The sequence below is a fragment of the Argopecten irradians genome, chromosome 4 (genome assembly GCF_041381155.1).
Source record: "Argopecten irradians isolate NY chromosome 4, Ai_NY, whole genome shotgun sequence".
Lineage (NCBI taxonomy): Eukaryota > Metazoa > Mollusca > Bivalvia > Pectinida > Pectinidae > Argopecten > Argopecten irradians.
Window position 1 is genome coordinate 26,185,144 of NC_091137.1, and position 288,358 is coordinate 26,473,501.

The 288,358-nt window shown below is 35.3% G+C and overlaps 7 protein-coding genes and 1 pseudogene across 15 annotated transcripts; 5 read left to right on the forward strand and 3 right to left on the reverse strand.

Moving 5' to 3' along the window:
- Window positions 1–23,145: 23,145 nt before the first annotated feature.
- On the forward strand, window positions 23,146–70,620 carry LOC138321113 (retinoic acid receptor RXR-like). Of its 9 annotated transcripts, none has more exons than XM_069264548.1 (8): window positions 23,146–23,297; window positions 56,905–57,313; window positions 57,664–57,821; window positions 60,634–60,690; window positions 61,403–61,551; window positions 65,169–65,295; window positions 65,837–66,061; window positions 66,610–70,620. In XM_069264548.1, the coding sequence occupies exons 1-8, from the start codon at window positions 23,228–23,230 to the stop codon at window positions 66,861–66,863; spliced, it is 1,449 nt and encodes a 482-aa protein (XP_069120649.1). In that variant the 5' UTR covers window positions 23,146–23,227; the 3' UTR covers window positions 66,864–70,620. The 9 variants fall into 9 exon arrangements, with proteins under 9 accessions (XP_069120649.1, XP_069120648.1, XP_069120652.1 ...); XM_069264547.1 differs by having other exon boundaries at window positions 23,147–23,297; window positions 61,391–61,551; XM_069264556.1 differs by lacking the exon at window positions 23,146–23,297 and adding an exon at window positions 50,702–50,783 and having other exon boundaries at window positions 61,391–61,551.
- A 7,315-nt stretch (window positions 70,621–77,935) lies between these two features.
- LOC138321114 (nonsense-mediated mRNA decay factor SMG7-like) lies at window positions 77,936–107,904 on the forward strand. The gene is made up of 25 exons (XM_069264557.1): window positions 77,936–78,038; window positions 79,504–79,535; window positions 80,376–80,493; window positions 81,185–81,245; window positions 81,534–81,605; window positions 81,937–82,015; window positions 82,482–82,574; window positions 82,848–82,919; window positions 83,540–83,693; window positions 84,642–84,724; window positions 85,132–85,368; window positions 85,891–86,038; window positions 86,525–86,607; window positions 88,122–88,188; window positions 89,150–89,263; window positions 90,653–90,849; window positions 91,272–91,333; window positions 92,269–92,355; window positions 94,668–95,194; window positions 97,232–98,822; window positions 99,533–99,601; window positions 100,054–100,094; window positions 100,545–100,684; window positions 101,323–101,555; window positions 101,895–107,904. Exons 1-25 carry the CDS (start codon window positions 78,013–78,015, stop codon window positions 101,982–101,984), a joined length of 4,476 nt encoding a protein of 1,491 aa, XP_069120658.1. The 5' UTR covers window positions 77,936–78,012; the 3' UTR covers window positions 101,985–107,904.
- A 2,757-nt stretch (window positions 107,905–110,661) lies between these two features.
- On the forward strand, window positions 110,662–123,760 carry LOC138321117 (uncharacterized). Its single transcript, XM_069264560.1, has 4 exons — window positions 110,662–110,860; window positions 115,483–115,830; window positions 119,788–119,888; window positions 121,973–123,760. The coding sequence occupies exons 1-4, from the start codon at window positions 110,837–110,839 to the stop codon at window positions 123,444–123,446; spliced, it is 1,947 nt and encodes a 648-aa protein (XP_069120661.1). The 5' UTR covers window positions 110,662–110,836; the 3' UTR covers window positions 123,447–123,760.
- Window positions 123,761–124,855: 1,095 nt separating this feature from the next.
- Window positions 124,856–128,035, reverse strand: LOC138321115 (uncharacterized). The gene is made up of 3 exons (XM_069264558.1): window positions 127,610–128,035; window positions 127,083–127,201; window positions 124,856–126,458 (listed from the first exon to the last, which is right to left on the reverse strand). Exons 1-3 carry the CDS (start codon window positions 128,024–128,026, stop codon window positions 124,946–124,948), a joined length of 2,049 nt encoding a protein of 682 aa, XP_069120659.1. The 5' UTR covers window positions 128,027–128,035; the 3' UTR covers window positions 124,856–124,945.
- Window positions 128,036–142,467: 14,432 nt separating this feature from the next.
- On the forward strand, window positions 142,468–156,036 carry LOC138322446 (uncharacterized). Its single transcript, XM_069266474.1, has 4 exons — window positions 142,468–142,591; window positions 146,020–146,391; window positions 147,400–147,518; window positions 154,492–156,036. Exons 1-4 carry the CDS (start codon window positions 142,532–142,534, stop codon window positions 155,987–155,989), a joined length of 2,049 nt encoding a protein of 682 aa, XP_069122575.1. The 5' UTR covers window positions 142,468–142,531; the 3' UTR covers window positions 155,990–156,036.
- Window positions 156,037–225,036: 69,000 nt separating this feature from the next.
- LOC138322202 (zinc transporter ZIP10-like) lies at window positions 225,037–233,558 on the reverse strand (annotated as a pseudogene).
- A 5,816-nt stretch (window positions 233,559–239,374) lies between these two features.
- LOC138321118 (uncharacterized) lies at window positions 239,375–242,980 on the forward strand. Its single transcript, XM_069264561.1, has 2 exons — window positions 239,375–239,465; window positions 240,794–242,980. Exon 2 carries the CDS (start codon window positions 240,822–240,824, stop codon window positions 242,274–242,276), a length of 1,455 nt encoding a protein of 484 aa, XP_069120662.1. The 5' UTR covers window positions 239,375–239,465; window positions 240,794–240,821; the 3' UTR covers window positions 242,277–242,980.
- Window positions 242,981–267,861: 24,881 nt separating this feature from the next.
- On the reverse strand, window positions 267,862–270,279 carry LOC138321119 (barH-like 1 homeobox protein). Its single transcript, XM_069264562.1, has 3 exons — window positions 269,698–270,279; window positions 269,060–269,279; window positions 267,862–268,296 (listed from the first exon to the last, which is right to left on the reverse strand). The coding sequence occupies exons 1-3, from the start codon at window positions 270,038–270,040 to the stop codon at window positions 268,077–268,079; spliced, it is 783 nt and encodes a 260-aa protein (XP_069120663.1). The 5' UTR covers window positions 270,041–270,279; the 3' UTR covers window positions 267,862–268,076.
- Window positions 270,280–288,358: the final 18,079 nt, after the last annotated feature.

The following is a 288,358-nucleotide window of genomic DNA, read 5'->3' on the forward strand; positions in this document are numbered from 1 at the left end:
GTACTATTTTATAGTTTGGTGATAGTTTGACGATTTTAAGACAAGGCTTCTTGCTTGTGATATAATTCAATGTTGTGGTAGTGATTGTGTTACAATGAAGCTGAGTTGATACCATTCTTTATTACGGGACATTTCACGCCGGTGCCGAGTGTTGGTGTCTCTGAGGTCGGACCCCATGTATTAGTACCACTTTATGCTGTGGTGGTGTTTAAATTCCTCTTGAAGTTAAGAACCATTCACTCCATTGTAAATTCCAAGAGATGAGAAGTACAGAGCCTTTAGCAAATAAAACTAGTTTTCATTATTCATATAGTATCAGAAGTTCTTCATTTGGTGTTTAAAATCGATTTTGTCAATCACCATTATTTACATAAAAATGGTGTGTAAAGTGAGACTCATTATGAAATCAACTGTGTCGTGTCGGTAATTTGCAAGATTATGGAAAAGAAGTAATTGTAAGTAACCAAACACATAGAAAAGAAACTTATATCTTTGATCACACATTATATGTTTGTCTTTATAAAAAAACAAAAGGTTCTGATAAAATTAGATTTATGTTTTAATCAAATGAAAGTGTGAGAAAAAGCTTTATCGCACGCCTATAGCTGGATCAGGTATCGCCACGTGGCGTGTGTATGCCGATTAACGTGACGTAATTTGGCTTATATACGTTTGAATTACTTCATACATACAATATACACGTATGTGTGTCAGGGTAGGGAACAGCTGTGTACTCGATGACCCTCACGGTCTGATTTCACCTACATCCTCAACCAACCTATATAAATACTGCCGCTTAGATCATGAATAATGATAACCCTTGATTCTGCCGCTTAGATCATATATATTGATAACCTCTCACACTTTTCAAGCAACTGTATATGTTTTGTAATGTATATATACATAAGGATATATTTGATATGTTGGCATGCTTATACAGCCTTGTGATGCGGTCACTCAGTGCATCTGTGCAGAGCAGATGCAGAAAGTATGCAGATGTGAGCTATACGTTAAAGTTATCCAAATATTGTCGGAGAAAATTAGTGTACGGTTTCAGATTTACATCTAGATAACTTGAACCGTTTATTTCATTTTGATAATAAATGTTTCCTCCACTATTCCAGTTACATGTTAATCCTGTGTACCCCGTGTCTTTCCACAGACGGAATTGTTGAGCTAAATTGGACGTTTCCTGCTCCTACTCTCCGATATAGCCATACAACCCATATATTAGATTTACCAATAACGCTGGCACAGAGTATCAAAGCTTATCGGGTCTTTCAGTCATATCATCACGGTTTTAATGAACCAATCATGTTGTAACTTCGACGTAATTTGTTTCTGAATTTCCGATTGATATTTGTCTCTCTCGTTAAAAGGAAATTCGTCAAACATATACAGTAGATGTTAAAGTTGTTTTGTTTTCCATGATTTATTTTTAAAAAAAACCCGAATACTGGTAATATTTTAAGAACTATTTTTGTTCTATCAATAGTACATTAACATACTACATCTAGTCATTAATGTCTTACCGTTTCGTGAAATCAAGTTTCACTGTAGAACGTAAATATTCCGCGGATACGCGAAAATATTCCTAGCAGGAACTGGTCCTCAGATTGACGTCAGTTTGAAGTCAATTACGTAAAATATACGTCATACAATGAAACTATCAAATATTGTCACCTAAAATATCGGTTATACAAATACAATATCAGTGCAAGTAGACTTAAACACAACATGAATATACCGCAGTCTCCCAAAACATGCACCTCGCACAACATACACGCAACACGACGCATACATGGGAGGCTGTCCTTACATGACCATAGCTGTTAATAGGACGTTAATTAATCAAACAAGCAAACAAACAAATTAAACGCAGAGTAATGGATTTATGTTCTAACTATGTTGCGATATTTTTGTTAATAAAGAGTTAGATTTATTGTGGGATTCAAAATAATTGATAATTGTAATACATATCATATTAAAATAAGTTGCAAAAATATATATCATCTGATTGTTCACTATTCTAATAAGCTAATACATGGGCAAGTGGGGTTCTTCATTAGCATATTGGCAACGTGTTTTCATTTTTAGAAGTAACGAGTCTTTTGTGACGTCATAATCGGGTTTAGTTTAAAGTTGTATTTCTTGTAATTTTCACTGAAACGATATGTCGTTTTAACATTTGATATTTGAACATGGACATGTATCTTGATGATTTAGCTCCCCAAAACCATATGTCAGCCTATAAGAGAGCCGAAATCTAGGGATCATATATTCCTGGTTTTGAATAAAACGCCTTCAATCACCGCCATGTTCAGTACCTTCGGGTTTTGCCGGAATTCCGAATCGTATCACGTGACTGACGTCCACACGTCCTGCACGTGGTGATCCAGGTACATTGTAACTAGCGTAAGCACACATGAGTTTGTTTACGTTTTCCTTCTAGCTAAAATTAGCAAATCGTGCTGGTATATGTCCATAGAGCGAGTATTTGAAACATCAAATTCACACATTGCCGTCATTCAATAATGTGTGTATCAAATATTGTAATGTGCGAGAATTAATTTCTTTGTAAATCCAGTCTGCTGAGGTCGACCACATGTTTTGTTTACGAAATATAGTTGACATTTCTCTTGGTTTAACAACTCTCGTGTTACTTCGAGATTGTCGCGACGATGTTCGGAAGAGTTCGGAATGATTCGGCCTCTTTCGAGCCTATTTTTCACGTGTACACGTTAAAAAGATTTTTTACTTTTATAATTAAAAATACTTTCAGTGCTGTAACTTTATAAAAAGTGGTAAAATTAGAAAGTTTAAAACCCAGAGAAACGGAGAAAAATATGTATAACACTTAAACAGTTTTCACTATGACAAAAAGAGCGAAAGTGATAGACCATACAACTTTAAACAGTATATTATTCATATAATTATACAAATAATACAGTAAATAAACACATTTCGGGATCGGAAAACAAGCTTAGAGCTTTTATAAATTCCTTTCCCTGAAATACCAAGCCAGAGGAATGTTCGGCACTGGAAACACCTTTTACAAGATAGTATAAAGAAAGTTTAACGCAGAAAAATATGTGTACATAGAAACATGTGGGGAATACAAGATAAATACATACGATGAACATACATGTGGTGATTACAATATAAGAAAATTGGATTCATAGTTCTATTAAGATTTGGTATAAAGTGTTATTAATAAACAGCCAGTATTAACAACACTAATGAAATTCCACTTCAACAAAATCGTTTACTTAGTTTGATATAGGTATGTACTGCTAGAAATATTTCTTCGTTTTTTTGTATTGAATAGCTATCATCTCCTCAAATAAAGTTTTTTCGGTAAGAACTATATCTAATTGATGTAGTGTATTTTGTCTAATTATAGTATAGTTAGAACATGATAATAAAAATGATGATTAGTTTCGACTAAACCATAGGTACAAAGTGGACTATCTTCTAAGTTTCTTATATATAAATGTTGTTTGAGACCACTACATTTTAGTCTTAAGCGAGTGTGTAAAATTTGAAGATTTCTAACTCCGGAGTTAAAATATAAAGGGGGTTTATTTATACTTTTTTGCAAAAAGCGTTTAATTATGTCAATAGACGGATTTTCACGAATTTCTACAGGTAATGAACTCCATAACTTAATTGAAGAATTTAAAAAGAATCTTTATAAAATTGTGTTTTGCAATTTAGTAGCTGTAAATTGTCTGAATGTCTAGTATTATACATATGACCTTCTGATACCTTATTTGGAATTATACGTGATAGATAATCTGGAGTTTTCCCATGATACATATTCTTGCTGCTTCCAATTGTATATTTCTAGATTTTGGTATATATAATTTGGTAGGTTGTCCCATACAAAATCAGAATATTCTAGAATCGGTCTTATACATGAAAAGTATATAGTTTGGAGAGAGTTCCTATCTAGAGTATATCATAAACTTCTTAAGACACCTATCCTTGGAGAAACTTTTTTTAAAATATAATCTATGTGATTTTTCCATGTACCATCTTCATTGAATACAACTTCTAAATGTTTGTAGGATTTTGCATTTGATACATTAGTATATTATTCATAGTTATTGGGTCGTAGTGTCTTTGTGTTGTTTTCCTAGTTATTAATAATGATTCTGTTTTTTTTCTGGATTAAAACGTACTAACCATTGGTTTGCCCATGCGTGTATCTTTAAAAGGTCATAATTAATAGTCTCAACAGCAAATGTAGGATTATCAACTATTATATACAAGGCAGTGTCATCGGCAAACAATTTAATTTTACAATTGATATCTTTTACTATATCATTAATATAATTGGACCTTGAGGTACACCTGCCTTAATAGTATGTGTCTCAGAAGAAGTACCGTAAAATACAATTTTTTATGTCTATCGGATAAACAGTTTTCACACCAAGATAATAATCGGGTTCATAACATTACGCTCGTGAACTTCATTGCCCAAGCATTGAGTTCTTCTGGGTGACGTCCTGTAGCCATCATTATTCTTATAATTAACATGCACATCAAAGATTTTCGATATAACCTACATATCTGATATAAAAAATAAAGGTCTTTTGTTCAGTATAATCGTATTATGTTATTAAAAACTTTTACTTCGGTGGATACAGTTATCGTTCTTTGCCCCTAACGTCATCAGCGACAAGATGCGACCAAGAAACGCTTAGCGCACAGGTTAACGATGCGCGAAAAAAAAAACAAAAAAAAAACTAAAAATACTGAAAGGTTGTTTACTTAGCCCTGTATCTCATTTCCAGAAAATGGGGTAATTAATTTTAAAATGCTCTGAACACCACAAAAATCAACCGATCTGAATATTTTTAGCTTACATTGAAGACAATTCCTTACTGGTCACTATGGTATATGATATGATGGAATTATGGGCGAATTTTATTTCATATCGAAAGTCGAATTACGAGGATTTGTGTAAAAATCGTTAGTCGGAAAAGTACACGCTACATCCCCAGGTCACGATTCCCTAATGAGCACAGACCGACTAAAATCGCCATCTATTCAACGAATGCAACCCTTTAAGTGCAGATCCTCAATATAAACTCACTTACTTATAAAAAATGCACATGCACATAAGTATCCCTTAGCGATCCCAACGCTCCATTTATTGTCATGCAGAACAGATGATCACCGATCTCGGCCATTTTGTGTCTGTCGTCTCCGATTTGTTATAAGATATCTGATTGGCCCACTCGCTCCTAGTAGTCAATCAGATAGCTTGTATCAAATCGGAGACGACAGACAAAAAATGGCCGAGATCGGTGATCATCTGTTCTTTGATATTTGGTCTAAAAGAACATGTATCATTTTCTACCGTATAAGGTCACTAACAAACTGTGTACAGTATCTTATGATGAAGTTTTGACGTCAGATTTAACGCCAATGTTACATTTACGCTTACATTGATGCCCATTACTTGGCGTAAATAATGAAGTCATGATAGTGCCCGGGTTTGATGATAGAATGACGTCTGTTGGTGTTAAAATTCATTATAATATGTTTTGTATCAAAAGCCTGTATTTAGTTATCCTTGTACTTCATAATCATATGTGACATCAGTAGATATATTATTCTATTACCCACAGGGACCTGGCACGATTTTTTTAACTAACAGTATACATATATATATATTATAGTATCAAGGGTATGAACTCGGCGGTCGAGAAAAACGAACCTATTTTCTTAAAACCGTGATTATTTTAATAAATGGGTTCTATACAACATTGAAGGATATCTTACCTTAAAGAGAAATAATTTATCTTTCCATTGAGTGCTTGATGAACAAAATTGGCCAAGTATTGAACGAAGTTATGGCTTGATGAATCGGGAAATTTGCTAAAAATATGCTAGGTAGACATTTCCCTGTCCGGTCGAAATGTCGTCTCGGCTCTAATGGGTACCTCAAAAACCAAGCCAAAATCACAAAATCTACGCTTGTGGTGGTAAACAGTACCCATAACTGTGTTCATCCACATCTCCTTTGGAGGTGTCATGACCCGTACTTTGTAGAAACTCCATTTAAACATCGTGTAGCTCACTTACTTTAACCGTCACCGCCATGTTCATTTTTCTCTCGGAACGCATCTCGAGTTTACACACAAGCACAACATTACATAATTTGCATAATGTAGTCACGATATGTAAAGTTGAGAAGCGTTCCGAGAGAAAAATGAACATGGCGGTGACGGTTAAAGTAAGTGAGCTACACGATGTTTAAATGGAGTTTCTACAAAGTACGGGTCATGACACCTCCAAAGGAGATTGTGGATGAACACAGTTATGGGTACTGTTTACCACCACAAGCGTAGATTTTGTGATTTTGGCTTGGTTTTTGAGGTACCCATTAGAGCCGAGACGACATTTCGACCGGACAGGGAAATGTCTACCTAGCATATTTTTAGCAAATTTCCCGATTCATCAAGCCATAACTTCGTCAATACTTTGCCAATTTTGTTCATCAAGCACTCAATGGAAAGATAAATTATTTCTCTTTAAGGTAAGATATCCGTCAATGTTGTATAGAACCCATTTATTAAAATAATCACGGTTTAAGAAAATAGGTTCGTTTTTCTCGACCGCCGAGTTCATACCCTTGATACTATAATATATATATGTATACTATATTGGTTAAATTTTTTCGTGCCAGGTCCCTGTGCTATTACCAACCGAGAAATATTCTTTGCTTGGCTAACAAACCGTAACATACAAAGTAGGTCGGGCGTGGCCATTCGTCACCCTCCCAGGTGGTCCGTGTCTTCACCCGCCACCGCCTAACATCTTATTTAATACGGTTTATAGAAGTTCGTCTGAGACCATAGCTAACAAACCCTATCATTATTTTAGATATTTTCTTTTGATGGTATATCTGCGCTTGTACTTTATACAGCATTGGGCGTAGGTTTTAGAGTACATTTGTATACAGGTTCACATCTGGTTTATTTTAACCTTCAGAATACGTACGTGTGTACTTATATAATGTGCATGTGTGCGTACCACGTACACTACACCACGTACACTATACGTTCACATTAAATTCATACAGAACTGGGTACAGAATATATTAATCTTTAGGCTATACGTGTTATTATGAACCGCTTGATTAAATAAGGTCTGTTATAACACAAGACTTTAGAGTATGAACAATGCCGTAAGCACATTAGTTTTGTAAGCCTGGTTCGCTAATAAAGCAGTAACAGGACCGTTAGGTCGAAAGTAGTATCTGCTATGATTATCACTAAAACATTGATCTACACGGACCGATGAGTTTTTTTGATTTTGTTTTATTTGAAGATAATGTACAGACACGGCCACTTTGTAAGCTAGTTGAAAGACCCAATGAAACTGTTATGATGGTTTCCATTCTCCTGAAGTTCTGTAAGCAAACACACGACATTCTGACATATCAGAGTTACTTCCCTTCGTGTCACCCCGTCAGTTCTACCGTACTTCATTACGTATTGCCATAGTTCTACTGACTGGTACAAGGACGGGAAGTATCAGAACTGTTGGTCTCTCTAGCGTAGATATGGCTGCAGACACACCAGGAGACGGCAAGATGAGCATTCCTAGAGCGAAATGCATGTGCCTTCAACGCAATCGTGCGTACTCGTGTAATGTTATCCACCCTGTAAACGCTTCAAAATAGAGAGTTTGCCGGGACTACTACTTCCTCAGACCGTCTTTTACTGTTATTATCCCAAATATACTATAACGCCTTGTTTACATCTGTCACACCATCCTTTTTATATCCACTAAGCGTGATACAAAATAAAGGTATCACACCATACGAGGCGATAACTGCCTTCCTTTCTCCGTCGTGTATTCGAATTTCGATAACGACACAGTGTGCAACGTATATTCTGATATTACTGTACATTATTAGACCGAAATTGACGATAGTAAGTTACTTCTGATAGTGATATATCGTATTTATATCATATTTAAACAATTTGAAAGCGTTTTGAAATACGTTCATTTATTAATAATTAATTTTCTTTTTGTTACTGGCTTTCTGATTGGCCTATTCAATTTTTTCATTCCACGATGAAAAAAAAAATCCGAGAATGGCGCGGAAATCCCGACGTTATCGTGACGTCACAATAGAAACATTGACGTTGCGTATTGATTTGGAAAAATAATCCCTTGGAAAAGATTAATGGAATCGTACGTGTAAACGTATTTCATTTTATAAAGTAGCCTGGAAAATTAATTATAAGCATTGAAGTACTCTATTGTTTAATTTCATCGGGGTATGAAATAAATTTTGTTTGCAAACTTTTGTGAGAATCCGTTGCAAACAAAATTTCTTTCATAACCCGATGAAATTGAAAAATAGTGACTTCAATGCTTAAATAATTAATTTTTCTTTAAGCATTGATGTCACTATTTTTATTTTATCGGGTATGAAAAAAATTATTTGCAAACTGTGTGAATCCGCGTAGCGGATTCTCACAAAAGTTTGCAAACAATTTTTTTTTCATAACCCGATAAAATTAAAAAATAGTGACATCAATACTTATAATTAATTTTATACTCTATTTGATAAAATGAAGTATGTTTAAATGTAACATTACAGTGTTTTTTCAAGGGACTCTTTTTCCCGAATCAATACGCAACGTCAATGTCTCTATTGTGACGTCACGATAACGTCGGGGTTTCGCGCCATTCTCGGATTTTTTTTTCATAGTGGTATGCAAAAAAAATATTGGCCAATCAGAAAGCCAGATTTGGTATGAAAACAAAGAAAAATTAATTATATATTTTTCATACCAAATCTGGCTTTCTGATTGGCCAATATTTTTTTTGCATACCACTATGAAAAAAAAAATCCGAGAATGGCGCGAAACCCCGACGTTATCGTGACGTCACAATAGAGACATTGACGTTGCGTATTGATTCGGAAAAAAGAATCCCTTGAAAAACCACTATAATGTTACATTTAAACATACTTCATTTTATCAAATAGAGTATAAAATTAATTATAAGTATTGATGTCACTATTTTTTTTATTTTATCGGGGTATGAAAAAAAAAATTGTTTGCAAACTTTTGTGAGAATCCGCTACGCGGATTCACACAGTTTGCAAACATTTTTTTTTATACCCCGATAAAATTAAAAAATAGTGACATCAATGCTTGATTATAATTAACTTATGAGAAGGAAAAGTGTCCAAATTCATGACGACCACGATTATTTTCAGGGTAACAATGTACTTTTGCACGCGGCGTCGGTCGTCTTCTCGTGTCAGCCATGGCGTGTTACCGTAGGATCAATTAGGTTATTTAACCATAATTATTTGTAAAATATCAAAAGCGGCTTTTATTCTACTAATCGTACAATTCTCATAGTTTTATCGCATATCACACCCTGGTTGGTATGAAACTTGAACTATACCGATCTTATTTCTGTATTAGCGATCTCCCAAGGGTTCGCTATGTAATTAATTACATCTAATTCTACTATGCACAAAACTACCCACAAGTTCTCAACAGTTGATTTAAATTTGCACACGCAAGAATTTGATTTTCGCTAAGACGATTGTGGACAATTAAATCAAAATTTTTGAAATGAAATAATCATATCTGCGCTCTCACCTCTAATTCGATGGCCTAGTCGTAAACAGCTCTTCTCGCTATTATCGGTGTCGTGTGCGACTAAAATTCTTCTCATTAATTACGTAATCACTCCGCATTTTGAAAATGCCAGTCGTAAACCATTCTAATATTCTTCTGCTCAGATAATCCTTCACACACCCCACGAAATAACCAAAATGCATGAACATTCAAAACAAAGACAGCAAGCTGACTGAATTTCAATAAAAACATATCAGTGTAAACGAAGGAGGATGGGAACTATGGTGATAATGACGATGGTGATGGTGATGGTGGCGGCGGTGGGTGACCGCGTGTGTCGACGTTCGTCCTGGTGGTATTACGGAATTTTGGGACATAGGGGTTTGGTTGCGGATGTTTTGAGATTATTTCAATTATTTTTTGTTGAGTGTTCAAAATTTCAAGTGAAATTCCGAAAGTAGATAAGACGATTAAACTATTATTATCTTTAGTATCAATACTATATTGACTTGTAGATTAGTATGAGAGTTATGTCCCTTTCCATGCGTCACCGTAACCGTTAGATACCATGCATGCAGGGTGGGAAATCGGAATAATTAATTCACGCACCACGTGATACCCGATAACGTTTGTGCGGAACTATTGTTTCAATAAGCGATGGAATGACGTCAAAAGATGACATCCCGCGCTTACGTCATTTTAGCCGGAAGATTACAAATAGTTACGTTCCATCACCGCTGAATATATCGGGTATCACGTGGTACGTGAATCAGTCGACAAGAATAAAAGAAAAATATAAGCAACATATCCATTTTCATTTTACAAATAAATGTTATAATAGATATTGTACAATGTTATATTGTTTTGCACTAGTTTTTTCTCTCTTTAATATTCGAATGCGTCTCTCAGCCCTCAGCCAATGTAATGAGTCGTTACAATATCACATTAGCCACTGCAGACACTGGTTACAAAGACGATTATTTTCTGCTCGTGGTTCGTGACAACAACAAAAAATCATAACATTTTTGTTTTTCATAACAATAAAATTACTTTATGATTTAGTGTATTAGAGTCCAATTCCGTGTTGGCCTTTTAAGACTTGTCCGGGTTTTATTTCATAGTCGTATATCTTCGGTTTGTTTCCTTCTTAGACCTTAATAAGGAACAAATATATTTACCTATCCGTGCCGCTGTCGGTGTATCTCATCATTTATAGGCAATGCTCGCCATCACTTCTCGTTATCACACACAGAACATGGTGGCCCGCTTCCCTTCCCAATTTCCGCCAGGAATTCTGGCTTTCAAGCTCGTTATATTGTACCACCTAAAATTCAATTTAAATTTTAATAATTTATCGTTTCGAATCTAGACCTTTAACTTGACGCACATCAATCATTATTTGGATTTCAATAGTGTACATGTTATAGAACAATAGTTTGTATTCTTTTTTAAAGAATTTTAGTTATTTTTTGATAATTTGAGTAGAATCTTCATTTTGTTCAAATTTTAGCATATATTTGTATATGATACTGCTAACAGTTAAATTTCTCAGTACACCCTCGTATTAATTTAACAAGTGTCCGTGTAAGTAAAAAATAATACATGTAGGTTTTTTTCAAGCAAAGACTGGTTCCTGTCTCAGTTATCTCCCCTAAGGAAACTACCAGACAATCGCAACATCTCGGAGCAATTTCCGTATTTTCCGACAATTTTTTTAGAAATATTGCCAGAAATTTTCCGAGATATTGTGATTGGCTACACAACCAAGCGAACCACAGGCTACCATTGAAATCACTTCGTTATAAACATAGTTCGTTTTACACTTATATAACATAATATCATAATAACATTGATGTGGAACGAAAATTCTAGTACGTTGTAATCATAAATTCATAATAAGCGTTTTCGTTTCAAATGTTTCTTATTGCATTTTAAAAGCAGGCGTCACGGGTCTTCTTCCTTGGCAATTATATATCAATGTAGAGTGGAAGATATATTTACATGTTCATATGGGGGGAAGGAGGTTTAGATTACTTATTCAAGTAATCTTACCTTTGAAATGTATAAAACTTGATTTGTACAAAATATAACGCAAATCATGAAATAATGCAAATCATGTCCCATGGCATGACAATCACTATGGCTCTCCTAGAGGACACTCATAGTCTTGATTTGTACGACTTTCTGTGAATTACCATTTAACTCAAGACTTAGAGCAAACTTGATCCAAACACATGCACTGTTCCGCATAAAGCATATCTGTTAGAGTCAAGGTTACTGGTAGTGATTATGTGACCATTTTAATATAATTACTCTTCATTAACGTTTAGCCTTCGATCGTGTTTGTGAGCGGAAAGACAATGTAAGATGCCAGATTCAAGACTCCGCCATTATAGTTATACGGAAGTCACGTGCAAAATAGATGTGTTTTCAATTGATTTAATTCTTGGTTAATTATTTAGTAATTAATATAACTTAAGTATTCTCCGTGCTTCATACTGTGAAACAACCTAAATAGATTGACGATTTTCGTTTGGCTATTTGCAAACGAAAGTACGCGTTGTATAGTACACATAACATATTTAGGGTTTGTACAAACAAATGTGGTATAAACGTTCTGTGCTTTAAAGCCGAATGGAATTAGATAGAAATAGTAGATATCAGTTAATTACAATGGTATATCTCTTATTATAAGAGACAAAGCACACCGAAACAGACAAAGGATGCCGATGTGATAATGAAAACATAACTATTACCATAACCGATAAATGGTGGGCATTGACCACAATAAAAACGTCGACCTCCACCTTTCACACAATGATAAAGTCATTCCCATACAGTCCCTTTCTTTTAACGTGATACAACAACTAAGAATGGTTTAACCAATATTGTTGTGGTTTAAAAGCAATGGCGCATCTAGAGTAGGTTTTTTTTTAAATTTTCATATACACAATGGAAGTCAAGTGTTCATATCGCTGTCTATAACTTAAAACAATTCACAATGTTTAACAGAATGCAAAACGATACAGACTTTACTAGATTTATGCTCATTCATAACCTAATTACTCCACATATCCTGAACATCTTAGAATGATAACTAATATGGTTCAGTTATGTGTTAACTTAAGAAAAACAGATATGAGTCGTGTCATTTTTGTGGTATTTTTTGTAAAGACCGTATAACACATATAGCTCTTCACAGCTCCAAAACTGAAAGTCTTAGATACGATTTATATTGTAATATTTGTACGGTTTTTGATCCAGAATAAAGCAATTTCCTCCTCTCTTTACCAGATTATAACCTTATTCATATATGTACTTCTAGGAGGAATCCTACATTTCCAGTTGAAGTCTACTGATAGTTTGTTTTTTGTTTGTTTGATTAATTTACGTCCTATTAACAGCTATGGTCATTCAAGGATGGCCTCCTATGTATGCGGTACCTGTATTTTGCTACTTAAATGTATTATGTTGTATTATTATGTAATCTTCATTATGGAACAGCCAAATAAAGAAATAATAATAATTACTATTATCATAACCGTTAAATGTTGGGCATTGACCACAATAAAAACGCCGACCTCCACCTTCACACAATGATACAGGAGCTAGGAGCGCTTTCTCTTATCGCATGCAACAACTAAGAATGGTTTGACCAATATTGTTGTGGGTTAAAAGTAATGGCGCATCTAAAGTAGGATGTTGGTTTTTTTTTAAATATATTCATATACATGAAAAAGTAGGTTTTAAGAATGACCAACCCAGAATTTCTTGTAAGATATATGGAGGAATCTGTTAAATATTGGATAACGGCCTGTTTTAGTGAATTTAACGTACACTTCAGTTATTCAATAAATTGCTACGTTGCAACATTGCATAAGATATTCAATAGCATTTCAACTTTGAACTTATCGTAGTGGCACTGCTTAAACAATCTATCAGAGTATTTAAACTTAATTTCCTCATTGTTGCCCTGTCTTTGCACTAGTTTTCATTTCTGCCATCGAATGCGGATGTGCTATTTTATAAGCGTTGTTTATTGAGAAACTCTATAACGAGGTAATATACTCTGCGTCAGAATTTTGATTAACACATTGGGAATTGTTCCGATATTTTTTGCACATTTCCGGTCTTCTAATTATCAGCTGTTGTCCGGGAAATAGACCGTCGCTGAACGGAACCGGAAATGAAGATAAGATGTGCACAAACCCGGTTAATTACGCTACTGATTCATCGTGTCTGCTCTGTAATGGATTTTCTATACTAGACACGGGCAGATCATCTATGTAGATGACTCGCTGTTACAGAGTGAATAATATATTACTGTTAAATCATCATCCGTGAGACAAACGATATGAAATAAAATAGCTTTAAGAATCCGAAAATATTTGTGGTTTTATTGGCTTGGCGTCCAATTAACAGCCATATTCATTTATGATGTGTAAGTTTTATAGACGGAGAACAATTAGATGAAAATAAATCAAATGTTAATTTTCATAACGCGGGTCGTCTTATGTTTCCCGCCGTCGTTCTGAATACCGCGCGGTAGTTAACTCACACTGCGTCAGACGGCAAAACAGCGAAATAACTCCACTGTTATCATGTATTAAGCAGGAAACATTGCATATGTTTGGTGTTGTAACCTCGTCTTAGGCCATCGGTATATTTTCTGATGTTTTAATGTTTTTAAGAAACTTTTATGTTTTGCTTCGAAGGGGTGGTGGGCCTTTAAGAAATATCTACGCTATTATATATATTATAGACGACGTACAATCTGCGACCTCATTTTTACGTTATGAAATGATAATGTTAAGTTATTAGAAATGGTCTTTACAAGTCATATGATGCATGGTTAGACAAACCGGTCTTTGTACTAGATACAACACCACGGTCTACTGACAACCGGCACATCCTTATCTAAATCAATCAAGATATCATTTAGAATCGATTGCCGAATCAATTGCTAATCATGGCTACCGTTATAACCATTTAATAGTCTAGTTGTTTTCCGCTTAAACATCCATCGCATTGGTTTAAATATATTGTAAAAAGATGAAGAATGTGCTAGATAGTATGTGAATTGAAGTTGTAATTGGATAAAAGTTGCCAAGAACAAGTAATTATAAGTGCATCAAGTAACTGTGTAATATGATGTAAACATCTAATGATTGGAAGCGCTGAATGCTACATAAGCAGAAACTTTAAGAGATGAACCTTTTGTGAAACAGCAAAATAGATTTAATGCGAACATCGATCGTAACGCGTATCGGGTTACCATATAAACATGACAAACTACACGGGATCAACTAAATATAATTTGTTGTTGAAATGGACAACACGTGTTAGAATGAGAAATGCGACAACTGTTGACACGATTCAGAGTTCAATTGGTATAATCAATGTATGCGGATGCAATACAATTAAAATCACACAAAACAATGTCTTAATGTAAGTATTGTCGGAATATTTACTGCTGTCCTTTGGTCTCCTTGGATTGTTGCCTTCCATACCTTGTGAGATTTCTCTATATTTATATGTCAAATCACAAATACGACTGTCAAATTCTGCTATTCATCAAATATTTAAGTTAACAAGTTTAATAGTTATATATAGCATGTGATGTTAAATCAATCTGATAAATAGAATAAGAAAACAACTGGAAGCAAGGCGGGGGTTCCTCTTCAAATTCACCGAATCAAAAGTCCGCCAATAGTAAAACTATTTTTAATAAATACATGAAAATTATCATATCTCCCACATAGATCATATTATCATCCATAAGGATTCAACTCCTAGTTATATGTATTGTATAATTCATTCCTGGTGATGTCCGTCGCAATGCCCTATATACCTTGTATTATAATTACATTAGTTTTATTTATAATTCGCCTTTTTCTCTGTGTGTCGGAGCTGTCCCTAACCAGCAGATGAACCCGGAAGTCACTCTAAAACGCTGTTATATCAAAGCTTTGGATAGGCTATTTTCGGTTCAGTGCCCAAAGCTTATTGGAGAAGATTTTGTGCAGATATTAATACATTCTGGTTTGGTACAACCATCTTAGCTATTTATCGAAGATATACGGGGATATATTGATTTATAATGTAACTTTATGTCGGATTAAATTAGTAAAGATCTTTGTAACTTTCAATATCTGATATGCTCTTGTTTTCCACTACATATATTTTAATTGGTTAATATATGGTCACATGCAAGTCGATATATAGCATATAAAGAGCAGTGTTTCCTTTTTTAGAAACATCGAATGATTATTATTTTTGTGATATCCCCACCATATGACCATCGGTTTCCTGTAACACGTTCCATAATGAATTTTCACAAAGAAACTTCCTATCTTATAGAAGAATAAGAAGAATTGATCCCGTCACATAGATTAAATAATGACCAAGAAAGATGTGAATAACGATGATGGTCTTAGAACACCAACCTGAGACACTCACAGCTGAGCAATGTTAGTTCCGCGCCGATTAATCCGGTTTGTTTGATTAATTAACGTCCTATTATCAGCTATGTTCATGTAAGGATGGCCTCCCATGTATGCAGTGTTGCGTGTATGTTGTGCGTGGTGCGTGTTTTGGGAGACTGTGGTATATACACATGTAGTGTTTTCTTGTATAGTGGAACTGTTGCCCTTTTCATAGTGCTATATCACTGAAGCATGCCGCCGAAGACACCAAGCAACACACCCCACCCGGTCACATTATACTGTCAACGGGCGAACCAGTGGCCCCACCTAGCGCAGGAGCAGAAACTACCACTATTATAGACTTTGGTGTGTCTCGGCCAGGGGACAGAACCCAGAGCCTTCCTTACAGGGGCGAACGCTCAACACAAGGTCAAAAGTGAGGCGGTGCCAAGGGAAGCATTAGGAAGGATAAAGTCAGTTAGGAAGAAGAGAAAAGATAAGATCCTAAATTTACTCGCCTTTTACGATCATACAATAGGGGTAGCAGGTACAATTTTAACGCCTTTAGGTAGCCTTCGACAATATATATTATGGTCGTTTTCTTCTGCTTATTTAGGTAAGGCGCAACTGATGACACTGTTTTGATTTGTTCTGATTATTGCTTGAAAATGATTGATGGAAACAGTGAAAGGTCCAAAAACATTATTGTCTTTTTTTCTGATGCTATATGTAGGGATAAAACAATTAACGAAACCGTGTTAGTATGTACAGCTATTGTCTGATCATGATCTATGGAACCAATGTTCTATGTTTTTGTAAACTGTGAGTACTCCTCAGGACCTTGTGGTATTGGTGTCTTACAGCCAACCGACCAGGGTCTTTGGACTCTATGTCGATATAGAACATGATGTAGTGTATTATTTGACGGGTGGTGCCAGACGAGTGTGTATCGCTTGCTTACCATTGGGATGTCACTCCTGTCTCAACCACGAGTTTCCGTGATGATGTATAAGGTTAAGTAGACTACATGACAGGTTACATAGCTGTTATGTCACAACCGTTAACCCAGGTCTGTCCGCCATAGTGCTAGTTAGCCGTCACTCGTTATCCCAAGCCTTGTCATCTTCTTTCACGTTTACGTGTTTAATTAATTCAACTGATTTTCAAAATATCAAGTTTATGCCAACACCAGAATTTGGAAAAAGCAGATGACTAAATTTATTCTGTCTGAATTTCGTGTAACCCAAACCCATCTTGTTTCAATTTATCCCCAATCCTGCCGACATCCATGCTATGTGAAAGCTCGTCGATCTTCCGCCACTGCACCGTCGGAATGTCTGCGCGTGCAATTACAACAATGGAAGATTTCTTAAAGCCTCCGTCGTCAAATCATCATACACAGTCATCTATCATATTAAGGAATTTTCCGGTATCAAAGGTACTTGTTTTCTCCCTGTGGAATGGGCATTACCGATAATTACAAAACAATTCCGGAATGGCACTAAAGCTTCTCTCGTCTCTAATACTTCAGTATTAGAAAACTTCCGGTTACCACAGCCTGTCCTTCACTGAGCGCTGAATATCGTTCATCATTAATAACGGCGTGTGAAACTGCAATATGTTAGATACTAAGATAAAGCCCTCCGAAAAATTCATTGAATGACACATTTGATTGTGTTGATTTACAATACAGATGTAACTTTTCACGTAGCACTTCTTAAATCTACAAGGGCATCAAAACGGTTATCCTAATCACCAAACTGAAATTGCCTTAATATTATATACGGTAATTGTCCTACAGCCAACTGTATCACAGGAATGATCACAATAATGTCCTCCAAAACAACAAACTGATTCAAAAGGGAAAATGAGCCTAAAGATCCAGAAAGGTCCATGTAACATTGATCATCCTTAAACTTAAAGAAAAAAATAGTAGTAAGGCGTCGTTTTTTGTTTAGGATAACTTCAGTGAAAACATCACGATAGCAGTGTCTTAATTAGAACATCCATAGTCCAGTTGTTCAAAGGGTAATTAACTTAAAATTTCACAGTTTAACGACAATATCCAAACCAAGATAAAGTCATTGGTTGTAATACTAACTTTACAAAATTGTACAAGAATCATAAGACATCTACTCTTTATCTACTCACTTACTTAAGATACAATGTATATTTACAGGTTTTGAAGTAAACGAGAAATGAAAATTTCACTTATCAAGTGATGAAGCTAATCACCTTTTTAACAACTGGGCCCTGGTGATTTAGTTAATTAGTACAACCAGGTGATCTAGTATCACTATAATCCGATCATTGATCGTTCATCAATTCACGAGTAGTCTATCACGGACACTTCCGTCTGCCTGTCTCTAATTTACTGTCAATATTTATGCGATATTTACATTTGCCAACGTCCGTCTTGAGACATAATTTAATTTGACTAGCAATATCATTGGTAAAATGAAACATGTTGACGTTACAGATCGCACAGTATCAACATAGAAGCATTTCTTGTAAATGGATTTCCAAAATGGCGCCTGGGAAGTAGAAGAGCTAAATGAAGCCCGATTATTGTATCAACAAAGTAAACATCAGTACTGAACGATGTAACGGTTCGGTGACACGCATGGTGGCACAGTGATAAACTAACACGAAAGTCTTAATGGATGGAGGTCATCAGAAAGAGAAATACGTGTTCTCACTGAAACAATCATACCATTAACTAAAATATTCATTGTTTAATTATGCTTTATTTATTTGCACCCATAGAAAAAAACTAGTTTAAGGCCACCAACGCATCGATAAGCAGAAAGATAAACCAAATTATGTTGTTACCAACTGTATGGTATATGTGTGGACATATGTACAGCAAAGGTCTAAAGTAACAGACTTAGTCTTCTCAATCTGGTATACAGATGTAGTATGTGCTTGATTTGATAAATGTAATCAACAAAAATTAAATAAACAACTCATTGCGCATGGCATTATGTCAACAAAACAACACACATCGCACACAACAAACATTAATTTATGCATATAATGCTAACCCCACCAATGATATTGATGCAAATGCAAATAGTTAATGATGTAAATGTAAAAGGTTATTGATGTATATGTAAATAGTTTTTGATGTAAAGGTAAATAATTATTGATATAAATATTAATAACTAGTAATGTAAATATCATATCGTGCATGTTAATGTAAAAACGCATCGTAATGTAAATAAAACATCATGCATATTGATGCATTGTAAACATCAAATTTTGCACAATGATATAATGTTAAGAATACACTGCACATTTATGAATGATGAAAACAACATATCACATATTTATGAATGATGGAAACACCACATCGAATATTTATGAATGATGGAAACACCACATCGAACATTTATGAATGATATAAACAACACGCCGCACATTTATGAATGATGAAAACAACATATCACATTTTTATGAATGATGGAAACACCACATCGAACATTTATGAATGATATAAACAACAACCCACACATTTTGAATGATGGAAACACCACATCGCACATTTATGAATGATAAAAACAACACACTACACATTTATGAATGATGCAAACAACACATCGCGCATTTATGAATAATGTAAACAACACACCGCACATTTATGAATGATGTAAACAACACACCGCACATTTATGAATGATGTAAACAACACACCGCACATTTATGAATGATGTAAACAACACACCGCACATTTATGAATGATGTAAACAACACATCGCGCATTTATGAATAATGTAAACAACACACCGCACATTTATGAATGATGTAAACAACACACTGCACATTTATGAATGATGTAAACAACACATCGCGCATTTATGAATAATGTAAACAACACACCGCACATTTATGAATGATGTAAACAACACATCGTATGTTGGTAATTTACTAAAGTATCATATGTACTGGACAATGTATAAGGAACCAAATTCACACAACATGTGATATAATGATACCATAATATGTCCACGACGTTATAATGTGTATCACATTATATATACACTGTAAGACTTGTGTAATGTAAACATGGAAATTACAATTATTCTCACGTTGGCGTCAAGTGTTTATTTTTGGGTCTAATGTTGAGAGCATCATGGTCGTCTAGACGTTTGAGTTGTAAATCGCTGATAAAAGAGTGGTTTCTACTGATAATTATAATGGCGATGACATGTCTACGTACATCAATGATGTTTATGTCACCACATACATCAATGATCCGCCCGACATCAGACAGCGCTGACAGAATATACATAAAACCTCCTCCTTACAACTCGGATATGTACACGTTAGGAACGCGAACGGGACAAATCGCAACACACGCAACTGTGTTGAAGTCTTTTTTTTGTAAAAAATAATTAATTTGTCTTTTCCTATCAGATTGAAGAGAAAAGACAGAGCAAAGTTAAAACTGAATAAGCGACATGTAATATATGCTAGCAACTGTATAATAGCCGTATGAACCTCGTAAGTTCACAAATCCACACACCTCCCCATACTCACAGAAATCGCCCAAACTATCGTACATACTTCGTCGCAATTGGTCATCACACATAGGCATCGTATACGTCCACACCTTTCCGCACACTGATATCGTACATATCGTCACGCACACACACGTACACACCCTCACGCAAATACAGACATCACATGTACACACACTCCCACATACATTATACAACGTTTCTGCAAAGAGACATCGTACGCAGCTTCCCGCACTTATAAACATGACACACGCATTCCCGCACTCACAAACACTGTAGTGTACACCCTTCCTGTTCACATCTTGGATCCTTTGCTTTGGTTTTTTATATCTATATATGACCGTCGTGAGGGCGAGCTTGTTGAACCAAATGCATGCAAAAACAAAGTATAGACTTATTATTATTGAAACTGGCCGTAAATATAACTTTTCAAGCCAATGTCAAACCAATTGAACCACAAGACAACATTTGGTTCTAGGGGAGGGGATGGATAAAAAGGCCCCACTTTACAGACACATTCACATTCGGTATAAAATACAAAAAAAGTGTGAAAAATACAGAACAGTAATAACAGAGGCGGCTTTCAATTAAACTCGTAAAAAAAACGTAACAATTAAAAAAAACAGCCTGACCTTGAAAAACGTCCTTCATTTCTTTGTTTCTCTGTGGCAGCTCTGATACGCATACGCAATGACTATTATAAATGTCCTACCCATCTCCCCTTCTGTGTCACCGAAAAACCCGCGAAATTTAAAATGACTTTCACACATAAAGCTTACGGTACGATTATGTTTAACGACAACTCCTAGCATGTATAAAGTACATTAAAATGTTATTTAATTATCATTTATTTCCTACTAACAGCCATTGTCATTTACAGATACTCCACCGCCGACGAATGGTATTTTTTCTTTATCAAAAATAGAAGCAGACGAATTAGTATTTTTCTTCAGCTACAGAAGTTGCTTACTTTAAGTCATTACTACCAGAGAAAAGTTTGAGATTATTTTAAATTCAAAATAAAAACATTAAAAATAATTATTTGCGTTCCGAAAAAAATCCATGGCACTATGCCCTATATGGAATTAAGTACTGATTTTGCATGTACCAAAAGCAAATTATATTATTTTGTATGCATTTTTTGTGTTAATTAGACACTTATGAACACGGTTATACATCAGTTATTGTTTATGCTCTGTCGGCGGTCGAGCATCTTTAAGAACGACCTCCCGTTTATGTAGTGTCTTGCGTGTGTGAAGAATGCAGCAGCCAAAGTCAAAAACACCCAACCCGGTCACATAATACTGACAACGGGCGAACCAGTCGTCCAGCTCCTTTAATGATGAACGTTAAACACGAGACGAAACTACAACTTTTATAGACTATGGTGTGTCTCGGGCAGGGGACAGAACCCAGAGCCTACCTCACAGGGGCAGCGAGTGTTCAACTGAAAGTCAAATGTGATGCGGTGCCAAGGAGACGTTAGGAAGATAAGATCGTAAATTTAGTCACCATGGGCAATATAGCAGAGCGACTAGTTAAATGACATAAATCATTACTAAAACAGCAAATTATGTTTATTTGACCTTCGATCTCGAGGTCAATGTCATCAGTGACATTTCAATGATAAAATGAACATTTGTAAATCAATGCAGATTCTAAAGCTAATCTTGGAAGAACCCCAATATCAATGTAATATGCCTCCCATCATTACAGAAAATGGGGAAATCCGATAGATTTACGTCTTCCTTTGTGTCTGAAAATTCCCCAAACTGGCTTTCGAACCACAAGGTTTCTTCAATTAGTGAATGACACGTGTTGTCGCACCTTGGTCTGCTGAGACGCGCGAGCAGGTCGCGTGAACAACATTGATTAGCTGTAATCAACCCTCCCTCCCCACACAATAACATCTGTAATTAAGCCTCCCTCCGCACTTCGCGACATAACATGTGAATGACATCAAGACCTACATTTTTACACATGTGTAATGTCAGGCATTGCGGAACAGACCAGTATGAGAGTTGGTTATATATAACGCCTATATATCGTGGGAGTCTAGCTGATGTACCCGCCGTACAAAGACTAATTATACAAACTGCCAACATTCCTTCTAGGCAAATACTGTTTTTTGTTGTTTTTTATCTCGATGCCAAAATACATCTAGCTGTAGCGAACCTCCCGTATTACAGATGGGTGATAGTAAACGGTGAGTCAGTGCTAGCTTCAGCTCAATGTAAACTCTGAAGGACTATTTTTTCATTCGAAGTCGTGCAAGTTTAGCCGAGAAAAATTCGATTTCCTTGATTGCAGACAGATGTTTCCATTCCACAGCCGAATGATTCGAAATTAAAATTTAATCACTGTTTATAAATACGTGCTTTTTATGTTTCCTCAAACACTAGTAATGTCCCTGACACGCTGACTGGCATGCACTAATAACAAATAGAAGATTGTTTTAAAGTCGGCGTAAGAACGATTGCAGTTGGAAGAATATAGTGACCCCAGAAATAAGGTGCATGTACTGCATGACCCATTCTGAAGCACTAGCCAATCGCAGGGCCGCTTACATCTCTGTTACATTTGTGGGGTTTATGTATGTGATCCAGTACACCGTATGACAACATAGCGCTCGCTGCCTTCATAGTAAATATCGGTGATGGTAGCTAACTTTAAACCTATTGAAACGGAAAGTAGCCTATATGGCCTATGGATTCCACCAATTACAGGTAAGATATTTTAAATTTTGTTTTACTGGATTTGGACACATTTTCTTTTTAATTTATATCACCGATTTTACACTTGTCATGCCTCTGTTTTGATTCTCTGCTTCATCAACTTTGAAGTTTGACCTACTTAATGCGGGTCGTTGCGGTTAAGCCGAGGTAAGGAGGCATGTAAATTTACTACTTTGCGGTTTTGCTCTAAATAGAATTTAATGTTTTGGTTATAAATCATCTAATGGATGAGAGTTATGATTTTAATCGAAAACAATGCAATATGACAATAATAATTATATAGATTCCAGTAAATCTATGCATGAAAACAGTTATATGTGAAATCAAAAATATCATGTTTATAAAATACTAAAATATGTATGGAATGCGCAGTTTTGTTATTCCAATAATGGAGCACAAAACGCTGATAATGGGTTATAATTAGCATTATCGTACGTTCTCGAACTTTCCTGTATAAAACATCCATCCTCGGTCTGTTTAATTTGCGATGCAGTTTGGGTTGCATATGATTAAAATCTTGAATAATAAAAGTATTTATGAGTTTCATTTCCCTGGTTTAAACACTTTCACGAGTTCGTGTAGCAGTATATATTAGTAAGTTTCCTGTTTAGGCCCTTTCTTTGCTTCTTAGTTGAACTGTTCCTTTAGGTTCTATTTACTGTTGAATGTGAAACTTATGTTATAAAAAATGTATAGCGCCTAAATTACTGAAAATATTTAGCATATATTATGCAGATCATTGTGAAAATAAAAAATTGTTTGTGAGAAGTTGTACTATCCATGCTGCTTTGAAACAACTGCTTATCTATTATACACAATTATCACTCTGCGAGTAGGACACCTGACATACATGGGCCATGGTCTCAAATGCGTTTCAAGTTGATCAGTCTTTACAAGTGAAAGCGATATCGGTGCTATCTGCATAAAGTTATAGCGAAACTAAGATGGATAGTCTAAATGAATATCTGTATCATGATCAAATTGGCAATATTCGTAAATTTTTAATTTAATTGTAAAATTAGTTTTGTGTAAAATAAAAAAGTCAACTCCTTATAAGAATGCTATAGGAATCTCTAATACAAATCCGTAAAACGCCGGTTCTACTGCAGTAGTATAAGACAGATAGTAATTAACATTTCCATTGATTATTCACAACAGAGAAACATGTTATAGAAATCATATTGGAATTCGAAATTAAATTAAATTTTGTTTTAATTTTATTTTGTCTCATTTGGTATTGTGATGACATGATTTCAACTAAACAATTTTTGCCGGAGCTCCAACTATAAAAACCCCCGAAATTGCATCGCAACGCGAAACATTCTTCCTAAAAATATTTTAAAAGGAACAGAATGGAATGGTGTAGCCTATATAGAGTGTGGCCTAGGTTTACTAACAGGCGTACCTGTGGCATGTCGGGGTTATATTAGGCCAGCCAGTTCGCCAGGTACAACTCTGTTTTACTTATCTTAGTGTAAGTATATAGAGACTTGGCGCGCTCCATACACATTCAGATGTATATTTTTATCCTATCATCACGTGACCATGTGACAAGATCATGGCTGCGGGGCATGCGTATTTGTGTCTGGTGCACGTCACATGTTACATATCTTGGCAGTTATACTATCTGTACGTAAAGATAGAAGGCTACAGGCGTTTCCGGTATCCACTAAAGACCGCTTGCTATCGATTATCATGTCAACAAACTTAAAATTATATATTTAGGAAATTATTAATTAACGAGATTTCAATATTATCTAAGAATGGAATGTGAAATCCACTTTAAAATGTCAATCTCCCCATCAGCTAGGCATTAAGCCCATTATCTTTTCGATTTAATCTTAACTCTTGGTCAGTTCAATAACAGTGTTATTTTGGGGAGAAACTAGCCACGCTTTATTTGAGCCTGAGTTAAACTGTAAAGCCTAAGGGTGATTTGTGGAGTGTTATACACTAAATAAAAAGAATCAAGATAACATTTGACGTAGACATGTTAATGCCTCTTTTATCTATGGTCATTAAAATCACGGAGAAAGCAATGTAAATCTACCTATAACTCGGCATGTTGATCAACAATGTCCAAAAATGTTCGTAAGTGGAATTCACTAATCTGTGTTAATACGATTTTTTGTCTAAATGACTGCAGCAAACTATTTTTTTTCATCTTATTTTTAAGAGGACTTTGAAATATTTGAACATATTCCAGGATATGAATTATGGCTATAACAAAGGCATTATTTCAACGCTAAAGAATATTCACATTATTACCCGATTATTTTGATACTTCTGTTGTGAGTAATAATGGGAATAGGATAATCATTGTTTCACGACTCCGATCTCACGCGAGAGGATTTCATGTCACCTGAGACAAAATCGCAACTATCTTCCGTCGTGCGTTTGTTAACAACGTACATCAAACACAGTGAAAATGTGCACAAATATAACCTTCTATGGCCAATCAAAATTGTGAATCATATGGTCACTGCCCATCCAGTCAGGTGTATTTTTTGTTTGTTTGATTAATTAATGTCCTATTAACAGCTATGGCCATGCAAGGACGGCCTCCCATGTATGCGGTGTGTTGCGTGTATGTTGTGCGAGATGCGTGTTTTGGGAGACTGTGGTATATTCATGTTGTGTCTTCTTGTATAGTGGATCTGTAAGAGGGGCCAAAAGGAGACAAATTGACTACTAGAATTTTAAAAACTCCTCATATCTCCCAGAAATGATGTAATCATGCTCTCATATATTTGAAGACTTTAGATACAAATTTTCATGAAATATCATTTTAAAATTTCGGGATAATTAAACTTGACTGAATCGTTAAAGGCGACTAAATTCAGAACATTATCTTTTTTCTTCTTCTGCAGCCTCCCAGCACATACATTCACACACCGTACAGCAACGCATTCCATACAGAATTATATATGATAGGCCGTTACCCTGGCTATTAACAGGACTTCATTAAAACTATAAAACAAATCCAGACTGATTCTATGTTCTTCTCGGGCCATGGTTGATACTATATACGCACATATTCCCTAACTGACATCAAGACGTTGATGGGTGTTAGATGAAGGAAAATGCCTATTGGGTTTCTTAGTTGTTTATAGAAAAATAAAATCTTTACATTATAATGGTTTCCCCATATATTCATTACATAACAATGGTTCCCCATATAATCTTTACATTACAATGATTTCCCCATATATTCTTCACATTATAATGGTTTCCTCCCTATATTCTTTACATTACAATGATTTCCCCATATATTCATTACATAGCAATGGTTTCCCCATATATTCTTTACATTACAATGGTTTCCCCATATATTCTTTACATAACAATGGTTTCCCCATATATTCTTTACATAACAATTATTTCCCCATATATTCTTTAATTATGTTTCTCTATATTTTCTTTTACAATGATTTCCCCATATATTCTTTATATAACAATGGTTTTCCCATATTCTTACATACATGATTTTCCATTATTCTCTAAATAACAATTATTTCTAGACCTCATATATTCTTTGAAAAATGACAACGATTCTCCGTTTAGCTTATGTTGCAATATTTATGTCACATTATTGAACGATGATTACATATTATAATTCTTTGGAAAAAGTCTTCCAAGTATTTAACTTGAATCCTGATTCCAAGCTAACATTACATTAAGAGCATACAATTAACTCAAATACCCCTTTTAAACAAGGTAAACCTCATAGTTTGCTGAAGAAACACATAACAAATGTGAAAGGAAGGGAATAAAGGTCTTGCTCAAATATTTTAATCATGTAAAAGTTTTTTTTCCATAAGAGTTGTATCTGCAAATAAACTCTGTGGAATGGTATATCTTTTCTTTGTCTCTGGAAAAACTTACTTCAGGATAAATTCTGAAAAAAAATATCAAGTTAGATGAAACTGTTCTAAGTGAATATTGTATACTAGTTCATAGTAAATGTTATTTCTTACCCATCACATAAGATCTACAAATATTTGCTAGTTAAATTTGACCTTGACCTTTGACTTAGTAACCTTGGCCCATGACCTTACCTTTGGACAGTCAACTCCTTGTTTAATTCTGAACAACTTTGCGTCATAATGTTATAACAAAATGTTTATCAGTAAAGAGCAACAACATTGTGATTTTTTAAAATGTTAAAATCCAAGATGGCCGATTTTTTAATTTAATTTCAGCCTGAAAAATTACCAAGCAGATCTAGGATGGATGGGGAATCATCATGTAAAATATATGGGGAAAATACTCCACTCCCTTCCATCATTAATGTGCAAAAGAAAAAAAACGGACGGACGGACGGACAGACGGACGGACAACCTGATTACTATAGGGCACCCGCATCTCGATGCGGGGCCCTAACAAGAACTAATCTCTGAAAGATTATCTTCCCCGATGAATTGCTACTGTTGCTTTAAGTCGGAATCTGACATGTCGTAGAAGATACATTGTATATTGACGGATGATATCGTATCACCTTGTATTGCGTTTCAGTTGGATCACTGCAACTTTCTATAACTCTTTTTGTAAACGCTTAAAACATATGTATGTTGGAAAGCGATATGTACTTGTACAACATCGGACAATATGCATTGTAGCTCAGTATGATTAAGACATTTCAGTATTTTATACCTTTCCTGAAATCTAAAAAGTGATGGCAATCATTTCTAGTGTATTATCATCTAAAATAACCGGTTTCCCTAAATTAAGCTGATTGAAACTTCTCATTTTTTTGCACTCAATTCGTTGTCCTTGTGATGCAGATGTAACTTATATGATTACATATTCTATAAATACAGCCTACTCTGGATGACAAGCACATCTTGAAATCAGCGCAGGAAGGCACTGTAATTTGTGTCATTTGACTGCCAATGTTCCGTGTTGTAGGGCCTTACCCGCCAGGGACGACAGGTTTATGATCAGATGATAATGGGTAGACTTGTAATTTCGCCACCAGTACCCTACATAGTGGGATATCCGATGTCGACCGCATTGTAACACGTTATACGACACATTAATTGCCCACAAGTGCATATTTCTCTGATATTCCATATGTAATGTAACACTATTAACGATCTATTTATGGGTATACAGAGAAAGGTAGTACATGTATTTAGTTTTTGAGTGAGAAAAAGGGCGAAAAATAAATCATAGCAACAATATTCAATGGCATGTATTCCAGAACCAAAATGGTTGCAGATTAACAATCATTACTGTAACTATTGTTTATTTTTATTTTGCATCGGTCTTTCAACAACTGTTGTCAATGATCGTTTAAAAAGAAGAAATCTGGAATATTCGGTCTAATACCTCAAAATGCTGCCCACACATTTAACCAGTATTGCTCCAGCAAAATTTTAGCTTTTAGATGGGCCTAAGTTTTGCATAATGTATGTTGGAACCGATTGGTGACAGACCGCCATCTTGGATTTTAATAGTTGAAACTCGTTACCGCTATTTCTCAGAATGTACTGAAGCAATAAGTCTCAAATTGTATATGTATGTTCCCCTAGGACCCTAGTTGTGCATGCTATATTATGGGACTGATCGATCAACATGGTGGCCACCTGTAGGCCACCATTTTCGATTTTGATAATTGAAGTTTGTTACCGCTATTTCTCAGAAAGTACTGACTGAAGGGATCTGTCTCAAATTTTATGTGCAAGTTACCCTAATTGTCTAGTTCTGCATATTGCATTTTGAGACCGATCGGTCAACAAGATGCCCAATAAGTAGCCATCTCGGATATTGATAATTGAAGTTTGTTACTGTTATATAGTTCAGAAAGTACTGAAAGGGTCTTTCCCAAATTTCATAACTAGTAATATAAAGTAAAAGTTTGAAAAGCAGAGAAAAGATTTCTCTTTCCATTGTCAGACGTAGATCATTCCTTGGTGGGCGCCAAGATCCCTCTGGGATCGCTCGTTCTTCCTAATGTCTCCCTAGATATTTGACATGGCCTCACTTTTGATCTTCAGTTGTACACTAAACCCTGTGAGGTAGACTCTGGGTTTTGTTCCCTGACCGAGGCACACCATAGTCCGTAAAAATGGTAGTTTCTGTTTCTATTTAGCGCTCAGTATTAAGGGAGTGGGACGACTGGTTTGCCCGTTGTCAGTATAGTGTGACAGGATTGGGTATGTTGCCCAGTGCCTCTGGCGGAATGCTTCAGTAATATAGCACTATAACTATAAAAAGGGCAAGATGTTCCATTGCGAAAAGACAGAACATGAGTAAACCGCAGTCTCCCAACATATAGACATTCATACAGGGGAGGCCACCTTAAATGGCATTGGCTGTTAATTGGACTTTGATAAAATATACAATGGAGCAAACATGCACTGGTTTTTGTTTGAACAGAGCTAATCATAGCAACTAAAGCCATATAAGGACGACGTTTTTAGAGGCTACACTATATCTTTTTATATAATAGTAGAACTTCTGCCTTTTTAGTGCTACCTTATCAAAGGATACATCGTCAAAGACACCGAACAGCACATTATACTTCAACAGACGAACCAGTCGTCCCACTCTATAATGGCAAGTCAGGCGTTAAATCTTAAAAGGCGACTAAATTTAGAATCTTATATTTTCTTTTTTTCTTCAGTCTTCCTTCGGTTGAGCGCTCGCCCTTGTGAGGAATGCTTTTCGTTCTGTCTCCTGGGCGAGACCTTAGTGTATTAAAGTGGTAGTTTCTGCTACTCCTTAGCGCTCAGCATAAAGAGAGTGGGACGACTAGTTCGCCCGATATCAGTATAATGTGACCGGGTGGTGTGTTGCTTGATATCTTCGGCTGCATGATTCAGTGATATACTAGTAGCACTATAAAAAGGGAAGAGATAGAATGCCACTATACAAGAGGACAACACGAATATACCGCAGTCACCAACAACACACACCACACTACATACTCGCTACACACTGCATACATGAGAGACCATCCTTACATTATCCTAACTGTTAATAGGACGTCCAATTAACAACCAACCCGCTATAAGCTGGGGCAAAACTACTACTTTTATGGTTTGTCTTAAGCCAGGGGACAGAAATCATAGCTTTCCTTGCAGCGGCGAACGCTCGACCCAAGTCAAAAAGTGAGTCGGTGGGACGAGAGACGTTAGAGAAATAGAAAAGATAATATCCTTTTAATTACCCTTTTTAATCACATGCAATCGGGACATTTGTTTGTTTGCTTGTAAGGACGGCATCCCATGTATGTTATGTGTTGCGTGTATGAAGTGCGTGGCGCATGTTTTGGGAGACAGCGGTATAGTATTAGTCTGGTATAGTGGAACTCTTGCCCTTTCATAGTATTATATCACTGAAACACACCACCGAAGATACCAAGCAACACACCCCACCAGTCACATTATACTGACAACGGGCAAACCAGTCGTCCGACTCCCGGTATGCTGAGTACTAAGCCGTAGCAGACACTACCACTATTATAGACTATGGTGTGTCTCAGCCAGGAGACAGCACCCAGAGGCTACTTACCTCAAATGGTCGAGTGCTCAAAAGAATGCCAAAAGGAAGAATAAAGCCAGTTAGGAAGAAGAGGAAAGATAATATTCTAGATTTAGTCGCCTTTTACGATCCTGCAATAGGGGCAGCAGGTACAATTCTAACGCCCAACCTGTAAGGTAGACAAGCGGGACAGCTGGTACAATTCTTACGTCCCTACACGCAAGTTAGATATACCAAAAAGCTACAAGCATTGATACCAAAGAGACAAAATACGAGGACATACAGCAGACTGTCATCCAGATTAATCGCACACAATTACTATAAGGTAACATATACATGCTTTCAGCGGCATTAAGCATCGTTCATTGTCTACTGCCGTGTGATAACGTTTATTTTCCTTCTCTCACATAATTGTTATCCATCACCATAAACAAGAATAAACACAAGAAAAAAAACCACATAAAGTAGTTACCAATATCATGATAAGTCTATTCAACCAGCAGTGTTCTCCAAATATTTTCTGATGAGAACCATCAGGACCAGAAATTGTGAAATTGAAATGTTAGCTACACTAATACTTCCGTAATTTCTATAATAGTTTTGGTGTCCACGAGTTACTGATTAAACACAGCATTAATCACATCAAATCTACTTTGTTACGTCACTCAGTAATTATTTACTAAAGCAAACCAGAACTTTATCGCCTTCATTCCGAAATATTGATGAAAGCTTGGTACAACTACAGCAAACGTTGATGAAAACCTCGCCTCAAGGACAGACGCAATAACTCATCGCGACCCCGAGTAGGGCAGTAGGTACGAGTGGAGAGCGCATGCGCATGTCCTAGTTGATTTAATTAGCAATGCTGGACAAATACAAAGGAAATATTTTAAAATGATCACCGTCGTAGAGAATATGGGACATCATGTAACGGTACAAAGGAAATATTTTAAAATGATCACCGTCGTAGAGAATATGGGACATCATGTAACGGTGTGATAATTCATTTTCTAGGTTAGCCACTGTACGGAATTTAATTAGTATAATTTTATCAGTATTGTCGAATATTCCCCACCTGTTTGCTTCTTCCGTCCAGTATTCAATTACACAGCTTCACGAGGTGGTATATCATTATATAAATCAATCTTGATTGTGACGACGTCTTCAATAACTTATTTCATGTTATCAGCTCATAAAGTGAAAAAATGACGTTGCCGTTTGTAACGTCGCTTCTGATTGGCAGAAATATAGTGTAATGGTTCCATGAAAATAAGTTATTTAATGAATTTTAAAGAGAATATCTATAGCAGATTAAATATTAAGATTTACATGTTACGGAAGATATGACACAAAAATCTGGGTGTACATTATAAACAGATTCGCATACATAAAGCATCCATTTCAAAACTAATGCTTTAACTGTTATAGTGCATTCTGGCATAAACTTTGATGTAAGGTAAATTTTGAATGTTAGAAAGGTGTAATATGCGTAATAATGACCCGAGTAGTATAATGCACTTCCTACTACTTCTTGCTCTAAATTCGTATGTTTGGAAGACCGTAGCAATTAATTGACCGGAGGTTGCAGGTTTTTTCCTCTCCGTATACTCTGGAGCTTCCCTCCGCCTAACCTCAAATTAACACGTTCCTTAAATGAACACTTCTCGGTGAGAGGTGTCATATAAAAATAACACAACTGCACTCGTAACAAGTAACTATAGAAATGCGAGTAAACATGACTTTTGGGGTCCCGGCTTCACGTGAAAATTTGCATGACTTGTATTTTACCTGATATATATTTCCAATGACGCGAAAAGACGACGTAAATAGTACGTTGTATTTTTATTTCACACATAACCCATTCAATGCTGTTTTCTAACCATCACACTTTGGTATAGGTGTACTGGTAGTATTTGTTTGTCACAGTGAAAGGTAACTGCCCTTCGATGCTGTACGATTCATTGCCGTCATAATAAAGATGATACATAAGTCTTATATCAATTCCCGTCACACATCTGTCACCGTAATACATAGACAAGCAACGAATGTTGACAAGGAAATGTCCTTCGACCGATATCGGTCAACTGCCAGATTTAAATTAGTTTAGTGTCGTTTATTTTGAATTTTAGACCTAGGCTACAACTTCAATCGAGTAGTCTGCAGTTACGTTTAAAGATGCTCCACCGCCGACAGAGCATAAATGGTACCCATCATTTAATCGTGTATATAAATGTCTAATTAACTCAAAAAGTAATGTAAAATAATTGATTTTGTTTTCGGTCATGCGTGATCAGTACTGCATTCCATGTAGAACATGGTGCCACGGATTTTTGTCGGGATGCAATTAATTATTTTTAATATTTTTAGCAAAATGAGAAGCTCAGACTTTTCAATGGTGGTAATGGTGTAAGGTAAATAACTTTTGTAACTGAAGAAAAATACTAAATCGTCTGATCCTGTTTTTGATAGAGAAAAATTATCATTTGTCAGCGGTGGAACATCTTTAAACAATCGGATATGATACATAAGTAAATGCGTCAAAGCATCTCACTTGTAACAATAAATAAGCATTTCAAACACAAAACATTTTGGTTGCATAAATACAGTCTGTTTAAAAAACATATCCTTATAACCACTCCGTTCAATAGAGGATCTGACAACATCCCGTAAGGGATCATGTCCGGATGACCTTTATACCAACCGTACTTAAGATCATCAATTGAAAATGTCATTTCCTTCCATTGTACATATACATTTAGCTTTGTTGCGCTCTGTTGGCGAGATGACTACGAACTCGAAATATTTTTTCATGTTGTTTCAAATTGTTCTGGCAGCAACAATGTCAAATGTCAATGTTCTGGCAGCAACAATTTCATTGGCCATTTTCAAAGGTCACCAGAACGTGAACCCTAATGGGATGTTGTTAACATAGTAATAATAAGGATCTGTATATTTTAATCAGATTGCAAAAAAAGATACAATTATTATTCTGATAAAGTAAAGATTTCGACAATTCTTATGAGTTCATAAACTAATGATTATAAAGAATTTTCTGAAAATCACATAGATTAATATTCATAATATTCTTTGCATACGCAACAAATAGGTGACGTTTGCCACATCTGATGCACATTTACGGTATGCTGACCGTGCTGCACATAAACGCAGACGATGTCCACATTTCACGTGTAACTCCGCGAACTGTGCCGAGATAGTAGTGGTTGTATCGAGGTGAATGCCCTGTGAGGCTGTGGCTAGTATATATAGGTATGATTCATGAGTGTCACAATAAAGACACAAATACTACGTACTTACCATTTACTAGTGTTTTCATTATAGACACGTCCCGGCTGTTCGCCGCATAAAAAACATGTAATTATTTGACAGCGATGGTAATTCTCTGAAACAAAACGATTTATACCCCTAAATACGACCATTTTATCGCCCTGCTGACTTCTAGGAATGCGTTTATGTTAAATCTGGGATATTGTCAGATACATTTATATTGGTAATGTGGCTTTATCACAATTGACTATATATACATGTCCAGATCATTGTCTTTATCATTGCTGAGGTAGTTTGACTGTAATCAAGCATCGATATGCCTATGATAAGTGTGTATACGTAAAAACAACTGATACTGTCATGAAGTTATCGTAAATTATTACAGTAACAGTATAAAGATTGAAAATGCATGCAAGATACGCAGTTGACATCTGTCGAACTTTCACAAAGATAAGCTTGGCTATGATATCTTGACAATCAATGACATTTGACTGACATATCTGTCTTAAAAAAAGAAAGAAGAAAAAAAACCCAAAAGATACCATAAAAAGGATATAATTGGCAATGTTCAGTTTTCAGCATCCTTAACAGCTATAGAGACAGACAACCAACCAGCATTCTGATCCATCAGAGTTGTTTCCCTTCATTTCACTCAGTAAGACTAGCACTGTCGGAATGAAGGAAAGCTTGTTTTTCTAAAAAAAAATATTTTTTTTTTATTAAATTAGCGTCCTATTAACAATCAGGGTCATGTAAGGACAGTCTCCCGTATGTATCCAATGTGTTGCATGTATGAAGTACGGGTGTGTTGTTTTTGGAGACTGCGGTATAGGCTATTCGTGTTATGTCGAACCAGTTGTCCTCTTTCTGATTCTGATAGATCAGAATGGAAAACATTTGACATTCTGAGAAATCTTGGAGACAAAAGGGATTTAAGTAAGCATCTACAAAATGTATAGCCTTTGGTATTGTCGGTAGTATGCTTTGAGATAATCTGTTTGACATAGCTGTACTTTATACTCTGTTTTAACGACATAACTATATACCTGCCGGTTACTAAAGGCGTATCTAGTTTATATGGGTTTCTTATCGACATAAACGATTAAGTTGTCATATTAATGGTCGCACTTTTAGTATTGATACATTGACCTTATGAGGTGGCTATAAAAAGAAAACTTTGTTAGCATAACAAACAACACGATTGCCAAATGCACTCTGAGCTATTGTTTATAGAATTATAATAAATTGGGGTCGTGTTTAATGCACAAGTGAGATGAGTGCAAGAAGATGTGTAGGTAAATATTCTGGGGAAGGATTATAACTGCAACTGTTTGAAGCAAAATATTACATTGGCAAGCGTCAGCTAAATCCAACCATATACACGTACAAAGAGACGGCAAATTTAGACTAGGAGTCGTTGCAACTTCGTAATGCATGCACTTGTACATTAACACTTTGTAAACCTTGGTTTTCATATGTCTATCGAAATCGCTTTATGTAGAACCAAATTTCCCAGCATAAAAGTCAGATTCCCCAGTTTAAAATCCACCCAGAATATTTCCCACACCAAATACCGGTGTTTTATTTCATCGAATATGTGTTGAGAAACAAACGGGTCCAGACAAAAATCTGTTCGTTTTTTTATCAGTGGTCTGTCGTTCTATGTATTGTCAAAGAGTTTACCATTGATTAATCACAATTTAAATTATTAATTCATTCTTTGTAATATTTTATTTCAAAACCGAAATGGCTGCATTCATTTACTTTCCTACCATATATTTTTTATTATGCACGTGTAATGAAGGAGATTCTCTTATATACATGATAAAAGGTAAAAGAAAACATTTGGAGACTGAGTTTTCGATTAGCATGTGTTATGTTGAACTCTCAGACCAAACTGTTCTCTAGTTCAACATAACACATGTTGACCTCAAATCAGTAAACAAATGTATTCGTAATATAGCTGTAAGGGAAGGAATACCTACTAGCCAGCACTCTGAAACGTTACTGTAAGGGAGGGAATACCTACTAGCCAGCACTCTGTAACGTTACTGTAAGGGAGGGAAGTTACTGTAAGGGAGGGAATGTCTACTAGCCAGCACTCTGTAACGTTACAGTAAGGGAGGGAATACCTACTAGCCAGCACGATGTAACGTTAATGTAAGGGAGGGAATATCTACTAGGCAGCACTCTATAACGTTACTGTAAGGGAGGGAATACCTACTAGCCAGCACTCTGTAACGTTAATGTAAGGGAGGGAATACCTACTAGGCAGCACGCTGTAACGTTACTGTAAGGGAGGGAATACCTACTAGCCAGCACTCTGTAACGTTACTGTAAGGGAGGGAATACCTACTAGCCAGCACTCTGTAACGTTACTGTAAGGGAGGGAATATCTACTAGCCAGCACGCTGTAACGTTACTGTAAGGGAGGGAATATCTACTAGCCAGCACTCTGTAACGTTACTGTAAGGGAGGGAATATCTACTAGCCAGCACGCTGTAACGTTACTGTAAGGAAGGGAATACCTACTAGTCAGCACTCTATAACGTTACTGTAAGGGAGGGAATACCTACTAGCCAGCACTCTGTAACGTTACCGTAAGGGAGGGAATATCTACTAGCCAGCACGCTGTAACGTTACTGTAAGGGAGGGAATACCTACTAGCCAGCACGCTGTAACGTAACTGTAAGGGAGGGAATATCTATTTGCCAGCATGCTATAAGGGAGGGAATACCTACTGGACAGCATGCTATAAGGGAGGGAATACCTACTAGCCAGCATGCTATATGGGAGGGAATACCTACTAGCCAGTATGCTATATGGGAGGGAATACCTACTAGCCAGCACTCTGTAACGTAACTGTAAGGGAGGGAATATCTACTAGCCAGCACTCTGTAACGTAACTGTAAGGGAGGGAATATCTACTAGCCAGCACTCTGTAACGTAACTGTAAGGGAGGGAATATCTACTAGCCAGCACTCTGTAACGTTACTGTAAGGGAGGGGATATCTACTAGGCAGCACTATGTAACGTTACTGTAAAGGAGGGAATACCTACTAGGCAGCACTATGTAACGTTAATGTAAGGGAGGGAATACCTACTAGCCAGCACTCTGTAACGTTACTGTAAGGGAGGGGATACCTACTAGCCAGCACTCTATAACGTTACTGTAAGGGAGGAAATATCTACTAGCCAGCACTCTATAACGTTACTGTAAGGGAGGGAATACCTACTAGCCAGCACTCTGTAATGTTACTGTAAGGGAGGGAATACCTACTAGCCAGCACTCTGTAATGTTACTGTAAGGGAGTGGATACTTACTTTCGTGCACTCTGTACCTTTATTGGGAGTGAGGGAATATCTTCTACCAAGCACTCTGTAACGTTACTGTAAGGGAGGAAATATCTATTAGTCAGCACTCTGTAACGTTACTGTAAGGAAGGGAATACCTACTAGCCAGCACGCTGTAACGTTACTGTAAGGGTAGGGAATATCTATTACCCAGCACAACACTCTGTAACGTAACTGTAAGGGAGGGAATATCTACTAGCCAGCGATCTGTAACGTAACTCTAAGGGAGGGAATATCTATTAGCCAGCACACTGTACCTTTATTGGGAGTGAGGGAATACCTACTAGCCAGCACTCTACAACGTTACTGTAAGGGAGGGAATACCTACTAGGCAGCACTCTATTACGTTACTGTAAGGAAGGGAATACCTACTAGCCAGCACTCTATTACGTTACTGTAAGGGAGGGAATACCTACTAGGCAGCACTCTATAACGTTACTGTAAAGGAGGGAATATCTACCAGCCAGCACTCTGTAACGTTACTGTAAGGGAGGGAATATCTACCAGCCAGCACTCTGTAACGTTACTGTAAGGGGAGGGAATACCTAATAGCCAGCACTCTGTAACGTTACTGTAAGGGAGGGAATACCTACTAGCCAGCACTCTGTAACGTTACTGTAAGGGAGGGAATACCTACTAGCCAGCACTCTGTAACGTTACTGTAAGGGAGGGAATGTCTACTAGCCAGCACTCTGTAACGTTACTGTAAGGGAGGGAATGTCTACTAGCCAGCACTTTGTAACGTTACTGTAAGGGAGGGAATGTCTACTAGCCAGCACTCTGTAACGTTACTGTAAGGGAGGGAATACCTACTAGCCAGCACTCTGTATTGTTACTGTAAGGGAGGGAATACCTACTAGCCAGCACTCTGTAATGTTACTGTAAGGGAGTGGATACTTACTATCGTGCACTCTGTACCTTTATTGGGAGTGAGGGAATATCTTCTACCAAGCACTCTGTAACGTTACTGTAAGGGAGGAAATATCTATTAGTCAGCACTCTGTAACGTTACTGTAAGGAAGGGAATACCTACTAGCCAGCACGCTGTAACGTTACTGTAAGGGTAGGGAATATCTATTACCCAGCACAACACTCTGTAACGTAACTGTAAGGGAGGGAATATCTACTAGCCAGCGATCTGTAACGTAACTCTAAGGGAGGGAATATCTATTAGCCAGCACACTGTACCTTTATTGGGAGTGAGGGAATACCTACTAGCCAGCACTCTACAAAGGGAGGGAATACCTACTAGGCAGCACTCTATTACGTTACTGTAAGGAAGGGAATACCTACTAGCCAGCACTCTATTACGTTACTGTAAGGGAGGGAATACCTACTAGGCAGCACTCTATAACGTTACTGTAAAGGAGGGAATATCTACCAGCCAGCACTCTGTAACGTTACTGTAAGGGAGGGAATATCTACCAGCCAGCACTCTGTAACGTTACTGTAAGGGGAGGGAATACCTAATAGCCAGCACTCTGTAACGTTACTGTAAGGGAGGGAATACCTACTAGCCAGCACTCTGTAACGTTACTGTAAGGGAGGGAATACCTACTAGCCAGCACTCTGTAACGTTACTGTAAGGGAGGGAATGTCTACTAGCCAGCACTCTGTAACGTTACTGTAAGGGAGGGAATGTCTACTAGCCAGCACTCTGTAACGTTACTGTAAGGGAGGGAATGTCTACTAGCCAGCACTCTGTAACGTTACTGTAAGGGAGGGAATGTCTACTAGCCAGCACTCTGTAACGTTACTGTAAGGGAGGGAATACCTACTAGCCAGCACTCTGTAACGTTACTGTAAGGGAGGGAATACCTACTAGCCAGCACTCTGTAACGTTACTGTAAGGGAGGGAATACCTACTAGCCAGCACTCTGTAACGTTACTGTAAGGGAGGGAATACCTACTAGCCAGCACGATGTAACGTTAATGTAAGGGAGGGAATATCTACTAGCCAGCACTCTGTTACGTTACTCTAAGGGAGGGAATACCTACTAGGCAGCACTCTATAACTTTACTGTATGGGAGGGGATATCTACTAGGCAGCACTCTATAATGTTACTGTAAGGGAGGGAATACCTACTAGCCAGCACTCTGTAACGTTACTGTAAGGGAGGGAATACCTACTAGGCAGCACTCTATAATGTTACTGTAAGGGAGGGAATACCTACTAGCCAGCACTCTGTAACGTTACTGTAAGGGAGTGAATACCTACTAGGCAGCACTCTATAATGTTACTGTAAGGGAGGAAATGTCTACTAGCCAGCACTCTGTAACGTTACTGTAAGGGAGGGAATGTCTACTAGCCAGCACTCTGTAACGTTACTGTAAGGGAGGGAATGCCTACTAGCCAGCACTCTGTAACGTTACTGTAAGGGAGGGAATATCTACTAGCCAGAACTCTAAAACGTTACTGTAAGGGAGGGAATACCTACTAGCCAGCACTCTGTAACGTTACTGTAAGGGAGGAATACCTACTAGCCAGCACTCTGTAACGTTACTGTAAGGAAGGGAATACCTACTAGCCAGCACTCTGTAACGTTACTGTAAGGAAGGGAATACCTACTAGCCAGCACTCTGTAACGTTACTGAAAGGGAGGAAATACCTACTAGGCAGCACTCTGTAACGTTACTGTAAGGGAGGAATACCTACTAGCCAGCACTCTATAACGTTACTGTAAGGGAGGGAATACCTACTAGGCAGCACGATGTAACGTTAATGTAAGGTAGGGAATACCTACTAGGCAGCACTCTGTAACGTTACTGTAAGGGAGGGAATATCTACTAGCCATCACTCTGTAACGTAACTGTAAGGGAGGGAATATCTACCAGCCAGCACGATGTAACGTTAATGTAAGGGGAGGGAATACCTACTAGCCAGCACTCTGTAACGTTACTGTAAGGGAGGAATACCTACTAGCCAGCACTCTGTAACGTTACTGTAAGGAAGGGAATACCTACTAGCCAGCACTCTGTAACGTTACTGTAAGGAAGGGAATACCTACTAGCCAGCACTCTGTAACGTTACTGAAAGGGAGGAAATACCTACTAGGCAGCACTCTGTAACGTTACTGTAAGGGAGGAATACCTACTAGCCAGCACTCTATAACGTTACTGTAAGGGAGGGAATACCTACTAGGCAGCACTCTGTAACGTTACTGTAAGGGAGGGAATATCTACTAGCCATCACTCTGTAACGTAACTGTAAGGGAGGGAATATCTACCAGCCAGCACGATGTAACGTTAATGTAAGGTAGGGAATACCTACTAGGCAGCACGCTGTAACGTTACTGTAAGGGAGGGAATACCTACTAGCCAGCACGCTGTAACGTTACTGTAAGGGAGGGAATATCTACCAGCCAGCACGATGTAACGTTAATGAAAGGGAGGAAATACCTACTAGCCAGCACGATGTAACGTTAATGTAAGGGAGGGAATACCTACTAGCCAGCACGATGTAACGTTAATGTAAGGGAGGGAATACCTACTAGCCAGCACGATGTAACGTTAATGTAAGGGAGGGAATACCTACTAGCTAGCATGCTATAAGGGAGGGAATACCTACTGGACAGCATGCTATAAGGGAGGGAATACCTACTAGCCAGCATGTTAAGGGAGGGAATTCCTACTAGCCAGCATGCTACATAATACCTACTAGCCAGCATGCTATAAGGGAGGGAATACCTACTAGCCAGCATGCTTTAAGGGAGGGAATACCTACTAGCCAGCATGCTTTAAGGGAGGGAATTCCTACTAGCCAGCATGCTACATAATACCTACTAGCCAGCATGCTTAAAGGGAGTGAATTCCTACTAGCCAGCATGCTACATAATACCTACTAGCCAGCATGCTCACTGTAGTGCAACTAGTACGGCAACGATGTTTTGATCCGTTTCCGGTATCGCTTCGGCGGCATGAAGACCACGGTACTGTGCTTTGTATCACTAATTTGCTGGCGTTACGGATGATACCATGATTCATGGTATGTAGTGATTGCTGAAGAGTATGATAAGTTTCAACCATACCAAAAAATATATTATTTTCTGTTTTCTTATATTTCAAAAAATGCATTTGAATATCACACATGACAGAAAAACACAGCTAGATTTTTCGTTCAGCTTCGATTTGCCGACTTATATTGAGGTATAGTTTTACTGTGATTCAATATTGGAAATCTTTAGACTTTTCCGTTTCCATTGGTATATAATATGTTTACAATAATGTTAAAAATACATATGAAATTCAACAATTTGTGTTCGATGTCAGACTAGTGTCGCAACGGTTTCGAATTTCAATAGTGTACGGTTGAGACACAAGTTTAAAACAAAAGTGAGTGTACGATTTGGATTTCTTTCTTTCAGATAATGACATGAAAATGGACCAATTTGTGAACTATTATTAGAATTAAATTCATTAGACGTAATATTTAACGTGTAAGCTATCTTAATTTTGTAGTAGACTAGAAATGGGTATACTAATTTATCCCGTAATGCGCTTGATATACAGTAATCTTGTTCATGTCATATTTTTGCATACATCGGCTATTTTAATTTAAAAAAAACTTATCAAATGGCACGCACAAGGACTTAAAAAATATACTTATAAATACTTGGTGCGAATTAGCACACCATAATAGAAATGTATACATATACATGTACATGATGTATATCATTAACTGTGTTTTAACATATATCCGCACCATGATAGATATGCGAGAACAACCAATTTATGTCGCACACCAATGCATGTCAAAATATGACAACGAATGCTTAATTACACTAGTGAAAATCACTAGTCGTTCCAGTTATAAAGGGGAAAAAAAGCTTAAAGGCCCACTACCTTTCCGAAACGGCTTTTAATTTTTAAAATGGGAATGTAAAACGAGATCGATAATTGTGTAGAGTCGCAAAAGTTATTAACTTACCGTTAATACTACACTCATCATCATCTCCTGAACAAAATAATTAAAATAAATAAAATGTTTAATTTTCATAACGCGGGTCGTCTTATGTTTCCCGCCGACGTCCTAATTACCGCGCGGTAGTTGAATACTACTGCGCCAGACGGCAAAACAGCGAAATGAATCTCCACAGTTTTCATATATTACGCAGGAAATCTTGCATTTGTTTGGTGTTGTAACCTCATCTTAGGCCATCGATAGGTATTTTCTTATGTTATTAATGTTTTTAAGAAACCTATAAAATTTGCTCCGCAAAGGTAGTGGGCCTTTAAGTTTGATAATAAAACGCGTTCGTTTATACGTCTGTATAGAGTAAGAATACTATTTGATAAACAGTTGATGATTTTTGGGGAATTTCTTCTGGTGTGTTGTAATCAGCAACCGATTAAACAATGACAGTATCTGACTGCCGATAAACCAAATATACAAAGATATATATACTTCTTCAATTTTAAGAATACATTGATATTATTCAACGAATTCTCACATTGACTTAAACTCAGTGTTTATGTGACCTCTTGAACTCTGAAGAAATAATTAGCACACCAAAATCTACATGTAACTGCCAATGTTAATAATGAGAATTATCATACATTGGGTTTAATAGCCATACATAGGTACTGTACACATGTACAGTGACAATATAAATATCGGCTATTAACGGGCACGAAATTCAATCTGACGTCATTTCAAAAACGATGAAGGGACATCAAGAAACCAAGACGTTACGCCCACAAGAGTTTGATAATTAGATAAAGTTTGTATCAATGTACATCCAAAACAGTGCCCATGGACCATTTTATACGATTTTAAAAGCAAAAAGTATCGTTCTTTCCAACGACAGTAATCTGTTTCTTAAGACTTCCTAAAAGTATGGTTTTTGGCCGCTAAAGCGCAGGCGTGGTAGATTTTTCTTCGATTTTTTTTTTGTGTTGAGGAGCTTTCCACCTTTCGCAATATATACGTACTTTGTAGAATGTGAGTTAACCGATTTTTATCTAGACCCCTCAAACGTGTAAACATGGTCTATGGGCTCTTTGGTCCATATTGAAATGAACTAAAGCTTATTCTCAGATCCGTGTGGTTGCGCTAGGATTCGAGGACGGCGGGACAAGCAAGTTCAGATGTTCGACTCTATTGCATATTTACAGCAAATTTTGCCGTTAAAATTCTCCCAAAATAGTTTTTGTAGGTATTCGATAAAAAGTTTCATAAATTCAAAAGTGTTCTAAAGTAAAAACTCCTTAGTCCCACATCAAAGGATTTGAGAGACCTTATAGGCATTGTAATGATGGGCATAAAAACGATATAATTAAGTATATAGAGTTACGCATACGCAATAAAGAGTACCCAAAGACCATTTTAGACGTTTTAGGGGTCTAAATAAAAAATCGGTAAACATCCTATTCTACATTGTACTATGTGTGTTTAATGTAGAATAGGATTTTTACTGATTTCTTTTTATCTAGGTCCTTAAAACGTCTAAAATAGTCTATGGGCACTCTGGCGGGTCAATAATTTATATAAACTGTAACTAATTCTCAGATCCCTGTGCTTAATACGTTACGGTTGGATGATATTACGCATGGAAATGCCATCATATAAATAATACCAAACCGTTGCAATCTCAAACTCCAAACCGTACACTTTTTCGCAATATCATCGATCAAAAAAACCGTTGCACAAAGGCTGACACAACGATGTAAACAATGGGTCAAACACTCTTTATTCTTCATCAAATATGGCAAAGCGCATATCAAATTGATACATATGAATCTAATAATTTGTATATCAGTCATATTTTGTGAATATCTTGGATAATAAGCAAGATTCAGATGAAAACTTGAAGTTTTTGCTAGGAACTCGCATCAAGCTGTATGTAAGTGTCACAATTGTATGATAAATAGGAGTACTTTGCGTAAAATCACGATCTTAATACAAGGTAGGATATCTAATTAATACTTGAGCTGAATATCGGTCTGTAACACCATGCGCAATGTATTTAAACTCTAAAAGTTTGAACCTACCTGCTCGGTACTCGTACATCGAAGCGATACCGGAAACGGATCAAAACATCGTTGCCGTACTAGCCAGCATGCTACATAATACCTACTAGCCAGCATGCTATAAGGGAGGGAATACCTACTAGCCAGCATGCTATAAGGGAGGGAATACCTACTAGCCAGCATGTTATAGGAAATGATACATAAAACTCGACATACTGTCTCATTAAAGGAAGGGGATATACCTACAAGCCTTTTTTAATATCAAGCTAATATATTTTTGTATATTAAGTGTACATCTTTATTGTGGAACTAGAAAATTGTATTTCATCCAATTTTAGTTTATTTAAGATACGTTTCCACATTATGTAAATTTCAATTAGCGTCAGTCAGCAAATCATTGTTTTGTCATCAGAAGATAATAAATTATGTTTTTAGAGGAGGAAATATCATGTTGGAATTCGTGTATCGCTGCTACCTATGGTGTCGGTCTTTAGGTATAGGCTTGGAATAGCTTGTGTGTCGCAGTTCCTTTTCATAAAAAATACGCTTCGAATTCGCGATGGCATTTTTCTTCTTAAAAATGTTATCAACGTTATAAATCGCTAATTTTATGAGAAATGAGAGTCGCCAAGGTAATAAATCAAAAATTTCAAATATCCCATGATAATGAAATTTGAATATTTCATGAGAATAATCCCCACATCATACGATATGACATCATATGTTAATTTTAAATCGGGCCCCCAACACCGTCGCTGTATGGGTCGGAGTATAAACAGCCATCTTAATGTTTTTTTATGAGTTGTGACATGATAAGAGAACTCGTATCTTCTGGATATTGGACAAGTGCAGACGCACTGCTTATTAGTTGTGCAACTGCCGTGTATATGTGCATGGCTGTGCATATCGACATGCCATACTCCAGTATTACATGTAGCTGTTATTGTTTGTTACTCATGTCAAAGTTTATCATTACAGGGGCATGACCAATATCTCAGATTAATATTGATGTAATTCACTCTCACACCTGTCGCGCGCATGCGACGTGTTTAATCAGTGAATAGTTAAAATCAATAGTCCTGTGTATATCGATGTATGAGATATAATTTACTAACACTTCTTTTTTTCACTTGTATTTGTGTGGCTTGTTTTCCTAGTAAAGTTTCAATGTGCTCTTTTTCATATTTCCAATCGTTAAGCTGAACTAATCCATATAATATTTCCGAAAGTGTTGCGTATTGATAAAATAATTCAATATATTCCTGTCACCGGACTCAACACTAAAACAAAACAACACACACTAAGCAAAGAGAAGTGTGATAATCGCTTGTATGACCTTAGAGGGAGGTAGTGACTGTTAATTAATTACGAATAGTAAATGTACTGGGTGGTATGCTAAGTAATTAACACTTCTGGGCCCAGTTTCACGAACATTTTTTAAATTAAAGGAATCCCTTAACTTAAAATTCTTCCCATTGGAAAGCATTACAGATTTTAAGGAAGGCTTTTTAACTTATGAGTAAGATTTTTTCCTTAACTTCTGTACTACTTTTCTATGGGGAAAGATTAAGGAATTCCTTAAGTTGAGGAATGGTGATAAAACTGGGTCCAGTATATTGAGGATCAAGCGTCTCCCTTAATATTAAAACTGTAATTCCCAAAAGTAAAGTATATGTTTACTTATACTTGGTAGTTTGAATTGCTTCTTTGCGGATTACGATAAACAGAATACATTCACCACACAGTATAGTAACACGAAAAACATCACACCACATATATTATATTTTGTTGTTGCGTAATTCCAACAATCCTTTGTTCTAAATAATGAACCTATTTTTCTTTCATACCTACACGTGTAATACTGGCTGGTCCAGGGCAATACACTCATGTCGCCTGAGGCCACATATGAAAGAGTCTTATAGTACTTTGCCATGTGTACTGTAAAAGGCGTCCTGTAAGACAAGTATGAAATGTAAACAAAATTAAGAGTGATGAGGCAACTATGAATGTGATACGAGAGGATGAGAAAATGTAAAAGGAGCGGATCGACGTGACTTTAGACTGGTCACCAGTCTCCAGAATGTTAAAAACGTCACTAAAATTGGCTTGATAATTTTAAGCAGTTTCAATTATGGGAAGATAATCTAGTACTATGATTCTACTGAGAAAATTGTAGAGTCTGGTGGTCAGTCTAATGTGACTTGTGCATAGTTTAAATAGGCCTCTGTCACACTCAGCTGGCGGAACAGATGTCTTTGGCTCAGTCGGCAGAGTCCAAGATTTATAACTGATTCGTCATCTATGTCCTTGGTAGAGTCATAGGTTTTTTTCCACGTCGGTGGTCCGGGTTCGATTACTGGTGGGGGCACTGGTCAAGATTGTGGATTTTTCCTATTTTTTCAACAACAACAAGAAATTACACAAATACAGTGTGTCGAGAAAAATTAAAGAGATCTGAAAAGGATATAATGTATATTAGGGGTATAGAAAGTGGTAAGACAATGAGAACGCGATAATTTAAGGAGATATGAGATAAATAAAAAGATGTGTGACAAATAAGGAGCGGTGAAAAACGTAGAAAGACATCAAAGGTGGCAAGTCAATAGAGGTGAGACTTTATCGTAGAGTGTGGAGGGACTAGTAGAGGATTGTAAGACAAGAAGCAAATTGTGAAACAAGTAGAGAGTTGCGAGACAAGTAGCGAATGGTGCGACTAGTAGAGATTGGTGAGACTAGTAGAGAATGGTGAGACAGGTAGAGTGTGGTTAGGCTAGAAGAGAGTGGTGCGGCTAGTAGAAAATGGTGAGACTAGTAAAAAATGGTGAGACAAGTAGAGAGTGATGAGACAGGTAGAGTGTGGTGAGACTAGTAGAGAGTGGTGAAAAAAGTAGAGAGTGCATGGTGAGGCTAGTAGAGAGTGGTGAGGCTAGTAGAGATTGATGAGACTAGTAGAGAGTGGTGATACAAGTTAAAATTGGTGAGACAAGTAGAGAATAGTGCGGCTAGTAGAGAATGGCGAGACTAGAAGAGATTGGTGAGGCAAATACAGATTGGTAGGGCTAGTAGAGAGTGGCGAGACAAGTAGAGGAAAGTGGGACCAGTAGAGAATGGCGAGACTAGTAGAGATTGGTGAGGCAAATAGAGATTGGTAGGGCTAGTAGAGAGTGGCGAGACAAGTAGAGGAAAGTGGGACCAGTAGAGAATGGCGAGACTAGTAGAGATTGATGAGACTAGTAGAGATAGGTGAGCCTAGTAGAGAGTGGTGAGAGAAAAGTAGAGAGTGGTGAGGCTAGTAGAGAGTGTTGAGACAGGTAGAGAAAAGTGCGACTAGTAGAGATAGGTCAGACTAGTAGATATTGGTGAGGCTAATAGAGATCGGTAATGCTAGTAGAGAGTGGCGAGACAAGTAGATGATACTGGGACTAGTAGAGAATGGCGAGACTAGTAGAGATTGGTGAGACTAGTAGAGAGAGTTGTGAGGCAAGTAGAGAGTGAGGCTAGTAGAGATTGGTGGGGCTAGTAGAGAATGGCACATGAGACAAGTAGAGATTGGTGAGGCTAGTAGAGAATGGTGAGCCTAGTAGAGAATGGTGAGCCTAGTAGAGAATGGTGAGCGTAGTAGAGATTGGTGAGACTAGTAAAGAATGGTGAGCCTGGTAGAGATTGGTGAGACTGGTAGAGAATGGTGATCCTAGTAGAGAATTGTGTGTCTAGTAGAGAATGGTGAGCGTAGTAGAAATTGGCGAGACTATAGAGATTGGTGAGACTAGTAGAGATTGGTGAGGCTAGGAGAGATTAGTGAAGCTATTAGAGATTGGTGAGGCTAGCAGAGAATGGTGAGTCTAGTAGAGTTTGTTGAGACTAGTAGAGAATGGTACATGAGACAAGTAGAGATTGGTGAGGCTAATAGATATCGGTGATGCTAGTAGAGATTGGTGAGGCTAGTAGAGAATGGTACATGAGACAAGTAGAGATCGGTGAGGCTAGTAGAGAATGGTGAGTCTAGTAGAGATTGGGGACTAGTAGTAGAGAATGGCACATGAGACAAGTAGAGATTGGTGAGGCTAGTAGAGAATGGTGAGGCTAGTAGAGATTGGTGAGGCTAGTAGAGAATGGTGAGGCTAGTAGAGATTGGTAGAGATATTGGTGAGGCTAGTGAGAGTGGTTTGACTAGTAGAGAATGGTACATGAGGGTAGAGATTGGTGAGGCTAGTAGAGATTGGTGAGGCTAGTAGAGATTGGTGTGTGTCTAGTAGAGAATGGTGAGCGTAGTAGAAATTGGCGAGACTAGTAGAAATTGGCGAGACTAGTAGAGATTGGTGAGGCTAGTAGAGATTGGTGAGGCTAGTAGAGATTGGTGAGGCTAGTAGAGATTGTGAAGCTAGTGAGAGTGGTGGATCAAGTGGCAACGAAGTAAATGTTAGTTGAGTGCGGAGTGGTGAGAAAATAGGCTTTAATATGACGAGTGGCTTCAAGTAGAGAGATTTGTATTTCATATGCTTGTAGCAGGCAGTGTCCTTGTGGCAACACGTGAGGCGAGAACAACTGCGAAGATATAAATCATCAAGTTAATTAGGTATATCCTTTATTTAATTCCCTTTTTTGTGAAATTGTTAAAAACTTTCGTAACGATGACCTATTAGACGAGAAACAAATTGTGTCAAGCTTCATATAGATCATGCCTATATCCGTTTTTCTGTCTACGTATATGTGTTTTAGTTGTGCTCTCTGCGGTATATGTATCTCTGAATGGTTTGGCACCTGTTGGTTAGTGAGCTCACATTGCTGGTGTTGTGTATCCCATCGATTTCGAGATATAAAAACGACGTAGATAGTGTGGGATTTACATTAGATTACAGCCACTTTGCGGTGATTGTGACGTCATATTTGAACGTGATTATTGTTACGTCATGATAACCCAATCACCTTCTGGTGGGACTATTTGACAGTAAATCGTACTTTACCCGCGTCGTCTTATATTAGTATCTGGAAACCCTTATATTACATGTGATCTGACATACTTATATTTGAATGAATACACACACGAAGAGTTAAAGATGCTCCACCGCTGAAAAATGGTATTTTTTCATTATCAAAAACAGAAGCAGACGATTTAGTATTTTTCTTCAGTTACAAAAGTTACTTACTTCACACCATTATCACCATTGAAAAGATTTAGCTTCTAATTTTACCGTAAGTTAAAAATGTGAAAAATAATTAATTGCATCCCGAAAAAAATCCATAGCATTCTATATGAAAAATATGAAAAATAATTAATTGCATCCCGAAAAAAATTCCATAGCATTCTATATGAAATGAAGTACTGATTGCGCATGTATCAAAGGCGAAACAAATTATTTTATATTTTTTGTATTAATTAAGCATATATATACATGATTAAACACCAATTACTGTTCAAATGATGAATATTTGAATATCATTTATGCTCTGTCGGCGGTGGAGCATCTTTTAAATATGGAAATACTTAGTATTTATTCCAACAAATACTTTAACCAAAAATTCTTGATAATCTATTTTCCAATCATGCATGCTTTACACGTGTAAATAGTATCTCTTCCGTTCTACGGTGCACGCCCTTACGCTTGCCTTAAAACATAAATGTGCATTTATCATCTTAAAAAAAAACTTTTTCAATAACCGAGTAAGTATACCATGATCTGCTATTCATCGGACGCCGTGGTCCCGACTTTAATTAAATTACAAAATAAAACAGAGAGTTTATAAATTCTAGTGATTTAAAATGGAAAGATAATGTTCATATTATATGATAAACAATCCTCTTTATGTTTATGCAACCTCGATACTCCAGTGGCTACTATCACTGTTATATAACGACAGTGATAGTAACCCTCGCAGTGTCGAGGGTGATTAGTTGTTATTTCTTACACTTTACTTTAAATAAAAGAGAGTTCTTTTTGGTTGAATTCAGTTACAAAGGTTATTAAAAACATACTAGAAACCATCTGTCCATTACATAGATCCGAGTTATCGTAACTTGATCAGTCAGAAACCAATCATCCATGGTCTAGAGCTACTTTATCGCAACTGGATTAGTCAGAAAGCGTTGACCGTCCTTTTTCGCAGCGAGAAATTAGTGTGGAAAAATGTCATTGATAATAAGACTTTTTAAACTGGATATCAATTTGACGATTGTTATGAACCTGTAACGGTGCGATATGTATGCAATAACTATGCAGAACGAGAATTTCTCTCGTGTAATAGGGTTCAGTTAACTTTCCATAGCAAGCTTTTAACAATGTTATGCTGAGATAAACAGCTAAGAATAGACTTCACCAAGGCAGTGGTGGTACACACTCATAACTAACTCGTCATCAAGGAAGGGTGCACAATTGGAGGCAGGTAAAAAAGGGTTCGCACTATCGGTATTGGTTAATTACGATTTTTTTATAATCAGTAACTTCCATGCTTATGTGTACCTTACAGCGATTCAACGATTTTATTTTTTTACACCCAGACACATTATAATGTGTAATGTGAGGGATAAAACAAATACAGATATATAGGCATGACAGGATGGACAAGTATATGTACATAACATTAAGACATTATTATACAGCAATTACTCTCAACATTTGTACATTTCACATGTATGAAACACAAAGTATAAATATTTAATTCATGGTTCAATAAGAAAGAAAAACTAAATGATAAATGTAGAATATTTTGATTTCATAATAGCATCATTATTACGATAATAGTAGAGGATTAAGTTTTTTTAAGAAAAAGGGAGAGTCCATTTAGGACACTCTTATTACAAACTGATATCAAACCTTTCATCTTATTATCATTTGGGTTAATTCGGAAGTAGTTTGGAATATACTTTCTTTGCAAATTTTGGACAACAGCATTATTACAAACAAACAAATAATGAAACTCATTTCCAACATGTTCCAAGCACATATTACAAAGTCTATCTTCTTTTGGAATATTTCGCCATCTGCCTGTTTTACACAAGGTTGTTTTTAATTACAGCGTATATGATAGGGAATAGACTGGTCATCTGTCTCGGGAATATTGAAAACGTCACTATTTGGCTTGATGATCTGCGTCACAATAGAGTTCCCTGCTCGGTGTTGAAGCCATTGGATGCCATGCGAACTATATATGTGATACACAAAGATATTTAATTAAATCCTCTTCGTGTAAATACACCATTATTTCCCGTATTTACTGGTGTATTCGGGGTAATTAGCCTGGGGTATTTAAATTCAATGGTGAACAGGTATAGATACATAGACCTGTGTTATATGTATACATGATACATATAATAAATAGATGTCCATCACCTGTTAAAAATAATCAATAGAAATCGCCTACAGGTTACTGACCTTCGAGTTTATGTCGTAATCACCTTTGAATAGGTAAGTGACCTGTGTTTTATCCTTGTACCGGTTTGCATGTTTGAATTCCACCTTCAGGAGTTTACTTATATATCAGGGGTGTCATTGAACTCTAGAATTGGTAGCTTTCCAATACACACATGGGTCAATAGACGATCCACTATAATGTGTTCACTTTACCATTTCCTGCGCGGCGTTTTATTGTGTTTCTATACTTAATTATTGAATATATATAGTTTTTTATGTGTACAGTGGGTATGGTGGGTGTGTTGAGAATATTTTCACTGTCCTAGAAAAGTAGTATTTACATGTATTGACCCAGTCGACGCGGCCAGCGCGGCCTGTAAATGACCTTAACATGCCCCATCCGTGTTTATATTAGTTTGGATGGATTGCACGTCATCCATAGCCATGGAAACCGCATCAGCAACAGGTTTCCTTTATCATGTGCCAACGAACTTTATCAATAGTCCAGCAGCGGTCAGTTTTGACTGGTCATCGTACTTTGCTTGACCACTCATATATGCATGACGGCAAAATCGATGGGCTATCCCACAAAACGTGTGCAAATTTACTATAGGGATTTGGTCATTTGAGGTTAAAGTCACGTGACCCGGTTGAATGACCTCCTTCCAGTTCTGATCACAAGCACGGAGTATTTAGTTATAATATTTCACGTTTACTGAAGCAATATTGAAAGTTCAGGATATGCAAGTACACCATTCTTCTCCGCAGCGGTGGTAAGAGTGTTTTTTTCTCTCAATTTTTTAGTGTTATTTTTATTTTTCAGAAATATACGACAAATTCCGGTATTGTAATCAGATAAAACTTATTTTGTGAAATTTAATTGAGGAAAATATATTTTGTACTCTATTTATTACTATACTGTTTACCTCTTGCTAATTGTTCGTCTATGACTTTACATGACTTTGAGCTTAAGTTGTATTTGGACCAGTTCTCTTCCGTCTTACATGCTAAGGGGAGGTAGAACAAACAGTTACGAGTAAAAGTCATAACTTTGTCATGAATCCGGATATTTATAAAAAAAAAGTGATAATTTAAAGAAACAATGTTTAAAGGCGGACGATATCTGTTAAAATTTAACATTTGATATAAGTTTATTGACCGACCCATATTACATTTACATGTATGTAAATCTGGATGAAGTGGAATTTTTTCTATCAAGGACATGGGTAATTGCATTGGTTATGCATGTGTGTTGGTTTTACCGATTTCTATATATTGAAATAATGCTATACAGTGTCCCACATAGAGGTGACCACAAAAAGAAGGCCGAAGGTCATTCTCGCGTGAACCTGCTGTATTTAATTAGTCGAACTTTGACCCAGAGACGTCGGGGTCACGGAATTTTATCTCCTTATATATATATCATGATCAGACGACTTAATGTATGTAAATATATAATAATGACTGGATCATGAATATCGTAATATGTAGCGACAATAAATTAATATGTACAAGATCGAAAAACTAGCACCTCTATTGGGCATGTTGTTTAGACAACAGACATTAAAGTCGTGACTTGTGCAGGGTGTGCGTATGTTGCACACATATATATATATATATATATATATATATATATTACTTTTGTAATATAATTCAATCGAAATCTTAACTCCATGAAATGTCGTCTGTGTGTAGATGTCATGGTGTAGTTAATTTTTAATGTTGTAATATTTTATATTCTCATTAAACTTATCGATATGATTTGTACACTGCCCGATTTTTCACCGATTCTTGCATAAGATGCAGCCGACATGACGTCCTTTACTTGTCGGAAGCCGACTCTATGTCAGAATGTCCTAGTCTGATGTTAGGGTCAGAGGAAACTCGGTCACACTGATGTGTATGGTTACTATGGTAGTACAGCAGTTGTTTTATGGATATATCGGTAGTGATTTATTTCCTGCTAACGAACAATTCAATCTTATAATTGATGTGAAGATAAATCACCAAACTTTATGACAATTTAAGTTCCATCTGTTGTTTAAACACTATAATTGCATTAGAAATCGAGACACTCGATCTGATTAACATAATAAATATCATGTAGACTAGTCCACACCTATATACCACTTACAACATCGTCAAAAAGTAACAGGATACAAATCAATTTATAAGGTAACTCGGTACACATTCCAGGATAATACTATGCCTGTCAAAATTAGGTAGGTGTGGAAATTAACAAAAATGATGATAAAAAGAAACATAATCGATTGTAAAGTTGACGACGATTTCGATGATGATATATTATCATGATGATGATGAAAGTATGATGCTTATGATGATCGGTGTTAGATACCTTATGTATTATAAATGCAATTGGCATATAGAATAATGTAATTATGTAGTTATGTAGATTAACACCGTTGTAAGCGCTAATGCCAGTAAAAAGTTATTTTCAATAGATATAGAAATTAGATCTCTATAATTTATTAATTAGATACAGTCATTTGGAAAAAATCTAGTAGGTTCACAAGTAAAATAAATGAATTATTATGATGATCGAGTCATGTTATTTATAATGTTATTACGCTAGTTTAGTAAAATAATAAATATTTCCAACACGTGACCTAGGCCTCTTCACGTGTATCTACTATTAGACGACGTCATCGACCGTTTAAGTTAACCTTTGTAATATTGCCTAATAGCTTGCCGTATAAAAATAATTTTACTACATATATGCAGCTTCTAAGATTTTCTTAATTCTCAAAAACATAAACACAATAGTCAGGTTAATATTGATAACTTAATAGGTCTTAATAGTTAGACCTAAAGTTATATTTAGAGAGCTCCAGGCCTACATGTACACTGTACATGTGTAGTCGTAACGTTAGGTCTAGACGTAGTCGGCTGTATGCTTACATATCTAGGCAGGATTCCTGAATAGTTTAATAGTCAGGTATTTCAATTATCGGATGCTACTTTATTTCTGAATGGCTACAAAGACAGTTTCGTTGAGAGGCAAGAACGAACGAACGATCACTGAACCCAACCTTCATCATAGGCCTATGTGTCACCTCACTTCAACCTTGAACTCTGCCCTAGTTTACCTCATATCTAGTAGACGTTTCAGAATTAGTGTAACAAATGTGCTTTCTGCCAGCAGTCATGTTCTGAAATTCGTCTCTCATGCGCTAATTATACTTCTGTTACACAAATATACAGTAGAAGAAACGTCAGTAACAGTAAATATTAGAGTACAAGTTCGATATTGGAAGAGCTTTCCGCGGCGTGATTTGGCTAGTGGGAACAAGGTAAAGTAGGGCAGATATTTGAAGCCATAAATTGATTGCAGCAAAATTCATGCTAACATCCATCTTGGGCCATAACAACTGGTTATAAAACCAGTATGGACCATTCAGAGATGGGTAAGTACTCATTTTTCAATGTATGTTTGATCCGATTCCTAAAATTGTGCTACGTGTCGTGCTTATACGTTTAAACGGTGGTGTGTATTGTGGTGTAAATAGTGTCCGCCATTTTGAGTCACGAAGGTTGTAAGCACTCGGCAATAACCAAGGGTTCACCCCGAACAAGTTACATGTACTTATACGAGGGGATTTTGTGCGATAGCTTAATTGATGGCTGCCGCTGTCGTGTTTACAAACAAACGACGATGAACGTTATTGAAAAGACAAATAAGATTACAATGAATTAGACACTTTTTGCTCTTAATTTGAACTTTTGAACTTCCGACCACACAAATATCTTACGTAATGTGCTTCCTAGTCTGCTTGGACTACCAGGATAGTTGAAGGACGTAATGTGGCACCGTGACTATTTTGCTATACATGTTGAATATAAATATTAGAAGCAACAATCTATGCTTGCTTATATTAGGGGCTATTTTGATATTTCCCTTGTAATTTGACTAGGCCTAACGTTAAAATTAACCTTATTCGCCCAACCCGTCTTACTACACGCTTTGAAGACGCCGACATTTTTCTATCATTGTGCCAAGTCATGATCATTTCGTGTTCTAATATTTGACCGCTCAGCACTCCTCGTCAACACTGTCCTGACCTCTTAGAGAATAGGCCCAGTGCTGACAACAATTAACATGAGACCAATGGAGATATTAAAATAAAATCATATTATGAAGATGATTATAATATCCTACCAATTTATCAAATTCATATTATGATTAAAAACAAATGTCATATGACTAAGACGACCAGTTATAACTTAAATAGTAATGTTTGGGCCTGTTATTTTCAAACTTGATGATTTTTTTAATAAAAAAAAATGATGTCAAACCTACTTCAGGCCTCAAATTTATATTGTATGTCACAGCAAGTGCCCTTAAAATTAAACTTTCTAGAAAAATATCAATATTCAAATCATAGATTTGTTATTTAAATAATTTCATTTAATGATCAATATAATGATGATGTGAGATGTACGTGTACACATTTTACAATTATTATGCCAAAGCTCGGCATACAGGGAGTGGGACGACTGGTTTGCCCGTTGTCAGTATAATGTGACCGGGTGGGGTGTGTTGCTTGGTGTCTTCGGCGGCATGCTTTGAACAGTGATATAGCACTATAAAAAGGGCAACAGTTCCACTATACAAGAAGACACTACAGGAACATACCGCAGTCTCCTAAAACATGCACCTCGCACTTCACACACGCTACGTATACACACTGCATACATTGGAGGCCGTCCTTACATGACCCTGACTGTTAATAGGACGTTAAAATAATCAAACAAACAGATAAACAAACCTTGATGAAAACCACTTGCTAAAAAAGTTTTAAAGCGAATATTTTTAAAGCCGCTTATGGCTGAGCCAGGCGAGTTTATTAAGATAGGTGCGTGTTGGACCCATCTCCATTTGATAGGGCTTTTTCTATGGGCTTTTTGGGGTTGATATATAAGAGGCCCAATGGAAAATATTTAAGATTTATGCCAAATTTCCCCAAAATAAAGTTTTCTCCTGGAAATGTCCTTCCCAATTTGCCAATTAATTTCTTTCCCAAAATAAGGTAAAAAGGCCCCTTCAATTCCTATGCCAATAACTTAGACTTGTTGAGTCTTGCATACTATTTCACGCCTAATTATTGTTATAATGGTTTCTTTATTTCTTTCAGATTCCCTTGACAGTAGTGTCAGCAGTGCTTCTGGTTGTATATCATCAGGATCTGGCGGTATGATGTCGTCAAATTTATCCATGAATTCCATGTCGGTGAATTCCCCGCCGGACATCAAACCGGACCTGTCCCAGTTAAATATGGCATCTCCACCTGGGTCTTACTTTAGTTATAGCTCAGGCATGCAGTCAATGTCATCTTCATCACAACCCTCCCCACCATTGATGCACTCACCAGGAATGCATTCTCCTTCATCCTCAGTTACCTCCCCTTCGATGATGTCGTTGGGATCCCCAGGGTCGGTGTCTTCACCTCCCAATCCACACATGCCACACACAACGCTCAGTAGCAAACACATTTGTGCAATATGTGGAGACCGGGCGTCAGGAAAACATTACGGTGTTTACAGGTAAATTGACTTTATTAAAGCACTGATTGATTATACTTATACTGACGATGAAGTTATAAGAATAAATTAATGTTGATAGATAGTAAATAACTTGTTTAAACATATCAATATAAAAGATGTGTAATCTTGTGTTTTATTGAATTGATATGTAACGTATCAAGTCAGAGACTGTCATTCTGTGAATATCTGCTTGATAAATATTAGTATTTCAATTTGATTTTATCTTGAGTTAGTGATCTTTTGTTCAAATCTGGGTTGATAACTTGTGTTTGTATATATAGAAAATATAGCTTGAAAACATTTTTAAGTTTAGGTACGTAGCTATTATTTGTTGACATTTCTGGTTGCAGTTGTGAGGGATGTAAAGGTTTCTTCAAAAGAACAGTGCGGAAGGATCTAACATACGCTTGCAGAGACGACCGGAATTGTGTAATAGATAAACGTCAAAGGAACAGATGTCAGTACTGCCGATATATGAAATGTCTGGCAATGGGCATGAAACGAGAAGGTATAATAAATGTTTCATATTGTATGATTTACTGCTTGTTTCGTAACAATATCTGATGTACAGTTTTCACGCTTATAACGATTAAATTTTTTGCACAATCATTATTTTCATTAATATTTTCTCCAAATATTTGTAACTTGGCTCCTAACTCCTAGTCATTTCATATTCAGTGAATCTATCAGAAAGGAGGTATTTTGAAAGCTACTGAATTAAGACAGGATTATAAGACAAATCTCCATGAAAAAAATAAGGAAAAAAAGGAAGACTTGCTTTCGATTGAGGAATAAATTTTCTTACATGAAAATTAGGTTGTGAGGCTGTCTGATGTTACTACCATACATATACGATACATACATTAATATATCAAGATCAACAAGACTCTTTCTTCCCATCATTTCAAGATAAAAGAACCAGGAATGTGCGGAAGTGGTATCAAATTTCAAGTGTGCAATTTAAGTGGCAATATACAGGGGACTGAAAGTTGGCTACTGATACAGTACAAACACAGCATGTAAAAGTAATACTGGTGGCCCGGGGTGGCTCAATCCAAAATGACTTATTATTCTCAAGTTGACTGCGAGATTGCTTCCTGTGTGCAGGCAATCTGCTTGCAAATGTAATTCCGGTAGTAATTGCATCTAAGTGTTTCCTGATTTGATTATTGAATAGTAAAATCAATGAAGTTTAGTGTATTTTGTGCAACTTTTATCCTATCTTCAAAACTAGATACCCTAATAATATTGTGTGCCTTGGATATAGACCAACCAAATGTAACTTTGTGGGTGTAAAATAGTCTTTTAAGTGGTATAAATGGGAGTGATTTAATTAATGTAAGTGATTTATCCACATCCACCTTAAATTGTTATTGTAAATAATCGGGTTCAACTTCATGTGTTGATAAGCTCTACTGATAAAATCAAACAGATATACCTTTAAAAAATTGCAATAAATGTGTGTTTATGAATATGGGCCTTCGGGAGTGGGTGGGAGTGGCTAGGTGCAGAAGGCAGAGGTATATGTACATAATAATTACCTCAGAATGTTAATTTCAATTAAGTTTATGCCCCCACTATGGAATCTGTGACATTAATAGTGGTACCCATGGATGCATGCCGGTTCAGTCCTGTTGTATTGTGTCTCGAGAATTTTCACAATTGTTTCTAGTTGTTTATGACTTTATTGGAATTACTATATAGTGTAGCACTAACTGCGACAGATCTGACAATGTTTGTGGTAACTATATATAGAACTATGCATATGAGCCTCTGGTGATTATTCTTGGTCTGTCAATGCCTCCTGTCTGTATCTACACATTAATATCATCACACGTATATAGCCTTGTAGTTTCTAACGCTATCTGACAAGAAAAGGACCCATAATTGATTTATCATAATATCCTCTTCATTTTCTATACACAGAATCTTATGCCTTACACACTTCTACATTGAGACATGATATTGATTTATTTACATGAGGCCTTGGGATGGAACTTTCTGTTTGGTTAAACTTTGCCAGAAGGAAAGAGATCTAGATAGTAGATAAATGTTTTTCCTTTTAGTCATAAGTCATATATAAATTGCAACAAACAAACAAAATATTTAGCAAATAATGCTATTTTATTTATTTATGTATCAACAGCTAGAGACTGTTTAATCTTGTTTTCTTTCTTGTCTACATAGTTAATTAAAGCGTAACTTATTTTAAAATCTACACAGAAAACCTTGTTATAAATATAGGAAGCATTTAATGAAATGCACGCTAGCTGAAAAATTCCCAGCAAAACCTTTCTTGTATTTTATATATTTGATAATGAAGATGCAGTGAAATATATCTTTGTTGGTGTTTCAAATATTGTGTTTAATTTACATGTTGTGTTTTGGATCCCCCGACATGTCTGCTTTGCCTGTAGCCATTATAGAATTAAACCAATAATGTATAAAACATGTACAGTGCTCCAGATAATTTTTTGAGGGGTGGGTAATTGTACTCACACTTTTGAAGAAGAGGTGGACAACTTTGACTTCTATCAGATATTTCTTTTTAAAGTTACCGGTATGGGATTATAGTATAAAGTAATCATTGATTACCAGCAGGTAACTAGCAAATGTGCAAACATCTATCTGAAATGCACATTTGATGCAGACTCCTAAAAAATGACTGGAATTCATCTGATTTTACTAAATTTCTTCTGATTTTGTTTCTGGATGTAAGCGCTCATATATACACTAATTGGGTTAAGTAATTACAAATATTGTTGGGGTAATATGAACATAGTTATACAATTTTTAGGGGTAATTGACAGATTTCCAATGGGTATTTTACCCATGTACGCATCTTAATTATATAACTGGAGCACTGATACCATCTAATTAATATATATGCCTATATTATAAAGGTTTCGTTCACTTATATGTAGACTACATATATCTTTAGTGCTATCTGACATGACCAGATTGTATCACAAAGTGTATGAATACTTAATGACCATATGCTATGTGCATTTATAACCTGTAGTGTATAATCTCCAAGGGGATTATATTAGGATTGTGTGAATTTATTTGTCTATCCATGGGTCAAGGCAACTAAAATGAATGGATTGATTGAATATAGATCTGTGTTTTGAAACAAATTGAATCATTCAATGTGTGGTGAAACTGAAAATCTCAAAAAAATAAGCCAATATAGATGGCGAAGTGTTTGGTAGAGTATTTCCAGAATTTGATCTAAAGATTTCCAATGAATGATCCATGCTTAGCTAGTGATAGAGCTAAACTTGAGATTTTTTCTGAAGACCTTGTATTTCTTTCAACAGCAATTAATACATCAATTACCCCTGGCAGTAGTATTAGTGGCCTTGACCCAGATGAAGGTATCTATTTAACTTTTAAGTTAGAAAATCATAGTGATATTGGTATTTCAAGTAGAATTAGGTATATGTTAAATGTGAAACTTTTGCTTACCTTTGTGTATTGTTGCATATGAACTTGCCATCTTTAAAAAGTGAACAAAACATTTTGTCTTATATTGGAAACAAGTGAGGGGGGGAGGGTGTACTTTTATTGCACCGTTAAATGATTTATGCTCTTCAGCATTGGAGCATCTTTAATGCAGTATCTGACAAGTTATAGATAGGAGCTTGGCATACATACTTTCATAATAGACAACATCATCTTTTTGCTATTTGTAGAAAACCAAATTCACATGATTAATCTTCTGACGTTAAAATAATGAAAAGAATGATGTCTTGAAGCTATTAAATCTTGATGTGATATATCACAGTTTTTCTTTCCTTGCTCAGAAAATCTTATGATTGGATTTAAAGGTAGTGGACAACTGGACATATCCATGAATCCCCATATCAGTTGATATTTAATATTGATAAGAGAGTTAATATGACATTATAAGATTAATGATGTAAACTTAGGGGCAATTTGACTTGCTGCTGATGAGGGGAAGATATATTTATGTGACTTAAGGTTAATGAGAGGGGGATGATAAGCATTAGTGGAAGCCCTTGGTATCTTGTTGTATCAAGGGTGGATCAGAACAAGTCAACTTAGTGATTACAGCTTGCCTTGCAGCTGTCCAAGAGGAAAGACAACGAGTGAAAGAAAAAGGTGAAGGCGAGGTGGAAAGTACCAGTAGTGCTAACTCTGACATGCCAGTGGAGAAGGTTCTGGACGCAGAGCTGTCAGTCGACCCTAAACTGGACACTTACATAGACACACAGGTGAGCTAGCTCTCGAAATAGCCGTTTTTATTTTCACTTATTCACCCCTGAAATTCTGAAATGGTCTTGGTCTACATTGATTCCAGCCTTTTAACTTAAGAATCTAAATGCATCATCAGGGATGATCCAGAACTTATATAGACATACTGACACAGGTGGTGAACATATACAGTAAAACCCCATTATATCGCCACCTTCTGTTTTCCTTGATTTTGGCGATATATCAAGTTTGGCGGTATATCGGATTTGTCTTTGAAATCTTGATTAGGCCTAAATATAGGTAGTCCCCCGGTGCCATACTGAAACAGACTTTCTAGTCAGTCTGTGTACTGTACGGCCACTTCGTATTTTCTAATATGAATAGTTCCAAAATTGAAGTAATTTCGATAGTAGTCTTTCAATAAATATGTCAGCTTTATGTGTGTAAAATACGAAAACCGAACTCGTTTGTGCTACCACGTATCGTGCCTGCTATCTGGTATTTTCTCGGTTACATGATATTTTTAACACGGGAAATCCCGCCCGGAAACAAAGAATAGAAGTTCTGAACAAGCGCAGTGCGGTCGTGACCTCACTTCCGCGCACATGTCTGCAAATTTTAAAACGGGTACTCCGGTAATAAACGGCACACAGACGACGATTTGATCTTACTAATAAACGGCGGACTCTTCTGCACGTACGTAATATTTCTATCGCTCTTGAAATTGCTAGTTGCGTTTTATGGTCCAATATAAACGAACGGCGATATCGAGAAACAGACTTGTGGGTCCTTTTTGTCAATAAATAACTAAGCTTAACGTTAATAGTACGTAAAACACATGTACAGAAGTGGTTTTATTCGCCACAACTTGCGACACCTACCTGTTAAACAATAACAAAGGTGTATACATAATATTAATTGATTTCACTGTGTACACGCGGTCGTACACGCGGCCATAGTGTGTGTAGCTGATTACCTGTCAGTCGGCAGTTGATCATGAGCACCTTACGAAAACATGTGTCCCTATCAACAGAATTTGGCGATATTAACGAGGTCATTATAGTGTTGTTTTAATCATTTGTTCCGCAAATGTGATGGCGGATGGCGGTAGGCGGGTTTGGCGATATAACGGGTGTATTTGTATGGAGGGAAATCCGTTCTGAATAAATTCATGGCGATAAGCGAGTTTGGCGGTAAAACGGGTGGCAATATAACGGGGTTTTACTGTACTCTCAAAATAGGACTTTTGGAATAAATTACCCTGAAGTGGATACTTTCATTGGTGCATCAGTGATCAGCTTAGTGTAACTCTTAAAATAGGACATTTTAAATGAATAAATATATATATTAATAAAGCATGAATAAAACCAGGAGCCTTTAAAAAGAACATGTACACACATTAATCTGTATTAGTTGAGTAAAAAGATGAAGAATTGCCCAGACATACAGCCTAGAACCAGGTAAGCTGTAAGTCACAAAGGCTAACATCTCAGTGATCTATACTGTACACACTGCTATATATTGGTGCAAAACGGTAGGTATGAATAGTAATTAGGTCATGGAGTTTTAGGGTAATATACATAAATGCAAGTTATCAAAGACATGCTGATAAGCAGGGCAATAGAAAGTCACCAGCAGTTATACATACAGACATATACATTGTTCTTGCAGACAAAGAAATACATATTTATTATTTATGCAGACGTAGCCATGTAGATATAAGTACTTATGGTAGATCAGTTAAGGTCTGTGTGGGGTATCAGTGAATGTTCAGCTCAAAACACGCAAGGTATAATTAGATTCAAGAATCAAGACAGATCTGTTTTAATGAAATTTTGAGTGTCTTTCAAGTAAACAATCTATTTGCGCTCTGCATTTGCTCTGACGTTTCTATTATGCAACTGAAACTTGAGACAATTGACTTGATTAATACCTAAGAATTGGGTTTGTGTGGTAGGACCATGAATAGTTTATGTACGACTGTTAGTGTATAGGGTAACCTTCAGTCAGCAGTGTGTTACACCATATAGCCATCGTACAGCTGTTGTGTTAGTGGTCAGGGAAATGTTTTATGCACAGGAATTCTCACTTAGGTAGTAGAAAAGCTATTTTTAGAACTTCAAAACAATGTACATACCATTGAAGCTGTGTGTTATAGTGGAAAGGAATTGTCTTTATGCAGCAAACCAGCATTTGTGGTTGGTTAACCAGAATCAATAACACATTTACTAAGACCTGTTAATTATTGATGGAAGAAATTTTAAGCCCTCATTGAAGGATGAAGGAAAATCCATTCGTAGTTAAAAAAAAAAAATTGTACAATAATAGCAACTTTGGCAGTAGGTGTGACAGTGTAAAGAGCTCTTGGGGAATTACACACCGTGGTGTTTATCAGCAGTGTAGCTATAGGCACTATACATGTCTGTTGTCACATGTTCCAACAGGCCGTTCTATTGAATAGCGATAAACAGAGAGGCTATAAATTTGTAACATTATTGTTTTTAGATTAAGATCTTTGTTGAAGGATAAATTCTCCATGCAGTGTACACTTCATAAATACTTTGTAAACACATTGTGTAGAAGTAAAATCTGACCATTTGGAGGGTTAAAAAGCTAATTCAAATCAGGAATTTGATATTCTTAAGTTATTATGGCTATAAGATAATATAATACATAATTTATCTATTTGTTCTTAGAAGTAAATTGCATGTAGTAAAAATTACTACAGGAAGACAAAATTATAATACATGTATGTATGATGGTTATATAGATTGTTTCAATGCTAACTGAAATTTATGTAATTAATACATATAAGACCATATCATGTGTGTTGATGGTGCCTTAGTTTAGTTCACCTGGGAATATATATATGTATATACACGAGTGAAATTCATTCTTAAGCATTATAACTATTTTAATTTAATCACCAAAGGCAATGCATTACTGTCATTGAGGATAATCTGTCATGTTTACATATAGCAATGAGTCATTTTTTAATTAAATGAGACAAACAGACAACTGTTGAAAAGATCATGCTGTTTACAATTTGAAAATAATAAATTATTTCATAGTCAACAATTATACATACCCCTAAATCATGATCATGACCAAGTATCATGACAGCAAATGTTATTTAACACTTAGATGAGTAATATGCACATAAATACAGAGATATCTCTTAGGCATGCTATCATTGCTTTCATTAAGATATAATGATTTTCTTTGTTCATAATTAAAGGCCCATTTCTTTTATAAAAACAAAAATTAGAGGTGTATCAATAGCAATTTTAACATCTGATCAGAACATCTATAACCAAGATTCTCTATGTAAATATAATTGTAATAAACAAAGTTAGCAACGAAGGTTCATTTTACGGTTTTGTCGCATATAATTAGGACGCGCTGGGAGGCATAAGACAACCAGCATTATGGGAAACAATATTTAATTTATTTAAATGTTTTGTATTAAAAAATTATTAAGATAAGCAATGTTAAGTGTAGTATCTCTGAATGGTGAGTTATCTACTAAACTTTCAGAATGCTACAAAATTGCTGTTTTACAGTTACATTGTAAACATCCATTTCAGTGAAGTTATGTACCCCTTTAACTAATTGTTGAATATATTGAACATTCCAGAAAGATCCAGTGACAAATATTTGCCAGGCAGCTGACAAACAGTTGTTTACGTTGGTTGCATGGGCTAGGAGAATACCACACTTTACAGAACTACCCCTGGAAGATCAGGTCATCCTGTTACGTGCTGGTATGTCTTTCAATCTATCAAAATCAAATTACCTATTTTCATCAATACATACACTTATTTAGTTCATCTCTGTATTTTCATTACATACTATATCTTTTAAACAATTTTGCAGGGATTTTTTCAATGTATAACTTTACAAAACCAGCAATTAAAACATATGATTTACAAATTTTGGTTTTCGTCCACAGATAAGTCGCACTGGTGTATAGGTCGCACTCCTGATTTTCAGGGGGAAAACTTGTGATTTATACTCCGAAAAATATGGTATTTGTTGTCTAACCAAATTAAAAAAAAAAAATTAGAAGAAAAAAAAAATACCAACTTAACTACCCTACACTGCCTGGTATGGATTGGTGAAGAGAAAACAAACAATTAATTAGGGTTGGCCTAATCAGTTCTTTATCCAGTAACTTGAATTGATTTCGGCCTCGGGGTATATCACCTTTTTCAGGTTTAACAATTCCTTATATTAACCTACAAAAAGTCGCTATTTGTATAGAAATCTTTGCTTTGGTAATGAATTGTTGCTGTTATGTTGTAGGCTGGAATGAGCTACTGATTGCTGCATTTTCACATCGCTCCATTGTGGTAAAAGATGGTATACTGCTGGCCACCGGACTTCATGTTCACCGCAGCAGTGCACACCAGGCTGGTGTGGGTACCATCTTTGACCGTGTTCTCACAGAACTTGTTGCTAAGATGAGGGAGATGAAAATGGACAAAACAGAATTAGGCTGTCTACGTGCCATTGTGCTGTTCAATCCAGGTTTGTAGGGACATTTAAGTTATTTGTCTTCTATGGAGAAAATATCTGTTATGTAAATTAGGTATTGAGAATACATTATTAAATTGTGACAAATAAACATGTTTATTTTACTGAGAAAATATCTTTAATTAATTGAAAGTCAAATCTGCTACCAAGAAACTTAAACTTTGTGTTATGTAAAATAAAGAATCCATTTTGATCTGACAGCTTGATAATTATATAACAAAAAGAATTTCAAATTAATCTTCAACTAATATCTAAACTTTTTCAAGCTATGGTTTTCTTACAAATTACATCATTTAAAAATCGCTAAAATGTCCCTAACCTGTTCCTAACAAGGTCAAATAATATGAGAGTGATATGACTCTAAATCGTAAAACTGATTCGTAGTGAAACTTGTTAGATGCAAAATTAAGACACCATGAAAGTAAGTTAATTTATGTTAAATGTGTATATTATGAATAAAGTGAAATAGAAACAAAACCATTAATTACAGTACTTACAAGATGAAATTTTGATGATTTATATTTGTGTATTTTTCCTTTCAGATGCTAAAGGTTTGTCTGCTATTCAGGAAGTCGAGGCCCTGAGAGAAAAAGTGTATGCATCATTGGAAGAATATTCAAAAACACGTTATCCTGATGAACCTGGAAGGTTTGCTAAGCTGCTGCTTAGACTGCCTGCACTGAGAAGTATCGGACTTAAGTGCCTAGAACACTTGTTCTTCTTCAAATTAATTGGTGATACGCCGATAGACACTTTCCTGATGGAAATGCTGGAAAGCCCAAGCATAGGAACGTGACCCCTGGATGGAATGAGGGAGGGGTGGACAGACGACTGTGTCGTAACACCAATTAATTGATATAGGCTCTGCCATGGAAACTGGCCTGGAGTCTAACGGGGTCTTGTGTGTTCCATGTGTACACTTATCAGTTAGTATAAGGCTCTGCATCAGTTAAAACATCATATGTTGTGTATATACATATATATATATTATGAAAAAAAAATCCATTTTATGTTTGTGTTATTTTAGTAGCACATCACTGTGGCCGTCATGAGATGTTGATACTGATGTTTATAAATCATACATGGAAATGCTATTTTTCCCCATTTGTTTTATTTTTAATAATTTCTCCCAAATTGTTTTAAGAGTTATTAAGGAAGATGTTGATATATGTTTGACAGATAGGGTGTTTAGTGTGTGTAAATCATGTGAAGAATCCAACAGAATGTGCCATGCATGTGTTGTTTTCAGTGTTTATCTCCCAGGACGCTGAGTGACAGTATCACAATTATCTGATAAGTGTTATAAAACAGATATTTCTCCGCTTCATGTTGATTATGTGGCGAGGTCTAGTGTCGAAGTAAATGGCAATCATGAAAGTAGAAACTTAAAATTTTAACAGTGATATTATCTGTTGGCATCCCAAATCCTGTACTTGTTAAATGTTGAAAAGATCCATAGAACTTATAAATGGGTCATTGACAATGTGGGTCCCATTGGTTTTGGCAATACAGTTGAAAGGATTTGTGAAAAATAAGTCTAGATTGGGTCTCTGATTTTAATATTTTCATGAGGAATTTTAATACTTTATTATATAAATTGTTTTTATATGAAATATTTTTCATATTTAATTCGCTGTAAAATTAACATATTTTCACATGGTAACATGGATGAGTCAGTGTAAAGGTTACCTACAACGTTGTTACAATATTTTATTTATACAATCAACTACAGTCTGTCATAATTTGCTTGTAGTTTTCTCACTAAAGTGAAAATCAAATTATAACTTAATGTTAGTTTTTTAACTTAAGAAGACATTTGGCAAAACAACAATCTAATTCAAGATTTAAATTAAAATAGTTTCTGTATTCCCCTGTATATTTGATTTGAATTCTTCTTGTAGAGTCTTTATAAAATGGCAATATGTCTTTCATAGTGACCCTGGCAGCATTTCACAACTATACTCAATCCACATAATTGAAGAATCAATCATGTTAATAGTTAAAATTTTAAAAGAATTTCTCTAGAATACCATACCAGAATATTATGGATTCCATCTGTATTAAGAAAATGTTTTAACTATTTTTTCGCACAAACACTAAAGGATTGCTAGTTTTGTTCTATTAAAAGTCATTTATTTAGGCTGAGATATATGAAACGAGTGTTATACTTTTTCAAAAAGTCACGTTTCTTGTGTTTACAAGTGCACTGCACAAGGGTGGGCACAGATTTCATATTGTCATAATGACATTTTATTATATGTTTCAACTTGTGCAGAGAATGTTAATGAAAATATAATTAGTCAAGGAAACACTGCAACATTTCATTAGAAGATTTATTGATAAAGTACAGAGTATAAATTACTTTAGGAGCAAATTGTTTACAGACATTATATCTTCATGGACAAAATTTGCAGCCATTTTGATCATAAACATAACATAAGAGTTTAAAAGATTTTTTCTCATCCGGATACTAGATGTGTTCAAAAAGTTTTATGTTCTGAATATAAAGGCAGCTAAATGTTAGACACTAAAAGGAAAACTTTATAAACATATCGTGCTGAAATTGAAAATCCATGATAGGCTCATGTCTCTGATTAAGGCTAATTAGCTGCCTGAGTAATGATCAATTATTTATCAGCTTTCAGTTTTTCACATTGGTTCTTACTGGTCATTCTGTATGTGAAATTATTAAAGCATGATTACAGACAACAAAAGTGCTAACTTTATCTATAATAGTTGATATATGAAAGAAAGAAACAATATTTATTGCAAAAAAAAAGTGTTTATGTATACATCATTTGATTTGTTTATGATCATTGTTGATTTATATTTTGAAGCAGTATTTTATTGAACTATGAAGATCTTAAGTGTTATTTTCGTATTTACATAACAAAGTGTTTGTGTTCCAGGAAAAATGATTTTCCCTATGCAGATATACATTACAAGTCTAAATTGTCGATACTTTTAACATAATTAAGTTTGATTTCTCTAGAAATTTAGAGTATTTATCTATTGAATCAAATACACTTCAAAATCATGCTGAAAAACTGTGAATGTATATTTGTATTGGAAGTAGTTGTCGTCTGAAAACTGTTTAGTTCATTAGGTCACTATAGTAGAACATGGTATGTTTATAAGAAAAGTAATGTTGACAGTTATTTTGTAGGTGTTAAAGATAAAATTAACCTTTCTGTACTGTTCATGGTTTACTTATGTAGTTGAAGCTGGAAACGTGATATATATAACTGAAAATCAGTCTTGCTAAAGTACTAGTAAATCTTGTTGATCAAGTTGCTGGTATGAGTAAGTAATGCCCTAGCTGTTGATGTGGTTAAACTATTATATAGGGCATAGTGGTTAAGTGGTGGTCCGTAACAGTACCACGCCATGTTGTACGAGTGTGAAACTATCGGATAAAAAGTGCTAGAATTATTTCTGTGATGTATCTTTAGTGTATTTTGTTTGTACAGATAAAAGTGCTGTTTTCCTGCTCGTGTTGCTGGATGTGATGTATATAGTGTAGTGTAAATAGGTAGACATGGTCGTAACACAAGGAGAGACCTATCTTATTAATATGCTCTTACTGTGAACCAGCTTTGTGAATGGCTGAGTCACTTCACTTGATTGGTATACTTCATTATTGTGGGGGGTTTGTTATCTTTGTCATTGTCGCCGGTTCTTGATTTTGTTTTTGTTTTAGGTAGCCATTTCTCCTTTTATTTCTGCTATGAACTGAGAGCGCCATGTAACTTATGAATTAAAGCATAAATTTTAATGAATGATATTATACAAATTGAAATTCAGATTAATTGATAAAGAATGATATTTTGAAAAATAAACTTTGAAACATTGAATAGGGATGATTCTTCCAGAGTCCAACGCAATTTGCACTCTTCTGTCGCAGAAGAGAAATCTTCCAATATCTTCTGATCACAGCTCAAGAGCTTCAAGAAGCTAGACTAGTAGAAGAGCTACTTATTGAGTGATCAAAAGTTTTTTCTAGAGGGCAGTAAATTGAGTTGTTTTCTCAGTATGACTGTTATTTTTTAATTGATTTTTGCAAGAAAATTTTTGCAAAAGATTTTGTCACAAGTTATATTTGAGTGCTGATGTTCTTGGCATTTAATGTTCTAATCTGCATTTAAACTTGTAATCAATTTGTAGTATATACAAAATATATTACAAAATTATTTGGAAATATACACATGTACGTTAAAAAAGGATAATTTGTATCATTGTCATGTGAAATATTTTATGTATTTGGGTTTCCCATTTTTAATATTTTCAATATTGAATAGATTCTTAAATGTTTTTGACTTTATCGCTGCTGTTTTTTTTAATTGACTGTTATAGAATTAGGATGGCAGTCTTGTGATGGGACATAAAAGCCACCACATGTTTTAATTCCTGCAAACTACAAAAGGTGTCTGTGAATGTGGCCCATGTGGTGATGAACTAAGGACATGTTCAGTCCTGATAGTAACTGCAGCTTCTAAGCTGCATATATGGTATATGCCTTCACAATGAAACAATAAAAAAAGTATAGAAAAGATTATTTGTGTTAAGTGTTTTTTGGAGTTGTTTAAGTGTTTTTTTGAGTTGTTTAAGAAAACCTTTGGTCAAGATCACACTTAAATAATTTTTGGTTTCACTTTTTTTTTTTCATTATTAACAGACTTCTGGCTCATTTAAGGAATTGCCAGGTTTACAAGCTTTAATGTGAAAGAAAGTTTAAAGCTGGAGTGCTTAGAGAAAAAACACAGTCACTTAGTATCTGGCATCCTCATTATGTGGAATTCAAACTCGCTACTGAGAGGCAGAGGACAGGTGGAAGAGGATATAAGAACTCCACTAATCAACCACTGCGGACCCTAAAATGATACAAATAAAGGTACTTTTGAAATGCCAGGTTAAGGTGGGGATAGCTGGAGTACACGGAGAAAAACCATCGACCTGCACCCTGTGCCTGGGAAACGCGTTTCATGGTAGAATGGTGTAACTTAATCACTTGGACACTGAAGCCATTAAAAGGAAACTTTGGAAAATTTATGTATTTTTAAATGCGCTAGTATATATCTCATACTGATTGATTTGCAAAGGTTTCATCTAATCTTAATCTAGTGAATGTCAAAAGATGCTGCTTTACCTTTCAGCAGAAATATACCAGTATGGTGACACTATCTTTAATTTATGGCAGACTTAATGGAGGTTTAGTTTCTGAAATGGTTTTATTTTGAATGTTGGATTGTTCATTAATGGATTTCAATGACAGAAACAGGTTCTTGGGATCAAATCTCACAAGTGTTCAACATTTATAGCAAGTGACACGAGAAGGTCAAATCTCAAAGTATAGCCCGGTGAAGGGCCTGTTTATTTTGAATGTGAACCTGGTAGTGATTAATAAAACCTGCAGTCAATTGTAGTTCATAAGTTTCAGAGAAATCCAATATGACTGAAAATTGCAGATTTTGTATTATACTGATCGCATTCATCGGCGTAGCTAGGTCTGGATAGGCCTGCATGCCTGGGGGTGTCCAGGGGCGAAGCCCCGGTAGGGGGTATGGGGGGCGAAGCCCCCCAGAAGCTGACGGGAAATTGTTACAATGTAGTAACCATTTTACTTCTTTGGTAACTTTTAACGTATATACCAATAGTTAAATGGAGGTCACGATATTTAGGTGATAACCATGCAAAACTATATACATTATATACATACTAGACTCCCGTGACAAGTGCTCGAACAAAAAACACGGATTTTGGCTGTAAATATTAAATTAGTAAGTAATGGGAGAACTTTGTGTTATTTTAACTGATGAAAAACTTATGGAGAATATTTTAAACATATAAAACATATTTTAAATTTTTAAGTTTACATGTTGGTTTGTTTATGACAGCGAGTCAAAGACCACTGTCAAAATGGTGGAAATTGCGTAAGAAGGGACCAGTCCTCCACCACCTCAATAAGAAAAAGTAAATTTTGTATTAATGACCTATTTTTCAACTTATTCTGTTCTATTTCTAACAATTACAACAACAAAAATTCTTTTCTAAATCAAAAATCTGTTCATATTCGTGACACCGGAAATCACGGATTAACACGCGTTTTAACGTGGCGGAAAGCGAACCAAAATTGATCAATTCACTTTTTCGTTACTAAGGCCAAGAACATGTTGCAATTGCTTTAAGTTGTTTTGCTATCATTTTTAAGATAATTATATGTTTTTATAATATTTCTAACTTTTCATGCGATGTTGTTTATTTTGGTATTCGTAAGTGTTTCCCGATTCAAAATCCATAATTGCTTGAGGGATTTTGGTGAAGAAGTCTTCTTCTTTAGTTTAAGTCTAATATTGTCTACGACAAAATTCAAACATATTTAACAACTTGGTAACCGGAAATATATAGACTATTCTAATAAATTTCCAGATTGGCCAATCTTCTAGTCTTTCAAATGTGCACAAAGTTATGTTAGGCATACAGTTGAGCATATCATATGTATTTATACATAATTTATATTCTGCAGCGTTACGCGTATTCAAATGTTGTGTTTTTTCTGACTGTTCAAAAATGTAAGTCAGATTATTTTTTGCATGCTTGAGCATGCAAGCATGCACGGGCGCTACGCCACTGGCATTTTGATTTTTGTTTAAAACTTCTTTGTTTGACACTCGTTTGAGTGCTAATTCTATGTGACCTGAAATATGAATGATTTCGGCGTTTATGTCGCATTATGTTTTCAAAACTCTTTTAAATCAAGATAGATGACCTACATGATGGTGTTTATCAACATTGTATCCAGAAGGATTATTATAAAGTAAATATGATACTTAAAATTTATCTGGTCAGGCAGTTACAACTTATAACTTTTTTTATGTCAGCTTCGTTAATACCAAGAAGCTCTGACGGAGTTTGTTCAGTTGAATAACCTTGACCTTCATTCAATGTCACTTGGTTCGATAAGAGACGGAGTCTTCCGAAAGTAGAAAACAATCGCATGTCACCATGGTTATCAATATGATGAACATAATGTGGACAGAAGACTTCCATTAATGAAACATTAATGTCCCGAGTTTTCTTGAAGTTTGAATCTGGTGGATGGATCTCGACCAACAATTTCTTTAGGAAATCGTTACTCCCATACGATGCTATTTCCTTCCACCTGATGGCCTCAGTGTTTTAGTCAGTGAGAAGTGTTTTAGTATTTATTCATTTTATAATGGCTGCATGTAATATGTACGAAGAAAGATAACTCCTAAAGCCTGGAGAAGCATTAGCAAACCAAAGTATACCCAGTACCATCTAATATTTCAATAGGATATTAATTTAATATCATTCCATCTAATTGCATGGCTTTGATTTTAACTATACTGATATATACAAAAAAGGATTGGGATAACGCCAAAATAAAATAACAGGCAAATAAGGACTGTGTGAGGAAGATAGAATTGGGATGTAAAAATAACTCAAACAATTCTGGCAATACGTATAATTAAAAACGTCAATGAAAGAAGGAATAACGCTAAAAATCATAGAGATCGGCCACAAAAGTAACATACCAAGATATAGCTAACGTAAAGAACTAAACATCTTAATATTTCCAGTGTCTTTACGATTTTAAATAGAACATCTCCAATATACCTCAATTCGGATACCACAAGATAATATTGGTAATCTAATCATCACGAAACAATTAGTGACCAAAAACTGCAAAAAAGCAAACCCCGGAAAATCCTTATAGCCTACATATCAAACTTGATTTAATTCACATTTTAAAAATCAAAAGGCGTTTTGGAAAGGTAGGCTAGCTATACCGTGACTATCATTGCGTCAGACGACAAAACAGCGAAATGACTCCCCATTGTTATCATATATTACGCAGGAAACATTGCATACGTCTGGTGTGGAAACCTCATCTTAGGTCATCGGAATATATTTTCGGATGTTATTAATGTTTTTAAGAAACCTTTATATTTTGCTCAGGAAGGGTAGTGGGTCTTCTTAAAAGGAACTAACAGCAACAAAATCGAAACTATTTGTAATCAATAATAAAAAATATTAAAAAAAACGTACACGACTGAAAGATACCGGATGTATCACCGCAACTTTATACTAGAATAATACTGAGCCTCACCGGGGTACAATTAAAAAACATTATGGAATTCATCATTCGAGATAATATCATTGAACACATGGAAAGTAACTAATTATTTTACCAACACCAGTATATGGTTTCAGAGCTAAACAAAAACAGTCCACTGCCCTTCAGTTAATAGATATTACCAGGTTAATGGACAATGCCTGTCGATCTAATTTCTTGGAGCTTGCAAAAGGCATTCGACCCAATACCATATCGAAAACTACATTAAACTTACTTTGTTTAAGTTTTCAGTATAAATTGCTAGTGAATATAAAAAAACCCAAAGAGTTGTGATTTATGGGATATATACATTGTACAGGTATATGTCTCTGATTGGGCACCAGCTAGTAACCCCCCAGAGGAGCAATTTGAAGTTTAAGCTCAATGTAATGATGGGGTTTTCATTTATTAGCACACCTGGTCCGAAGGACCGAGGTGAGCTTATGGGATACCGCAGCGTCCGGCGTCCGTCGTCCGTCAACAATCGACTTCTTCTCCATAACCAGTGGCGTAGCGCCCGTGCATGCTTGCATGCTCAAGCATGCAAAAAATAATCTGACTTACATTTTTGAACAGTCAGAAAAAACACAACATTTGAATACGCGTAACGCTGCAGAATATAAATTATGTATAAATACATATGATATGCTCAACTGTATGCCTAACATAACTTTGTGCACATTTGAAAGACTAGAAGATTGACCAATCTGGAAATTTATTAGAATAGTCTATATATTTCCGGTTACCAAGTTGTTAAATATGTTTGAATTTTGTCGTAGACAATATTAGACTTAAACTAAAGAAGAAGACTTCTTCACCAAAATCCCTCAAGCAATTGTGGATTTTGAATCGGGAAACACTTACGAATACCAAAATAAACAACATCGCATGAAAAGTTAGAAATATTATAAAAACATATAATTATCTTAAAAATGATAGCAAAACAACTTAAAGCAATTGCAACATGTTCTTGGCCTTAGTAACGAAAAAGTGAATTGATCAATTTTGGTTCGCTTTCCGCCACGTTAAAACGCGTGTTAATCCGTGATTTCCGGTGTCACGAATATGAACAGATTTTTGATTTAGAAAAGAATTTTTTTGTTGTTGTAATTGTTAGAAATAGAACAGAATAAGTTGAAAAATAGGTCATTAATACAAAATTTACTTTTTCTTATTGAGGTGGTGGAGGACTGGTCCCTTCTTACGCAATTTCCACCATTTTGACAGTGGTCTTTGACTCGCTGTCATAAACAAACCAACATGTAAACTTAAAAATTTAAAATATGTTTTATATGTTTAAAATATTCTCCATAAGTTTTTCATCAGTTAAAATAACACAAAGTTCTCCCATTACTTACTAATTTAATATTTACAGCCAAAATCCGTGTTTTTTGTTCGAGCACTTGTCACGGGAGTCTAGTATGTATATAATGTATATAGTTTTGCATGGTTATCACCTAAATATCGTGACCTCCATTTAACTATTGGTATATACGTTAAAAGTTACCAAAGAAGTAAAATGGTTACTACATTGTAACAATTTCCCGTCAGCTTCTGGGGGGCTTCGCCCCCCATACCCCCTACCGGGGCTTCGCCCCTGGACACCCCCAGGCATGCAGGCCTATCCAGACCTAGCTACGCCGATGATAACCGCTGGTCGGATTTCAACAAAATTTTACTGGTAGCATCCTTATGGGCTACTAACTGAAAATTGTACAAATGATGGGGCTGACCCCCAGGGGCCTGAGGGGCGGGGCCAAAAGGGTTCAATTTGGCTATTTCCATATAAACGACTTCTTCTCTGAAACCTAGCATGGGATAGCACCCATAATGCAATGGTAGCATCCTTATAGGGTGGGGATTCAAAATTGTACAAATGAAGGGGCCGACCCCTGAGGGGCTGGGTCAAATGGGGTCAATTTGGCTATTTCCATATAAACGACTTCTTCTCTGAAACTAAGCATGAGATAGCACTCATAATGAAATGATAGTATCGTTATAGGGTGGGGATTCAAAATTGTACAAATGATGGGGCTGACCCCTAGGGGGCCTGAGGGGCGGGGTCAAAAGGGGCCAATTTGGCTATTTCCATGTAAACGACTTCTTCTCTGAAACCAAGCATGGGATAGCACCCATAATACATTGGAAGCATCCTTATAGGGTGGGGATTCCAAATTGTGCAAATGATAGGGCTGAACCCCGGGGGCCTGAGGGGCGGGGTCAAAAGTGGTCAATTTCCATATAAATGACTTTTTCTCTGCAACTTAACATGGGATTACGCTCATAATACAATAGTTACATCCTTATAGGGTTTGGATTCAAAATTTTGCAAATGATAGGGCTAACCCCCCGGGGGCCTGAAGGGTGGGGTCAAAAGGGGTCAATTTAGCTATTTCCATATAAACTACTTCTTCTCTGCAACTAAGCATGGAAGAGCACTCATAATGCAATGGTAGCATCCATATAGGGTTTGGATTTGAAATTGTACAAATGATACGGCTGACCCCTGGGGCCTTAGACGGCAATAGATGCGGGGTCAAAAAGGTCAATTAGGCTACTATTTTCATATAAATTACTTTGTCTCTGAACCTATGTATTGGATAGCATATTTGTATGGTATCAATAGCATCAATGTATGGTTGTGATTCAAATTAAACTTTGGGAGTCAGTTTTGCTTATTTTTCTAATTGTCAGAGTCTTGTGATAATTACTAAAAAAAACCAGGTGAGCGATACAGGCCCTCTGGGCCTCTTGTTCATTTCACTTACGAACGTTATGTTGTATTTTGATTTATCACCGGACAATGTGTGATCACACTGTAAATTGTAACATGGGGACCTGTCACGAATTTCTAACCAACAGGCAACAGGGCCCAGTTTCATGAACATTCCTTAAATTTAAGGAATCCCTTAACTTCAAATTCTGCATAGGAAAGAATTACAGATCATAAGGAAGGCTCCTAGCTTAACTGAAGTTTTTTTTTTTAACTTTTATAATGCTTTTTCTATGGGAAAATTTAAGTTAAGGAATTACTTAAAAGTTAATGAATGTCCACGAAACTGGACCCTGTATTGATATATATGTATATATATATATCAATACAGGGTCCAGTTTCGTGGACATTCATTAACTTAAGTAATTCCTTTCAATTCACAGGGACCTGGCACGAACTTCTTGTTTTTGTTAACCAATAGTATTGATATATATATATTATCATAATAGATATATATATATAAGTAAAAAAAATGATATTTAAATCTCTGGTGCGATGGAGACCGGCATGAGCGGAGAAAGCGCTAGGGCGGAAAAAACTGTTTTATAGTTGTGTTTTCTTTTTATGTATATACATATATATGTAAAACAAAGTATATTGCATAACCTACTGAAAATAATTTTATGAAAAAAGGTATTATGACTAATTATCATCATAGTAATTATGACTGATAATGATGACATACGGTACTAGTAAGCTTATTTAGTAAATATTTTACTGATAATGATGACAGTCTAGTCTACAGTAATCATCGCCATCATCATCATCGCCATCATCATCATCAGCAGCAGCAGTAGCAGCAGCAGCATATTATCATCATTATCATCATAAAAAAATGCCTTCACTAAAATAATGATTATTGTTCTATGTTTCTAGTATTTGTTTACAAAATTTGATTCCGGCATTTAATTCCTCTCCGGTCGAAAATTAGTTAATAAATACTCACTTCCGTTGTTTCGGTTGTTGTAATCCAAAATGGCGGCCACCTAGCAATGTTTCGTGGGACTTGCAAAACTTCGAGTTTTTCTGCAAACTATGAGTTCAGCAGCGCAAGTATTAAGGTATTTTCAGATTATGTAGGAACCCAATTATACATACCAGTCGCGTTCAAACTATTTTAGGGGACACATATTGATTACAAGGGCAATAAAATTATGAGTATGGATTGCCCCCTTCATCATATCAATGACTTTGCTCTACGGGTAAAGTGCAGTCCCTATTCAACTCAAAGAAAATTGTTCTGGCAATAATAATTTACGGGTTATTTGTCACCTAATCATTTTTGTGTTTCTCTGTGCAAGTTTTCATATTACATTACTTAAGCTTTTCCTTGTCATTGTTGACATATTACCACATGGCACATGTTTCGTTATCATGAATTCATGTCCTGTTATATAGATCTTCATTAAACTTCAATGTTGTTGAAGAATAACTAAGTTACATGTGATCCTATATGGATGTAATTATGGATTGTATACACAAGGTGTATGTATAACATTATAAAGTTTACAACTATATATATATTAACTTTAGGTTTTTATATAATTATACATTGTAACTCTAAATTAGACTAATTGAAAAGCTTTCTCTTCCATTGCTGAATTAATAACCGGAAAGACATCCGGAAATTCCCCTCTTTAAATGTAAGTGATGGAAGAATTTAAAATACACAGCCGACGGCCAGTCATTGTCTGAACACAGTACCTCCAAAGTTCAAACACTAGCTAGCTGTGCCAGGGCTTTACCGTTTCAGTACTTAGCTAGCTACTGTTGTAACAGAGAAGGATATAACACGTCTGATGACATTTCCTTTTCGCTTCGTCAGTAATTACCGATTGGTCGGCAAGTGTTGGTGTTGTATTAAATCAGGAGAGGAGAAATTGTAGCAGCCATACCAGGATTCGAACTTGGTAGCTATGATCACTAGCCGCAGTAGCTGGACATTCTACCGATTGAGCTAGCTGGTTACCAGTGGTTGACCCATTCCAATCCCACTACACTTCTCTTTACTTTCGTGTTAATGATAACGAAGACATAAAGACCTTTTATACTATAGTGATAAATTTGTAACAGGAAAGGAGAAAATGTAACATCCAGATCTAGACCAAGATTCAAACCAAGTTTCTTTCAACATTAGCCAGACTCTACTGATTTAGCTACCTGGTCATTGATGATCGAACCAGTCCAATCCCGCCACAGTATTTAGGCAGAGAGAGAACTACAAAAGCTGTCTTTTCATTTGATACTAAGTTAAAAGCAATAACTCATTAAGGCTATTTTCAAATATAATTCTTCTTTTTTTGTCAATATCATTATCATACTGCATTCATTTCCAGCTTTAATTACGGTCTTCAAACCATTAAAGTCATATTTTTTTTTTTTTTATGATATGACATCCACAAAACTTAAGTTTCTACCCATGAAATCTAAAGGGAGGGAGCTCGAGCTCGAGGGGGTGGGCAAATGGCGTAATTATTTCATGTTATACAGTACTATTTGATGATGGTTTTTTTTTGCATATTTCAGACAAGCAGAAGCTCTCAAAGCAAGTGTATCAGGTAAGGTGAAATATTTGGAAGCAACTAGCTATAAATTTAGTGAGTGAGTCAGTATATAAAATAACTTAAAAATAGTTATGGTCAATATAGCAGGGATGATCAAGTTATAATTATTTCTTTTTATACAAGTCATTGATAGAATATATCCTTTAATTCGATAATGTACCATATTCGCCGTAATATTAGCACCCCTCCCCCTATAAGAGCCCCTACCCTTTTTTGGAAAAGAGTTGAAGTTGTATAAACGCCCCCATCCCATAGATTTGATAATGTTTTATAACATGTGATGCCTCTAATATCAGCATTGTATCCCATATTACATGAACTTGCAATTCTTTTTACATGTGAATCACAACATGATAATGGGTCTCAAAGGATAAAAGGCATATAAATAATACACATTTACTGTAACAGATTATAATGTAACATGAGTACAAAAAGACCTAAATATGGCTGACTTTATTAATTACTTTTTCTTGCATTAATTGGTTAAAAAATATGACAAGAATTATACTATATCTGTCACACTCATCTTGAAGTTGATGGAACATTGAAAGTCTCAGAGTTAACTGAATGTTTAGGTTTATTGTACTCTTATGTAACTAAGTATTTAAAATTAATGTATTTTATATTTTAAATTGATACTGTAGAAATCTGTCAGTAAAATTTCAATTGTAGATAAAAAATGGGGTCTTCGAGTTATAGGAGTTTAAGTAAAATAGGCTCTATCAACAGTGACCTGAATTATTTTATTATAGTTTATAGGACAAAAATTCAACACATAAAACTGTACAATATTGCATAAATATACTGTTTTTAACTTTGTATTATGTTTGATAGATTCAAACAAAGGTATATCAGAAACATGGGTGGCCAGACAAAGACTAGAAGATCTGTACAAGAAACTGCTGTTGATGGACTTGGAATATGCTCTTGATAAGAAAGTAGAGCAAGACCTGTAAGTACATGTGTGCCAGATATTGTGGAAAAGAATATAGTTAATCTTATAACAGGGAGTGAATGATGGGACTCACCTAGACAGTTCAAAGACTCATGATTTTCCTGTGAGACTCATTAGAAATTGGAGAACCCTCTCTGTGTACTGGGACTCATCAAAATTTTTTTTGATGTGCCAGGGGTTTCAATATCAGACGGTACCTGGTACTTTTAGCCAGTTGAACCTGGCTGTGGTACCGTCTGATTTGGGCTAAATTACATTAGATAGCATGCAGATGGTATAGAAAAGTACCCCCTGAAATTGCAATTTGTACCGCCTCTCCTGAAAGATAATGAAACCCCTGACGTGCCTTAAAAATCCTGCTTAGGTAAATCTGTAACAGGCCTATTCTGTCTGTCATATCATAAATATGGTAGTAAGGTATTTCTTCATGGAGATACAGTTTTTGATAAATTATTGTATACATACTTGGTATTGTAGCATGACCAGTCTGAAAAAATTATAAACTCTGTTTAATATTCTTGAATTGATTTCAGTTGGAAGGGATTTTTTCCATTACAATTTCAATGATCAAGATGGTATGTCAGTGATGTGTTAACTGTTGTATGTTAGTGTCACATACCAAAGAATTGTCTTTGTGTAGTCTACAGGCAAGTCTGATAGACTTTAATTTCTTTTTCCTCTGTTGCAGATGGAATCATGCATTTAAAAATCACATCAATAGTCTACAGTCCCAAACTAAAGACAAACAGGTAAGCTTAAGTAGTAAATCAGTATTGTGATGAATCAAATTCAGTATGTATGATAGTTAGACAAGATTTTGGAAAAGCTATAGTCCTATATATGTATATTGCTTGTCTTTAAAGATGCTCCACCACTGGCAGCATAAACGATACTCATAAACAAAGTTTTAGCCAAGATAGATATGTAAAAGTCGTGTAAGTTAATGCATCAACAGTTTAAATCCATGTGATCAAATTATTATATTTTGTCCTAACATTATATCTCTGAGTGTAATCCTATTGATATTTTCATTTTAGAATCCAAAGAGAGGCGAGACCCAAGCCACACTTCACTTGTTCCTGGAGACAGCGAGTGGCTTTTACCTTCAGGTCGGCTATTTACTGTATTGCAAATATTTTGATAGGGATGTTGTCCTTTCTATTTGGAAGATTATCAATTTCATTGTGGAGGAGCATTTCTGTGTCATGTATGAAAGGGATATTGGTCTCGCAGAAAAGAAATTTTGTCTCGGATCAGTATTGAAATTTTGTATACATTTATATTGATACTGTACAATTCAACATCAGAATTATTTCTCTTTATCATTAATATCTACTGAACTCTAAAATTTATATCTTAAGAGAGGAATATAAGATATGGTATTGATAGGTTTGTTTTATATGTATGAGATGCCATTGTATATTTTCTGTCTTTTATCAGTTGCTGCAGCTGGTATGCACAACCTTCAAGCTGGATCTCCCTTTCAGGAGGAAATCCTCCTGCTTTGGTATATTGAAAGGTAGGAATAGTTTATCCACTATACTTTATTATTGATTTTGCTATCAAGAAATTAACAAACATCTTTAATTAGATTGTATATAAGTATGATAATTATGCTACATGTACATATGATAACCAATTAATGACAATGGTAATTAATGGTTTTTCTAAAAAACTTGACTATATTAACGTGACAAACAAGGGCAGCATGGATAAGAAATGATGATGATTGGAAATAGATCAATGTGATAGAAGGCAAAATATACCAGTAGACAAGGGTTGTATTGTCAAGGCTTTTTAGGGATATTTGCTTGGTATTGTCATTGGCTGCACACTAGAAAGGTGAAAATAGCAAACCATATGATGTGATGAAAGTGGAATGTATATACCTATGTCAGCCAATAGAAAAAGAAGTAACAACTGAAAAGTAAATCTGGTATTATTGATGACTAAATGTTTTTAATTTTCCTGTTGTTATTTCACAGAGAAAATACCGCTGAAAGTGAAGATAACGCCCCCAAAGAAAAGTTCCTGTCTGTATATCTGTCAGCACTGCCTGGTTCACTTGGGGGACATAGGTCTGTATACATGACTAGGACATGGCCAAACATTGATATTCTCTTATAAATATTTCAGATCAGCCTATACTCATCAAGATATAATTGTAAACATTATTAGGGTTTTATGCATAAAAATAACTATTTTTCGAAATCCTCATTCATTTAAGATTTCGCATGATTTTTAAAAATGATCAGTAGTTACTGATATTCATACATCAACATTGAAAGATATGCATCAATGTCCATAAAATCGGATTTGTACTTGTAATGAGTTACTGTCCTGTGTTTCAGCTCGTTACCGACAGCAGATAGAGCAGGCTCAGACCTACTATTGGCATGCTGCTAACTTGTTGCCTTTTAATGGTAAGATGTAAACTCAACTAGATTTTTTTATTTTTATCTTATATGTATACTAATGCATCAGATACTGATTGATAATTAATATGAGACAAAGCTATGATGAAACAATGGTAAAAGTGTCTTGTGTCTCTTACTTGACATTGATTAGTTTTAACTAGGATTGAATACACCGGTACTCAAGACTGATATACATAGTATCATTACTTGCTTAAAACAAATATGAGTTCTTCCCCGTTTTAAAAAGTGTTGATACTCTTATTTGAAAACTCTGTATTTGAAAAAAAATAAACACATGACTTTCTAAGGAAATCCTCGTGTTTAAGTGTCTAAATGAAGGAGACAGGCACTGTGTGTAAAAGATGATCTTTAGAAGTCTTGTAATTTTATTTTATAATAAAAACTACATTTTCTCCACAACAATTGTACATTTTCTGTTCGAGGAATAATGGGTATTCAACAAATAGCTGTTCAAACTATCTGGGATTTAGTTACATGGAATATATAGGAACATGGTTTTACGATGCAATCAGTTCGACGAATGGGGGGTATTCGGGGAATGTGGGTTGAAGTTAGAGGGGTTATACTGTATTTACAATTCACTATACAAAATATTTTCTCTTTAGGCCAGCCCTACAACCAGCTGGCCATAGTGGAGGCAGCGTATGGAAACAAACTTTCAACAGTGTTTTACTACATCCGCAGTCTGGCTGTCAGGCACCCCTTTCCTGTGGCCGCTACCAATCTGGAGAAACTTTACAACAAACTTGCCAAGGACCCGTAAGTTTTTCTGTATCTGTTATTGATATTGATTTCCTTTCCAATTCTTAGAATTGTGAATAAATGACTTGTCTGGTACAGGCCTTGAAATGCTTGTCAAAATTTTGATATTTCCAGTCGCTTTTGACCAATCGAAATGCAGCATTGACAGTGAAAATATCATGTGTATTGTTACGTCATTAGTTTGTGAGCGAAAATGATGTTGATGTCATATATTTACATAGAGATATGATGTTATGTTTGCAAGGGGAAATAACTTTGTAAATGACAATGGTTGAATAACATTTGGCGGAACTAGTAGTGATGGTTTTCTATAAATGGAAAGCGAGAAAAAATGTAATAAATAGAATATTTCTTGTTTCTAGATAAATACTGGTAATATTTCATCTCTGTAGGTGGAAACCTTGATGTTTTTCATCTCTGCTTCGCACTCCTGAAAATTATCAAAGTTTCCACCTTACTCGATGAAATATAACTGGTATTCATAAAAAAACAAGGAATATTCTCTATTTATTATGGTGACATAATCAGACTATTCTGATCCAGTTGTTTGTACTATGATGTGGTAGATAAAAATGGAGCTAGACTCCTCATCAATGTTCAGTCAGTACAATATTATTAACAGTTGGAGATGTTAAATATGTAACATAATCTAGTGTTTTGAATTTTTCTTTTTAAAGCTTCCCTTTATTCAGATGAGAAACAATGAAATTCATTAGCTGTAGGCATTAAAATACTTACAGTTATATACCTGGTGCAGAAATAAAGGGGCAGCCCTGGCCTAGTCCTTCTCTCCTTTTGGCAGATAGGTAGAGTCCAGTACTTTGGTTTTGATAATTTGCAATTAGTTTCAGGATAAAATCATTTCAACTTGAGAAATCTGTGTCTGCTGTAGTATATTACTTGTAACATAACTTTGTAACTCATTTCTGTGTGTTTACCTAACAGGTGTGAATTAAAGGGGAAGCTGTCTGTCAGTGAAATGATTACAGCCTTCTTACAGTTCCAGGCCTTCATACACATGTGTGTCGGTAAGTCAATATCAATTATACACATGTGAGTGTGGGTATTTTTATGTGTGTTGGTAAGTTGATACAAGTTATACACATATGATGTGGGTATTCTTATATAAATTTTCATAAATACATATGCTTTTTTTTGTGTATGTGTAGTTATATCTTTTTAACACACATGTTTGGGTATTTTATAACAGGTTTTTTACACATGTGTAAGTAAGTTTGTATCAGTTTCCATACACCTTTATGAATTGGTTAATTTACATATTAAAATTAATGTCTGTCAGTAGTTAAAATTCTTTGTCATTTCGATATGCATGTCTCGGAAGCAAAAATTTATATCAATACCTGTAAGTACATGTATTAACAATACATAAAATTTATAAAGTTCAACTTATATGTAATACTGTTTTCTGTCACAGAACTCCAGAGAGCTGAGCTGCTGAGTGAAAAACTTGTAGCTGCTTTACCTGCACATGTAACATCACAAAGCTTTCCTTCTGGTATCTTGGTGCAAATTATCGCGATCAACATTTTCGCGATGCAGCATGCTCGCCGACAGCTGTCTTCTGATGCGGATGACCTAAGTAATGGACACCTTTATGACACCTTGACAGTAGATGAAGAAACATCATTTCAGCTGATGTTCAAGTTCACAAGTATGTTTGAATGTTCGCAAATATTACATTGTAAACCCATCTATGTCTTAGTGAATTGGAATCTAATCAAATACAAAATTAGTTGGTTTGCAGTACTTTGGAATATTCTACGTCATTTTATTAAAGTCTGCATATGTTGTTGAAAAATTATCGCCTCAGAAATGTTTTGAATAAAGATGAAATAAAATCAAATGACAACTGAGTTAATAAATTGCTTAGAAAATAAGGTTTATAGTAATGGTATTATGTTTGAAAGAATTAATTCATGACAATATAACTGGTTCTGTAGAATATCATCTGTGTGGAATAGGAAACATTGATATTTGAGTTTATTGAACCTTTATCATGCCAGTAGTCTTAATGATAAATAGAAGGATCTAAGAAGGATAATTTAATCTGAAAAAAATGCCTCACCCCACTTGACTATTATTAATCGCCCCTAAATATTTAGGGATGTTACTTTTGCTACATAAATATTCAGATATCATTATTTACAATAACTTAATTTCTGTCATATTTCAGTCCTCGTATTAGATGTACTGTTGCAGTACACACCTAAGCAGGAGCAGAAGCTGCGAGATTTCTTTACTTTACCTGCTGTTAAACTTTTACTGGACTGGTTTAAACTCAACCCAGAACACCTGTACAATCCAGTCCTGAAAACATCCAGGTAAGTAAATAGAGTACTTGGTATTTTGCAGATAGTTGGTTCCCTATTCTTTTTAATACAAAGAGAAAAGTTGTTATTATCATTGTTATATGCATATAATTTTAGTGGATATCAGTCTGACATGATATGGAACATTTGTGGATTATAACACTACAACATTCTAGTAGCCATGGGAAATCAAACCATCCAGAAAATAAAAATATACATTTTGGTAATAAAGCAAAAATACATAGTAGTTTCAAATTGTTTCATATTTGTTATAGGCAATTGTCTGATATTGCAAAACCATGTTATTTTCCAATTATTAAGATTGACCCTTTTGTTCGTAAGACTGAAGTTAACGGGTAATGAATAGGCGATACTTTCTTCATCATAGACATCTACCAGTATCAGTAAACTATATATGTCATAGTGGGATCTTTAAGCCTCGAGATTTTGTTTTCATCTCTGCTGATTTGTAAAGAATGTGTTCTATTCTATTTGTAGTCTGTGGGCGAACCTGTGTAAAGTACTGAACAATATCAAACCACCATCCGCTCCAAAAGATGGCAAACACGACATTGGCAAGTGTGAGTAATCATTTCATGTATTGAAAATAATTATTAATACATAAATGTTTTGTGACTACACATTATTCTGTGTTTGCATATTACAAAGTTATCTGCCCTGACTTGCATGTAGTTATTAATTATGCTGTCATGTGTTTGCGAGTGTAACATCATACTTTTCATAGAAAACGATGCGAGTTCATTCACAAAATAATGACGCCATCATGGATATCTTTCTACAGGTTAGGTAACTCTGTAATATACAAAGACTGAATAAAATATTTTATCGCACCTCAGACAGAAATGTCCCCAAATGATTGGCGTAGAGCCGTCACGTGATGACCCCCTAACACTTTATAGGGGGTCAGTAAATTTTATTATGTTGCAATATGGCGGCTGTCGCAAATGCTTCAAAATTTTAACATGTCTCTTCAACTAAATATACCATTTCATTACCGTAAAAATATATTTTACTTATTTGTTTTTCTTTTATGTAAAATCAATTTAAAATCTTTTCATAGAATATACTTCAAATTAAATGAAATGCATTTTTTAAAATATGAGTTGCTTCCCCTACGCCAGTTTGAAAGTTGATGACGCGGCGAAAGTCAAACGTAAGAATTCAAGCGTTTTCTTGACTGCGATCATAAACAAATGGAGGGGTTCGTTAAAAAAAATATCGTTGCTAGGATAGATCTATCAACCCTCGCTCTACAATTAATTTATCGGCATAACTTTAAGTGATTATCTCAGCGAAAAAGCAGAGATGATCATGAAGACTGCGCTAATTGTTGTATGGATGTTTGTGTCACTTTTGTTTGTGATGCTTTCAATATCTACAACCAGTCTGATGTCGCATTGAGGTAGGCCTACTGTACACTAGGTTGCTGATAGGCCTATATGAATTACTCGGTATTGTTCTTCAGGTTCTTTATACAGTTATTTGCAGATTCTGGAAAGAAATTCATAAATAAATATGCAGGCCTACTGTAGGCAAACTATTTTGAAAGCGGCCAGTGTTTGTATACTTCGCCAGCATGATTTAGTTTTGATTTCAGATTCTTGAGAAAACAAATAGGAAAAAAAGATCTAATGAAACAAATAAATGGTCCTCGATGCGATAAATTCATTATATAGTCAGTTACTGACCCCCTATAAAGGCATAGAGGGTCAGTAAGAAGTATAGGAGGCTCGGGCTACGCCCTCGCCCCCTATAAATCTTACTGACCCTCTATGCCTTTATGGGGGGTCAGTAACTGATTATATAACTAATAATTCAGATTGTTTTGACAGCTAGCAGTTTTGATAGTATAGAGCAAATATAAAGCGAGTATAGAGCGAAGAGATTGTAGAGAAAGATTCAAAATTATCACCCACAATATTTAGATTTAGATAAAATTGGTCTGAAATGCTGGAATAATCCTCAGATATATCAAAGGTAAGAAGTGTTACCAGAAACTTGACTTATTTGAATATACCCATGAGTTTTCCTTGTGGCTGAACTTTTTTGAGAATACATGAATTTCTTTGAACAGATGAGGATTTACCTCTCACAGAAGATGCAGAGCTTCGATGTTTCCAGCCACTTGAAAAGGCTCACTGGTGTGTATATGTAGATTTTTTATGGAGTTTAATTACATTTGATTGTAATTACGTGTTTAAATATCATATACACCATGTAACAGGTTATTTTTGCCACTCGCCAATTTCGCCATTTGTACTCCAAAATAGGATATTTAATTTTCGCCACTTCATATTTTCGCTATTGAAGAACAAGGCTTGAAATTAAAACAGTGTACTCTGTATCAAATGTTACATGTATGTCGATCTTGTTTAGTAGTGTTGACCTATCGTAGCAGAGACGTGTTTTACACTGACCACTATATCGACGGAATAATTATAGTGTTTAACATAAAATAATATGTTTTATATATTAATATTTTTATTATATATTTCTTTTGTTCAATATGACTGATGTTCAGATTGTTCATGGATGAACAGGCATGATTAGTTTAAAAAGTTATGAAAGCATTTACGCAAGTCTCATTTTTTGTCAGATTGTACTGTATTTGTAATATACCCATTATGAGATCTACTCGCCTAATATTCGCCGTTTATATTTCGCTTAGGTATGCTATGGTGAAAATAGAGAGAATTAGACACTTGCGAAAAACAATCTGTTGTACCGTATATAAATTGTACTGTGATGAGTGTTTAGATCTTCATTGATATCCTGTTGTTTACTTATCACACAATTGGTTTCTGATAAAACTGCAGCTTTATATCAACAAATTGAAATAATTGTTTGATTAAATAACTGTGATGAGTGTTTAGATCTTCATTGATATCCTGTTGTTTACTTATCACACAATTGGTTTCTGATAAAACTGCAGCTTTATATCAACAAATTGAAATAATTGTTTGATTAAATAATTTTGACAGAGATTACTTTGATATAAATATATTTTCATAGAAACTGGTACATGCAAGATACAGTTGTTATGTTTGTTTACATGTAAGATACAGTTATGTTTACTTAACATCTGTTGTATATTAATTGCAGTGGGTTTAGCTTCAGTCGAGTCCCAAGTGAAGGTCTACCATCAGAAGTAGAGTCCCAGCTACGCTGTCGCCGATTGCTAGCTCATGGACACTGGATTGCTGAAGAATATCCAGGGTAGGAATAAAAGATTTTCTCTCGTTTGGAGATTCTCTATTTTTGATACAATTCTTTCATATCAACTGTTCAGGAGCTGATGAGGCGATATATGGTAGAGGTTTCTTAACCAATGGAGGCCCATTGTCAGTATAATGTGACAGGGTCATATAATAGGACAAAAATTCTACTATTACAGAGAGACACAACAGTAACATACCGCAGTCTTCCAAAACCTACAGATATTCACACACCACGACACATGGCACACTAGCTGTTCATAGGGCTATAAACCATATAAACCTAACCATTTAAGGCTAGGCTTGTTCATAAATTCTGATACATGTTGACATTATAATCGCAAAAATTAAAGTAGTGTCAAATATTAAATTGTCAAAGGACAGGGTTTTTGTATATGGAAGAATTTTATAGCTTGTGGTTTGTATTCAAAATTTTGTAAAGCAAATGCAAGCATGAGGGAGAACAATGAAAGTCTTTTACAACTGTCTTCTACTATGAACTGTTTAGAAGTGATATTTCTGTAATTAGAACTAATTGTTTATCATCATCATCGAAAAGAAATTTGGTTTACTTTACACAACACTTCTTGTGGAGGAAACATTGGCAATTGTACCAAAATGACAAGTTGTGTTGAGAGAAGTGAAGATGACAGACACGTGTATAAGAACTAAATCAAAGACTTTGTAATCTACTCCATACATAAAAATTACGTAAATAATTGATGAAAAATGTTTTATATCATTATGATTGGACATCATATTAAATTAATTCAAGAGATCTTGAGTTTGATAGAGAAATTAATTCTTTTCAAATTTTCCTCTGAATCAGATATATATAAAAGGTGTACTAGATACCAGACATTTGATAAGACGATTAATAATGGATGTCATGACTTGTTCAGCTGGAGTTAAAATTGCTCTATAAGCCTCTTGTTATCTTGATCTTATAGCTGCTATTTCATTGATTCTATAATGAAATGATGTTAGCTGTTTTTTGTAAACATTTAAGTTATTGACCTTTTAGACTGTCAAAGGTATTAATTAATTGAACTATGCATATACTTTTAATTGATCTGTGATTTTACCTACATCATACTAACAAAACACCTGCCAATATCCTTGGAAGGCAGATGTGTATCTATCTAGGCTAGTGACAGCTGATATTGATATAGTAGACTCATGGTCAATAGGTAAAAATGTAATTCTTTGTAATGCATGAACAGATGTTTTGCATACACAAAATTGTAACAAAGAATAATTAATATATTGATTTCAACTTGACTCTGGCTGATGATTTCTTGATGTCAGATGTGAAGTGTTAGTAAACACAAGGATTTAAATTAATAGAATTTTAATTAATTTTTGTGCTTTTTTAATAATTTTTTTCCAGATTAAATCTCATGAATATTCAAACAAGTAAAGTAGGAAAGGTACAATTTACAGCCCCATCTGCACCTGTAAAAGTAATTACTGTCACATCATCAGCACCGGTCAAGGTCGTCTCTGCACCTCCCAAGGTCATTGGCACCCCGTCAGCACCAGTCAAGGTCATGTCACCCTCATTGTTGGTCAAGACCGGAACTTCAGGTTGGAATCTTTCCAGTGCTCAGATTTGTTTTAATGTTGAATAATATCTAATTAGCTCTCTTTATCGGAACAATTTGGAACACAAAGTGACCAATTTATTGGTTTGAATTGCAAATGCGTATGGAGATCTATTTTGAAAGTACCAACGGAAATCAAGATAAAACAAAGGTCAAGGCCATTGATGGTCATATTAAAAAGCTCTGTTACTGAAAATAAGTGTAAAAATGTATACTTAAACACATTTTGTATAATCATATATACAATATTTTATGTCTTAGATAATTTATTAAGGTTAAATGGTTATAGATAGTTTTATTTTTGAAATAAAGAATATCATGTCAGCAGTGTTAAGTTTACATGTGTTCAATTTATAAATATGAAATGAAGTGTAGTAACCGTTGAACTGTAATTCATGTCTACAGAATCGCAGCCATTTCAATCTAGTCCAGAGAAAAAGCCAGTGCGACAAAATGTGGCTATACAGGTAAGCTTTCTAAATGCCAACTTCAAGATCACAAACTAAACAAGTAAATAAGCGTGGATCGTTTTTGTATCGCCTGCAACGCAAGGGCGACACGTAGGTTTCACTATGTTTGTGTGGGCATCTGGGAAAAGCTTCCGTGCGATAACTTTAGTATTTATAAATTTTTGTCTGATTTCAACTAAATTTAGCATATTGCTTTATATCAATGAGATCTTGGATGAGTTTGATACTGGTCAAAATCCATTAATATTTGCGAAAGTTACGGGACTTTAAAATAGTCAAAACAGATAAATCCATGGTTTCTGCCCGATAACTTTTAATAGTATATATAGTCCGATTTCAACCAAATTATGTATGTTGCTTTATGTCAATGAGATCTCAGATTGCTTTGATACTGGTAAAAATCCATTAATATTTGCCAGAATTAGCTAATGGGACTTTCAGTTCGTAAAAACTGATAATATCTTGGTTTCTGTTTGATAACTTTAATATTTATTGTCTGATTTTAACAAAATTTTGTGTATTGCTTTATACCTTCACCTAATTATAAACAATGATTTCAACTGTAAAAAACTAGTTTTCATGATGTTTAAATTGCTATGCAGGCGTGTGTTCCGGGGATTTCTTGTTAGTATCACTAGCAATACTATAAAGCTCAAATCGACAAAATGTAAAAATTTAAGATGATAGGTGAAGATAAATTACTTCATGGCTGGAATAATGTTTTGGAGACAAAGAAAATGACATTTGTAGATATGAACTGACAATGCCCTAGTGTAATTGATTGGGTTTAACTTTAATACTATAACAATGGAAAAACATAATATATTTTTATCTCTGTCTCTTAAAGGAGAGGGGGTAATAAGTAAGATTATAATATATTTGGGGTATATTTTTAGCTGAAAAAAAAAATTATGAATATTTTTTCTATACAGGCCATTATCCAAAAACAAAGCCAGACAAACAGAGACCATGCAAGTGGTGACAAGGTTATTACCAAGATACAACAACCTACAGATAAGGTACAGTATTTACAGCATTGTAAAACAGCGTACAGATAAAGTACAGTATTTACAACATAGTAAAAACAGCCTACAGATAAGGTACAGTATTTACAGCATTGTAAAACAGCCTACAGATAAGGTACAGTTTACAGCATTGTAAAACAGCCTACAGATAAGGTACAGTATTTACAGCATTGTAAAACAGCCTACAGATAAGGTACAATATTTACAGCATAGAAAACAGCCTACAGATAAGGTACAGTATTCACAGCATAGTAAAAACAGCCTACAGATAAGGTACAGTATTCACAGCATAGTAAAAACAGCCTACAGATAAGGTACAGTTTACAGCATAGTAAAAACAGTCTACAGAATACAGATACAGTTACAGATAAGTTTACAGCATAGTAAAAACAGCCTACAGATAAGGTACAGTTTACAGCATAGTAAAAACAGCCTACAGATAAGGTACAGTTTACAGCATAGTAAAAACAGCCTACAGATAAGGTACAGTTTACAGCATAGTAAAAACAGCTACAGATAAGTACAGTTTACAGCATAGTAAAAACAGTCTACAGATAAGGTACAGTAAGATGTATTACAGCATAGTAAAAACAGTCTACAGAAAAGGTACAGTTTACAGCATAGTAAAAACAGCCTACAGATAAGGTACAGTTAACAACATAGTAAAAATAGAATACAGATAAGGTACAGTTTACAGCATAGTAAAAACAGCCTACAGATAAGTTACAGTATTTACAGCATAGTAAAAACAGCCTACAGATAAGGTACAGTTTACAGCATAGTAAAAACAGTCTACAGGTAAGGTACAGTATTTACAGCATAGTAAAAACAGTGTACTGATAAGATACAGTGTTTACAGCATAGTAAAAACAGCATACAGATAAGATACAGTATTTACAGCATAGTAAAAACAGCCTACAGATAAGGTACAGTTTACAGCATAGTAAAAACAGTCTACAGATAAGGTACAGTTTACAGCATAGTAAAAACAGCCTACAGATAAGGTACAGTTTACAGCATAGTAAAAACAGTCTACAGATAAGGTACAGTTTACAGCATAGTAAAAACAGTCTACAGATAAGGTACAGTGTTTACAGCATAGCAAAAACTGCGTACAGATAAGGTACAGTTTACAGCATAGTAAAAACTGTGTACAGATAAGGCACAATATTTACAGCATAATAAAAACAGCGTACAGATAAGGTACAGTATTTACAGCATAGTAAAAATAGCATAAAGATAAGGTACAGTTTACAGCATAGTAAAAACAGCCTACAGATAAGGTACAGTTTACAGCATTGTAAAAACAGCCTACAGATAAGGTACAGTTTACAGCATTTTAAAACAGCCTACAGATAAGGTACAGTTTACAGCATAGTAGCCTACAGGTAAGGTACAGTTTACAGCATAGTAAAAACAGCCTACAGATAAGGTACAGTTTACAGCATTGTAAAACAGCCTACAGATAAGGTACAGTTTACAGCATAGTAAAAACTGATTACAGATAAGGTACAGTTTACAGCATAGTAAAAACTGATTACAGATAAGGTACAGTTTACAGCAAAGTAATAACTGATTTCAGATAAGGTACAGTATTTACATCATAGTAAAAACAGCGTACAGATAAGGTACAGTATTTACAGCATAGTAAAAACAGCGTACAGATAAAGTACAGTTTACAGCATAGTAAAAACAGTCTACACATAAGGTACAGTTTACAGCTTAGTAAAAACAGTCTTCAGATAAGGTACAGTTTAAAGCAAAGTAATAACTGATTTCAGATAAGGTACAGTATTTACAGCATAGTAAAAACAGCCTACAGATAACGTACAGTTTACAGCATAGTAAAAACTGATTACAGATAAGGTACAGTTTACAGCAAAGTAAAAACTGATCACAGATAAGGTACAGTTACAGTATAACTAGCAAAGTTATTATACCCTTTGCAACTAAGGTAATGGGGGTATAATTGAATCAACTTGTTTGTCCGTTCATCTGTTCTTTCGTCAGTCTGTCCGTCCGTCTGTCTATCTGTAGACATGACTTTGTCTGGCGAACTCCTCCTAAACTACTGTACAGATTTAGATGAAATTTTGTAAAAGGGAGGTGAGTAAACTGTATAGGGTTCTTCACTGTTCCCTATTAATGGAGTTATTACTAATTAAAAGGCTTAAATAGCCGAGTGGGGGGTATTAGTCTGCCACTTTGGCGACAATTCTAGTTCTCTATGTTTTTGTGATATACTACCCACAAGTTTTAATGTGATCTCCACTACACTAAGTAATTATTTCTTTGTGTATTTGAAGCTGAAGGCCACTGATGGTGCTGATAAAACTGGTAAGCTGTGCCCTCCTAAGTATATACTGGGAGTCCCTACTAGTGAACCTTTGTTTATGAAGCCAAGTGGTGGCCGACCCTCTGGGGGATCATCAGGATCTGGCAGGCCCCCTACCCAGACCCCTCCACGTCTTCAGAAACAACATCAATTACAGCTCGCCCAACAACAGATGCAGACCCATATAGAGGAGGAAGAGAATGTGGAGGAGGATCAGACATGGCAACCGCTGCCAGAACATCAGACAACTTCCCAGGAACAAACTGGGAAGCAGACTAAGTTAGCCTGGCAGCTGACATCACAACAATCTTCAAAGGAAGCCTCTCCACAACTGCTGACCTCACAGCCAACTCCTGGGTATCTTCAGACGGAGTCTCAGTTTTCTGGGGGTTTATCACCAGGACAAAAGGTGGCTTCTCCTCATCAGCATCCGAGGATGACTTCTCCTCACCCCGCCCAGTCTCCTAAACCTGTGGTGATTCTCCAGTCAGACTTCAGGTCAGTCATAGAGTTGATACCAATCATGAGGAGAAGAGTGTTCTACATTCCTTGGCCCAGTTTGATCAACAGTTCGTAAATCTTCATCATTATTTAGGAAAATATTACAGAAGTGAAGAAAAAAAAAAGTTGAAATTTTTACTCAGCATCTGCAATGCTTTCCTAATGAGAATTTGAAGTTCAGATATTTTCATTAAGTTAAGGAACATGATGAAACTGGCCCCTGGTAATTAATTGTTGTCCTTTTTTTTTTTTTTACTGTCCACGCTATAATAGTGTCAACGGTTTCGGTTGATCACTACATCAGCATGCTGTCGCTATTGCCTGGCAGGCTGTCGCTACACTCTCGATAACTTGGTCACAGTGTCACATCTCGATGGTGCCGGCAGGTGGCGCTGTTACGTCACACACACGTGTTGCGGGAAACACGCTTGTCAGTAGCTGAGCTACTGTCAAAATGGACCACTTTGTTGAGCTGTTAACCCGTTACTGTCGTTAAATACAGTGAGAAGTTAGCCGTTGTTGTGTCCATCTATCTATATTTATGACCTGGTACCAGTACAACAACTTGATTTGATTGTTTTTGTCATATTTATTTGATTAATCAAGAGATCGAGGCAACACATTAGGACCTAGCTACAGTAGAATAGGCCTAATAAGCATCTGGCGTTCGTAACATGAACTGTACAATACGTCCTTGCTTAAGAAAAATTTAGAATATGTTATACATTAAATAATTTGATATTTGAGAGTTTGATGTCATACAAGTGTTCTTTTCTGTAATATTGACTACGATACAGTTGTTACGGCATATTAGGCCTACTCCTTTTCCGGCATTTCCAGTATCCAAGTTAACAGTAATATAACGCTGTAGACAAGTCACAGAAAATTGAAGAAAGAGGTTTAAAACAGATACTAAATCAAGATCATTACTTGTATTACATATTATGTCTAATCGACAACACGTTAGCACTGACATTGACTCTGCATTGTCATCTGAATATTGTTGGTTCGGTTAATTTTATTACAGCCGGAGATCACCTTTAGAAAGTTGTCTGCAGCACGATCTAGTTAATATTAAACATGTTTCATCTCGGAAGTATGGTATGGAAACACAATGTGTTGCAAACAATACAGACTGTCATACTTTGACAATACAGTATGTAGACCAACTCCTGTAGATTAAATGAGCATGGTTTTCACTAAATAAAACAACAATCCTACCATTCCAAATATTTTTGGCATCGTTTTGAGATTAAATAATATTTTATTTGTTTAAGAAAAACACTGAAAGCCGACTCATTGAAAGGTTAAACTAATTTAAAAGTACCTTTAGCTTCTGTATGTGTAGTCCGGTTTCCTAATTCATATGTTTAGTATTTTTTGGGTTACATTTCAGTCTTCTATTTCCCCATGATAATGTTTCAACGCTTCTCCATGATAATGTTTCAACGCTTGCCAAAAACTAATCCACAATGATGTCTGATTTGACTACGGTAATTACTGTACATACTGAACGCAATCATACTATACGTAAACTACTTCAGTAACATTGCTTGGAGTCTTGTAATGTAAGGTACGTTTTGTTAAAAATGTAATTGTTGTCGCTTGTCACTGCAGCTATAATGAAATACCTGTGTAGACTTACACATGTGTGTATGACGTAACAGCCCCACTTGCCGGCACTGCCGAGGTTACATGACCAACACTGTGACCAAGTTATCAGAGTGTAGCGACAGCATGCCAGGCAATAGCGACAGCATGCTGATGTAGTGATCAACCGAAACCGTTGACACTATTATTGCGTCGACAGTAACTATCATTTTCAGTTGTAGTTTGTGATTTGTTCTTCAATGGTTGGAATATTATTAGCTCAAATGAAAAGTGTTTATGGTTTGGATCACACATAAGTTTTTTACAGTGTACATTATGTAGTTTAAAAATAGAAAAATATGAAGTTTTCCTTTTAATTATCTTACAGAAAACAGGAGTAGAAATATTCCACAAGTATTCTGTAATGTATACTCTTATTTCCAGGTCTCCTCCACGAAAGCATGTCAATCAGGAACAGAGTCAGCAGGATCAGCATCATCCACAGCTGCAGCAGCATTCACAGGACCAATCAGTGTCCTCCCCATCTGGTGATTTTGACTTGATTGGTTACCCCAGAAACATGCCAAGTCAGGACAGCAATCAAATTCGAGGAGGAAGTTTTGACCCAAGTATAGCCTATAGGTCCCAAGGACCAAGCCAGCATAATAGTATACCAGGTTTTCAGCCAGACCGCTCCTCACTTCAAGGACAAATCCAAGGTCACGAAGTGTTGAGTGATAATGTAGATATACGATCTTCTCAGAGGCAAGGACGGTCACATCCTACTGGAGTTAGTGATCCAAACATGGCCTATGTAAATACTGCTTCAGCAGATCAAAGTAACACTATCAGGTCTCCCTCCCAGCAAGGAAGTCAAACGGGCAACCAGTTCTCTCGAAATCCTCCTCCTCCAATGAACATGTACTATGGACAGCAGGGCAATATGTCAAGATCAACCCAGAGCAGCCATATGAATCACATTTCTGGGCCAAGCACTGATCATATTCCAGCTGGGCCTTCAAAGGTTAATCCTATGAACTTCTCTTCCGTAACAAACAATGGTGGCATTGGTTCAGGGAGTCAAGAGATAGGAGTTGGTGAGATGGACAACAGGAGTACGGGACAAACGTATCCAGGACAATCAAGTCGATCATTAATCCCAGGCCCAATAGCTACACACTTACAACAGCATGGGCCCCCTCCCCAGCCAAGTCAGCTTCAGCGGGGCCCACCACCTCAGCAGAGTCAGCCACTGAGAGGGCCAGCATTACAACAAGCTCAGCTGAGAGGACAGTTGTCACAACATGGCCAACAACAAAGAGGACCACACCCACAACAGAGAGGGCCACCTCCTCATCAGGGTCAACAACTGCGTGGGCCACCGCCACAACAGAATCAACAAATGCGGGGGCCACCTCCACTGCAAAATCAACAAATGCTGGGGCCTCCTCCACAGCAAAGTCAGCAACAAAGAGGGCCATCTCCACAACAAATTCAGCAACTAAAGGGGCTGCCTCCACAGCAAAATCAGCAACTTAGAGGCCCACCCCCACAACCAAATAAGCAACTGCGAGGGCCATCTCTGCAACAGAATCAGCAACTAAGGGGGCCATCTCCACAGCTGAATCAGCAACTAAGGGGACCTCCACCACAACAAAATCAGCAACTTAGGGGGCCATCTCCGCACCAGAATCAACAGATGCGGGGACCACCCCCACAGCAAAATCAACAACAGAGAGGCCAGCCCTTTCAGACACATCTATCACAGGGTCAGAATTCTGTGTCTGGGTCGTCCCAGGCATCTCCTGCCCAGCAGTCCAACCCTCACCAACAGCAGCAGCAAGGAAACTCAGCATACCAGGGACCCATGTTTAATCCTATCAACTTCTTGGCAAGCATCAGTCGCTTTAACCTTGGCAATCAGAACTTTGGCAACATGGAAGGTCTGGACCTAATGAGACAGAATCTGAAAAAGGAAGATCTCTCTCCAAATGCTGCAGACATCCTAGGGGCTCTCTCAGTGCTAGCAGTACAGGTAAGCTCTCCATGTCTGTCCTGCTGACAGGGTTTGTCATTACATACTATATTGTCATTCTTCTGCTAGCTAATTAGAAGACCACATTGGTTGAGTTGGTGTTCCAATTCCACTAGCCCTCCAGCTCAGGGTTGCGAGTTCATAACCCATGTGGAACAACCACATGGCACTGACTGTAGGTCTGTGTTTTATGCCATCAGATATGTATGTGAACCTCTTATTTCCATCAGATATGTATGTGAACCTCTTATTTCCATCAGATATGTATGTGAACCTCTTATTTCCATCAGATATGTATGTGAACCACTTATTTCCATCAGATATGTATGTGAACCTCTTATTTCCATCAGATATGTATGTGAACCTCTTATTTCCATCAGATATGTATGTGAACCTCTTATTTCCATCAGATATGTATGTGAACCTCTTATTTCCATCAGATATGTAAGTGAACCTCTTATTTCTATCTTGGCTCAGCTACTGTAAACAAACTTATTAGGTCGCAATTAAAAATAGTAGATTTGAACTTGCACATTTGCAATAAGTGTTATGTAATGGCAACATTGTATTGTTGTATTTCACTTACTTTATTTTACTTACTTACTTACTTATTTATTTATTTACTTTATTTTTTACTTAATTTATTATTTAGTATGTTAAAAATATACTCATTGACATATCATAAAGCATTTACTATTTCTCACTGCTAGCCACCACGAGGAATGCAGGATACCCTAATGGTACCCAATATACATTCATCCTTCCAAGGTCATGCAGAGGTCAGTTTTTTACAGTGTATTGTTTTAAATGTTTGCAAATTGTTACATGTTTTGTTAAATTTCGTAGTGGAGGCCAACTAAGCGTAAAAACCTTGCCAAAACAGAATCATTTGATCATATTCTTTTTATAATGACAACAGATGAAGCTTTAAATATGTTAATTGAACAAAACAGAAGTTTACACAAATCATCCAGTGTGATAGCAATTGGTTGTTTAGTCTATACTATTTTATCAACTAACTCTACCTTGTTTTATGAACATCTAGTTTTAAGATGTTGTAATATGGTAGTAAATGCCAAAGTAAAACAAGCAGGTGCCACTTGTTAGGTGCCAACGTACTCATATGTATTTCACTTACAGAATATAATTGGATGATTATATCATTAAACTTGTAAAAGTAGTCTAGGCTACAAGAATTAATAACTTACTAGCTAACTGTTTTCTGCTGCAGGGAACACCGAAGCCAGAATCATCTTCCCCGCCATGTAGAAGGTTAGTATTGGTAGTCCTCATCTAAAAGCCTCTTTTGCATTGCCATAATATGTTTTTTTAGTATCCTGAATTATCAATCTTTGCAAATTACAGTATGAAAGCTCTATTGGATTTGGGGTTTGTGGCCAAAATATTCTTACGGTATGATTCCTGGGGAAAAACGAAATGTTAATTACATGTAGTATGGTATTCTAATGTGTAACCATAGTATCATGAGCAGTATAATATGTGTGGATATATCTGTGTCAGTAGCATAATGTACATGCCATAATTTCATGAGCAGTATAATATGATATGTCAGGAGTTTCATTATCTTTCAGGAGAGGTGGTACTATTGCATATTGAAACCCCTGTATGATGTACATGCCATAATTTCATGAGCAGTATAATATGATATGTGGATATATCCGTGTCAGTAGAATGATGTACATGTATTTTTGTCTATGACAGCCCCCTGTTGACACCGGAGATTGAACCCCGCCCCCCAAGTCAGGTGACAATGCCAAGTCCCGCCCCTCAACAACTCGGGACCTACACTCTGTTCAGCAACTCACCTTGGTCTGTCCCGCTGTCAACAACTGACACTAAAAGTAGGTCACAGGCTATTGTACAGATTCCTGTAAGATAATAGAATACTGAATAAGAATGCCTCTTTAGGAGGAAACCTTAAAGATGTTCTACTGCTGACAAATGGTATTTTTTCTCAATCAAAATCAGGAGTAGGCGAAATAGTATTTTTCTTCAGTTATAAAAGTTACTTCCTTTACACTATTACCATCATTGTGATGTTTGGGCTTCTTATGTTACTGCAAGATAACAATAAAAAACAAAATTAATTGCCTTCAGAAAAAAATTCATGGCACTACGCCCTATATTGAATGAGCTACTGATTGTGCATGATATGTATTTTTGTGTTAATTATACACACATATATATATACACACAATTAAACGTTGATAAGCACAGAGAAATGCATTGATTTGACATGTCACAATCAAATTTAATAAGTGGATTTGAAAGGCCTGAAGTTAAGCTGAACTGGCCATGCTGAAGAGCTGCTAGGACTACAAGGTCTTAATGGTCAAACATGCTGTGATCTTGATAGACTTAATTCTAACCTATGAGGATGACCAAGGACCCCAAAGTGGTTTGTGGAATGCTTTTGTATGGATTTGTTGTTATTAATGTCGTTAAACACATAAAGAAATGTTATGTTGTGTCACCCTAGGTTTAGCTTCCTCGCCATTTTCCTCTGAGTCTAACAGCATCAGGAACTCCCCTGATCCATCCATGGACACAGATGGCAAGTCTTCGAGTCATGGGTTTGAGATGGGACTCCGGTTCGGACCCAATGACGATCATAATAGGCGGGAGAAAGGGGGGCAACCCATGCCACATCCCGAGGCCCCACCTACACAGGAGCAAGGAGGACCAGGGCCATTTTTCCCCAGTACCTTCCAGGTCAGTGTCTCTTAATTTTCTATTGGTTTTTAATTTACTAGTGTTTGTCTGCTGTAAAATAAGTGTAACAGTGACAAATTCGGTGGAAAATTCTTTTAAAATGGTTCAGAACTGCCAATTTATGAAATCTTGAGATTATGAAATATTGAAGATTATGAAAGAGTGACTAATTTTAACTAGAATTCCAAACCTCAATAAAGGAAATGTTTGTTTTCAGTAAATAAAATTGAAAAAAAAGTAGAGATGCCGATATTTGAAATAATAAAGTGTCTCTATAATTTCAAGTACAAAAAAAATTAAATAGAAAAATAATGATTGAGTGTTTTGTTGTTTCCACAGTCTATCTGGTCATCAGGAACATCAGCTGGGCAGTCACCTCTGGAACGACTCCTTGAGAAACAGAAACGACGACAGAATGATCCACATTGAGGGGCGATCAGTACCAGGGACATGCGTCCTCGGACTCTCTTCTCAACAGCCTGTACACGTTATGTGTCTAATGGCGACAACACATGATGGCACTAGATATCTATAGCAGATATGCTTTTATGTGTCATAACGATGACAAATAAAACGTGTCATTCGACACTACAAGTCTCCACCGGGGAGACAGCAGTATACACGGTGATACAATATCATCAATAATGTAGGAATCATCAACATCACAACTGATCAGCATTGGTACGAGTTGTTGTTATTAATGTCTCAAAACATTAGCAAAGAAAAGGCATGAAATTGAGACTAGGACACAACTGTAGAGAGCAATGTATCAGTAGATCACATACAAATCTGCATCGATAAATTACAGATTGTGTCAGTAGGAAGGTTACATCCAAGATTTACGAAGAATGTGTCCGCAGGACCGTTCAGATATTACAAAGATCTCTGTGTTACAGATTGAACTTTTGACATTGTGTAACTTTTGACATTATGTATAAATTACGAGTGATATGTGATAATCTGTTTTAGTCTGCACTTACACTATTTTTGCACATATTGTGAATTGTACATAGATTAAATTATGTGACAAGTATTGTCATCATCTACTCCAGGTTAAATATGTTGGTATGTATACTGTTTATATGTAACGGAATGGGAATGGTAATGAAAGTGTGATGACCTTTCAAGGTCGTGTTATATAAAGACATCATTGGTCAATAATGTTAAAACAATGGTAAATACTGAATGGCAGTATCGTGGATCTGATGGAATTCTGGTCTATATCAGTATAATAAAGAATTGAATTGTTTCGACTGATGTGCCTGAAGATATTTGTGATATGTATGAAACAAGTTGGTTGGTAGATCTATAAGATAAATCACTAAGTCAATGTATAAGATAAATGGTCACGTTATGTGACTTATGAATAGCATGTGACCTGTACTGCAGTCTTTCATGTCATGCCGGGTTAAAGTAAACTTTTTATTATCTATCATAACGTATAAAGTATTACTCCTGAACATGTCATTGATGAAAAATTTTTATTATCAGGTTTTTTTGAAAATTAAATGGTAAATGAAAATAACGATAGAAATCAAACATTTTACTGTTTATGACTTTCATTAGGTGTATGTTCAGCCTATAGAGTAAAGGTAGCGTCACAGACATGGAAGTATTCTGTATTTACATGTTACAGTTATCTGCCCTTGCAGGTAGATATTGATTGTGATGTCATGTGTTTGCGAGCATAACGTCATATTTTTCGGAGAATATGACATGAATTTCGCTCACAAAACAATGACGTAACAGTCAATACCTACCCACAAGGAAGCTAAGTGTGTAATATGCAAAGACAGCTAGAATATTTCTCTTACAAATGCTCACTGTATGTGACATATTGTCACCTAGTTATGTTGTAATACCTGCATTAGGTGTTTACAGTATGAAACACTTTTAGGATACATCCATGTTTAAATGTTATAGAGATACACCTGAGTTTAAATGTTATAGAGATACACCTGAGTTTAAATGTTATAGAGATACAGCTATGTTTAAATGTCATAGAGATACACTTGAGTTTAAATGCTATAGAGATACACCCATGCTTTAATAAATGCCATAGAGATACACCTGAGTTTAAATGTTATAGAGATACACCTGAGTTGAAATGTCATAAAGATACACCTGTGTTTAAATGTCATAGAGATACACCTGTGTTTAAATGTCATTGTAATATAATGGAGTTTTCAAGGTCATTATGTTGGAATATGTATTCCAATATCTGTTTCAGTTATATAAGCATTACTTCATATATTGAGGCATGGATGGGATATAATGTTATTTGTGAAAAGTGGACCATTCTCTATTGGATAATTACAGGTAGGCTACAAAAGCTGGTGACCATTATACAATGATATGAATGAGGGGATAAAGTCCTTCAAAGTAATATAAAACAGTCCATGTCAAAGGAATTGTAAATTAAGAAATTTTCTCCTGTGTCAGGTGGGCTTGCCCTTGGAAATAAACCTGTGTATAACTTCTGATATCACCTTGGTTAGATGCCTTTTGGTGCATTGTGATATCATTAAAAATTAAAAATGATGTCCTGAAAGTCTGAACCCTTGTTACCTATTTCAGTGATCCCTCAGGAGGAATATCTCTATATTTTATACCATATATGAAATCTTGAACTTTCCAATGAAAGGTATGTTTACTATTGTCATTAGGAAGACTTTTGTAATATTCTGTAATGGATTCCCTTTAGAGGTAAAGACTTTTTCAAGGTACTAAAACTACCATGGGACAAAGTTAACTGTGCAAGGCATATCCTCTTGTGTTATCATGATCACCCTATTACAAGACCAGATACTAGAAGGCTCTCTACCAAGGGGGGTAACTATATATTGGATAATATTAAGTGTTCAACATAGGGGATAATGATACATGCATACCTAATATTAGGATGATAATTCCATATATTGTATAAGAACTGAGTCGACTGTTGCACCAAGGAAGTATAACTCTGTCACATGTCACATCTAGTTGGTGTTTTTATCCCAAGGGGGATACTATACTGTATAAATATACTGATTGGTGTTCCTCTTAGGGGGGATAACTCTTTACCAGATACAAGTTGGTGTTCTACCAAGTTATCCTCCCTTAGTACAACTAGTACATGTATCTTGTAACCCCCATTGTGGAGTACAAGCTCATTTCTTATACATTGTATAGATTTATTAGCTTTGGTATAGGGAAACACCTAATAGAATCTGATATAAAACTTCCCACCCTTGGAAACCAAGAGAAAAACTCTTAAATGCATTAGGTCAACATACATAGAAACATTAAAACAATCTTATTGCGGTAGATGTATATTTGGTTCTATAAAGCCTATGACAAATATATAAAATTATATATTGACGGTATTAATTTAAGCATATATTTAAAGTTTTTAATTAAAATCAAAAGTAAAGGAAAGGCCAGTATTACTTATTCATGTCCCAAGATGGTTGCATGGTTAGGAATATGTGCCAAATCTGTTACAAACTTGGAGTTAAAGGGTCAGATCTGCTGAGGCGTCTATACTGCTGTAGTGGCAGCTTTAATTATAAATGGGGGAGGGGGGGGGGTTGATATGACACAAGTTAATTCCATCTTAAAATTATAAGAGATATTCATTGAAGTGATTATACAACCAACAGATATTTATAAGAATAAATGACAGAATATAGTAAACAACTTCAAAGAGGATTTGAAAATAAGTAATTTATTAAATATATCATTGTGATATTTTATCTTGCCGTTATGCAGTTGTATCTACGTACTTTTGTAAGCAGATATTCACTGATATACCATTTCCTTATAACTGTTAGTTTCTAATGATCTGTTGTCTATTTATTGATAGATTTGAATTGTAATTGAGACCTGTTTTTATCAGCTTTGGTTAAGGCATCTAAAACAACATATTATAGTTGTACTATTTGACTATGCTATACGTGTGTCCGTAGCACCAGAAACATTGGTTGTAGATTGCTTTCAGTTTGAATTATAAATATCTGTCAAATATCCTTACGATTATCAAAAGTTGTGAAATAATCGGATGGTTTCTTATGCCTGGTGATAGTTGAAGTGTATTACGTGTATACTGTACACTAGTCATATAGTTTGATTTTGTGGGGATATTAGTTTACTATCTCCTATTTGATACTATCTTGTGGGGAGACATGTTCGCACATTTGTCAGTTCTAACAGTAATCATCATCGGAAACCCATGAGTCACCACTTTATGTTTGTGACCGGGTTGGGTCACAAACGTAGAGCCGTGACTTGTGGGTTTCCAACAATGATCAGTAATAGGCTATACAAATTATTTTACTTGTCATTCTTTTCATTTTATTAATGGGTATGTATGTTCGCAGAAACTAACTTTTCCTTGACATAAGTCAGCCATATATAGAAGTAACTGTGTTTGAAGACTTTAGTACTGTGTTGATATTCATATCTGTCATTCTAATGACCATTGAATTTAGCACTATATAATAGTTCTATTAACACAGGAATTAAAATTTTGATTTAAAACAAATTGACCAGAAATTATTACTTTGTAATTGCATGGAAATTCATATATAACTACTATATACACTTTATACAGTGTGTACAGTACCTCTATCCAAGGAACAGTAGTAGTATATGACTGTAGAGGTTAGTAAGGGGTGAAACAGGATTTCATGGTGTAGGGATAAGGTCTGTGATGTGTGCGATAATCTACCACTAGCCCTCTTGGTTGCGAGTTGGAAGGTAACATAAAGGGAAGTGTATGTGTGCCAGGAATTGGCTGGCTATGTTGGTGGTTTTGTTCATTGTACTCTAGGGTTTCCTTACAATCAGCACATTTGGCATGGACGTTTTAAGTTGATATTATAGTACCCTAGATGAGTACAAATCATACCAATTTGGAGCTTTTTCATGGAAGGATTTTATTACACAACCATTTACACAGAGGCTGCCTCACCATGGTATATGTATATAAGTGATAAAGGCTTCTGTTTACCACTGGTGTTTACACAGCATATATACATACCAGATTATAACTTTCCTTGGAGATGTAAGGGTATTAAGGGGAGTGGGCCGAATTCTGATCAGTTAACATAACATCACTAATTTCACAGAAGTCATTATTATTCATTAGTTGTGACAGAAATTGATGACATATTCTGTATTTGTATATTACAGAGTGAGCTCCCCTTGTGGGTAGGTATTAATTGTGACATCATATTGTCATATACTTCAGAGAAAATTGATGTCACAATGGATACCTACCTGCAAGGGAGCTAAACCTATAATATGCAGAGAAGAAATAAAGGATTTCAATTTTAATGTAGTAGTTTTTTTCAGCTGACAATCAACATCAATGATTCCTGTGACAAGTGAAATGATAAACTCCACATTAGCATATCAAAGATTTACCAGCCCATTGTGGGAAGGTGTCAATTGTAACATTATTATTTTTGTTTTGAAAATTACATCATTCCCTCTCGGAATATGATGTTTGCTTTAAAAATGATGTATACAATAAATATCTATCTGCAAGGGCAGATAACTCTGTTATATGCAAATACAGAGTACTTAAAAGAACAGAAACAATAATCCTCCTAGAGAAATATTTCAGTGTTATCATTGACAATGATCAGATATTTTTCAGGGCAATTTCAGTTGTTAATTTGTGGAATGCTTATAGCTCTGTTGAATGCCCTGTGTTGTGTTACATAAAATATATATTCTGCCAACAGGGTAATCCCTATTATGTTACCAACTAATGTATCTCTTACCTAGGTAATGTGTTTTGTGTAACCAAGGCAACACATCAAGTTGATGTATTGGGTTACTGTAAGATCTATTGTGTCACTATATTACAGAGTTATCTGCTCTTGTGGGTAGGTTTTTTGGACAAACATTATCTTGTTTTCACCACAAAAATGCAACATTATGCTTTGAATGGATGACACAATCGATATCTACCAACTAGATACATGTAACTTGGTAATAAGCAAATACAGATTTGTGCTAACGAGGTAATGTATTATGTGAATTACACAGGTATATGTGTCTGTACCACACTGAACAATGTGGAACTTTGTGTAACATGTACCAAGGACCCACCTACGTCCTTGTAGGTACATAATACATGGCATTGACTACGTTACAGGTGTTACATTGCATTTCAGACCTGTTTACTTGTTTCTAAGCAACATGATCGCACCTTTAGTAGACCAGTTGCTAGTTGTTAAATTTGTTACTTTTTCTGGAATATGCAAAACAAAGATGAAAATTTGTTTTTAAGTCGTTTACGGTGCTTCATGAGGTAATAGAATGATTGGCAGAATAAATAAACTCACGCTGGATTATATGATCTTGATGTTATTGTTTTAGCTCACGTGCCCCAAGGTCATGCAAGTAAGCTTATACCGTGGCGCAGCATCCATCTACCTAGTTCGCTAAATTCGTTTTTTTTGTCTAATATATGTTAGGAAGAAAACAACTCTGATAATACAGGCAGGTTTAGCGACTACCATTGTCAAGCCCCCTCAAACACTTTCATCTCGAAACTTGTAGGAGACTAAATCCTTGAATTGGGTCTATAGTATGCTGGAATGAAGGGTTACCAAGTTTATTCAAATGAATGTCCATGAACTTCATTCACGGTCACAAGAATGAAATGAGTTAAAATATTTAAACAACTTTGTGTCAATAACCAATAAGCCAAGATACCTTATATTGGCCTGGGACATGTTTTGGATAAATGGTTACCAAGTTTGTTCAAATGAATGACCTTGATCTTTATTCAAGGTCACATGAAGTCAAATATGCTACATTATTTAAAAGACTCAATTAACTTACGGAGACACCTGTTACAAGTATTGGATCAGTAGTATGCTACAATTAAATGCAATTGAGTTTTAAATTTACCTGGGACATACAACGACTCGTTTAAATATAACTTATTTGAATAAATTCAAAACGGAATTGGGCCTTCCTATATTTTGAGTATGCCACATTGCAAGTAGCAGATGAGCGATTTGGCCCATTTGTAATATTTTATGTTACCTAATGAAACGAAGTCTAAAAGGACTTGTTAGTGCCAGACATCGTATGACCATGATCCCTACATATCGAATCACTGAGACTTGCCTGAGGACCAATAAGACTTCAGTAATCTGCATGCAACCCCTCCTCCGCTTTGGTATGAAATAAACAAATAATAAAAAATTGCCTAATTTAAAAGTTTGGTGAAATAAAAAAAATAAATAAATAAAAAAGGGTAATTGCATGCAGAACAAACTTGACTACCATGGTTTGTGATTGCAGATAAAATATACTATGAATTGTATACATACAATACAGAGCTGACCTTGGTGCATATAGGCGAGGTCAAATTAATGAAATTGTGTGAAATGTTACATGAAAACCTTTAAGATCCTGACCATAAATTTATCTAGAAAATGTCATCTAGTCACAATCACCAGATGTTTACCCTATGTACGCATGTAAACAGCAGATCGATAGAGGCCGATTCAATATTTTCAATAGAAATAAAACAATAGCATATTTTAGAAATTATTAAAACATTAAAGCCGCATTACTTCCCGAGTTCAAAACAAATTAATGATTAAAGGTTCGATATTCAGAGTGTTTGAATATGCATACCGCGCCATTTGCAATGATTAGACAATCACGTGACTTTTCAGCTCAAACGAATTGGTGTGCCTAGTCGAAAGTGTGTCGTTCATATGCATGTTAAGGAAGAACTATTTACTTATCATGAACAAGTGAATGCTTTGTTGTGTGATGAAGTTAAAGAGTCCTCCAGAACAGCAAGCATACATTATTATTATTAGTTTAAAATAACCTTTTGCATATTTGTATCTTTGAATCTCAGAACTTTGTAGACTTGTAATTTGGAGAAAGTTCATAACTTTTTAGGACTATTACACCATATCTTGTCATTGTTTGTTTTACGAACCCTGAAAGATACGGATTATGTGGCTTTAAGGAGAAAAGCGCACAATTAATATACACAGTAAGTTGTATAAAGGTCTTATTCTGAGCAAGGTTGCCACACCAGATGTGCAAAATCGAAACTGGTCAATTTTAGTGGCAGATTCTAGACCTGTTACAATATACTGTAGACGTATTGATTTTAGCGGTAGTTTTATTTTAGCGCTCTTCGCGATGTATTTGAAACGTTAATCATGTTCAGCGCAAAATTATCCGCATTAAAAAGACATTGTTTTTTTTTTCACATTTGTGTTAAAATTTGTTTGCGCTAAAATAATTACGTTTACAGTACTTTGAAACCCGGGAATAAGAACTGTTTACATCTTTTGAGCAGATACATCGGATTTCCTACGATGTTGCCTATATTTGAAATGTTAGGTGTTTTAATAAGAAATCAACGTTATTTATTTCATGACGAACTCATCCAGTTTAAAGATTAGCAGAACTCTTAATTATTATTTTTCATGAACGAATGACGTAAAACTAAAATCGGAAACAAAAGATTAATGAAGGTTGATTAGTTGATAGGATTTGGCGTGCTATTAACGGTTAGGGCGATTCAAAGATAGTCTGTCTAAATGTGTGTAGATGTCTATATATTTTGTGAGACTGTGGTATATTTGTGTGGCTTCCCCTTGTCTTAGTATGACTGTTGCCCTTTTTGTCGTGTTATCTCGCCAAAGACACCAAACAACATACCTCGCCCAATCACAGTATACTAATAACGTGCAAACCAGTCGTCCCACTCCTTATATACCCATATTTGGTGTCCTGACCAGGGAATATAATCCAGAACCGAGACGTTTCTCAGGGACGAGCACTTAATGACGACGCTTGTCATTGTGAAGTAGATTTTTTTTTATATATTTCAATTATTTAACTAAAGTTTGTAACGAACACTAATCTGTCAACAAATGCAATTAAACATGACAAATCTACAAGGTTACCAGCGGATTTAGTACGCAGTTACTTGATGGTTATTACAGATGGTACACAAGGTTATTAAAATAACTGAACAAATTATTCACATCCAATATAATGATTACAGCATCAGACTAACACAAAGAGTTTACGTAGCTCTACCCGACCTCCGGACTATACAGGATGGCGTCGTGTATTATGTAGGTATAGCCATTGAAAACATCTCTTGTTACCCCTTTATATTTATGGCAATCGTTATAGATGTGATGTGAATTGTTCTATAGAAAAAAATAACATGTGTTACCGGGTGTATAGAAATTTCTGGGTATATAACGGTACCCAGGCCTCAACAGCATGACCACGACATGATGGCTTTCTCCACGATGTTGGTAAGTCTATTATAATGGTATTAGTTTATATGAAATTAGGCGGTTTATCTTGAATTCGACAATTATTGTTAAAACTATATTATATTTACATATTTCGATCACATCTTGTGGTAGGTGTATATATATGATGCTTGTAATATATTGCATGTCAACGTACAATGTACATTTGATGCTACTACATAATTAATACAATTGACAAACCACTTAATTAACTACATACATGGACGCTTGGTCTTTCCATAGCATATTTATGCCCACTATGATTTCTAAATTGTGCTTATTGCACCTCTTATACTCCTTAAATATAGTATCTTTTACTTTAATTACATACATTGTTTTTCCAAGGTTTGTTTCAGCTATCCCTAATCCTCTCGTACCATCAGAAGCTGTCCAACTGCTCCTCATGTTTTAGTGTGGTGTTTAAAGATGCTCACCCCACTGAGCTGTCAGCTCTGTTATGTTTCAGCTGTTTATTGCTCTATTTTTTTATTTTTCATCATTCATGTTTCATCTGTTATCTGTTCAATATTATCGTACCATCACTATTCATCCCGTTGACCGTCATTGTGTTTATCTGTTCAGCATGGACCATTGCATCCTATTTTCTCCTCGTACCATCAGAAAACTATTTACCCCATTGACCGTCCATTGTGTTTATGTTTCAGTTGGTTTTGCCCTTTTTCTCCTCGTACCATCAGGAACTATTTACCCCATTGACCGTCCATTGTGTTTATGTTTCAGTTGGTTTTGCCCTTTCCTCCTCGTACCATCAGAAACTATTTACCCCATTGACCGTCCATTGTGTTTATGTTTCAGTTGGTTTTGTCCTTTCCTCCTCGTACCATCAGAAACTATTTACCCCATTGACCGTCCATTGTGTTTATGTTTCAGTTGGTTTTGTTCTTTCCTCCTCGTACCATCAGAAACTATTTACCCCATTGACCGTCCATTGTGTTTATGTTTCAGTTGGTTTTGCCCTTTTTCTCCTCGTACCATCACAAACTATTTACCCCATTGACCGTCCATTGTGTTGTTCTTTCAGTTGGTTTTGTTCTTTCCTCCTCGTACCATCAGAAACTATTTACCCCATTGACCGTCCATTGTGTTTATGTTTCAGTTGGTTTTGTCCTTTCCTCCTCGTACCATCAGAAACGATTTACCCCATTGACCGTCCATAGTGTTTAAGTTTCAGTTGGTTTTGTCCTTTCCTCCACGTACCATCAGAAACGATTTACCTCATTGACCGTCCATTGTGTTTATGTTTCAGTTGGTTTTGTTCTTTCCTCCTCGTACCATCAGAAACTATTTACCCCATTGACTGGCCATTGCCGTTTTCCTCCTCGTACCATCAGAAACTATTTACCCCATTGACCGTCCATTGTGTTTATGTTTCAGTTGGTTTTGTCCTTTCCTCCTCGTACCATCAGAAACGATTTACCCCATTGACCGTCCATGTGTTTAAGTTTCAGTTGGTTTTGTCCTTTCCTCCCACGTACCATCAGAAACTATTTACCCCATTGACCGTCCATTGTGTTTATGTTTCAGTTGGTTTTGCCTTTTTCTCCTCGTACCATCACAAACTATTTACCCCATTGACCGTCCATTGTGTTTTTTTCAGTTGGTTTTGTCCTTTTTCTCCTCGTACCATCAGAAACAATTTATCCCATTGACCGTCCATTGTGTTTATGTTTCAGTTGGTTTGCCCTTTTTCTCTCCTCGTACCATCATAAACTATTTACCCCATTGACCGTCCATTGTGTTTTGTTTCAGTTGGTTTTGTTCTTTCCTCCTCGTACCATCAGAAACAATTTACCCCATTGACCGTCCATTGTGTTTATGTTTCAGTTGGTTTGCCCTTTTTCTCTCTCGTACCATCACAAACTATTTACCCCATTGACCGTCCATTGTGTTGTTCTTTCAGTTGGTTTTGTCCTTTTTCTCCTCGTACCATCAGAAACTATTTACCCCATTGACCGTCCATTGTGTCTATGTTTCAGTTGGTTTTGCCCTTTTTATCCTCGTACCATCAGAAACTATTTACCCCATTGACCGTCCATTGTGTTGTTCTTTCAGTTAGTTTTGCCCTTTTTCTCCTCGTACCATCAGAAACAATTTATCCCATTGACCGTCCATTGTGTTTATGTTTCAGTTGGTTTTGTCCTTTCCTCCTCGTACCATCAGAAACAATTTATCCCATTGACCGTCCATTGTGTTTATGTTTCAGCTGGCCATTGCCCTTTCCTCCTCGTACCATCAGAAACTATTTACCCCATTGACCGTCCATTGTGTTTATGTTTCAGCTGGCCATTGCCCTTTTTCTCTCCGTACCATCAGAAACTATTCATCCCATTGACCGTCGATTGTGTTTATGTTTCAGCTGGCTATTGTCCTTTCCTCCTCGTACCATCAGAAACTATTCATCCCATTGACCGTCCATTGTGTTTATTTTTCAGTTGGTTTTCCCCTTGTTCTCCTCGTACCATCAGAAACTATTCACCCCATTGACCGTCCATTGTGATTTTCTTTCAGTTCGTTTTGTCCTTTCCTCCTCGTACTATCAGAAACTATTTACCCCACAGACCGTCCATTGTGTTTATGTTTCAGTTGGTTTTCCCCTTGTTCTCCTCGTACCATCAGAAACTATTTACCCCATTGACCGTCCATTGTGTTTATGTTTCAGTTGGTTTTCCCCTTGTTCTCCTCGTACCATCAGAAACGATTTATCCCATTGACCGTCCATTGTGTTTATCTTTCAGTTGGTTTTGTCCTTTCCTCCTCGTACCATCAGAAACTATTTATCCCATTGACCGTCCATTTTGTTTATGTTTCAGTTGGTTTTGTCCTTTCCTTCTCGTACCATCAGAAACTATTTACCCCATTGACCGTCCATTGTGTTTATCTTTCAGTTGGTTTTGTCCTTTCCTCCTCGTACCATCAGAAACTATTCACCCCATTGACCGTCCATTGTGTTGTTCTTTCAGTTGGTTTTGTCCTTTCCTCCTCGTACCATCAGAAACTATTTATCCCATTGACCGTCCATTGTGTTGTTCTTTCCGTTGGTTTTGTCCTTTCCTCCTCGTACCATCAGAAACTATTTATCCCATTGACCGTCCATTGTGTTTATCTTTCAGTTGGTTTTGTCCTTTCCTCCTCGTACCATCAGAAACTATTTATCCCATTGACCGTCCATTGTGTTGTTCTTTCAGTTGGTTTTGTCCTTTCCTCCTCGTACCATCAGAAACTATTTATCCCATTGACCGTCCATTGTGTTTATGTTTCAGCTGGCCATTGTCCTTTCCTTCTCGTACCATCAGAAACTATTTACCCCATTGACCGTCCATTGTGTTTTTGTTTCAGCTGGCTATTGTCCTTTCCTTCTCGTACCATCAGAAACTATTTACCCCATTGACCGTCCATAGTGTTTATCTTTCAGTTGGTTTTGACCTTTTTCTCCTCGTACCATCAGAAACTATTCACCCATTGACCGTCCATAGTGTTTATCTTTCAGTTGGTTTTCCCCTTTTTCTCCTCGTACCATCAGAAACTATTTATCCCATTGACTGTTCATTTTGTTTATGTTTCAGCTGGCCATTGCCCTTTCTCTCCTCATACCATCAGAAACTATTTACCCCATTGACCGTCCATAGTGTTTATCTTTCAGTTGGTTTTGTCCTTCCCTCCTCGCACCATCAGAAACTATTTACCCCATTGACCGTCCATTGTGATTTTCTTTCAGTTGGTTTTGTCCTTCCCTCCTCGCACCATCAGAAACTATTTACCCCATTGACTGGCCATTGTGTTTATGTTTCAGTTGGTTTTGTTTTTTCCTTATCGTTCCATCAGAATTTATTCATCCCATAGACCGTCCATTGTGTTTATGTTTCAGTTGGTTTTGTCTTTTTCCTTTCCTCCTCGTTCCATCAGAAACTAATCACCCCATTGACCGTCCATTGTGTTTATGTTTCAGTTCGTTTTGTTCTTTCCTCCTCGTACCATCAGAAACTATTTACCCCATTGACCGTCCATTGTGTTTATCTTTCAGTTGGTTTTGCCCTTTCCTCCTCGTACCATCAGAAACTATTTACCCCATTGACCGTCCATTGTGTTTATGTTTCAGTTGGTTTTTTTCCTTTCTATCCTCGTTACCATCAGAAACTATTTACCCCATTGACCGTCCATTGTGTTTAATGTTTCAGTTGGTTTTGTCCTTTCTTCCTCGTACCATCAGAAACGATTTACCCCATTGACCGTCCATTGTGTTTATGTTTCAGTTGGTTTTGTTCTTTCCTCCTCGTACCATCAGAAACTACACTATCATATGAATACATTACCAAAATATTTTTTTAAATGTTTATTATACACTGAGTTGTACTTTATTTATGAACAGTGAATGACAACTCATATATTTTAGGTGATCAAAAAAAGTATATCCTTCTTAATCTGAATTACTCTATTAAGAGTTCACTTTTCAATTTCTCTTGAGTGATCGCCTATGACAGATTTGACCGTATTCACCCCATTGACCGTTCACTTTGGTTTTCTTTCAGTTGGTTTTGTCCTTTCCTCCTCGTACCATCAGAAACTATTCACCCCACTGACTGGCCATTGTGTTTATGTTTCAGCTGGCTATTGTGTTTGTCCTTATCGTACCGTCAGAAACTGTTCACCCTATAGACTACCCAGACGAGATGAAGGCATGTTTGCACACGGTGAGCTCAGCGGTTCCCTTAGAAAAAGAGTGCGGAGCGCAGACGGTTACAGCGTGTCTTGACGAGTACTTGTTCAGTAATTCATATGAGACATGGCACCCAGAACCAACGCCAGAATATGAGTCTTTTGCTGAAGAATTCTGTCAGGTTAAGCCCCCTCCAGAAGGCGAGAAAATAAGAATACGAAAGGAATACCGTTCGTTATCGAATGATGAGAGGAATAGATTCCATGACGCATTGAACAAGTTATGGCAGGATGGTGTAAGTAATTGTTTAGGTATTTAATGGTGAACTTGAATAAATTGTTAATGTTAATATAAACGTTCTTCTCAGAAATTAAATTGTTGTTATATTGATCAATTTTAGAGGTGATGTTACAAACAATGGTGTCGTTGTACGACATCATAATTATAAATCTGCTGCATTGACTACAAAGTCTTTGATCAAATAAATGAAAATTCTCCCCTGATTAAACCTAAAACCTAAAAGATATGGGAATGGTAATACATTTATTTCCTCATCCCATAAGGGTGTAGTTATATTAGGCTTAATCCGGTGTACACTATGTTCCTGTCGGTCACGGCAGCCCAACCCCTTTTGGATTACGTGACGGGCCGTGGGGATGGGGAAAGGGCTAGCGCTGCTACCGGAAGTTAAAATGCATTACGATTTGTCTGCGGCCTACCACGGATACCACTACGTTCTCTCTATGGCCATTACGATCTGTTGAGGTCCCATACGTGTATCACGTTTTTGTAAACACCGGGGCTTATAATCCAAATATACAAGTTACCCAAGGAACATTAGAGTGTTTCTCCAAACCGTAGAAGCAAAATTTATGTTTAATTGTATCATATTTTGTCCTGTATTTCGTGCACAGTATAGCGGGTACGTCATATCGTTGTTGAAAAGTGTGTTTTTTGTCATATATTCAAAGAAATGTATAAATCTAAACGAGAGACAGAGTTAGAACTAGTTTTAGTTTTTCATAAAATTATCACAGATTTGGTGACTTTTTCTTGTTGAATGTTACTGTTATAAAAATATTTTCTTAATTACGTACACAAAACGCTGCAGACTGGTATAACTGTACAAGACAGTGGATATTTAAGGATTGACCTCTTAATTTGTTTAGTTTAAGAGATGATAAGCCAAATGGAGCACCAGATAAATTGCTTTATTTACATTATTTTCTTTAAACAATTAAAACAACCAAAACGTCAGATACAATCATTTACCGTGTGTTATTCGCCGTCAAAAGTATAATACCGCCATGTTAATCAATGTACAACAGCCGTTCAAAAATGCGCGCCGTTGACTGACAGCTTAATGCCGCCCTTTTTTGCATGACGTCACAAAAATAGTTCTCATATTTCAGCTACTTTATTCATGTCAAATATCAATAATACATTAAAAATAAATATGTTTAATTGTATTTACCTGAATGTCCTGTAATGTCTTATTTGTAAATATTGACTCGTGGTTTTGGGGAATGTAAAATGAAGTCCGCCAAAGTTTACAGGTATTCATACGCACCGAATCGGGTCACGCTCTGCACTCAAGTTATTGGGAAATAAACATATTTGCGTCAACATAGTTTATCGATACAGAGAGAGTGGCGATTGTGAATATTAATTCTTAAAATATATTTTCTTCGGTCGAAAGTCATTTCCGTGACAAAAGTACGAACCTGACGTCGAATTATATACGTACGACGTTCCTTTGGAACGAAACCGATTCGTCTGGTAGGTCTCATCTGAGGGTTTCAAGTTCCAAGACGTTTATCCGTCATGTTAAGTAATCCATGCTTAGAATGTGATTGGTTCACAGAGTATAAACCAGAATGTTCCCCAAAACTTTAATTTTATTGTTCACAGTTTAATTAAGTGTTGAACTGTTTTCAGATGGCTATATAATCAGAATTGTGTGATTTACAATGCGAAAACGTGAATTGAATTTATGCTTTATACACTATGTCTCAATTCAAAACTAGTAATATTTTCTCAGATTCTACTAAAAATTAGAAATGATTATTTAACTACAGTTGTATGACGTATCCACTACCTTGTATGTTGTTTAGAGACCGCAGAACCAAATGATTTCGCTATATGCGATATGTTAACGTTTGTCACTGTCCAGGTTAAATGGAGTTTTCAAGTCTGGTCACCTGTCACTAATTTTGAAGAATGGCATCTCGCATACCTGTGAATAAAAAGAAATTAAGATCTACCATCTTGCTAAACTTTTATGTGGGGGTGCCATCTTATGTTGAATTCCGCACCAAATATTGACCAAAATATTCATGAAATTCCAATATTGATTACCTCCCCCTGTCAGACACACACTTGACAGAATTTTAAAATTTCTTTATATATTTTACATCTACATGTATTGCCCAACCCACATATTAAACATTTGAAACTGACGCGCCCAGAATACCCAATCAGCAGGCTCCGAAACATTCACCTCTCTATGAAATCTTGTGCCCAAAAGGGGATTTCCAGGAATCTATTTTTGGTTTGATTCTGCGGTCCCGTGTATACCGGTGAGCGTTTTCGCATGCGTTATTTGGAAAATATAGTTATAACAGTAATTTTCAACTAGAAAATGTCACCTAAATATTGAAATCTGTGATAACTATGAACTAAATCTAGTTTTAGCTATGTTTTTCGTTTAGATATGTATCTGTTTCAATATATAACAAAAATAACACATTTCAACAATGATCTGATATATCCGTCTATACTGTGCGCGAAATACAGGACAAAGTATAATACAAAAACTTTCAAAATCAATTTTGCTTCTACGCATCGATGAAACACTCTACTGTTACGTGGGCAAATTGTATATTTGGAATTTTTGACCGTGAGTTGAGCACCGAGCAAATATTTATCATGTACGTTCCCCAGACGACATTTTTCTATGTAAAAGAAGCGTTTCCATGAGAGTAAATAGCGTAGCCCGGTTTGTACGATTAGCCCCGGTGTGGTTTTTGCACGTTTTTCACGGTCTGTGAAGGGTTACGATTGATAAAGGTTTGATGCTGGACAAGGAGCGGATATGTTTCCAGAGTATGATAGAATAGTGAGATAATAGGAAATGAAACAATAATTTTACTGAAAATTGCATTTACAAATAGTTTAATGATAACAAAATGGGTGACAACAAGGAAAGGAAAACTTAACTATAGTTTATATACTATTTATTTAATTACTAAAACACCTTAGCCAAACAATAGACAGCATCTGCGTCAACGGATACCATTTGAAAACTCACCAACGGATTTACCAATGACTTATTAAGCATATAACCTGTAACTTTAGCTTCTTCAATGAGATGAAGAAAAAGATGATGGAAATGAAGGTATCATTGATACATTTTGCCAATGAATGTTTCAGCAGCAACGCAGCCCTTCATATTATCCCCAGATAAGTTTTTATTGAACTTATTTTCCATCGGATCTACAGAACTACTTGTTTTGTCTTACCTTCAAATTCTGCCATTCATTGTTTTAATTCTTACAATATATTCATGAAATAAAGGGGAAAGTGCACGTAGGGGATTCTGATGTTATGGGTTGTTCACAATGATGTCGTTAATTGTTATTTGCCCAAAAGAATGCCCGGGAGTGACAAGTGCAATGAAAGTTCCACTAAAAAGCCAAAGATTTTTTAAGGGCATGTGTTTCCATTGCAATAAGATTTATCTGTGGCACAATTTGGTAAAGTGGTTAAATAATCAATTTATCCGATGGTTATTTCGATTCAGAGAACAACCAACTAAATAATTTTACATAGACCACAATGTTAAACTTTGTTAAAGTTTTGTACTGTATTATCAAAACAAAGAAATATTAGTGAGCTATTGTCTTCTATAATTAAAATCCCCGGCAATCACAGCCGCTAGCGAATATCTATGACGTCCTCCAGTGTTGTATAAAGTTGTCTCACGCTTATTCCGTTTTATCAACGTTGGCCTGAAACGGTGTTGTCATGGCAGCTGGGACAATATTGTAAACCATAACATAACATCATAAATTAGTGTTGCATTTTGTTGTAACCACATTTTGCCATTCTTCCACAGTTAGTGTTTTGTATGATCTATTATATTTTAAGTCTTGAGTTTCAGTTGTCTCATTTTGTTCCTACTCTTTGTCCTTAGTTGGAGGGCGTGTTGACAAATTATAAAGGCACCAACATGTTGTTAGTTTTGTTTTAGACTTATGAACATATTGTGGCCTTCCATGCTAACTCCAGTGCTATACCAGTAGCCCATTCTGGACCTGGATTCGCTGCCTGGCACAGAATATATCTGATGAGGTAATACATTATATATAAAATATCTCCTGATAGCAGTACGACAAGTAAGAGAGGGGAGAGCAGTGGGAGAATTGTACTTTGCCTTCATTATTAGTATACTATTAAGCTTTATGTTGTTGGAAAAATGTAACTTCAATCTTTTTAAATTGAATAACATTAATTTTACTTACTTTAGAGCCATTGTTTAGTTATAAAGTGTGTGATATGCATATTACTTTACCAATTATGTACAATTAATTAAATAATCAAGTTATAAATCAATGAAATAATTATAAAAAAAAACGAAAAAAAGGTATTACCTAAGATAACTGAACTATTGCTCTTGTTGGTATATCAAGGGATACGAGTAAGCAAAGTTCTGAACGCACTGGTCGGTGGTTTTTATTCCGGGTAATCTGCTAATTAAACCTGGGACGTCCTTAAATGACAATGGCTGTTAGTAGCACGTTACACTAATCAACTAAATCTTAATTGCCTTTATTGAGTTTATTTTGAACGCCAAGAGAGTTTCTTGATTTTTTTCGGTTCTTTCTGCGAGGTAATTTTGTCTGGTCTGTTTCCATATGGATCCATAATGTGATAATTCTGAAGTTGATCCAGATTAGGGGAAACAGGGCTCTTATTGCTTTTAAGATCCCGTCTCCCAGTACTAATAGGTTACTATTGACTTGATGGTTTATCATGCTTAAAAATTACTTACATCTTTGTCCATCTAAAAACGGCCACACTGAATATGTATTTGGGAATGCAGTTTATGTGCAATGCAACTGGCGAGAACTGCTACGTTTACTAGTCGTTCACTTCAACGTAATCCCTAATTTTAAAATTACGTTGATGTGGCAGTCTTTGGCTTTTATTTTATCATGATTGGTAAATATCATGATAACAGTAACAGTAACAGTATCATTTACTACAAAGATGTTAAACAACAAGTGATTGGTGGATACGAAATTTGTTCCACACACGTTAATTTTAAAAGTAACAAACGAAACGAGCTTAAGCTTGCCACAATAATACTTAATATCAGCTTATAGGAATAGGGTCTGATACAATTAAATGTGTATCTGTTGATATATGTAGATAAGGTGTAGTGATATTTTCAACACCAAGAAGGCACTGATTAATTTTTAAAAAGGTTATAATTTAGTAATTAATCGTTGATGTCAAATTAGTTTATACGTTGTAATACGTTTTTAATATTTTGTTTTTGTGTCGCCTATATGCCTCCGTAGATTTCTGTATAACATGACATATTCGTGTGTATTTTTATCGGGGTTTAAAACTTATATATAATTATTAGATATGTAGACAAATTATAGTTCATCATTGTACCAACAATAAAATTATTATTTTAAACAAATTTCGTTTTTATAATCGTTGTTCCATAACAACCATGAAAGCAAGATTCTAAATAACGAACATATCATGTTAAACTATAGAGAAAACCACTCATGTTATTCTATATAGAAAACCACTAAGGTATCATGTTATACTATATAGAAAACCACTAAGGTATCATGTTATACTATATAGAAAAACACGAACATATCCTGTTATACTATATAGAAAACCACCAAGGTACCATGTTATACTATATAGAAAACCACGATCATATCCTTTTATGCTATATAGAAAACCACGAACATATCCTGTTATACTATATAGAAAACCACGAACATATCCTGTTATACTATATAGAAAACCACCAAGGTATCCTGTTATACTATATAGAAAACCACGATCATATCCTTTTATGCTATATAGAAGACCACGAACATATCCTGTTATACTATATAGAAAACCACGATCATATCCTGTTATATTATATAGAAAACCACGAACATGCCATGTTATATAGAAAACCATCTTATGCTATATAGAAAACCACGAACATATCCTGTTATACTATATAGAAAACCACGAACATATCCTGTTATACTACATAGAAAACCACGAACATGCCATGTTATATAGAAAACCATCTTATGCTATATAGAAAACTCACGTTCAGAAAATGCTATCGTTACATAAATTGCATTATGTTGTGTCTTATCTTTTACTGACAGATGACAATCTTATTTCAGATTGGAGGATGAACTTCGTAAGTACGACCCAGATCTTACTTTCCCCTTTTGGGATTGTCGATTAGAAGCAGATCTATACGAGGAGAATCTAGGACCACACTGGTCGAAAATTTGGAATCCGTGGTTTGCAGGCTACGGAGGAGACATGGTAACGACAGGACCTTTTAAGGACTGGAAGATAAGACGTCATTTTGGAGATGGTGGGCTACCGAACAAAGAACGAATAGCATTGCTGTTCAATGCCACATACGAGGAAGCTGCTGTTCTACCGTACTGGAGTTCGCCTTGGGGCTTACTGGAATTAATACACAACTCAATACACATGTGGATTGGGGGAGATATGGTATTCATATCACTTGCCCCTAAAGATCCGATGTTCTTTCTCCTTCACTGTTTCATCGACTACCTTTGGGAAGAAATGAGGGTCTATTATAACGACAAATACGGCATTGACCCAGCTGAAAATTTTCCAGATATCTCTAATTTGCCATCAAGGTCACAAGCGTATCACAATAAAACTGTTCGTATGCCAGGTTTTGAACCATTGACATTATTAGACGGCTATTCGTCCAATTGGACCAGGGATGTATTTACTTATGAGAAAAGCCCGATGGATAGGAACTGTTCTGAATGCAGCAATAACAATCGGCGTAGACATTGCGACCATATATGCGGCAAAAACCTGAAGTGTCAGAATGCGAGATGTGTTGCAAAGTTGTTGGTTCCTGATTTCTTTAAAGATTTTCCTGTCAACTTCCATCCAGAAACAACTAGAGTTCGCCGAGAAACTCAAGTGGATGGGGACTGCCAATCAGGTGTTTGTGTAAATGCAGAACCATCCTTACAGAACGACTTTATGTGTAATGGTGTGGATGACACTAACCATTTTAAATGGGTTCCCGTCAAGGTGTTGTATAGAAGGCCCAAGAACCAGAAATACAATACATACGCTGTGCACGAAAGCAGAATTGACACAGCTATTGACTTATTCGACCCCGTCTTGTATCAACCACTAGAAAAGAAGATGAACACATCTGACCCGGGAACGTATGACCAATGTCAATTCCAGTCTGTCCAGTCATACGCAGTCATTCGGTCCGACAGTCTGTCCGCAGTGAGTACACCGCAGATAGAGAGCTGCCCATTCTCAGGAAAGTATGCTTTCGATAGCGAGTATGCATACTTGGCGGTAGTAAGCCCCGAACATGGACCGGTCAATGTTTCCTTTATCGCCTATGACCAATGTGGACGCTTGTGTACACCTTATTGCCGACAAAAGGATGGAAATTTTGCCAGATGTACTGGACTGTTCCACATGGACGGCTCATACCAGGGCTTTGGAGCTAATCCCTCAGAAGTGATAGATAAGCAGTTAGACTATAAGAATGGCTTGCCGTACCTCAACGACAAGAATATTTTTCTTATATTCGATTGCGATGCTTCCACGGAGTACTACTTCAATAGGTTTCTTTAACGTTTAACACTATTCCGTGTTTTCATATTAAAGAGTTATCACCTTTGTCGGTAGGTATCGATTGTGACGTCATCACCTATTGAACAAAACCCAAGTCATTTTCCTTGAAAAGTATTTTTTTTGCTCGCCAGCACATGACGTCACAATCAACACCTGCTCGCATGAGTAGATAATTCCGTAATATTTAAAGACCGAATACAGCTTTCCTTCGTCACCTGAAAGAAAAATATGCGAATAAGTGCACGCCAGGAGTCATACTGTCCGTGAAAAAATAAAAGAGAATAAAAAGTCGTACCTGTTACTGTTATGTAATATCTAGCCTCCTGGTAATTGTGATCTTAACATCACTCACTGTAAACCAATTTTCTTTCACGAATGGTTTTCGCAGTTTCTGTGTCAAAACTTCTTCGCGAGGATTATTTTTTTCGCGGATTTTAAAACTGAACGGAAGTGCCTTAAGATATGATATGAATGCAATTTGCGGGAAGAAACTTTCTTTTTCTTTTGATAGCGAAAATAGTGAAAGTAAATTGCTCCGTCTATAGTTTATCTTTCAGGGATTAAAATCCCTTTTCAATATAAATTGCAAGTTCAAGCCCATTAAAACATATTAAAACTCCCTTTTTCATTTAAGAACTTACTTAAGGCATACTCTACAATTTAAGAATAAATTGACTTTGCCTTGATATTAAAGTAGAGTATGTTAAAAACATAAACATTTATAAAGAAAAGATCACTTTAAATTTTATTCTAGGATTGAAAACCAGAAACACTTATGAAAGAGGTCGGCAACTCCGCCATTTGGTACAATCGGCATAACTCTTTATGTGCTTAGGGACTGTTCTATCTATGTATACCTTAACAATTTCGTGACCTTTAAGTTTCAAAGGGTTTGGGTTTTATTTGCTTAACGTCATATTAACAGCCATGGTCATATGAGGACGTACCAGGTTTGTTGGTGGAGGAAAACCGGATTATCCGGAGAAAAACCACCGACCAGCGGTCAATACCTAGAAACTGCCCCACTTGGGATTCGAACTAGTGATTCAGAGGTGGAGGGCTTGTGGCAATATGTCGAGACATCTTAACCACTAGGCCATCACGGGCCCTAGTTCCGAAGAAAATTAATTCGCGAAATACTTAGTTTTAGGTACACTAAAGGTAATTTTCTGGTTAAATAACTTTGAAATTTAATCTTTCTGTTTTATTTTTAATAACAAATATCTTAATCATAAAAGATGATCGGTTGTACGGTATCTAATTATGATTATATTAGAAGATAATAAAAAAGATATTATCAGTTCTAATGAAGTACAAAATGTTCTCCGATTCTATCCATTTTAGCGGTAATGAATTTTAACATGTATGAAAAAACAATGCAATAAGATGAGAAATTATAACACAGCATTTAATGAAACACTTTGTTTTGCATGCACATGCAACACACTGTCAATGCGTATATATAAATACAATGTTACTTTAATGTTGCATGTTTTCTGTCATATACGGTCCCACGGATAAAGATCGGATGAATCGCAAAGGAAATTGACCATTATCTCTGCCTTTTCTTCCGACGGACAGTCCCCAGCAATGCTTCCGAAGTTCCACGTGTTGTACACCAGGTCCGACACCCTTTTTCCGTGACAGGTTGGAGACAAGTTATCTACCCGAAAACACCCAGTACAGGGGGCGTACCTTGGAGGACTAGAACCTTTGACAAGACAAGTTGGCAAACACGTCCTTCCACACTCATCGTAAGCAATAAGCGAAACTTCTGTTGGGGACTCAGCTGGACTCTTTATAGGGACATATGCTGTTCCCTTGGAAATTGGATGTCGTTCATCAACAAGAGCATATTCCATAGCGCTGCCACTATAATTAATTCCATCCGATCGGACGAAGACTTTCCCAGCCCCTCCACCATTGACGCGGCAGTATTTATGATACGCCCCCTGATGGCCCACTCGCATCGACGATTGCAAGACATTGGAGTAAGAGGGGTCAAATAAATCGTGGGAAACGTCTATTGAATCGTTATGCATTTCAAACGCATGGAAGTGTAAATTCCAAGGTCGGAAAAATGTCACCGTTACAGGTATAAACACCCAGTTTTTTATATCACTTTTTCCGCCATTAATGGTGAAGATATTCTGTATTGGTGAGTCAGATCCCGGACAATGGGGACCAGAACAGACTTGATCACCATAATCAAAAATAGCACTGCGCTTTCTTCGTTGGTTTGGTGTTTTATCCACGTCATCGGCAGTACTAGCAGGTGGTTCGCCTTCTCTGAAATATCCCCATTCTTCTCTAGATAGTTTCCTTGGTATTGGATTGCCAGGTCCAGTTTTCGGATAACAAAGTCCATGAATACAGACGAGATTGTCTGACCCGCAGTCCGTATCACAAAAGTTAGGGCTATCTTCGTACTCATAGACCTCATCAGTCCAGTAGTCCGAGTATCCGTCCGCATTCGTATAATTTTCAAACACGGACATATTCACGAAAGGTTGATGCAGACCTTCCAGATAGTACTCTCCAGGATCCGGGAGATTTCTAGTCGGATCGATACCTAGGCTCTTTTGCCGCTGTCTAAACTTCTCGAATACATAGTCAATGAAACCATGTAAAAGAAAAAATATAGGGTCCGCCGTTGCCTTCTCGAGTGTGGATAAATGACCACCAACGTACGTATGAATTCCATTATGGAGGTATTCCAGATTGTACGGCGCTCTTGCGAAAGGAACTACTATATCCCTTAGTTTATCTCGGGTTAGAATTTTCATTACATCCAAACGACTTGGAAGAGGTCCGCCTGTCTCAATGTTCCTGATAATGTTCCATTGCGTACCCGTACCATATTTTGCCTTTTTCAATTTACCTTTAGCTTTGCCAAGGTAGGCTTTCGTGAAAAACTTCGACAATTTGGGTGTTTCTAGACCTTGGTCAAGCGTGCAGTCCCAGTACGGCATTATCACTCCAGGCACAACTTCATGGAGAGCAGTCTCAAAACTGTCAACAGTGATAATAATAAGGCTACTTATGATACAAACGATGCCCAGGTATACTGATAATATAATATAATGATTGCAGTTCATGATTTAAATAACTACATGTATATTGGAACATTGGAATATAAATACTGATACGATAAGAATAGTTACGGAAATTAAGACTAAAGAAATAAGCAATAACCGCTCAAACATATCAATAATCTCAAATATTAGATATTCTCTTATTTTCCCAAAGTCTTAATGGTTACTACACTCGCACGAGGAAACAGTATTCCTATTTTGATGTCTCGTATAACACCTTCGAGACCTCAGCAAAGAACAAGAAATAGGAGTTGCGTCGTTTAATTCACATGGCATATTAAAGAGATATTATCAATCCGTATGCCTTACCGTAACGAGAAAAAATCACGATGGGATTATTTAGTTCACAGGCAAGCGTCTCTGTCTTTATAAACAGTTACCAGTTGTATTTGGTTTATAATGAATGCTAGCTATTTTGAAAATATAAAAAAAAATATTTGGTAGTATTTTTGATAAAACATCAAACGGCTGAAGAGTCTCGTGAAGCTTAAGTTTACAACGTATATCCGTTAGTCCAAATGCCACCATCACTTCTACTTACGTATATAGATAGATCCGATGCCAGGGCAGAAAATTGGGGCCAATGTGTGCTGTTCTGGCAATATTCCCGTTGTGTATCCCAGCTATAGCGTCGTACAGAGATACATCTGTACCTTCCACCTGTAAAGATACACAAACAGAGAATGTTTATTGTTACGTTAATAAGATAAAGGTTGAAAGGTTACTTAGAGAACAATGACCACAAACTCATGCGAGGTGAGACTTCTAATCTAACACCCAAGATTCAGTTGTGTTTGGTTAGGATAACCGCCACATACCAATTCCCGCCAAGTACTAATTCTCACCAAGTCTTTCTATTCTATGTGTATTTATATGATTACACGGGAATTTCCAAAATTGTCAAATGGTTTTTTTTTTATTAAAAATCAATTCCAAGAAATTCTACAAATACACAAGCGATATTGGAAATGTGTATTCGGCGAGATTATGTCGCTCTCCAGAAGTCGTATAAATGCTTTGGTATATTTAACCGTAATTCGTAGTCATGATGTATATATGCATAAACACCTTTTTTGTTTTGAGCAATTTTAATGCCTTGAAGAACTTCTTTAGTTCCATTTTTGTCATCATACGGATTTCTTTTCTTTTCCTTTTCTGAGGGAGTTTTGCCCCTCTGCGATACCTCCCGTCGTGGTACGAGATGTCCTGTATGTAACGTAGACAGGCCGGCTGTATGGCTTCATGACAAGATTCCGAGTCTGTCCACCATCGGAATTTGTTGATACAAATGATAGTCGGAAGTTCACCAGGATGTTCCTTTGGGGAAAATTTCTGGGATATATCATCGTAACATTCTTTGAGCAGACGAGGATATGGAATTGACGTGCATCTCGCTAAGGCAACAGGGCAGATGAATGATACTAGGACACCTATTACCTGCAAATATGAAACAATCGAACTTAAAGAAAACAGAAATATAGTCATAATTGATGAAATGGTGGTAAATATTAATAAGATAAAGAGGTCTATTGAGTACTACAATAAATAAGTACTCATGTAGTGTAAAATGTGTTCAGTGGCGAGAACGAACATTCCAGTAAAACGAAACATCACACAGAGAACGAAACAATCTAGTGGAATTAATGTAACGTATAGTACTGTAAAGTTGGATATTTTCGCGATTTGTAGCAGCAAACATTTCTCGTCAACGTTATTTTGCGATTTATGTAACTTCGGGCTTTTCGTAATATATTCACAACATTTGACGTGCGGTTGAAATAGCCTTCGTGTATTCATCGAAAATAGACCCTCGCGTATATGTCCACGTGTACAGTATATCATCACCAAAGATTATTATTTTTTCATCTTATAAAAATTTCACATGATCCATCTGAGATAGAGGAAGTAACTCTGGGCCCGGCACCATAAAACTATTCTCACACAGATTTTTTTACTCAAGTATATGATTTTCCATAGGCTTGAGTAAAAAAATTGTCTGAGAACGTTTTATGGTGACAGGCCCTGGCGTTTCGCAATCAATTTAACTGACAAGTCTTATAGAAACAGAAAACAAAATACTCCAAAAATAAATAAATACATAAACAAAAATTCAGGTTTTAGTTTGAGTTATATCACAGCTGGTACATGCATATAAACAATAAACTCGTTCAATATGATTTTATTTGCATCTAAAACACACTTTTATTTGCAACATAAAGATGTTGTAATATATAGAATTAAACCATATAATCAATGCTCAGCGACTTAATGCCACAGCGATCAAAACCAAGAATGTTGTTTATATATTGAATTTAAAAGTTTACATCTCGATATTTTAGATATCCTTATGAAGTCAACATGTTGGAACATTTACGTAATCCAGCACAACACGGATACTAATCGGATTTATTAAATAGCCGATGTATAATACATGAATTTGTTTAGCAGACTAAACATATACATTTTTGTCTATACAGTTCTTTATTATTCCCACTTCGTTAATACACCCATTTACAAATTCTTCAAATCATTTGATTTTTCTATTTTTTTTTCATAATAGAATTTAAAAGAAAGATAACAAACGCATAAAAATATGAATAAAAAAATAAAGTTAAATTAAACATTTACAAGCAGTATTGCCAACTCCCGATTCCCCCAGTTTGACCCGTGTTTTAGAAATTTTAGAATAAATTACCCGATTGATCCGATGTTTCATCAAATAACCCAAACTAAAGTGCCAAAAATGACATGCCAAATTAAGTCATAAGCGATATTGTGAAACGCCAACAACATTTTTCAAGAATTAATCTATAAGACGTAAAAGACATTTTTCAATTTAATTAAGATAACACTGCTATGGATAACACCAATGTTCAGAAAACAACAAGAAATCACGGATGAATGATTTTGATTAGACTATGAAACAAGCAGTGTCATATGGTTATACCTATGTGGCGCAGATGATATGGTCATACATATAGCTGTGTATCACATACGATAATATGGTTCTAGCTGAGTGGTACATATGATAATTTAGTACATAACGTGACTTTTTCTCGCGTTTTCATTGGTTCAGCTCCTGGGCACTATTTAGTCATAGTCCCGGGACTATGGATTCCCGCGGGACTATGGTTTGGCGCGCTTTTTGTTACGAAAATGACGTCAATGTCGCTATTTACGCTGTTAACTGGCAAACTAGCTGTATGCTGACGACGTTTTGCAAAACACAAATCTCACGGTTTAAAAAATTGAATGATAATGCCTACAAATTCACAAAATAGCAAAAGAACTGAGCAAAAAACGAATGTTCAAAGATTTCTGTCTGGAAAAATATATAGACGCCTCCGTCCATAACATTTCTACCATAACGTTAGACATGGCCGCACTCGTTTATATAAAATGTTACTGTTGATCGTACAGAATTGTTTGTCCTAACATTTATGTATTGTCTTCAATTCGTTATGTACTAAAACATTATTACCTTCTTTTGAGGGCACTATAGTTTTGTCTTGTGATGGCATAGTATGTAAAATATTAATAATAATATATAAATGGGCATACATATGTGGCACAAATGAACGAAACTAAGAAAGACAATAATACATGTTAAAATAGCTAAAGGACAGTTATTAGATTTGAAGAAACTCATGACGTCATAAGATCATTTGTCATGATGAAAGTAAATCCATTTCATCTCATAAACTTGGGTCAGTAAATTCAAAAGTCAATAAAACTCCCTTTTAAAATGCAATGGTGGTGAAACTGAAATAATTGATCTTGTGACTGAAGTCACGTAAACATTCGACAGACTGACTATATCAAGGAGGAAAATCTGTCAAATGTCAATAAAACACATCACAGCGGTAGTTGTTTTTTATTGAGAAAACCTGATTATATGAGAGACGTTTAACAGGACATGTCTGCTATTAATTGTTCAGTGATGTGGATGAAAATCGAACATACTGATAGAGCACATGTTACCGCCAGTAATGTGGTCTTGTGCGTCGGAATTACAGGTGTGTGTGTGTGCACACGTCTAATGTAATCGATATAAGTAACATTCTTTTTGTATCGTTTAGTGTTGCATTGAAAATATTAAAGTGATCAGGGCATCAACAAAACTGCTGTTTTATAAACATATAACGTTTTATGGGGTAAATACCTATCAATAAAGGTTTCGTAAGCGTTTGTACTTATAGTAGTATCCACCAACAATGAATTCATAGCCCTGGTTGATGATTATAATCTCATTACACTGTCATGGATATGTCATTTGTATAGATATTGATGAAATTAGATTTAAAGGACGAAAGCTATACAGCTTTTAAATCAGATGTTTCTGAATGAAAGGTATCTTTGACAGCAACAAAAAGGCTCTGATAATGCTATAAGGTTGTTCTATAGTCACGAATTCGGTATTTGCATTCACAATCTATCGATCATCTTTCCCTCTATTTCTATCTTTGTACAATGGAAGTCTCAAATAATTCTGTTCTTACGTTCTACTTTTTTATAAATCATTTTCGTACCAACTTCAATTCATTGTATGGAAACGTCTTTTGTATCTTTTAAAATTCCATTTCCGTTTTCCTGGTATAAGTTTAAAGAAAATTTAAAGAACAACTTTCAAATACAAATTGTTATAACATTATCGTCTAACACAAACTTTCATGTAAAATTAGACTTTATTCCATGCCAAATATAATGGTCTAAATGTAAATACATACTATAAATATTTATAAAAAATATACTTTTAAATTTACACCTTTATTTTGGTAAAACTTGAACTTGAAGCAGCACATATTGCTGTTATGTAAATATACACCTTATATGACAAGGAGCATAGACTAAGGTATTTTTGAAGAATAAGAACAACTGTGATCATCAAAATATTTTTTGAAATAATGGTCTGACCTAATATGTTCCATGGGAAAAATTGCAATAATTTCAAATTGAAAGAAGTTGGCGTCACCGTGAATCTATAATATAGGTTTTATCGACCATATCTTAATTTCTCCGCAGTCAACATATGTCGCGAAACCTATGTTAATGTTTTTCTTGATAATGGATGTCTTTGGTGGTGATAGAATTGTAAACAGATCAGAAAATATACCTTCTTTATTATTGTTTGCTATGATGATTAATATCTGCTGATTTCTCCATAAATATTGCGATTTACATTAACTACGACAGAAAAGAAATCGTGATGTGCCTATTTGAATAGTGTGTGTATGAAACAAACAATTCAACGACAGCAGTGTACGAGGACTGATTTATAAGACATTAAAAGAGTGTGACAGGGTTTTCTATCATCATTAATTGTTTTGTCACCGGTTTTAGCTGTGGGAGATTTCTCTGTCAACCCCTAGGGTATGACAGATCGCGCGTGCTAACCTTTTGAACCTGAAGCCAATTACGTGACGTCATGACTTCATGCGGTGCATTGTCGATGACGTCATCAATATTGACGTGCAGACTTGGAACCATGTTCATGTCGCGGTGAAATGCTTCTCTTTAGGCTATTTACTCTTTTTCTTTTGTATATGGGAGAAAAAGAAACAAATCACAACCGTCGGGGGAATTCCTGAATGTCCAACTCCGGCAAGCCTCGGATTGGACGTTCATGAATTACCCCTCAGGTTAAGATTTTGTTGTCACACCATCTAGGAAGGGAAAGATTCATTAGTCCTTTTTGCAAACCAGGTTTTTGTCCGACTTTGGTCAAGGACACGTTTTTATAGATTTTTTCTTTCTCTTTTCTGCATTTTAACATAACATATTGAGCTTATTAAACAATTTTATTTGGAAGCGTTTGAAATCTATGTTTAAGGTTTAATATTTTCGTTTGAATTTGCAATTTGACATCAATGCAAAGGAAATCGCCTTCTTGTTTTTGATTCGTTCTCAAATGGAATATATATTTGAGAAGAATGATGGATATTTGGTTTAAATAAAATGTAAGAATATATAATCAAAAAATAGAAATGTGTCAGAATTAATATTTATTTTCTTTGCTTTCAATGCGAAAATATGTATAAAATACCTTAGATGTGAAAATGAATCACAGGTAATTAAATAACATATCGTTCGATCATTTTGCAGGTGTAGTCAGCTTTACTTTCTTATGGTATCATTCTGTTAAAATCATAGTCGCCTTGTATAACTATTTTGAAAATTACATTAAGTTAAATTACATCAAATCACAAACGAAGGAAATGATCACACAGAGGATTGCGTTGATGAAAACTTATTCTGGAGCATAAAGGTAATTCATTGTTTTATTTGAAATTATATATAGCAAATTAGTACAAATGTTTCATTTATCTAAAATGAACATAAAAATGATTATTCGATCCAAACTTTATCATTCACTAAATGTTATGTATTTAAGTACATAATTATGCAGATAATCATTTTTTTACAGAACTAGTTTGGTTATTGCATTGTATATACTTGTGTGTGGTTTTGGAGGCTGCCATGTATTCATGTGTCTCTTTGTAATACTGGAACGAGCCATAACATCTAATGTTATCATTGAGACAATGTTGACGTTAAAAAGGAATTCAGCCTGTCAGTAATAAGAACGAGATGTTATTTCAAAAATTCGCCATTTCACCCAGGATCATACAACAAGGCAGGAATTACAAATCAAAAATGCTCAATTCTTAGTGCGGTTTATATATGAGTGAGTGTTTACCAATAGCAAAAAACAACACATTTAGCTCTATATCATAATATTAATGAAAATCAAGCAGGGGACAAAAGTCGTGTGGAACACTTCATGCTCAATCTCAAATCACAGGTTTTCTAAAGGCCTAAAATGATGTTTTAAGACTCTGGGTATGTGGCAAGACGACCCCTTGTGTCCACCTTTCTAACATATTTTATTTAAATAGTTCCAATGAAGAAGCTTCATTTATCCTTTTATACCTATTATAATGATAATTTACTTACTTGTTCGATTACAAATTGATTCATCAAAAAAAAAAAAGTAAAGAAAAAAAACCCTCATCTTTGACAGGATAAAAGTAAAGGTTTTTGGTTCGTTTCAAATATTTCGCATGTTATCGATTGTGTCCACAACTTTAATAATCTTAAAAATATGCCATATACAAACTTTTAGCAAAGATGAAATCCGGTAAAATAGCTTTTCTAAAGGCTGAAATATATACAGATAATTTTCTATAAGGTTTAGTTCCATTATACCAATTTCCACTAATACCGATTATTTGCCATGGTAACAAAATTGAGGCCTCTGATAGGTTGAAAAGATATTGTCAGAGTTTAGTGAAAATTGGTAATGGACGTGTTTTAAACCAAATGTCAATGTCAGTTGTCACATAATACGTCACAATATATTAAGGTTTCTTCTGAAGTCGCTTGTGCTCTACAAAATTTATAAACTTATACAGTATTTTGTTGTAAAACATTTGCAGCTCTGTGTGTACAAAATTAAAACATTTGCAGCTCTGTGTGTACAAATTAGAATAGTACTTAAAATAAAGCGGTTACTTTATCGCACAATTCATCAAAGCATATTCATTTTGTACTTGACCGACTTTTGGATTTTATAAAGCGATCCAAAACGCTCGATCGGTCAGCTGGCCCAAAAATCAAAAAGAAGAGATGAAGACAAATATAAGTCCAATGATAAACAGATTCCGTCATTCGTGCCCTTTTAGGTAACATTAATGACGCCACACGCTCACAAAAACTGAAAAATTATATATTTGTATCATAGTGACAGATCCAGTATATATTCTTCCGAAATGAGCAACGTCCTATAAATCCATACATTGAGTCTTATTTTAGAATTGTTCGACAGTCGTGCATGTATATAATTTTAATTTCCATATTTGCTGTTTTTTATTATTATTTTTAAAGATGTTTAAATGATATCTAAGATTTGAATGATCTATTTCACATATATACCGTTTTCTTTAAAAATGCTCCACCGCTGACAAATAATATTTTTTTCTAAATAAGAAACAAGAGCAGACGAACTAGTATTTTTCTTCAGTTACAAAAGTTACTTACTTTACACCATAACTACCATAGGAAAGTTTGAGCTTCAAATTTAAGTTCAAGTTAAAAATATCAAAAATAATTACTTACATTCCGAAAAAATTCCGTGGCAGTATGTTCTATTTGGAATGAAGTACTGATTGCGCATGCACCAAAAGCAAAATAAATTATTCTTAGATTTTTTTTGTTTGTTATTTAGACATATGTGTACACGATTTAACACCAAAATTGTTAAAATGATGAGTATCATTTATAATCTGTCGGCATTGGCGCATCTTTGATTTAATTTATATATCTAGAATAAAGATTGCATTTCTTTTTACCATCACTTTTTGTGTTATACATAACATTTTAAATACCTGTATGGTATCTATTCATTTCCCATATTTAGAAAAAGGTAAGTTTATAAGTTTTTTCATCAAAGCTATCTATTTCCATTACCTCCCCCGTAACGTGTTCATTAAAGAAATTTTCCATTCCGTTTTTCTCTAAAGCAAAAACTATTCGCAAAAATATTAGCGTAATGTGAAACAGAGATAAAACAAGAATTATTTGAAAAATGGTAGTTTCTGAGAAATATCCAACCAGAAATTTAAATCTGAAAATATTAAAAAATATATCTGAATGTGTTTGCTTAGGTTTATTTTGACAAGCCAGAAAAAAATGAGGACAAAAACCTACCTTTAGTACCCCCTGTTCCATTTTGATAGTGAGTGTTGGTTATAGTACATGTCTTTTTATCAGATGTAAAAAAATAAAGTAACATATGCACATGATAACAAATTCTTTCAGATATGTATTTGTGCGTGAAGCGTGAGATTGGAATATAACACTTTCATACATCACGGTTACGTACAAATACAACAATGCAGATCGATTGTTATTGTACCTACATGTTTCAAATGGGGTAAAGTAAGCTTAAATAATACATTGTAATCTGATTTATTTTCTTAATAATACCGGCACATCAAAGAAAGTATCCCTATTCGTCACTAGCAAAACGCAGTCAGTCGATTCAATTATATATATCAATTTCACGACGGTCATAAAACTAGCGATGTTATTTGTAATTCTAAACAAACCAGAAGATATACCGTCGTATTTCCAAAGTACAAAAATGAAGATGCAAATGAAGATGCGATACATTAACGTATCAACCGTATATAACATTGTTCTTTTATTTTCTGAATATTAGCCCCATGTTCAGGGTAAATAACATACTATTATGATAATGTAAAACAGAAAAAAATCATTCTGGTTTGGTATATTACTTGATCACATACGTTCAACATCGTATTGAAGTATCAATGTTCTCATTATTCATTTGCATTCGTTTAGAGGAATACTGCACATCTCGATTGAGTTATGCTAATTGCTGTAATTAAATACAAAGAATTCAGATGAAGTCTAATATGGTGTAACGGAGAAACCTATGATGAAATTACGTATTTAAAAATCAAATGGCAAAAATCTATATTTTAATTTTTTAAACATCATCTATTTCGATCGATCTCGAAAAAAGTTATAAAACTTGTAGAATTTCGATGGCCAGGAGGTAACCAGGCGAGGGGTCTTAGGGTGAGAGGAAACTGGAATACCTGGATAAAACACACGCGACCGTCCAGGTGACCCCTGACCCTTTCACGTCCGTCGTGGGTGAAAGACGAATGGTTTAGTCGCTATAATACCTTATCACCATCTATATTTTATACAGAAATATTTTCTATTGAATAGAAAAAAACCATTGAATGTTCTTCATTGATGTTTTTAAATTGACACTGTTTACAAATAGCATGCGTCAATGATAAGTAATGCTTGCAAGGGTATGCAGACATATACAGATATACAACTGTACATACATATTTGTATTTAAGAGAGTGTTTAATTCCATACGCTGTCAGAATTTCTAGCATCATTATGCCAAAGACATGACAGACACATATAACTAACAATTATAGCAAAATTGACCATATGACATCAAGATTCACCTCTTTTAAAGGATTGTTATTTAAGTAGGATAAACCATTCAAACCAATTACGTATAATTTCCTATAAAGAAACGTTAAAATTACACTATGTACATAAAGTAAAAGAATTCATCACCAATTGTGAGCTGCCATAACAAAATATGTTTCTATTTTATTTAAGCATTTTGTATTCCTACAGGAAAACTCATCATATGAATTTTTCTTCTCCAGCTACAAATCTGCCAAAACAGTAACAGACTTTATTGCTCATTTATAGAAAAAAGGTGTATTTCTCATTTTTGGTGACAATGATGTTATACCATTTGACAGGTTTTTTTTCTTTTTCTTTTTTTAAACATATTTTTATCAAGAGAATCGGCTTTTATGTTCACTGAAAAACCGCGCAAAGGATATGTAGGTTATAACCACAATCAAACAAAGTTTATGTTTGCCTTTTAAATGTCTAAAAGTTATCCAAATGTAGATTCTCCACGTTAAAGATGCTCTACCGCTGAAGAAAAGATTTTTTTCTCTATCAAGAACAGGAGCAGCCGAAAGAGTATTTTTCTTCAGTTACACCACCATTGTAGAGTTTGAGCTTCTAATTTTACTTCAAGACAAAAATATCAAAAATACTTAATTGCGTCCCGAAAAAATTTCATGGCACTATGTTCTATATGGAATGAAGTACTAATTGAGCATGCACCAAAAGCAAAATAAATCATTTCATATTATTTTTTGCATTTATTAGACATATGTATACGATTGCGACTTAACACAAGTTATTACCCAAATGTACCATTTATGCTCTCTAGTCGTGGGCATCTTTAAAGAAGAATTAACGATAATGATATGATGGATTAGATGGAATGTGCTCAAAATATGTAAATGAAATAATTTTATACCATATATTCATTATTATAATATACAAATCGATAATTAGTGTTAATATTATATCGATCCTCATCCGTGGAGAATTAGAATAAAAATAAATATTAACTAGACCAATCACGCTCGATTCTTTCCAATCCTGTTCGATCTCGTCCAATTTCTGGTTAAGTCATAACACTTTTATGATAATTTGTATGATGTAATTATGTATTTCGTTTGACGGATTGTTAGCGTTCACATACTAATTGATTAAAATCGGCATGAGACAAGATCCGTGTTTTAAATCGCAAGTAAAATAAATGAATAATTAAAATTTAACGCCGATTGTTCATTGTCATTCAAAATCTTTGAAATGCTACGACTTCCAAATGCTTACCGGATCAATATTGCGAATCTAAGTATAACAAACGCCCTCAGGGGAACTTAAAAGGTTGGCAGGAAGTTGGCGTTGAACATGTTTTATCTAAAATTGTATCCTTTATAAATGACATTTCTTCATAATTCATAGTCATTTAGTTGGTAGGGTTATTGGCATAGATATTATCATTATTTTATAAACACTTTATCGTTAATAATATATCATGAAGGGCATGCTGTTAATTGGGGGAGTTGGTCGAATTTCAAAAAAAAAAAAAAAAAAAAAAAATTAAAAAATAAAAATAAAATCAGCTAGTATATTATTAAGAGTCCATGTTTTGTATATTTAGCAAGTTATATATCTTCTTCACACTTTTGTATTAAAACACATTTCTTCACAGAATATTCTGCAATTGATTACAATAATGCATTATTGAAAAGGTGCATAAAATTGGTACATCGTAAAATAATTAAATTTTTCTTGTAACGAGCATTTTCATTAGCTTAAAAATTTACTTTATCATCCCATAAAGGAAAAAACGTTGGCGTCGCTGTTTGTTAAGTCGCTTCTGATTAGCCGAGATAACAGCGTAAAGATTTCATAGACGAAAGAGTCCAAAACTGATTTTTTGATATTGAAAAGGTTATCTTTAGTAAATTAAATAATAATGATTAATTTGAATGGATTTTTATGCTATGGAGATTTAACACTCAGATTTCAATGTTATATCTCCATAACATAAAACATTTATTCGAGTTTAATCCATATTGTCGGTTCTCGGTGTTTTAAGGGGGTAGTCAGCTTGGGTGCATGAATTTGGAGGACATAAACGAGACATAAATGGGGATTCCTTCGTTTTTACCTCCGATACGCGTTGAAAGTTTATAAACGGTTTGGTTTTATTACTCTAACGTCCTATTAACATCCAGGGTCATGTAAGGACGGGCTAGGTTTGTTGGTGGAGGAAAGCCGGAGTATCCGGAGAAAAAACAACGAACAGCGGTCACTACCTAGCAGTTGCCCCACATAGGATTCGAACCCGCATCCCAGAGTTGGAGGGCTTTTGGTTAAGTGTCGAGACATCTTAACCACCCGGCCACCAGTTTATAAACACGAAAGACATACTGCAAAGACGAGTAGGTGCGTAATTATTATTATTAAAAAAAAACCAACAACAACACATTCTTTATTCCCCAGACATATTTCTATCATTTGAAGGCTGCCAAGGTTGGGACCTTGGGGTCAGCCTTCATATATAAATAATAATGTCCCCTCACAGGGGGGGGGGGGGGGGCTCTCACACATCACACATATCTTTCATCGCAATCAAAACATCCTTAGACTTAAATTTACTACATTAGTTTCATTCTATTCTTCCTTTCTAACTACTGTCAGACCTCAAATATGTATGCTTATGAAATCTACTTATGTACACATTCATTCATTCATTTATTCATATTTTTTCATATTTCTAGAGTATGAGGGACCCTCCCCATATGGGCAATAGAGCGTTTACACCTCCCCCACACCCAAAGATGATAATTTATCATGCCTATGAAAAGAGGACGAACTTAATAGTGAGTAGAGTTAATATATAACTTTCCACTATCGTGAAATTCAAAACCTTATGTGAAGAGATATTATTATTGACTGGAGCGTGAATATCGTGTCGTCACCTGTTATTTTCGCGGAAACGGTATTTTCGCAATTCTGAAGGACAGGGCTATTATCGCTAAAATTCGCTCCTCGAATTATAAAGCCATGGTGGAGCCATAAATGTACCTTGAAAGCCAGATCGCAATACTTTTAAACAACTAATTTTCTTGCGCGAAGGACCCTGTTATACAGTATATTTTAATGATCATGCGACTATTAGTGGCTGTTCGTGTCGAAGGCATGAATTTTTAAGTCAAATATAAATTCATAAACTTTTTTTTATCACAAATGGATTAATGCACACTATTCATTAAATTATAAAACTTGTCACTAATAGAAAAAACATGTGTTTCATTGAGTTTCATTTTGACACTCTCAACCTTAAAATAAATGCAAACAGAGAAACGCCTCTATAACGATTAAAAAACTGATTTTTTAAATGTAGCTTCGTTGTGATATCTCTTACGTTCTACTACCTATCAGAGACTTTCGAATGGGAATGAGAACCTGATTTTAAAAACTGAAAGCCAGAATAGCAGGAGAAAAACATAGACCTATTCATAGCTACTTTCTCGTGTCGACTTCTAACAAAATGAATCAGAGTTGTCGGAAAGCGGTGGTATTTGGGTCATTTTAACCGTATGATGACCATGACCTGTTATTCCTTCAAGGTCGGTCATAATAATATATCCACGACTGAAGTTCAATTGTTTTCTCAATAAAAACACCATACATATTAAATACGTTTTACTTAGAGCTTTAGTAAGATTGTCTGATCTTGTTATAAGCGATAATATCGACTTTGTTTAAAGTGCATGCTATTTGAACAGTTAAGCTGGGATTTGATATAGGGAAACGGATTACTGTCCCTGCTCAACAATGAAATATACAGTCGAAATGACAGTCAGAAAAGTGAATTCCTTTTGTTGTTTCAGATGCCAGATGTTAACAGTGCATTCTTAGTGTATTTTTTATTCATGTTTTTTTAACTAATCTTCAACCAATCCTATGCTTCCCAATTGTTAGTTAAATCGTGTATTTTATCATAAATCCAGGGAATTCAAAAGTGAATTTCACCCCTTTATTTAAACTCAAGACAAAACAAAATGCTGAGGGACTAGTAAATGGCAGAGTGATACCTGTTTATATAAATACAAGAACTATTTTTATGAGAATGAAGGTGAGTTACTTATTTTATCTATGTAATTCATTGTTCGTTCAGTTACTTCAATTATTTATATACTGTGATAGCAATTTTTTCCTTTCTATGGAAAATGTGTAGGCTTCTCCTAAACTAAATATGTTATTTAACGAGATTGTAAACTATATCAAAATAAAAAAAAATAAACAATAAAAAATGATACAATCGACAGAATACGTTATTAACGAGAATATGCTGACTACTAGATAAACTACAGTCAACCCAGTAATAAAGCTATGAAATATAAATACAATTATATATATATATATAATTATATACTAACTAATTTATGTATTTATGTAATATACAAAATATTGGTTCGGGTAATAGGACTCAAAGAAAATTTGGAGTATTTATTATATATTTAAAATTTAAAAAAAATGCTACGATTTTCCTGCAGTATTGTTGTATTTTAAGTCCCGTTTTAGAACTTGATTTTTTTTTACATTTTATATAACAAATACCATTAGTCAATCCAATTCCAAAAGTATGCATGTACGCTTAATGTGACGCGGCTTATGAAAGGATACGTTCATCCGCCCAGCCAGAACACTATTTCAAGTTCTATTTTATAGCCTCGATAAACTATCAAATGTATTGTAATAAATCGAGTGTAGCATACATAAATAGAATTTCGTGTAGTAAATATGGAAAGATTACTGTATTTATTACGAAATATATCTAAAGACCAATACACACAGTTTTGTATGTTTGTTAAATCATGCATATAATTTAAACATGTTAATATCATATTTACTTCTTGTGTGATTCAATTTCAGCGCATGAACACCGAGTATTGGAACACTTTACTAGATTTGATAAACAACACATTGCACAAAATATGTAATGTACAGCAAAACATGCTAAAACTCAGTCAAACGCAAAAGCGTGAATATGTGATCCGTACAACATGAGTGAAACTACAGGGTCTTTTTGCCAATACAATTGTCTTTAATCATACACGTTACTCTGCATTGGCAATGCATTCAAATACCAATTGTCTTATTAAAAAGGTCATTTTCTAAAAACAAATTAAAAAAGTTCAATTTAAAATACACAAATAGAATATAAGGTTGTGTATACACTAATACAAAATAATACATTAACTATATAGTTATCATCATTCGGGTAACTTTTATCCTTCATGAAACACCTTCCCTTATATTCAAATGCATTTATATAAAAAATGTCTTATTAGAAATCATATATATAAAAAAAATGTTCAATTAAAAAAAACAACAACATAGAGTCAGTATATCAGGTTTTGCATGCGTTTTAGCGTTACCGCATTAACTTAAGAAGGACTGCCATGTGTTTCGAATTTCTTGGTTCCTCGTTCAAAAACAATAGGATAGGTTTGGCATCTGTTCCAAGTCGGGATAGACACAATGGCGTCAACAACTTTGTTACTATAGAAATAATAAGTCGGTCAGACAACACTATACGGTAGATTTATAACCGTGAAAATTGTACAGGATAAATCCCGCACTGGCGTAGTTAATCCCTTCCTTTTATAGTACAAATGGGTAAGAATATCGACAAAATGTTTCTGCAGAACATAGTTTATTCGCCAGACTACGTTAGAAGTACGCTAAAGAGATTAATAGGATTGACCTTGCCATGTAGTCCATGCAAAGAGCGTGATAAAAATCCTCGTGCTGTCCAGATGCTAGCTGTTTACTTAGTTTGAACGTTTTTGATGTACACGCTGATAAATGGCAATATTTCAAATACTCTTTAAGCCTATCAGGGGATTCACAATTGATATGCAAATCTTTACCTTTAATATAAATATAGGATGTCATTTTCGAATCTCACCAGCAACATTTGTAAGAATCCACATAGCTGGTCGGCAAAATCATCGTCATATAAATACTTACCAAAAGACCAAGATGAAACTTAAATACAATTCTCATAAACACTACAGACTAGGAACATATCATGACATGAAGGTAAGTTTTTAATAGTCTCCATACAGTATATCTTCACATTTGTTCATGTTATCATTACCCGTAATAATGAATCTATCATTTATCAATATATAAATTTTCAATGAAAATCAATTTGGATTCACTTTTTCCGCATATTCGATAGTTTACACCTGCGTTAAGTTCAACATATTCGCAAATTCGCGATCAAAAACTCGAACTGTCAATCGTATATTCAAATATACGCTTTATGCAATCTCGCCAAAATAAAGTGGTTTTAAATAACTTATTTTCTAGCTTCTGTATAATTAGTTTACTTACTCAAATTTCAACATATTTATGTGACTTGTAAAACTATCTTTCTACCATCACCTTATTTAATGATAGAAGAAACAGCTGAATATTGCCATCAACTCATTTGCCCGTACTCTTCCTAATAAGTCATTCGTTTGTTTGTTCATTATCTATTCACCTTATAATTCTTTTGTTTTTATTTTGTTATTATTTTGCGGGTTCATCGGTTTGTTAATAAGTAAAATAAAATATATATAATTAATAAAAACTCGCTTTTATCATCATTTTTCAGCCAACACCTTAGAATTACTTATTCTGTGAAACAAATGTATCCACTCACGCCTTAATTTTGTGTTTAGTTAATTAATGCATTACCGTGTTCAGGTACTTGTTCCAGTACATTTGTATAACGAAAACGCTCTTTTCCATAAAACTGCAACAGCGTTATGAATTTGACATATAATGTAGGCATGATTTGAACACTTTTCAGTTCCCATATGTAGAATTAAACATTTATTTGAAAATTAATTAAATCAATTACGTTTGGTTTCAAACAAGCTTTAAGAAAACATGAATATGCTGTACTAAAGATATTTAATTATCGTGTTTAAATTGATTGAATTTATCAAAAGAAAATATCATGTATGATTCGTAGATGATTCAGAAAAAGAAAGAATAAGTTTTATTTGTTATTTGTGTTTGGACTTACATAAATCGTTTAAATAACTACAATGTATCACGTACTATATCAAAGAAAGTAAACTTTTAATTAACGTTTTAAATAAAATTTTACCAAGATCTTTTAACATATCACCGACAACTTCAATGTGTTGTAAGCTTGAAATATTCGGTATGTTTTATCATTAACACCGTCTTATGATCAAGGCATTCTGCCTTCGAGATTATTTTGCAAATTATGCTGAATATCTTTTCATTATACATAATGAGAAGATATTCAGTACAATTTGCAGTACGAATAGGACAAAAATGCGGGTCGCAAAGTCACTCCGCAATTTTGCTTTGTTTTGATAATTTACTTTGAAAATATTATGTCTAATTCTAATTATCTAAAGCTAATTAAAACGTCTTAATTCCTAACATTTTTCACTACATTATTCCTTTGTGTTATTCGTTCGTTTATGCACAAATTTACTCTGTAGACACAGCCGTTCGTTATAAGTTTGATAATATATACATAATTATAGATATTTCGTTTTCTTCATTATTTTTTAGCAAACAAATTTACATATTCTGTGAAACATTTATTCATTTCACTTTATGGTGTTTTTATAATTCAATTCTATCCATAACCATGAGTCTCGGATACAGCCATTTATTATAATAAATGTGTTCTTTTCTTTGAGAGCTCGAGAAAAACAAGAAACAATAACAAAAAAAAAAAAAAAACCCAAAAAACTCAGAAAAAATATATTTTATTCTTTTTTTTAAATTTTGAATATTTCAATGGAGGTATGCATCTCAGTTAACATCCTCTTCAGAAAGGCATTTATTACGCCTTCTAGAGCGTATGTCGTTGATGTGACATCTGTTGAAGACTGACGTTTACATATTTCAGTGCTTCTTAAAGCGTTAAAAATTGACAGCTAAATAAAAAAATATAAGCCAATGACGCGTTTTATGGCCATAACTATATGATCCTTCCTAGGCCCCATCTATATGTATTAACCTCAGCATGTCGGCACGTTATGAAGTGAACACATTAAGAATGACAAACATGACACACTAAAATCACATTGACACATGTAAAAATGAGATTTTTAGAACAGTCGATCCTACCACATTTTTATACGACCTTATTTTACTGGTTTGTTAGTTAATTTGTTTGTTTGATTAATTAACTTCATATTAACGGCCAAGGTCATGTAAGGACGGCCTTCCATGTATGCGGAGTATAGCGTGTATGCAAATGCGAGGTGCGTGTTTTCAGGGACTGCGGTATATTCGTGTTGTGTCCTCTTGTATAGTGGAACTGTTGCCCTTTCACTGAAGAAGCATGCCGCCGAAGACACCAAGCAAAACATCACTCCCGGTCACATCATACTGACAACGGGCGAACCAGTCGTCCTTGTATGCTGAGAGCTAAGCAGGAGCACAACTGCCACTTTTATAGACTTTGGTGTGGCTTAGCCAAGGGGAGAGAACCCAGAGCCTACCCCATAGGGGCGAGCGCTCAACAAAAGGCCAAATGTTAGACGGTGTCAGGGGAAGGTTAGGAAGAATTAAGTCGGTTAGGAAGAAGAGAAAAGATAAGATCCTAAATTTAATCGCCTTTTACGACCGTGCAATAGGGGCAGCAGGTACAATTCTATCGCCCTACCTCCATGGCCATATTTTGATGGTACATTGACAATATTCTTTTCCTAATGTGAATCACATTTTAATAAGCATATTTTGCCGTTTTCTTTATAAGTATTAAGTAACAAAACAGCACTCTCACATTCAGTTTTACTAATACAGCCTGCCTTTGGTTAATACATTTACCATTTTCTTCGATTATTGACTGAATCAACGTTTCTATTGTGGAATTGTTGGTTATTCTTTAAATAATGCCATTACATTTCCTTCATTTCCAGATAGATATTATGTATTAATATGGTGAAAAGTGATCACTTTGAGAAAATAAAAAATCGCATTTCCACTATATTGTTCTCACATTCAATAATAATCGCTCTGTCATTTTAGCACTTGAAATAATACAAACAACTTTTTTTTTTATTTCATTCTCATGCTAGATCCTGCCCTATTATCTTGTTATTTCCGTTTAACACACTGTTGAAGGGAGGTTACATTATAGCTTCCCCAACAAACAAAATGATGATATTCAGTGTCATAATTCGTTGGAGAGGGCCGAGGTGGTCTATCGGTTAAGATGTCCTGATATATTACGACAAATCTAGGTCGCGAGTGCCCCATTTGGGGAGGAAGTTACCAACTGCAGTTACCAACTGCTGATTGTAGGTCATTGGTTTTTTTTTCTCCGGGTACTCCTTTACCACATAAACCTGACATGTCCTTAAATGACCCTGGTTGTTAATAGAGCGTTAGAATAATCAAAGAAAATCAAATGAGTTAATTTGTGTAGTCGTTCATAAGACGTCACAATGCATTAATACCGTCCATTCATATCATGTTGACAGATACTCACAGTGTTGCTGCTGCTGCCACTGATAGCTACCGAGTTTACACCATTACCATACCCAAAGGAAGTGAATGATTGCCTGTTCGCAGAGAAAAACGAAGATGCTTCGACCTGTACGGGTGAGAGCATAGCCAGTTCCTGTATGGGGACATTCGCATGGAAAAACAAAGCCAATATCGACCCATACGTGCCTTCGAAAGAGCAACAGGCCTATCTCAACCAGATGTCCAGTAATCCCAAACATGATCGAGTCAAGAGAGGAACCTTTCCAAGAAGAGGAAAGCCAAGGCAAAGAAAAGAATATAGGATGCTCACAAACAAAGCTCGAAACAGATTTCATGATTGTTTGAATATGTTAAAGAATGCTCGGGTAAGACTCCTGAATTTGGCATGAATATGTCAGTTCCTTTTGAAAAAGATCAATTTGTGTATGTCTTAGCGAGACAATTAATTCATTTTTATGTTACACAACCATGTGCCGATGGTGTGAAGCCGGTGTATTCAGATCGAGTAGGGTTGCATAATGTTTTGACGACACAATTATCATTTCTAAATGCAAGCAGCTTTAAATCGAAAAATTACCATGTTAAGAACGCTTTATAATCATTAAAATACATCGTAAAACTCATCTCAGCCATTCTAAACCGTAATTCTTTTCCGGGGGAGACCCCCGGACCCCCGAAACACCGAAATCCCGCGCTTTTGGGCGCTCGCAAAATCATCCAAATACATTGTAAAACTCATCTCAGCCATTCTGAATTACAATATTTTTTTCTGGGGGTCACCCTCATACACCTGAAACACTAAAATCTCGCGCCTTCGGCGCTCACACGCTAACTTGCGTATTCATTAATTTCCTTTTAGCGACCCCATTGACTATAAATGTGTACAGGGATTAAATTTACTGATCTATGAAAAATGTACATAAAGCATATATGGTTGGGAGTTGAATTAATCTCCTCCTGTAGGTGCGGCGCCCCCCTCCTCCCCATAGACATTTCTAACACTAACTTTGCAATGTAAACCAACTATCTTACAGTCATGGCTCTCAGAAGCGGGTCTTCGACTCGGTATAATGTTAATGTCCATTACCAATCTTCATTAAGGACAATTGCTAGAGTAAAGCATGTGTTTTGTATTGAGCATGAAATGAAAATAATTATGATTATGATATTCACAGACGATCAATTTTCTTACATGGAGGCAGAGTTTTTTAATCTTAATTATCTAGATATCTAATAAGACTTGTTTTTAGTTTTATAGATTTTATGCCCAGGATTGAGAAAACTATTTTCTATGCTATGAAAGACATAAAAGACAGCATAAAATACGCATTGTATAATTAGGAATAGTCCTTCATTTGTGCCTATTACTTTAGGTACCAGGTGATAACATGACGCGATACGACGCCATTGCTGCGATGCACAACGCACTAGTCGCTGGTTCTGCACATGGCGGGGTTAACTTCCTGAGTTGGCACCGTGTATACCTCTACACGTAAGTAAAGGTTTAGAAAGAATGACTTACATTAATGTTCATTTGGGCATTCCCTATTTGCTTAGTCACTGTATAGGAATGAATCCGGATATAGGTACTAGTCGAAGCGAGAGAATGGTATATCTGACAGGACCCCAGGTTATTCTATCGCATATTTTATATACTTAATATTGTTTAATATGATTGAAATTCTAATATTTTACTTGATAACTTTAAAAAATACCTCATTTACCTAAAGATATGCAACTCAGTCCCAGCGAAAATCGGTCCTGTAAAACTGAGACTTTTCACTGCTTGAAAATTTTCAAGCCATATATCGATTATGATGTCGAGATATTGAAAATATGAAAATTTCTAAATCTTATATATCATTCGTTTCTGCAGAGAAATAAACGTATTCGTTTTGGTGCTGGTGAATTGCATACTGCATGCAATGAGTTGTTTTGTGCATGGCATGCTAATGTTGAAGTGTACGGCATACTGCAGCTGTGCGAACCTTTGTACAGGTTGATGTGTGAGAGTACATTTGTGCGAGATATTTTGCGGTGTTTTGATTTCACCTAATGCAATGGGCAAAAAATATCAATTTGAATTGTTACATGTACATACTGTTTATAATGAAGACCAAATTCTTTTGAGGTTTGAGTGATTACCGGAGAATTGGGTCAAAACCGAACTTTCGCTTTAAAACTGTAGCCGGTTTATTTAGCAGTAGTTTTAACCACTCTTTAAAGGGACATGAACCTTAAATAAGTTCTTCTGAATGCTTAGATATGGTTTTCAGATGTTTATTAAATATTTTATTAATATGATAAGTTATCTGAAACGACAGGAAAACGTGGGGAATACCTACTTCAAAAATGATAAAAAATAGACCGTCATATTCTATTTTTTGTAACACAAAACGAAAGCTGGCCAAAAGCGAGGTTATAATGAACAACAAACTTGCTGACATGAAAAGGAATATTAGTTTTCCACATTTTAAGATTATTTTCTAATTTACGATGGTTGACAAATGAAGTTTAAGCCATATTTATTATAAAACAATTTGTATTTAGCGTAAGAATGATGAGTCAAAAGTCAAACGAGACTTTTCATTCTACAGGGCACCGCGAAGGGAGGTTCCTGAATTATTGCACTTATGTACATCACGCAAGTATAAAGTGGGGAGTTGCTCCTGTCTCTTGCTTTTCAGCGATCCATTCATATTTACCTACTTTCCAAATAGCGCACGTTACTGACTCTTGACGTACACTGTTTTCTATCGGAATTCGTTTGTGTTCGCTTCACCCAAGTTTTTGACCCACCATTTTGTTAACATTCATTAAATTTGATTTGCGCAGTGCATTGTGGGAGGTCACTTAAGTTCAACACTACTATATTATCGTTACAAAATTCGACCGGGCCGGTTCAAAATACAGAAAGATGGAATTTCCATTATAATTATTTTATTTGACACATTTGCACAATAACTGATATATATTACTTAGTAAGGTATCGGACACGTCTTAAATATGTATTTTACTCAAATTTACATGGTTTACTTAGGTTCATGTCTCTTTAATTTCAAGTAGAAAAATAATCATGTTGTTTTATTAGCTTCGATTACGAACTAGCATTTGGTATGTCCGCAAAAGATTATTTTCCCTCTCCGTCCGTCATTGTGCTCTTTCTATAATGGGGTTTATTCCATACAGACCTCTGGTGTAAGTTTGAAGTTGCTTATTCGTAGACATCGAATGTTGTACTTCTGCTTTAACTTCATCAACAGCGATATACGAGCGGAAGTTGTTTTGAAAGTACAGTATTGACACTAATATTTTCCTATGAATTCAAAGATACATGACGATTGACATTTAAAATGAAAACACTTTCGACGCAGTATTTGTATCTATGGCCACTAACTGTAGGTGGCACCAAATACCAGCAACAATAAGGATATAAGATCAATATGCCGTATGTACACTTTAACTAAGATATTCAGTAACCGTACATCATTACAAAAATAAATATGTTGATTTCTCTGCATGCACAAACGATAACAACGTTTTAGAGATATGTTCAATATCTTGACATCATAGTTGTGAAATCGATATATGACTTGTTAATTTTCAAGCAGTGAAATGTTGTACTTGGATATATTGCAAAGTTTATAGGACCGATTTTCGCCGGTACTTGACGTCATGTTTTCACTTGCCGACCGGTATAAACATCTTCGATGAGGCACTTTTACTATCTTCTTATTGCAAAATTATCAGGCAAAATTCAATTAGATCTTTAGTCATATTAACCAAGAATAACCTTGGGTCCTGTCTGATCTAGATCTGCGATTCTCATGCTTCGACTAGTACCTATACATGTATCCGGATTTCCTATACTGTGGTAGTGTTCTCTCTATGATTTTCCTCTCAATAGTCTATTCCCAGATATCGCTTATAACCCAAAGCACCATACCAAGAACTCCGCGGCTTCCACAAAACTGGTGAAAGTGGATGTCAATCTTCAAATACACTAATATGCTCTTTCTCTGCTTTTGCTTATCAAAGTTGGCGATGTTTACTATATAGGTTTAGCGCCCCATATTGAATATATTCTTAGAGGAATTGCTCCATACAAGCATGGTTAACATAAAAACTAAATCCAATTCCTATATTTACACTCACACGACTTTTTATTTACATTTTATGCAATAAAATCGTCATTTGAAAGTGACGTAATTATTCAATAAAAGTCGGTCAAAAGTGGGAGGAGCTTACTCAATTGAACAGCGAATGATGACTCTTCACGTAAGATAGAATTATTCATCCGCGACGGAAAAAAAATCAATATTTTAGTGTAAAATAAACATGACAAACAAAGTAAATTTCAGAGATAATTTTATTTAATCATATCAGAACTTTAAATTGGTATTCAATTTTGCTAAAAGTTAATATATAGCGTAATAACATAAAGTATTTGTACTCGGCCACATGTGTGAACTCGGTGACCGTTATTGTGCAGCGAGGCGAGGCTGACGCACGCTTACACACTGGAGTTTTCCGAAGTTGTCAAAACACCGATGTTCAAGTAGCTAAATTTGTTTGATATTGTCGTCTGACTTGACGATATTACATCCTTTGAAGCCATGTGATTATATAATCTACGCTTAGATCCATCGCCATCTATAGATGGAACAACTTCACTTGTGTTCGATGGATACATTGTATTTGTGTTGACGTGTGACTGTCAACACGTGGATTACTAGCGGTGCATGTTTTATAATACACATGATGAAATTCTCAAAGAACAAATACAAGAGAATATGTTTATAACTGACCTAGCTCTGTCAGAGGGTCTCACGCCCGTCAACCTCAAAGACTCGATCGTAGGACACAGACACAGAGGTAATGTTTACATTTGACATCCATCTTTTTTAACAAAAATGAAAGCGCTGCACGTCGCCCCGGTCGGGATATTTTTTCCCGTTTCTTTATACAATTGTTCATTTCAAAAATGTTTGTATCATATATATAAATATAAAACATATATGTGTTGTTTACATTTTCCCCAAATTCTATGAAAACAGCAATTTACACGTTATGTTACGTCAAAATGTAAACAAAGCCATGTGTTTCTTTTAAAAAAAGTAGCCCCTTTACGTTGCATAGAACATTTTCATACGCAAGTTCAAAGTTCAATGTTACCATGCAGTTATGGTAAACAAAATCGGCTAGTACTTGCGTATAGTGAACAAGCCTAGCAAGTGTAAATATATAGTATTGACAAAAACTTTTCTAAGCTTCTATTCGATTGAATGATCTCTAGTAAAACAGAGATTTAAAATTTTTGCCTTAGGTAAGGGATATGATAATATCACTTATAGTATAGGGGTAAGAGGAGATTTGCGTGTACTTGTTGAGATGTTAGAGTGCATGCTTGATTGATGTGTCTGGTGCCAGCCCATTGTGGTTTATCTCCGGGAATGGTGTCGGCATCAAATCTGCCTAATCAGTATATCTGTATTTATCACATTACTGGTCCGTCCGGCCATTTCATACGGCCATGTCATAAATGTCGTTAGACACATGTTTTATAACACCATTGTGACGTCACATGTAATAATGACGTCATGATCAAAATATGACGGCGAAGGAATTGTCTCCTTAGACGAAAACGTCAAATCCGAGCCGGATTTCTACTGTTTTATATAGCGAGGAAATTAAAGCCAGACTATACCTAAATATCAACAAAAAATCAAGTTATGTTTATAATGATTACTAATTAACATTGGCACAGCAGTTGTTGAGTGTCGATACTTGTAAACATGCCTTCACTTTAAACTGGTCGCCATAGAAGTTACGAGTAATGCCGAACGGAAGTCGGAGAGTTCATGACCAGTTCTAGGAAGAGTTCGGGCAGACGTTACGTAGTTACGGTAGTCACATGACGTTCTCGGCAACGACTTTACAATGTCGGTTAACTTCGGCTTGTTTGACTTAATGGGACCCACCTAGCGATGTTCAATATTTATTTGAATTTTATAAAAAAAAATCCGAGTCATTATCGCTCATCTTGACCTCGATTTAGTCCTGTTTCTGTATAATTAACAACAGGATTTTTTTCAGCATATTTCTAAATCATAAAAAAATAAGACAAGTACGGATATTCGGACTTTAAAGATTATACTTATGTTACTATTGATAAAGCTTATGTGATAAATAGAATCATACACTCGTGACTATGTAATATGAAATTAATCAACCTCGTTAAATAAATTTCACATGACATAGCCACTCGTCTAAGATCCTCTCAATTTAGAAAATATAATCTCCTATAGGAAGGTTCTTAAAACTTAAATGCTTATTTCTATAACAATGATTTCAGGTCGGTTATGTCAGAAAAATAGTAATATAGAGAATGGCGATCAGCACATGTACCTGTGTATGTGCTTATGCTTTTTAGGTATACTTTTAAATGATTAATTACAAGAGGAAAATTTGTTACAAAAAATATTGATTTGCAGATGGTTTGAGTACGATTTTTCAAAGAAAAAATTATAATTCATGTTAATACTAATAAAACAGAATGCACTTCCGTTTTTGAATGTCTGATTTTCAAAAGACCAGGTAAACATGTTTATTTTCATGCTATCAAAAATAGTTAGCCAATGGAAAATGCCTATTAACCGGAGGTCCCTCTGCCGTCAGCAAAGACAAAGATGTTTCTTGTCTCTATGTATATGTGTTTCTGGTTTGTCTAATGAAGGATTAGTTAGATTTTATAGGTTAAGACTCCGATGATAGAAATGATGAATATAACTTACTGGATATGAAAACATTATGCACGGACCTTTTTGAGCTAAAAATAGAAACCAAAACATGTAGCAATTACGATTATCCTTTAATTACATGGTGGTGATACCAAGCTTAAGGTGTTATCATTTTGAAGATTGATCTACATCTAACCCGATTACATGTATACGTATAAGTTCACATACATATAAACAGCTGAGATTGTATATAACAAAAATGTCAATTATATCTCTAAGATATTAATCATCATTCGTATTATCATGTTCTAACTATACTATAATTAGACAAAATACACTACATCAATTAGATATAATTTTTACCGAAAAAACTTTATTTGGGGAGATGATAGCTATTCAATACACAAAAAAAAAAAAAAAAAAAAAACGAAGAAATATTTCCACATGTATGTTAATTGTATGTATTTATCTTGTATTCATCACATGTTTCTATGTACACATATTTTTCTGCGTTAAACTTTCTTTATACATATCGTGTAAAAGATGTTTCCAGTGCCGAACTTTCCTCTGACTTGATATTTCAAGGAAAGGATTTTATACAAGCTTTAAGCTTGTTTTTCCGATTCCGAAATGTGTTTATGTACTGTATTATATGTATCATTATATGAATAAACTGTTTAAACTAAGATATAAATGTTGATACACTACTGTGAAAAAAATTAGACTAGCTGCAATACAAAGTCCAACAAAAAAAACTAGAGCGCTTGATAACGTGTTAAAAATTGCTCTAAAGATCCGACCCATTATTTAAAAAAATATAGGTTATTTAAATGTATTCAAATTGCGAACCTTAGAATATACTTGTAATGACCACTTTTGTCGCTTTAGCCTATGTATTCTTTCTCCTTTCAATGTGTCAAAGTGAAAATGTTAATTAAACTACGATCATTTATGTTAATCATATATCTCATTAGCGTTTAGATATAATTCATTATATTAAGTAATACAGAGTGCGTTAACTACTATTACCTCATCTATACACGTGCATTCCGTGTTACCTATACATTAGTCACACAATAGCTGTTAATATACTGAAAAGTCATACATGTACATTGTACATTATCTATAATTCCGAGCTTGTGTGAATACATGTAATTACATGACAATTGAACATGTTTGTGTATAGGTCATTATTTAATTAAAACAATGTTCTATTTCCCAGTAAACTAGGTCATTATTTAATTAAAACGATTTCCCATTTCCCAGTAAACATAAAAAATAATACATATTATTATACCTCATGTTTATAACAGTGTCTGTGATTAGTAGAGATACCTCACATGACATGGAGAAAATACGATGTTTTATTTCCCTCGGGGGAAATAAAACATCGTATTTCCCTGGGGCGCATGCCCCTATGGTGATCGCCCGTCATTCACACGGAGTTATCTTCCCTTCCGATTGTACAACAATGGCGGTCGAAGCGTAAAACGTCATTTTTTAATAATCGCAAATCTAATTAAATTAATTTTTAACCTAGAATAGCGAACCTTCGAGTAAATAAACCTTCATATCACACTGTCACTGGGGTCATAAATGCATAATATAGTGGTACCCAATGATAATCAGCGATAGGTTGGTATTTTTAAATGTTTGAATTAAATTTGGTATGAACACTGAATTAGATATTTGATATCTTATAAAGTTGTCTTGTTATTTATTTAGGTTAGAAAACGCCATTAGATCGGTTGATAGGAGCTGCCGTAGAGTAACATTACCATATTGGGACTGTACTGCAGAGTACTACAGCGACCAGATCGAAAGGGGCTCCAGCGCACGCTCAATAATATTTTCTGAAGACTTTGCTGGAAATGCTGACACCGTCGTGGAGACTGGTCCTTTCAGAGATTGGGGTCTTGTGAGAAACATAGCATTTGGAGGCTTGTTATTTGGTCGTGATGAAATTGAAGGAATGATGACGCGGACAAGTCACGAAGAAATAACCGTACCGCGTGCTCAACGACGCTATAATTTAGAATTTTATCATAACCGTATCCACGTATACCTCGGTGGATTCCTCCTAGATATCAGTCTTGCTCCACGCGATCCACTCTTCTTCCTTCTTCACACTTACATTGACTTCTTGTGGGAGGAGTTTCGACAAAGTCTGATTCGTCGTGGCCTGGATGCTGAGGCATATCCACGATTTTCAAATCCGAGACACGGCCCTAATGAAGTAATGGAGGGATTCCCAGAATGGACAAACAGAGAAGGATATCTTAATGACTGGAACGACAGAATCGCTCAATATAAACCCACATTTAATTGCGACAGGCCGGCAAATTGTAGAAAAGGTCCACGAAGATCGCGCTGGATCGCTTGTGAAAATGTAGGAATCTTTGGGACACAGTGTGTTGCACAACCAACAAGGAACGACCAGAATCAAAGAAGAAGGCGACGTTCAACAATATACAATGGGAACAATATGTCACATACCAAAATACAAGTTTGTGACAAATATACATGCCCATATCAGGAGTCAAGTTTACAGAACACATATACAATAAACGACAAAGTTGACCCATCAAAGTTTGTGTACCTTCCCGTGAAGATCTTATATGAAAGGTCCTCGGGATTAGTGTTTCACACATATGATCAATTGAACGGAAAAAGCCATGTTATGGATATATTTGATCCATCTCGAAGCTCGACACTGAAGAAAAATCTGTACACGGGACAAGCGAGAACATACGATTCTTGTAGAATTAGTGGTACAGGAGCTACCAAAGTTATCATCAGGGCTGACGGTATCACTTATAGCGGCAACAGTGTAGAATATGCCATCATTGATGACAGATACCCAATTATGGTTCAAAAGGCCTTTGTTCCAGTGAAAAGTCCTGAAAACGAGACATCTGAAGTGTGTTTAATGGCGTATGATGAATGTGGAAGGATTTGCCTCCCAACTTGTCTTATCAAGGATTCAAACCCTCCTGTGTACATACCATGCAGTGGTTGTATTAGCATGAACAATAAATACCCGAAAGGATATGGGAAAACTGTTGCTGAAGCCGTGGCAGACTACTGGGAATTCCATGACGTCCACGATGAAGATTACATCTGTCCAGAGGAGCGAATTCGAACTCCGATATTCCTGAAGTTCGTTTGCGATGCATCCACGAAATTTCCGTGGCAAAGGCTGGCCAAACACTCAGCACACTAACAATCCGAAACATACAAAACATGTTCTATTGTTATTAAATTAGTCTCTGGGGACTCATTGTTTTGTTATGATTTGAATGAAATGACACGAAAACCTGTATGCTTCATAAGCGTTACGCATCGTATTTGTCGAATCGAAAATCAATGAGTTATTTTGAACTACGAATAGAGTCTAAGTGTATATGTATTTAAGCAATGAAACGAAATGGAATACCGTATATACTCGTATCTCTACTAACTTCAAGGTTGTACGTATCATTCGCTAACAAATATGTGCTTTTAGATGTGATTGTTAGAGAACATGGGGATCTTTACATAAACAAAACCACTAATGCAATGTCTCTTTTACTTCAGTGTAGTTATCTACTTTTGACTGCGGATTAATAAGTAATTTTAAGGTGGGATAAAGGTTAATCGGAGTGCAATACTTCTGGCACATAACTAATCACGCCACCAAGAGTAAAAATGGATATTACGGCTCGCCGAAATATTTGTAATATGAGGTATATGTTTAATAAACGGATGGAGACTGCAGACTCATCTGAAATAATATGGGGCCTCAATAGCTATTTAACGTTAAGACTTCTCTTCATATATAGTGCATTAAAGTTAAAGTTGACTGCGTTTTGCTGTGGCTCATTGCGATAGAAGTGCACCATTGTGACTTTTAAAGTGCTAACCTAATAAAACATACTGCATTAAACAGTAAATTAACCTGGACTTACAGAATGAATACGGACAACTTAGAATTACAAGTAGAAGTATAATAACCTGGATATATGAAATGAATACGGACAACCTAGAATTACAAGTAGAAGTATAATAACCTGGACATATGAAATAAATACGGACAACCTAGAATTACAAGTAGAAGTATAATAACCTGGACATATGAAATAAATACGGACAACCTAGAATTACAAGTAGAAGTATAATAACCTGGACATATGAAATAAATACGGACAACCTAGAATTATAAGTAGAAGTATATCAACCTGGACTTACACAATGAATACGGACAACCTAGAATTACAAGTAGAAGTATAATAACCTGGACATATGAAATGAATACGGACAACCTAGAATTACAAATAGAAGTATATTCCGACTAGAATACAAGAAATCATAGATACCAGAACATTTCTCGTAGGGGCCAACGATTGGTTGGTTGTTTAGGTCATAATGGACAATCTCTCCTGTATGCATGCAATGCATTGTGTGTGTATGTTTCCGGACACTGTGGTATGTCCATTTTGTGACTCCTTGTAACAGCTATAACCAATAAACCATGCCGCCAGAGACACCGTACAACACACCCCACCCGTTCACCTTACATAATTAGACGCCCACTCCCTTTATGTTGAGCGTCAAACAGAAGTAGAAATAACCCAGAGCCTTCTTTCCTTATAGGGGTGAACGCTCAACTCAATACCAAAGATGAGAACCGGAGAACCTAGGAAGATATATACAATTGTAGATTTAAGATCCCATATTTATTTTCCTCATACGATAATACCATATGCAAAATGTGTCATGGTTTGCACTACCGAAGGTACTTTTCAGCAGGAAATATTTTCACTCCAACACAATTAATTTAATAGCTTTTTAATGATTATGAGCGCTGAACATATTAGCTATGAATATATAGATATTCCATAAATGATTATTCCTTCAACGTGACTTTAAGATGACTCTGACTTTGAAATGATTATGATATATAACGATGGCATGTTATTAATTATTTGTAGGAAAGATAACTCTCCAAACGTTTTGAGAATATGTGGAAATCTCTAGCGTGGTTTAATCGAGTTCCAAAGACCACAAAACCAACTTCCGGCTTATTTGATGGAAGGTACAGCACAACTGGCGCTCTGTTACCACTGATCTACCACAGATATCAAACCTTTCATGAAAAGTCCCCAAGTAAATTATTACCTAAATATTTAGATTATGTATGGAAACAGAAGTACTTCCTCTTATTCGTAATGTCCAGATAGAATGAAAAATATGGCGTCGAAGAAGAAGTTGAATATATTATTAATCAACTATCATTCGAGTGCGGTTTACTTTCACGAAATTCACGATCCAAGTAAAACCGCCAAAGTTTGTCTCCGCGAATTAACATAAATTTACATAATTGATTCTGATAGGAATTGCCAGTCAAATTTTAAATCCGCGAAACTTAATATTCGCGAACATGTTTTAAAATGGAAATAACGAAATCTAGTAGTCGCGAAAGGAAGTTGCTGATTCTTGTATCCAATCGCAATACATGTAACGAAGATGGCATAATCGTATTTTATTTTTTACAGCTTCCTTAAATGATTTGCATTAATGTTGAGATGAGTTTAATTACTACAAAAAGTAATGCCAGGCGTTAATGTTACACCGTCTGTTTAACCGAACAGAAAGTTTCAAGCCTCTCCAGCTTTTCATAATACATGTATTTAGTATTTTGTCAATAAGCGTTCTATAAGCCCCGCAGAAAGTCGTTTGAATCGCAGCTTCTACCAATAACTGATTTTATTGAAAAAGGTGACTAAATGCATTGCATTCGATGTTATGTTTTTGTGACTGTTATTTAGTCAGTGTTACTGTTGACACCGCCTCATATTTCACCTTACAATGAACGTATGCCAATAGATAAGTCCCAATGGCTAAACACATTGCAATCATGAAATGATAAACTATAACCCTGCTATGCACTCAGCATTAAGGAAGATGGACGACTGGCTAGTTGGATCATGTGGAAGTTGCCAGGCGAAGTCTTCTTGATGTTTTGACAGAAAGCATAAAATAGGATAAAAAAACAACAACAACAACGGGACGCCACCTAGTGGCCGCGTGGACCAGATGTCCCGATATATTACCGCAAACCATCCACCTCTTGATCGCAAGTTCGATTCCAATGTGAGACATTTGCCAGGTACTAACCGTTGAACGATGGATTATTTCCCCTGACACTCCGGATTCCCTTCATCAACAGACTCGACACGTTCTTAAATAGAACATTAAACCAATAAAACAAGACCAAAGGATAAGAAAGTAGGAAAGAGTTCCCGCAATTGAAAGACGACAAAACACGAAAATATCGCATTCTTATGTTAAACTGTAATCACAACACACATGGACTCGCATGCACATGGGAAGACCGTACTTACTATCTGCTAATAGAAACATGATTTATTTATTTACTGTTATGATTGTACAACCTTGATAATGCTAAAACTAATGAAATATTTATTTAGATATTCTAGAAGTGTTCTTAAGGACATGCTTGTTCATTTGTTTTTTTATCATTGGAAAACGAAAACAGTGTTTTGCTGAACATTATATATTTAAAACAGATAACAATCATTAATTATGAAAATGCTACATTTGGATGCATATATATTAAATAATGCTACCGTAATTCACCCTTTTTTTCTCTCAAAGTTTTTTTTAACTGTATAAATATTACATTTTGTTTAATATTCATGCTTCCCTTATTTTGATTAGGGTATATAGAGTAATGCATCAATTACCAACCATGACCGGGGGGTGACAAATTGCTCTCACTCACATAAATCGCCCTAGTTTGTAGTTTGTACAGAAGAAAACCGTGCTCAGGGAACTTAATAGCAAGACATTTACATGTATTCGCAAGTTATGATGGATTACGGGTACTCGGTTGATTACTACACATCTACAGACAGGGTAGAGAGCTAGGTAAGCAATCCTTCTGTACGAACGTGTGAAGAGGAATACCAGGTAGGAACTTTTCATTATAAAAAGGATTGTACAAATGTGCTCTGAATAATTTTATTATTAATTTAATACATTTATTATTAAGTAATCTAGGATTTTTTCTAGATTAAAAACAAATAGTTAGAAGTATATTGATGCGATTTGTAAATGCAACAAAAGTTTCATTGCATAAACAAATTGTTATTTTCAATGTACAATACCGTGGTGTCTGTAAACCTTTAGTGTACTTGATGGAGTAAACCACAATGAGGGAGTGGGGATATTTATTTAGTTAATGAGAGTTACAAAGACAAGTTTGTTGGCTGACGTTAGTTGTGTTAAGTCACAATATTTATTTGGTAACTTTCAATCATTGTGAATTTACCTCATTTTTTGTTGAAGGCGGTTTGACTTTCGTCTTAAATGCAGAGAGTAATTTCGGAGAAAACAGTCAGTCGCCTTTCATCCTCTAAAATACAACTACTAAAATATACTTGCTTTTAATTTTTCTATGGATTTTTTAATAGCAATATGATGGTGGGCCATTCATATTTCTTGTGACTTCGGCTTCTCTTTCCCGTTCTATGTAAATAATTATTCTTACCAACTTTCTTCGAATTCTACAGATCGCAGGCCTTTGGTCCTTAGTGTACATATTCTCTTTTATAACGGGTCAGAAAACAGTATGGCTGACAGTAAACCATTTTGAAATTTAAAGATGCTCCATCGCTGACGTATGTTATTTTTTCATTACTCAAAACAGGAACAGAACTAAAACATTATTATTATTTTATATGTATTTTTGTGTTAATTATATGCATATATATACGATTAAAAATAAGTTATTGTTCAAATGATGAGTATTGTTTATGCTCTGTCGGAGGTGGAGCATCTTAAGGAAATGTTACTTTTTTTCTTTTTGTTACGGATCTGAAAACAGCACGCACAACCTTTATTGTGTACGTCTCATAGCTATTTGTACGGAGCCCCTTGGAGCCAAAACAATCTCTAACAAAATGTAGCGCATTACCTAATCCGAATATACTTGAAACTATGTAACTGGCAATGGCATGAATAGTCTTTAAAGCATTACGTAAGAATAAATTTTATTTAGTTTACATCGATTGCGAAACAAGTTATACAACTCATGCAAATCACTCTTGATGGCCCGTATGTAAGAGCACGAGAGGTATGAGTGAGGGAGGAAACCCACGTGATCGGGCAGGTGACCCCTAACCTTTCAGCATTACGTATAATTATTAGCAAGACTTGTTACTAACAGTATATTTGCAAAAGTATTGCGCATCATAGTAATACATTTATATTTCTAATCAATTGGAAACATAGGCGTCCGTGCTTCTCATTTGTTTATTACAGCATTATTAAATGTTTCAAAAGGAAGATCGATAGAGAAGAATAGAGAAAATATATATTTTTCATTATATTTTCAATGATAGGCGCCAAGATCCCTCTGGATCTCCTGTGTTGTACCGTTTTATTGGAATTAGATTATGACCGAGGTCATTATTTTAGATTAAGCCATGACAGCATGATACCATTTTAATCAAATCGAAGGTCACGAAGTTTTAGAAATCTTTTTAGCGCCGTTACAACAAGTGTTCCTGTTTACATTCATTCACTTGATAGACACGTTGGCTGGTAGCTGATCTAGTAGGCTGGTAACTGATGCAGTAGATTAGATTTTAGGTGGCATGTAACGAAGGCACTGGTTGGCTGAAGCATCGGCAGCCCGACTGATTGCCCCCTGACTGACAAGATCGCCGACAACCTTGAGAAGTAGGCGGAGCCAGCGGATCTTTGATGTTCATACCCGACTCTGTTGTACAATGTGTTTGATCACGTTGTGTACTATTTAATTTCTTACAATGTATACATTCAATCACTGTATTAAAAATTCGTAATTGTTTTGTTTCACTTATTCAGCGAATGTTTTGAGGATGTTTTGTTCATAAATTATTGGCCATTTCTCTCGACTTCGGGGAGTAGTCATACTGTAGCGTAACGTTATGGATCTACCAACGTTTCAATGGATCAAACTTTTCATCGTGTTTATTAATGTGTTGGGTTTAGATCTATTGTATCCATTCTAATGTTACATGTAATGTCACAGCCGAATCTAACGTTAGCTACTGTTGTACCTTCTGACTGACTTTTCCGCTGCAAGGTCCGTTTGGTGTGGAAAAACAAATCAGGTACGGGCTGATTATGTCTTATCAGAATATATTCCGATCAAACACGGTTTTGATACATACCTGGATGTTACATTTAGTAGGGGATGTTATACTAGTTGTAGATTTTGAGTTTGAATGCATTGCCTAAATATTTATAATTTAATTTGATTTATCTTTCGAGGTAATGTTCTCGGAAGTTGGCGCATGCGCGGCGGCAGTTTACAAAATGTAGGTTGATTTTAGCCGAGAAATTGTCAACACTAGATTCAAATGCATCTATCTGATTAAATACTGGTGACAAAGTTAAAAAAAATCTACGTCTACAGCTGGAATAGCATCCCTACTAACATCCAGGTATGTGTCAAAGCCGTGTTTTATCGGAATATATTTTGACAAGACATGATGGTCTGTTGTACATTGTACCCGATTTGGTTTCACACACCTTGCGGTAAAGTTATAATTAGTCAGAAGCAGGTAATTTCTTTTCTGTACAATTTCTGATGGACTTTTCCGCTACAACAGTAGCCCTTTCCATACGTACTTCACTGATTAGCGCTGATTTAGAGTCTATGCATGAGGTAATTAAAGTGTATTTGTGTAACCTTTTTACATTATGAAGCTTACGATGCCGATCATTTTATGTAGTACGACAGACATTTCCAACTATTTTAGCTCCGCCCCTACATTGAAGCGACAGCCAATGAGAGCCGTGCTTACACAGCTTATTGAATGTCGTTGGCAAACTGACTAGCTACCATGCAACCTGACTAGCTACCAATCAAGCGAGCCACCTACTAGACTGGCCGTCACACGTACGCTTATTGTAACGGCGCTGTAAATATTGTTTAGAAATAAGCTTTAAAGCTCGGTATCATTATTTGATATAAACGTTAAGTACAAGAATAACGACGGCCTTAGGACACCACTCTAAGCTCGGAGGAACTAAACGTTTGGGCAAGGTGAGTTACTGACCCGGTTTTGACTTCTAATTTGCTATATTACTGTGTTTCCATAAATAGAAGCACCGAGTCAAAATCATAAATATCACCCTTCATTCGACTATGTTTATGACAAAAGTGAAAATTCAGAGCATAACATTATAATATTTATGATTGCATGTATATGAAAGTGACAAAGAACACAATCACACAGATATTTACAGACGATCACTTATAACAATGAAGTTTGGGAAAAACTTTTTTTCTTGATCTCTTTCACATAATATGTGCTGACTCTCTAAAATGTCCTTTAGCTAGAACAGTTTTCGTTATTGATGTATCAACATTGTGCTTTCATTTTTGAAAAACTATAACAATAGTGTAATTGCATGTCAACGTAGAATTCCTCAGAGCAATGTACTTGGACCAACATTAATGCAATTCATTTCCTTTTTCGCTGAAAGAAAAATGGTAAATCTACAAAATCACAAATACTTTATATTATTCTGAAATCTTGCAACTAGTTTTTGGTTTATTATCACTAGTATGAACCTCGATACTACAGGGGTTACTATCACTGAAGTTTTATCCAACGTCAGTGATAGTAACCCCTGGAGTATCGAGGATGAACTAGTATCGTTTAAGAATTATTATGTGGTATTGTGATTGGAATTATATCGAAGATGGTTAAATAAGTGAACCGTTTTTATTCTCTTTGACGGACAGTTCTGGGAGTTGGTTTAAGGTTTCTTGGAAAATATTAAATTATCAAATATAGCATATGTGCATACTATTTACTAACTTTTCATCATATTTGTTCATAGCTGATATTGGTTTTGAAAAGAATGACTTGTTGTGATATACCTTTAGAGTTCCAGGGCAGGACTTGGTAAACCATGTAACGTAGCCTATTGCATGACACAATAAATATTGAAATTTATCTATGTACATGTACATGAACATGCCTTGGAACAATAGATACAATTTGCTTATGAAATAGCACTTTAAGATAATTGCATCAAAGTATAGAACTGTCTTCCATTGTAGCTCTACAATTATGAGTATGAGGCGTGTAGTTGTAATACAGCTGGGATTAACGACAGCGTTGCTGATGTGTTTTCTTTTTGTTATATGTAAGTACTTTATGTACGGTTTACAGTGAATGTATTCATAGTTAGACTTAATTGTATAAATATACCAAATACGGAAGATATTACATAAATAACAATTTGATTCCATCCATTTTTTCATAAATGCATTTTATAGCTGGAAATTATCAATATATAAATCTTAATTTCCATACAATGTAATGTCGATTATGTGTCGCCAAGTATGACGTGTTACAGTTAGTGAGCAATCATGGTACCATATAAGTAAAGTTATAGAAGTTTAAATGATAAATAATCAATTCCTTATACGTAATGTTATTTAAGTTCGCTTTCACGCCAAGCTAAAAACAATCCAGGACAAAATCATAAAATGAAAGATTTATGCGGAGCCCATTTTTAAACTAATACAAAACTTCTATAATTATAATATCATTTAGGGGGAGCTACAGATCGAGCTCACTTATGTCGTTGCAACTAGATAAACAGCTCACTTTTTGTCCACAAAATATTCGGGAAGAAACAATATATTTCTTTGCCGATATTTGAAAGTTGTGGTCACTGTAAATGGGTGCTACGGGGCTCATTGCTCAAAACATGGACACTTGATTTAGTGGTTAATTTTTACCATTGAGTTCATTTTAATGTCTGTTTCTATTAGACAAAGCGAATAGTACTGCACACACGGCACGAGCAGACGTTTCTAAGGTGACGACCAATTCAGTGTTACGTGACCGTACACCATCCTCCATAACGGTGGTACCTGTACAAGTAAGTGATTGGCAGGAGGACCGTCCTACGTACGGTTTGAATGAGACGGTAACAAAGACCGATTGGTGGAAGGCTGCGTCTTTTCTGGAACTGTAAGTCTCGTTCTGATGTAATTATTTAAAAATATATCCTAATCGCAGGCCATTTTAATCTCAATACACGCATTGTTGATTCTTACAGGCCATTTCCATCTCAATACATCTTGGTCAACTCGGCCAAAACACAAGGACACGCAAGTTATTCATCGTGCATAATAGTTATTAATATACGTCATATCCAATATCCAATCGTCAATCATTGTTAGATTGTGCAGGTATTAAACAAAAACACGCATCCATCCCTTTTAATTAATAATTACGTCTAACGATCGTATCACTTCTAAACATGTAATTTTCTAATTTTCGGAGATTTTATGCTTATATACCACATGTTTCATCACAGATATCAAAAATACAGAATAGTTGTATTAGAACAAGTTTTGTTTTCGATCAGTGTACTTGAGGTAACCTTTTTTCGTTAGGATATGTCTTTGTTCGCAGGGAGTATAAGAAAAGGCCTGTTGATTATACCTTTAAGGACATCAGAACCCGAAGTAACTATAATGTCTGTTACGATAGAAAGTTCAAACCTAGCAAGCCGTGTTTAGTTTACTCATTTGGGTAAGTAAATTGCTTCAATTATAAAATGTTCGAAATCCACCCTGAGAAAGTTCTCTATAGATATGTTTGAATATTTAATATTCATTCTATTAATGTCTCATTTTATTAACGTATAATAAGTTATAGAATACGCTGTTATTTAAGCATTGGTGTCACTATCTTTTTAATTTCATCGGGGTATGAAAGAAATTTTGTTTGGAAACTGTGCGAATCTGCATAGCGGATTCTCTCAAAAGTTTGCAAACAAAATTTATTTCATAACTCAATGATATTGAAAAAAAATAGTTACATCAACACTTATAATTAATTTTCCAAACTACTTGATGAAATAAGATACGTTTACATTTACGATTCCATTGATTTTCCAAGGGATCACTTTTCCCAAATTAATACGCAACGTCAATGTTTCTATTGTGACGTCACGATAACGTCAGGTTTTGGCGTCATTCTCGGATTTTGTTTTCAAAGTGATATGAAAAAAAAGAGTCGGCCAATCAGAAAGCCAGATTTAGTATGAAATCAAAACAAAAAAAACATAATTATTACATATCAATGGATGTACTTGTGATTTAGAATTGCACATGACTTCTCGTTCGATGATCTTATGGCAACGGAAGATGGGTGTGAAGTCCATTCATTTGATCCCAGGTAAGATAATGAGTAAATAGTTTTGATAAACCATCTGACATCCTCGACATTACATTACATAAATATTAACTAATTTAGCAGGTTATCTTAAACGCATAGTCATGACATCTCTTTGGACTGATATCTTCTTTTTTCCTTGACACCATATCGTCATTGTACACGTATGACGACTTCATTTCATTGACGTATCCTCAAAGCATTGAGGTAAAAATATATTATTTACTATAATATTTTCTATATCTTTATCCGTGACATTAATAGACTATTACGTGGTGTTTATAGCATGGGGATAAAGGATTACACCAGAAACTCAACAGTTCACTTCCACAACATCGGGATCGGTGGCAAGGTTAACGAAATTTTCGACCCGCGTAAGGATATGTATGTAACTAAGCAGTAGACTTGGATTGTGATGTCACTTAGAACTATCATGGCGACACTAGGTCACTTAGACGTAAGTGATCATTATTTAAGGATGTACACCTCTGAGAAGTCAAAATTTTCTTGTATTAAATTTTTTTTCTCATATAGATTTGTGGAAAAAGGAGTTCATACCATAAAATAAAATGGAAGAAAAAACATATGTCCGTGTGCTCCTTTTTGAGCTTTTGTCACTCAAATAGACCTAGTTGACAAAATATTGGATTTAATTGGAATTTTGCCGTTTTGACCATATAAGATAGAAATTAAAGCTCCTAATGATGTGTTTGATATGTATGAATGCTTGTAGAATTCATTTTCTTGTAGTCTTCTTTAAAATTATACCAGTTTTGATCAATTAGACTAATATTTTTTCTCAGAATAACAATATATGCTACCCCTACCCCTTAATTTTGTGCTAAAAATATTTTGCATATCAATAGGGAAACGGTTGTTCTTTCTAAATCAGGAAGAAAAATTGGGGGTCCGTGTGCTTACTTTTTTGCCCCATTTGAATTTTTGTTATTTTTCAGTTTTTTAGAGTAAAAACTAAAAGTGCCCAAATTACCATTAAATGTAAAAAAAAAAAGTCACAAAAGTGTATCGTTTCACATATTTATTCTCAATATTTTAATTACTACGAACCTAGTAACGATTTGCAGCAAAAATGAGCTAAATACAGCTAAAAATGCTGGCGCAGTGATGATTTAAGTAAAAACAATTTCAGTAAAAAATGGTAAAACCGTGGCTTTACTTGAAGCGAAAAAAGACACAATTTCAAAATGGCCGCCAAATGGGCCATTTCTTAAAATACCCGTATTAAAAAATCTACTAAAAATAGAAATGTATTTTTTTGACAAAATTTGCATCTGGCAACTTGCTACAGATATTGATAAATTATATTTGAAAATCTCATAACTTCTTTGATCTATGTTGAAACGAGACTTCAACGGGACTGAAACCTCAGAAGAATACAACCTTAAGACTTTTGAAAAAAAAAACATAAACGAAGTATTAGAAAAACAGTCAATAAAACAACATCAAGCTAACCTTCCCTTTATCGTTAACATTGTTTTGGCCATTGTGATCCAAATTCAGTTTAGAAACAAGCACACATATTACAACGTATTTGTGACATTTTTCGTATCAAATAGACTCTATTTGTTTTCTAAAATGAGGGAAATCTACCAGTCTAAAACATAAGCAAGAAGCATTTGGATATTTACCATATACTTCGTGTAATGGATAAACTACTTTTGTAAAGAAAACATTTGCAAATATTATGATGTTTATTGTAGTAAAGTCTTTTTGAATAACCGGGTTAATATCCTGTAAATGTCATATAATAAAACAGTTATCTACCTATTTTCAGGTGGATACATTGAGTTATCAACCCTCGAAAATGATATAACCCTCGCCCTCTGGCCTCGGGATATATCACGTACTCGCTTTGATAACTCATCGTATCCACCTGAAAAATAGGTCGATAATTGTATAATATCATATACAATGTGAAAATGATCGTCCATGTGAAACCCTAGAAAGGATTCAGCTCAATTATATGATGGATCCTCAAATAAGTTACATCGGCTAAATGCCCCCAGGTAAAGTTTAGGTCAAGTTTACCCAAAAAAGCTAAAAGATCAATTAATGCCAAAAATTTAACTTAAAATTCACCTGAAATTGACCTTAATTTCACATTTTAGATTTGTTTAGGTTAATATGATCTGAAATTAGACTGATAGTGATCTGGATTTTTCTTTGTGTGGAATTGACTCAAGTTCTGGTGGATTTCCTGTTACTCTGGCGAGGTTTCAGTCTCGTTTCAACATAAATCAAAGACTTTTTGTGATTTTTAAAAACTAATTGTCGCAATCTGTAGCAAGTTGCCATATAGAAAATATTTCAAAAAATTAGACTTCCATTGCTAGATTGTAGATTTTTCATACACACATTTTAAGAAATGATCAATTGGCTGCAGTTTAGAAATACATGCATGTAGTGCATTTCTTATACTTTACCTCACTATTTTTACTTAACTCGTCGGTGTGACATTTTTAGCTATATCAAGTTAATGTTTATGGTCAATCTTTTTTATAAACTGAAATGAAACTGATAAGTAATGTGCAATCATAATCTATCGTTTTTTTTTTTTTTTTTTTTTTTTTTTTTTTTTTTTTTTATCATTTTAATGAAGAGAAAGTTATTTGAATTATTCAACAAGAAGCTGAAAAATACAAAATTTTGTAACAGGACAAAAATCAAGCACACTGACCCTCCGATCTTCTTAAAAGTTTTTAGAAACAGCAACTTGTTTTCTATTGAACTGCAAATGTTAGAAAAAGTTAGTCATCAGTAATTGTCAAAAATTGTAAAAAGATCGAGGTACTGTATTTTCAGCTTTAAAATTGAAACTATGGGTAACATATACAGCTGTTCTGACCAACAATAATGAGTTGACTGTGTGATATGAATACTTTCTTAAAGAAAACATTGCTCTGGTCAATTTTTCGAAAATTTATACTTATCAGTCACTTGATTTACAAAATATTGCTTTAGTTCGTCGTGTGTATGCTAAAATCAGTGAAATTCCGGTAACATCACAATTAACATTAAATAGCTATCTTTGATTCATAATAGCTCAAAAATCAAACGCACCATCATATAATAGTATTACATTTTTAACTTTGGTTTAAACAATATTTTACTCAAAGATAAGACAATACATGTAGAATACAATTCAATAATGTACATTAGGATTTGGTAACAAGCTTTAAGCTTATGTAAAACCATCTCCTTATTTGTGGTAGGCGTATATCTTATAAAGTAGAGTAGTCAAAAAAGAAGGGGGGGGCTATAGATAAACAACAGTGGTACTATCCTGGTACGGATCAGTATTTCCAAAATTATTTACAATTGTGTGCAGCAATACCATATACTATGTCATGTAAATGGTATAGTTATAGACAGAGAATTACATTGTATCTTGAGCCACATGTACGCATACATATGTAAAGGGGGTAAACCTAGTAAAGGAGCATTAGGAACATTGTATTTGACTTTATAATACACAATTTACGACATGTTTAAGTAATTGTAATCATTACAATTACACTTATACAAAAACTTTTAACGTTGGTTTGAATTCCTGTTTCCTATTCCAAAAAAAATCTATAGTAGAAAAGAAGGTAAGCTTAGTCATCAGAAAATGTTGTTTTACTTTTTACCCGAGCAGATCTTTAGCATGTTTTGGTCAAATTGATATGAAAATATTTTGGCCATGTATGGTTGACTTCGTTTTATTTGGTTCTCAGCTATTTTGATTCATGATCAAATTCTATATTTTCCAGAGTGACATCGACCTGTTAAAGATCGATGTGGAAGGTACTGAATGGGCAGTTGTAGAGTATCTCTTGGACAGTGGCTTGCTACCGAGGATCAAACAGTTCCTAACGGAGTACCATATATTTAAGGACTGGCCCAATAGATCTGGAAATCCAAAAAACTTACAAATATTCCGGAGAATAAGTCAAGCTGGATTTAAGAAATTTTCATCCAGACTTCATACCTTACAGCATACATCCGAGTGGGTGCACCTTCAGGCCGATACATTCTATGTGAACTCCCTTTATGGTGGTACTAACCAATAAGGCCCTCTATCGCGCACCTGTTGGGGGGGGATTGTTTCCTTTTGTCTTTAATTTGCAAATTTTGGTGAATCCGCGAAATTGGAACCCCAATTGGAAGCGTCTGTAGACCGTATGGCAACGACTACACCAAAGGCAACCTCGATAGCCAAGGGTATTCAGTACGATACTCTCCCTGAAACCCTTGGTGGATCTCGTGTCAAAATTAAAATTCTTGCTTTCAAATTCTGATTGAATGAGGCTAGGTTCAGCCGACATATGAAAACGCCATTTATATATGTAAATAACACTGAACAGATATCAACAGCAGCTTCCACCGAAGTCAAAAAGGGTTGCATTAACTATTTATTTAATGTTTCAGACCCGCTAAATCAAGTAGATGGAAACGTTGCTCTCCAAACAGTTAGGGAAGATAAATGTGTGCGTTGTTTCTGTTTCACAAAGTTAAGCAAATTAAGAAAAGATAGACTTAGATCTCGTGACATAATTGGACACACTGGAGAATGAAACACAAAAACTAATAAATAAATTAATCACAAATATGGTCAATCTGATTAAAATCATATCTTCGATTACGCTCTGATACTCTACGCTCCAGTACTGGAGCGTAGAGTATCAGAGCGTAATCGAAGATATGATTTTAATCAGATTGAAATATGGTAATCTTTTTATTTTGATTCATTTGCATAAAACATGTTTTCAAATAGGCGTTGCCATTTTCTCCATAGATCAATAATACAAACTTTTCATTGGTTGCTTATAAATAGAAGGAGTGCAACTGTGGTGATCCAGCAGATGGCGCAGTGCAGGAACTTAAGTTTCCTCCTGAGGTCTTGGCTAGCGAAGCTGCACCCAATGATACCGACTTAATAGCATAATTCCGATTGTATACGAATGGTACCAACTCGTTATCGATGGTACACAAATTGACTATGAACATACATGTAATAGTATATATTGTTCATTCCTTGTCACTTACCATACTGGTCGACATTACCATGACAACCAGACAACCATTTGTACATTCGTCATCGACTTGTTGGTGGATAATGGTGATTTCGGTGTTAAATTCTGTACATTAATGTTCTCTTGATATTTTGTTTAGTATATATTCCACTAAACTTTGACTCCGCACAAAAAATATGTAAATAAAAACATTAAAATTATGTGTTTTTATTATATTTTATATTTATTGTATCTTTGTTATTTTACAGGTATTAGATTATTTTTTTTGTTATCTATACTGTTTCGTAACTTGCCGATACCTTTCCTTCACGAGATATTTTGTGTACTTACAAAACTCCGGAGAACCATATTTACATGTATAAGATTGACTCTTCCAAACATCATTACGGGAATACAAAATTCCTTTAGACTTGAGTTTCCAAGGAACCAATCTTTAAATTGCTCCATCGTCGACAGAGCATAAACGATGTTCATCATTTGAACAGTAATTTGTGTTTAGTAATAGGTCTAATTAACACAAAACGTAATATAAAATAATTCATTTTGCTTTTGGTGCATGCGTAATCAGTAATTTATTCCATATAGGACATAGTGCCATGGAAGTTTTTCGGGATGCAATTAATTATTTTTATAATTTCTTACTTGAAATAAAATTAGAAGCATTAACTTTTCAACGGTGGTAATGGTGTAAAGTAAAAAAAATACTAAATCGTCTGTCCTGTTTTTGATAGAGACTTTCATCAATTATAAGGTACTGGAACACATCACTCACAGTATCATCATGGAGCCTAGGCTATGACAGGCCGTTCATATCAAAAACCAAATAACTTTACACGTTAATCATACATTTTTGAAACCATCAAATGTTGCCATAATCTTTTCAATACGTTAGAGTTGAAGAACTAAGCTAACCAATCAGAGACGTCGTTTCATCAAATCGTCAGATAAACAAACAATTGCAGACTACATATTATAAACGCATATTATATGATGCTGACACAAAAGGCATACTAAATTCATTGTAATTTGTTTAAACTCTATAGTTAACAGACGTCGAAAAACCACGGCTTCTGCGCTGGGACGTAGAACGAACATACGTACCCGGCCTACTATACGTTTCGGTCGGGTACGAAATGAGGCCTACAAAATGTATGTGTCCCTGTGGAGCACTGCCTCAGAAAAACACTCGGGCGCAATTTTCTATACTTTTTCGTCGGTTTCCAATTATTTTATGCGTAAACATGAATCTATATATTACTTTTGTCCAAAACAAACATAACGACCATTCTTAATATCTACCATATACCGCTCACAAAGCAACAAGTTTACAATTTGTTGACTTGTCGTATAATTTTCCCTTGAAAAGACCTTCAAATTTATATGTGCAAAAATAAAGTCTCCTTGTGAATTTTATACTTCATACAGTTCAGTTTTATTGCCTAGTAGGTAAGTGATATAAAACAAGTACGATAAAATGCATACAGACGTTTTAATAATGATTTACATAATCATTACTTTGCTCCATTAGCAGTACTAGTAATAGGCACCAATTATATTGTAGCTCTAAAGACGACACCATTAGCTGTCAAATAGTTATTTTGGCTACAATATTGCAGCTACGCTGAGACGTTGTTCAATGCAATGCGTTTAGTTATTGTACATGTCAATGGTGTTACAAATAAAAAAAGTAACTCTTGTTCTATCATCCCCACCCTCTCTTTCATCCCCCATCCCCCCTCTCTCTCTCTCTGAGAGAGAGGGAGAGTGCGATGGAAGGTGAGATTGTATGTGTTTACATTAATATCAATACGAGTAAGCACAATTGAAAAAAAAACAGCAAAATTTATTACTAGACCTTAAAATACCAGTTCGTACCAGTTTGGCGAATAAAAAAACTTTAAGTTACTACATATCAAAACATTAATTAATTACTTATCTGCGATTCATATTACGTTTAACTTTATTATTTGTTATATTGTAACGGCAGGTGTATTGTATTTAGATACACAGACGTTATCAGATACGCTGGAACCTCCTAGCTTGATCTCGACATGGTTAGAGTATTTATATTGGCTTTTACTATACGTTAATACACAGCAATCCAATACCTACAGTTGTTCATTTCTCCTTTTCATGTCATCACCTTTATTGTGGATAACAGGAAACACATTGTAATTACGATTAAAGGTAGAAAGCAATGTGAGTTTACAACCTTTCGTCTGTAAGGATCTTTGTATTTACCTACACGTATCATATAGGGATTGGATTGCGCTTTTATGTTAACCATGCTTGTATTGTATTCAAAATGGGGCGCTAACGCGCCCCATACAATATATTCTTAGAGGAATTGCCCCTTTACGTTGCATAGAACATTTTCATACGCAAGTTCAAAGTTCAATGTTACCATGCAGTTATGGTAAACAAAATCGGCTAGTACTTGCGTATAGTGAACAAGCCTAGCAAGTGTAAATATAAGGAGCTATTATTACACTAGATACGTGTGTCCGAAATGTCCCAGTGGTCAATGCCACGTCATAGTAAATCTGTTGTTTCATTGGTTGTTAGATATTTACCGGTAATTTGCGCCCGGTTTGACCCAAGGTACGTAGCTATATATAGGTTCTTTGTGCAGTGGACGAACCCGTTAGTGAGATCGAGATCACGTAAGTCTGCTTTTTCATTTGTTTAATTATAAATGATTTTTTATTTGTTTAGATCTGTACGATATGTGGGCGTTTCTGATTATTGATACGGTTGATTGGAATTATAAGTTTGATTAAATTACACGTATTTTAAAATTACGTTCATCAAAATTGACCATACATTTAATTATAAATAATTAGTCTAATAACGTTCAAACACAACGTACTAAACATTTAAAACAGAAAATATATTTTTATACATCCGTATACATGTTACTAAAATTACCTGTAAGTATGTATTACTTTAGTACGACCGCGATATTGATGAACTCGCGATTGATATCAAATACCACAGGGGCATGAGAATTATCTACAGTTTATAAGTATGTGGACCCGCCAGGGTATCCATAAACCATTTAAGGCGTTAAAAATCGGTGTAATCCATACTACACATGTACAATGTACTGAAAATGGCTAAAATCGGTATAAGAACCACTCTTGTGGGTCCAAATCATATATAAATTGTATCTAATTCTCAGATCCCTATGGTATATTTAACAATGCATAAAGCTATATACATACAAGGTGTCCCATAAATTATGTTCATTATCAAAATTTCATGTTTTGTTCGAGTAAGAGAATAAGTACCAAGACTTTCAACTTACATTTTTAAAAAAATGGGAAAATGTGGCCATGGCCACGATTTGTGATTCGTCAGAGGAACGTGTAACGGATTTGGAGTCTATTTACTCTGATTGGTAAGAAATATCGCTGTATCTATTTACTCTGATTGGTAAGAAATATCGCTGTATCTATTTGCTGTAATGGGTTAGAAGTATCGCTGTATCTATTTGCTGTAATGGGTTAGAAGTATCGCGGTATCTATTTGCGTAAGGTTAGAAGATCGCTGTATCTATTTGCTGTAATGGGTTAGAAGTTTAGGTTAGAAGTATCGCTGTATCTATTTGCTGTAATGGGTTAGAAGTATCGCTGTATCTATTTGCTGTAATGGGTTAGAAGTATCGCTGTATCTATTTGCTGTAATGGGTTAGAAGTATCGCGGTATCTATTTGCTGTAATGGGTTAGAAGTATCGCTGTATCTATTTGCTGTAATGGGTTAGAAGTATCGCGGTATCTATTTGCTGTAATGGGTTAAAAGTATCGCTGTATCTATTTGCTGTAATGGGTTAGAAGTATCGCAGTATCAATTTCCTCCGGCGGACTTCAAAATTACGTAGCACGTCTGTGATTATTTAGGAGACTCAGTGTACATGTATGTATAGTGTTACAATGTAAAACGGTATAATGTACTTCCACAAAATGTCTTGAAAATAGAACCCAGTAAACGTAGATTAATTAATTACCATGTCCCGATTATTTAAGAGAAAGTATTACGTACATATATTACATCGCACGGACTCACGTTATGAACAGATACTTACTCTTTGTACCTCAACGTGTTCAAATGTTTGTAGACTCAATCTCTTTATCAAACATTTGGTTACTTGGAACTGTCCGTTTTTAAACATAACTTTAAACAGGAAATTTTGTACAAAGATAAGTATCATTTCATACTGATATGCTATATGCATGACAACATAAGAAGACGTCTTATCAAAAAGTATTATTGGCAAAAACATCCAGTTTACAAATCAATCGAGCTATCAATTAAAAATGCTATCAAAGAGTAATCTAGGTCTAATGAGATTAGTTCTACATATTCAACCTGTACTTCGTGGCACTGTATCTTAAACCGTATCACAAACATCAACTTTACCTGAAAGAAACTCGCCAAAATAAAGTATTTAAAACAAACTGGATGTTAAAACACGATATATCAGTATCGTGGGCCGTGAATACCTTCAAAGTTGAGAGAAAGAAAAAAAGAGAAAAGTGCTAAAAATATTGGGATATTACAAGAAATTCGATACAGGATATTTATCTGTGTGTTGGTAAACTAAGCAACATGTGAGAGTTAATTAACACCAACAAAGAGTTTATGAATACGAAAATAACGTCCATTGGATTTACAGGAATATACTCCAACTATTCTAACAGACGTGGCTGCTAGGAGCTTACATAATGTCAGAGTGAATGTGGAAAAAAAATGTTGAAATCCAAATCGCCAAACATTACCCAATGTTGTGAATATGTACGTGCAGCATGGAACACGCTCGTGTGCATAATTTGCTGCAGAAGAAGTGAATTTCTTTCATACCTATGGGTGTAATACTGGCTGGTCTAGCGCAATACACAAGCCGTATTGCATGGCTACCCATGCAATAAAGCCTCGTGACGTCACGGCGTCAACAAAATTTCTATTTCCTCGGTAAAATTTTAACATTTTTTTCACAAACTTGACTGGTTGTACTGTAAAAGATGCAAACAACGGAATTTTTGGTGAAAATATCACGTAATTTTATGAAAAATAGACTTACATCCGTGGATTTCTTCGAATTTATTTCAAAATGGCTGGATATTATAGTTGTAAAATTGCGATAAAACGTCGAGGTATGAAAGAAAAATACTCGGCAAGCCTCGGGTTTTACTACATTCTGTGACCCTCGGGTAGAATATTCCTATCCTTCACATCCACATATGAAAGAGTCTTATAATACATTCAGCCCTAAAACAATATTACCATCGAAAAACAGTGCAGGATGCATTTCAAAAAAGTTTATTTTCAAAGACGGAATTAATACATTCAGCTTGAAATTCTGAATATTGTCAATATTGTCTATCAATGATATGTGTATGTTGTTTAAGACACAAACAAAAGTTATAAAAGTGTTTTGAAACTCTTCTGGAATTGCTTATGCCTTGACACTTCGAGCTGTGCCCAGGATTTACCTAACTGGTTTATAAGTGACTGTCCAAAATATTATCACATATAAACCGGGCAGCGGTCCAAAATCTTAATATAAACCGCCTACAGGTCACTTATAGACCAGTTATGGGCACATCCTGTACATTCCATGAAATATAACACAAAAAGAACAAAAGGATTTACGCTATAACTGTGTTTTAAATATGTAGAGAGAGATCTGTTGTTTCATTGGTTGTTTATATTTCTTTGGTCAAGCCGTGTGCAAATTAAGTACAATGTACATGTAGCTATATATAGGTTATTTGTGCCGTGGACGAACACGTTAAAGAGATCGAGATCAAGTAAGTCTGCTCTTTCAATTGTTTTTGATTATAAATGAGCTGAAAACTAGATCTGCGTTTCTGATATTAGTTATACGGCTGATAGAAATTAGAAAATAGATTGAGAATTAATAATTAGTACATCTAAATGGACCATACACAGACATATGTATGGTAGTCTCTGGTCTAACAATGTTCAGACAAACATCTTTCATGCTATTTATATACAATTGTATGTAAGTCACTAAAAATTTAAATTATCTGTATAAGTATATATGTATTCGAGTCCGATCACGATGAACTCCCGATCACTTTACGCATGGACGAGTTCAGTGTCCAAACCAATGGTCAGTAGCACAGGGGTCTGAGAAATATTTACAGTTTAAATATATTCAACCACTAGGGTGTCCATTGAACGTTTAAGGCGTTTTAGGAAAAATCGACAAAACTTAAACTATATAATATAAATGTACATAATTTATCTGAAAATATCTAAGTAATGGTCTTTGGACCACTCTGATGAGTCTAAAATATATATAAACTGTATCTAATTAGCAGATCCCTGTGGTGCATTTTAATTTATAAAACAGGGTGTCCCATAAATTATGTTGCACTATCAAAATTTTATATTTTGCTCCATCCTCGATACTCCAGGGGTTCCGATCACTTATAATCTCTATACCTCTGGACTATCTCATAGGTAATTTAATCCTTTGATGTACATCACTCTGGTAAACTGTGTAGCTTTGATTTTGTTTGTTTGTTTGTTTGATTAATTAACGTCCTATTAACAGCTATGGTCATGTAAGGACGGCCTCCCATGTATGCGATGTGTTGCGTGTATGTTGTGCGAGGTGTGTGTTTTAGGAGACTGCGGTATATTCATGTTGTGTCTTCTTGTATAGTGGAACTGTTGCCCTTTTTATAGTGCTATATCACTGAAGCATGCCGCCGAAGACACCGAGCAACACACCCCACCCGGTCACATTATACTGACAACGGGCGAACCAGTCGTCCCATTCCCTGTATGCTGAGCGCTAAGCAGGAGCAGAAACTACCACTTTTATAGACTTTGGTGTGTCTCGGCCAGGGGACAGAACCCAAAGCCTTCCTCACAGGGGCGAACGCTCAACTCAAGGCCAAAAGTGACGCGGTGCCAAGGGAGGCATTAGGCAAGATAAAGTCAGTTAGAAAGAAGAGAAACGATAAGATCCTAAATTTAGTCGCCTTTTACGATCATGCAATAAGGGCAGCAGGTACAATTCTAACGCCCTACCTGCAGGGCCCTTGTGTAGAAAACTCCTTTGAAGACTACCGAGAGAGAGAGAGAGAGAGAGAGAGAGAGAGCGACACCCAACTTCGTGTAGCTTTGAAGTTGGGTGTCGCTCTCTCTCTTGGTAGTCTTCAAAGGAGTTTTTGCTGGCCTGTGATTGGTTCAGGTTTTCCCGTTTGAGCTGCCTTCAGTTTTACTATGAGATAGTACAGGGGTGTAGAGATCGTATGTGATCGGAACCCCTGGAGTATTGTTGATGATTTTGATCAAGTTAGACACTAAGCACCAAGATTTCTACCTACATTTCAAAATTTCATATTTTTTGCAGATACAAAACAGCTGAACAATGTTCTAGATTACATTAACAACCATTTATATATATATATATATAAACATAATCGCTTTTTTTAGATATGGCCATAGACCATAATGTCTGGTTGGTCAGTGTCTGTGGTGTACTATTTATATGTCTATTACTGGACTACACGAATGTCTGGATTATTTCTCATCACCAACCCAACATGGTTTCTTATATGACAATGAACAATGAGAATCATAAAATAGCGGATCGATGTTTTACTCTAAAGCATATGTTTTCTGGTCAGTTGAATAATTTTGTTTTGTCTGAATATTAATAAAATTCTGGATTAGAAATATTATATTTTTATAGCATTTGCATTTTCTTGCAACACATTGTATTTTGTGTTCACAATTAGAAAAAGTAACTTGTAGTTTTTATCCTGATTTTACGATGTATGTCGATTTAAATCCCAAGAAAAATTCCAATTATCACTTGCATATAAGAAAGTGTAAGGCATACATTAAAAATGAATAAGTTATAGCCAGTGAATACGACATAATTGGTTTAACCGAAACTCATCTTGACGACAGAATTTCTAATAACGATATAACTATCGAAGGTTTCCAGACCCATTTCAGACATGATAGGAATTATGCGGGCGGGGATCATTGTCTTATCTATGTTTCAAGGCTACATCAATCACAGGGATCTGAGAATTAGTTACAGTTTATATAATGCTAACGTTATGCCACTATACAAGAAAAATGATAGGTATTCTCCATCTAACATCTACCAATATCTTTGAGAGAGTTATATTTTTGTTTAAAAAATCCATGTTTTATCACCATTAGTTAGATTTCATGCCAGCGCTTTGTATCATAAAATTAGCATGTCCCTTGAAGAACGAAAGCACATTTGAATAATATTCTGTGCTATTTCTTGTAAAATTAAAGGCATATGAGGAGTGCTTCAAGGCTCGATTCTGGGACCTTTATTGTTTCTTTTTTATATAAGTTTCACGACTCTTTGCTGACGATACCCTTCTCCTTTCTTCTTCATATTACCGTCATAGATACTGAATAAGTTGTAAACAGAGACTACGGATCTTTGAACGTTTGGGTTAAATCTTGGTTAGTGACTTTTAATTCTGGCAGAGCTAATATGAATTTTATTATATATCAGAACAAATCGACGAGAACTTTAATACTATTTTTAATGTTTAATTCTTATATTTTACAGACAAACATAGAGACACCTTGGGATAATCATTATTTCAAATGCTAAAAGTGGGGATCACATTGACTATATGTATGATTCAGCCACAGGCGTTTGGCTATATAAACATTTTTCTCTCTGTATATGTAATACTGTGTCGACACAGTATTACATTTATATAGAGAAAATTGTCAATAGAGCCAAACGCCTGTGATTCAGCTATGAAAACAATTAATATGTGAATGAATTAAAATTAATCTTAAAAACAAATGTCTACTCCGTATATAGATTCTGTATGTTAGCTTCGTGACGGTTGATTGGTATCAGATTCTATGAAATTAGAAGTAGCTCAACGTGACACAGCACAAGTTATTATTGACTTCCTTCATATGTAACTGTTTCAGCTTTATATGTATATTACAAACAGGCCTTGAGGCATTTTGCGAGAGACGCAAATGTAGAAAACTTTTTCTTATCTACAACATCGAGAAGAATTTAGCACCAAACTATCTCCATTCACATCTTCCTCCAGAAGTCGTCAATACCAACAGCTATGCTTTTAGAACTAACAACAGTTATACTATCATTCTTTACAAATTCTATCATCACATTCATTGGCAAATTTTATAGAAAATGTATATTACATCATTCTGATGAAATATGTCCAGCTTATTACAATTTCGGTGAAGTACAAATAATACACATATTCACTAAATCTACACTCGCATGAATTTTCCTCCAAACGGTATTTTATTCAATATATTCAATATACATTGTACTTTATACTTTTCACTGTACTCTGCTACTAGCATTACTTTTAACAAAACACTTACAGGAAATCAAGTATTCTATTTCCTGTAGTCTATGGGAACTTGTTTCACGTACTCATTTTCAATAAAGCAATATTTACACTCGATACATGTATGGTTATCTCCCCTGGACCATTGATGTACTTATATTAATGTATTGCGTCTGATTTCGTTAGGGGCTGACCACTTCCTGTCCTGAGCTATGAAGACTCGTACTTGGAAGGCAAACGATCGGTCTGACGATCCGACAAACCAAAACCCTGGCAGTCTAAAGACCACAAGACTCAAGGATTCGTAAGTTGAAATTGTCAGCATTATTCTGTTATGGCTTGTTACCGAAAAAAATGATGAGCAGTGATTACTTTTACCGGTTATTTTTGCGGGGTAAAATTTTCGCAGCTTTCACTTCAAATGGGGAAAAAAAACTAAAATTTCTCGATTTTGTTACTTTAACAAACTATATAATTAAACAGATTATTTCCATGATCAGATTTGCGATCACGAATGTAAATGCAAAATTGCGAAAATATAATTCCGCAAAAATGACCATTTATCACATAAGCCGTCTGATATCTAGTAACTTCGTACCATTTTAGTATACATTGCTAGTAATTGATGTTCAAAATAAAACAGAAACTCCCAAGATTCTGTTTTATGTACCTTGGATGAGATATTTGGTTATTTTTGTTTATTTAACAATGAAATCCTTGTGATTATTAGTTGTGATTGTATGATCTTATTGCTAGATGTATGTATGTATTGGAATAGAATAATTATTTGCAATGGTATTTTCGTTATGTTTAAATGGCAATGATTTATTGACACCGCTACGTCACTGCCTGAAAGTCTTTGATAGGCTGCTTTTCTGGGCGGTGACCATGTAGCGGATTTGTCCTTTGTTCTTGAGTTGATGTTCACCATTGCAGATGTTTGAAGAACCGCTTCAATGTAGCGACGGCGCTACCACGCCGATACGATATATCCCGATACCTGGGTAAAGCTGGTAGCGACGATATATAGCGGCACCGCTACCAGGCCAAACTCTATTGTAGACATACTCACAGATAAAGATAACTTAATGACTGAATATTCATCACTTGTGTGCTTTATAACATCGTGTTATCGCTAGCTAACGTAGCGGCACCGTTACCAGGCCAAACTGACGTATATGTCACTCGTGTGCAAGTAAGCAGCCAATTATTACATCGTTTTTTCGCTCTGTGCAAACGTGTCCCGTACTTTAACATTATCTAAATAAAAGTTATTTTTTTAAGAATTGTTTAAAATGGTTTGATTATTTTTCTTCTCCTCATGATATCTCCACATTTTGTTGCCACAGTAAACAACCACACTTCAGTTCGCAAATTTTGTGGAATTAAACAACTTATTACAATCTAACATGCATCTGGTATGTAATTATGTTCATATATCCAAATCATATACTATTTCATCTGAACACTTTACACGGCAAGGTTTAAGCTTGTCTGAAATGTCATTTTAGGTCTCTTTCGTTGTTGTTAATCACGGTAAAATTGTACATAGGATGCAATGTCTACATATTTCAATAAAATTGCCCGACCCAGAATTTTGAGAGGTTCTAATTGTTTAATAATGTGTATGGATGTAATGTAAATTTGGGTTGCTGCAAAAAAAAAAAAAAAACCTATTTCCAGTTCTAGTAAATGAGGTTCACATGTAAATTAAATTGTTTATCTACCTCATACGGGAATTTATTTTCTATCCACAGCTGTGTTGGATATTTACCTGCACCAATTAGTATTATCTGGATAACTTAGATAAGTGAATACTCTGGTGTAATGTATGAAATATTGAATAAACTATAGTATGATGATAATCGATATTAGCAGCAAATTTTCTGACGAAGCGAAATATGTGCAGTCACGTACTTATTACGATCAATGGAATCATCTCAGCATCTCTGTTTCTCCTGGCAATACTGAAATATGTCTTCCACAAACCATCTCATTCTCAACATTCAAATTCATTACCGGGGATGCACTTGAGTTTCTCCTAGCGATATGGGCTCAATAAGTTCTACGAAACTATTTAAATCCCAGTCCGTATACGTTTCTTCTGGCGACGAATACTGAGGAGTTATAGGAAATCTCTCATTCAAAAACATCGCTGTTCCGCCTGGCGATGCGGGCTTACTGAGTTTTATGAAATCATCTCAGTTTGAGCCCCAATACTTCCTTTGTCGATTAGCGTTTAATGATTTCCACGAAATCATCTCACTGCCAGCATCTTTGTTTCTGTTCGTCATGCAGCCTTAACAAGTTCTGGGATATATCTCATTCACATCATTGTTTCTCTTGGCGATGCCAGCTTAATAAGTTCAACGAAATCATCTCATTCTCAGAATCTCAAATATCGCCTGATGGAGTTCTCAGCATCACTGTTTCTACTGGTGATGACTTATGAACGAATTTTAGCAAATATTTTTATTGATTGAGTTTCAGGATATGGCTCAGTCTCACCATCTGTGTTTCTACTGGCGATATGTTCTTATCATTTTCAACGAAATCATCCCACTCTCAGCATCACTGTTTCAGCTGGAGATGCAGTCTTAACGAGTATCAGCATATATCAGCTTACGGAGTTACAGGAAAGTTTCACTCACATCATCTCTGTTTCTACTGGTGATTCAAACACAACGAATTCAACGAAACCATCTCTTTCTCAGCATCTCTGTTTCAGCTGGAGATGCAGTCTTAACGGGTTTCAGCAAATATCGGCTGATGGAGTTACAGGAAAGTTTCAATCACATCATTTGTGTTTCTACTGGAGATCCTTGCTTAATGATGTCAACGCAATTATTTCACTTTCAGAATCGATATTTCTGTTGGCTATGCGAACATATTGCGTTGTACGAATTTCACTTTCAACATCTCTTTTACTGCTGGTGATGCGGTCCAAAGAAGAAGTTCAAAAAAATATCTAATTTACATCATTGTTTTCCGTGCCGATAAGGGTGTTTTGAGTCTTGGCATCTTTTTTTCAGCTGCAGATGCGGTCATAAATAGTGTCAGCTAATATCGTCTGCTTGAGTTTCAGGATATGGCTCTGTCGCATCATCTGTGTTTTTGCTGCAGATGCGTGCTTTTTGAGTTCAACAGAATCATCCAACTCTCAGCATCTCTGTTTCTGATGGTGACGTGATATTAACCAGTTTCAGATAATATCAGCCTATGGAGTTACAGGAAAGTTTAACTCACAACATATCTGTTTCTACTGGTGATGCAAACACAACGAATTCAACGAAACCAACTCTTTCTCAGCATCTCTGGGTCAACGAAATCATTCAACTATCAGCATTTCTGTTTCTACTAGTGATGCGGTCTTAAAGAGTATCAACAAAAAATAGACTGACGAGGTTTCATATGGACTCATACGTTCTATAAAATAATCTATTGGCCAGGCTCTATCGTGTTCTAGCGAGATAAACAATATCTTATGGTGAAGAATACTTGTTAAAACGTGACCTTTTATCAGAAGATTAACTTCTGTGATTTCTTATAATACTTCGCTAGGTTGTCTCCTGATGGTAGCATTACCCGACTGTATGTGTTGAAGGAGGTTATAAACATGTGCGGATGCTGCAACCTAGTAGCCTCGTGACCTGATCATTTGGAATGTTTAAGGCCATAAGCTCCTTGCTATGAACTGGATACGGTCCTTTATATCCACAAAGTTCATGGTTTAGAAGTAGTCAAGCCGTCACTGCTACTTTTGGGTGGTCACACTCATTCCTTATGGTCAGTAAAGTTGAAAATGTCAAAAACAAATTAAACCAATTCAATGGTCACATTTTGATGAACATTCTTCAACTGTGTTGCACGAAATAATCTCTTTCGCAACCTCTTTTTATTCTGGATTGGTCGCGTGAACAAGATCTACGTAATCATCGCTTTTCATTCTCTGATTCTATTGGTGAAGCGTGATTAATGATTTCTACGCAATCAACTCACTCTCAGCATCTATATTTCTTGTGGGAATGTGAACAATATGCGTTCAACGAAATCATTTCACTTTCAACATCTCTTTTTTTGCTGGTGATGCGGTCCAAAAGAGTTCAAGGAAGTATCTAATTCACAACACCATTGTTTTTCGTGGCGATATTGCGGTTATGAGTCAAACAAATCCTTTCATTCTCAGCATCTTTGTTTCTGCTAGTGATGCAAACATAACTATTTCAGCGAAACCATCTTTTTCATGGTATCTATGTTTCTGCTGGTGATGCGGTCTTAAAGAGTATCAGCAAGTTTCACTCACATCATCTCTGTTTCTACTGGAGATGCGTACTTAATGATTTCAACGAAATCACCCCACTCTTAGCATATATATTTCTGTCATTCTGAACATCTTTATTTTGTGTGGTGACACATTTTGAACTAGTTCAAGGAAATCATCTTATTATCAGCAAATGTCTGTCTCCCTGGGATGCGCTCGTGTTTCCCCTGGTGATGTCTCTTTCGCAAGTTACTTTTATCCTGATTTGTCGCTTGAACAAGATCTCAATTATCATTGCTTTTTTCATCCTCCATGTTTCGATTGGTGATGCGTGCTAAATAATTTCAACGCAATCAACTCGCTCTCATCAACTATATTGATGTTGGCGACGCAAACATAATACGTTCGACGAAATCATTTTACTTTCATTATCTCTCTTTTTCTGCTGGTGATGCGATCCAAAGGAGTTCCAGGAAATATCTAATTCACAACAACATTGGTTTTCCTGGCGATGTGGGGGTTATGAGTCAAACGAAATCCTTTCATTCTCAGCATCTTTATTTCAACTGAAAATGCGGTCTTAAAGAGTATCAGCAAACATCGGCTGATGGAGTTACGGGAAAGGTTCACTCACATCATGTGTGTTTCTACTAGAGATAATTGTTTAATGATTTCAACCAAATCAACTCACTCATAGCATCTATATTTCTATTGACGATGCAAACATAATGCCAACGATGAAATCATTTCGCTTTCAATATCTCTTTTCTGCTGATGATGCAGTCCAAAGGATTCCCGGGAAATATCTAATTGACAACATCATTGTTTTCTCTGGCGATGTGGAGAATCCTTTCATTCTCAGCATTTTTGTTTCAGCTGAAAATGTGGTCTAAAAGAGTGTAAGCTAATGTCGTCTGATGGAGTTTCAGGAAATGTCTCAGTCTCCGCATATGTGTTTCTGCTGGCGATGCGTGCTTATTAAATTCAACGAAATCATCCAACTCTCAGATTCTCTGTTTCTGCTAGTGATGCAAACACAACGAATTAAACAAAACCATCTCTTTCTCAGCATCTCTCTTCAGCTGGAGATGCATTCTTAACGAGTTTCAGCAAACATCGGCTGATGGAGTTACGGGAAAGGTTCACTCACATCATTTGTGTTTCTACTAGAGATGCTTGTTTAATGATTTCAACCAAATCAACTCACTCATAGCATCTATATTTCTATTGACGATGCAAACATAATGCCTTCGATGAAATCATTTCGCTTTCAATATCTCTTTTCTGCTGGTGATGCAGTCCAAAGGATTCCCGGGAAATTATAATATCTAATTGACAACATCATTGTTTTCTCTGGCGATGTGGATAATCCTTTCATTCTCAGCATTTTTGTTTCAGCTGAAAATGTGGTCTTTAAGAGTGTCAGCTAATGTCGTCTGATGGAGTTTCAGGAAATGTCTCAGTCTCCGCATATGTGTTTCTGCTGGCGATGCGTGCTTATTAAATTCAACGAAAACATCCAACTCTCAGAATCTCTGTTTCTGCTAGTGATGCAAACACAACGAATTCAACGAAACCATCTCTTTCTCAGCATCTCTCTTCAGCTGGAGATGCATTCTTAACGAGTTTCAGCAAATATCGGCTGATGGAGTTACAGGAAAGTTTCACACACATCATCTGTGTTTCTACTGGAGATGCTTACTGAATGATTTCAACGAAATCAACTCACTCTTAGTATCTATATTTCTGTCAATCTGAACATCTATATTTCGTGTGTCGATGCATGTTGAACGAGTTCCAGGAAATCATCTCATTATTATCAAATTACTGTTTCCCTAGGACGCGCTTGTGTTTCCCTGGCGATGTGGGTTCAACATGTTCTTTGAAATCATCTAATGGCCAGGCTCTATTGCATTCTCCTGGCGAGGTAAACAATATCTTATGGTGAAGAATACTTGTTAAAACGTGACTTTTATCAGAAGATTAACTTCTGTGATTTCTTATAATACTTCGCTAGGTTGTCTCCTGATGGTAGCATTACCCGACTGTATGTGTTGAAGGAGGTTATAAACATGTGCGGATGCTGCAACCTTGTAGCCTCGTGACCTGATCATTTGGAATGTTTAAGGCCATAAGCTCCTTGCTATGAACTGGATACGGTCCTTTATATCCACAAAGTTCATGGTTTAGAAGTAGTCAAGCCGTCACTGCTACTTTTGGGTGGTCACACTCATTCCTTATGGTCAGTAAAGTTGAAAATGTCAAAAACAAATTAAACCAATTCAATGGTCACATTTTGATGAACATTCTTCAACTGTGTTGCACGACATTATCTCTTTCGCAACCTCTTTTTATTCTGGATTGGTCGCGTGAACAAGATCTACGTAATCATCGCTTTTCATTCTCTGATTCTATTGGTGAAGCGTGATTAATGATTTCTACGCAATCAACTCACTCTCAGCATCTATATTTCTTGTGGGGATGTGAACAATATGCGTTCAACGAAATCATTTCACTTTCAACATCTCTTTTTTTGCTGGTGATGCGGTCCAAAAGAGTTCAAGGAAGTATCTAATTCACAACACCATTGTTTTTTGTGGCGATATTGCGGTTATGAGTCAAACGAAATCCTTTCATTCTCAGCATCTTTGTTTCTGCTAGTGATGCAAACATAACTATTTCAGCGAAACCATCTTTTTCATGGTATCTATGTTTCTGCTGGTGATGCGGTCTTAAAGAGAGTAAGCTAATATCGGCTGATGGAGTTTCAGGATATGTCTCAGTCTCAGCATATGTGGTTCTACTGGCATTGCCTTCTTATTGAGTTCAACGGAATCATCCAACTTTCAGCATCTCTGTTTCTGCTAGTGATGCAAACATAAGTAGTTCAGCGAAACAATCACTTTCTCGGGAGCTCTGTTTCTGCTGGTGATGCGGTCTTAAAGAGTATCAGCAAGTTTCACTCACATCATCTCTGTTTCTACTGGAGATGCGTACTTAATGATTTCAACGAAATCACCCCACTCTTAGCATATATATTTCTGTCATTCTGAACATCTATATTTTGTGTGGTGACACATTTTGAACTAGTTCAAGGAAATCATCTTATTATCAGCAAATGTCTGTCTCCCTGGGATGCGCTCGTGTTTCCCCTGGTGATGTCTCTCTTTCGCAAGTTACTTTTATCCTGATTTGTCGCTTGAACAAGATCTCAATTATCATTGCTTTTTTCATCCTCCATGTTTCGATTGGTGATGCGTGCTAAATAATTTCAACGCAATCAACTCGCTCTCATCAACTATATTTATGTTTGCGACGCGAACACAATACGTTCGACGAAATCATTTTACTTTCATTATCTCTCTTTTTCTACTGGTGATGCGATCCAAAGGAGTTCCAGGAAATATCTAATTCACAACAACATTGGTTTTCCTGGCGATGTGGGGGTTATGAGTCAAACGAAATCCTTTCATTCTCAGCATCTTTATTTCAGCTGAAAATGCGGTCTTAAAGAGTATCAGCAAACATCGGCTGATGGAGTTACGGGAAAGGTTCACTCACATCATGTGTGTTTCTACTAGAAATGCTTGTTTAATGATTTCAACCAAATCAACTCACTCATAGCATCTATATTTCTGTTGACGATGCGAACATAATGCCTTCGATGAAATCATTTCGCTTTCAATATCTCTTTTCTGTTGGTGATGCAGTCCAAAGGATTCCCGGGAAATATCTAATTGACAACATCATTGTTTTCTCTGGCGATGTGGAGAATCATTTTATTCTCAGTATTTTTGTTTCAGCTGAAAATGTGGTCTTTAAGAGTGTAAGCTAATGTCGTCTGATGGAGTTTCAGGAAATGTCTCAGTCTCCGCATATGTGTTTCTGCTAGCGATGCGTGCTTATTAAATTCAACGAAATCATCCAACTCTCAGAATCTCTGTTTCTGCTAGTGATGCAAACACAACGAATTCAACGAAACCATCTCTTTCTCAGCATCTCTCTTCAGCTGGAGATGCATTCTTAACGAGTTTCAGCAAACATCGGCTGATGGAGTTCCAGGAAAGTTTCACACACATCATCTGTGTTTCTACTGGAGATGCTTACTTAATGATTTCAACGAAATCAACTCACTCTTAATATCTATATTTCTGTCAATCTGAACATCTATATTTCGTGTGTCGATGCATGTTGAACGAGTTCCAGGAAATCATCTCATTATTATCAAATTACTGTTTCCCTAGGACGCGCTTGTGTTTCCCTGGCGATGTGGGTTCAACATGTTCTATGAAATCATCTAATGGCCAGGCTCTATTGCATTCTCCTGGCGATGTAAACAATATCTTATGGTGAAAAATACTTGTTAAAACGTGACTTTTATCAGAAGATTAACTTCTGTGATTTCTTATAATACTTCGCTAGGTTGTCTCCTGATGGTAGCATTACCCGACTGTATGTGTTGAAGGAGGTTATAAACATGTGCGGATGCTGCAACCTAGTAGCCTCGTGACCTGATCATTTGGAATGTTTAAGGCCATAAGCTCCTTGCTATGAACTGGATACGGTCCTTTATATCCACAAAGTTCATGGTTTAGAAGTTGTCAAGCCGTCACTGCTACTTTTGGGTGGTCACATTCATTCCTTATGGTCAGTAAAGTTGAAAATGTCAAAAAAAAAATTAAACCAATTCAATGGTCACATTTTGATGAACATTCTTCAACTGTGTTGCACGACATTATCTCTTTCGCAACCTCTTTTTATTCTGGATTGGTCGCGTGAACAAGATCTACGTAATCATCGCTTTTCATTCTCTGATTCTATTGGTGAAGCGTGATTAATGATTTCTACGCAATCAACTCACTCTCAGCATCTATATTTCTTGTGGGAATGTGAACAATATGCGTTCAACGAAATCATTTCACTTTCAACATCTCTTTTTTTTGCTGGTGATGCGGTCCAAAAGAGTTCAAGGAAGTATCTAATTCACAACACCATTGTTTTTTGTGGCGATATTGCAGTTATGAGTCAAACGAAATCCTTCCATTCTCAGCATCTTTGTTTCTGCTAGTGATGCAAATATAACTATTTCATCGAAACCATCTTATTCATGGTATCTATGTTTCTGCTGGTGATGCGGTCTTAAAAGAGTAAGCTAATATCGGCTGATGGAGTTTCAGGATATGTCTCAGTCTCAGCATATGTGTTTCTACTGGCATTGCCTTCTTATTGAGTTCAACGGAATCATCCAACTTTCAGCATCTCTGTTTCTGCTAGTGATACAAACATAACTAGTTCAGCGAAACAATCACTTTCTCGGGAGCTCTGTTTCTGCTGGTGATGCGGTCTTAAAGAGTATCAGCAAGTTTCACTCACATCATCTCTGTTTCTACTGGAGATGCGTACTTAATGATTTCAACGAAATCACCCCACTCTTAGCATATATATTTCTGTCTTTCTGATGGTAGCATTACCCGACTGTATGTGTTGAAGGAGGTTATAAACATGTGCGGATGCTGCAACCTAGTAGCCTCGTGACCTGATCATTTGGAATGTTTAAGGCCATAAGCTCCTTGCTATGAACTGGATACGGTCCTTTATATCCACAAAGTTCATGGTTTAGAAGTTGTCAAGCCGTCACTGCTACTTTTGGGTGGTCCCATTCATTCCTTATGGTCAGTAAAGTTGAAAATGTCAAAAACAAATTAAACCAATTCAATGGTCACATTTTGATGAACATTCTTCAACTGTGTTGCACGACATTATCTCTTTCGCAACCTCTTTTTATTCTGGATTGGTCGCGTGAACAAGATCTACGTAATCATCGCTTTTCATTCTCTGATTCTATTGGTGAAGCGTGATTAATGATTTCTACGCAATCAACTCACTCTCAGCATCTATATTTCTTGTGGGGAATGTGAACAATATGCGTTCAACGAAATCATTTCACTTTCAACATCTCTTTTTTTTGCTGGTGATGCGGTCCAAAAGAGTTCAAGGAAGTATCTAATTCACAACATCATTGTTTTTTGTGGCGATATTGCAGGTTATGAGTCAAAACGAAATCCTTTCATTCTCAGCATTTTGTTTCTGCTAGTGATGCAAACATAACTATTTCAGCGAAACCATCTTATTCATGGTATCTATGTTTCTGCTGGTGATGCGGTCTTAATAAGAGTAAGCGAAATATCGGCTGATGGAGTTTCAGGAATGTCTCAGTCTCAGCATATGTGTTTCTACTGGCATGCCTTCTTATTGAATTCAACGAAACCATATGCTTTTTCAGTATCTCTGATTCAGCTGGAGATACAGTCTTAATGAGTTTCAGCAAATATCGGCTGATGGAGTAACAGGAAAGTTTCACCCTCATCATCTGTGTTTCTACTGGAGATGCTTTACTAAATGAAACCATATGCTTTTTTCAGCATCTCTGATTCAGCTGGAGATACAGTCTTAACGAGTTTCAGCAAATATCGGCTGATGGAGTAACAGGAAAGTTTCACCATCATCATCTGTGTTTCTACTGGAGATGCTTACTTAATGATTTCATCGCAATCAACTCACTCTTGGCATCTATATTTCTGTCAATCTGAAATCTATATTTCGTGTGACGATGTATGTTGAACTAGTTCCAAGGAATCATCTTATTATCAGCAAATTCTTGTTTACCTAGAACGCGCTTGTGTTTCCCTTGCGATGTGGGTTCAACATTCTCTATGAAATCATCTAATTGCCAGGCTCTATTGTGTTCTCTCCTGGCGAGGTAAATAATAACTTATGGTGAAGAATACTTGTTAAAACGTGACCTTTTATCAGAAGATCAACTTCTGTGATTTCTTATAATACTTCGCTAGGTTGTCTCCTGATGGTAGCATTACCCGACTGTACATGTTGAAGGAGGTTAAAAACATGTGCGGATGCTGCAACCTACAACCGTTGTGACCTGATCATTTGGAATGGTTAGGGCCTTAAGCTCCTTGCTATGAACTGGATACGGTCCTTTATATCCATAAAGTTCATGGTTTAGAAGTAGTTAAGCCGTCACTGCTCCTTTTGGGTGGTCACACTCATTCTTTATAGTCAATAAAGTTGAGAATGTCAAAAACAAAACCATTTCATTGGTCACATTTTGATGACAATTCTTAAACTGTGTTGCACGACATTATCTCTTTTGCAACTCTCTTTTTATTCTGGATTTGTAGCTTGAACAAGATCTACATAAACATCGCTTTTCATTCCCTGTTTCTATTGGTGATGCGTGATTCATGATTTCAACGCAATAAACTCACTTTAAGCATCTATATTTCTTGTTGCGATTTGTACAATATGCGTTCAACGAAATCATTTCACTTTCAACATCTCTTTTTCTGCTGGTGATGCGGTCCAAATGAGTTCAAGGAAGTATCTTATTCACAACATCATTGTTTTTCCTGGCGATATTTGGGTTATGAGTCAAACGATATCCTTTCATTCTAAGCATCATTGAATCTGCTAGTAATGCAAACATAACTATTTCAGCGAAACCATCTTTTTTAATGGATCTCTGTTTCTGCTGGTGATGCGGTCATAAAGAGTATCAGTAAATATCGGCTGATGGAGTTTCAGGAAATGACTCAGTCTCACCGTAGGTGTTTCTACTGGCGATGCGTGCATATTGAGTTCAAAGAAATCATCCAACTCTCAGCATCTCTTTATCTACTACTGATTCAAACAGAACAAATTCAACGAAGCTATCTCATTTTCAGCATCTCTGTTTCAGTTGGAGACGAAATCTTAACGAGCTTCAGCAAATATCGGCTCATGGAGTTACATGATGTTTCACTGGAGATGCTTGTTGAATTATTTCAAAGAAATCAATCCTCTTTCAGCATCTATATTTCTGTCACTCTGAACATCTTTATTTCGTGTGGCGAGGTATTTTGAACGAATTCCAGGAAATCATCTCATTACTAGCAAATTCCTGTTTCCCTGCGATGCACTTTTGTTTCCCTGGCGATGTGGGCTCAACATTCTCTATGAAATCATCTAATTGCCAGGCTCTATTGTGTTCTCTCCTGGCGAGATAAACAATATATTATGGTGAAGAATACTTGTTAAAATGTGATATTTTATCAGAAGATCAACTTCTGTGATTTCTTATAATACTTCGCTAGGTTGTCTCCTGATGGTAGCATTACCCGACTGTACGTGTTGAAGGAGGTTATAAACATGTGCGGATGCTGCAACCTTGTAGCCTCGTGACCTGATCATTTGGAATGGTTAGGGCCATAAGCTCCTTGCTATGAACTCGATACGGTCCTTTATATCCACAAAGTTCATGGTTTAGAAGTAGTTAAGCCGTCACTGCTACTTTTGGGTGGTCACACTCATTCCTTATGGTCAGTAAAGTTGAGAATGTCAAAAACAAAACCAATTCAATGGTCACATTTTGATAAACATTCTTCAACTGTGTTGCACGACATTATCTCATTTGCGACCTCTTTTTATTCTGGATTTGTAGCTTGAACAAGATCTACATAAACATCGCTTTTCATTCCCTGTTTTTATTGGTGATGCGTGATTCATGATTTCAACGCAATAAACTCACTTTAAGCATCTATATTTCTTGTTGCGATTTGTACAATATGCGTTCAACGAAATCATTTCACTTTCAACATCTCTTTTTCTGCTGGTGATGCGGTCCAAATGAGTTCAAGGAAGTATCTTATTCACAACATCATTGTTTTTCCTGGCGATATTTGGGTTATGAGTCAAACGATATCCTTTCATTCTAAGCATCATTGAATCTGCTAGTAATGCAAACATAACTATTTCAGCGAAACCATCTTTTTTAATGGATCTCTGTTTCTGCTGGTGATGCGGTCATAAAGAGTATCAGTAAATATCGGCTGATGGAGTTTAAGGAAATGACTCAGTCTCACCGTGTGTGTTTCTACTGGCGATGCGTGCATATTGAGTTCAAAGAAATCATCCAACTCTCAGCATCTCTTTATCTACTACTGATTCAAACAGAACAAATTCAACGAAGCTATCTCATTTTCAGCATCTCTGTTTCAGTTGGAGACGAAATCTTAACGAGCTTCAGCAAATATCGGCTCATGGAGTTATATGATGTTTCACTGGAGATGCTTGTTGAATTATTTCAAAGAAATCAATCCACTTTCAGCATCTATATTTCTGTCACTCTGAACATCTTTATTTCATGTGGAGATGTATTTTGAACGAATTCCAGGAAATCATCTCATTACTAGCAAATTCCTGTTTCCCTGCGATGCACTTTTGTTTCCCTGGCGATGTGGGCTCAACATTCTCTATGAAATCATCTAATTGCCAGGCTCTATTGTGTTCTCTCCTGGCGAGATAAACAATATATTATGGTGAAGAATACTTGTTAAAATGTGATATTTTATCAGAAGATCAACTTCTGTGATTTCTTATAATACTTCGCTAGGTTGTCTTCTGATGGTAGCATTACCCGACTGTACGTGTTGAAGGAGGTTATAAACATGTGCGGATGCTGCAACCTAGTAGCCTCGTGACCTGATCATTTTGAATGGTTAGGGCCATAAGCTCCTTGCTATGAACTGGATACGGTCCTTTATATCCACAAAGTTCATGGTTTAGAAGTAGTTAAGCCGTCACTGCTCCTTTTGGGTGGTCACACTCATTCTTTATAGTCAATAAAGTTGAGAATGTCAAAAACAAAACCATTTCATTGGTCACATTTTGATGACATTTCTTAAACTGTGTTGCACGACATTATCTCTTTTGCAACCTCTTTTTATTCTGGATTTGTAGCTTGAACAAGATCTACATAAACATCGCTTTTCATTCCCTGTTTCTATTGGTGATGCGTGATTCATGATTTCAACGCAATAAACTCACTTTAAGCATCTATATTTCTTGTTGCGATTTGAACAATATGCGTTCAACGAAATCATTTCACTTTCAACATCTCTTTTTCTGCTGGTGATGCGGTCCAAATGAGTTCAAGGAAGTATCTTATTCACAACATCATTGTTTTTCCTGGCGATATTTGGGTTATGAGTCAAACGATATCCTTTCATTCTAAGCATCATTGTTTCTGCTAGTAATGCAAACATAACTATTTCAGCGAAACCATCTTTTTTAATGGATCTCTGTTTCTGCTGGTGATGCGGTCATAAAGAGTATCAGTAAATATCGACTGATGGAGTTTCAAGAAATGACTCAGTCTCACCGTAGGTGTTTCTACTGGCGATGCGTGCATATTGAGTTCAAAGAAATCATCCAACTCTCAGCATCTCTTTATCTACTACTGATTCAAACAGAACAAATTCAACGAAGCTATCTCATTTTCAGCATCTCTGTTTCAGTTGGAGACGAAATCTTAACGAGCTTCAGCAAATATCGGCTCATGGAGTTATATGATGTTTCACTGGAGATGCTTGTTGAATTATTTCAAAGAAATCAATCCTCTTTCAGCATCTATATTTCTGTCACTCTGAACATCTTTATTTCGTGTGGCGAGGTATTTTGAACGAATTCCAGGAAATCATCTCATTACTAGCAAATTCCTGTTTCCCTGCGATGCACTTTTGTTTCCCTGGCGATGTGGGCTCAACATTCTCTATGAAATCATCTAATTGCCAGGCTCTATTGTGCTCTCTCCTGGCGAGATAAACAATATATTATGGTGAAGAATACTTGTTAAAATGTGATATTTTATCAGAAGATCAACTTCTGTGATTTCTTATAATACTTCGCTAGGTTGTCTCCTGATGGTAGCATTACCCGACTGTACGTGTTGAAGGAGGTTTATAAACATGTGCGGATGCTGCAACCTAGTAGCCTCGTGACCTGATCATTTGGAATGGTTAGGGCCATAAGCTCCTTGCTATGAACTGGATACGGTCCTTTATATCCACAAAGTTCATGGTTTAGAAGTAGTTAAGCCGTCACTGCTACTTTTGGGTGGTCACACTCATTCCTTATGGTCAGTAAAGTTGAGAATGTCAAAAGCAAAACCAATTCAATGGTCACATTTTGATAAACATTCTTCAACTGTGTTGCACGACATTATCTCTTTTGCAACCTCTTTTTATTCTGGATTTGTAGCTTGAACAAGATCTACATAAACATCGCTTTTCATTCTCTGTTTCTATTGGTGATGCGTGATTCATGATTTCAACGCAATAAACTCACTTTAAGCATCTATATTTCTTGTTGCGATTTTAACAATATGCGTTCAACGAAATCATTTCACTTTCAACATCTCTTTTTCTGCTGGTGATGCGGTCCAAATGAGTTCAAGGAAGTATCTTATTCACAACATCATTGTTTTTCCTGGCGATATTTGGGTTATGAGTCAAACGATATCCTTTCATTCTAAGCATCATTGTTTCTGCTAGTAATGCAAACATAACTATTTCAGCGAAACCATCTTTTTTAATGGATCTCTGTTTCTGCTGGTGATGCGGTCATAAAGAGTATCAGTAAATATCGGCTGATGGAGTTTCAGGAAATGACTCAGTCTCACCGTATGTGTTTCTACTGGCGATGCGTGCATATTGAGTTCAAAGAAATCATCCAACTCTCAGCATCTCTTTATCTACTACTGATTCAAACAGAACAAATTCAACGAAGCTATCTCATTTTCAGCATCTCTGTTTCAGTTGGAGACGAAATCTTAACGAGCTTCAGCAAATATCGGCTCATGGAGTTACATGATGTTTCACTGGAGATGCTTGTTGAATTATTTCAAAGAAATCAATCCTCTTTCAGCATCTATATTTCTGTCACTCTGAACATCTTTATTTCGTGTGGCGAGGTATTTTGAACGAATTCCAGGAAATCATCTCATTACTAGCAAATTCCTGTTTCCCTGCGATGCACTTTTGTTTCCCTGGCGATGTGGGCTCAACATTCTCTATGAAATCATCTAATTGCCAGGCTCTATTGTGCTCTCTCCTGGCGAGATAAACAATATATTATGGTGAAGAATACTTGTTAAAATGTGATATTTTATCAGAAGATCAACTTCTGTGATTTCTTATAATACTTCGCTAGGTTGTCTCCTGATGGTAGCATTACCCGACTGTACGTGTTGAAGGAGGTTATAAACATGTGCGGATGCTGCAACCTAGTAGCCTCGTGACCTGATCATTTTGAATGGTTAGGGCCATAAGCTCCTTGCTATGAACTGGATACGGTCCTTTATATCCACAAAGTTCATGGTTTAGAAGTAGTTAAGCCGTCACTGCTACTTTTGGGTGGTCACACTCATTCCTTATGGTCAGTAAAGTTGAGAATGTCAAAAGCAAAACCAATTCAATGGTCACATTTTGATAAACATTCTTCAACTGTGTTGCACGACATTATCTCATTTGCGACCTCTTTTTATTCTGGATTTGTCGCTTGAACAAGATCTACATAAACATCGCTTTTCATTCCCTGTTTCTATTGGTGATGCGTGATTCATGATTTCAACGCAATAAACTCACTTTAAGCATCTATATTTCTTGTTGCGATTTTAACAATATGCGTTCAACGAAATCATTTCACTTTCAACATCTCTTTTTCTGCTGGTGATGCGGTCCAAATGAGTTCAAGGAAGTATCTTATTCACAACATCATTGTTTTTCCTGGCGATATTTGGGTTATGAGTCAAACGATATCCTTTCATTCTAAGCATCATTGTTTCTGCTAGTAATGCAAACATAACTATTTCAGCGAAACCATCTTTTTTAATGGATCTCTGTTTCTGCTGGTGATGCGGTCATAAAGAGTATCAGTAAATATCGGCTGATGGAGTTTCAGGAAATGACTCAGTCTCACCGTATGTGTTTCTACTGGCGATGCGTGCATATTGAGTTCAAAGAAATCATCCAACTCTCAGCATCTCTTTATCTACTACTGATTCAAACAGAACAAATTCAACGAAGCTATCTCATTTTCAGCATCTCTGTTTCAGTTGGAGACGAAATCTTAACGAGCTTCAGCAAATATCGGCTCATGGAGTTATATGATGTTTCACTGGAGATGCTTGTTGAATTATTTCAAAGAAATCAATCCTCTTTCAGCATCTATATTTCTGTCACTCTGAACATCTTTATTTCGTGTGGCGAGGTATTTTGAACGAATTCCAGGAAATCATCTCATTACTAGCAAATTCCTGTTTCCCTGCGATGCACTTTTGTTTCCCTGGCGATGTGGGCTCAACATTCTCTATGAAATCATCTAATTGCCAGGCTCTATTGTGCTCTCTCCTGGCGAGATAAACAATATATTATGGTGAAGAATACTTGTTAAAATGTGATATTTTATCAGAAGATCAACTTCTGTGATTTCTTATAATACTTCGCTAGGTTGTCTCCTGATGGTAGCATTACCCGACTGTACGTGTTGAAGGAGGTTATAAACATGTGCGGATGCTGCAACCTAGTAGCCTCGTGACCTGATCATTTGGAATGGTTAGGGCCATAAGCTCCTTGCTATGAACTGGATACGGTCCTTTATATCCACAAAGTTCATGGTTTAGAAGTAGTTAAGCCGTCACTGCTACTTTTGGGTGGTCACACTCATTCCTTATGGTCAGTAAAGTTGAGAATGTCAAAAGCAAAACCAATTCAATGGTCACATTTTGATAAACATTCTTCAACTGTGTTGCACGACATTATCTCATTTGCGACCTCTTTTTATTCTGGATTTGTCGCTTGAACAAGATCTACATAAACATCGCTTTTCATTCCCTGTTTCTATTGGTGATGCGTGATTCATGATTTCAACGCAATAAACTCACTTTAAGCATCTATATTTCTTGTTGCGATTTGAACAATATGCGTTCAACGAAATCATTTCACTTTCAACATCTCTTTTTCTGCTGGTGATGCGGTCCAAATGAGTTCAAGGAAGTATCTTATTCACAACATCATTGTTTTTCCTGGCGATATTTGGGTTATGAGTCAAACGATATCCTTTCATTCTAAGCATCATTGAATCTGCTAGTAATGCAAACATAACTATTTTCAGCGAAACCATCTTTTTTAATGGATCTCTGTTTCTGCTGGTGATGCGGTCATAAAGAGTATCAGTAAATATCGACTGATGGAGTTTCAAGAAATGACTCAGTCTCACCGTAGGTGTTTCTACTGGCGATGCGTGCATATTGAGTTCAAAGAAATCATCCAACTCTCAGCATCTCTTTATCTACTACTGATTCAAACAGAACAAATTCAACGAAGCTATCTCATTTTCAGCATCTCTGTTTCAGTTGGAGACGAAATCTTAACGAGCTTCAGCAAATATCGGCTCATGGAGTTATATGATGTTTCACTGGAGATGCTTGTTGAATTATTTCAAAGAAATCAATCCTCTTTCAGCATCTATATTTCTGTCACTCTGAACATCTTTATTTCGTGTGGCGAGGTATTTTGAACGAATTCCAGGAAATCATCTCATTACTAGCAAATTCCTGTTTCCCTGCGATGCACTTTTGTTTCCCTGGCGATGTGGGCTCAACATTCTCTATGAAATCATCTAATTGCCAGGCTCTATTGTGCTCTCTCCTGGCGAGATAAACAATATATTATGGTGAAGAATACTTGTTAAAATGTGATATTTTATCAGAAGATCAACTTCTGTGATTTCTTATAATACTTCGCTAGGTTGTCTCCTGATGGTAGCATTACCCGACTGTACGTGTTGAAGGAGGTTATAAACATGTGCGGATGCTGCAACCTAGTAGCCTCGTGACCTGATCATTTGGAATGGTTAGGGCCATAAGCTCCTTGCTATGAACTGGATACGGTCCTTTATATCCACAAAGTTCATGGTTTAGAAGTAGTTAAGCCGTCACTGCTACTTTTGGGTGGTCACACTCATTCCTTATGGTCAGTAAAGTTGAGAATGTCAAAAGCAAAACCAATTCAATGGTCACATTTTGATAAACATTCTTCAACTGTGTTGCACGACATTATCTCATTTGCGACCTCTTTTTATTCTGGATTTGTCGCTTGAACAAGATCTACATAAACATCGCTTTTCATTCCCTGTTTCTATTGGTGATGCGTGATTCATGATTTCAACGCAATAAACTCACTTTAAGCATCTATATTTCTTGTTGCGATTTGAACAACATGCGTTCAACGAAATCATTTCACTTTCAACATCTCTTTTTCTGCTGGTGATGCGGTCCAAATGAGTTCAAGGAAGTATCTTATTCACAACATCATTGTTTTTCCTGGCGATATTTGGGTTATGAGTCAAACGATATCCTTTCATTCTAAGCATCATTGTTTCTGCTAGTAATGCAAACATAACTATTTCAGCGAAACCATCTTTTTTAATGGATCTCTGTTTCTGCTGGTGATGCGGTCATAAAGAGTATCAGTAAATATCGGCTGATGGAGTTTCAGGAAATGACTCAGTCTCACCGTATGTGTTTCTACTGGCGATGCGTGCATATTGAGTTCAAAGAAATCATCCAACTCTCAGCATCTCTTTATCTACTACTGATTCAAACAGAACAAATTCAACGAAGCTATCTCATTTTCAGCATCTCTGTTTCAGTTGGAGACGAAATCTTAACGAGCTTCAGCAAATATCGGCTCATGGAGTTACATGATGTTTCACTGGAGATGCTTGTTGAATTATTTCAAAGAAATCAATCCTCTTTCAGCATCTATATTTCTGTCACTCTGAACATCTTTATTTCGTGTGGCGAGGTATTTTGAACGAATTCCAGGAAATCATCTCATTACTAGCAAATTCCTGTTTCCCTGCGATGCACTTTTGTTTCCCTGGCGATGTGGGCTCAACATTCTCTATGAAATCATCTAATTGCCAGGCTCTATTGTGCTCTCTCCTGGCGAGATAAACAATATATTATGGTGAAGAATACTTGTTAAAATGTGATATTTTATCAGAAGATCAACTTCTGTGATTTCTTATAATACTTCGCTAGGTTGTCTCCTGATGGTAGCATTACCCGACTGTACGTGTTGAAGGAGGTTATAAACATGTGCGGATGCTGCAACCTAGTAGCCTCGTGACCTGATCATTTGGAATGGTTAGGGCCATAAGCTCCTTGCTATGAACTGGATACGGTCCTTTATATCCACAAAGTTCATGGTTTAGAAGTAGTTAAGCCGTCACTGCTACTTTTGGGTGGTCACACTCATTCCTTATGGTCAGTAAAGTTGAGAATGTCAAAAGCAAAACCAATTCAATGGTCACATTTTGATAAACATTCTTCAACTGTGTTGCACGACATTATCTCATTTGCGACCTCTTTTTATTCTGGATTTGTCGCTTGAACAAGATCTACATAAACATCGCTTTTCATTCCCTGTTTCTATTGGTGATGCGTGATTCATGATTTCAACGCAATAAACTCACTTTAAGCATCTATATTTCTTGTTGCGATTTTGAACAATATGCGTTCAACGAAATCATTTCACTTTCAACATCTCTTTTTCTGCTGGTGATGCGGTCCAAATGAGTTCAAGGAAGTATCTTATTCACAACATCATTGTTTTTCCTGGCGATATTTGGGTTATGAGTCAAACGATATCCTTTCATTCTAAGCATCATTGTTTCTGCTAGTAATGCAAACATAACTATTTCAGCGAAACCATCTTTTTTAATGGATCTCTGTTTCTGCTGGTGATGCGGTCATAAAGAGTATCAGTAAATATCGGCTGATGGAGTTTCAGGAAATGACTCAGTCTCACCGTATGTGTTTCTACTGGCGATGCGTGCATATTGAGTTCAAAGAAATCATCCAACTCTCAGCATCTCTTTATCTACTACTGATTCAAACAGAACAAATTCAACGAAGCTATCTCATTTTCAGCATCTCTGTTTCAGTTGGAGACGAAATCTTAACGAGCTTCAGCAAATATCGGCTCATGGAGTTACATGATGTTTCACTGGAGATGCTTGTTGAATTATTTCAAAGAAATCAATCCACTTTCAGCATCTATATTTCTGTCACTCTGAACATCTTTATTTCGTGTGGCGATGTATTTTGAACGAATTCCAGGAAATCATCTCATTACTAGCAAATTCCTGTTTCCCTGCGATGCACTTTTGTTTCCCTGGCGATGTGGGCTCAACATTCTCTATGAAATCATCTAATTGCCAGGCTCTATTGTGTTCTCTCCTGGCGAGATAAACAATATATTATGGTGAAGAATACTTGTTAAAATGTGATATTTTATCAGAAGATCAACTTCTGTGATTTCTTATAATACTTCGCTAGGTTGTCTCCTGATGGTAGCATTACCCGACTGTACGTGTTGAAGGAGGTTATAAACATGTGCGGATGCTGCAACCTAGTAGCCTCGTGACCTGATCATTTGGAATGGTTAGGGCCATAAGCTCCTTGCTATGAACTGGATACGGTCCTTTATATCCACAAAGTTCATGGTTTAGAAGTAGTTAAGCCGTCACTGCTACTTTTGGGTGGTCACACTCATTCCTTATGGTCAGTAAAGTTGAGAATGTCAAAAGCAAAACCAATTCAATGGTCACATTTTGATAAACATTCTTCAACTGTGTTGCACGACATTATCTCATTTGCGACCTCTTTTTATTCTGGATTTGTCGCTTGAACAAGATCTACATAAACATCGCTTTTCATTCCCTGTTTCTATTGGTGATGCGTGATTCATGATTTCAACGCAATAAACTCACTTTAAGCATCTATATTTCTTGTTGCGATTTTAACAATATGCGTTCAACGAAATCATTTCACTTTCAACATCTCTTTTTCTGCTGGTGATGCGGTCCAAATGAGTTCAAGGAAGTATCTTATTCACAACATCATTGTTTTTCCCAGCGATATTTGGGTTATGAGTCAAACGATATCCTTTCATTCTAAGCATCATTGTTTCTGCTAGTAATGCAAACATAACTGTTTCAGCGAAACCATCTTTTTTAATGGATCTCTGTTCTGCTGGTGATGCGGTCATAAAGAGTATCAGTAAATATCGACTGATGGATTTTCAAGAAATGACTCAGTCTCACCGTAGGTGTTTCTACTGGCGATGCGTGCATATTGAGTTCAAAGAAATCATCCAACTCTCAGCATCTCTTTATCTACTACTGATTCAAACAGAACAAATTCAACGAAGCTATCTCATTTTCAGCATCTCTGTTTCAGTTGGAGACGAAATCTTAACGAGCTTCAGCAAATATCGGCTCATGGAGTTATATGATGTTTCACTGGAGATGCTTGTTGAATTATTTCAAAGAAATCAATCCTCTTTCAGCATCTATATTTCTGTCACTCTGAACATCTTTATTTCGTGTGGCGAGTATTTTGAACGAATTCCAGGAAATCATCTCATTACTAGCAAATTCCTGTTTCCCTGCGATGCACTTTTGTTTCCCTGGCGATGTGGGCTCAACATTCTCTATGAAATCATCTAATTGCCAGGCTCTATTGTGCTCTCTCCTGGCGAGATAAACAATATATTATGGTGAAGAATACTTGTTAAAATGTGATATTTTATCAGAAGATCAACTTCTGTGATTTCTTATAATACTTCGCTAGGTTGTCTCCTGATGGTAGCATTACCCGACTGTACGTGTTGAAGGAGGTTATAAACATGTGCGGATGCTGCAACCTAGTAGCCTCGTGACCTGATCATTTGGAATGGTTAGGGCCATAAGCTCCTTGCTATGAACTGGATACGGTCCTTTATATCCACAAAGTTCATGGTTTAGAAGTAGTTAAGCCGTCACTGCTACTTTTGGGTGGTCACACTCATTCCTTATGGTCAGTAAAGTTGAGAATGTCAAAAGCAAAACCAATTCAATGGTCACATTTTGATAAACATTCTTCAACTGTGTTGCACGATATTATCTTTTTCGCAACCTCTTTTTATCCTGGATTTGTCGCTTGAACAAGATCTACATAAACATCGCTTTTCATTCCCTGTTTCTATTGGTGATGCGTGATTCATGATTTCAACGCAATAAACTCACTTTAAGCATCTATATTTCTTGTTGCGATTTTAACAATATGCGTTCAACGAAATCATTTCACTTTCAACATCTCTTTTTCTGCTGGTGATGCGGTCCAAATGAGTTCAAGGAAGTATCTTATTCACAACATCATTGTTTTTCCTGGCGATATTTGGGTTATGAGTCAAACGATATCCTTTCATTCTAAGCATCATTGTTTCTGCTAGTAATGCAAACATAACTATTTCAGCGAAACCATCTTTTTTAATGGATCTCTGTTTCTGCTGGTGATGCGGTCATAAAGAGTATCAGTAAATATCGGCTGATGGAGTTTCAGGAAATGACTCAGTCTCACCGTATGTGTTTCTACTGGCGATGCGTGCATATTGAGTTCAAAGAAATCATCCAACTCTCAGCATCTCTTTATCTACTACTGATTCAAACAGAACAAATTCAACGAAGCTATCTCATTTTCAGCATCTCTGTTTCAGTTGGAGACGAAATCTTAACGAGCTTCAGCAAATATCGGCTCATGGAGTTACATGATGTTTCACTGGAGATGCTTGTTGAATTATTTCAAAGAAATCAATCCTCTTTCAGCATCTATATTTCTGTCACTCTGAACATCTTTATTTCGTGTGGCGAGGTATTTTGAACGAATTCCAGGAAATCATCTCATTACTAGCAAATTCCTGTTTCCCTGCGATGCACTTTTGTTTCCCTGGCGATGTGGGCTCAACATTCTCTATGAAATCATCTAATTGCCAGGCTCTATTGTGCTCTCTCTCCTGGCGAGATAAACAATATATTATGGTGAAGAATACTTGTTAAAATGTGATATTTTATCAGAAGATCAACTTCTGTGATTTCTTTAATACTTCGCTAGGTTGACCAATTCAATGGTCACATTTTGATAAACATTCTTCAACTGTGTTGCACGACATTATCTCATTTGCGACCTCTTTTTATTCTGGATTTGTAGCTTGAACAAGATCTACATAAACATCGCTTTTCATTCCCTGTTTCTATTGGTGATGCGTGATTCATGATTTCAACGCAATAAACTCACTTTAAGCATCTATATTTCTTGTTGCGATTTGAACAACATGCGTTCAACGAAATCATTTCACTTTCAACATCTCTTTTTCTGCTGGTGATGCGGTCCAAATGAGTTCAAGGAAGTATCTTATTCACAACATCATTGTTTTTCCTGGCGATATTTGGGTTATGAGTCAAACGATATCCTTTCATTCTAAGCATCATTGTTTCTGCTAGTAATGCAAACATAACTATTTCAGCGAAACCATCTTTTTTAATGGATCTCTGTTTCTGCTGGTGATGCGGTCATAAAGAGTATCAGTAAATATCGGCTGATGGAGTTTCAGGAAATGACTCAGTCTCACCGTAGGTGTTTCTACTGGCGATGCGTGCATATTGAGTTCAAAGAAATCATCCAACTCTCAGCATCTCTTTATCTACTACTGATTCAAACAGAACAAATTCAACGAAGCTATCTCATTTTCAGCATCTCTGTTTCAGTTGGAGACGAAATCTTAACGAGCTTCAGCAAATATCGGCTCATGGAGTTACATGATGTTTCACTGGAGATGCTTGTTGAATTATTTCAAAGAAATCAATCCTCTTTCAGCATCTATATTTCTGTCACTCTGAACATCTTTATTTCGTGTGGCGAGGTATTTTGAACGAATTCCAGGAAATCATCTCATTACTAGCAAATTCCTGTTTCCCTGCGATGCACTTTTGTTTCCCTGGCGATGTGGGCTCAACATTCTCTATGAAATCATCTAATTGCCAGGCTCTATTGTGCTCTCTCCTGGCGAGATAAACAATATATTATGGTGAAGAATACTTGTTAAAATGTGATATTTTATCAGAAGATCAACTTCTGTGATTTCTTATAATACTTCGCTAGGTTGTCTTCTGATGGTAGCATTACCCGACTGTACGTGTTGAAGGAGGTTATAAACATGTGCGGATGCTGCAACCTAGTAGCCTCGTGACCTGATCATTTGGAATGGTTAGGGCCATAAGCTCCTTGCTATGAACTGGATACGGTCCTTTATATCCACAAAGTTCATGGTTTAGAAGTAGTTAAGCCGTCACTGCTACTTTTGGGTGGTCACACTCATTCCTTATGGTCAGTAAAGTTGAGAATGTCAAAAGCAAAACCAATTCAATGGTCACATTTTGATAAACATTCTTCAACTGTGTTGCACGACATTATCTCATTTGCGACCTCTTTTTATTCTGGATTTGTCGCTTGAACAAGATCTACATAAACATCGCTTTTCATTCCCTGTTTCTATTGGTGATGCGTGATTCATGATTTCAACGCAATAAACTCACTTTAAGCATCTATATTTCTTGTTGCGATTTTAACAATATGCGTTCAACGAAATCATTTCACTTTCAACATCTCTTTTTCTGCTGGTGATGCGGTCCAAATGAGTTCAAGGAAGTATCTTATTCACAACATCATTGTTTTTCCTGGCGATATTTGGGTTATGAGTCAAACGATATCCTTTCATTCTAAGCATCATTGTTTCTGCTAGTAATGCAAACATAACTATTTCAGCGAAACCATCTTTTTTAATGGAGTCTCTGTTTCTGCTGGTGATGCGGTCATAAAGAGTATCAGTAAATATCGGCTGATGGAGTTTCAGGAAATGACTCAGTCTCACCGTATGTGTTTCTACTGGCGATTCGTGCATATTGAGTTCAAAGAAATCATCCAACTCTCAGCATCTCTTTATCTACTACTGATTCAAACAGAACAAATTCAACGAAGCTATCTCATTTTCAGCATCTCTGTTTCAGTTGGAGACGAAATCTTAACGAGCTTCAGCAAATATCGGCTCATGGAGTTACATGATATTTCACTGGAGATGCTTGTGGAATTATTTCAAAGAAATCAATCCTCTTTCAGCATCTATATTTCTGTCACTCTGAACATCTTTATTTCGTGTGGCGAGGTATTTTGAACGAATTCCAGGAAATCATCTCATTACTAGCAAATTCCTGTTTCCCTGCGATGCACTTTTGTTTCCCTGGCGATGTGGGCTCAACATTCTCTATGAAATCATCTAATTGCCAGGCTCTATTGTGCTCTCTCCTGGCGAGATAAACAATATATTATGGTGAAGAATACTTGTTAAAATGTGATATTTTATCAGAAGATCAACTTCTGTGATTTCTTATAATACTTCGCTAGGTTGTCTCCTGATGGTAGCATTACCCGACTGTACGTGTTGAAGGAGGTTATAAACATGTGCGGATGCTGCAACCTAGTAGCCTCGTGACCTGATCATTTGGAATGGTTAGGGCCATAAGCTCCTTGCTATGAACTGGATACGGTCCTTTATATCCACAAAGTTCATGGTTTAGAAGTAGTTAAGCCGTCACTGCTCCTTTTGGGTGGTCACACTCATTCCTTATGGTCAGTAAAGTTGAGAATGTCAAAAGCAAAACCAATTCAATGGTCACATTTTGATAAACATTCTTCAACTGTGTTGCACGACATTATCTCATTTGCGACCTCTTTTTATTCTGGATTTGTAGCTTGAACAAGATCTACATAAACATCGCTTTTCATTCCCTGTTTCTATTGGTGATGCGTGATTCATGATTTCAACGCAATAAACTCACTTTAAGCATCTATATTTCTTGTTGCGATTTTAACAATATGCGTTCAACGAAATCATTTCACTTTCAACATCTCTTTTTTCTGCTGGTGATGCGGTCCAAATGAGTTCAAGGAAGTATCTTATTCACAACATCATTGTTTTTCCTGGCGATATTTGGGTTATGAGTCAAACGATATCCTTTCATTCTAAGCATCATTGTTTCTGCTAGTAATGCAAACATAACTATTTCAGCGAAACCATCTTTTTTAATGGATCTCTGTTTCTGCTGGTGATGCGGTCATAAAGAGTATCAGTAAATATCGGCTGATGGAGTTTCAGGAAATGACTCAGTCTCACCGTATGTGTTTCTACTGGCGATGCGTGCATATTGAGTTCAAAGAAATCATCCAACTCTCAGCATCTCTTTATCTACTACTGATTCAAACAGAACAAATTCAACGAAGCTATCTCATTTTCAGCATCTCTGTTTCAGTTGGAGACGAAATCTTAACGAGCTTCAGCAAATATCGGCTCATGGAGTTACATGATGTTTCACTGGAGATGCTTGTTGAATTATTTCAAAGAAATCAATCCTCTTTCAGCATCTATATTTCTGTCACTCTGAACATCTTTATTTCTGTGGCGAGGTATTTTGAACGAATTCCAGGAAATCATCTCATTACTAGCAAATTCCTGTTTCCCTGCGATGCACTTTTGTTTCCCTGGCGATGTGGGCTCAACATTCTCTATGAAATCATCTAATTGCCAGGCTCTATTGTGCTCTCTCCTGGCGAGATAAACAATATATTATGGTGAAGAATACTTGTTAAAATGTGATATTTTATCAGAAGATCAACTTCTGTGATTTCTTATAATACTTCGCTAGGTTGTCTCCTGATGGTAGCATTACCCGACTGTACGTGTTGAAGGAGGTTATAAACATGTGCGGATGCTGCAACCTAGTAGCCTCGTGACCTGATCATTTGGAATGGTTAGGGCCATAAGCTCCTTGCTATGAACTGGATACGGTCCTTTATATCCACAAAGTTCATGGTTTAGAAGTAGTTAAGCCGTCACTGCTACTTTTGGGTGGTCACACTCATTCCTTATGGTCAGTAAAGTTGAGAATGTCAAAAGCAAAACCAATTCAATGGTCACATTTTGATAAACATTCTTCAACTGTGTTGCACGACATTATCTCATTTGCGACCTCTTTTTATTCTGGATTTGTCGCTTGAACAAGATCTACATAAACATCGCTTTTCATTCCCTGTTTCTATTGGTGATGCGTGATTCATGATTTCAACGCAATAAACTCACTTTAAGCATCTATATTTCTTGTTGCGATTTTGAACAATATGCGTTCAACGAAATCATTTCACTTTCAACATCTCTTTTTCTGCTGGTGATGCGGTCCAAATGAGTTCAAGGAAGTATCTTATTCACAACATCATTGTTTTTCCTGGCGATATTTGGGTTATGAGTCAAACGATATCCTTTCATTCTAAGCATCATTGTTTCTGCTAGTAATGCAAACATAACTATTTCAGCGAAACCATCTTTTTTAATGGATCTCTGTTTCTGCTGGTGATGCGGTCATAAAGAGTATCAGTAAATATCGGCTGATGGAGTTTCAGGAAATGACTCAGTCTCACCGTAGGTGTTTCTACTGGCGATGCGTGCATATTGAGTTCAAAGAAATCATCCAACTCTCAGCATCTCTTTATCTACTACTGATTCAAACAGAACAAATTCAACGAAGCTATCTCATTTTCAGCATCTCTGTTTCAGTTGGAGACGAAATCTTAACGAGCTTCAGCAAATATCGGCTCATGGAGTTACATGATGTTTCACTGGAGATGCTTGTTGAATTATTTCAAAGAAATCAATCCTCTTTCAGCATCTATATTTCTGTCAATCTGAACATCTTTATTTCGTGTGGCGATGTATTTTGAACGAATTCCAGGAAATCATCTCATTACTAGCAAATTCCTGTTTCCCTGCGATGCACTTTTGTTTCCCTGGCGATGTGGGCTCAACATTCTCTATGAAATCATCTAATTGCCAGGCTCTATTGTGCTCTCTCCTGGCGAGATAAACAATATATTATGGTGAAGAATACTTGTTTAAAATGTGATATTTTATCAGAAGATCAACTTCTGTGATTTCTTATAATACTTCGCTAGGTTGTCTCCTGATGGTAGCATTACCCGACTGTACGTGTTGAAGGAGGTTATAAACATGTGCGGATGCTGCAACCTAGTAGCCTCGTGACCTGATCATTTGGAATGGTTAGGGCCATAAGCTCCTTGCTATGAACTGGATACGGTCCTTTATATCCACAAAGTTCATGGTTTAGAAGTAGTTAAGCCGTCACTGCTACTTTTGGGTGGTCACACTCATTCCTTATGGTCAGTAAAGTTGAGAATGTCAAAAGCAAAACCAATTCAATGGTCACATTTTGATAAACATTCTTCAACTGTGTTGCACGACATTATCTCATTTGCGACCTCTTTTTATTCTGGATTTGTAGCTTGAACAAGATCTACATAAACATCGCTTTTCATTCCCTGTTTCTATTGGTGATGCGTGATTCATGATTTCAACGCAATAAACTCACTTTAAGCATCTATATTTCTTGTTGCGATTTGAACAACATGCGTTCAACGAAATCATTTCACTTTCAACATCTCTTTTTCTGCTGGTGATGCGGTCCAAATGAGTTCAAGGAAGTATCTTATTCACAACATCATTGTTTTTCCTGGCGATATTTGGGTTATGAGTCAAACGATATCCTTTCATTCTAAGCATCATTGTTTCTGCTAGTAATGCAAACATAACTATTTCAGCGAAACCATCTTTTTTAATGGATCTCTGTTTCTGCTGGTGATGCGGTCATAAAGAGTATCAGTAAATATCGACTGATGGAGTTTCAAGAAATGACTCAGTCTCACCGTAGGTGTTTCTACTGGCGATGCGTGCATATTGAGTTCAAAGAAATCATCCAACTCTCAGCATCTCTTTATCTACTACTGATTCAAACAGAACAAATTCAACGAAGCTATCTCATTTTCAGCATCTCTGTTTCAGTTGGAGACGAAATCTTAACGAGCTTCAGCAAATATCGGCTCATGGAGTTACATGATATTTCACTGGAGATGCTTGTTGAATTATTTCAAAGAAATCAATCCTCTTTCAGCATCTATATTTCTGTCACTCTGAACATCTTTATTTCGTGTGGCGAGGTATTTTGAACGAATTCCAGGAAATCATCTCATTACTAGCAAATTCCTGTTTCCCTGCGATGCACTTTTGTTTCCCTGGCGATGTGGGCTCAACATTCTCTATGAAATCATCTAATTGCCAGGCTCTATTGTGCTCTCTCCTGGCGAGATAAACAATATATTATGGTGAAGAATACTTGTTAAAATGTGATATTTTATCAGAAGATCAACTTCTGTGATTTCTTATAATACTTCGCTAGGTTGTCTCCTGATGGTAGCATTACCCGACTGTACGTGTTGAAGGAGGTTATAAACATGTGCGGATGCTGCAACCTAGTAGCCTCGTGACCTGATCATTTGGAATGGTTAGGGCCATAAGCTCCTTGCTATGAACTGGATACGGTCCTTTATATCCACAAAGTTCATGGTTTAGAAGTAGTTAAGCCGTCACTGCTACTTTTGGGTGGTCACACTCATTCCTTATGGTCAGTAAAGTTGAGAATGTCAAAAGCAAAACCAATTCAATGGTCACATTTTGATAAACATTCTTCAACTGTGTTGCACGACATTATCTCATTTGCGACCTCTTTTTATTCTGGATTTGTCGCTTGAACAAGATCTACATAAACATCGCTTTTCATTCCCTGTTTCTATTGGTGATGCGTGATTCATGATTTCAACGCAATAAACTCACTTTAAGCATCTATATTTCTTGTTGCGATTTTAACAATATGCGTTCAACGAAATCATTTCACTTTCAACATCTCTTTTTCTGCTGGTGATGCGGTCCAAATGAGTTCAAGGAAGTATCTTATTCACAACATCATTGTTTTTCCTGGCGATATTTGGGTTATGAGTCAAACGATATCCTTTCATTCTAAGCATCATTGTTTCTGCTAGTAATGCAAACATAACTATTTCAGCGAAACCATCTTTTTTAATGGATCTCTGTTTCTGCTGGTGATGCGGTCATAAAGAGTATCAGTATATATCGGCTGATGGAGTTTCAGGAAATGACTCAGTCTTTCACCGTATGTGTTTCTACTGGCGATGCGTGCATATTGAGTTCAAAGAAATCATCCAACTCTCAGCATCTCTTTATCTACTACTGATTCAAACAGAACAAATAATTCAACGAAGCTATCTCATTTTCAGCATCTTTGTTTCAGTTGGAGACGAAATCTTAACGAGCTTCAGCAAATATCGGCTCATGGAGTTACATGATGTTTCACTGGAGATGCTTGTTGAATTATTTCAAAGAAATCAATCCTCTTTCAGCATCTATATTTCTGTCACTCTGAACATCTTTATTTCGTGTGGCGAGGTATTTTGAACGAATTCCAGGAAATCATCTCATTACTAGCAAATTCCTGTTTCCCTGCGATGCACTTTTGTTTCCCTGGCGATGTGGGCTCAACATTCTCTATGAAATCATCTAATTGCCAGGCTCTATTGTGCTCTCTCCTGGCGAGATAAACAATATATTATGGTGAAGAATACTTGTTAAAATGTGATATTTTATCAGAAGATCAACTTCTGTGATTTCTTATAATACTTCGCTAGGTTGTCTCCTGATGGTAGCATTACCCGACTGTACGTGTTGAAGGAGGTTATAAACATGTGCGGATGCTGCAACCTAGTAGCCTCGTGACCTGATCATTTGGAATGGTTAGGGCCATAAGCTCCTTGCTATGAACTGGATACGGTCCTTTATATCCACAAAGTTCATGGTTTAGAAGTAGTTAAGCCGTCACTGCTACTTTTGGGTGGTCACACTCATTCCTTATGGTCAGTAAAGTTGAGAATGTCAAAAGCAAAACCAATTCAATGGTCACATTTTGATAAACATTCTTCAACTGTGTTGCACGACATTATCTCATTTGCGACCTCTTTTTATTCTGGATTTGTCGCTTGAACAAGATCTACATAAACATCGCTTTTCATTCCCTGTTTCTATTGGTGATGCGTGATTCATGATTTCAACGCAATAAACTCACTTTAACATCTATATTTCTTGTTGCGATTTTAACAATATGCGTTCAACGAAATCATTTCACTTTCAACATCTCTTTTTCTGCTGGTGATGCGGTCCAAATGAGTTCAAGGAAGTATCTTATTCACAACATCATTGTTTTTCCTGGCGATATTTGGGTTATGAGTCAAACGATATCCTTTCATTCTACGCATCATTGTTTCTGCTAGTAATGCAAACATAACTATTTCAGCGAAACCATCTTTTTTAATGGATCTCTGTTTCTGCTGGTGATGCGGTCATAAAGAGTATCAGTAAATATCGGCTGATGGAGTTTCAGGAAATGACTCAGTCTCACCGTAGGTGTTTCTACTGGCGATGCGTGCATATTGAGTTCAAAGAAATCATCCAACTCTCAGCATCTCTTTATCTACTACTGATTCAAACAGAACAAATAATTCAACGAAGCTATCTCATTTTCAGCATCTTTGTTTCAGTTGGAGACGAAATCTTAACGAGCTTCAGCAAATATCGGCTCATGGAGTTACATGATGTTTCACTGGAGATGCTTGTTGAATTATTTCAAAGAAATCAATCCACTTTCAGCATCTATATTTCTGTCACTCTGATCATCTTTATTTCGAGTGGAGATGTATTTTGAACGAATTCCAGGAAATCATCTCATTACTAGCAAATTCCTGTTTCCCTGCGATGCACTTTTGTTTCCCTGGCGATGTGGGCTCAACATTCTCTATGAAATCATCTAATTGCCAGGCTCTATTGTGCTCTCTCCTGGCGAGATAAACAATATATTATGGTGAAGAATACTTGTTAAAATGTGATATTTTATCAGAAGATCAACTTCTGTGATTTCTTATAATACTTCGCTAGGTTGTCTCCTGATGGTAGCATTACCCGACTGTACGTGTTGAAGGAGGTTATAAACATGTGCGGATGCTGCAACCTAGTAGCCTCGTGACCTGATCATTTTGAATGGTTAGGGCCATAAGCTTCTTGCTATGAACTGGATACGGTCCTTTATATCCACAAAGTTCATGGTTTAGAAGTAGTTAAGCCGTCACTGCTACTTTTGGGTGGTCACACTCATTCCTTATGGTCAGTAAAGTTGAGAATGTCAAAAGCAAAACCAATTCAATGGTCACATTTTGATAAACATTCTTCAACTGTGTTGCACGACATTATCTCATTTGCGACCTCTTTTTATTCTGGATTTGTCGCTTGAACAAGATCTACATAAACATCGCTTTTCATTCCCTGTTTCTATTGGTGATGCGTGATTCATGATTTCAACGCAATAAACTCACTTTAAGCATCTATATTTCTTGTTGCGATTTTAACAATATGCGTTCAACGAAATCATTTCACTTTCAACATCTCTTTTTCTGCTGGTGATGCGGTCCAAATGAGTTCAAGGAAGTATCTTATTCACAACATCATTGTTTTTCCTGGCGATATTTGGGTTATGAGTCAAACGATATCCTTTCATTCTAAGCATCATTGTTTCTGCTAGTAATGCAAACATAACTATTTCAGCGAAACCATCTTTTTTAATGGATCTCTGTTTCTGCTGGTGATGCGGTCATAAAGAGTATCAGTAAATATCGGCTGATGGAGTTTCAGGAAATGACTCAGTCTCACCGTATGTGTTTCTACTGGCGATGCGTGCATATTGAGTTCAAAGAAATCATCCAACTCTCAGCATCTCTTTATCTACTACTGATTCAAACAGAACAAATTCAACGAAGCTATCTCATTTTCAGCATCTCTGTTTCAGTTGGAGACGAAATCTTAACGAGCTTCAGCAAATATCGGCTCATGGAGTTACATGATGTTTCACTGGAGATGCTTGTTGAATTATTTCAAAGAAATCAATCCTCTTTCAGCATCTATATTTCTGTCACTCTGAACATCTTTATTTCGTGTGGCGAGGTATTTTGAACGAATTCCAGGAAATCATCTCATTACTAGCAAATTCCTGTTTCCCTGCGATGCACTTTTGTTTCCCTGGCGATGTGGGCTCAACATTCTCTATGAAATCATCTAATTGCCAGGCTCTATTGTGCTCTCTCCTGGCGAGATAAACAATATATTATGGTGAAGAATACTTGTTAAAATGTGATATTTTATCAGAAGATCAACTTCTGTGATTTCTTATAATACTTCGCTAGGTTGTCTCCTGATGGTAGCATTACCCGACTGTACGTGTTGAAGGAGGTTATAAACATGTGCGGATGCTGCAACCTAGTAGCCTCGTGACCTGATCATTTGGAATGGTTAGGGCCATAAGCTCCTTGCTATGAACTGGATACGGTCCTTTATATCCACAAAGTTCATGGTTTAGAAGTAGTTAAGCCGTCACTGCTACTTTTGGGTGGTCACACTCATTCCTTATGGTCAGTAAAGTCTTATAATACTTCGCTAGGTTGACCAATTCAATGGTCACATTTTGATAAACATTCTTCAACTGTGTTGCACGACATTATCTCATTTGCGACCTCTTTTTATTCTGGATTTGTAGCTTGAACAAGTCTACATAAACATCGCTTTTCATTCCCTGTTTCTATTGGTGATGCGTGATTCATGATTTCAACGCAATAAACTCACTTTAAGCATCTATATTTCTTGTTGCGATTTTAACAATATGCGTTCAACGAAATCATTTCACTTTCAACATCTCTTTTTCTGCTGGTGATGCGGTCCAAATGAGTTCAAGGAAGTATCTTATTCACAACATCATTGTTTTTCCTGGCGATATTTGGGTTATGAGTCAAACGATATCCTTTCATTCTAAGCATCATTGTTTCTGCTAGTAATGCAAACATAACTATTTCAGCGAAACCATCTTTTTTAATGGATCTCTGTTTCTGCTGGTGATGCGGTCATAAAGAGTATCAGTAAATATCGGCTGATGGAGTTTCAGGAAATGACTCAGTCTCACCGTAGGTGTTTCTACTGGCGATGCGTGCATATTGAGTTCAAAGAAATCATCCAACTCTCAGCATCTCTTTATCTACTACTGATTCAAACAGAACAAATTCAACGAAGCTATCTCATTTTCAGCATCTCTGTTTCAGTTGGAGACGAAATCTTAACGAGCTTCAGCAAATATCGGCTCATGGAGTTACATGATGTTTCACTGGAGATGCTTGTTGAATTATTTCAAAGAAATCAATCCTCTTTCAGCATCTATATTTCTGTCACTCTGAACATCTTTATTTCGTGTGGCGAGGTATTTTGAACGAATTCCAGGAAATCATCTCATTACTAGCAAATTCCTGTTTCCCTGCGATGCACTTTTGTTTCCCTGGCGATGTGGGCTCAACATTCTCTATGAAATCATCTAATTGCCAGGCTCTATTGTGCTCTCTCCTGGCGAGATAAACAATATATTATGGTGAAGAATACTTGTTAAAATGTGATATTTTATCAGAAGATCAACTTCTGTGATTTCTTATAATACTTCGCTAGGTTGTCTCCTGATGGTAGCATTACCCGACTGTACGTGTTGAAGGAGGTTATAAACATGTGCGGATGCTGCAACCTAGTAGCCTCGTGACCTGATCATTTTGAATGGTTAGGGCCATAAGCTCCTTGCTATGAACTGGATACGGTCCTTTATATCCACAAAGTTCATGGTTTAGAAGTAGTTAAGCCGTCACTGCTACTTTTGGGTGGTCACACTCATTCCTTATGGTCAGTAAAGTTGAGAATGTCAAAAGCAAAACCAATTCAATGGTCACATTTTGATAAACATTCTTCAACTGTGTTGCACGACATTATCTCATTTGCGACCTCTTTTTATTCTGGATTTGTAGCTTGAACAAGATCTACATAAACATCGCTTTTCATTCCCTGTTTCTATTGGTGATGCGTGATTCATGATTTCAACGCAATAAACTCACTTTAAGCATCTATATTTCTTGTTGCGATTTTAACAATATGCGTTCAACGAAATCATTTCACTTTCAACATCTCTTTTTCTGCTGGTGATGCGGTCCAAATGAGTTCAAGGAAGTATCTTATTCACAACATCATTGTTTTTCCTGGCGATATTTGGGTTATGAGTCAAACGATATCCTTTCATTCTAAGCATCATTGTTTCTGCTAGTAATGCAAACATAACTATTTCAGCGAAACCATCTTTTTTAATGGATCTCTGTTTCTGCTGGTGATGCGGTCATAAAGAGTATCAGTAAATATCGGCTGATGGAGTTTCAGGAAATGACTCAGTCTCACCGTATGTGTTTCTACTGGCGATGCGTGATATTGAGTTCAAAGAAATCATCCAACTCTCAGCATCTCTTTATCTACTACTGATTCAAACAGAACAAATTCAACGAAGCTATCTCATTTTCAGCATCTCTGTTTCAGTTGGAGACGAAATCTTAACGAGCTTCAGCAAATATCGGCTCATGGAGTTACATGATGTTTCACTGGAGATGCTTGTTGAATTATTTCAAAGAAATCAATCCTCTTTCAGCATCTATATTTCTGTCACTCTGAACATCTTTATTTCGTGTGGCGAGGTATTTTGAACGAATTCCAGGAAATCATCTCATTACTAGCAAATTCCTGTTTCCCTGCGATGCACTTTTGTTTCCCTGGCGATGTGGGCTCAACATTCTCTATGAAATCATCTAATTGCCAGGCTCTATTGTGCTCTCTCCTGGCGAGATAAACAATATATTATGGTGAAGAATACTTGTTAAAATGTGATATTTTATCAGAAGATCAACTTCTGTGATTTCTTATAATACTTCGCTAGGTTGTCTCCTGATGGTAGCATTACCCGACTGTACGTGTTGAAGGAGGTTATAAACATGTGCGGATGCTGCAACCTAGTAGCCTCGTGACCTGATCATTTGGAATGGTTAGGGCCATAAGCTCCTTGCTATGAACTGGATACGGTCCTTTATATCCACAAAGTTCATGGTTTAGAAGTAGTTAAGCCGTCACTGCTACTTTTGGGTGGTCACACTCATTCCTTATGGTCAGTAAAGTTGAGAATGTCAAAAGCAAAACCAATTCAATGGTCACATTTTGATAAACATTCTTCAACTGTGATGCACGACATTATCTCATTTGCGACCTCTTTTTATTCTGGATTTGTAGCTTGAACAAGATCTACATAAACATCGCTTTTCATTCCCTGTTTTTATTGGTGATGCGTGATTCATGTTTCAACACAATAAACTAACTTTAAGCATCTATATTTCTTGTTGCGATTTGATCAATATGCGTTCAACGAAATCATTTCACTTTCAACATCTCTTTTTCTGCTGGTCCAAAAGAGTTCAAGGACGTATCTTATTCACAACATCATTGTTTTTCCTGGCGATATTTGGGTTATGAGTCAAACGATATCCTTTCATTCTAAGCATCATTGTTTCTGCTAGTAATGCAAACATAACTATTCCAGCGAAACCATCTTTTTCAAGGGATCTGTTTCTGTTGCGGTCATAAAGGTATCCATAAATATCGGTTGTTGAAGTTTCAGGAAATGTCTCAGTCTCACCATATCTGTTTCTACTGGCACTGCGTGCATATTGAGTTCAACGGAATTATCCAACTCTCAGCGTCTGTGTTTCTACTTGTTGTGCTCATCGAACTCATCGAATTCATCTATTTTTCAGCATTTCTGTTTTAGCTAGAGACGAAGTCCTAATGAGTTTCAGTAAATATTGACTGAAGGAGTTACAGGAAAGTTTCGCTCACATCATCTGTGTTTCTACTGGAGATGCTTACTTAATGATTTCAACGAAATCAACCTTCTCTTAGCGTCTATAATTTGTCAATATGAACATCTATATTTCATGTGGCGCAGCATGTTGAACGAGGCCCAGGAAATCATCTCATTATCAGCAAATTTCTGCTTCTCTTGGCTGGCGATGTGGGCTCCACATGTTCTATGAAATCATCTAATGGCCAGGCTCTATTGTATTCTCCTGGCGAGATAAACAATATCATATGATTAACAATACTTGTTAAAACGTAACCTTTTATCAGAAGATTAACTTCTGCGATTTCTTATAATACCTTGCTAGGTTGTCACCTGATGGTAGTAATGCAAACATAACTATTTTAGCGAAACCATATCTTTTGCAGCATCTCTGTTTCAGCCAGAAAAGAAGTCTTAACGAGTTTCAGCACATATCGGCTGATGGAGTTACATGACCGTTTCACTCACATTCATTAGCTGTGTTTCTACTTGAGTTGCTATAATAACGAATTCAATGAAACCGTCTCTCTTAGCATCTCTGTTTCAGCTGGAGACGAAGTCTTAATGAAATTCAGAAACTATAGGCTTATGGAGTTACAGGAAAATTCCACTCACAATATCTGTGTTCTACTTGAGATGCAGTCTTAATAAGTTTAACGAAATCAGTTTACTCCCAAGATCTATATTTCAGTTGGCGATGCGATCATAACGAGTTCAGCTAAATCATCTCGCTCTCAGGACCTCTGTTTCTGCTGGTGATATGGTCTTAAGGAGTTCCAGGAAATATTGTTTACAACATCGTTGTTTCCGCTGGCGATGCGAGCTTAATGACTGTTATTAATTAATCTCAGTTTGGCCTTGCTAGTCCACATGTCGATTAGGGCTTAATGAGTTCAACAAAATTATCCCATTCTCAACATCTCTGTTTTTGTCGACGATGCGGTCGTAAGGAGTTCAACGAAATCATCTCACTCTCAGCGTCAGATTCTGTTGACGATGTGGTCGTTATGGTGTTCAAGAATATATTGTATCAAAGAGTTCCAGAATATATCTCAGTCACAACATCGCCGTTTGGACCCTTTAATGCGGGCATGAAAAATTCAACGAAATCATCTCATTTTCAGAATGTTCTGGCGATGCGGGCTTAATGAGTTCCAGGTGATATTGGCTTAAAAGGTTCAGGTTTCACTCACAACATCCATGTTTTTCCTGTTAAAGCGGCGTATGGAGTTCTACGAAAGAATCTCTTTTTAATCTCTGTGTCATCTGGATCTGCCGTTTTAGCAAGATCTACAAAACCATCGCTCTTTCTATGTTTTTCATGTCAATGCTAGCTAACCGAGTTCAAGGAAATAATATCTTTCGCAATATCCGTTTCTCCAGAATATCTAATTTAAGCAAGATCTACGTAGTAAAAACATATTTCTCGCCCTACAAAAATGTTTGACATGAGTACGTAAAGAAATAAAATGTTTTTAACTTTACATAAAAAATACCTCTCATCATACACAAAGTGTTTTAAGTTAGCACGTTAAAGTGTTACGTGAGCACGTAAAGTAAACACTTATTTTTCGTATTACGGGCAGGACAGATTTATGTCTGACAATAGAAAGAGGAATCTTTTCTCTGCTTTTCAAACTTCAACTACAAACTACTTGGCTTTTGAGAAAGATCACTTCAGTACTTTTCAGAGAAATAGCGGTAACAAAGTCCAAGATGGCGACCTGTCGGTCTTCTTTTTGACTGAACCATCTCAAAATGTCATATGCACAACAAGGGCCCTCTGGAAACCTCCATATGAAATTCGAGAATATATCCTTCAGTACTTTATGAGAAATAGCGGTTTCAAAAAAGATGGCGGCCTGTAAGCCATCTTGTTGACCGATCGATCCCAAACGGCAATATACACAACAAGGGTCCTAGGGAATCCTACAAATGAAATATGAGATCGATCCCATAAGAACTGTCTGAGAAATAGCAGTAATAAGAATTGTGGTCGGACAGACTGATGACGGACCACGGACGAAATGTGATTCGTCCTTAATAACAAATTTATGTGTCACCTCTGTACCGCCATGTGAAGGACAAAAATGTTCTTTGTCCATTACATGCTCATGTAAAATCTATTAGTATTCATGTACATAAAAATATCGTCCTACCTGCACAAAATGTTTCAGGTGAACATGTAATAGGCTTTATGCTTTTCGTTTAGTTTCCAATTTTGAAACCTCAAACATTAGTATTACTACCTGTAGAACTGACTCCATTCGCTTTGGTTAAGTATGTTTTGCCATGAAGTAGATTAAACACTGTTATGATACGGACGAACGATAGGCAACAGATGCCAAAGTATAGCATATCCTCATTTTGTTTTTAGGACCAGACTCCAGGATCACTAAACAATCTTAGACTTAAGTTTAGACTTAGCCAATTTAAAATGAAGTAGCATTTTGTAACGGCGTTTTTGATTGGCTAAGTCTAAATTTATGGGGTCAGGCCTCAAGATCATGAAACAATATGAAGTAAAAAAACTGTCTTAAATTTAAACTTAGCCAATCAAAGATAATGATACAAAAAATTATGCTGTTTCTGATTGGCTAAGTCTGAGCTTAATTCCAAGACTATTCAAAAATGAGAGTGTAAAGCAATATATAGTATACCAATACATATTATGAAAAATAAAATATAATAAGAATTTACAAGAACATGCATAAATTATATCAAAATGACGTATGTCAAACTTGCATAGGTTTCTATACTGCTCTATTCAATGATATTAAAAAATGCAAATATAATATTAATCAACGTATTTTCACAACAGCTTAATCTCGCGTTTTCATGACTTATGTTTGTTTTCAGATAATTTAATTTCACAAATAAAGACTCACAATTCTGCAGTGATTATTTCAATTAATTTTTGTGAATTATATTTTGATCCCCATTTAATACTCGCACGCAAAACTAGGTTGTTTTGAAAACAGCATTTCATTGTAAATGTTAACTTGTAAACTATTGTCTATGTGCAATGGTAATTGATTTTCCATGTAATACGGTAAATATTTCGGTGTTCTAGTTATTGAGCATTATACATCACATTTGAGAGATTCGTTTACAGTAAAAATTATATACATCCAAATATTCAAATGAAGAAAACATAAACCTTGGAAATAAATATTCAATGAATTTGCATAGAACATCAGCATACACGAACGTGTTGTCTGCAAACAGAAATTGTACGGAAGGGTTACCTGCTTTTAAATGAAAGAAAATGTTCTTCAATAACAAATGATACAACAATCAATGTCTTTTTATCCGAGCCAATTACCTTAATATACGTATATGATATATATGATAGATTATTATTCACTTGATGACAGGGATGGGATTTAAAAAAAATCAAGGGACTGGAATGTAATACATGCATACAGATATAGGTGGTTCGATATGTATATTAATGAAAACTAAATATTGTAGTAAATTATCTCCCCTGTTTGTGCAGCATTTTCGCCGTTCTCCCACACCACAAAGTTTGGTGACTACTTAATACTTTACATATTTTAAAACTTAGGTGAACTACTTCTGTAGTAAATAAAGTCAATATTGAATTGAATTGAATACACCTTTTCTATTCGTCAAAATTTATTATAAACAAATCTTACTAGATTTCTCATTATTATAAACGTTAATCTTTCCTGGACTTAACAATTGGTTCATATGTTATTAAATGTTTACATTATTAGTTAAGTAATGAGAATAATAATGTCTGTATATACTGACCGGATTGCAGCAACACAGAGATCAAGGCATACATGCTTTATACATTCGTGAATAAATCAAGATTTGTCACATAAAAATATATAATTCACTTAAGGATACTTTGACATCAAATTTATACAAGAAGACAGTCTTTCAGAATACTCTAACATCTAACATCTAAATTGTAACCTAACAGATTAGCAGAATCCAACTAAACGTCGTGTTTTTCAAACCCACGGATCAACAAGTTTTTAATATGTTATTCATTAGAGAAATCAAAAATCTATAGTGACATTAAATGAGTACATGCAGCCATGTTGTGGTCTACAATTTCATTTCACGCTAAGTGATTTCTGCTGATATGTTTCTAGCTAAACATACATAAAGCATAAAAACAACAATTTTACAGTACATAATTTCTGTTTTGTAACAAACGTTTATAAGGCATATGCAGCTATTTGAACGACTTTCACAGCTCAATTCATTAACCATTATGTTTTTAGTAGATTACCGAAAAAATAACATGTCAAAATTTTCGTCCAGTTACGGCACATGTAACTTTAATGCGTTTTCACACTAAAAGGTAACTGTATAAAACCTATTGAACAACATCAGCTACCACAGCTATGAAACTTGAGCATGGTATCATTTGGAACAAAAGCTGAACTCGACATGATGACGAAACTGATATCAACATCATCAAAGCAAAACATGATATCTACATCTACAATAGCACTATCTACCTGAACGAAACCAAACCTGAAATCGTTATGAATAAAACTTGATAGCAATACTCATGAAAAGCGATTTCACAGAACTGACACACACAATGCTACCCGAACCTATTTTACAAGAAAAAAAATCAATATATCGTATTCAACCCAATAAGCGCCCAGGGCGTTTAAAAATTTAAAAAAGCTTACATGGACATGGGCGCTTATTGGGTCGAAAATGGTACTAAATTATCGGCTAAGAAACTTGAATTATTGCACAAATGAAATAATTATTATCAGTTTAGTAAATGTGAATTTAATTTGAAGAATTCCAAACAATCTCTTCAATCACAGAAAGCGTTTTAAAGTTCGATCTTGAGTGACCTTATATAACACTGGATTAGGTTTGTTTTCCTGAAAAAAATCTTTGATTTTGTACCCATAAGTGGACAAGAGCTGTTTAAGAACAGCAAAGGTTGCCTCTGACAGCCATTACAGACCTACGAGAATATCTTGCTAGAAGAAGTTTATCTATTGGGCCTCTTGAAATACTCAAAATCCTGTGTTTTACCCCTAAAATGAATGCCTATATCCATAACATATATAATCTTAAGAACCTATGTAAACTAAGGCAGAAACCAAGTCAATTGTAAAATAAACATCAAATCAACACCGTAACCATCTTACAATTTTCAATACTATAACTTTTCATTCTTGAAATATTTGTCTTTAGTAGATGTAATTAACAAGTTTACACTTACCCTCTTGAAATTCTCAAAATCCAGCAATTTCTTCCTTAAAATGATAGTTCATACTCATCACAACACTCATAATCTTAAATTGATTAATGAAAATATCAATGTCAGATAACAGTTTTTGAACGCTTACACCGAAAACTTAATCTGGGATTTCCAACGCCGACGCCAAGGTGATTCCATAAGCCCCCTCTCTTCGAGAAAAAAGAAAAATATCACGATTTGTATGAAAGGTAAATATGACATTTGAGCATCGCCGACAGAGCATGAACGATACCAATTAATTGATATTTGATGTTTAATCGTGTAAAAATGTGTCTATTTAATACACAAAAATACATACATAATTATTTATTTTCCTTTTGAGAATGCACTATCAGTATTTCATTCGATAAAGGGCATAGTGCCGTGGATTTTTTTTCGGGTTGCAATTAATTATTTTTAATATTTTCATCTTGGAATAAAATACAAAGTTCGAACTTTTCAACGATGGTAATGGTGTAAAGAAAGTGATTTTTGTAACTGAAGAAATTATCAATTTGTCTGCTGCTGTTTTTGATAGAGAAAAAATACCATTCGTCAGCAGTGAAGCATTTTAAGTAGTCCACAAAAATACAAGGAATTTGTAAATAATATTGTTTTATTATTTAATGCCAACTTGGAATATTTATTTCTAACCTAAAACTATTACTAGTTGGTATTCCGTATTTGCATATTTCAGGGTTATCTGCCCTTGAGGGTAGACAAAGAGACGTGAATGTCGGTCACACAATAATGACGTCACGAAGGATACCTACCCGCAATTGAGGTAAATAAAAATTATGTAGTATGCAAAGACGAAACATTTTACAATTGATAAATACATTTATGTCGTTTTAATTTTAGGTTATCTGTGACACTTTCATTATTTCATTGTGCAATGCATTTTTAAACACATATGATGACAAATTAATTATGAAATGTGCTCTATATAAATTCCGAAGTTAATGAAAAAAATTATATGATCTACAAAAGTATGGACACTTTATAATTATATAAGTGTATACAAAAATACTGTCAACAATTTATTTTTCATAAAAGAAGTAAATTCATCTAAACATTTAAAGAAAACAAACCACATGTATAAACTGTTTTTATGTCATTTTATCATTGTCAAAAATCATTTATTATGCATAGAAATGACCTGTATACAATAGCTTCAGTATTGGTATCAGATGTATATATTTATGATTCCATCACGTATCATTTTGTAGAGGTTTCACAACATATTTTGACTTTAAGGCAGTAAATCTACAATGTAGGTATAAAAAGGTAAGACTATGGCAGACGATTTTAGGAAATCCACATATTAACAAAAAATAAATAATTGGATGTTTAAGAAATCAACATCTCAACACTTTTATCAAAATCCTAACCAATATTAACGCCAAAACAGGAACTATTTCCATAAGCTCTATCTCCTTTAGGGGCAAACTAAAAACGGATTATTTTATTAATACATATTCTACAGCCATGAAGTTGACAATTTCTCGTGCTGCATTTAGGATATCTTGCATTCCGTCATAATCCTCGTGTGAAACATTGTTATACTAGTTCCTGTATGTTCATCAGTTTCTTTTCATACAAAGCAATGAGAAGCAAAATGGAGACCCCTAGGATCATTCCCATGACCTGCAGGACGAGGTGGAAGAGTGGATTTTCTCCTTGCTTTGTGTCCACGGTGGTGAGTTCTAGCAACTAGTAAAGAAAACAAGTAATTTAAATGTTTGAGATTGTTGTTAGCTTCTAGAAATTAAATTACTATTTTACATACAATTCATGAATTCATATCTCTAATCTCTAATCTCTCATTATAATTCTATTCAAAAGCCATCATAAAGATACAAGGGGAGCTTACATGACCTTTGACTTTGTGTTTCCCGAAATATGAGAATAACTATTTAAGGAATATTTACTATCTAATTAAAACATCTCGTTAAGCTAGTGTATTTGTAGAGCCAAACTTACAATGTCTACCAGTGCTATTTAGAGGAACATTCCAGCCACAGAAATATACACCCACGTGATAGAGTCCCCAATGTTTCCAGTGAGAACGCCAATCACCATGCCGATAAATGCCAGCACCGTAGACACAGTACTACATGTACATATGAGTGCCGGTTTTACCGTCATTCCTGCTTTCAACAGTACAGTGAAGTAGCCTGGTAACAAAATAACCAACAGTAAGTATAAAACTAATAAAACATCCTAATCTAAAGTAGTCCATTTCCGATAAAAAATGTTATTGCGTTTTCAATGTATGGATCGGTCTCAAGACACATCTTTCCAATGGCTCTAGTAGTCACAAAGCTCGTAGAAGATTACGCCTTTATGGCAAAACGAAATCACCATGTTCCCGTAAATTTAGGTCAATTCAGGCCAATAAGTTCGGTACTGTTTTGCGCGTTCATATCGCAAATGCCAGTTTTAACCCATTCTTACACCTATACTCTATTTTAGTAAAACATAGAACACACTGAAGGACACAGTGTTAAATGAAAGGTATGTACAGATTTTGCTTTGGGTTTTTTTCATAACAAGCTTTATTAAAGTAAATCGATGAAACTATTCTACAAGCGTTTTAAACTGTTATCAGTAATATTTGATCTACATGTATTTATCTAGTAAGTATTTATAATATTTTAATATGTCAGTTAAAAAAATGTACTTTTCTTACTGATTTAAAATGTTTGTCAACTGAAGATACAAACAATGAGAACAACTATTTGTTGTAAAAATATGACAGAGAACAATTGAAATATACGGAATCTAGTCGTAGGAAAGATAGGCATCGTGAGATGTAGTCAAACAAGAACTATAAAACATACCAACTTCATGTAGTAGCTCATGACAAAAGATGGCCACGGATGTACTAAACTGGAAAAGGTAGCTTCGATCGCAAGTCCATCGTATAAATTGTGTACTCCATCGCCAAGAAGAACCATCCATGCAAGGGAGGCAACTGTAGTTGGAAGAACATGGGCGTGACCGTGCGGGGATCGACACAGGGCATCACTGGAGTTCACCTCGTCGACAAAGTCATTGGTGTTGTAAGTTTTGTGTTCAAGTGAACATCTCTCCAGAGACGACTCAAAGAAATTGTTGAGTGCTATAAAAAAATATTATATTGTACTTTACGATTGTTTGAGAAAAATTGCAATGTTAAGCATTTAACAACGCTGAGTACTAAACATCAAGATACAATATATTGTACTGTACCAATATTTGAGAAATTATTGCAAATTTTAGTTTTCAACAACCTTTTTTCTCATAAAGAAAGGGAACAAATGCTGAAAATCTTAAGTATTTATCAGACAAGTTAGAAAAATTTAACAGTTTTTTTTATATTCTGTCACCCCCGACAATTTATTTTAACTCTACTTTCATAATTACTGGCTGAGTCCATTATTCAGTTTTAGGGGTGAAGAATTGAAATTACCTTTCTGTCCTGGATGGATGCCAATGACTTGTTCTTTACAGTCTAGATCAATGACAGGCATGGCACCACACCCATCGGTCAGTGGAATAATCGTCTGTTCATCATCTAGGTGTTTTGAATTCTTCACAAACACAGGTTTTGTCTAAAACATATGCAATCTCGTTTTTTTTCATAATGCAGTATTGTTCTCAATCATTTACATTCATCAATAAATTCATTTTCTTAACAATCATCATTTTTAAAATGCCCGCTGCTAGTTATCATGTGATCCAAATTATAAAATCAATTGTGAAGTCTTGCAAGATCTCAGGCAGACCGCCATTATTTGAAAAGTAGATAAAAGTGGCGAATCTTATGAATTGGTGGCGACACTATAGAACAACGTCTATTCGTTCTTTTGGTATTGATTCCTTTAAGATTTTCTTAATATGACATGAACAGAGACTCTGAAAATGGTTTGTCAATTTTTTGTTTCATATTAGTCAATGCATTAGGAAGGAAAATGTTGCTAGGGTTACAAAATAGTAATAAATAAGGCCTATTTCATATATAGAATCACATTATGTAAAAAGCAAGATCATCTTTGATTTACATTACATGTAGGTCTTGGACCACTAGACTTCTGAGCTAATACGTATCCCTACCTAGTATTTGAGACCATGATAATCAAGCCAAAACAGCTTATTTTGGTAATTTTTATTTGCTAATTATGCACCTGAATTCAAATCAAAATAGTTTCATGATCATGTGTCAAGAAACCTTTAACAATTCATGATCAATTACAAACGAAAATTTCGGAAAATTCTATCGATGGGAAATTTTATTTGTTTCATGATGATCGTCCGTTTGATAACTATAGCAACCGACCGATATCTACTGTTATGAAAACTATCTGCATTTACTGTCTTTAACCTTTAAAGTACAGCAGTTTACAACAACGTTTGTGGACAACACAGACATTCTGATATTCTAGTGACACTCAAATGTCATCTTTTTTTCACCTTGTACTATTGTTTATACCTAGATTTCAAACAAACAATCTTTATATTAGAAAGAAAATTTTATATAAGAAATATTGACATCCCAGGTTTGTTCATTAGCACCAAAGCACTATATATACGTTTTGTGTCCCTTTTGATCCCCAATATCCATCCAATTTTCAAACCTGTTACTTAATTATTAAATCAATAAATTTCAAGCATTAGCCACTTTTCAGACACTTTTCACAATTAATATGATAGTTGTGAATCATTATAGCTGTAGTTGCTATGGTAACCATCCTTAACATGGATGGAGTATTCAAATTTGAATATATAGTCAATATCAGCTAAGTGTTTCATCTAGAAACCATAAAACGCATCATTGAACAAACTTTATATTTCTCCTAAAGATATATATTTAGTGCTTACCTATTCTGAGCCCAAATTAGAGTTTGTTAAAGATTGCGTTTTATGGGTTCACACAGAATTTTTTTTTACAAATTCCAATTCGCTTAATGACAATAAGAGCTGGGATAATAAAAAAATCTTCCATTATTATTGAATAAGTGATTTACTTAATATCTTAAATGTTACAACTTTAACATTTTTCTTAACTTAGCTTAAAGATTTATGGATTTGGAATAGGTCCAAACCATACATAGTCCTTTCAAGCACTTGTTCATGCTATATACAAAACAATAGAATGTACCGATAGTTTCTTGTATTATTCCCAATCTTACAACCTTAATATTCGATAGTGTAAATTATCTTTGCCGCTGAAATGTATACTAACTGTACTTACCTTCTTTAGATTGTGCTTGAGGTTGGTAATAATAGATAACATTCTCTCCATAATGAAAAAAAAAAAAAAATGGCCGCCATTCCACATAGGCCCTTCAGGACTGCTGTATGATGCTCGTCATCTTCCGCACTGTTGCCACCATCATTATGGTAATGACAACCCCCCAACGCCTACATAAAATACCATCATGTACATATCGTACACGTTACAGGATGCTTCAGTCTATTCATTCCTACAAAAGAAGGACTTTAAAAAATTTGATTTATTTCTCAAAACGCCTTTCTTGCCAATGGGGGTTGAAACACATGGTTGCCACACAATTACTTCAAATGAATCAAATCCATTCGTTCTAAAAACAGAAGGAGAGTTTAATAATTTAGCTATAATTACCCTTTACATATTTCCGTACCATTCCCGGATTTCGTTTAATTTAAGTTGCGGCGGAGGGGATGTTTGGAGTTTGGTCTGAAGTAGAACATCTTTTCTTTTATTTTTATTTCATTTACACTGCATTTAATTCGTAAACATCTGCTTCTGTAGGAATGAAGGATTTTGGTCTAAAGCATCAGTACGTTTATGGTAAATAGTTTTGTATAATTTTTGAGTCTGGGCTCTTTCGGGCTCAGGAGGCCTTTCGACCAGTGTGTCCGGACAAAAAAAGGCAAATTTTCTAATCGTGGGACAAATTATGATGTCTGGTTGGGCAGCTGACCCTATACCCGTTTAAAATGCATCTGGCTCCAGCTATCTTTGTGAAAGGTGAGTGCCAAACCACTGAGTCCTTGGAACATCCATACCAATTCTTTGAATTACTTACGTGGGGCAGCAGATTTAAGATGGCATCTCCTGATAAAGCTCCCTGAGCCACAAGGAATGAAAACAGATGATTTTAAAACGATTTTACAACAGCCACTCCCAGCAGGCCAACCATACTGATGACAATGGTAGCTATAGTCGAGTATCCTCATACTGAGAGTCAAAATACAACAAGAAATATAACATGGTCTAGTACCCTCATACTGAAAGTCAAAATACAATAAGATATATAACTGTGGTCTAGTACCCCCATACTGAAAGTCAAAATACAACAAGATATATAACTGTGGTCTAGTACCCCCATACTGAAAGTCAAAATACAACAAGATATATAACTGTGGTCTAGTACCCCCATACTGAAAGTCAAAATACAACAAAGTATATAACTGGTCTAGTATCCCCATACTGAAAGTCAAAATACAACAAAGTATATAACTATGGTCTAGTATCCTCATACTGAAAGTCAAAATACAACAAAGTATATAACTGGTCTAGTATCTCCATACTGAAAGTCGAAATACAACAAGATATGAAAATGTTGTCTAGTACCACATACTGAAAGTCAAAATACAACAAAGTATATAACTGGTCTAGTATCCTCATACTGAAAGTCGAAATACAACAAGATATGAAAATGTTGTCTAGTACCACATACTGAAAGTCAAAATACAACAAAGTATATAACTGGTCTAGTACCCCCATACTGAAAGTCAAAATACAATATGATATATTACTGGTATAGTATCCCCATACTGAAAGTCAGAATACAACAAGATATATATAACTATGGTCTAGTACCCCGCATACTGAAAGTCAAAATACAACAAAGTATATAACTGGTATAGTATCCCCATACTGAAAGTCGAAATACAACAAGATATGAAAATGTTGTCTAGTACCACATACTGAAAGTCAAAATACAACAAAGTATATAACTGGTCTAGTATCCCCATACTGAAAGTCGAAATACAACAAAGTATATATAACTGGTCTAGTATCCCCATACTGAAAGTCAAAATACAACAAAGTATATAACTGGTCTAGTATTCCCATACTGAAAGTCAAAATACAACAAAGTATATAACTGGTCTAGTATCCCCATACTGAAAGTCAAAATACAATATGATATATTACTGGTATAGTACCCCCATACTGAAAGTCAGAATACAACAAGATATATAACTATGGTCTAGTACCCCGCATACTGAAAGTCAAAATACAACAAAGTATATAACTGGTATAGTATCCCCATACTCAAAGTCGAAATACAACAAGATATGAAAATGTTGTCTAGTACCACACACTGAAAGTCAAAATACAACAAAGTATATAACTGGTCTAGTATCCCCATACTGAAAGTCGAAATACAACAAGATATGAAAATGTTGTCTAGTACCACATACTGAAAGTCAAAATACAACAAAGTATATAACTGGTCTAGTATCCCCATACTGAAAGTCAAAATACAATATGATATATTACTGGTATAGTACCCCCATACTGAAAGTCAGAATACAACAAGATATATAACTATGGTCTAGTACCCCGCATACTGAAAGTCAAAATACAACAAAGTATATAACTGGTATAGTATCCCCATACTGAAAGTTGAAATACAACAAGATATGAAAATGTTGTCTAGTACCACATACTGAAAGTCAAAATACAACAAAGTATATAACTGGTCTAGTATTCCCATACTGAAAGTCGAAATACAACAAAGTATATAACTGGTCTAGTATCCCCATACTGAAAGCCAAATACAACAAAGTATATAACTGGTCTAGTATTCCCATACTGAAAGTCAAAATACAGCAAGAAATATAACTATGGTCTAGTACCCCATACTGAAAGTCAAAATACAACAAGGTTTAAAACTGGTATAGTACCCCCATACTGAAAGTCAGAATACAATAAGATATATAACTATGGTCTAGTACCCCGCATACTGAAAGTCAAAATACAACAAAGTATATAACTGGTCTAGTATCCCCATACTGAAAGTCAAAATACAACAAGATATGAAAATGTTGTCTAGTACCACATACTGAAAGTCAAAATACAACAAAGTATATAACTGGTCTAGTATCCCCATACTGAAAGTCGAAATACAACAAGATATGAAAATGTTGTCTAGTACCACATACTGAAAGTCAAAATACAACAAAGTATATAACTGGTTATAACTGGTCTAGTATCCCCATACTGAAAGTCAAAATGCAATATGATATATTACTGGTATAGTACCCCCATACTGAAAGTCAAAATACAATATGATATATTACTGGTATAGTACCCCCATACTGAAAGTCAAAATACAACAAGATATATAACTGTGAATATAAATAGGACATAATATGTCAACCTTGATATTCTATGGTTTACTATCACTGTCATTTTATCCATCCCTGGACAATGCCATAGCATAAATAAAGGTAGTTCAGGGGGAAAAGCTGTCTTATTACAGAACAATAGAAACTCCCTTTGAAGATTAACAAGAACGACATCGAACTTCAAAGCAACACAGGGTATCATGGTCCGCTAAACCTGCCTTTATTATTAAGCTTCCCCTAATATATAGTCTGTATATAAGGCAAAAATCATAATATTTAGACAGGTTTAGAACTAAGTGAATTATCTTCTTTATGATATAGAATATGCTAAATTAATTAAAGATGTCATTACAGACACAAAAAAGAATACTGTCTACCTATATATAATCTTAACAATATAAATGACATTGACGATATGGCTTTACAGTTTAACATTGATGATCAGTTATTCCTTGAAACTCTGTTAATGAACATTAGAGGTAAAACAATATCTTATGCCCCTTATAAGAAAAAAAAACTAAGGAAACTTGAAGGAAAACGAATTGATTAAGTCCAAACATAATTTGGAAAACAGTAAAAATTATTAATATTACAGACAATGAGAGGAAAAAAATAAAGAATTAGAAGCCATTCGATTACATAAATTACGAGAAAGCATAATAAGGTCTAGAGCACAATGGGAAAAAGATGGAGAAAAACCTACCAGTTATTTTTTTGGTCGAGAGAATCGAAACTTTACCTCCAAAATTATTCCTAAAATTCAAAGAGATGATGGAACCATAATAGAGGAACAAAAAGAGATTTTGGAAAACATCAGACATTTTTATGAAGACTTGTATAAAGAGAATATATATCTACATGACATTGATCTTAATACATACTTGAATTTTAACGATATACCCAAACTTACTGTTACAGAGTCTCAGTCTCTAGAAGGTGAAATCGCTTATAAAAAGCTAGTAACTTCCAAAGGAGTATGAAAAATAACAAAAGCCCTGGGTCTGATGGCTTTACGGTTGAATTTTTTTTTATTTTTTCTAGTTGAATATTGGTAAATTTGTAGTACATTCTTTGAATTTGGTTTCTCAAAAGAAGAATTATCAGTTACCCAGCGTCGGGGTGTAATTACTTGTATACCAAAAGGTGATAAACCTCGACATTTTTTTTTTAAGAATTGGCGTCCAATCTCATTACTGAACATAACTTATAAAATTACTTCTGGTGTGATATCGTACAGAATAAACAGTGTTTTAAACAAAAGTATAAATCATGATCAGACAGTTTTTTTTGTTTGTTTTTTTTATCAGGGAGGTATATTGGCGAGAACAAACGTTTACTTTATGATACAATGAAATTTACTGAAGATAATGGCATGATCCTGATGGTAGATTTCGAAAAAGCCTTTGACTCTGTATCTTGGAATCATACTAGAAAAGTCTTGATTTTTTTTGGATTTGGCAATGACATTCTAAGATGGTTTAATACTTTACACAATAATGTCACATCTACAATTAATCAAGGTGGGAATTTATCTTCTTTTTTTTAAGTCAAAAGATCTTGTTGTCAAGGCGATCCAATTGCCCCATACATTTTTACACTACTGTGAAATCATTAATGTTCGTTGGGCTCAATTTTCGTGGTTTCTAAAATTTTACAATTTCGTTAGCACTTTAATTCATTGAGAAGACCTTACCCATTACCGTTAAAATACACAGTCTACACTGTCATCTGTATTCTTTGATCTCTGAAGCAGAACTAAGCTCTACCACACAACACAGTTACAATCACAATGTAGAGTCGGTACTCAGCCAGTGTTTTTACAGATGTGTCCAACAAACAATTCTCGTGTCACATCGATAGAGTCATGATATACCCAATCAATTATTTGTTGTACATGTACATGTAGTATGTGCTGAATTTTTGGCAATTCGTTTAAGGAAAAACATTGATATAAAAGGAATTAAAACAGATGACACTGATATTCTTACATCCCAATATGCAGGCGATACATTTCTTAAATTACATTAGACGGATCAGAAAAGTCACTTAGTGAGAGTTTAACAGAATTAATTTCCCTCAAACATGTATCGGGTTTAAAAAGTAATATATAGATAAAACTGAAATAATATGGATAGGAATTATGAAGTACAGTAACGAAACTATGCTCCCGGAGTTCCATCTTAATTTGGGAAACACTAAATTCACATTACTTGGGATTGACTTTGATGTAAATTTAGATATCAGGCCTAAAATGAACTTTGATGAGAAAATTGTAAAATTAAAAAGTTTAATTAATATATGGAAGAAAAGGAAACCTTTTGGTAAGATTCACATTATCAAATCATTAATGTTATCTCAATTTAATCATTTGTTTATATCTCTTCTTAAAACATGGCTATGATGTCATATTTTGTTGTCCCCAGTACTTTATTTAGACTATTGTTCAAGTACTTGTTCTGTCTGTAGATTAGTACATCTTTCACTGTAAATTAGTTTACCTGTAGCTGTAGATAAGTTTCAACTAATCTACAGTTTCAGGTAAACTAATGTACAATGAAAGGTAGAGAGTGACACTACATGCAGCATTGTAAAATTGGACAGATAAATAAAAAATAAATGTAATCGAATTCAACATAAATGTAATAGAAAACTTCAATAATACATATTATTACATATTTTCAGTTTTATATATTGATTCGTGGACATCGGCATAAATCCAATCACATCAACCACAACGCATAAAATTACTCTTTGTGTTGAAAATCAAGACTCTTTAGTATTTCGACAGCACATGCATTCCTACAATGATGTTTTAATTTCAGATAGATATGTGTACTTTCTTTCTTTGAAAACTGAATGAATGCTTTCGGTGTATTTCCCAATAATTTCACTGTTAATTGCTTCATTTCTTGAATACATACACGTAACACATAAATCCACGTTTACCAGATTGAATAATTTCGGTATAATTCCTTATCCAAGAATCACACAAAGACTACTGAACAAATTTGAAATTTTAAGCTTTCTTTTCATCACTTTGCCGTCTTCACATAATTTCAATGTAGTTTTCTTTAGAATCCACTAAATCTTGATATTTTGTTTTAGAACCAATCATATTCTTCATTTCATAACGTAGGGCGATATATTCAAAATTGATACGTTTCCATGATAATCCTCCATATCTTGTGAATTTTCGACAAGTCATATCCAAGTAAATGGTCTGCCTCTGACATAAAGAGCAGTTAAATTAAAATTTCACAAAATAAACTCTCTTATTGGAAATTTGATAATCATTTTAGATAGTTTGACTTCGTAAAGATCTGATCTGCACTGTCTATCATGTTGCCTCTTGTACTGCTCCACTCAGAATGAAGAGAACTCAAACTCACAAAAAATCTCTGGTAATAACATTGGTATGGAATTTCATGAAAAATTCATGCAATGCATGCACGACCAGAGTAGACATATTACAACAGTTACTGTGCTGACATGTTCAGTGTCAAAGATGGTTGAATGCCTTACCTGTAGCTGTACATGTAGATTAGTTACACAATAGCCATAGTTAGCATTGTACATCAGAGTGCCATGTTTTAAGTAAGAGAAACACCTCAAACTGTAGATTAGTCAAGATAATGAACAATGCTCGGTCCTTCGGGCCTCGCATTGTCCATTATCTTGACTAATCTACAGTTTTCGGTGTTTCTCCTGTACATAATCCAAGTGAAAAGGTGATAAAGGAAATAAACACACTTCTATTTGAATTCCTATGGGATAGTAAAACTGACAAAGTAAAAAGGACCACGTGGTACAACTAGTGTCCGTTAATTCTGAGTGGGTATTCAATCAATTGGGAGGGATAATAGTGGGTATTGTTACTCTATTGTGAAGTTGTAGTTCATGGTCGGCTTTATGAAACATCCCTGGAAGTTACATTGTCCATCGTAAAACTCATCTGTCATTCTAAATATCGTAATATTTTACATCCACAATCTCGAGACTTCTGCGCTCGCACACTACTTTGCGTATTTTTCACAGAGCTACAGCTAGTGTATGGGGGAAATAGCTCTAATGTAGTCTGTGAAAAAGGATAATCCAAAGATGATATTTTCTAATAAGTGAGAATCAGTCTGGATTTCAACGTAGGGATTCAACTGTCAATCAACTTATTTCTATTTATGATGTTATTTCCAAAAACTTAGATAATGGTAAAGATATTAGATTAGTCTTTTGCGATATTAGTAAGGCTTTTGATAGGGTATGGCACAAAGGACTTCTTTATAAACTTAAAAAATATGGTATTTCTGGCAATCTTTACAAATGGTTTGAGAGCTATTTATCTGACAGGAAACAACGAGTTATCTTTGAAGGCTATATGTCCAATTTTAAATCCATTTCTGCTGGTGTTCCCCAAGGCTCTGTTCTTGGTCCTTTCCTTTTTCTTCTTTTTATTAATGACATCACTCATGAAATTAATACTAACGTAAAACTTTTTGCTGATGATACATCACTTTATGTTATAGTTGATGAAGATGTTATTACCCCAACTAATGATCTCAACGATGACTTAGAATCCATTTATAATTGGGCTAAACTTTGGAAAATTCATTTTAATCCACAGAAAACTGTTGCTTTATCTGTTTCAAGGAAAAAGAGATACCATCCACCACTTATCTGTAATAATCAAATAATTAATGAACATGTTTTCCACAAACATCTTGGTGTTATTTTTAATTCAAATGGAAGCTGGGGTGATCATATTAAATATATATATGATACTTCTTGTAAAAGACTAAATATCTTGCGCATGCTTAAACACAAAATTGACAGGAAATCGTTGGAATCTTTATATCTCTCTTTCATCCGCCCCATCTTAGAATATGCCTCTTCTGTGTGGGATAACTGTAATATTGGAGACGAAAAAACTTCTTGAATCTGTCCAAATTGATGCAATAAAAATTATTACTGGCCTCAGAAGTGGAACGTCTCATCAAATACTATATTATGAATCTGGGTTTGAAAAATTAAAAGATAGACGTAATAGACATAAACTCATTTTAATGTACAAAATAATTAATCACTTAACAGCTGACTATCTATATCACACTATTGAACCCTATATTAATAATAATGTTAATCACCGACTTCGCACTAATAGATTCTTTAATATTCCTCCATCCAGAACATGCACCTATGACCGTAGTTTCTTTCCCGATACAATGCGCCTATGGAATAATCTTGACCATTCTATTACCTCATCCCCTACTCTTAGTACTTTTAAAAAGAATTTAAATAAAACTCAAACACACTCTTATAGTAATGCTGTTAACTTCACCTCCTGTAATCCAAGAAAACTTAATATAATACTATGTCAATTACGTAATAATGCGAGCAATTTAAACTTTGACAAATATAAAGACCACCTTATTGATGACCCTGCTTGTTCCTGTGGCGCTGCTTGTGAACATGCTGATCACTATTTTTTCTTCTGTCCTCTTTTTACTGACTCCAGACACTTTATTACTAACATTGCTAATCATTTCAATCATATCTCTTCTAAACTATTAACATCTGGTGATATCCAATTATCTATTGGAGAGAATCAATTTCTAATGTGAATAATTATATCTCTGCCACTAACAGATTCAATTAATCCTAGCTTTCCTGTAAATTTGTTATTTAGTCATATACTTACTATAAATATACTTATTTATGAATATCATATGTTAATCTTCTTGATGTAATTTTAATCTTATATCTTTAATCGATGAATCTGAGTAAAGCTACACTATGTGTGTATGTGTGTGAGAGAGGGGTATGTATGTGATTGTTTATATGTATATATTCACTTACATTAATCCTGTAATATTGTCTATTTATGTTTGTAAATATGTATGCAATGTAACCTCCGGGACGGGAGATGACTTATATAGGCTTGCCTGTTGTCAGATCCCTTTGATATTTGTTATTAATAAAATATGTATAAATGAAATGATATTTTCTATATACTGATTTATTATGTACAGTCGGGTGCGGAGCGGAGAAATATCCAACTCTACACTTCCAAACCTAGGCCTAAAGTGAATAAACAAGTAATACAAAATGATAATATACAAAACATACAAGAACAAACATGTAAACAGCATTTAGTCTAAACGTGATATACAATAGTCGCTAATTAACTGACGCAAGAGTTACCGGTATTGAGAACTGCTAAGAAGGATTAGCTAAAAGAAACACAGGTAAATACGTTAAAGCAATATATCTAAATAAAGAAACGGCTATTATATTCAAAATGAAGCTTTGTATTTTACTTCTACATGTAAACATAGAATTTTAAGTATGTTCGAGTAGATTAAAACAAATAAATAACATCACAAATGTCCGAACAGGCACCTGTCATAAACCGCGTGACATATTGATTAACTTCTAGTTAGCGACGCCACTGTCTATAAAAGTGTGCAAGGATGTAATGATATATTGAAAAAGTATATAAAGTATTTCCTGTGGGTGCGGGCCGCGGGGGTGCGGTGATGGTGGTGGTGGTGGTGATGGTGGTGCGGGGGCGGGGGGGGGGGGGGTCGAAATTTGAGGACCCCCCCCCCCCCCCCCCCCCCCCCCACACACACACCACGTTTCATCTTCCTACGCCACTGTACCATATCAATGAGAAAATAATATATTAAATAACAAATGCCAAATATATAAATATTGTGAACAAATGCGTTTGAGAATGCTGCAATTGTCCTAAATAAAATAATGCACTTTTACCAAAAAAACATGTTGGTATAATCAATTCTGAGTAAAAGGGATTTGTCTAAAACATACTATTTTCATACATCTGAACCATTAGAACGACTGTCAGGGATACAATCAACATTTGCCTGTACTATGTTTAAAACACTATACTTCCGTATATTAAGAGTTGTATTTGTATTGACGTGATCAAAAAAAAAAAAAATAAAATAAAAAATAAATAAATAAATAAAAAAAAATAAAAAATAACGCGTCATATATGTACAATGTAGCTGTATTCGTCCATTTAACAGTCTTTAGTACAATTACATGTAATAGTTAGGCTGTTTAACTGTACTAATACAGAGTAGATTGTTTATATATAAAACAATATTTGTGATTATTTGTAAATATAATTAAAGCAATTTTAAATTAATGATTTTCAACATCACATTTTATTTTTAATCAAGGAAAACATATATCATGTATTTAACTGTTACATTTAATGGTACATTACGTATCTTATTGAATAGATCTTATATATTAAAAGTTTGTCGGAATGCAATCAGATCACAGGGCCATGTATAGTTTCTATATGAAAAAAATAGCCAGAAATACATATAAAATAACACATATATTTCTCGCTATTTTTTCATATAGAAACTATACATGGCCCTGTGATCAGATATACATATTTTCAACTTAAATATAATATAATTTTTTTAGAAGTGGAAAACGTTCATGTCAAATCGGACCAATCTGAAACACACATCTGTACGGTAGTACATGTAGGTCAACCCGTAACCGGAAGTAATCTGTCAAACTAAGATGGAGGACTCGAAGTGAACCAGGATGTAAACCGATGTAAACAGGTTTGTATTATCCCATGTTTCCTAGTATTCATTACATTTATACAACATCGTTCACCAGCTAATGTACTAACAAAATGAAAAGTAAACTTATGATACTACTTAATGCAATGTGCGCAGTTTTCGTTCACAATTCATCGTGAAACTTTACATACAGAAATTAAATGTCTACTTTCGTTTTCACCATTGCCTGGGGAAATCCAGCTGCTGGGAACGTAAACTTTAATTTTGCGTGTTGAATTCATTTGTATAATTATGTTTCACAAATGTTTCATATAAGACGTATCATTCTAATTCATAACGATAAAAACAACGACGGAATTTGGAAAAATGTCCACATTCCAAGTTTCCACAAAACTTCCCGTTAATTGGTCATGATCAGTTAGGCAACATTGCTATTTTAATGACAGACAGAACATGTTTTTCTTCACAAAGACAATTTTACAATTCAGGCAAGTAACTTGATTTGTAAACGAAGAAGTGATAGATCATGATTGATAGAGCAGACTCCAGTTTTTAGGAGTGTTATCATTTGGGTCACACTTAATAACGACAACAAGTGACAAGAAAAGACTACATGTGACAGGAAACGACTGCACCTAACTAACCGATGATCTCGTAAGATTCAAACAGTTATAATGCCTTCATTTTTATTCCAAACTTAATTAAATTTTGCACATACATGTACGACAAATAACACCTCTTCTGTTGTCATTAGATTCTTTAAAAAATATTTATGATGTTACGAAGTGTTGTCGGTATACCGTCACATTACACCTGATCTATCATTGGCCAGCAGCTGATCTCGGAATATTCTAATTGCTTTAAATACTTCATTTTTGCACCAATCTTTACAAAACTTGGGAGAAATATTTATTTTGATGTACTGAACAACGTACGTACCCTGTGTTGCTTTTCTGCATATCATATTTAACATGCTGTCGTTTGTTGGTGTTTCTTGTCACTTTTTGTTGTTATTAAGGATGACCGCAACATTGGTACTATTTTTGCCAATTAGCATGCTTGCTCAACAACACATAAAATTTATTTGGCCGCATTATTGCTTTACTGTTTAAGCATGTGGATTTTCAGACTTTGGTGTCAGTGAGTTGTGTACATTTGTAATGACCACAGTTTGTTAGCTGGCACTTTACAAGTAATGTATCTTATGCTGGTTAATTACTCAACATTTCAATAAAGAGTAGTTTCAGTTCATCTCATTTTTATATTTGTGTATACATAGTACTAGTTTTTTTCAGTAATTCTTCCTGTAATGGAAATGATTTATAAGCTGGTTAGGTTATAAAATGACATCTTTTTTTTATTTGAAGGATTCTCCTAAAGTAATAAACAAAGAAGATGGATTCAGGAGATAACTGTGCTATATGTTGGGACGACTTTAAAGAGCCAAAGTTATTGAAATGTTGTCATTCATTTTGTTGTAAGTGTCTAAGGACCTATACCAGGAAGAATAGGGGGCGGAATGAATTGACATGTCCATTGTGTCGACAAGTCTGGGAGATACCAGAAAAAGGCGTTAATGGATTCCTTACAAACTATTTCATAGCAGACACACATGTTAAACAAGAAGGAGTCCATCTCCCTTGTAGCTGTTGTATGAAAGATCGGGTGCTGAAATCATGCTCACACTGTAACCAGAGTATGTGTAGTGAATGTGCGTTTGATCACCGGGAAGCATTGCGGTTGTCAGGAGAGGAACACCGTAATGTGTTTGAATGTAAGGATGATAACACTATTGACTCAGACTCTGAAGAGTATGAATCAATGGACTCAGGACGACGACAACAACGACGGAATTCAGCATCAATAGCAATACCATTTTCATTATCTATTGCCTTGCCTCCTATTAGGACCAATTTCAAGTTGGAACCATTATCAACATTTGTTATTGAGAGTGAGTATCCAGGAAGTAGTGAACGTCCATTTATTAACTGTATACATCCTATATCGGAGGATGAGTGTTGGATAATACCGACTGCTGGGCCTGATCTGGTTCGCTATACCTGGGAAGGTGAGAGGAAGCAGATTATTCACCTCGGTGGTATAATAACATCTGTTGTATGTCAGCCAGGCGGAAATTTCCTGATCTCCCTCTGGGGAGACAAGTCCATTGTGGCGCTAATGACAGAGTCCCTAGTGAGGGGATTCACATACACCAAGGACATTCATCCTCATTCTCTAGCTGCCTTTTCTGATGGCCGTGTCGTTTATTGTGGACCCTCATCAAAGCCTGCTAAAAAATCTGACCCGGATACAGAAAAAACAACGGTTAATGAAGGAAGTCTGTCTATACTAAATAAAGATGGCTTCCTTATCCGAGAAGTTAGACATACTAGTGACGGTCCGATATTTGATAATCCCGCAGGAGTGGCTGTTAATCCTGTGAATGACTCTATAGCTGTGGCTGACAAAGGAAAGGGATGTGTTATTCTCCTGTCACAACACGGCGAAATATTTTCTCAGTACAAGGGAGCTAACCATCCACATTCCTTTCCGTTTCTGTTAGCTCCCCAGGAGGACTCCCGCTTTCTGCCGTTGAATTTGTGCTTTGATAGAGAAGGCAAGTTGTACATTCTAGATGCATCTTCTAGACTGATCCATGTTTTGAATGCTGAGGGAGAGTTCTTGGGTATGATGGCACCTGGAGACATTGAGGAGTTCTCACACCCATTCAGCATAGCTGTAGATCATAAAGGTCGAATCTGGATAGGAGACGAGTCAGACCATTGTGTGCGTGTTTTTCAGATATCAATTTTTCTGAACAACTTTCCTAGAGACAATAGAGACAATTGATTGTGAAAAGGAGAAGGTACGTTAAGACTCAAATATGGCCTCAAAATTAATTCTCCAGTAAAGAACAACATATTTTGCCATATAACAGCTGAATACATTTGCTAACACATTACATCTCGAAAATATCCCGCATGTGCCAATTATGTTCACTATGACGTCATCAACATGCAGTTTCCCGCCATTTTTCACAAAAATCCTTGAAAAATCATACCTTTTGAGTGGTTTTTCCAAAAAATGTATGTGGCCGCCTTCGTGGAGCAAAAAGAGATTTTCACGCGTTGTGTATCATGTATTTACGCATATCCATGCAAAATGTAAAGTTGCTCAAAGGTGGCGGCCAAATCCATTTCAAGCCTTTTCTAACCTAAAGATGATGAATTTCTAGCAAAATTTGGCGAGAAGGGGAAAATCATCAATTTGATGACGTCATAGGTGGGACACATCGTGTACATGGTTATAAAAAATTATGTTTTGATGAATGGCAAGTATGAGAGTATTTATTGATATGAAATTGATGGGGATCAGAGTTAATTTTTTTCGGCCTGAAAAATTAAGGCCAAATACTGGTCCTATCATATCTACTCCTTTATGACTGTAGAGACGATCAAATCGAATAATTGTTAAAATGACCAATGTGATTAGTTCATTATTTATTTACATGCAAATTTATCTTAGCTTCATGTGATAACAAACTTACGAACTGATGGTAATTTGAATGTTTATTTGACTTAAAGGCCCACTTACATAAACACAAATGGCTTTAATTTTCATAATGCAGGTCGTCTTATGTTTCCCTTCATCATCCTAATTACCACATGCGAATGAATCTTCATCATATATTCATATATTGACTTGATGTTTCATATGGACCTCAGCAAAGGTCCATAATTGATATATATCAGCTTCAGGGTTATTTCCCTTTTTTCCTAACCATTACTTTACATTGTACAATGTATATGACATATACAGGTACATGACACTTAAAAGTTAAGTTTGCTGAAAACGTGTAAGCTGTATACGTACAAACAAGAAAATTCCTATATTATATACTTACCGTAATTACCCTATATGCGCCCCTCCCCAATTCTGAAGGAGAAGTTGAAGGTGTAGAAATACCCCCATTCCGTGGATTTAACAGTGTTTTACAACATATGATGTTGTATGAGTCTTTTACATGGGAATCATGACATAATAATGCATCTCAAAGGTTAAAAGGAACAGTATATGCATGTTTACAGATTAATGTGCCACGGATACAAAAAGAGGTAAAATATTACTGAATTGTTTTGTTCATAATTTACTTTTTGGTTCTCTAATAAGCATCCTCTTTATTACAATATCTTCTTGTTTCTGGTAACAGTCACTTTAAAAATTAAGGGTCGGTAGGTAGGGATTTTTTTTTTAATATTTTTTCTTTTCTACCCAGTTTCTTGCAGTGAACAACTGAAATAGACTTTATTCAACCTTATATAAACCATGGGAATGATTCCCAGGGTATTATTGGTGTCTTAAATTTCCAGAATTTGTACTTATATTCCTGATTTTGTGCAAAACAAGAAAAATAAGGTAGTTATTTGTTTGCTTGAGGGCAAAACTGATATAAAGTTTTTGAGCACTGATTTTATAGGGTGGGACGTCAGGTTTCCAGAAAAACAAATATTTTTTGGTATATGGCCTAATTTATTTATGATGTCTCGCACACTCAGATATTTGAAATTACATACATCTGAAGTACATCAGAGCTCCATATAATGTTTAGAGGGGTAGGTAATTGTACTCACACTTTTGAAAACAAAGGGGTACAACTCTGATTTCTGTTTGAACCTAAAAATTTACAGAGATGTTTTTGGGAAAAGATATGTGGTTGTAGTACATGTATAAAGTAGTTGACGACAAGCTAGCAATTGTGCAAATAGCTGTCTCAAACAAGAACATAGTTGATGCGGAGGCTTATGCATGGCTGGAATTTTTATGATTTTACTTCATTTCTTCTGATTTTATTTCTGAGTGCAAGGGCTCATAACAATTGGGTTGCATATCATAAATACATATATTGTACATACAGGCCCAGTTTCACAAACATTCCTGCTCTCCATGCTTTTTTCATTGGCTAGTTTTCCGGGTATGAAGATAGGCAGTTGTCACACTGTGTGGCAGTGTGAAGATCACCGAATATAGACTATAAATAAAGTACAAAATTCTATCTACTCTTGTGATGTTATCAGAGTCATCATTGTCTTAATCTACAAAACACATTTAGTCTGAATCGCAAGTGCCCTGTATAATATAACTGTGCAAATTTGGGACTGATCAGTCTGAAGATTGCAGTCAGGCAGACATCTTGGATTTCAGTAGCTGAAATTTCTTACTGCTATTTCTGAGAAAGTGTCAAAAGGATCTCTCTCAAATTTCATATATAGGCTAAGTGTGGGTCCTAGTTATGGGTGTTGCATTTTTGGACTGATCACACAAGACGGCCGACAGTCAGTTACCTCGGATTTCGATATCTGAATCTTTTTATCGCTATTTCTAAGAAATGGGCTGAACAAACCTGTCTTAATTACTCTCCTTGTTACAGTGAAGAATTGATCAGTCAACAAGATGGCTGACAGTTTGTTTTGATTACTGCTTCTCAAAAAGTACTGAAAGTATAAACACTAAAATTTCTTGTGTATATTCCTCTTGGTCCATAAGAGTTCTATTGTATTTTGTGTGAATGATCTTGAAATAACAAGAATGATATCATTTGTAGTCATCTTGGAATTTGACACTTTAATATAAGGTACTGAAAAGGTCTTGTATGGTCTGCTTCTTGGTCCTTGGTTCTTCATAACCATTTTTAAACAAACCCAAACACAACATGGCTGACAGTAACAATATTGAATTTGACAACGAAAGTGTGTTGCTGCTATATAGTTTCCTGTGTATATTCAATATTTTTTTTATATATATTAAGAAAGAGGGAAAAGAATGGAAAACAAAGAAAAAGACCCTATTATCCTTTGACTGACTAGAATATTCCATAGTGGGGATTAAGATCCTTTGAGGATCTCTTGTATCTATGTAGTCTGACAAATCGCCTTTTGTCCTTGGTCCGTGGTCCGTCCATCCTTCCGTGCGTCCTTCCGTCTGTCCATCCGTTAACAATTCTTGTTATCGCTATTTTTCAGAAAGTACTAAAGGGATCTTTCTCAAATTTCATATGTAGGTTCCCCTCGGGCCTTTGTTGTGCATATTGCATTTTGTGACTGATCGGTCAACAAGACTTGGAATTAAATAGTTAAAGCTTGTTACCGCTATTTCCCAAAAAGTACTGAAGGGATCTTTCTCAAATTTCATATGTTGGTTCCCCTAGGACTTTAGTTGTGCATATTGCATTTTGGGACTGATCGTTTAACAAGATGGCTGACAGGCGGCCATCTTGGATTTTGACAGTTAAAGTTTGTTACCGCTATTTCTCGGAAAGTACTGAAGGAATCTTTCTCAAATTCCATATGTAGGTTCCCCTAGAGGTCTAGTTATGCATATTGCATTTTGGGACCATATTGTATTTTGATAGTTAAAGATTGTTATCGCTATTCCACGGAAACTACTGAAGGACTCTTTCTCAAATATCATACATTTATGTAGGTTCCCCTAGGACCCTAGTTGTGCATAGTGCATTTTGGGACCGATCGGTGAACAAGATGGCCGACAGGCAGCCATCTTGGATTTTGACAGTTAAATTTTGTTACCGCTATTTCTCGGAAAGTACTGAATGGATCTTTCTCAAATGCCATATGTAGGTTCCCCTAGAGGTCTAGTTATGCATATTGCATTTTGGGACCAATTGGTCAACAAGATGGCCGCCATCTTGGATTTTGATAGTTAGAGTTTGTTACCGCTATTTCTCACAAAGTACTGAAGGGATCTGTCTCAAATTTCATATGTAGGTTCCCCTAGGGCCCTACATGTAGTTGTGCATATTGTGTCTTGGGACCAATCGGTCAATAAAATGGCCGCCTGGCAGCCATCTTGGATTTTGATAGTTAAAGTTTGTTATCGCTATTTCTCAAAATGTGCTGAAGGGATCTCTCTCAAATTTTATAAGTAGGCATCCCTAGGGCCCTAGTTGTGCATACTGCATTTTGTAACTGATCAGTCAACAAGATGGCTGAACGGCCGCCATCTTGGATTTCATTGTTGAAGTTTGTTACCACTATTTCTTAGAAAGTACTATAGCGATCTGTCTCAAATTTTATATGTAGTGTGTTTGAAAAAGTTTGAAAAGCAGGGAAAAGATCTCTCTTTCCATTGTCAGACATAGATCAAAATGGTGGGCGCCAAGATCCCTCTCGGATCTCTTGTTTACTTTGCAAATGGGTTCATATATTTTGAGATTTGGTCATTGAAGTTTATTTGTAACACATTTTCAACTGAAACTTGTATACAGTAAATACCACTGATAAACAATTTTAAAATCACAATATTTATAGAATGATGCATATGTATATTTCATTATTTATTAAACATACCATCAAACTGTAAACTAAAGGACAATTGAAATGCTACAGGAGATGTTGATATTTTTGTTTTTGTTTTCCACTAAAGTCTGTATGTGTTAGCATATCGAGTTTTGATTTGAAGAAATGAAAAAGAACATTTTGGTGAGAACGACTTATTTTCCAGTTGTAATACCAATTATCGTATACTGAATTTAAGCATAAAACTTGTTGAATAAACAAAATTTTAAACAAATCAAAGACTTATGAATGCTTTTAATGTAATCTTAATATCTTTCATTTGTTTTTTGTCTTTATGCATAAAGTCCAGATCAGTAGTGATATTGAGTATTAGCCAGCTTTGAATTTGAGTCATCAATTTTAATACACCAAATTAAGAGTAAATGCATAAATCAATATTGGCAATGATTTGCTTGCATCATATACAGCTTATCTTGCGTCTCAAAAGGACAAATTGTTTTAGGGGTTATTCCCCCTTGCTTGTGAAAGACAAGTTTATGGTTAAATTAAAAACCACCATAAAGTACTTTTCAGACATACACAATGCAGTAGGTATACATGTAAATAGTTTTTCTTCGGAATGCTACTTTCCTCGTTATTAAACCAAACCTGCCTCAATCCTTGTGAATTGACTGAAATAAAATGCATCCAAAAATTACGAAAATAGATAATACCATGATAACGGACTCATCAGACATTTTATTTCTTGATAAGATGCTACCATAAGAATATACAAGAAAGCATTCACCATACAATGAAAAGATATTGACCAGAGAAGAGTCTTTGTTATAATTCTAGACAAAATACATTAGGTAGAAATGCTGATAATGAAAATACAATTTTCCGAAAACCATTTATCTAAGGCCAAAAAATAATATGTCTGTTTAGGGTTACCCGACCGACCCTATTTTTTAGCTCACCTGGTCCGAAGGACCGAGGTGAGCTTATGGGATACCGCAGCGTCCGGCGTCCGGCGTCCATCAACAATCGACTTCTTCTCCATAACCGCTGGTCGGATTTCAACAAAATTTGACTGGTAGCATCCTTATAGGCTACTAACTGAAAATTGTACAAATGATCATATATCCATATAAACGACTTCTTCTCTGAAACCAAGCATGGGATAGCACCCATAATGCAATGGTAGCATCCTTATAGGGTGGGGATTCAAAATTGTACAAATGATGTGGCTGACCCCCCGGGGGCCTGAGGGGCGGGGTCAAATGGGGTCAATTTGGCTATTTCCATAAAACGACTTCTTCTCTTAAACTAAGCAAGAGATAGCACTCATAATGCAATGGTAGCATCCTTATAGTGTGGGGATTCAAAATTGTGCAAATGATAGGGCTGACCCCCCGGGGGCCTGAGGGGCGGGGTCAAAAGGGGTCAATTTGGCTATTTCCATATAAATGACTTCTTCTCTGCAACTAAGCATGGTATAGCACCCATAATGCAATGGTAGCATCCTTATAGGGTGGGGATTCCAAATTGTGCAAATGATAGGGCTGACCCCCGGGGGCCTGAGGGGCGGGGGTCAAAAGGGGTTAATTTAGCTATTTCCATATAAACGACTTCTTCTCTGCAACTTAGAATGGAAGAGCACTTATAATGCAATGGTAGCATCCTTATAGGGTTGGGATTTGAAATTGTACAAATGATAGGGCTGACCCCCGGGGCCTTAGACGGCAATAGATGCGAGGTCAAAAAGGTCAATTAGGCTACTACTTTCATATAAATTACTTTGTCTCTGAATCTATGTATTGGATAGCATATTTGTATGGTATCAATAGCATCATTGTATGGTTGTGATTCAAAATTAAACTTTGGGAGTCAATTTTGCTTATTTTTCTAATTGTCAGAGTCTTGTGATAATTACTTACAAAAAACCAGGTGAGCGATACAGGCCCTCTGGGTCTCTTGTTTTACCGCTGACCCTAGTTTTTTTTCCCACTTTTCTACGAAAAAAATTAAAAGCCGGTATTTCGATCTCGGACTCCGGTTCCGGCCATTATTCTAGGGTGAAAGACACTTAAAACAAGAGGCCCATGGGCCTTAGCGGTCACCTGAATTCGGATACAGAATGAAACAAAGACACAAAAAAACTATATATTGGCCCATCAGGCCCTTGAAACCAGTCGGTGATTTTATAACTGACTTTTCAATCTATGAAGAGTATCTGGTTCCATCAAATCTGTGAATTCAGAAGATTTTTTTTCTTATTTTAGTCATTTTGACCCCTTTTGGACCCCAGGACCAATATGGATATGATGTTAAAATACTATCTCAGTTTTATAATTCTAACAAAGTTTGACTCATTTCCTATTACGAATGGCCAAATAATGCTCAAAAATGTCTTTTCCCTATATAACTTATAGTAAAATTGACCTCCCTCCCCATGGGGGAACGTGAGACCCCAGGGTCATATAATTCACAATTTTTGTAAAAGACCTCAAGACCTTTCAATCTATGAAGAGTATTTGATTCTGCCTTTTCTGGAATTTCAGAAGAAGATTTTTGAAGTTTTAGCCTATCGGATCCCTTTGGCCCCACCCCTGAGGCCCCTGGGGGTCAGTCGTGGAAAAATTGTTAATATGATTCAATGGTCATCTCATACTGATAATTCTAACAACATTTGACTTATTTCCTATTACAAATGACCAAACAATGCTCAAAAATGTCTTTTCCCTATATAAACTATAGCAAACTTGAACCTCCCTAGGGGGGAACGTGAGACCAAAGGGTCTTATAATTCACAATTTTTGTAAAGGACCTCAAGACCTTTCAATCTATGAAGAATATTTGATTCTACCATTTCTGGAATTTCAGAAGAAGATTTTTGAAGTTTTAGCCTATTTGACCCCTTTTGGCCCCATTCCTCAGGCCCCTAGGGGGCTGGGACCATATAATTCACAATTTTGGTTGACCTTTGGCTATGAAAGGTTTCTGCAAAATTTCAACAAATGTGGTTCAGTAGTTTTGGAGAAGAAGTCGAAAAAGTAAATTGTTTATCGCCATACGACGGACGACGCACGACGACGGACAAAAGGCGATTAGAATAGGTCACTTGAGACTTCGTCTCAGGTGACCTAAAAATCCTCCCGGCCTACCGGCCATATTGTTTTGCCAATGTAACCCTAAACAGACATTTTTTTGGCCTTACGATATCACAGAGACAATATAATTATGGAATCAGATTGCTATCACATTTTACAGTGTCTTTCTCCTTAGCTCAACTGAAGATCTAAAGTCAGGAAGAATAGAAAAGTTAATATTCCAAATTTAGTCGCCTTTTCAGCCCGATAAAATATTCCCAATAATGAATAAAAACTTGTTATCGTCTGGCCCGAAGTAAGGGCTATTTGACCGTTTATTGTTGTATGGATTCTACAACTAAATTATATTACTCTTCAATAGTGGGAAAATCAAAATTGAAACCCGTCCAATCGGCAATAAACAATACCAGAACAATATGTAAGGAAATATTTATAAAGTGTGCTTTGGCAATAAGGAAAATTACTGCTGTGCATACTGATATCACGGTTCGGCGGTAATTCAGGAAAACGCCGTCATAATAACTGGTATATTTAGTGTATTATCATTTTAGTCACATTATGTTCTAGAAGATATACTCCCCAAAGCTTTACCTACCTGTTACATGTACAAAAATGTACTTCACATGTACATATTGGTATTTTATTCAATCTGAACAGGCTTCGTAATGAGAATATACAGTTTACACACTAATGATACAATTGAGAATTAGAATTCAACTTACTGTATGACATGTAATATTTGCGTGTACTGAGAATATCCATACTAATGATAATTAATATATTTGAGAATTGGAATCCAACATACGTTTATACCATATGACATGGAATATTTGCGTGTTCTGAGAGTATCCATACTAATGATAATTAATATATTTGAGAATTGGAATCCAACATACATTTATACTATATGACATGAAATATTTGCGTGTTCTTTCGTGGTTTTGAGCTATGGTATATGATTTCGTGGATAGAAATATTTGCGGTTAGCCGATGGAGCAATAGTGATTATTTTATATTTATTTGATTTTAAATATATGGTTTCATGACAACCGCAAAGTCGACGAAAGATTCTACTCGACGAATATATTTCATGTTTAATATAAGTATTCCTATCCACAACTCGGTATTCCGGCGACAAGCCTGCAGTACATTGTTATTGTTCTGTGTGTATGTTATCTTTATATCAGCCTTACTGTATCCTAAAGGGTTGTCTTTGGATGCTAATTGTAAAGATAATACTGTGCTTACCGACCGTTTATACTAATATTCCTGTTTAACAAAGCTTTGTCTACGACAGTTTGATGTTTATACTTCTGCCAGTTAGAAGTTTGATCTTGTCTCGTTGCCGTGCGATGTCGCAATAGAAATCCGACTCTGCTGGCGATACCCACCAGGTTTATTGTTTGTAAGGTGTATTGTTCCCCAATTGATGCTAAACTGTCCAAATACCTGTGACTTGACCTCCACAACCCTCCCATCAACAGCTTGAAACACAAACCCATCTGGCGTAAAGCGCGTTACAGATGTGTGAAACGATAGTGTCTTATCTCCGAACACTTTAGAAAACAAATTGTAAAATATTGTTACGTTGTGAAGTCAGTATTGTTCACTTAAAATGTTTAAAAAATTGTTTGGTCATATTGTGATTTTGCCATAACAAAGAATATTTAACTTCCGATTTTATCAGGGAACACAAAATATGATGTCTTTGTTTTGAAAATGAAGGATTTTCGGGCCGATAAGTGTGAAGGAAAAAGAGTCCGCCATAAGATGTCCTATCCGTCCACATAGACGGCTAGATAAAGCGGACTTGGTCTGTTTTAAAGATAAAACATAATGATGAATTATCGGTTTGTCATCTGTAGACATGAGAATATCCAGGTTCCATTCCACCAGTTGACAGTGAGATTAGAGTATTACTAAATACTATTTTAGGCATTTATATAGATCCTCGCGCATAAACGCTAATTGATGAAATATCTCGAGAAAACATATTGTCTGTGATATCATATTTGTGGAGTAATTCGCAGTAGATGTAGAAGTAATAAAACATGTGGCAAAGAAGTAATGCCAACACTAATAAAATCTGTTACCTGTAAGTGAACAAGATCAGGTTATCTCAGTCGAGGGCTAGTATTTGTAACATAATCCCAACCGAGGCGTTAGCCGAGGTTGGGATGTTACAAAATCTTAGCCCGAGACTGAGATAACCCGATCTCGATCACTTTAAGTTAATATATTTTTTTCTCTCGCGCCTCTAGGATATAACAAAACCCATCTATATACGCGTTCAGAGTGTAAAACTATCCCGTCTTGGGCCTCCTGTTTCAAAGCCGATTAACCATTTCATCTGTGCTTCGATTTCAGTCATTCCGCATAAAACTAGATTTCTATAGTTCGGTTATATCAAAGAGAAAACGATGGCCAATCGGTACATACTGTTTTCATAATTATAAACAACAACCAAACAATGCATGGTAAATGACTGAATGCACATATTTCTAATAATATTGATTATCTGACGCTTGTGACGTCACCGGCTCGAGAGTTTGACGTCACATGCGCGGACTGTTACATGAATGGCGTAAAATTCCGCCAAAATTCGCGTAAAGGTACCAGACAGATCGGACGAGATAGAAAAAGCTAGCACCGGGTATAATGTGAGATTTCCCTGTCCGAAGTGCGAGAATACAGTGTATGTTGCATGTAACTTGGTGTCCTTACAAACGTATTTTCTATTTTTAAAGAGACAGTTCGATCTTAGAGTACATCGAAACTTGCACATATTTCGGATACACACCAGTTCTAATGGAAATTAGATTAGTTGCTTTAACTGTGATATGTCAGAAAAGCCCACTGTAGTCAAATGTATGTGAACTGTTCAATCGCCATTACACATAGCCTTGTATGCCGAACCCTGACCCTTGTCTGTGTTGTAAAGAATTTTTTGTCTAGAACTTCTCAAAACGCTGTAACAGTTGTGTTAACATTGTTAGATACACGTTCTTGTCTAAAATAATTTCATCAACTCCTCAGTGTTTATGTATTGCTTTTGTTTAACATGCGTGACTTTGACTCGGGCAAGGGTACAGCGTACATGTTGTACCTGCTTAATCGTATTGATCAACGATTTGGACTTTCAATGATATTAATTAAAATACTTGAAATACAAAGTTGTGGAATTTGTCACTATTTCTTGTCATATGTTTCATAAGGATTGTAGAACAATAAATTTATGTAATATTTTGCTTCGTGGTTATGTAACGAATTGGCCTCACTGAATTGCCCCTTTAAATTTATATTGTGTTTTGTTTAATGTGTGTGTTTTGAGGGTCAGGCTGCCTTGAAATGGTTTACACAGTTAGGATAAGTTCATAATTCCATTTTCTTTAAGACATAAATGTACCAACAAATATGGCTGTCAGTTTGAGTGTTATTACATATATATAAACAGTGACGTGAAAATATAACATCTTTTTGAGATGTAAATATGTTTGTTTCAAGCAAAAATTGAGTTAGAAACATGGATATTCGTATTGGACTTATAATGGTTCAAATATCAGTTCATTGTTAGTTCACAGAGCCTCGGTATGTTAATTAATGTCCTTTATAATGGCAATATATACATTGTATATATGTATGCTAAACCTATGGGTTTGGTTTATTACATTAACAGCCAGGGTCATTTAAGGACGGCCTCCCGTGTATGTGGTGTCTTGGGTGTTGTGTGTTTTGGGAGACTACATAGTACTAGTGTTCACTTTTAGCATTAGGTTGAGCACTCGCGCCTGTGAAGTCGTCTAAAAAACGTGGTAGTTTCTGATCCTGCTCAACACTCAGCATTAATTAATTAGCGGAGCGACTGGTTCGTCCGTTGTCAGTATGATATGAACGGGTGGGGTGTTTTGCTCGGTGTCTTCGGCGGCATGCTTCAGTGATATAGCACTATAAAAAGGACAAGAGTTCCACTATACAAGAAGATACAACACGAATATACAGCAGTCTCCCAAAACACGCACCACGCACTTCATACACGCAAGACACAACATACATGGGAGGTCGTCCTTACATGACCTGACTGTTAATAAAACATTAATTTGATAAGACAAATAAACAATGCAATTTGCAACTGTTGATGAGGTTTGCATAAAATGAAATGAGTCAACATTATTATTTCAATTCCCAAAATAGTAATAGAAATAACAGCATAAGAGAAATGCACGACACACTAACAATATAAATGTTTGTATTCTACCACTTTGGTTTTGGGTCATATTAATTCATAATTTACTTTACAAATACAATTTTGCTTTGTGGACAACACATACAAATTTAATAGTTTAGAGTCTCCGTCATTTAGACTACGAGTTTACAAATGGGACGCGAAGATGTACTGATTATAAGTCAAATGAGGTGCTCGTTAATGAATGGCAGAACTTGGATTGTAATTGGATAAAGCTGATGTTAAACGCTTGTCTCATCTACTGTTCTAAAGGTACCGGTTGTCAAGCAAACGTTTCTCAGCAAAAGAAATGAAAAAATATTTTTACTTGTTCAATAAGAATAAACAGAGAATAAAACGCTATTCAGAAAGCAATTATTCAAATAAAGTTCATCCAAATATAAGAATAAATACAAATATAAAGTTTAAAATCCAAGTCATGATCAATCGATATTACCTCTCACTATTAGATGAAAACAATAGGATTGGCAGGACAAATCTCATCAGCCTTTATACTTTGTCCAGAATCCTTCTTTAGTTGAAAGGTATATATATGTACAAAGAATGTATGCCAATTAATATACAAAAACACAAATGTTACAAAAAATAAAATATGAAAAGTATGTATGTTTGCGTGTTTAAAGAATCTCCTCCTATGTAAGGACATTTAACGTAATATACTAGGAATTTTGGCTGAAATTTGATTTTGAACCTCAAAAAGGGTTGACTATGTAACCCTAATTCTGAAAATAAATATAGAACTGTAGCACCCAAAACCATTTCGTTTTGTCGGACCTGGACGAAAAGTAATGGAGATAGGACGAGTTCAACCGGAACAAGAACGTAAATCGAGATTACATTTGGGTCAATCTCAAGTGAGACTTACATGGCAGCAACGGAACCATGAGATGTGTTCCAAAACGTGTCGTAGAGGATTCAAATGTAATGGATAATTCATTATTTACTACCCAGTTACAAACACTATGTATGTTATCGTAAATCCTAAATACAAATCTAAGCTAAATCTACCATGAACATCATTAAAATGTGTTTTGCTAAATAGCACAGGCAAATGAAAGGGATGTTCAGGTTTCGGATTTATTATGGATGAGCATTTGACGGAAAATAACCAAACCAATTTACATAGCGAATACCGGACACGCGTAGAAATGACTGCACACCTCGTAAAATATGTCGATACCATGCATAGCATATTTTGAACTCACCATCACCCATTGAAATGTTTGTGGGTGCTAAATGATTAAACTGCTTTCTGTATTAACCGGTGTGCCAATATATGCAGTTTATGAAAGGAATCAGTACAGTCTATCTAGTGTTAACAGAGTAAAATGAGATGTTAAGGTTTTACCAAGTACATTAGTAAATTGGTCTCATTGTTAGCACAATCCGCCCCATTGTACTCAAATTGTCCGTGTCACTTCCAAACGTAAAGTAGTCCCTGATTTTGAAAGTTATCTTGGACAGATCATAGCCTGATTAAGAGGGTACTATCGCTTTATCTCTAGTAAGCCCAACGCTTGCTATAATTGTAGATAATTGCACACAATATACTTGCCGTTAACGGCTTTTCCTTGACGCCACACTGTCACGATTGAGTGCCCGTTTTTTTCTTTAGTGTAAAAACATTTTAGAATTTTGACAGGAACTTTTTGTTGAAAAATTGATGTTTTTATAAAAACATCACGAGAAATGAAAATCATTTAAACAAAAATACAGTTTCATGGCACTTACACTTGAATAAAAAAATCTTTTCAAACTGTTTTTTTTTCTGATAAAATGGAGTTATTATGAAATTTAAGTTTAAACATTCGCGTCAACGTCTATTTTGTATGAATACATTTAAAAAAAGTTACATTACTTTACAATTACTACAATAACGCCACCCACACGCCGAGATGAATCATATACCAGTAGTAAATCTTATCGATTGTTCTACATGTCACACGACGAAAGGTACTATAGGTAGTTAACAATATCACGCCTTATTACTTTTCTTTCTCTTCCTTTTTACTTTACAACTGTATCTCTATTTTTTCTAGAAAAAACTGCATGTTAAATGTTATCAACGTTTAGCAAAAATATATTAGGAAATCATTACTCTTTTCTTTTAGTTTCCTCTTCTTTTTTAATGATTTTGTTACACAAATGTACAAAAATGATGACATAATTTGTTGAAAACATTTTTATATATTTTCACCACAAATAAAGTACACTAGATAACCTAGGAAGTCGATTAAACACCTTAAAACTGTATTTCCATTGGAATGAGAAAAATAGTAATATGTTATCAAAGTTAAGCAAACATACATCAGATTTTAAACAGAGGGATACATACATATATGGAAGTATTGTTGAATAATATCGTCCCATTTCGACGAATCTTGATACTAACTCTATTGACAGTCAGTACGAGTTTGTACTACATTTGTACCAAAGGCATACTTACACTAGCTTCCGAATAAAGCCAAACTGATGAGATTCCATTGTATCACCCCAATAAAATGTTAACATGGTTTCCATGGGTAAGATTCCTTAGTTGTCAAACATGAGCTTCGGGTTTCACCTAAAAACCATAAGAAATACTATTGCCCCATGTATGATTCAATTGACAATGTAGGTTACCAAGGCTGATATCTGAGGGGATCTAATATAGAACTAGAAATACACATTTTGCTCTTCATTGATTAATAATTATTATGATGCTGAATGTCACATGACAACCATTATACATATGTTTACTTTAACTTTACCATTGTAATCAAGATACATCTATTTGACTGTTATATATGGTATCATCCAGAGGACGTTTTAGTCCTAATAGACCGGTTTTTATTGAGAAAAGCAGAAGATAAACATTAACAATATAAATGATACAACAATTAGGCATTGTCTTGTCCCAGTCGTCATTTTTGCACGAGGAAGATGTTATCAAGAGCAATGCATCTGTAGTTTTAGATACGAACAATATCATAGAACAGTTATTACAATGTTAAATATTGTTGTCTCTTTCATAGTTACCTAAAAGTGTATTGTTAAATTATAGTATAAATCATTCCTGATACCTTCTTATGCATGGGAATATAATAAACTAAGAAAACAATTTTATGTATCTCTAGAAATATGCTGGATTATGGTTTTGCCCTAATCGATGACTTGATTCCTTAATCTTGTATTTCACCTTATTTTCATCGTAAATTGTGACAATGGGTCCCGCGCATTTATATAAGCTTATTGTTACATATTATGTGAGTTTTTTCAGATAAATAGAAATACGATTTAACAGAACATTAATGATGATAAAAAATAATTCCCATTACTAGATGATTCATGTTAATCCTTGTACATTTTATCAGTGGTGTTATTCTTAAAGCTGACAATGCAAGTTAAAAAACATGCATTTGAAATTGAAAAAAAAATATATGATTTTATGATTTCTAAAATTGTTTCTGAGCCATCCCCTAGTTATGACAATGTCGTATCCAAGGAAGTGGCAGCCATTTTTCTTTTGCTCTGCTTAGTAACCTTCACTGGTCAACCCCCTATTGTTTGGATTTCTATTCATTTGCGTTGAAATTTTATTTTTACAAACATCTAAATGACAGCTTAGAGGAGTTGACATGTTTTCTAGCTAAGACAAGCCCCATGCAGATTACAGGTAACTTGGCTTTATTTATCTACATTTGTAGGTGATACAGTATGGTCATACATTGTATATGTACATGACTGAGCGCACGTGTGTCGATTCACGCGCTTTATATAGGGGTCGGTGAGTCGTCGGAACGTAAAACAAAAATGGCTGTCCTCAACAGGGGAATGTCTCATAAACGATTCTTGAAATACAAGTATACTTATTTTAAAAAATCATTTTAATAATTTTTAACTTGCATTGTCAGCTTTAAGCCGTGTAAATTTTATGTAGCCGGTAAAGGGCTCCGAGCGTTAAAAATTCATTGGTCACCTCCCCAATCACGAGGGCTTTCTCCTACTTTAAAATCCCTCGCGGAGTGTCATAAAAAGGAATTCATCGCAATATATGTAAAACAAAAAAAAATGTATGTATCCTTTTATACATTCTTAGCATATACATGGGAATATAAGAAGGGAAAATATCACAAAATGTTTGTCCTGAACATGGTAGGTTGGCAAGAATGTGTAACGCATGTGTTGTCCAAGAATTAGTTACATCTGCTATTTAAAGCTTATCAATGCCAGCATCTGACCTATTTCAGTTATGAATATTATTACAATAAAAGAAAAACAATGTCGTATCTTTGCATGTACATAAAATGCCTTTTTCATGGTAACTTAAACAAGCGGTGATACTATTGAGAAATTGTTCTACACTATGGCGCTACTCTGACAAAGGTTAAATAGACGATTAAATGATACGGCGTATTTATACAGCGCCAATGACGATCTCTTGTCCATGATAGCAAACTGCGATCATGATGTTCTGGGCAGTCTTTGGAACCGATTCTGTTTAATGTCATGTACCGCTGAGGTTACAGTTTAACCTAAACATTTAATTCACAGAATATGTAGACAAAGTCTGACAATAGCCTTCCATTAACCCTCTCGATCTGATCGTTTGTGGACGATCGTGATAGCTTCCATAGCGTTTAATTTGGGAGTAGCGGCACATTGAGGAATTACCCCCACCATTTAACACTTGTAAATCGACACAATATGTTTACAAAACCTTGACGCATTTCAAACAATCATCACTGGGCAATTCGAGATAGTAATGATGTTTTATCATTATTGTAGGACAAGTGTCAACGAGCTCCAATTTAGGTCTAAATACTGTCACAAAGGCCTGGAAATAACACACAAGGAATCAAACGTACAACTTTTCAAGTTAAATTGGCCATATTAGATCAAAACGATGTTATCCGTGTTTTTGAATATGAAGACATTCGAACAGGACTGATGGCCCTATAAATTGTCTCGGATTTAAATGATAATATCAATGTGTGAACAGTTTGTAATAGATGAATATAATGTGTGGACATAATACGATCAACAGCTTTTCGCGCGAATTAAATTATCTTTGATTTTGACAAATTAACACCAGAGATAATACGTTTGCACCCTAGAGCCCGTATTGGCCTTTGTCAAATACAAATAGTTATATATATCTGTCGTATACCTCCAGTGTTTCCATTATTTTAATGGTGAGAACCAGTAATTAACAGAACATTATTTCTTGGGTGTTCAGTTCAACCCCTTACAGGGCAACAGTCCAGTTTAATGCTTGTGTACGTCACCAACAGGCATCAACACAGTTATTTAAGCACTGGAAAGTTTGAATTGAAATAAGGATTTGTTTCGATAATGTGGATATTATGGCGTATATATATCTGATATCACTGAATACCACACTACATGATTATGTAAAATTCATCATTAAGCGATACATTGTTTTGATTCATAAATATGCATCTGGTACATATTTTTGTTGATTGATCGTTGAAATACATACTGCTACGATTAGTATTTTGATATGTAGTAAGCTGCAATACCTTATATCATAAACTCTCTGTATATTTAAAAAAACACCTATACAAGACGAAAAATATAATTAAAATTATACATTGTATAATAGTTTTATGGACCAAGATTGACCAGAATTCGCCACAAAAGCAAACGTGAGTAAAACCGTTTGCGGACATGATACGTCTCTTTTCCAGTCTTGATGGAGTATTCAAATAAAACGTATATGTATTGTATACATTTATACTAAAGTTAGGATATTTTGCAATGGCATTTTCTGTCATGATTTTGGAATTTATCGATATGGATTGCTTCTATCATCTATTAAATGCAGTTAAATGCGCAGTCCGAATTTTACCCTGATCGACAACGCCATGTCGGATGTTTTGAGATAACATTAGACACCCATACTACTTTGGGTGACCAATAGCAACGCTATGTTAATTAATTTATTTTATTAATGTATTTTTTGGAGGGAGGAGGGAGCATTATATATATTTGTAAAATTGTACCCATAATATCTCTGCACTGTCTGATTCCAATACTTGGCATCTGTTCTATTTGAGTTACGGATTCGGTTGCCTCCATTTATCAATAATTCTAACCCTTAACATCACTGACTAATCCTGGACGGACGAAGGTACACCTAAAGTCAATGACGTTTATTTGAGGGTTTTGGACAATTGTTTGGTGTATCTAACGAATCAACTGTATTGTCTATCTAGCACCACTGAAGAACCGTCAGAGGATAAAAGATCTACATAGTGTCCCTAGCCGAGTTCTATATTTAAAAAAAGACGATTTTGTGATGTCTCTAGCATCACTGATGAGTCCACGGAGGAAGAAAACATTTCTCCACGCATTGTAATACCCAATTTTAAGAGGTAGTAAAATTACGTGCTTTTGTTCATTTTTTGAAAGTTAAAAGTGATTTAAAGGTAGCAAAAATTGTCTTATACAGCGTTTTAATTTTTTTCCTTTGAGAAATCTCAAAAAGGTAACAAAAAGGGGCTTATACAACGTTTTATTTTATTTCTTTTAGAAATTTCAAAACCTGATGTATAGAGTTCGTTGTAAAAATGGTGGATCAATTTGCTTGTCTTTGTGATTTGTGCTCTTAGCGATATCTTGAATACATATGCATTGTATATATGCATGTTTTTGTTGTTTGCTATTTTCTTATCTTTCCAAATAGAGAGGAAGAAGGGTTTAAATAAGAAAAGTAACCAATGGATATTTCCGTTTAGAAATAAAATAACGAAAGAAAGGATATCTTTATATAAATTGATATGAGGTGTCTTACTAGTAAAGTTTTATTGAAAAAGAACAGTGTCATATATCAAACAAACAAAAAATAAATAAAAAAACTCGAAAAACTATAGGCTGGTAAGCGTCCGAACATGGCCGATATAATGCATGTGACGTCATGCAGAAGCAGGGTTTTATGGGTAATTATAAACCAGCTATTTTGTGTGGTCTAGAGGTATTAAGGCTCCGCCATCGAAACTAAAATTGCTGTTTAATTGTAGTTTTTAAAATTTAATGGCTGATACCTTTAAAGATAAACTTGTGATATAAAACATCATCAAATAGCTCTGAGGCAAGCTATTCTGATAATCTGTCCACGAGTTGTACAAAAAACACATGATGTGGTGAGTAATGGCTGGCTTTGAACAGACTAAATGGATCGTGAAAACTTCAGTTTACATTTGAAATTGATCTCTGCCACTGTTTATTAATGGGTGTAAACAGATTATCAAAATGCGCTAGGTACTACTTATAAGGCATTAAATGGGAAACGTATTGTGTTGACGAAACAGTATCCGTCCGTTGGAATCCACCAGGGATATGCCCTACACAGAGAAGACACCTGCAGAATCCAGTGAAGGGATGCACGTGTTTTATACAGGTACATAGACTGACACAGTTTAGGTGTATGCAAAAGTATGCATGTACAAAGGAAGTACGGATATAGTTGTATCTAGGAAGACAAACTTGTATCAGAGACACATCGTTAATGGCTTTACTCTAAAACTCGACAATTCTTATACATTATCAAAATGTCTCGCCACTAAAACAATTCTGTTTAATACCTCGAACCTCACACCACAAATGATATCAGTGTTATAGGAAATCTTAATCAATATCTTGATTCCTTCTCCTCACATTCCGACAACCCACTTCCAACCCAAAAGACAAATTATTATTCAATATTTGACTTGTAAACCTTTCAGTTTACCCACTTAAACATAATGAACATCCTACTTTTCAAATCTTACCTCAACAAGTGTTTCCAAATAAATGGATTTCATTAAACTCATTAACTATCATTAAAAGGGGTACATCTAATTACTGTAACTTTGCTGATATAAATATAAACTTTCGAAATAATTGTTTCAATTAGAAACTGCAACAACATACCCCATCTTCACCTTTGACGTTTCCTCCCAAAAGACACAAACATACAATATATCCGAACACCAATTAGATTGATACATGTAACTGACTAGTAAAACGATTAGATTTTTTTTATCCTGACTACGAATATTGATAAAACTACCATTGTATAAAGCATTTAATATTTGACATGAATTCACGGCAAAGTAACCTAAATCCATGCCAATCGACTTCATGTTATAGAAATACACTGTATCGTTGTTGAAATCTTGCACGGTTTTTAAATTACTGTTTAGTTATTTCTATTCGTGGAGATTAAATTTCTCCTTAATCGTAGCAAAGATAATTCCGCGAGTTTAAACTACCACGAATAAAATGAGAGGAATGATAAGTAAGATATCCCCACGTCATGTACAGCGTATTACTGATGGAAATTGAGAAATATACGAACATCCCCCAACACCCCTTCCCCCCGAGCAAGCACATATATCAAAGAGGAAATTGTGATGCTTTCTCACGATATTAAACACATGTTCAGGATATCCACTGGAAAGAAGAAACGCAGTTAGAATAACCGGTGTTAATAAGATATGCGCCAATTCATTTGAAGTGGAGATACCATTATAAAGAGGAATTGTCAGTTGTTTATGTAATTTAGAATGCATCGAGACAGCCAATAACAGGCAGACATGTATGCCATTCCTACGCTTTTAACAACAAATGGTAATTTCATTGGAAATAACGTTTTGATATATAACTGATTAATTATATATAGACTTATAGGTAGAAAACACGGCATGTCGCTCGCTTTCTAAATACAAAGTCATACAGCATCAAGGTGATCATTAGCGTCTCATTCATTATTGAGCATTGATAATAATGCTATTTAATAGCTGATCGGGTCTCCGGCACCAACAACATCCAAATGTAATGGAAATGACACTTTACTGAAACCTGTCATACATATATATGTTTATAATGTTTTTGCATAACAGTCATACATCAATGAATTGACATCTTTATAATATGCACATACTTTATTCACTATCGGAAAATCTAAAGCAGAAATATTGATTTTTCGCAAGTTTGGGTTTTCTTGCCATCCTTCAATTATATTTTTGTCCAGTACGTGGAACACCCAATTAGTCGTGAAGGACATCCATAATGTAATGTTTATCAATCCTCACGGTACAAAGTGTATTATATCTTTAGTACAATATGTAATGGTGTTATGGAAAATACACTACATCGATGTGTACTGGTGGCGTACAAATAGCATTCCATTTTGCTCAAATGCTAGAGTATGATACATGTTCAAGTGAAAGAGGCTAGATGTCATTATAATCAATGTTAGTTGCAGTATATGTATTTGTACTAATTTGACACAATGGATCACTTAATAACCCATTACTTATTCATGACGGAATAACCTTCCGTATGGCCTTACCGAAAGGTTACTTCGTATTCGCGACTTGCTATTATACCAAAACGTTACTGCAGTCGACCAGATTTGTTAAGTGGTAGACGTCAACGATACAGTTAACATTTACTTTTTCTGGAACGATTTCGTTTTAATTTAGTTTAAAGCCCTGTACAATACATTCATACTGCAATACTCATTTTCGTTGTCATGTCGAGATTCCATAGTGTAAAACAATGACACGACTTAGTCATAGGGGATGCTGACCTTACCCTCTATTTGAGGTGGATTTACGAGAATTAAAATCACCCACGAAAAACTCTTGCAAAATCAATATAGCATTTTTTAGGTTAAAGTGTAATTTATTGTTTTGGATCTTATTGTGTTCTGGCGAAAATTATTGAAATATTGTAAATTATTGGACTGCCAACCAAATTAACTTCTTGATAATCTTTGTTTTTAACAGTTTTACCAGTAACCTGAGTCTTAACGAGAACAAAACATAAAATCATTCAGTAAATCATTCGCAAATTTGCGCTAACATTGATATGACATAACCAGGTCTTTTCTGTATATGCGTTTCCCGCGGACGCCCTCCTCTTGCCTTCTATTTAAATCACGAAAATGACGAGTGTCGTTTACATTAACTACAATTGGAATGAAATAAAATGCTAATTTGACTAATTATTACAATTATTCATACAATTCATGCTGATGATATCAACCTTCTTTATTTATAGAATATTTATTGAAAGATTTATTATGATAACCCATTATCACATACATATTACGTAAAATCAGAGATATACCTATATATGGATTAACCGCGAAAGACCACGGATGGTTTGTAGCGTCCTGATTACCTAAAACAGTTAAACACAATGCGATTTGATGTTACTCAACAAAGCTATGATTTCAAGAGAGATAAGTTTCTGTAGCCCTTGGTGAGATAGATGACAAATGCAGATCTGCGTGCTTAGTGAGCCCTTAAGGTACGAGATATAGCACCCGATGTAAGTCATTGTACTTGTGCACTGATCGAAATTTTAAAGGGAAAAATTACGAGCCTGTTGTGTTTCTAAACGACAACTTTAATCACGATAGTTTGGTTAACGAAAGAAGAACTAAAGCAGGCATGATCGCTGTTACCATCTTAGACAATAGGACGGAGCGAGGACAACAGCCATACATTAACACCTAAGATAATCTGGTGTCGACTAACACAATCTGCGAGATAACATTGTGCACACCAACACACAAACAAATTAAAACAGAAACACTTATAAGGCTGGGCGGTACCTTGGTAAAGTACACGGCCATATCCTTCTCCTCGTAAAACATGACAACGAGGTGTACTTTATCTGAGAAACTATATATATCAGAATCAAATATATAGAGATGAATATTTTAATCCATAAATCCATACCGAATAAGCATTATAATGTCTCAACCCATTGTTTGTTAGTGTTTCAAAACATCAGGTGAGTTTAAGTTCCTGACAAAACTGTTTCACCGAGCTATGTTTGTCAGGATACAATGATAAAGGGGCTAGGGAAGAGAAGTTTACTTTTTGAATATATTTCTCTTTTGATTAGCCAGAAGTGAAATATTTGCGCGTTATAAATTAAAAGGAGAAATTCACTGCGTAAATTGAGTACGTGGCTTATATAGTGACTATAAAAGTGGCTTGTGCATGGATTGCCTAAACATTGCAGGTTAAAATCGTACGTATTGACGTTTTTTTTCTGATCCTGAGGTTGATCATGAGATTATTAAGCAAATACAGATGCATATATAAGTATATTACTATGTAGATCGATAAAAACGAGTTTTCGTCAGAAAACGCTTGGGAAATAGTGGGGACATACGCTTTCCATACGAATGACAAAAATTGGCAGGGCACAGTTAAAATTCAGTCTAACACTAGCACAATTTTTACATGTAGTTGTAAAAAACACTACTGATTTCAAATATTGAGATATTTTGAATAGGATGTTCCTAATCGATACCATATATGTTTGTGCTATCATAAAATTATATTAAAATGATTATGAATTTCTGTCAATGATAATGGATTTCTGTCAATGATACAGATGCATATATAAGTATATTACTATGTAGATCGATAAAAACGAGTTTTCGTCAGAAAACGCTTGGGAAATAGTGGGGACATACGCTTTCCATACGAATGACAAAACATTGGCAGGGCACAGTTAAAATTCAGTCTAACACTAGCACAATTTTTACATGTAGTTGTAAAAAACACTACTGATTTCAAATATTGAGATATTTTGAATAGGATGTTCCTAATCGATACCATATATGTTTGTGCTATCATAAAATTATATTAAAATGATAATGAATTCCTGTCAATGATATGCGTGGTTTGATAGTTCTAGTGTTTATTTTTTATTGGTCAGTTTCCTTTTCAAACCGAGTACATAGTTACCTAATCGTTTATATACATTACCGTCAAGTATACTACATATTTCATCACTATTTTTGTACTTATTTATTCCAGTTTATACTATGACAATATATCAATATTTGTGTTTTTTAACTGTAAAGTGTAATCGTCAATCAACATCCTTTTATATTTTATTACGCTATATTTTGATATATACTTGATTAATCTTCAAGATACCCTAATATTCTAACATTGTATTATACATTGTATTTGTTGTTGAATATACGCGCTGTAATGCATTGGTATGGGTGTCGTACATTTATTGAAATCACATTCTCATAACTTCAATTTTCATGCTTTTTATTTTATATTCATCAAAATTAAAAAAAATCCATTTAGAGAGGTCTTATTGATTTAGCCAAACTGGTGACACATCTACGACAAACTTACACGATGTATGTTTTTTTTTCAAATTATTTCCGTTTCAAATTATGAAATATGTTTGTACTAAAAGGATATTAAGATATAATGCTAAGTACATATAGTTTTAGGCAAATGTATATATCCTAGTGAGTTCATTTGATCTGTAAATGAATAGCTGTTTTATTTTTTTCTGTCATGAAAATATCGGAAATTAACTTTTTATGATGTCCCTTGCTCTTTTGATTGCTATCTTGCCTCATTCCCTGTTCTGCATAGACATTAATTATAATAGGTCATTATCATTGCTAATTGGCTAATTGTAATGAGTTATCTGAAGATATTATATTTGTTTGTATAAATCTAAATTAAAATTAAGACGATATTATGTAGTATTTCATATAAGAAACGCTTGTCGTAAATACTTTCCTTTTCCTTTTGCGGAGTTTCTGGACTGGTACGCCTCAGATTGATATCTTTCTTTCAAACTAATTTTTGGTAACACTCCACAAAAATAACATGTCAGTCTTGTGATTGACAGTGCTAGGTATTTAGTGTCTTGGCCTCAACCTTCATTTTGGCATTATATAAGTATTTAAATATGTTTTACTGTCACATTTTCTTTCATTCGATTGCCAACATTCTTTGTCTTTAACATCATTGACATACAGTATAAATAGGATTGGTACACAAAATACCTTGAGAAAAAATGGCACAAACGTCTGATTCTGATACCACAATCTCTCTCTCTATATACCTTAGTAATTTTGAAATTGCAGATACAAGTATTTTTTTCTGCGTAATATCTTATGTGAGTTAACAATTAAAGAAACTCAAACTAATTTAAATAACTTCAATGTCTAATTGTGCGAAACAGTGAACATTCTCACTAGTCAGCCTATAGGTGCCACCCCGACACTATCTAGCCTAACCACAGACAATACCGCGACTATAATGAAGTGCTACCACGAGTCACCTTAACGTAACATTTGAAAACATTTGCTTTGGATAGTGGCGCCAATAAAACCAGAACCACTGGACTATATAAAGCGTTGGGAGTCTTATGATGACTATCTCTCCGCACTTCCACTAGTCTTAGGAGAGGCCCTGTAATGGTATACCTCGCACTACATCGATAACATCCAGTCGTCATATACACAGCTTAGTTATGTTTAAGACACAAAAAGACGTTTCCTCGTAAATGACGATTTTAATGAATTCATAGACGCCTTCGCAGATTTAGGAATAGATAATGTAACCGTCATTGTTAACGATGAATAAGTGTGACAGGGTTTAGTAATTATAGATTTTAAAGTTTTCCAATATTCAACACTTTAATATAATAAACTGTTAATAATAACTATAGATGATTTGTTTCGTTGCTACAATTAAATTAATTGTCTACCGGTCCCGATAGCATATCGTTTCATTGAGGAACTCTCTAAATTTCATGTGTAAACATACCAAAAGTTTAAAAGAAGTTTGCATATTATCAACCTTATTTTTTCGAATTCTGAATTTCTTGTTGGCAAACTCGTTTACCTTAAATACGCTTAATAAATGAATTACGACAACATATTGTTGTTTCCATTAAATAAACACAAACAATTATATTTATTTCTTAAATATTTAATATAAACATAAACATCTTAATTTCATCAATGTGAATAACAAAACATATTTTAACAAAGTTTCTCTCGTTAAACATTACAACATTTTTCATTGCCATTATGAGTTCATTTGGTTCCTTCCAAACTTGAGCATCATAGTAACATTGTATTCACCGCGGATATTCCATCTGATGGCATTGTTACATGATGAATTTGATCAGCACATTTCTATGATTAGTTTTTGAGGATGAACATTTATAGAAACACTGGAGGCATTAAAGGTCTGGTTGGCAGGACAGGTGGCGATAAATGGTTTGTGTGTTGTAGATATAGTCCGTTAGAGATGAAGGAGGAGGTTGGTTCGCCGTATCCGGACCAGTAAGGATTTGTCACCATCATTCTCTGAACACTAGCGAAGTTCCCAGCCTCTGCCAACAGCTCTAGTCCTACAGCTGTCTGTCGTTTCCATTTTGTTCTGAAACAACACAAATAAAAAAAATTTATAATCTATTATTTGTTTAATTTTTTTAATGTATCGCTATTTAACTTCAAAGTGGTGGATTTATAATTTGAGTAATCATTGCTGTATGTATTACAAGTGTCACAAGACAATTTATGCATCATTAAATATATTTGTGTCTCCTACGCTGCGGATTTGTGAAGTTGTTTTCAAATTAATACACGGTGTTTGCAGCAACAGAATAACTTTCAGAAGCTGTTATGATGACTACACGTGCGTTTGCTTATATATAATTTATTTGCAACATAATCATATCCATTTCTATGTTATAGTTGAATACCTAATGTGATTGTTCACGTGGCTTGAAATAGGTTCGGGGAATAATTATTTGGATTTTCGAGCGACTGGTGTGTTGCTGTATATTCAATATTCATGATCGATAGCATTCTCAGGCACAAAATGGCTCAATAGTAATAATTGATGAGGCCAATTTATTTATCATAAACAACGTGAAAAGGTTGACACGAGTCTAAAACCTGATAATGTAATTGAGAATATTGATTTTCATAAAAACTCAGCATGAAATTATCATTATTGATGTTAATCAATTACTGTAAAAATTAGAAAATTACAAGTCGTTAATATTTCATATAGCGTTTTGCAGTTTTGGTCATCGTGAAATTGCTTATCGTATAACATAACTCTCTGGAAACTAGGGATCACAACTGAATTGATAATTAACTATGTAAAGCTGACTATTTCCTGATATAATGCTCACCTCCTGTTCTGGTACCAGGTCTTCACTTGTGTGTCGGTCAGGTTCAGTTTTGCAGCAAGTTCCATCCTATCTTGAACACTTAGATACTTTTGTCGTTCGAATATTTTTTCAAGGCTGTTGAGTTGATGATCTGTGAAGGCTGTTCTTGCCTTCCTTGGCTTTTTCACTTTCGAACTGTATGACGTGTGTTCATGGTGACCTATGATTCTATCTGTGTAACCTGTAAAAATAGCCAATGTGGGATTTAGTGGTGATATAAACATTTATTTTATGCTATCATAATGTTGTACTATTACTGTATGTCTTAAACTATACAATATATTATATACTATTTTCATGTACATGTCAAAAAGACATTATTCTACTGCATTTTGCTAGACATATTTTGTAAAATTTAGACTACGTTTATCATGTCCATGTAAATTTTAGTTTGTTATTTCTGATATATCAAAGTAATATTTTTCAAATTTTGCTTAGCAATTTTTCTTATAGGCATGTTAACCTGAAGAGATTGAGAAGACCACTCATCTCTAAATATCATTTTCTGTATTTCATTTTCTCTCGTTGTAATTTTAAATTTCTAAGTGTCAGATAATTGGGTAAATAAAAGTGACTAGAAACGAAACTAAGTGACCTACCTTCTTGTGGTGAGTCCAGTGATTCTTTACTACTGTAGACGGAATCTCCACTGACCGATGGTACACGTTGGTCAGTCGGACTTATGGCACTAGAAAATCCATGGTTATTGTCTTTGCTATACCGAGAGTCGGACAAAATGTCAGTAATTAGGAAGGATGGTCTCTGGGGCGTCTTGGCTGGGGCACTATCTGAGGATGAACCACAGTCCCGACAACCACCTCCAGTGAGCATTGTTTGTATGGAATGTGACGTATTAAGTGTTACACTTTCATCGTCATCATCTATATTGATGTCCTCTTCCTCACTATCAGAATAGTCCCGTACCTCACTCATGTCTTTCATTACTAGAGCTTCAGAAATGGTCCCAAATCTGAATATCTAAAGGCAAAAACAGTAAGTCAAGCAATATACCTTTTGAAACCTTGTTAACGTCCAATAGTTGATATTTCTGCAAATTACTGTAAAACCACTCCGAGCAGTAGACAAAACGACATACGTAGGCTCATGAGAGTTATGAACTGTGTACCTATTATTTCTCGTTATATATTCAGATTAGGTGACACCGTACAACTATTTCACTTCACACAATGTTTTAGTATAATAATATAACTGCATTTGACTCCCGTGTTGATCAGCCAATCACAGCGAGGGGGCGGGTCCTATCGACAGGTGTCGGTTAAAAGCCGTATGTTTAGACACGGTGTGTGACAGTAAGCCGGATGGCTGGACGGTTTTACTATAGAAAACAATATTGGAGCGTAATTACATACCTGAGTACAGTTGAAACAGAAGTTCAAAAGTCGAATCCTTTTCCTGGATGGGTGGGTTGGCGACATATATACAAATACCGCAATTTGATAGTTGGGTGGCGATGTAAATCTCCCGACGCTAAACATTACCTTGACAAGAAACATGTTAGGTATTCAAGTCACATGACTTAGCATTTAGCATTCCTCTTTCTATTTTATTAAGGCAATTGATATGTATAAATTATGATTATGTATGACTTTAAGTGCAAAATGAGCAATTGCCAGTACATGTATATATATAATGCATGACCGAAGAAACACATTAGAATACATTTACACTAAACACACCCAATCATATATTCAGAAGCTTAAACTGAAATCGATTTATTTGTACCGCTTCCCTACTTCCTATAACAGAGTTGAACCAATACACCCCGTGCTCTTTTATTGATTTGACATTGTAGCAGTAAAAGTTAAATTCGAGTAGAGAAATGGAATTGTATTTCCTTGTATGTTTATTAATTCAACATCCATTAATACTTGTTGTTCATTGTTTTATTCTTCAATACGAATGTTTCCTTTTCCCTCTTACACTGTGATTCATATATGTATCCTGTGCTCTATGATTAGTGACCATATATTATGATTGCATCTTAATGATTCTTGTTAGTCACAACGAATTTCGAGATACTAACTCATAAATTCCGACAAAGGAATAAGTTCGTGTTTTCTAATAATTATGTGTTGATTTTTCCTGATGCAATTTTAATGTGTTTGATGCAACTGTAACGAAAAGAGGGGAAAATCAAACTGTTTAAGGAGAAAGTTGAATGTAAATTCTATGTTATTGAGATGTAACACAAAAGTCACAGTACTCTAAATAAACTGCGAAGCTAAGTCAATCCTTATCTTTTTTATATGTAATTCCACTTGTATCTTAGGAGAATTACGCTCGTGTTTGTTTGTTTATACAACATAGGTAGTACCGTAGTACATTAATTCTTCGATGAACTGTGAAAGTTAAATAAACAATTGTTTAAAATTCCAAATTGTGAAACAAACAAGCAACATCGTAAATATAATCCAATAGATGATGTTACGCGGAACCGTAAAATGTTTTTTTAATTGAGTACTTTTTGTTTTACTATACAGTGACTAAAATCAGTGTTACAAAACAAGTAACAACTTCATTCAAAAGAAGGAAAATAATACTAGTTACCTCATGACATTGATACAAATAAACTGGATCCATTCCACACGACTATACCTGGAACATTTCTAAGGGTTTATGATTAGATTTATATGTACAGTTGGCATGTAGCATAAAATGGATGGGAGACTAGGTGTAACTTGTAATAAAAATCAGAAACAAGTATTAAAAAAGGAAAAATGGGAGCAAAATCACATTGTTGCTCAGTAATTTAATTAATGTTACATGCCTAGAAATCAGAGATATTAATGATATAAAGGACACTTATGTTATACGAAATCCTTATCCCATCAAACATCAAAGAAAGATATAATAAGCCATTGCTTGTTGATGTTTATAAGAAATCTTCGAGGTCAGTCTATCCTGAAAGACACATTTCTTTAACAAACATCTTAGTTATTTTACCGAGATTCCAACGAATTCAAACAGATGCAATATTACTGTCAAATACTTAACCAAAAATGTTGTTACTGACGAAAACTTACAAACCGGCAGTCCAGTTTCGATGACAAATACAAGTATAGTCATTATAGTCATGATTTTCCGGTTTTGTGGAATATGAAATTTTGTAGTTTTGTATTTTCTATTTATACGAATTTCAGATAAACCGCAGGTTACCTCCTGTAGATTTTATATGAAAATGGGCACCATTAAATTGTGTACTGAGTATTCCATCGGATGCTATTGTTTAGGGGTTAAAAAGGTGTTTTCTCTTTCTTCAATATCCTTTTTCTATAAATGTGAAAAATGAAGAATTTGTTGCTTTTGTTCTATTACTTTCTACCATAATATGAAATGTACTGGGTTTTTACCAACGCGAAGAAGTTATTTTGTTGTTGTTGTTGTTGTTGTCAGTTCTCTGTCTTTAAGGCCGATGATCCCCTCCATGAACTCTGATTTACGATTTACATCTACCAGAGGAATCTGGTACGCACTCACAGTGACATATCCACTGGAAATGAATTAATTTACAATTAAATAAATGATACATACAATGTAAGACCAATATGTTGGCATGTGACGCTAGATACCATATTTTCAAAACACGTCCGAGTCTGATTTACCTAAATATGAAATATTTATACGTATCAGATGTTAATGCTTTGGCCGATTTGTTTTGCAAAAGATTTAAGCTCTCCAACATGTTTGATTCAAACTTATTGTGGCGCGCTGTTTGTCATAAGCTTTTACAAACGTCACATAGAAATTACGTTGCAAATACTCCATATAACATCTTATATTTTCTAATTCATGAAGAATGAAAAATACTAAATGTATAGGACCCTAAGATTTCATATAAAAAGTCCCAAGGGAACAATCAGAGAAAGTATTGTGTTAAGATTATAAGGTGGTCCTACAGCGGGATATTGAAAAGTTGATTCACATATACAGCACCCAGTGAAATGTCTATGGTAGGTACGATCGGTGATTCATAACATCGAATGGGATTATAAAACAAATAATGAAAATTATATACGATAATATCACAAGAATAAGTCAGTTTTAAAAATTCAGATATTCAAAGAATATTTTTCCAACTATCAATATTAGAATAATATGAATAGGTTTGGAATATTCTGATACCAGTTAAATTTCTACACAGTTACAAAACCTAATGTTGAAGATATTTCTTCTAAAATTAGCAAATCAGACGCTTTCGTTCGTAAACGTGCCATTCAAAGTGGGTTTTCAATTTATATAATATGAGCGTGTGATGCATTACCTATTTCCACGTTTTGATGCGATATAAGTTGTGAAATGAGAGATTTTCAAAGACATAGTGTAGACAATGAACACTACTATTAGTATTGATTTCATGAAATAGCAATTTCAGCGTGAAAACCTGAAAACCTGATAGCTGAAAGACTTTTATGATAGAAATGAAAATTTTAACACCTTCAAGAAGAAACAAGAACAACGAAAACATACCAAAACACAGAAATTTTGTTCTGAAGATTGTATCATCAATATAGTATCCATAACCAATGATTAGCTAATTACGGTATTGGAAAACGAATTGTAAGTTTGTGTATGGGTTTGAATATTTTAGGTCTTTGCGTTATTCTTCTGCAATCTAAACGTCCATGAATTTTTCAGGGGAATGGGAATGGCAGTATTCAGTAGACATGGGAATAATATACATATACCTATTTATCTCCCTCAGTGTCAATGCGGACAGGGGTCCCCAGTCGATCTGTAGTCATTACAATCATAAATGAATCTATCTCACCAGCATTAACACTTAAATCAATGTGCAGGGAATATAGCCAGAATTGACTTAGTAACTATAATTGATCCTTGCTGATCTAGTCGGCCGTGATAGAGGGCATTAATGACCTGACTTACCTGGCAATAATTGATCACGAGATAATCTTCTTGTAATCCCATCATCCCTAAAATTATCTTTCGTGGCTAAATTTCTAGTCAGGAAATAGGCTGCCTGTTGGGAATTCGTGTAAAACGTGTTACTTTAGGTTTACTGTCAGCAGGTAAGCTCAATATAGCGTTATTAGATATAAAGATTTACTGTCGATCATTTCTATTAGCTCGTTATTCTTAAACGTCTGTTTCAGATAAACTTTTAAATGCTTCACTGCATCCATAAACGCCCGGTCGACGTGTGTACGCGAATCATAAAATTTTCACCGTTTCGCTATCAAAGGTAAAATGATTATGAAAGCTGCTCGTCCATCCGTACGATATTTCAATTTCCTTTTATTGTAGAATGGGAGACGGAGCGTACTGGGTGCAGTTGACACATCGTTCTCATTAAATTCTAGCTTACTGCTACAGCGATTTTCTTTTGATTTCTATAAATGCCATTTATTGGTCAATTAAAAATTAACTAGTACCGGTGAAAGAGCAATTGTAATAATGGATCGGGACACTATCAAGGAAAATGAATCTTAACTTGGAACAACAGTGATAGGGGTATCGAGTCCGATATCGCGTAATGGACATAACAGCAATAATTAGAAATTTTGAAAAGAGGAATTCGCTGGTATTGTCACCAGCGTCAATACAAATGTATGGACTGGCATAAATATTCGTGTCAAATCCAGTCCCCTATGTATAGTATGGGTACGTGATCTGTTATTTTAAGCTGAATATCAGTTTGGACTCTGTGAACCCTCTGGAAATGCATCCATTGTTGACATGCTGCTAGGAAATGCAATAATGTGAGCTTTATCGTTGAAATCTTCTTTGTTGTTGTTCACATTGTAAAATGATATCTAATTAGAATGGATAAATCGATAATCATTTGATTCAAGTCACCACGGATACAAACCAATACGTTATCATTATAATGACACCTGTTATATTTGGATTCTTACACAACATATCTTATCAATCGTTTATCAATGCAATGCAACACATAATGATGGAGAAACCGCTTTTGATGATCCGTTATCTGAAAGATTGTCTTATCCAGTTTGAATAAATAAAAGTTTTCTTTTTTAAATGTGAATTGCGATCCTGTCTGTTTGAATTACGTTTGAGTCTAAATATTTTAATTCTAGAACATAAGATTGATAGATATATTTAACATTACAGATAAGAAACAGGAACACCCATATACTGTATTGTTTAATTATTTGAAGATCGGGACCAAAAATGAGTTTAAACGCTTATCCCACATTAAGGTATGGCAGTAGTCTTTCGGGTGGGCTCTGATCTGATCTAGTTTACCATGTCGATCGGTTTCACCGGTATAAAGGCATTAAGCCAAGGTTATTTGTCACAAATATGGTGTGACAACTACTCATGAAAATCTTCAATTTTACAAATATTAGGCTATCGCAGAGATCTTAAAAGGATAGCTGGTCGCAATTGACACAGAATTTAAAACAATTTAAAACACAATAAATCAGATATGATGCTTACTTGAGCCTGTAGTAAAAGTTATTTGACAATAATTAATAGTCAAGTGGCCTATCAAAATATAAAGTAATTATAGCATTTAATAGGAAGACGCCAATTATCTTTCACGCCGACCAATTAGCTAATAATCTTCGTTAACATGGTATGAGACATATTCACTAATGTGACTCTGACAGCGGATTAGTGACTAACACGCCAGCTATTTCTTTATGACGAGTTAATATGTGTTTAGGCTAATATGCTAATTTAGGTATCATATTAACCATTTAGGAATCGGAGTGTACAAATGGTTAGCGTGATTTGCCTATTTAAAACTAAATATAAATTTTATTTGAATCTTGATGAGAAATATTCAGACGGTTTCCAAATTATGTCGAGACAGTATGATAGAATCACAGAGTTTTTATCGGAGAGCATTGGGTTCTTACCAATCACGATTTGTCTTTGATAATTCTATACCCATGGAGTTAGTTTTATTTTATTTACACGTACCTTGAAAAATCCATTTACATATTTACTATATATCCATACATATATATGTAGATGTTTGTATTTGTAAATGTATTTATAGACATTGTTTGATTTAGCCTTGTTTGAAACGTTCACATGATATTAATTATAGACAAATAAAAAAGAATAAAAATAAATCGATTACGAGCCTGTTTCCTATTCCGTATTTTATAAATTTAAGACTCCGGTAAGGCATCTTAAACCACCAATACATTTGACCGCTTCTTTCAAGCATCTATAACGTATACGATTCCTAGAAACTGACCAACAGTCAACTCTGGTATTGACTTTTGTACAACACGATCCGTATGGTATCCTTACTGAAGGGAGTTGTTTAATTTTTGTTTTTATTATCAGATTTATATCCCAACAGTCGTGGTTGTGCTCTGGCGTCAAGAAAAATAGATGCTGATATAAAACTGAAACAAATACCACATGGAATGGTTTGTTATTAATATTTAGAATATAATTTAGTTTTATATCTCTATACCATTCATCCTTGTATTTCAATTATATTATAAATAATTCTTTCAAAAATCAGAATTCAGCCCGAACTCTTTTGTTCTATAAAATCATTACCCTGTTATGTCAGGCAATCAGAAGCATTTTTCGTCGATTACAGCAGATTGTTAAGCCATGACAATGCTCATTAGAAACAAAATTAAATTATCAATTTTACAATATATATCTCAATTGTTATGTTTTTAGGTCAATACTAATTTCAAATGTACAATTGCATATGTCTTTTGGCATTTTTCTTTTCTTTTTCTCCCATATGCATATATATGTTTATGAATTAATGTTTTGTTGATACGCTAAATAGATAGATCATCTTGATCTAATAAAAACTTAACAGAACAGGATGTAGGAGGAGTGTAAAGACATTATCAAATGGTTTTTCCAATTTACTTTGAACGAGAGTAGGCAGCAGATGACCAAATCAATGCCAAAGCGCCACTTTTAACTACATTCTGTAGACACTTGGGACGATATCACAAGATTGAGATCCATGTTTACTTGTGCCTAACTAAAGTACCGTAAACATCTATTTGAGGTAAAGTAAACATAATAGTTTCATCTGCGACAATTTACCAAGGGCATCACTTTCTTCAATCTCCAGACCCTCCCCGCGATCTGAACCATACAATGGACCTTCTGTCGCTGTACACATGACGTGGTCAACATTGGCTGTCAGTGGCACACGACTGTAAACTCTCTCATTGAACACTAACAATTTGAAAGATTTAAGATAAACGGTTTCTAATTATTGTTAAATGAGTATTTTGGGGAACGCTATGATAACCATCGTTCTGACTAGTCTGCTATACTTGTTCTTTAATCAGGGACGCAGACGTGACTACCTGTAAGCACACCTACCTGTGATGACGAATGCCACAGGTAAACCACCTGTAAATAAAGCAGTGATTTCAAAATTGTTGGCTTTACATTGTATACATTTTTGGAAATTAGTGAGTACTCACATAGACAACAAATAATAGTCGGTCACCTTGGTGGTCAATTTGGTGATAAACGTTTTCAAAATATAAGTTCACGGGTAATAGTGGCAAGAATGTCAAACACAGTCTAAGTGGAAAAGTAGCATTAAACTACCGTAATATGAGTTAAGGTTATTATTTAATATATATTATATTATAATATATAAATTATATTTTAAGCAATAACTAAAACTGATACACCCTGTCGACAACTTATTTTTAATTTATTAATATTGATAATCTAATATACAATATATATATTGTACATATTTAATATCAAAGAAACACAATTTAACAAAGCAATTTATTGACTCGTGCCCTATCTGGGCCTCGAACTCACGATCTACGGCACCCAATCGCCTAGCCAAACATACCTGCGCCTTCTACCACTGCGCCACATCCACTGTACATTTTTATAATAGTTAAGAAAAGTTATTTTTTATTTCATTGTTTTCATAACAAAATCACGTTTTCTCATTAAATGAATACAGAATCGATAAGATATGAATATCTAACTTAATCGAAAGAAAATGTTCACGCAAACATCTTATAGGTCGACATGACAAAAACAATGACCTCATTAAAATACAAAAAATAGAAACATGATTACGAAATCCACGAGTGTTTTATGATTCTTTATTTGATTTTGCATGCGGCATTTGCATTATGAAATGCACATATATACCCTGTATTGCTGTATTTATAAAAATAATGTAAAACCAATTTCAACGCAACTGCCGACTATACAGGCCCAATTTTGATAGAAATATTATTTGCAAAACGAATATATTTGCAACATTGATAAGGCCTGCCAACAACACTTACAAACCTTTCTTTCTACAGATAAGCACTTATTACATATAATGACAAATACATGTGTATTACGCGGCGGTATTTATATTTATCCTGCAACTGTCCCACATACTGACCGATAACTTCTGCCGGATAAACATATGCTTTTTCCGTCAATATGATATGCTTTATCCGTCAATACGATCACGTGAATTTGTTCCATATCTGACGGAACTTTTTCTAACTTGACCCAGAACTTGAACCTTCCGGTGAATGAAACGTCATTCAGTCCCGCTAAAACGTGACGTCACATTCACCGATTTTTTTTTTTACGATATCGAAAATCTCGTATGGCGGTGTCGTCTTTTTCTTGGCTCATGATAAAGGTATGTATTGTAAAGTAATTCTTTAGTGGGTATTTATTGTTATTTGAGTATTTTCATTTTCTTTCAGTGATATATCACACTGAATAGAATTACGCTTACTGTTTGTGAATGCACTTATTTATTTCCCACGGCAGTAAAAAGGTGCACTCTCATTCGGTTAAGTGAATGAATCTTTACCTCCGCATCAAAGAAGCGTCTCGCTTCGAGCGAAACAAAGTAAGGAACTGTTAATTTGCTTTCGTTTTGAATGCCATAATGGTTGCAGTATAAACAGAATACACGGTTAATATCTTACAATACAAGTTTTATTTTGGTGCTCGACACGGAAAGCCGAGATGACTCGACAAAGCCTCGTAATCTCGGCTTTCCTAAGTCTTGCACCAAAATAAACCTTGTATTGTAATATACTAACCGTTTATTCTCTATGTAACATATCATAATCATAAAAGTGGTTATTGTTTTTTGTTAACAATAATGAGTTTGAATATTATGATGAGTAACATTGTTTGTTGTATTCAACTCTGATAAGTATTCGTTTTTTAAATGTTTACAATCATGTTTTTTCATGCTAGAGTGTTGTTGATCTCATTATCAACGATTCTGAAATCCTACCCGTCCCTTCTCTGACCATATTGTCGATAGCTTCCTAACAGAGGACCTAATCTGGTATTACCGACTTATCGTATCATGCTAATTTCTCTTTTGTGATTAACATAGGATAAACTGCTCCGATGTTCCACCTTCCAGCTCTCATCCATTGTGTGAAGCCTCGTTGTCGTCCCTGCTGCCGATGTAGCACGATAAGCATGATTTATGTGCGTATTACGAGTTTGACCACGTCACTGCCTGCTACCTGTATACGTCATCAACCTAAATGACAGATGGCGCGTGCATGCAGAGGTCATTAAAGGTCGGAACATGCACATTTACTCTGTTATAATCTGTTTTTACTGCATATGGTGAATGTATAGCGGCACACTTGAGGCAAATTGGCAAATTATTGTATATCATTCATTTAAGCGAAAGGCGATGGATATGCACAAGTTCTATAATTAGTCGCGTTTTAATCCGTTTTAATGTCGATTGTTAAACCGGATTACAATGTGTCGTTAAAGCAAAGAAAATTGCAGAAATCTATTAAGGTAAAGGCAATGATTGAACATCCGAATCTGTTTTTATTTTTGCAAACACACTAACAAAGACCTTTGTAACTACGATATTTTAGTTGAAAGCAAAACATGTCATCAATTACGGTTCTAATGTTCTCATTCAATTAGCTAATGAATAACTAATGCGAATATAATACCGTACCTGTAGCCGTATGTCGTGCAAAACGTTTTGCTAAACAGAAATATCTGCATATAAAATACATTTATTTGAATTCATCGTCATTAACAATTAATTATTAATGACACGAAGAAAGGAAGCGGAGACTCAGCCTAAAAGGTACAAATGCATATCCAGGAAAAAAACTAAATGAAACATTACATGGTCGAGCGGTTACCGGGGTGTCAAATTCAGTATAGACCCGATTCCCTCATGTAAAAGACATCAAAACACACGTGTTATTACACAGTGAAAAATGGTACCTTTTACGGGCATAAATAATACATATCACAATACATTAGCTATTATTTGATAAGAAATCAAAAGCATGTTAGCATTTCCTTTGATCTAATCCGTGTATTTGTTTCGCCCTATGTCTTATTAATACTATTTTATCTAATTTTACTACATGGTCCTAAAGGAAAATGTTTTGTATCATTTTAAAAGTACATTTACCAGTTAAGCAGTGACATTATTTGACAATTACTTAACAAACATTATCATCATAAATTTACTTTTAACACTTCCCGCATGAGCATATGTCTAAGAGCCGAAAGAGTCATACCTGTCATAAGCTTTTTCCTTCACGTTTTATACCGAAAAGCGCCGTTTATTTTTAAGAGTGAAAAGACAAAATTATAAAATTATCGTGATAATCAGTGATTTACTACATTTAGATATAATGATAATTATTATAACGCATATAATTCTGTCCCAAAAGAATACAGGAAACTACGCCTGATTAAAGTTATCGACTACACAAACATGTTACCTCATAAATGTAAAAGATATGAATTTCCGAAACTGGTTGGAGCCGATCAGGTTCAGTGATTGCCTAGATTTCGTCCCCTGGTACCTAATCACGTGGTCCCCCCAGTAAATTGTCTTCCTTATCTAGCTGTGTCGCCATCACACTCGGAATCATCCTTAAAAGCAGATATAGAGTGATATGGATCTTACTGTAACATATGTATAGACATTGTCGTAAGAAAAACACGGACTTTATGAACATCAAAATAGTAATTATCGATGTAGTGATATAGATCATTGAAAAATGTTTTTGAGATTTCTTTTGAAAGGAGAAGTGTCACTTTAAGCTCTCAGTGATAAGCAAAATATATAAGCAAAGTGATACCCCTCCCTTTCTTCAAATAACATCCGCTAGCTTATATTCTCCTTACCCGCACAAGTTACTGCTAGTTGAGTGAATTCTTTTGTGGCCACATGTACCAAAAAGGATTGTGAGTGCGTTACAGACTGTGCAATGTATCTTCTATACATAATATTCTGAAATCAGTAGATATGTACGAATCGTTTTATATCTTAATGATCCCCAAGGTCTTTAAAATAGCATGTTACACTTTTTCATAATGTAAATGACTGCAAACTAGCAATTGTTCACTAATTAAGAGACTATTAATGGCACACATATTGTGTATGCGTTTGATTAGTGCCACAAGTATGTGAGTGTGGTTTGAGAGACTGTGGTATGTTCGTGTAGTTTAGCCTTATAATTTTCGTCCATACTTTGGCCGAGTCAACTGAGGTATATTTACTTGTGTGTGTCATATCTGTTTCGTAACCATGAGCAAAGTGGACGAAGCTATATTTGATGCACTCAAAGGAATGATAATGGAGCCAACCGTTTTTCTTGATGTCATTCATTAATGACTTGTTCAATATCTTCAAATTTGAGAGATAACATAATGTGTTATTGATAAACATCAATACAATAAAATATATATCTATTTCTCTCATATCTACGGGTGTATTATAAAATGTGAAATCTTCATGGATGTAGAATTGACTTGCAGATGCGGTTTTCTTCGCACTTATTTCTAAGAATCACGAGATATCATCATTGTGAAATTATTCTAAAACGTAGACAAAAAAATGCTCTTTCATATGTGGATATGAAGGATAGGAATATTCTACTCCCGTAACTACAAACTGTTGTACAACCCCCTGTAAAGTCTTGGGTATAAGTACATTTGTGATTCTCGTGTAGAATATCGTTATCATTCATACCCTTATATGAAAAGTCTTACATTCTTATTTTAGTCGTTTGATACATATATCTTGCCTGGATCCATTCTTAGACATACATAGTTGTACAACGTATTTGTACAGAAGAACAATACAAAAAAACATTGTGATCTTATTCATGAATGTCATGGAACAGCCCGGAATGCAAAAGCACGCGTTTTAGGGAAACTACTGTATATGGCATTTTTTTGTAACTTTTAAGTGTGAATATTGAATAGCGCTATCGGCATGAAATTCAAATATCATTACCGTTTTGTTCCTTTTGTATCTTAAAATATAGAAAAGTTCACGTATTTCGTGCTTGCAAACTGTTGAAATATGATAAATATCTTTTTAGAGAAACATTAAGTTCCTGAACAATTAATTCTCACAAAAAGACATTGCGTGCCGTAATAGCAGGTGCAGTAAAATAGTCAAAATCAGGTATTTATGCGTGTCATGTGTCCGTTAGTCGATTTCCTTAATTATATTAATTGCTTTTTCATGTATTTAGCATTCTTGATCTTTGAATTGAAGACATTACTGTTAAGAAAAGAATATAATGTACCGTTAAAAGGCCCATTACATAATGAGAGGGTAATCATAATTAGACCGGATTCCTGTCATATCATTTACGCTTCCTTAATATTGAATGACTGTGTACATATATCACTTAATATAGCTAGCGGTAAAGAAAATTATAATGGAATGAAACAAAGTCAATCTGAATGGAACTGGCTGATATATGGTTGGAATTACAAATCATTATAACCCATTAAGTTAGATATTAATAGTATGATACACGAAATTATTTCATATTGAAATTATATACGACTATTATTCCAAATTCTCAAATAAAAGTTTTATTTGATGAATGTGAACGGTAATAGCATTACTCTATATACATAAAAGGCATTCATATCTCAAAAAGGGGTCCGCGCCGATATCACACCCATGATTCCCTTGTACGAAGGAATATCCATCTGAACTGCGTTATAATATATTTTAAGAGATTTTGAAAATCAGTTTCGATTTGTTCTCCATACTTATGTTTGATGTGCTAACGAGTCACGAGAATATTAGTATAAGTTAATTAAACTGCCAATAACGTAAGACAAGCAACATATTACCTATTTGGTGATACTTCCTTAACCTCAATTTACAAATGTACAAACTATTTGTAGAGTATACAATATATCAAAGCGTGTTGCTTTGAAGAAAAATGCATCATCTTCTGGGTGCTTATTTAGCGTCATGATGAACAATGGTTTAAGTTAAATGAAAAGCATCATGATTTTCTTTATTAATTAAATATTCTATAAATCTTACTTTATAGATTGATGATTGTTTGTTTGTTTATTTGTTTGATTAATTAACGTCCTATTCACAGCTATGGTCATGTAAGGACGGCCTCCCATGTATGCGGTGTGTTGCGTGTATGTTGTGCGAGGTTCGTGTTTTGGGATACATATGTATTTATACGATTTTGTCTAAAAATATCCATTCAACATTAATAGGAAAATTCGAAAGTAAAAGAAAAAGAAAGGATAAAAGTAACACGCATCTTTTTTTAACTTGAACGATCTAATAAGACAAAGGTCCTTTAACACGTGTATATTATGGAATATGAATTTTTGCAATAACATTTATTACAGTGGTTTGTAATGGTGACTCGAATAAATAAGAAAAATGAAACATTTTAGTCCAGTGAAGAATCCCGAATGTGTATATTGTTACATACACACAAAACTAATTTACACCTACTACACAAATTTAGTGTCATTGTTTTTTAACGTTTTTGACAAAAAAGTTTATTCAATAATTCATTTTAAATATACATTGATATGTTGTCATTTCGTAGGAGAGTTTTCCTTCGAATTTTGTTACCTTGTATATTATGACTAACCCCCCCCCCCCACACACACACACAAACGAAATGGCATAGCAAATAACAATATAGCATGCAAGTTGATAGAGCACGGAGTCACTCCATAGTGCATATTAAACATATGCTTTCTATCATTGAATTATGAAATCCTCCTTTATACCCCATTAATGCTTCCTAACATTCCATCTAGTGATTTATTCGTCTTTAACAAAAACGTCTTTCGTGATTAACCAGGTGGAATAATTCAATAATAATTCAATTAATTTAATAGACTGGATTAGAATAATCTGTTAATCAAAATTAACAGAAATAAAAAAAATAAAGCTACCAAAATATCCCAGGAACAAAACACTCGTCGTTTTGTTATAATAAAAGTTAAGATCGTTTCATTTTTGTTGTATTTATATCCTGATTGTTTCGCATGTACGGAACTTATTTTCATAATGTGTTTGACTTTTTTCATGGTTTTACTAGAAATATGATAACTCTGATGTTCCTTTCTCGTGTTCAATTAGTATTGAAGTCCATGCTCAATTACATTTGGGATATAATTGTGTTAACGCGCGTCTTAATTATACATGGAGTATTACAGCTATACAAAGACAGCAATGATACCGAGGGTAAGTAGAGTATTTAACTGTTGTTTAAACCATCGACAGTATTATTAAATAGGAAATGTTTCATTTGATTTGTTAAATGAAAAGGTGACTTGGATGAGTTGAAGACAAGGTTGTGTTACAGTATAACCAGTAATCATGTGTGACCCTGGACAACATAGGAGGGTGAGAAGGCTGTCCAAACCATTAACATGCCGTACTGTCTTTGTAAACTGATCGTATTCATCACAACTGCTATGCATAATTTATGACCTATGTGCACGAGATTTGTATCTACTGTGCATGATATATGTTCAGATATCATATCGAAATGTGAGTATGAAATTAATTCAACGTTCCTCGTTTAAAAATACATTAATGTATATTTTTCAAAAACTGTATGGTTGTAGATGGTATCGAACGAGAAAGCAATATATGCGATTATTTTGATAAAATTGCAAAAGCCTTTTGATCTTGTATTACCTGACCAATTAAAGCTTTCTTTTATATTGCCTCGAGTAATTAAGATACCAGTAATTATATCCTTTATGTTATCTTGAAGATTCGTCACACTGGGGAGTCGGGAAGTGGATCTGTTGAGTGCATTCAGCGCCTTTGCAATCATGTACACAACTAGTGTATGCAGATTACCAACGTCTTCTAACATTTTGAAACAAAATATTGTAAACCATGCATTTTACAATATTCCAAGTCATCGTTATTTTTAACACATTCGTGAATACGAGACCAAGTTATTTAGATAACAATCGTGTTACATACATGTATGTTTTATACATTTATTTGCGAACAAAATTTGAATTCACGTTCGATCTTCCCGGCGAAATTATTCGAAAATTAGTACATGTATATCGCAAAAATGAATTGGTTTTCACGTAATTTTTTTCTGTTTGGAAAATCACAAATCGTTTCAACAAAGAATGCAAACTAGCTGATCTTCTTGGTTCAGTGACATCTATTCGATTCCCAATTGACATGCAAAAAAGTTTTGTAGTTAATGAAGAAGCGGATATGTACTCTTCAAGAACCACTGACACTATTACCACTACACATTAATGACTCCTTATAAAATTATGTTTTCTGCATAGTTGATATAGTGTATTCAATTCTACGTGGGCTGGTTGATATATTGTTGGCCTCGTACGTAAGGATTCGAATCCATGGCGAATACATTTTATTTTCATAAATTCCTGCTATCCTTCTTTTAATTAAATGCAAGACGCATAATATATCAATTAGGCCAAAGTAAGTAAGTCATGATAACGATATTGTTAGTAGATCGATAGTTTTATGTTATTTTATGTTAATATATAAGGGTTTTTTCATGAAAGTTCTAAACGCAATCCAGATTCAATGTTGTAGATATGCTATTCACTTATATGTCAGAAAGTCAAAATCTCGTAAAACAAATGAATATGCCTACTGGTTCTTCTTAACAACAATTAATATGTCACTGTATGGCGGCCTGCTTCGTATGTATGTGTTGTATAGTATGGGAAGATTGAACAAAATAACAAATTATATTTAGTCGCCTTTTACATTACGTTATCAAGTATGGCTGTGGATGTTGTTGATGACACAGAAAAGGTACTTTCTACTCTTGATCACCTGGTCTTATTATCAGTGTAATTTAGTTGTAAGTCTATGTGCAAGTTACATACTTATTGCGATTGTTTTAACTCATAAAGTCTTTTTAGACGCAAACTCCGTTTTTGTATTTGATATGATATTGTTTCTTTCGGTTGCGAAGTTCGCCGGGCGGAGAGCGCATTAACAGTTCATAAAGAAAGTCTCCCCTGTATATAATGTCTAACTTGTGTGAATATCACATTCTTACATTTTTAAATGGTTGCGGCCCCTTGACGGATGGTGTTCTAAGACCATTTCTTGTTGTTATTTAATTGTACGAGGGCAGTGTATCCACTTCAACGATATACAATAACTCATGACATATATACAGGGGGCCGCAGTAGGTCTAGCGAATAACGTTTTAGTTGTATAATGATGCAATGAATGATTGAATGTCGCCGATAAATTATATTTGTAATTTTGTATTTTTTATAAATTGTTTGTCCGTTGTCCTTGTGCTCCGAACTTTTTCCTTAATTTTTCTTATTTCCGATTTCTCTTTGCATGTGTTTACATCGTTGTATAATTACTAAATTATCACTTTAATTTGTGCAGAATTCATTCCTAGTATTCCCATGGCCTGTAGAGTAATGCTGGTGGACAAAATAGGACGATTCCGTATTCACATGGAACATTAAACTGTCATAATTTGTTGACAAATCGTTATGAGTAATTTATTGATTTTCATAATTATATATTATTTATTGATCAATGTGTTTAGCACAAAATTTGCAATAAGTAACTTAAATGCTCGAGCGTTTGACCCGCTTATTTTTGTTATTGTCATTTAACAATGTTTTGAGAGGTTCCATTGTATGCTTGTCAGTGTTTTCTTTAATGTAGATTAACTGGTATAACACATTATATCACGTCATACTTCAACAACGGTAATCATCGTGTCAAGTTAACGACTTTTTAAACGTTTTACCATTGCTTCAAATTGCTAGGATGAATAGGCAAAATTGCTTCGTTTCAAACGATATAGCGTTTTTACCAATTTGTTAGTAAAGTTAAATTACTCATGGTTAATGTAATAATATTTTTATTTTGACTTTTGAAATAAAAGATCATAAACAGAATGTTGATTTTATATTTACGTGAACCGATTAAGCATATGGGTTGTTTTAACATACATATAAAACCTCTTAAAATGATAACAATATCGACCACTAGTTTATATACATTAAACTAAAGGTTATGTGACCGAAGACGAAGTAACGGAACGATCAAATGATTCATTGACAACATTTTCTTTTTCCTCGATATTATAATCATTTACAAATTACATGATTTTTTTTTCAAATAGGTGTTTTAAAATCAGAAACCGTTTATTCTTTAGGAGCCTCTAGTTAAGTTTTTTTTCTTTTTTTTTCTTTTCTTTCTCGTCACTAAGATAATTATTTGTCCTTTATCAATTGCTTTTCATTTATCGTTTATAACAAAGGTGAGGTCTATTCAGTCAACAACTTTATTTTAGAACTTCAGTGCAGTACAGAGAAGTTATTTCAAGATGTATGAATTTATTTGTTGTTCTCCTGTATAAAATGCAGACATTACGGTATACTGAATAAACGATGACACGATGGAGGTTGAATAATTTGGTGTTAAATAGTAAACCGGAAAACTCATTTTCTAAAGATATCAATCTCATTATGTACACATGCGCCAGAAATATGCTGTAGGTTATTATTTATATATGTATGATATTTTTATTGTGACACATTTTATCGTCAATAACTTTATAAAATTTTATAATCCTATGAAAAAATGATGTTTATATTACATACATTAAATATATAAGTAGAAACAAGATATTGGTGCTAATAACATTTTGACACGACTGACATTGGGTTATTTTAATAGCTGCTTCATGTTTGCAGTCAAGTTTCTGTACATTATCTTATTTTTGTGAGCGCTTAAAAACAGGTGATTTTAATTCGCGGAAATACGTTTCAACTGCACTGTAACTGTAAATCGACGTGAGAACGTCTTTAGTTCTGATAACAAGATATTGAGCTGTAGCAAAAATGAGTTTATTTACAATAAAACAATATCGAGACATTAACTGAATTAAAATTTATACCATCGTAACAATTATGCTATAGACAAGAAGGCAGTGTTGTATTAGCATTAACCATACGAATAATGTAAGG

Bases quoted from the DNA above. Each gene is read 5' to 3' on its own strand.
- LOC138321113 (XM_069264547.1), top strand. From the start codon at position 23,228: ATGGTAGCTAACTTTAAACCTATTGAAACGGAAAGTAGCCTATATGGC. The intron at 60,691-61,390 runs GTATCTATTTAA...TAGTGATTACAG, and splicing joins TGGCCTTGACCCAGATGAAG to CTTGCCTTGCAGCTGTCCAA. The intron at 66,062-66,609 runs GTTTGTAGGGAC...TTTTCCTTTCAG, and splicing joins CATTGTGCTGTTCAATCCAG to ATGCTAAAGGTTTGTCTGCT.
- LOC138321114 (XM_069264557.1), top strand. From the start codon at position 78,013: ATGAGTTCAGCAGCGCAAGTATTAAG. The intron at 86,039-86,524 runs GTAAGTAAATAG...TTCTATTTGTAG, and splicing joins CCAGTCCTGAAAACATCCAG to TCTGTGGGCGAACCTGTGTA. The intron at 95,195-97,231 runs GTCAGTCATAGA...TCTTATTTCCAG, and splicing joins ATTCTCCAGTCAGACTTCAG to GTCTCCTCCACGAAAGCATG.
- LOC138321117 (XM_069264560.1), top strand. From the start codon at position 110,837: ATGATGGCTTTCTCCACGATGTTG. The intron at 110,861-115,482 runs GTAAGTCTATTA...TTTATGTTTCAG, and splicing joins TGGCTTTCTCCACGATGTTG to CTGGCTATTGTGTTTGTCCT. The intron at 119,889-121,972 runs GTAATACATTAT...ATCTTATTTCAG, and splicing joins CACAGAATATATCTGATGAG to ATTGGAGGATGAACTTCGTA.
- LOC138321115 (XM_069264558.1), bottom strand. From the start codon at position 128,026: ATGACTATATTTCTGTTTTCTTTAAGTTCGATTGTTTCATATTTGCAG. The intron at 127,202-127,609 runs GTGTTTATGCAT...GTATCTTTACAG, and splicing joins AATTGCTCAAAACAAAAAAG to GTGGAAGGTACAGATGTATC. The intron at 126,459-127,082 runs GTAAGTAGAAGT...CACTGTTGACAG, and splicing joins CATCGGATCTATCTATATAC to TTTTGAGACTGCTCTCCATG.
- LOC138322446 (XM_069266474.1), top strand. From the start codon at position 142,532: ATGAAACTTAAATACAATTCTCATAAACACTACAGACTAGGAACATAT. The intron at 142,592-146,019 runs GTAAGTTTTTAA...TCATGTTGACAG, and splicing joins GAACATATCATGACATGAAG to ATACTCACAGTGTTGCTGCT. The intron at 146,392-147,399 runs GTAAGACTCCTG...CTATTACTTTAG, and splicing joins ATATGTTAAAGAATGCTCGG to GTACCAGGTGATAACATGAC.
- LOC138321118 (XM_069264561.1), top strand. From the start codon at position 240,822: ATGGATTCAGGAGATAACTGTGCTATATGTTGGGACGACTTTAAAGAG.
- LOC138321119 (XM_069264562.1), bottom strand. From the start codon at position 270,040: ATGAAAGACATGAGTGAGGTACGGGACTATTCTGATAGTGAGGAAGAG. The intron at 269,280-269,697 runs GTAGGTCACTTA...CTATTTTTACAG, and splicing joins ACTGGACTCACCACAAGAAG to GTTACACAGATAGAATCATA. The intron at 268,297-269,059 runs GTGAGCATTATA...GTGTTGTTTCAG, and splicing joins ACCTGGTACCAGAACAGGAG to AACAAAATGGAAACGACAGA.